Source organism: Pieris brassicae, chromosome 6, assembly GCF_905147105.1.
Source record: "Pieris brassicae chromosome 6, ilPieBrab1.1, whole genome shotgun sequence".
In the NCBI taxonomy this organism is placed as follows: Eukaryota; Metazoa; Arthropoda; class Insecta; order Lepidoptera; family Pieridae; genus Pieris; species Pieris brassicae.
In genome coordinates, this window is record NC_059670.1 from 18,532,478 (window position 1) to 18,781,759 (window position 249,282).

The 249,282-nt window shown below is 33.2% G+C and overlaps 20 protein-coding genes across 40 annotated transcripts; 7 read left to right on the forward strand and 13 right to left on the reverse strand.

Moving 5' to 3' along the window:
- Window positions 1–35,861: 35,861 nt before the first annotated feature.
- Window positions 35,862–45,632, forward strand: LOC123711494. Of its 5 annotated transcripts, none has more exons than XR_006753962.1 (16): window positions 35,862–36,112; window positions 36,224–36,395; window positions 36,932–37,114; window positions 37,323–37,574; window positions 37,965–38,085; window positions 38,442–38,612; window positions 39,028–39,142; window positions 39,435–39,568; window positions 39,840–39,971; window positions 40,237–40,346; window positions 40,543–40,678; window positions 41,100–41,266; window positions 42,932–43,089; window positions 43,442–43,547; window positions 44,533–44,747; window positions 45,470–45,553. XR_006753962.1 is itself a non-coding variant. In XM_045664113.1 (16 exons), the coding sequence occupies exons 1-15, from the start codon at window positions 36,087–36,089 to the stop codon at window positions 44,575–44,577; spliced, it is 2,028 nt and encodes a 675-aa protein (XP_045520069.1). In that variant the 5' UTR covers window positions 35,862–36,086; the 3' UTR covers window positions 44,578–44,580; window positions 45,470–45,557. The 5 variants fall into 5 exon arrangements, 3 of the variants coding, with proteins under 3 accessions (XP_045520069.1, XP_045520067.1, XP_045520068.1); XR_006753963.1 differs by having other exon boundaries at window positions 44,533–44,630; XM_045664113.1 differs by having other exon boundaries at window positions 44,533–44,580; window positions 45,470–45,557.
- A 3,320-nt stretch (window positions 45,633–48,952) lies between these two features.
- Window positions 48,953–61,343, reverse strand: LOC123711493 (exocyst complex component 7). The gene is made up of 17 exons (XM_045664110.1): window positions 61,084–61,343; window positions 60,807–60,972; window positions 60,430–60,557; window positions 59,843–59,917; window positions 59,499–59,616; window positions 58,829–59,040; window positions 58,543–58,607; window positions 58,277–58,377; window positions 57,069–57,245; window positions 55,988–56,169; window positions 54,134–54,272; window positions 53,181–53,276; window positions 52,503–52,609; window positions 51,773–51,879; window positions 51,081–51,174; window positions 49,984–50,178; window positions 48,953–49,124 (listed from the first exon to the last, which is right to left on the reverse strand). The coding sequence occupies exons 1-17, from the start codon at window positions 61,132–61,134 to the stop codon at window positions 49,083–49,085; spliced, it is 2,055 nt and encodes a 684-aa protein (XP_045520066.1). The 5' UTR covers window positions 61,135–61,343; the 3' UTR covers window positions 48,953–49,082.
- Window positions 61,344–62,140: 797 nt separating this feature from the next.
- On the forward strand, window positions 62,141–63,119 carry LOC123711497 (protein transport protein Sec61 subunit gamma). Of its 2 annotated transcripts, none has more exons than XM_045664117.1 (3): window positions 62,141–62,294; window positions 62,375–62,471; window positions 62,769–63,119. In XM_045664117.1, the coding sequence occupies exons 2-3, from the start codon at window positions 62,378–62,380 to the stop codon at window positions 62,879–62,881; spliced, it is 207 nt and encodes a 68-aa protein (XP_045520073.1). In that variant the 5' UTR covers window positions 62,141–62,294; window positions 62,375–62,377; the 3' UTR covers window positions 62,882–63,119. The 2 variants fall into 2 exon arrangements, with proteins under 2 accessions (XP_045520073.1, XP_045520074.1); XM_045664118.1 differs by having other exon boundaries at window positions 62,163–62,294; window positions 62,361–62,471.
- Window positions 63,120–63,386: 267 nt separating this feature from the next.
- On the reverse strand, window positions 63,387–67,452 carry LOC123711496 (glycine N-methyltransferase). Of its 2 annotated transcripts, none has more exons than XM_045664114.1 (6): window positions 67,330–67,452; window positions 66,664–66,891; window positions 65,327–65,454; window positions 64,553–64,812; window positions 63,879–63,994; window positions 63,387–63,690 (listed from the first exon to the last, which is right to left on the reverse strand). In XM_045664114.1, exons 2-6 carry the CDS (start codon window positions 66,870–66,872, stop codon window positions 63,528–63,530), a joined length of 876 nt encoding a protein of 291 aa, XP_045520070.1. In that variant the 5' UTR covers window positions 66,873–66,891; window positions 67,330–67,452; the 3' UTR covers window positions 63,387–63,527. The 2 variants fall into 2 exon arrangements, with proteins under 2 accessions (XP_045520070.1, XP_045520072.1); XM_045664116.1 differs by lacking the exon at window positions 67,330–67,452 and adding an exon at window positions 66,982–67,099.
- A 1,671-nt stretch (window positions 67,453–69,123) lies between these two features.
- LOC123711172 lies at window positions 69,124–79,132 on the reverse strand. Its single transcript, XM_045663618.1, has 15 exons — window positions 79,102–79,132; window positions 78,716–78,811; window positions 78,292–78,386; window positions 77,695–77,761; window positions 77,414–77,580; window positions 77,032–77,138; window positions 76,611–76,745; window positions 76,267–76,370; window positions 75,572–75,690; window positions 73,472–73,631; window positions 72,862–72,916; window positions 72,090–72,475; window positions 71,479–71,525; window positions 70,378–70,508; window positions 69,124–70,025 (listed from the first exon to the last, which is right to left on the reverse strand). Exons 3-15 carry the CDS (start codon window positions 78,310–78,312, stop codon window positions 69,599–69,601), a joined length of 1,926 nt encoding a protein of 641 aa, XP_045519574.1. The 5' UTR covers window positions 78,313–78,386; window positions 78,716–78,811; window positions 79,102–79,132; the 3' UTR covers window positions 69,124–69,598.
- A 1,149-nt stretch (window positions 79,133–80,281) lies between these two features.
- Window positions 80,282–88,948, reverse strand: LOC123711189 (zinc finger matrin-type protein CG9776). Of its 4 annotated transcripts, none has more exons than XM_045663638.1 (14): window positions 88,590–88,948; window positions 88,301–88,475; window positions 87,574–87,767; window positions 87,330–87,460; window positions 86,655–86,786; window positions 86,251–86,351; window positions 85,389–85,507; window positions 84,493–84,790; window positions 84,088–84,202; window positions 82,829–82,924; window positions 82,254–82,492; window positions 82,051–82,181; window positions 81,563–81,765; window positions 80,282–81,287 (listed from the first exon to the last, which is right to left on the reverse strand). In XM_045663638.1, exons 1-14 carry the CDS (start codon window positions 88,845–88,847, stop codon window positions 80,891–80,893), a joined length of 2,589 nt encoding a protein of 862 aa, XP_045519594.1. In that variant the 5' UTR covers window positions 88,848–88,948; the 3' UTR covers window positions 80,282–80,890. The 4 variants fall into 4 exon arrangements, 3 of the variants coding, with proteins under 3 accessions (XP_045519594.1, XP_045519595.1, XP_045519593.1); XM_045663639.1 differs by having other exon boundaries at window positions 82,254–82,474; window positions 86,251–86,354; XM_045663637.1 differs by having other exon boundaries at window positions 86,251–86,354.
- A 1,376-nt stretch (window positions 88,949–90,324) lies between these two features.
- LOC123710813 (neprilysin-4-like) lies at window positions 90,325–128,628 on the forward strand. Of its 2 annotated transcripts, XM_045663042.1 has the most exons (17): window positions 90,325–90,524; window positions 98,939–98,997; window positions 112,263–112,405; window positions 115,960–116,205; window positions 116,402–116,604; window positions 119,077–119,253; window positions 119,907–120,014; window positions 120,562–120,706; window positions 121,436–121,650; window positions 122,376–122,552; window positions 124,256–124,359; window positions 125,249–125,307; window positions 125,374–125,422; window positions 125,739–125,806; window positions 126,469–126,602; window positions 127,778–127,948; window positions 128,199–128,628. In XM_045663042.1, the coding sequence occupies exons 1-17, from the start codon at window positions 90,513–90,515 to the stop codon at window positions 128,373–128,375; spliced, it is 2,247 nt and encodes a 748-aa protein (XP_045518998.1). In that variant the 5' UTR covers window positions 90,325–90,512; the 3' UTR covers window positions 128,376–128,628. The 2 variants fall into 2 exon arrangements, with proteins under 2 accessions (XP_045518998.1, XP_045518999.1); XM_045663043.1 differs by lacking the exons at window positions 90,325–90,524; window positions 98,939–98,997; window positions 112,263–112,405 and adding an exon at window positions 115,132–115,261.
- A 427-nt stretch (window positions 128,629–129,055) lies between these two features.
- LOC123710815 (probable U3 small nucleolar RNA-associated protein 11) lies at window positions 129,056–130,541 on the reverse strand. Its single transcript, XM_045663050.1, has 4 exons — window positions 130,148–130,541; window positions 129,873–129,998; window positions 129,602–129,793; window positions 129,056–129,309 (listed from the first exon to the last, which is right to left on the reverse strand). The coding sequence occupies exons 1-4, from the start codon at window positions 130,376–130,378 to the stop codon at window positions 129,100–129,102; spliced, it is 759 nt and encodes a 252-aa protein (XP_045519006.1). The 5' UTR covers window positions 130,379–130,541; the 3' UTR covers window positions 129,056–129,099.
- Window positions 130,542–131,066: 525 nt separating this feature from the next.
- Window positions 131,067–135,711, reverse strand: LOC123710814 (pickpocket protein 11-like). 4 transcript variants are annotated; one of them, XM_045663046.1, is made up of 9 exons: window positions 135,505–135,711; window positions 134,855–135,047; window positions 134,207–134,476; window positions 134,038–134,131; window positions 133,248–133,415; window positions 132,781–132,910; window positions 132,066–132,171; window positions 131,539–131,645; window positions 131,067–131,353 (listed from the first exon to the last, which is right to left on the reverse strand). In XM_045663046.1, the coding sequence occupies exons 1-9, from the start codon at window positions 135,542–135,544 to the stop codon at window positions 131,226–131,228; spliced, it is 1,236 nt and encodes a 411-aa protein (XP_045519002.1). In that variant the 5' UTR covers window positions 135,545–135,711; the 3' UTR covers window positions 131,067–131,225. The 4 variants fall into 4 exon arrangements, with proteins under 4 accessions (XP_045519002.1, XP_045519000.1, XP_045519005.1 ...); XM_045663044.1 differs by having other exon boundaries at window positions 134,855–135,052; XM_045663049.1 differs by lacking the exon at window positions 131,539–131,645 and having other exon boundaries at window positions 131,269–131,353; window positions 134,855–135,052.
- Window positions 135,712–136,232: 521 nt separating this feature from the next.
- LOC123711234 (E3 ubiquitin-protein ligase TM129) lies at window positions 136,233–140,140 on the reverse strand. Its single transcript, XM_045663723.1, has 5 exons — window positions 139,463–140,140; window positions 139,204–139,333; window positions 138,367–138,621; window positions 137,909–138,024; window positions 136,233–137,474 (listed from the first exon to the last, which is right to left on the reverse strand). Exons 1-5 carry the CDS (start codon window positions 139,876–139,878, stop codon window positions 137,312–137,314), a joined length of 1,080 nt encoding a protein of 359 aa, XP_045519679.1. The 5' UTR covers window positions 139,879–140,140; the 3' UTR covers window positions 136,233–137,311.
- A 107-nt stretch (window positions 140,141–140,247) lies between these two features.
- Window positions 140,248–156,927, forward strand: LOC123711284 (coatomer subunit beta). 2 transcript variants are annotated; one of them, XM_045663789.1, is made up of 20 exons: window positions 140,248–140,379; window positions 140,457–140,551; window positions 140,833–141,062; window positions 141,635–141,804; window positions 142,184–142,391; window positions 142,877–143,014; window positions 143,343–143,541; window positions 144,537–144,682; window positions 145,857–145,997; window positions 146,851–147,006; window positions 147,156–147,241; window positions 147,506–147,690; window positions 148,480–148,655; window positions 149,148–149,280; window positions 149,471–149,617; window positions 151,221–151,382; window positions 152,362–152,507; window positions 153,919–154,008; window positions 154,843–154,995; window positions 156,709–156,927. In XM_045663789.1, exons 2-20 carry the CDS (start codon window positions 140,461–140,463, stop codon window positions 156,796–156,798), a joined length of 2,847 nt encoding a protein of 948 aa, XP_045519745.1. In that variant the 5' UTR covers window positions 140,248–140,379; window positions 140,457–140,460; the 3' UTR covers window positions 156,799–156,927. The 2 variants fall into 2 exon arrangements, with proteins under 2 accessions (XP_045519745.1, XP_045519744.1); XM_045663788.1 differs by having other exon boundaries at window positions 140,256–140,379; window positions 140,460–140,551.
- Window positions 156,928–157,210: 283 nt separating this feature from the next.
- LOC123711285 (troponin T, skeletal muscle) lies at window positions 157,211–163,599 on the reverse strand. 7 transcript variants are annotated; one of them, XM_045663791.1, is made up of 14 exons: window positions 163,464–163,599; window positions 161,904–161,943; window positions 161,674–161,715; window positions 161,192–161,209; window positions 160,956–160,973; window positions 160,356–160,383; window positions 160,155–160,280; window positions 159,868–160,086; window positions 159,412–159,630; window positions 159,160–159,252; window positions 158,999–159,079; window positions 158,656–158,734; window positions 157,463–157,686; window positions 157,211–157,377 (listed from the first exon to the last, which is right to left on the reverse strand). In XM_045663791.1, the coding sequence occupies exons 2-13, from the start codon at window positions 161,924–161,926 to the stop codon at window positions 157,463–157,465; spliced, it is 1,170 nt and encodes a 389-aa protein (XP_045519747.1). In that variant the 5' UTR covers window positions 161,927–161,943; window positions 163,464–163,599; the 3' UTR covers window positions 157,211–157,377. The 7 variants fall into 7 exon arrangements, with proteins under 7 accessions (XP_045519747.1, XP_045519748.1, XP_045519746.1 ...); XM_045663792.1 differs by lacking the exon at window positions 158,656–158,734 and adding an exon at window positions 158,297–158,375 and having other exon boundaries at window positions 160,356–160,380; window positions 163,464–163,598; XM_045663790.1 differs by lacking the exon at window positions 158,656–158,734 and adding an exon at window positions 158,297–158,375 and having other exon boundaries at window positions 163,464–163,598.
- Window positions 163,600–166,439: 2,840 nt separating this feature from the next.
- LOC123711404 (ribosomal RNA-processing protein 8) lies at window positions 166,440–169,168 on the forward strand. Its single transcript, XM_045663979.1, has 5 exons — window positions 166,440–166,722; window positions 166,809–167,487; window positions 167,725–167,899; window positions 168,325–168,561; window positions 168,940–169,168. Exons 1-5 carry the CDS (start codon window positions 166,654–166,656, stop codon window positions 169,148–169,150), a joined length of 1,371 nt encoding a protein of 456 aa, XP_045519935.1. The 5' UTR covers window positions 166,440–166,653; the 3' UTR covers window positions 169,151–169,168.
- A 9,769-nt stretch (window positions 169,169–178,937) lies between these two features.
- LOC123711166 (helicase POLQ-like) lies at window positions 178,938–191,669 on the reverse strand. Its single transcript, XM_045663613.1, has 15 exons — window positions 190,885–191,669; window positions 190,611–190,789; window positions 190,149–190,340; window positions 189,668–189,749; window positions 189,154–189,353; window positions 188,263–188,408; window positions 187,567–187,728; window positions 186,203–186,372; window positions 184,866–185,064; window positions 183,675–183,829; window positions 182,243–182,487; window positions 180,529–180,620; window positions 179,700–179,895; window positions 179,296–179,430; window positions 178,938–179,057 (listed from the first exon to the last, which is right to left on the reverse strand). Exons 1-15 carry the CDS (start codon window positions 191,546–191,548, stop codon window positions 178,986–178,988), a joined length of 2,889 nt encoding a protein of 962 aa, XP_045519569.1. The 5' UTR covers window positions 191,549–191,669; the 3' UTR covers window positions 178,938–178,985.
- Window positions 191,670–191,993: 324 nt separating this feature from the next.
- Window positions 191,994–214,429, forward strand: LOC123711167 (beta-1,4-glucuronyltransferase 1). Its single transcript, XM_045663614.1, has 5 exons — window positions 191,994–192,169; window positions 192,360–192,465; window positions 192,727–193,640; window positions 193,970–194,126; window positions 213,994–214,429. The coding sequence occupies exons 2-5, from the start codon at window positions 192,439–192,441 to the stop codon at window positions 214,213–214,215; spliced, it is 1,320 nt and encodes a 439-aa protein (XP_045519570.1). The 5' UTR covers window positions 191,994–192,169; window positions 192,360–192,438; the 3' UTR covers window positions 214,216–214,429.
- On the forward strand, window positions 206,535–212,807 carry LOC123711229 (trypsin-3-like). The gene is made up of 6 exons (XM_045663717.1): window positions 206,535–206,577; window positions 207,579–207,724; window positions 208,492–208,580; window positions 211,464–211,713; window positions 212,003–212,132; window positions 212,748–212,807. The coding sequence occupies exons 1-6, from the start codon at window positions 206,535–206,537 to the stop codon at window positions 212,750–212,752; spliced, it is 663 nt and encodes a 220-aa protein (XP_045519673.1). The 3' UTR covers window positions 212,753–212,807.
- Window positions 214,430–216,291: 1,862 nt separating the features above from the next.
- On the reverse strand, window positions 216,292–223,916 carry LOC123711168 (trypsin-4-like). The gene is made up of 5 exons (XM_045663615.1): window positions 223,560–223,916; window positions 222,888–223,035; window positions 218,822–219,074; window positions 218,148–218,300; window positions 216,292–217,819 (listed from the first exon to the last, which is right to left on the reverse strand). Exons 1-5 carry the CDS (start codon window positions 223,759–223,761, stop codon window positions 217,643–217,645), a joined length of 933 nt encoding a protein of 310 aa, XP_045519571.1. The 5' UTR covers window positions 223,762–223,916; the 3' UTR covers window positions 216,292–217,642.
- A 1,223-nt stretch (window positions 223,917–225,139) lies between these two features.
- On the reverse strand, window positions 225,140–226,475 carry LOC123710653 (serine protease inhibitor dipetalogastin-like). Its single transcript, XM_045662689.1, has 2 exons — window positions 226,338–226,475; window positions 225,140–226,266 (listed from the first exon to the last, which is right to left on the reverse strand). Exons 1-2 carry the CDS (start codon window positions 226,393–226,395, stop codon window positions 225,140–225,142), a joined length of 1,185 nt encoding a protein of 394 aa, XP_045518645.1. The 5' UTR covers window positions 226,396–226,475.
- Window positions 226,476–229,574: 3,099 nt separating this feature from the next.
- On the reverse strand, window positions 229,575–236,026 carry LOC123711165 (balbiani ring protein 3-like). The gene is made up of 2 exons (XM_045663612.1): window positions 235,936–236,026; window positions 229,575–235,862 (listed from the first exon to the last, which is right to left on the reverse strand). Exons 1-2 carry the CDS (start codon window positions 235,949–235,951, stop codon window positions 229,858–229,860), a joined length of 6,021 nt encoding a protein of 2,006 aa, XP_045519568.1. The 5' UTR covers window positions 235,952–236,026; the 3' UTR covers window positions 229,575–229,857.
- Window positions 236,027–238,375: 2,349 nt separating this feature from the next.
- On the reverse strand, window positions 238,376–240,345 carry LOC123710654 (serine protease inhibitor dipetalogastin-like). Its single transcript, XM_045662690.1, has 4 exons — window positions 240,312–240,345; window positions 239,156–240,070; window positions 238,701–238,762; window positions 238,376–238,483 (listed from the first exon to the last, which is right to left on the reverse strand). The coding sequence occupies exons 1-4, from the start codon at window positions 240,343–240,345 to the stop codon at window positions 238,376–238,378; spliced, it is 1,119 nt and encodes a 372-aa protein (XP_045518646.1).
- Between the last annotated feature and the right edge of the window lie 8,937 nt (window positions 240,346–249,282).

Sequence of the window (249,282 nt, forward strand, 5' to 3'; positions counted from 1 at the left end):
TTATTTCCACTAATGAATTTATAATGAAACTGTAATTTAAGTACAAATGAGGTTGTTGTTTTTCTTTTAAAAGATCAGGTAACAGCTGTGGAAAAATTATAAGAACCAAAGAGGATCAGTATTAACTATACTAATAGTTTAAACAGGAAAGATTCAAATAACATATTACGAGCGTTGTCTTTTATTTTTATGCTATTGTTTTTAGGTAACATAACTAGTTTTAAAAAAAACTACTCCAATCTTTCCTGCAACATCGATTTTGTTCCCTTTGGAGTAGACACTCTTGCCCGTGGGGTCCAAGTGCACAGGCGCTAATTAAAGTTGGCGCCTGGTAAATAGTACCGGTGACTCTAGACCTGGTGCTTTCCTCGCTCAACGAATATGTATCACAGCGAGGAAATGATGCCAGAGATAAAGGTACACCGCCGCGGGATTTTTTTAAATTGTCTTTTTGTTAATTTTTTCTATTACTATGTTAAAATTGTAAATACTGTATATTTGATTGTTATGTTAAGGTTTTAATAAACAATTCTTAAATTGTACGTACTATATAATGTTATTATCTGAGTAAGCTAAATTATTAGAATACTAAATTATTAGTAACATAGTGTTTATTATAAATTAATTTTAAAAAAGTAGGCGTACTATCGTAATAGAAGATTAAGTTATTTATTATTATTTCTATGTAGGTTAAGAAAATTGTAAATAGTGTACATTTGTGTAAAGTATAAACTCATCAAACGTTTATTTATCGAATTAAAATAAAACAAATAAGTGTTCAATTATATGATAATGTTTATAAACAACCCAAGAGGAAACTACGAATAAGTGGCATAATGGATTACATGGATTTTCCATAGAATATCCCACTTAAGGTACAGATTCAGATTTCAGAGAACCGTTATATTTCATCTAAACCTGTATAACAACTAAACGTAGTTACTGGAATTTAATGCAAAGAATCAAATTAGAACACATTTAACCTCAACAGCCATTAAGCAACTTAACCCATGGCCAAGTCTAATCAATAAACGTCAATGACATGTCAATCGACAGAAAAGTTTTTGGTCTTTGATATTCTGTCACATAATTTTTAAGTGTTGAATTCCATCTAAAGAATATACTAAACAATGTCATATGCAATACGTTTTTGACGTTTGGGGTAATATTTAATATTTTTCGTAATCTAACGCTGAGATATTTTAAACTACGTAAAAGTTTTGAATTCATTTGATTCATTTCCAATAATTTTAGTATAATCGGCCCTTTAATTTTTTAGATTATATTTATAATTATTAATTTAACGTATATAATTGTCATATAATAATTAATTCAATTAGCATAATTATTAATTTGTTAACGTTTTTTACAATTTTCATTAAATCATTCAACATTAAATCACGCAAATTGTGTTTTATTATACATGTTATTCAAATATGCTGTATGGCACAAGGCGTATAGTTTAATCTAAGCTTAGGGTAAGATTCAGAAACGAGACTATTATTTATTGGTTAATTTAAAATTGGTAAATATTGCTTCAAAACATAAAAGTAATAAAATACCCCTTGAAAACAAAACAGCTTGCAAGCCTTCTGGCAATGTGAGTATCCATAAGCGGCGGTATCACTATACACCAGGTGATCCTTCTGCCCGTTTGCCCCTTTTACATAAAAAAAACTAAACGGACCTGTCCAATAATACGGTTTTAACATTATATTTAATCTTGATTTTATTTAAACGTAAAACTCGTCGTATAAAGTTGCGATATATTGTAGTCGTTATATGCACAAAATGATTATACAATACATATTAATTAAATGATCACGTTTTAAATATAATTCTGATTAATGATACACTTTAATAGGCTACTTATGTAGCATAATTTATGTTGAGATATTTTAATACAAAAACCAATTCTATTGGTTCAGTGCTATTTGTTGTTTACTTTCATTTGTTTAGAATTCAAGTCAGCTTGTAAGGATTAAGAATTCTTATTCGGATAAATAAATAAAATAGTTGATGATTTTTCTTTATCACCTTCCACCACTCGTGCAGGTATTCAATAAATACATTAAAAACAAATAGAAAAGTTCTAGTCGAGACTCTAACACTGTTCTTATTTAAATATATTTTTTCAATTTCCTTAAATGAACGTTTATTGCACTTGCACATTTTCTTTTGCAGGAAATTATTCCGTCCACATATTATTGGAGGCAAGTTGCGAATAGTTACGAACAGTTTCGAACTGTAGATTGTTTTAGACGTGCGCTCCCCTACCGATAAGTTCCCTAACTGTGTTTATACTTGCCATTGCTTGTCACAATTATATTAGGACTTTTTCTTATCTACCTGACTGTTCAAAGGCTTCTTATTTATTTATTATTACATCATATACAATAAAACAAATACTTAAAGTACATTAATACTACATAGGTAAAATTAATTAATAACGAGGTAAATATGCCATATTCTTTTGAAGATTTAAGAAATTGTAGGTTGCGTGATCATACCCGGAATAGCAATTGTTCCTGGATGAATGAGATTTGTTCGCGAATTAACCTCCGTCAGCAAGTCATAGACAGTGATACTGATCCTGGTGTTTTTGTTTGTAAGGGCGTTTTTGTTTGTAAGTTCGGTATAGTTCTCTCACTCGTCGCGGTGATGTCGCTTTCTTGAGATCGCTCTGTACAAACACTATTGAAATCTAGATCGCTGTTGATGTTCAAAGTTACAGAGTAAGTGGCCAAGACCTTACTGACGGAGGCTAGATCGAGAACAAATTTCAGCTGGCAGTATTCAGAAAGCATATAATCAGACATCATTCAAAGCAAAGCGACGCGTCCACGAAGGGTAAGGTGACATGAACAAGAAACGTTCATCTTAAAAAGTGTCACAAATATTATCAAACTTCTTTAGTGATTTGTTTTATATGTCTAGCTGTATCTAGTAGGTTGTGGCTATGTTTCACAAAAAAAAAACAAAAGAAGAAGAAAGAAGCTTGTTATGGCACTTCCCAAAGAGGTAAATTAAAAATGTAATATTGTAAAGCCGAGTTTTTATGGTTAAACGCGCTAATCTTTCATTGTTCGAATTGAAAACGCAGATATTTTATACACACGGAACTTAACATATAGTATATATCGATTTAAAGCATATCCACGTGGGAATTTTCACATCAATAATTTATAAAAAATCTTAATTTTGAGAGTACAAAGTCGTAAACACTAGGTTTACTACGTTGTTATATAGAAAATTTTAACAGTAGCTTTATCGACCAATAAACAATAACACTTATAAGTAAAAGAAATGAAAAGTTCGTAGGCTAATATAGAAAAAAAAATTTGATTTGATTACTCAATATAATATTTCGTTCGTCAGCGAACCAACAATTATAGCGGTCATACAGTTTTGCAATACTATTTTTATAGTATGTCTTGTCTTAAGCCTGAAATTAGGCCTCAGTTTCGGCGCCAAATTTATGTCCAGCGAGCCTTCTCTTGAGGTTTGAGAACAAGAAGGTTTGAGAAAAGTCGATGGAAGCCAAATCTGGAGAATAATGGTGGATGTGGAAGCAGTTTTCATTGATTGGTAATTCTGCGAATTACGTCAATCGTGAGCCCACTGAATAGAAAAATAAGATATATAGGCCGTGTTACTAGGGATGTTCAATAAAAAGTAATGTAATCGTAATGAGTATGACGCAATTATTTTTTGTTAAATGATATTTTTCGACGTAGCCACCCTTCAAACTAATGCACTTTGTATGTCCTTATTTAAAGCTTAAATTATTATAATAAAATCTTCCTAGTTCTCTTAAAGAATCGATCTTAAACAATTAATGGCCACTTTAACCGCGGAATTAGGTAGAAATAACTAGGACCTGGGATATGGGGATTTTCCAACCATTCAAAGCCAGCTTTTTAAATGGCGGTCATTGCAACTCTGGACTTGTGAGCTATCTCCCCATAGCTATCCCAGAAAAAAATATTTATTATCTTACTGGCGGATGTATTTGGCTTAAATTTCTACGGAATTGTTGGTGACGGTCTCTAGCATGGACTGTTTTTTTGATTCCAGGACCTAATGGTGAAGCCAAGATTCGTCGATTATTATAACAAACCCAAGTGCTTTGTATTTTTAGCACTCACAGCACTGTCACAAATTTTATCCCCAAATAGAATTATAAAAAGGCTGCAACCTTTTTAGGTCTAGGCCTCAGACATCTGTATCTGTTTCATGATTATTTATCAATAGGCAAGTGATCAAGGAGATCAGCCTCCTGTGCCTGACACACGCCGTCGACTTCTTGGGTGTAAACCGATTTCCTCACGATGTTTTCTTTCATCGTTCGAGCGTGTTAAATACGCATATAGACAGAAAGTCCAGTAGTGCATAGCTAGGGATCGAACATATGGGCTCAGTGATGAAAGTCGCTGAAGCCACTAGGCCAATACTGCTCTCTTTCATAACAAAATATTATACACACCTCCTAAAAAAATCTTATTCATACAAGTATTTGAACACTTCATGCATAAACCATTTTAGTGGGTCATACTTATTTGACAATTATGTTACGAAATTATTTAATTCACTCTTTGTGCAGAACCTGAATTAAGTGTCTACTGATAAATTAATAATAATTTAATGAATGCATTGTAGAATTTGTACGACCCATGCGACTGTTGCGACACGAAATTATAATAATGAAACGGAACGTACACGTGACTTTTGTGTGTCACGTGACACGTGTCCATACCTCGATTGTGAATCAATGAATTTTTTCCTTCCTATGTACAATTATCGTATACTTCTTACCTCTTATGGTAAGATTCAGAAACACTTTAAGCCTGACTCCCGTACGACAAAAATGTACTCAACTTTGACTTACGGGAGTAATAGTTTACGCCTAATTTTCAACTCTAAATATTACTCTAAGAACCATGTTGATTGATACAAAAGGCTGATCCCAGACTTGCCGATGAGAAAGTCACGAATCTTCGCCAACGTTACCAATTTCGAGAGGGAGTCGGCAACGTATAATGTACAATACTTGGATGATCCTCGCGATCTTTTCCTTCACAGTATGAGCGAGCGTTAATTGCGCACATCGAAAAAATGGAGGGCTGTTATTAAAATAAAATAAAAAATATGTTTGTAATGTAATATAAGTTACAGGTATCACTTGCTTCACGTCATTAAATTTATATCGGTAGACATCCCTACTAATCGGCAAAGAAGACAGGGGGTGTAGGTCGAGAGAAAAAGCCAGCGTAAAAACTTTCGGTACTCTTTTAAAATATATTCTGCTTAAAAAAAATCTTGGTTGAGGGTCGCGTACTACTGTCAGCTGACCCACTGAGGGATAATACTGATTTAAATTAAAGAACCGGTCAAAAATTGTTTCAAAAATATGTGTTTTATTTACTTAACTTTAAAATAGTTATATTTATTCTATCGTATGTCGTGAGAAAAATAGAGCCTAGTTATCTCGGTCTATTCATAGTCCACAAAAACTGACGTTTTACATCAACAATTGATATGAATAAAACCGAAATTCAATACTTTCAAAATACACGAAAATTGAAGTTTTTCTTGAATAATTCAATAAAATACAATAACAAACCTCGATCACTCACGCTTCACTCAAAACGTTATATCAATACCGAAAACTCGTTATTAAATTACTCGAAAGTATCGGAATATTCTCAAATATTAAGAGAAATATTTTCATCAACTCGAAACGGATATTAAATTCCTGTGATAGGGTTAAAAATTATTATTCAATTATATTACCTCAAAATTTTAATTAAACAAAATTAATCCCTTTGTTAACTTCGAAGAATTCGGACGATTTATCAGAGTTTCGAACTTGTCTTTCAAACTTCCGGTTAGCGTTATTGAGTTATTTGGAACAGAAGAATGACTTTATTCCGGTACCTTTGTGAACACCCAAAATTGAAATAGAATTTTACAAAAGGCTGAATGCAATTTTAACAGATTTAAGAACGATGCATTAATTTACAAACAATCATCAAATATTTAGTTGAATAAATTCAACGTGTTTATTGAACCAATAGTATATTTACATTTTATTATTTTGATGATTGTAGGTTTTAGGTTATCCCATATTATATAGTCGTTTACGCACAATGGACCTATTGAGCGTCTAAGTGCGGAAACAGTCCACACATACATACATTATATAGTCGTTAAAATTTATTTTTTAAGTCGTGTAAATACATTTAATTTTCGTAACTGTTTATACAACAAATATATTTAGATCTCACGTATGGTCACTATTTAATATAAGGTTATATGGCGATGTTAGGATCATGTTGAAAAAAGTTAATGCTTTGTACTTTATTTGAATATAACTGTCCTTAATGGCTCAGAATATTCAGGATTATGCCCAACCCTTCATCCCTCTATCTGCTCCCTTTTCTCGGCAAGCGTGCTGGCGTGCGATAGTTGCGTTTCTCATGTAGCGTGGAGCGTTCGAAAGCTTATTACTAACAACAGAAATTAGGGGTAACATGTCATGAGAACAGGTATGCTATCTTATTAATGTATTAAATACTAAATAGGGCATTATATATTACAACTGACATATTAAAAACTGACATTGTACTATTGAATGGTGTAAGTTGATCGTTGACATTTGATATGAATCGTTATTTATGTAAATTAAAGTACATACATTCTTTGTAAAGCGCTATACGCTTACATTACGTTCCACGCTTGGAACTTGCACGCCTGGCACGCTTTCTTTACACATAGGTAGTTCACCTGCCTAAACAGCCGTAAAAATAATCAAATATACCTCGGTGTGGGGGAAAGAAACTCTTACGAAAATCTGTAAACATAACTTATTACTCGTTCGGGTGTGATACAGAAATGGTTTTCCGCGGAAACTTTGTGTTTTCCACTATATTTATATTTGCTTTGGGAATGCAATAGTTATTTTTTATTAACGGTAGAGTATGTTGTTAAAAGTTTGTGGGATATGAATGTTGTTTTAGACAACGCGTTATAAGGGAAAGTAAGCCCTACTTACCCCTTTAACTGTTACTCGTTTATGTAAGTACAGTTGCAGGTAGGTAACTTTATTCATAGAGAATATATGGTAAGTAAGAAACAAGATTAAGTTTACTTTCAATAATTAAAATTAATAAATCAGTGGCGCTAGTTAGGCTGGGCGTAAGATTTCTGTATCCGTTTCATGATCATTTGTTAATCTAATGGGCAAGTAGATGATCGGCTCACTGAGCCTGACGCACGCAGTAAATTTTTTGGGTCTAAGACAAACCAACACGATGTTTTCCTTTATCGTTCGTGCGAATGTTAAATGCGCACGTGGGAAGAAAGTCCATTGATGCACAGCTGGGGATCGAACCTACGAACTCAGGGCTGAGAGTCGCACGCTGAAGCCACATGGCAAACACTGATATACTTACAATATTTAATAAGCTAAATACTACATTAACATTCAAATGCATGTTTAATGCATGCATATCTCTGTTTAGATTGCTATCAACATAGAAACTCAGTGAAACGTAAAGAATAGTTTCCATTGTGATTGGTCAAAACATTTCTAGTTTAAACACGGTCACGCCACACGATCAATGAAATATTCCCGAAATGCGGGTTCCATCTTTTGTTTAAAAGACACTTGACACTAAACGAGCGATTATGTTTTCGTTAAAACGATAAGAAACTTTTATTGAATATTTGACACAATATTTTTCGCGATCGTAACCTCTAGGGGCAAAGTAGAATAAAAATATTAAAATGTTGCTGGATGAAAAGTTAAGCTATAAAACTCAATAAACAGCTGGCAACAATACATTCACATTAAACATTTTTATTCGCAAGTAAACTTACAGTCTCCAATATTAAAATACGTCAAGTTGTGAGGTAGTTTCTGCTTTTATTTTTTACTAGTTTTGTGATAAATTATTTTAACGGGGATTTAAATAATGTCGGGTTTACCGTTATTACTTTTTTATTAAGGAGGCTATAGATGCTTTACACTACGGTAAATTAAAAACTCCGCTGCACACAGTTAATCTGAAATAAATACCCTACAATATACTATATTCTAGGGTAAATATATATAATAGAAAGAAATACCCTGTAATACGTACTATAAAAGCAGTGTTGGCTCTCGTCTCTGAGATCGTAGGTTATATCCTCGGCTCTGTACCGATGGACTTTCAGTGTACATGCACATCTAACACTGGCTCGGACGGTGAAGAAAAGCTTAGTGAGGAAACCAGATTAATAATAATAATAATCGTTTATTTGCCAAGATTACAGTAGTTAGATCGATCAATTACAAATATCCGCACAATCAACCATATATATATATACCATATAAATAGGCATGCAAATGTCATAAACATTTTTACAATGTCTTAGAACATAAAATAAAGTTAAATTATTTAAAATCAAAATGTCAAATCTATGTGTGTCAAATCTATGGTCTACGCTATAAAGGCAGTTTGCCTTTAAAAATTTAATCAACTTCCCCTTGAAAGAATTACATGGCAGTGCTCTATAACTTGAAGGTGATTAAACAGTTTAATAGCCATAGCGTAACAATTTTTTGTATACATTGTGGTGGAGCATGCAGCCGTGTTGGATCCCTCGGTATATAAAGGCAAGTTTCTTTGAATGTTTAGAACAATTTTGGATGTATTTTACAGTCATAACTACTTCAGGAATATATAGACTTGGTACTATGAATATACCGAGGGGTTCAACGTGCATAATATCCCTATTAAATTTTTTTAGAGTAATGAAAACTTACTTAATCTACCGAAAATCAAAGCCTCAAAGCCAAAAATCAACGACATGTATTAGAAGACTGATCACGTACTTGTGTGTGAAATAAAAATTATGCAAGAAACGGATTTAATTTAATTTATTTAGAAATCGCGTATATGTACCAAAAAATATGAAAGAAATAGACGCAATAATGTACCTACAATAAAAAATAGATAGTAGTTGTAGTTAGTTTCTTTCCTTATACCCATAAGGAAAGATGCTTTATATTTATTTATTTATATAAATAAACTTACAGTACAGAAAACATGAAAAATCGCAAAGGTTTAACCACAGTACAAATTTTAAATACCTTATAAACTGAAGAGATCAAAAAAATACAATTGATACATATTATCGGTTATGACGTAATTATGAAACTTTTATAATGACGTCTTACAATCTGTGCTCCCCAGGAACGACATAAAATAAGTCTGTGCAAATTGCCTATTTATTTAAAAGGCCAGTAAAATTATCACTTAATGCACTCTTGGCCCACTTAAGCGAGGATTTCGTAACATTTCAGAAAAGCTTTTAAGAAAATAGTCTATTACCATAATTACCAGTCGATAAAATAAATATGGATTAAACTGTGGAATGGATGGTCCCATTTCATTCGTTATTCCAATGTGAAACGTTTTTCCAATTTAAACCCGCTAATTATATGCAAGTATGCAACTGTAGATACTGTAACTGTTCATATGTAAATTTAAATTATTAATTTTTTCCAGATTTTTCTATGACAAAAAACCATTGCACAAACACTGGAAATGTATTCCTAGGATAAAAGTGTGGTTTGTCTATAAGTAGACTTAGACTTTAGACAGATTCTGTTGAACAAATATAAAATCATTTTGTGTTTTGTTTTACGTTAACATAAGTTTTTTTATATACAATTTAATAAAATCTAATTTGGCAACGAATCTAGACGACAGACTCATTATTTATATTATTGCATATTATGTTTTAGGATTCTAACAGTGGTTTCAAATCGCTCCAGTTTAGTGTTTTTTCGTAACTCTAGATAGTCCTTTCCGATGAACGTGTTTTGATTACAGGTCACCGATGTCCAGCTGGGTCTGGAAATCTATTGTTGCTGATCTCACACATGATAAAAGATTTTTGTTTAGTTTTTGTAATTTCAATTGTTTTGTTTAGTAATTGTTTTTTTATATATTTGTATTATCTCTTCAAGTATGTCATTGTATATTGTGGTTTCTTTACCAATGTATCAGTGTGCCGAGCGTTGTTAAGCTATTATAAATAAAAAAAGCATACAAAATGCAATCTTGCCTATTTAGTAAAATAAATAAGAATTTATCACACTCACCTGCACAATAAAAATGCTAGACTGATCCTCTCGCCTTTTGACATAAAGGCACGTAACACTCGTAAAATGGCGTCTAATAAATTTATGAATATCTTATTTTAGTGCGTATAGAAGCAATAAAACGCCTTATAACTGTAAATGAAGGCGATAGAAGGGTGAAGTATACAATAAGAATGAAACTCGTGTTACCTTTTATGTGCTAATAAAATTGTTAGTGCATTCGAGGATCAATGGGTTCGAAGTATATTAAAGTTATTTCGTGCGTGTTCTTTAAACTTTTGCCTTTATTAAAAGCTTCTTTCCAATATCTCGTGATAATTATCGATTAATGTGTCACTTTTATTTACTTAAGTATTTTTATAGATGTAGCAATACCCACCCTGACGTGTTTACATGCAGTTTATAGTAATGTCGCAAAGTTGTGTCGCGCGGCACAAAAACTGACTCGAAGGAAATACAATTGATATCGCTCTTGGATATTACGGAGTACAGGACTGTTTAAATTTCATATATCTTAAAATGATGTCCATGTCTCACTATAGGAGATTTTTTGTTTTGTTTTCTAACCAATATTAACATAGCATCTAACCGAATTGTTACTACAACTACATATGGAAATAATCTGAAATAAATAAGTTTTAAGAATCTTCTATATTAATTTAATAGGGGACAGAGAGTAGAGTCATATTGAGACAAATAATTCCCGGATTAGGCTATTAAACCTTATTTATTAATATTATTAAAATTAACTTTTGTTTTTTTGAGTATTTTATTATTTATATCCGTTTAGCTATAACTTCAACCCAAACATAATATCACAGTATTTACCTTCGAATTCCAGGTCCTATGTGTTGTATACTTAAGGTATACAAAACGTAAGGCTGGATACACATTCGCTTGCTCGATTTCTATCACAAGAGCAAGACACACACTGCTCTGATGTGTACCTCGCTCTCAACCGCTGCTGGTAAGCTCGCTCATTACACTAATGCGTGTTGTATACTTACTAAATATAAAAACCTGTTAATTCATAAAAATCAGGAGCATGAGGGATATTTGGGTGATATAAAGTATCCTCAGTTTACGTTGCATTCAATTTTAGTGCCCTGTTAGTTTAGTGTTTTGCCCAGGGGAGGAGCTCTCTAAGCGCAATATATATATCGTGCGTATAAATTATTTTATAACTTCGTCTGTGGACCGTGAATATTTATAGGTGTAAATCACAAAGTAATTTTACAACTTGGGCTAAGGCGTTGTTCAATTGTAAGATATTGTTCTTCATGTTTTTCCCAATTAATAGCCGTAAACGCTTTATGAGGTGTTACGCCATGACCGCTACCACCTCCTTCAAATAAATATAATTGGTAAAATCCAGAGTAAACGGCGTGTCGGTACAAAAATAAAATCATGGCTTCGCAACGTTTGGAAGGATATTGCGACTGTAACTGGCACAGGACAAGATTCGCTTCACGAGACCGATGGCCAACTTCCAGCAATGGAGACGAACCAAAAGTTGAAGCCACTCTGAAAATCTGCTTCATATGTTGTATGTATATAGTAAGATATATTTGCATAAGCTTGCTATATACACGTGGCATCGTATCGTAAACCGTACGCAACAATACATTTTATTCGTGAAATCGTGAAATTTGTAACATCGCCTTTTAAATGACCCTTTCAGGTTTTTCAAAAAAAGTTTTTCCCGTTTCTAGCCGTTATGAAAATACGAAAAACGCAGCGGGTCGATGGTACTTCAATGTCAATTCAACCCCATTGTCGAGAAAGGCCCAGATGACCCTTATTATAATTGCGGGAATATTTCGAGAACAAATAATTAAGTCCTGTAGGAGTTTGGTATATTTTTAGTTTGCTATGTTATGTGCTGTTAGTGTATTCTATAACAATTTAAGAAATAATATAGGTAGAAGCTGTCACATGAAATTGACAGATAACAATATTATAAGTGGGGTTTAATAAAATGTTGCCGTATTAACGTCAACTTCAAAAGTTGGCACTTGTAAATCTTATCTGAGACTTTAATTAATTTACAACTGGATATCAGGACCTAGAAACTTATATAGGGATTACGAAATGCATTAACAACTGGTACACATTGTATGTCACCTAATTTACTGGCCTATAAAAGGAGACAATCGACAAAACTTCACAATCATTACCTTTACTACATTAATTATGTTCTGGAGTTACGATCTCTATATGAAATGAATTGAGTCACTTTAAGATTTTACACTTGTGTTTTATTTGCTTAGATGAGACAACAAATTAAAATATTCTCAAGCTCAACTTAAAGTCGAAATATGTGAAAGATTACTAACTCAAGAGTTTAAAGAAACAACTCATTGGCATTGTTGTTTCTGCCAATACAATACTTGTACCAAACATGGACGTATGATTTAAAAATAAAACAATAATTTCAGACATGATAACGAAGAATCCAGATACCCTGCCATCAAGCAAAAGGACAAAATAAGACATACTGATATCCTAAAAAGAACAAAGATCACTGATGCACTAACTTTCTGCTTTCAAATAAAATGTAAATTGGCTGGAGACGTGGCAAGGTATAACGACGACAGGTGGATACAAAGTTTGATAAACTGGCCTAGACAAAAATCATGCTTATTTTTATTAATTACTGTTAATGTGTTTTTAGGTATATGAGTTTGTATTTTTATGGAATAAATTAAAGCTTTATTATTATCTCAGAAACATCTTTTAAAGTTGAGAACATGCCAAAGAGGAATGAAAAAAGCATGGTAGGTATAACACTGAGACATCGAAAAAGACCAGAAGAGATAACATAAGATCAACAACCAAAGTAGTCAGAGTAGTAAAGAAAATGAGACAATTGAAATGACACTGGACCGGGCACATGACGAGGGATAACAGGTTGAAATGGACTAAAATTATTATAGAATGGCAACCATGAGAATTAAAATGGAAAAGAGGAAGACAGAGCAAGAGATGGGCAGTTGATATAAAGTTAATAGGAGGCACAAGTTACACAACATTAGAAAATAATAGAAGCTGCTGAAAGATCTATCTATCTGTGGACACGCTGATTACCAAAAACGGCTCATACGACGTCTAAGACTAAGTTAGGTTAGTTTAATAATAATAATATTATTATAAACTCATACGAACTTCATTCAAAGCTAAAACGAAATCAAATATTTGATGATAAACGTTACGTCACCATTTCATTACTATATCGAGTACTTAAACAAAATAAAAAACGAAACTGACAAAATCTGTAGTAATTGTAAGAAATATAATTATCAAGATTTCAAAACGATAACCATCTCGCTTAGTTAACGATGAACAAAAAGCGTTTGGCGTTTAATAAAAATGTAATACAATAAGAAATATTTCGCTATGCGAGATTCATTTATCGATCCCACCCCAAGAAGACCACAATTTTCTTTCCTATCATTATAGTCCTTCCAATTTGTTCGAATTCTAGGAATTGTAAGAGGATTCTTTTCGTCATTTTCTTGAAAAATATGTTATAGTTAAGGAGAAAAATCAAAGGGATTAAGTTTGTCCCAGCCAATTTGTGGAGCATCGTGGGACAGTTATATCGATATATCTATTATCTAAGTCTGTGGGCCGAATCCAGCGGTCGCGTATAAAAGTAAACGGTTTTGATCGCCAACGAGAACTTGGATTTAGACTATTTTGGATATGGTGTAAAACATGTAACGTTGAGAAAAACATTTTTTGAACGGATTAAAGCTATGTATTATTATAAAAACTTATAATTATTTACATAATTCTAAATTTTACATTTTTTTTACCGGCGTTTCGCGTGCTTTTCAGTGTGCGTGGTCACGGTGACTGAAGACGAGAGGTGTTAAATGTCAAAAGTATCACAGCTGCAGAGAAAGTTGTTTTATCTGTATTTATTGCCCCGAAGTTGATATCGACTAAAAGATGACGGGTTTTTGCAAAATTTATCCGTTCAAAAAGTGTTTTTCTTAACGTGTAAAAGCTATTTTAACAAAAGACAATACTACATGTAACGTTGTCCCGCTCGTTCGTTGTTAAAGACGAGAATGATAGGGATGAAATTTTCAATCGTTCTTGGGACTTGTTTTAACTTTTATAATTGCAATAGTGATTTTAATAACACATTAGTTCTATCATAGATTTAAAACATAATAATTTAAAATAGGCTAGAATATTAATGGTTTTGTTTAATATTTATTTATATAACAGAAATGGGAACACTGTACTATAAGGCATTATCATTCTCTTAGCAATAATGCATTCGAATTTGGAATTGCAAAAAATTATGGTTAACCATTCTATATTCAAAAATCGACAGTAAAAATATTTATCAATAATATAATATTAGATTAGTTCGATACAAAGAGCACATCCACGAAATATTCGCATGTGCGTACGTGTTTTAAGCCTTCAGAGGCAATCAGGCCGAATGTTTTCTGTGGCCGTATCGTGCCCCAGGCGGATCCTTATTTCCTCCGCACTTACCTACGACAACCTCTACTATGAGTTTTCAATTCAAATTTATTTAGAAAGTTTATTAGATCTGTCTGTATGTTAATTATTAGTACGATACACAAATATATTTAAATTCAAACGTTGCGTGGCTTGATTTGTACTGCTGTAAGTTTGACTGGAATCATGTGTCAAGTGTCAGAAAGGCTCGCATCCTTATATATTATGATTAGCAGTTTTTACATTGATAAGTATTTAGGCACATATTTCGATGCCAATTTGGGTATTATTTGGTTATTGTTTACTTGTGTACTATATACTTAATGAAACCCGTTGCCATCTCTGATATTTCCAAACGGAAACAACTTAGGGGCCTACAAGAGAACCGTACCACTTAAAGGCCGCCAGTGCACTTGCAAGCTACCTGACAAGTGACAATGTGCACTTAATTCAAAGTGACCAGCCTGTTCGTCTACCTCCTCTCTTGAAAAAAACTTGAAGCATACAAAAATAGATGGTATTCATAGTAAGGGAATTTCAAATAGAAACATCTTTGAACCCGCGTCATCCAAGAAATTGTACTGCTTAACCGCGTACCTCATCTTTGGCACTTCAATAAAACCTTCGGTATCGAGTATTCAATCGATGCCTTGATACAAGCGAATTCCTTTATTTTCTTACGAAACGGAATTTGCTATCCGAAATCCAATTTAAAACGTATTAGTATATATAAAGAACTATACGCGCTACCTCATTCTTATATAATTCAAAATTAATTAAATTGTATCTACTCTATAGTTTTAGTATAAAAAACCACGTTTATGTCTGTTATAGAAGTTTTATTTAAATATTTAGTACTCAAATAGCCAAAGACAAGAAAGAAATAATCATTTATTAACACACAATGAACACTTTATCAAAGAAAGGTAAGGCGGTACAGTGCCGTGTTCATTTGGCCTCACTCGGTACGGACACAGCGCTGATTTTCAGTTTATATTACAGTGTAAGATATTTATGTCTCATAAATAACATACAACAACACTAATTACATGTCCAATGGTAAACGCAATAGTATTCAAGCCCTAATCATTGCCTCCTATACAGTAACAGTGAAACATATGCAGGAATCCGACGCCAAAACCCATAGAGGTTTGCACTTCTGAACGTGCAATGGTCAATTTAATCTAGCAGATGTTGTTAATGAGCACAAGTTTGCACGAGACGAACTCCATTAGTGCCATGAAAATTGGCGCCTGACAAATAAAACTAAGCAAAGTCCCCAAGTTAGTTCACAATAGAGCAGGTATTACGAAATTAAGCTTTAATTTAGCCGTCGAGATTATGAGAAAAGTTTCAAGACTCGATTGCACTTCACACCTAAAGCAAACAGACGTCTGTCCGTTCCTTCCGCTTGTAGATGTGGCCATCATACTGTTTATTTCCAGTACAAATTGTTTCATATTAGGTTTCCAGAAACCTTAAACAATATTTAGCTATTTGATATAAGAATTAAAGAACGTAGGTATTAAAGTTGTCAGTCACAATGGAATAAGAATAACGTAGTTTAACGCTCTGAATAAATTATTAAAACCATGAAATAAAATGCAACAAATAGATATATCGAACGAATAAACACTAATGTTATAGTTGGAATTATTATATGAAGCCCTGAAGGTATAATGTATTATGATGGCACTTAAATATCAATATCCGGAAATCTTAAAATGTATGGCTAATAGAATGTAAGTTTATGTGAAATGGAACTCTCAAGTCAAACCGTTAGTTGCTTCGAATACTTGTGTTTGCACGAAGCTCTGAGCTTTAATTGTTTTGTTCCTTAAACATCTATTACTATTTTTATTAAGATATTAAACTTACTGTTTATAAGCAGTAAACAATTGCTTTCATCTGAGCTAAAAGTGTAACTAAATGATGCTCGAGTTTTTGTGTGCGTGAAACGAAAAAGACAAATATTAAATATCACGCTGATATCACTATATGTCACTTAGACGTTTAATTATTTAGAGGATACATTCCAGACAATAATTATAGACTAAGTTACATACAACCTTAAACTTAAAAAATAAAAGCATCTTCCATACATCTCTCAGTCCTCCCAAACCTGTCACAAATATATTCAGTTCTGGTGCTGAACTAGGGAAACGGTTAAGCAGAGAGATCATAAGCGGAATCAGTAAGTGCTGGCGGAGTACAGTTCGTCAGCTCCACTCAGTCAGCAGGGCATACCTCCGGGATCTGAAATGCCTGAAAACTGCACAAGCAATTCCGGCCCATGCAGTCTGCCCCTCAAAATATTAAGACCCAATTGGATTGCAAATTGCTCTCTTCGTAGTTCAATAGATTCATACCCCAACGTGCTTAGCAAAAACGCTGATGGGTACAAGAAGGGGTAGTCATATTTACGCTGGTAAAGTTGCTTTAAGACGTATTTCTCTCAAGAATAATGAAGCTGTCAATTAGCAAGATGAAAAAGATGTCAAAATCTAGTTTTCACTTATAAATTCCAGGATTTCCACAGTTTAAAGCACTAAAATCGTTTAAAAATACAGTAGTGCAACATCCCTTAGTCGTGGTCTAAGATTTTAGTATCTGTTTCTTGATAATTTTTTAAATCGGCGAAGAAGGTTGATAATTCTGTGCCTGACACACGCCGTCGATCGCGCGGTCTAAGGCATGCCAGTTTCCTCGAGATTTCATTTTCGGTACGACGTGAATTGAATGCATGGACACTGCTTTAAATCATAATAATAAATATATATTTAATTGAAAATGTTTGAAGGTCGAATAAAATAAAATAAAAAAGAACTACAATAAATAGCTAGTTCTTAAATAAAAGTAGTATGAGGGTCCCTAATTGGAAGCCTGACAGTAAAAAGGGCATTTCGGCCCTGCAACCCTAATAGCTAGTTAGTATTCTCGTGATTGTAAAGCAAAATCAGACAATGCATATCGTAATATGATAGGAATGCAAAGTTGTACACGATTTTAAAATTTCAATCCTACTCTTAATAAAATTCCTTAAAATTTGATGTTCACACAGAACGGTACACCTCAGCTACAAAATGCCCGATTATTTAATTCGTTTTGGTATTTTTTTTTAATTGAATAAATAGTCAACCACCCGTATAATTCTTATAAGATCTTTAAAATATTAGTATAGAGATATCCTAAGAAAACCTATAAGTTATAATTCAAAATTCACATTAGAATCGCGAGCATCGCGCTGTGCATATGAAATGAAGTGAATATAATCGTTGTAGCAATTAGACGAGCGTGAGCCTTCCAATTAAGGGATCATTAGCCCCCCCTTTCCCTGATATCCCCCGACAACCCCTGGTAACACCCGCGTCGCCAATTCGACAATCGAGATCTGCGGGTATTATCCGTTTTAATTGAATGACGCTCTTTCATTAGCACAGCTGCTATTAAATCTTACAGAATATTTGCATATGATTTTAGGCTTCATAATTTCTTAGGCTTTCGTACAGTAAATCTCAATAGTCATTACAATGATGTAACAAATAATAAACGCAATAATCTGTGGAATTTAATAAGCTCGACCTTGTGTCAATGAATGGAAACACGATACTGACATGTGTCAAGTTAGCTAATTAACCAACTGCTAAATAACTCTTAATAATATTATTTTATGGCGCCATCTGTTTCTAACCTTAGTAAAACACCAGGTTTAGCCAATTAGTAACTTCAAAGTTGTTTTCTATCTTTGGAGTTACGGAATTGGAATAAGGACGCATAAGAAAATAATAAATAAACCCCATTGTTCATAAAAACTAAGCGAGTCTTGCACTTATTGATTCAAGCACTCTTTCGTCTCTTCCTATCAATTTTTTTTACCGCTGGGAGGAAACAATAGGACTGTTTTAGACCAAATTGGGATGATTTATTTATTATTAAAGGAATACATTATAGGCATATTAACATTTTTTATGTCGTAATGTATGAGTTATTATGAAAATTGTATCGAAGAAATGCAAGATTTAAATTTACAACTAAAATACTCAAATCATCATCAGTCATCGCCCCCGACATTTGAAAATTCAATTTACGAACATACTAAATTAATTAAGTTTATTTATACATTGACATCAACAATGCAGTTTTGAAAAATCTCTCTCGTAATAAAATATTCTTGTTTGAAGTCTTTTTACGATTAAATCCACGAACAATTTCAAAGCGAATCGGTTACCTATGATCAAAGATAAATTGATTATATAGGATCAAAGGTTGAATTTTCTTTGCTATCTGAAAATTAATATACACGGAAGTTAATCATAAACATATTTCCTGTAATTCGATATTTTTTTCAATTTGCATACCATTTGTATCAATATTACCATGATGATGTATTGAGATATATTACATATTTGTATTGTTTGAGACCATGTGGTCCTGCGTTTTAATTACGGTGTTGCAGCATATATATATATATATTCTTTTCATTTCTAATAAATTTTTCTCCTACCTATACCTACCTACTTATTTATAGTGGTAGGGCTAAATACAACGAACTTTTAAAAAAACGACGTAACGTAACTGTTAACTTACTTTAAGTTAAAACTTTGAGTATTAGGCGTAATTTGATAGATTGTGTCATTATAAGAAAAATATATGTACATGAATTAACATGTTCCGGTCTTCTCGAAGTCTTACCATTTAATGTTCCTGCCAGATCTCTACGCCCGCACAGAACCTTTGACCTTCCGACTCCCAGAACCAATATTGGGTTCCGCGAGCCTCTTCACAGAATGTGTTCTAGGTTGGATTCTGCCACTAATATCGACCTTTTTTCGCACTCCTCTACTGCCTCATTTAAGAATAAGCTCAAACAACTATTATTGCCCTAGCTTTGTATTTTTCTTCTTTATTATATATACTAGTATGTTGTTGTGTGTTGTCGTCGTCCAGATTTATATATTTTATGTTGTATTGTCTACTTAGCTAACGTTCTGCTGTCATTAGTCCATCGACATGTTACAATTTGAGGGCCAAACTGAACATTTGATAGATGACGGAATTTTATTTATGGGACATGTAGGGGGGGTCACTACCATGTTGGAAAAAGGGGTGAAAACACGTTTTTGGCTATATCTCCTAAACTATCTATCGTATACACACTAGACACACTACACACACACTACACACTTAGACACAATTTAGTATTGTCTTTTGTTAAAATAGCTTTTACACTTTAAGAAAAACAGTTTTAGAACGGATTAAAGCTATGTATTGTTATTAAAAACTTATAATTATTTACCTTATTCTAAATTTTAAATTTTTCCGACGTTTCACGTGCTTTTCAGCGTACGTGGTCACGGTCAAGTTCAAAAAGTGTTTTTCTTAAGATACACATTGTAGCAAATTGCTGTGCCTACAATTATGTCTGTGTGACTTTTTATCATAAATCCAAAATTAAAAAAGTTATAAGTAAAAAGTGAAAAAATTGCCTATTACAAAGAGTTCGGGAGTAATCTATATTTAAATGACAATAAAAAAAACTATTTATATTAGAAATGAAGGTAACGAAATTTAAATCTCATTGTGCAAAATTAATGTATGCAAAGCTGCATGCATATCGTTTCATTTAAATTTAAAATACGTCCCTAATGGAGTTTGCATTAATCGTGGATAAATCAGTTTCGAGGTATCAGAACCAGACTAACCTAATTAACTGGAGATTCGATAACTTGAGATCGATATTCGATTTTTTTGCGACGGAAATTTGGAGGATTATAATTCTCCAAATCTGTATTAGTGTTATAGGACTAAAGAGGTTTTGTTTTGGTAAAAACGCCTCAGAAACAAATGGTTCGAATTAAAATCTATTTGCTTTCGATTTTGCCTTAAGTCGAATTAGTTTAGAAATACATCTATGACCTGTTGGAATATCGCAAATTCTCAGAAAAAAAATATACTGTCTTGTAATCGGACTATCTAACTATTTTAGAGCTAAATAACTGAACCCTAATGACCCAATACTGATTACTAAAGTAGATGGCCTTGATATATAGAAATAAATTAAAGGTATCTTGATTTTGATACTGACTTTTGACTTTGTCTGGTATTACAAAAAACGTAATAAAATATTAATTAGAGTATATTATTGTTGCAGATATTAATACTGATTGTGACTCATGAATTGTAGGCATCAATGTAACTCAAACAATATTTAGATTCAAGAAAATTTTACATACGGATTCTCCTTGTAGTATAATAATATTTCCGTCGCATAGAAACAATATAAAGCAGTGTTGAACTAGTGATTTCAACTTGCGAATCTCATACCTGGGGTGGTTGGTTTGGAATGGGAATGGATGGGATTCCTGTCTATGTGCGCATATAACACACGCTCGTTCGGTGAACGAAAACATAGCGAAAAAACCGGAAACCTTAGACCCACAAAGCCGGGAGTGTGTCAGGCAAAGAGACCTTGCCTGTTAGAAATGATTCTGAAACAGATACAGTAATCTGAAGCCCATACCTGTGAGGTTGTATATGTAGCTTTAGATTTTTGAAGTCGTTTAAATATAGTGCGAATACAAAACTATTCATTATCGCTAGGAAAGAAAAAACACATGAACCCTTAGCGCTAAGTATGACTTCCGTTTATAAAAAAAACGTATTATATTTATAGGTGTATATATTAGGTCGTTACATATAAAATTGGCGTATTTCGTATTGGCCACTTTAATCACGATGTTCTCCTCTTTGGTAAGGAATTAAAAATTCAAATTTGTACAGCTATTTACTCATGTATTTGTGCTTCAATGACCGTCATTCATTTGTTTTTTTCTTCTGTATTTTTCTGTTTGCGTCACTCATTTTACAAAATGGAAAACTTAAAGTATCGCATTATTTACGAGTACGAGTTCCGCCGTGGCACTAGTGCTGCGGAAACGACTCAAAGGGTGAATGATGCGTATGGTGGTCATGTTGCAAAAGAAAACACAGCTCGTTTTTGGTTCCAACGTCTTCGTTCTGGAAATTTCGACCTGCAGAACAAGCCCCGTGGACGGCCTGAGACCCAAGTTGATAATGAAGTATTGAAGGCTAATGTGGAAGCGGATCCATCGCAAACCACGTCCTAGTTAGCTGCAGGCTGCGGTGTTAGTGATAAAACTGTTTAAGGTTACCCACCTTTCAAGCTTTTTAATCTTCCCTCACCAATTGGCTGAAGCAAACCGGCAAACGCTGCGTTACATTACTGAACCGGCACACTAATGAAGGTATTTTAAACCGAATCATTACCTGTGATGAAAAATGGATTATTTACGATAATCGGAAGCGCTCAGCGCAATGGTTGGATCCTGGCCACCCAGCCAAATCCTGCCCCAAGCGAAAATTAACCCCAAAAAAGTTACTTGTAAGCGTTTGGTGGACTAGTGCCGGTATTGTTCATTGCAGTTTTCTCAAATCTGGCCAGACTATTACGGCTGATGTCTATTGTCAGCAATTGCAAACCATGATGGAAAAGCTAGCGGCTAAATAACCTAGGCTGGTCAATAGCTCAACGCCACTGTTACTTCACGACAACGCTAGACCACACACTGCACAACAGACGGCTACCAAATTAGAAGAGCTTCAATTGGAATGTTTAAGACATCCTCCGTACTCTCCGGTAATCTACCGGATTACCTTGCTCCAATAGATTACCATTTTTTTCGAAATTTGGACAACTTCTTGCAATGGAAAAAAATTTACTCTGATGGAGCAGTCCAAATCGCCTTCACAGATTTTATTGATTCCCGTCAGACTGTTTTTTTAGTAAAGGGATCAATGAACCACCTATGAGATGGCAAAAGTGCATAGAAAACAATGGTTCATACTTTGATTAATTAAATATATTATATTTAAAAATATTCGACTTTTTGTTACTCCCATACAAAACGCCAATTTCATATGTAAGGACCTAATATATTATATTATACTAAACTGTTACATACGGAAGTAAGTGTAAGCTAAGACGACTCTGAATCTCTCGCGATGCATGTGTGTAATTTCTCTTTAATAGCTACATTCTTTATTTAATTCAGAAAAATTTAAAAGGAATCTTATTTTAGTTTATGCTTTCCCCAATAAACCAATATCAAATAATTCTGTTTGCTGCGCATTCCATCAATCCACTGCACGTTTTCTAATCCAATAGAAGTGATGCGAAGAATATTTGCGGGCGTCGAAGCAAACTACGCCGCATTCCTGTCACGTTTGATTCCCAAAACTAGAGCAATATTGAATCGGGCCGTCATTGTGACGTACACAGCCGCATTTATTAGCTACCTTGCAACTGATATGAGATTGTAGAAAATATTTTATTCGATAATTTATCGATATTGGAAGCTAATGTTTGGCGAATCCGCTTATCTTCGGAATTACTAATTTAAATTGAAAAATTATGTGCTGTATTATGCAATAATAATCCAGTGGCGCTATAACCATAAAAGAGTCTTGCCTAGGCCTTCTGTATCTAACACGTGTCATCGATTTTTGGGGTTAAAACATCCCGGTGTTCCATAGTAGAAGCAATTTTTACTGCGAAGATAGAAAGACATTTCGATGAGGTGCATAGCTGTGATCAGAACGCACGACTTCAGAGATTAAGATCGCACGCTTCAGCCACACAATATACTCAGTATTGGTTGATATATGTAAATGAATTTTTGTTTGCGAGTAAAAAATGTACCCTTTTTTACTTTTCTCATTAAACAATTTAAATAAATAAAGTTACTGATGTATGGTTTCAGTAAACCCAAGACGAAAAACAATTAAAAGTTTTTGAGGTCAAATTTAACGGTGTTGTAAATAAAAATAAATCGCAAAATATGTTGCTAAGCGCAAAACTCGGAGACGGCTGGACCAATACAAGTATATTTTATTCAATAATACCGAATAAATTTAGTACGTAGGTTATTCTTTAAAAGGGAACAGTTTCTCTAGCATAGCAAAATGTTCCAAATGTTTGTATGTAGCTACTAAAAAAGTAGGCTAAGTAAAAATAACATACTAAGGCGAAACGAAGTTCACTTAGGCGGTTAAATATAAATCATTAGGTTACAATTACGAGTATGTAATTAACCCGGGTACATTTTTAATAAGTATGTACCAATTGGGACACAATGCATAACTCAATTAGAACAGTTTCAAAGGGATGTGTTTTCAATGTGTTTCTAAGTCGGTATTCTAATTCCGGGCTCAGTTTCAATCGGATGGGACGTGGGTACGTGAGTGGAATGTCTTGGCTTATAACGACACAAAATTGACGTACCAAGACACCGGTGTCACACAACTCTTTTACATAATAATTGGTTTTAGCGCCTGCCTAAAAATTTATGCAAAATAGATTTAAGAAAAGTAAGACTAAATAAAAAAACAATTACAAATATTGAACTTGAGTACTTGAAACGATTTGTTAAGTTTTGTTATCATGGTCACTCGTAGTTATGTAATGATTTTCCTTAATCTTATTTACAGATAAGTAACGATAGGTACGTGTTAATATAATATGATTCTTAACAAATTATAACGATTCCTAAAATGTTAATTCAATAAATTATACGCAAAAATGATTTGTGAAGTGATTCGCGAGTCCTGACACACTCCATCCAATAATGAATTTCATAATTATAACGCGTCATTTTCGAGTACAAATTATGATTTTCATTTGTTTTACCCTACTCCTGCATCAGACGCATGACATATTTTCAGCACTTGCATTAATTAATATATACCTACATAAAATTACAATAATACCAGCTAACGGAGTTATGTGAATTTGATTTTTATAGAACAGTAGGCAAACGGGTAGGCACACCTAATGTAAAGTGATACCGCCCATGGGCGGCGGACACTAACTGCCAAAGAGCTCGCGAGTGCATTGTCGGTCTTTTAATTATAAATGGCAATAGAGGCAAAGCTTCTAAAAAGGTTATTATAATATTTAAGAGTAGTAATTTATAGTTTTACTGTAGTGGTTAAACGTATAGAATCACATGTGAGATAGTTCCTTCGAACCCCAGCTATTCACCGATTAATATTTCTTGGGCCGAAATAATTGCTCGTACGGTGAAGGAACATCGCGAAGTAAGCATAAATACAAAGAAAATACGACTTATAACACAAATGTATCACTATTACCGAAGGATGCAGAAGTCAGAGTTGCATTTGATCATTGTGCTTGATCAAACTTGACATTTCTTACTGAGCTTGTTCATATACCAATTACATATTACATTCTGGAGGAATGGTCAGCTAAAGTAGCAATATAGTTTTAATGTAACTGAATTCTGGTTTTAAATGCTTTATAAATACATTTTATTTTTGTTGTATTGTGACATTAATTATGCCTCAGCTTTATTATTTTATTTTATTTTTGCATACGAGAAAAATACAGAAAGCAGCACATAACATTATGGTTCAAGTCTGTAATTATGCCGAGCGTCGATATTTTTTATTTTACAGCGTAATTGGAGGCCCGAGGCTAGGGTTGCTAATTAAACCGACATTTTGTATCAAACACCTGCAGCCCGAGGCAGCAAGGCTGCGGATTGTACGCCTAATGCGCGCCCCTTATGTATTGTATAGTAAATACGCTTGTATATTTTACGTATTTTAGAATTGTTTGAAGTAGCATAAACCCCAGATAAGGCCCTTGGAAGAGGAATTTCTGTGAAATTGTAAAAGCAATTATCGATTTTAAGTGCCCTCCTGAAACACGTGTATAAGTACGAAGAGCAAAATCAAGTACCAATCAAAGACTGTAGAAAGAGAAAGCTAATAACTTACTCGTCATGAAAATAATAATGGTCAACTAGACGCCTGCAAGCTATTACCAAAACGCCACTAGATATTTATTTCTTCTTTTGAATCTATTTAGATGATATCTTTTTTATTATTTACGGCATTTACTAACGAAATGTACATTAAACAATATACATACGTAGTATCTCTTTCATTTAGGACAGGAGGTAGTTTAAAAAATAAATTCTAATTATGAATCTTCTTTATTATATCTAAGAGGGTTGCGTATTCAGATCACTGCTGAATTTTCAGTGTATTTTCGTTATCGAGCGTGTGATTGTAACGGACACTCGATGGTTTGGTTCATTGGCTACTTTTCAATAGAGATCACTATCTGGCCTTTTGCCCAATTAGAAATCCCTAATTAGATGTAATCGCCGCTTGTCAGGTCGTTAATTTCTATCACGAAAGATTTTAAAATTATCGAGATATCTATTGTTTTAAAATGTAGCGTATAAAATGTTATTTATGTCGCTACGCGTATTTTCACTCATTTTGTTCCTGTTAAATATATTAAATAATTGCAAAGCCATAATTCCTTTGTAAAGCACAATAAAGAGTAATATTTTAGACATCCAAAGTCAAACAAACACCGGAATAAACACGCCAATAAGAGGCTATGAGTCAAAGCGAACTCTTTGTGAAGCAGGGATGAACCCGGACATCCCTTTGATCAACTGCCAAGCCGATATCAGTCCCAATTGAACGGAATTTTAATTTAAAGAATCGTTACATTGCCTTAATTAATACTCAAGAGAATCGCCGTTCCTAATTGATTTTATCAAGTCCTTGCAATTCCGTAGCAGCGTAGTAAGAAATGCATACTTGAATCAATATTAATTTTCAATGTTCATCATATGTTAAGTTAAGATTCATTTGTTTAAAAAAATACAGTGTCTTTGCAACATTTTGTTAATAAAGTCCTTCCTGTGTATTTGTGCTTATCCAATCCAATATGTGCCAAAATGGGTCTTGGCCGCATTGCATCCACTTCCTTGAACATTTATATTTTTATAGATAAGCAAATTATCAGCTATCTTTGTCTTATATTTCGTAGATTTTAAGCCTGCCGTCACCGTAGGTTGAATTGCTCAAATAAAAACGAAAAAAGAAACAAAAAGGTGCGTAGCCGGAATTTGTGCTTATAGTATATTCAAAATAGTATAACACTTTTGATGCTGTAATGAATTGAAAGCCAGAACTACTTTCCTATATATTAGGTCCTTACATATGAAATTGGCGTATTTCGTACTGGCCACTTTAATCACGATGTTCTCCTCTTTGGTAAGGAATTCCAAATTCAAATTTATACAGCTATTTACTCATGTATTTGTGCTTCGATGACCGTCATTCACTTGTTCTTTCTGTTTGCATCACTCATTTTACAGAAAGTATCGCATTATTTACGAGTACGAGTTCCGCCGTGGCACTAGTGCTGCGGAAACGATTCGAAGGGTGAATGATGTGTATGGCGGTCATGTTGTAAAAGAAACCACAGTTCGTTTTTGGTTCCAACGTTTTCGTTCTGGAAATTTCGCCCTGCAGAACATGCCCCGTGGACGGCCTGAGACCCAAGTTGATAATGAAGTATTGAAGGCTATTGTGGAAGCGCAAACCACGTCCGAGTTAGCTGCAGGCTGCGGTGTTAGTGATAAAACTGTTTTAATTCACTTGAAGCAAATTGAGAAGATTACAAAGCTTGAAAGGTACCTCACGAATTGACTGAAGCAAACTGGCAAACGCGCGTCGACTGCTGCGTTACATTACTGAACCGGCACACTAATGAAGGTATTTTAAACCGAATCATTACCTGTGATGAAAAATGGATTCTTTACGATAATCGGAAATGCTCAGCGCAATGGTTGGATTCTGGCCAGCCAGCCAAATCCCGCCCCAAGTGAAAATTAACCCCAAAAAAGTTACTTGTAAGCGTTTGGTGGACCAGTGCCGGTATTGTTCATTGCAGTTTTCTTAAATCTGGCCAGACTATTACGGCTGATGTCTATTATCAGCAATTGCAAACCATGATGGAAAAGCTAGCGGCTAAACAACCTAGGCTGGTCAATCGCTCCACGCCACTGCTACTTCACGACAACGCTAGACCACACACTGCACAACAGACGGCTACCAAATTAGAAGAGCTTCAATTGGAATGTCTAAGACATGGAGGGAGACAGGGAGTACGGAGGCTCCCTGGACCTTGCTCCAACAGATTACCATTTTTTTCGAAATTTGGACAACTTCTTGCAAGGGAAAAAAAATAACTCTGATGGGGCCGTCCAAATCGCCTTTACAGATTTTATTGATTCCCGTCCGACTGGTTTTTTAGTAAAGGGATCAATGAACTACCTATGAGATGGCAAAAGTGCATAGAAAACAATAGTTCATACTTTGATTAATTAAATATATTATATTTAAAAATATTCGACTTTTTGTTCCTCCCATACAAAACGCCAATTTCATATGTTAGGACCTAATATTATACTTTACTATTCCACACAAATTCGTATTTAAAACTATTCAGATGAAGCAAATGACCAAAATGTTGAAAACTTATTTTGGCGAGTAGGTACGCTTGAATACACCGATCTTAATAAAACAGAAACAAACCAAAAAGAATTGAATATACGTGGAAAATAAAATATTGCTACCGAATCGAATACCCAGGGAATTGTTATTGAGATATCTTTGAGTATAATCGAATTTTCGGCGAAAACTTTAGGGACGCGTGAAGCCAAAAATATGTAAATACGGGTTCTACAACATGGCAATCTTCACGCCGCAAATCAAAGGTCAATCGTACGTTGTAATCTCAAATTGAAGTGACAGACAGTACGGAGTGCCGCATTTGGGGTCAAAAAGGTATTTTATTTAACTATGTGTGTAAAAGTTTTCTTTGTCTGTTTTTTTCCGAGGTTTCGAATATGCCAGAAGACATGGTAATACTATTAATTAAACGAAGAAGAATATTATTTATTAGGATTTATTAACTCACACATAGAATCTAACTTTTTGTTTGCAACGAAATGATTGGCCATTTTAGCTGGCCAAATCATGATATGAAAGGAAGGGAAAGAAGGAAAAGATGGCGTGGAAAAGGTGGACAGAAAATATAGAGAGAAGCGAATGGTGAAAGAAAGCCATGGATAAAGATATTTGGAAAATGCTGTAGGAGGCCAATGCACGTGAAGGAGGTCGAGTAACAACAAAAAATGTACCTAAATGTATATTCAACATATGTAAATATTAGTAATAAACGGCCTTTATTATTATTATGCCATAATATGGTCCGGCCAGATACACGATTATTGATGTAATGCAACATGTTTAATCTTATGTAAAAGTTACGTGAAACAAAAATGACTACCGTTTACTGTAATATGATATTCTACCCAGTAAAACAAATATCCACGCATACAACAGCCTAACATAAAAAACAATCATATCTCGAGTATAGTACGGTAGTAAAATTATATGAAAAAAGGCTTTATTTTAAACAAAATATTTCACAAAAGTTAGCCGTGCTTATCTCCATGCCGCGCTGTCAAGCGGTAGCGTCGATAATTCAGCTATGTTTATCGGCCTAGTTTTTGGCATCGAATACTTTGACATTCGTACTAAAATGTGTAAAATGAAACGGGATTTCAAACGATTTATAGTAATACCCACGGATAAGAACAATGTTATTTATTCAAATAGGATTCTTTCAAACCTGAGGTTCTGAGTTCGCCAGATATGCACATTTCTGGCTGTGCCCCTATATATTGACAATAAAAGCACGATATGTATTGTACTAAGAAAAGGTCGTCGTCTGATCGTTTCCTTGTTCAATGAAATGGGCACTGAAATATCTCAGACTCATGTCCCATTGGGAGTTCCTTGAGTGTTTGACAGGTCACACTTTTACAAAGACAAATAATTTTTATTTTTATTTATTGAATCTAAAAAGGTTTACAATTGATATAAATAAAATTATTTACACATTACATACACTAATTATAAAAATAATAATACAATATTTTGCGTAAAGTTTACTTTAAATTGAGAAGCAACCGTGGTCACCTTGAAAAATTGGCCATAAACACAATCGCTGGAGTTATTAGGGTCACCGTCGGCAATTGAACGAAATCTTTTTGTTTCACCTAACATTCTCTAGAAAATTAATGCAGTCTATCGGCAAAAAGACCACGTAATCAGTCGGGCCGGGCAGATAAAGGATGTTTTTACCACTATTTATAGGACTAGGCCCAATTCATTAATAGTGTTCGAGAGTGCTCTATTTTTTCACACCTCCCTTTCGATCTTATTTACGATGCCTGTGGGTGAAATTCTATTTACTGTTATTGAGACATAGAGCAGATATTTTAGCTTGAATAAAATAGATAAAAGTTTTATTTACATTCAGTTTTTTTTTTGTACTTCTGTATTTTTAACAGATATAATTTCTAAAATAATTGGTTTCATTAAACAGTTTGTTTATATTGTAGGCTGACTAGCAACAAATTTAAATCTTTGTAAGAACTATGTAATTTGATACATGTTTTTCTTTACTCACAGTGGTTGCCTGAAAGAGATCGCTCGAAAGCGATAAGGCCGTTGCCCTCCTTTTCATTTAATTATGTTAAGTTTTTATATTGTAATGTAACGAAGTGTTAATAAATAAATAAATACTAGTATGATTTAAACTTGAGGGTTAGACAGATATAGGGTGAGACTTTGATAAGCGATCATGTATAATCGCTCCCAACTACTTTTTGTCCTTAAGAGAATGCTCGCTAAACAGAAATTTTGCGTTGATGAAGAGGTAATCGGCGAAACTAAAGCCTATTTTGAGACGAAAAAACAAATCGTATATATGATAAATGTGTTATCGAAAAATTGCATGACAATCGTTTTATCGTTCTCGTATTGAAGAAACAACCCAAATTCTATCAAAAAATAGATTTGTTATATGTTTATTATGGAATCACTTAGCTCAGCACATAGGGTTATGCGTATGAACCCAACTGTTATGATTCAACATGAATCTTTGATATTTCATTTCATAGGAGGTCAACATAATGTTTATTTTACTCTACGATGGTTATCAAAGGCTCATCATTTATTAAAATAATGTTAGCGGTTACGGCATCGACGTAATGCGGAACAAGACCCACCTCGGCCCACTAAAAATGAATTTTGCATACAATTCTCGCGTTTTCCGGGAATTTCCTTATACCCGGAACAATATTGGAACGTAATCTATTTCGTAAAATTGTAGATTTTTTGCACAGAAAGTTGGAGTGAGTAATTCGTTTAGGGCAGCTGTACGCGAAACTAAATTTGTTGTAATTGATATTTGATTTTTGTAAAATTTAAAGAACTTTTTAACTGAATACTTTGTATAGTGGTAAATATTGAAGGAATATATAAATCTCTGAGTTTGTCTACGTTTAAATGTCTCGCGGCGTCGTACGAGTTAAAGATAAGACCCACACCTGCCGCTTGTGTTGGGTTTGACAGCTTTTTTATTGGATTTCGACTTTCCTATTCAATAAGTTTGGGTACCACTTACAAAGATAACTGTACCGTGAAATGCTTTACGGTTAGTCAATTACAAATAGGTGCACACACTCTTATATTCATAAAATCTAAATCAGTGTTATTACATTATTTGTTCGTCCTCATTATTATAGTATGTTTACGATGTGATGAAACAGCTTAGTATCACTACATATTCTTGTCATATACAACTTTTTGTAACCCCAATGGCCTTATTATAAAATTTTCTATTAACGATTTACCTTTTGTAACCATAATTTCCATTTTTTTACACAAAAACACGATATCTTAAGGATTACAAAGTTAAACATACTTCCGTAGATTCTACGCCGTAGCTCAGGAGCTACGAATGAAAGCGTACACTCCTCTAAATTTGCAGAGGCATTTTCGATGACAATCACAAAGGAGTCTGGAAGTCCATTGTCCTGCTGTCTGGTCACGACATATCCTCACTCTTCATAATTAATTAAACGCTTTGATGCGACAATTTTAATCGTGACATTATGGATTTATTTAAATAAACCAATCCTTGATCTGAAAGTTTAAAGTAACATACTGTACGTAGTCTAGCCATAAATACTGAAACAAAGTAAAAAAAAATTCAATCGCAAATAACATTTATTACTTTTACAGTGTATTAGAGTAATGATTACATTCATGTAAAACAATTTAAAATATAAAAGCTTATTCGAAGTGGTCTCCATTGGCTGTAACACAGTCCTTTAAACGTTGAGGCCAAATATCAATAGAAGCACGCACACTTTCCATGGGAAAATTCCTCACTTCCAATCGTACGGATTGTGTGTGATAGGGACTCCAAATCATTATAAATCATAATAACTTTTATATCAAACTCATTCTGGCGCCAAAATGAGGATAATATAAAAATGACATTCTAAATTCAAATGTAATATTTTGGTAATTTTCAATTATAACAGTATTTATGGCCAGACTAAGTAAATACTCACAAACAATTAAAGAGTAACTCAGTATAAAATCGTTACTGAGCAATTTTTAAGCCGTTGGAGTTCGTATAAATTTCAAGTAGATTTCCAATAATAATGAAATATTGCATTCGTATCCAATTTTGAGCAGCGGACATCTCAATTATGATAACACATTTCTTGCAAAATAGTATCGTATGATTAATTTGAATCAACCTCAATACTACACTACAGTTATATTAAATTGAGATTTTTTTCTGCAACCAAAGCTCCCTTTGAGCGAGAATTCGAAAGGAATGTACGGGCAACATGCAATGTATCGCAGGAGATTCTTAATTGTAAATAGGGAGATAGCAATTTGATTTCGATTGGTCGGAACGCGGCGCAATTGACGCGTTGCGAAAAAGAAGTACGCTATAATAGCGCTTCGTTTTCCGGACACCTCGACGTATCCCTGATTGGGTTCTGTGTTACAAAGAGATGCAGCGTGAATTGCAATTCTGTTCCATTTAATGTCGATATTAAACAGTTGGTTCGGTTCTCGCAGATGCGTTTGATGTAGAATACGTGTTTTAAGTTTATTCTAGGTAATAATGTATATTGGTATAGTCTGTAATAACACGGTATAGGTATTTCAATTCATGATTTTTAATATTTAATTCCTCTATTATATGACAGCTGTCACTTTGACAAGATACTTGACATTGATCAAGATCTGTGTTTCAATCCTTATGCATTCTATCTAGATAATATTATAGTAGATTTATAGATATCAGTCTAGGCAACCAATAAGTAATTGGACTCGGGACAGATCGCTATTTTGTCTTACAACGTGAAATTGCTCCCATAACTATTATCTCCCAAGAAAACAATATATATATATATATAAATATAAATCGATAACGTCCAAAATATCAAAGACTATAAAGTATATTTTTATGGAGTCCAATTTAACAAATACTTAATATTATTTTTATGTCAAATAACGCTAATATTGGCCATATATAAATACGTTTCCTACCGTCACGTGACATATATGAAATCATTTTTGATTATATAACCTTTAAGACCAAATAAAACATTTTGTACAATTCTATGTTTTAAGTCTTAACTGTTGTACTTGGTTTATGGTATTTTTTACAATATAATCTAATATTACCACTAATCAGCTTGTCTTTCGACAAAGGCGTCCTCCGAATGTCGCGTTGTCCTTCGCTATTCTGTACCATTCTACCCCTTCTTATGTCGTCCTGCCAACGACTCACATGCCTTCCATTGCGTTTTTTTACATCTCTAGGTTATCTTATCTGTCCATCATTCCTTTTATTTGCTTTCCATATCCCACCAAATGCCATTTCAGTTCTATATATGCTGTTTTTGCATCTTTAAATTGAGTTTTACTTTTTACCGGACTGAAACTTCTTTTTTCCCACCTACAATGCTTGCTAATTATTTTGGCATACATTTTTTTTGTAAGGTTTCGGTTAAGCCCATGTTTTGCAGAATGAGTTGTAAACCTTTTTTTTTTGAGTTCCATTAGCTAGTGTTCTTATTTCATTAACTCAACCCCCTCCCCCACCGTCCCCACTAAGACCTTTTTCATAAATTAGAAGAAATTCTTCAATCAATCTCTTTTTGCATCGGTATTTCAAGTCAATTTATAACCTTATTCAATAGTATTATAAAATACATTGAACATTTAAGAATCAGTAAGAGTTCTACTTTGATACTCTCGACAAAATTTAAAGTTGCATGTAAAAGAGCACTATGCTACTTTAGTGCAGAGATTAACTTCTTTGACGCTAAACATAAACGAGTTAAAGTAACAATTTCCGTCCCTATCCTCCTTGATTGTTTCTTGGTATTTTTAACTCAGCCTTATTTTTTATATAAAAATAAAACGTGGCATAAAAAGGGGCAAACGGGCAGGAGGCTCATTAGCTGTTAAGTGATACCGCTGCCCATAGACACTCACATTTTAAGGCACGCCGCTTTTCTTGGTATGTTTGCATCCACTGTAGGGCGAGTGTTAATATTCATAAAATAATGTTCAGTGATGCATAGCTGTAAGCTGAAGGCACGACCTCTGGGGTGGGTCTCTCACAATTTTCAATGATTGTTGAGATTTGAAATATTAATTATTACGGTAAATAAAGTTAGGTATATGTAGGTAGCCAGACCATCCCTGAGCTCGTAGGTTCTAACCCCGACTATGCTCCAATGGACTGTCGGTCTATGTTTCCATTTAACACTTATTTGTTTATTCACACTTCGTTACCTTATACAAAAACTGACATATAAAAAAGCAGGTGAAACATACGTGAAAAAAAAACATCGTGAGGAAACCGATATGCTTTAGATCGAAATAGTCGGTGGCGTGTATGAGGATCAGAAGCTCATCCTATTTGCCTATTAGTAAAACACATGTTCACGAAACATATACGGAAATCGAAGGTCAGATATTACATAGCAACAGATATTAAATTTCCAAAACATTAATTGTAGAACCGATCACAAAAATAAACTGGTTAGGATCAGTAATGTAGGCTTTAGCAAAATTACATCTTTCTTTGATGTTTCATATAGTTCAGAATTAATAGCCCACAGCTATTTTACAAAAGCCATTTACGTTGTAATCATCTGAATGGTTTTATATCAAAAGCATAGTCAAAATTGTTTGTTTTTGCTACTCAGACGTGGGCACGGATACCTAATGTCACCAAAAAGCTGAGCATTTGGCTCGGCGCCTGCTCCCGATGTTACTGAATTAGCCAAATTCGTTAATGGCATCTGATTTATGCTCTCTGGCTTATGCTCTTATTACTTTGAATCTTATTCCTTGTATAATTTAGCTGTAAACGAATAATACGCAAAGGGAATGTAGCGTATATTAGGTTATTTACCTTTGACGCAATTATTCAGAACATTAAGAAATAGGCGAAAAATTACTGAAATAATATGATTATTACATAATTGGAAAAGTTATTAATATTTTTTAATAATATTACTGTACTTACTTAAGCTACAATAAAGACCTCGACGATACATAAATATTTATTTTATGTTACGTACATTTTAAATATTAGTCTCCGCTATAATAATTTATGTTAGTTCAAAATCTTAAAAATTAGATTAGAGTAAATTATTGTTGATACGTTTGTGGCGATTTCGTTTTCTGCCTTTTTGTAGCAATAAGTATGCGACGGGTTTTAACGGTGATGGGCTATATGACGAGATTTTGAAAATCATATCAGATTCATTAGTAACTATGTAACCTATACAAATAGTATATATATATTCTCTTTAAAATTTTAATCAATCAAACATACTTTTAAAATCCCGCCAAAACGTTTCTCTACGAAAAATGACGTCATATATCTTATTTTAGCATCAGGTCTACAATCTACGGCTGGAATAATTACAATTAATTCGAAGTTTACAGTTAACTCGAGAGCAGGACACCACCCTTCACCCTACTTCTGAATACCTGGACGTACAACTTCATCCGTTCTTCCTTCAGCATCAATCACTAGTCACAGCCAGCCAGTCTTACTGTCCGCTACTATTATGTAACGATAATAGGCTCTTGCTAGAGTATTCCGGCCTCGTTAGTGGTTAGACAGCTCGAGGATCCCCGCTTTAGGTCGAAGGAAGAACCTTCCTTCCTTGACAATATTATTCAAGTTGCTTCGACGTATTATTCTTTAATTTATTAATATTCAAGTTTTAATCTAATTTACGTTATAGGAACATAATTTTAAATAAAGAGTTCAGCAGTTTAAGGTCAGATTTAGAGTTGTTTAACTGTATCTTTGTATCCTCTCACATAGATTTTATTAATAAGCTGTTAACTACTGTCACTGTTATTTGTCAGCTATCTTGATTCTTGACAGAATACAATTATTTAATAACAAGTATTCTGTATTGTGTTTAGAATTTGGATTTGGTTTTTCTATCTTCAATTTAGTGGTTCCACTTAGTACTTTCAGTACTTATGAGTTGAAAAGTAATCTAAATATATATTTCTTACAACAAGAATAACCGTAATTGATTTTAGTGTCTGGAGCCTGTATGCGAGGTTAATTCATGAAAACAACTACTGAAATGCACTTTTCATAGCACATGTTATCATCATGGAACAAATATTGCAATTCGATTGGTTTGTAGTTAAAATCCCGTATCTAATCAGTATGCTTAAATGGAAAATGAACAATGGTCAACATAACCTTAAGTACACAAACCCCCATGTTTAAATCATACATTGTTGTAGGACAAATTTTCAGCCGGAGACAGATAAATATTTCCTAACTTCTGAGGCCTTGGAAAATAGTGTTACGGAGAAAATTCTTCAAAATAACTTTCACGATCCCTTAATATCCAGCAGTGAGGATGAGGAGCAAGAAGTTATTAACTGGGATGAAATCTTCAGTAAAAAGAAATATGTAATTATTTTATACTATTTAACTACAGTCAAAATCTGTTATATCGATATAAAAACCAATAGTTGTTATTAAGAACTTAATACAATAGAATTCAGCCAGGACCTTTTATTTTGGTCAATATAACTGTTATATTGTTCTTAACGATGTTGTTGTAAACGGTTTTGACTGTAGTTCCTTATTTACTTTTTTAAATTATGAACTACAATTAATATGAATAATATAACTTGTATGGTTTGTCATCAATGAACTCAAAACTAAAACACTACTTTACTTTTTTTAATACTTTTACAGAGAAAAGATGACTTTCTATTTGTTTTCATTTTCGAATTTGTTATATAGTCAAGCTTTCAAAACAATAAATAGATGCTCATGCTTATAATATATATAGAATAGTAACCTAACTTGTGTAAGTGATTCAAAGAATTGCCTCGAAGTATTGATAAATTTAGATGTCTTTTTATCTAATCTCAATTAAACTTAATTATCAAATAAATTTGTTATGTTAGTTGTGCATAAAATTATATTTCTGCTTACAGAATGAAAGGAACAACCATATTTTTGTGCCAGGTTTTAGAGGATGTCCAAAATATCCAAAACTGTCGAGTCTCAAGCCCAATCAACAAACACAACTTCTCAAAGTTATTTGTGCAAACCATTCACATGTTCTTCCACAGAAAACTTTCCCGAGACCTACTAAGATAGATTTTAGACTATTTGAGGTTGGTACTTGTTTAATGTTGTTGCTTCTAATATATTTTTAAATCAATAATTACTTTATTTAAATAAGGTTATGTTTTATTTTAAAAACTCCATTATTATGATGTTATATTAGGCAAATAAGGCATTAAGTTAAGAATAATGTTAGGTAAATGTTAATTTGGAGTTGAGTAAAAAATTTATATTTAAGAAATTGTGATATTTTTACAGGAATTAAAACCACTCTATGAACAAGAACAGAAAGAATTTATAGCCTGGGCTAAAAACCTATGGATCACAGAACATTGTGTTAGGGCATTACGACCCAAGCCACCAGTAGAGTTAGTCTATGAAGCATATTTTAAATTAAATGCTAGTGAACTTCAATGTTATCCAAAATTGTATACCCTAGCAGCTCAAATACCACTTGAGGGCAAAAATGAAAACTACAATGAAATGGTTTTTTGTGAAGATTTAATTGATGTAAGTATTTCAAGAGTAAGTTGCAAGGCAATCGTATCACACTGTTTATATCATAACAGAAGGCTGTAATTAAAATAAACAAAATTTTAAAGTTGGTCTTAATTTTGTTAATATTTTATAGGAATAAATAATGGCTATAGGTTTAGTAAAAAATGGATTTAGATGAATTAAGAAATATATAAACATACCTATCGTATGTATGGATTGTACACTATAAATATATGAATTGATTATCTGAGTTTCTAATTTGATATATTTAGCCTAATTTTTGGGTTTATACCTTGGTGTTAAATACAGAGGAAGATCACCTGTAGCAAGAGTTCATTAAGTAGTAAGAAATTAGACACGAGATAATTGTTGCCCAGTTACTAAAAAGATATATATTTTTAGGTTAATAACTTAGATATGCCAGAAATTCAATATGAAGCAATTGAGGAAAAAATTTTAATTGTAAAAAATTGTTCCGTGCCTGAGCCTTGTAATAAACATCCTTGTAGATTTATTCTACCAAGTAAGTTAATTCTCTAATTGATATAATTTCTTGAAATTATTATCTATATTTTATATATGTTAAATAAAATGTTAAACAATAGTACTTTGATAATAGTATTAAGTAGCTAATAAAATTGGAAGTTAGATATTAACATTGAAAAAAAAATAACTTAAAAAAATAATACTGTTGGCCAAAACCTTTGCATGACAGACTATTATGACTTTATGGACAGATGGCATCAATTACTTGAAAAAAAATAACTTTAAAAGTAGCCGATTTTTTATTCTATGCCTCTATGCTGATTAGTTGGAACAAATAGTTTATATATTTTATTTATAGAAATATGATGAATAAAGTGAAAAATATAATTTCAGCTGAAAAGTTAGTATCAATTCTACCAAAAACAGAGATAGAGAGGGAGTTAGCTCAATACGCTTTGGAGCAAGGTGCACAGTACATTGCCAGTGAGAGTGCGCTTAAATGTCTACTTACAATTGATCAACCTTGGCATATAACTGTTTGCGTCAGTGAAGCCATAGACTCAAGTAAGTTAAAGGACATTGCGTTCTTTTTTCAAATGCAATGTGCCTGAATTTTGACTTATCTGTGTCGAAAATAAAAATTTACTATCTCATATGTGCGGTGGGTTTTGGCGCCATGCCGTGTGTCTTTTTTTACTGAATTTTCTAAGACTGAACTATTTCGTCTTATAAATGTCTCATGTCATATCACCTCGAATATTTTAAAGGAAAGGTGTTTGAAACAATTGCATAACGTTTTTATAGATGGTCATATGATTTCTCGTATAAACGAGAAATCCAGGTAAAATGTTACCTAACAATTTGAACTTTAATTAATTTAGGAAACAAAAACGTGAAAGGAGATGGTTTTCGTTATCTCTTATGTCAAAATAATTGTTGTGTGTAAAATTTTACAGAAATCGTAATGTGATAATTTTAGATGGCGAGCGATCAAATGTAGTTGTGTTAGGTAACGAGTTCTCTATCAAAAAAGAGTCAGTGCTTCAACGGACATACAAAGCTTTTCACCATCTACTTGAAGATGCACTTGTGCCGTAAGTATAGGTTACTTATTATACTGTTCCAAATTCAAAAATGTGTCACAGTTCAAAAATCGAATGGATTCGAATTAAATTAACAAGCGCAGACTATATAAATCATTTCATAAAATCACGTTTATATCTGTAATACAAATTATTTATCGTCAAAGCCAATTTTATTTTAAACTTGGTAAGGAGCCGACAAGAACCTTATTACATTAATTTTATTAAGCCCGACAATTTTAATAAATGGTCCGTTTTTTTTTCTGAAACACTTGTCAAATTAAATTTTCTACTATTTTCCCAGTTTATCAGAAAGATCCAGGTTAATAAGCCAGCAAGCATCGTCAGAGGAGGAGTCGTTAATCTTTAGTAGTATGGATGTTCAGGAAGGCTTGGAGCCATCCAGTGACGATGAGGACAACTTATGCATCGACACTGGTATGATTTATTTTCTTGTAGAGTGCTTAGGCAGAAAGTTAAAAAGTTTGATTATGAGTAATAAACTTAAGTTAATTGAATACTTTGTTGTTTTACACTGCAAAAACTTAGTCAACGAAAATAACTTCAGTAGTTCATTATAGAGGGCGCACCAAGCAGAGACGAAGGTAATAGTATTTTATCTGTAGTATAGGTATGGTCTAATGTTTACATTATTTGAGGATTTGAGTGTGATTTTTTAAAAAGAAAATAATAAATAAAAATATTACAGGTGACGATTTACAAGAGGGCGAGCCACAGACTGAGGAGCTTAAAGACAATAATGAGAAGGAAAGTAACGCTAACAATAACGAGAATTCTACAAATAAAAAAAATATAGGACCGTATGTTTGTACTTGTAAAGGTAAATACTGTAAATCTGAATTTCTTAATAATTAAAGAGTTATTTCAACAGCGGCGAGAGTTTTTCTAATATTAGAATGACTTTAATTGAAAATTACTGGCCATTAATTGCTTTATACATTCAAAATTCAAATAATTCCATTTTTAAATTTTAGTTTTATTTTCTTTTCTTTTTTTGCAACATACCAGTTACTATAAAATAAGTTTCACAAGCCAGTGAAGTTCTGTAGGTGCAGAAATTATATTTTTTATTTGAATGATTTCAGACACAATATTCGAAGTCCCGCCTCCGCGCTCGTACAAGAAATGGCGGGTACGCAACAAAGTCACGGGTGAACGACATGATATTATCGTACACTGCGAACATCGCGTTAGAGTAAGTTTGCATTAAAAACTGTTGGCTGAATTGGTGGTTAGGAATAAAAAATCATTATAAAAATATAAAGCCTGATAAATCAGATAATTTTGTTCTTAACAATTATAACATGTATACAATTTCATACGAAGTCACAACAATGTCAAGTTTTAATGTCCAGAAAATATCTCTATGAAATTTTGGTAAATTATTGCAGCACGGCACAGGAGAAATAGTATTGGAGCCGATTCCCGAGTATCAACTTGAGTGTGGTGCTGTCTCGCTCTCGCGCCATAAGGTCGCCGCTATTGCACTCTCGCTTTACTTAAGACGGAAGGCAAGTCTTCTTAAAGGTGAGTCGAGAGGCTCTATACGTGGTCATGATGTCTCTAGAGACAACTTTTTATGTCACAAATCGACTGAAAAGAAGGGAAAATTATTATTAAGAGATTTTAAAATATTTTATGAATGTATATTATACATGTACCATATTTTTATAATTGGCTTTATTGTTTTATTTATAATAGTTTATTTATTTAATCAAACAATCTTAAATTCATATCTTGTGTTAGTGTTTACTGGCTTTGCATGCCGGTTTTAGTCTTCGTAATAAAATTAATGTTTTATAATATACTTCTATACATTTTTGATCACGCGGTATATTTGTCAAAAACTAGGAGTCTTCTTCAAACTTTTAATAGGGAAAACTGTTTATTAGACGAACAGATTTTGTGTTTGTTTAAAACAAATCTGAATTAATTAAACAAATTTCAGTTCGAATAGACGGTTCGTCAGGTGAAATAGTGACAATGGAGAAATTGAGTTCCACAGAGTGGAGCGAGAAACATGGCGAAATGTTGCCACATATAGCTGACGTTTTACACACCACATTGAACCAACTTCAGGGTCTATTACCTGGCAATTACATACTTCAACATGATGTAAGTAAATCAGATGTTAAAACGCGATTCACAAATAAGAAAGTAATTTATTTATTTCTATCATTTTTTTTAAATGGAATGCAAGGACTACTACTTTAACGAATACGAATATCAAACCTAGTTTTCTTTGAATCAGATTTTAAAAAAAGCATTGTTAAAAACGTCAATTTAGTACCTAATCTGCATAATTAAGAAAAAAATTCCCTGTAAAAACTAAAATTGGAGTGTACAATTTTTATTGTATTGACGACTCGCGTTGGCCTAAACAATATCACACTACGACCAAGACGCGTACTCGCAACGCACACATAGATGCACGCGGCTTCTACTAGGTCCTTACACATGAAATTGGCGTATTTCGTACTGGCCACTTTAATCACCTGAATCTCCTCTTTGGTAAGGAATTCCAAATTCAAATTTGTACAGCTATTTACTCATGTATTTGTGCTTCGATGACCGTCATTCATTTGTTTTTTTCTTGTGTTTTTTCTGTTTGCGTCACTCATTTTACAAAATGGAAAACTTAAAGTATCGCATTATTTACGAGTACGAGTTCCGCCGTGGCACTAGTGCTGCGGAAATGACTCAAAGGGTGAATGATGTGTATGGCGGTCATGTTGCAAAAGAAAACACAGTTCGTTTTTGGTTCCAACGTTTTCGTTCTGGAATCGATACGGTACGATAATCGGAAGCGGTCAACGCAATGGTTGGATCCTGGCCAGCCAGCCAAATCCTGCCCCAAGCGAAAACCTCCGTACTCCCCAGACCTTACTCCAACAGATTACCATTTTTTTTTTCGAAATTTGGACAACTTCTTGCAAGGGAAAAAATTTAACTCTAATGGGGCAGTCCAAATCGCCTTCATAGATGTTATTGATTCCCAACCGACTGGTTTTTTTAGTAAAGGGATCAATGAACTACCTATGAGATCAAAGTGAGGTAAAAGTGCATAGAAAACAATGGTTCATACTTTGATTAATTAAATATTATATTTAAAAATATTCGACTTTTTGTTCCTCCCATACAAAACGCCAATTTCATATGTAAGGATCTAATAGATAATAGGAAGTCAGAACAAGTTCGTGGCACATAATCAGATTAGAGTAAAAAACCGCCTTCACCGGGGAAGGACCTTTACTACGTCCTTTGTTTACTCGAGTGAGCTTCCGTCCTGTCCTTCAAGCGATTGACCACCCCGCGATACCACGAGCCGAGGTCTCACAGGAGACGCCCTTGCGCTAGCCGTGGGATTAACGCCAAAACAGCCCGAGCTGAGCTGTAAAATGCCTTAAGGCCAACAGCGAGATTCCTTACAAAAAAATAATAATTTCGTGGCATTCGCTAGCTAGACTGATCTGTGATAGCCCTCCAAGTTATCTGCTCGTGGATCTTCAGTAGCTTATCTTCACCGCGTCGTTCAAATTATGCCTTAGCGATTCTTTTAGGTTCCTCATATTGTATTTACCTACTGTAATGTAATCAATATTGTATCGAGAAGAACAATACAATTACTTTCTTTAGGACCATTGAGTTTAACTCGCCCTTACAATTTTTAATTTTCGTAAACAGTATGTTCTCCGCTGATCAACACTGCTCACCTGTATATAAATCTGATACATAACTAAGTTTGTTGCATTATTATGTCTGATCCTTTTTCATTTTTAGCCAAGCCACGGAACGAACGCAATGCTATACCGACCCGGCAAGTCGAATGCGGATTCGCTGGTACTAAACATAGATGTTGATGCGCCTGCGCCGGCCGATCAGTCCGCGGACGTCAAAGTACCACCGACGCTATGCGACGACCTGTTGCCTATACATAAGTATGTATTATTTCTTTACTAAGATTATCAAAATATGTTCAAAAATTTGTATTAATTTAATGGGTTTTGAATAAATGGTAATAAACATCTCCCTAAAGGATGAACAAATAAAGAGAACTAAAATGGCTTCACGTGACAATGTCATAACAAAACATTGATGAAATGATTGCATAGTTTTATAATTAAAATTGAATAATTTTTAACGAAATATCACTATTTTGTATGGATTCAAAGAGAGAGTTAGATGCGGCGCAAGCGTACAATGAGCGTAACGGGACACAAAGTCATGCGTTTTCGGGCGTACAGCCGGCGTCAATCGATTTAATACGTCACGTCAAAAATACGTTTTCAGACATCGAAGAATTCTGCCTTGTGCGTTTACACCGTATGAAGACCAGCTTCCAAAGCAGCCGCGCAAGGCACCAGCTAAGAACAAAACCCCACCTCGGGCTATCAAGGTAAACCAAAATTTTCAGGAACATTTATAAAATTTAATACCAAAAAATTTGTTTGACAGATCTAAGATTTTATACTAGATTTAAATTATACCATTGTTTATAATATGTAAAGAATTGTGTTTAATAGGTTTAAATTTATGAAATTTTTGACAAACAATTTCTGATGGAACTGCAATGTTTATGGATAGTATTTCGTATCAACAATGTTAAACGCCTACTTTAATTATAATTTTGATATATCTTCAACCTAGATTGGAGTTTGATGTCATAAAATCAAATTATAATTAGAAAATTAAGTCATCGCGTTATTCAATCTTTATTAGTAAAAAAAATTTAAGCTTTGCAAAGGTAAAATGACAACTCAAACCCTAATTTAGATCGCTCGATATGTTTGCTGTTTGCGAATATTTCAAGATTATGCAATTTTTTCCCAAATCCTACCTTTTTTAGCTTCCATTTCTATATTTATAGAAACAAAACTCCAAACAAATCTTCCTTAATTCAAAGCCTCCTTAACCATAAGTTGTAGACCACGTGCTTGTCACATGACTATTTCCATACAATATCTGGCATATGGAAAGTTGCGTTTGTTAAAATGTCATTGTCTAAGGTGTATATTCTGAGTCGCAACTTAGCGCTAACTATGACTCCCTCGTGTTAAGATCCAATATATTTTTGACACACGGGAGCCCCACTTAGCATTCAATCTTGTCTCTGAATTTGAGGGCAAAAAGTTTTATGCCGCAAATAAAATCGCTAGTATTTTAAAAGTTTAGTTATTCTTGAGTTCGTCAAATCATAATTTACACGTTAATTTGTTCCCAGGGCATTGTGCTTACGATATTATGTGATACGGTATCATTATAAATAATTTAGAAATATATATTTTGCTACCTTAGAAAATTTATTTAACCTTCAAAAAATATAATATCGTAAGCCAGTAATAATTTAGCTATAATGACGATGAAACAAATCTGTTCGTTAGAGTTCAGCAGAACGAGGCCGCAAACGCAGGAGAGGGCGCCACTAATCGGTAGGAGGTATATCGAGTCAACTTAGTGATGTCCCAGTTTGTCGATAAGGGTATTGGTAAAGTTTCGACATTAATAACATCGATAAAGCTGACGTTGACGTAAGACTATTGAACGTGATTTTGCTTGGAAACTATCGAACCAACCAGCTAAAGAGGATTTGCATTCTGTAAGTAATACATTTTTCATTTTAAAAAAATTGTGCAAATCTTCTTTTGGTTATTACAGATAATAAAAGTTAATTACAAATTTGTTCTCAACATTTTGAGATAAATTCAATCAATTGTGCAATGAGCAAATTAAGTCGCGTGCTAATACGTGCAAATGAAGTCGCAGGCAATGGGGGCAAATAAAATTGTCAGTATCATTCAATATTCAATTAATTCTTGATGTTTAAATTTGTATGTGACAAAAGTTTGGTAAAAGAATTCCCTTTTTATGTTGCAAGTTACTTTCAAGTCAATATATATTTTCCATAATTTATCTACGTCTCTATAGAGCCAAAAAATATACAATTCACGTAGTACAATTGTAAAGCGAAATCTTTTTAAACACTGCTAATTTTCGATTTACAAACGATTCCTAAAACAAGCAGCTAAAAGGCGAGGTAAGCTCACCCAAGGCCATTGATCATTATGATCCTGATACTACGTTTATTAGTGAATTATAAATGACAGGTTTAATTTGTTGTGTTGAATTAAAAAGGTGCTATTTTTTTATTTCTTCACTAAGTTAAGGGGAGTTAGAATGCATTTTTGAAAAATCCAATATTGTGCTTAAATCTAGAGTTTGGTTTAGACGCTGTTGAATTACAATATTTTTTCGAAAGTGTTTTCTTTCGTCCGGATTTTTTTGGATTTACGTTCGTTGTCAATTAAAACCTTGTTGCAGTGGCCAGCGCGTTTGAGGGCAAGAAACAAGAAAATCCAAGACTGACATTATTTAGTATTTTTGTGTATAGTAAATATAAATTAGCCCCCTTATTCATAGAAAGTAAATCACTTTTATTTACAATACAGCGTAAACATTATTAGAAAGATAAGTTATAATTGTTAGTCTAGATCTGGTTAGTCTATAATTGTATTATTTGTAAAAAGTGAAAAAATAAATTCTCAACAATATTTTGTGCTTTCATTACACCATACCTCATCCGTATCTAGCATCTGACAGCTGCAAGTGGCTGTTATTAACAAATATATTGTATGGTTACAATACGGGAAAATAATGCTATGAATAAACAGCTGCCAACTGTATTTCCGAACCAATTCGACTTAGGGTCCTTCAAGAATGGAGCGTACCAATCCTTAAAAGGCCGGCAACGCACTCGCCTTCAAACATTAAGTGTCCATGGGCGACGGTATCATTAACATCAGATAAACCTCCTGCCCGTTTGACCCTGTTCTATAAAAAAAAAGTAAGCTCACAATGTAGCGATTTATAGAATTAGGCTGACAAAATTAAACGAAGTAGCTCTTAAATATCATTAAGGGTTGTATATAGCCATACCTTTGTGTTTATATACCATTAATATTCATATGAATAGAATAACGCTGAACGTCAAGACGTTAAATATTCTAAGTCTACACATCTTCGACCACATTGCACTGCAAACGGCAAACTATTTTCTGGATCGAAATAGGAACTTACCGATGGAAGGTAATATTTTAAACACATTAGTTGCTCGTTACAATCCATACCTTTTTGACATCATTAGTAGCGTTAACAATTATAATATCCTTATCTTCGCTGATGATTATAATTTAAATTAAATTATCGCTGTCACAAAATTCAAACTGTCTGAACAACCTTTGTCGGGGCAAACGGACGAATTTACCGAAGGCAACCCCTTACACGCTGTCAGTGAACGTTACCAATGTTAGGGGGCTCAATTCTAATCTCAACGCGGTTCACTTTCACCTAGAAACTACGAAGCCGGCCTTATTCTTCCTTACTGAGACTCAGGCTGACACTTCCTACCTCTCCTGCCCGGAGTACAAATTGGAACATTCATTTGTGCCGCCGGCGGGAGCTTGCGTGTACGTCAGAGAGGATATCTTTTCTTGTCGCCTCGGGACGCTTGAAGGGAGGGACCTATTTAACCTCCCTGACTGCCTGACTCTACCGAGGTGGTTGAGGGAAAATTATTGTATCAAATAGCAAAATTACCCCACCCATGTCCAATTCAAATATATGTAACATATTCAATAAATAAAACGTGTACTGAATAAATTATTTAGCTTAGCTTCCTCGGCCCCGTGGCGTACGTCGCCGGGGAGGTAGGCCCACTATCAATTTTAAAAAAAGAACCAGTGAACATACAGAAGCATATAATTCAGGTTCTTGGTCCTTCAAACGAGAAATCGCTAAGGCAAAGTCAGAGCACATTGCCGGATTTGGCGAGAGATTGGCCCAACTCCCTTCGGGGACTCGAACCTTCTAGTCTCTTGCCAAAGCTGTACAAGGGTCTCAGTAATTAAATGTACGAGTATGATACTTTTTCCCTGTTGCGCAACAGGCATTAAGATATTAATTGCGACAATTTGTGTGCGATTTTTAATGTAACTAGTAACCCATCTCAAACTTCCATGTATACCACAATCTGAAAGCTTCCGAATAAGGATCTGATGGTTGACTTTGTCAAACGCCTTTTGAAAGTCAGTATAGATGACATCAACTTGCATTCTATGATTCATTGCCTCATAAAGATAATTAGTATATTCAGAAAGGTTAGTGATTGTAGACTTATGTGACACAAACCCAGGCTGGAACCAACCCTGAAACAAGTAAGGATTTAATAAAACTATACATTTTATTGTATATGACGAGTTCAAATACTTTAGCAAGTGTTTACAATACAAATTGGCCTATAGTTGCATACGTTAGATTTGTCTCCGGATTTATATACTTTCAAAATAATAGCATCTCTTTTATGCTGATGATCTGAAACTCTACAAAACAATTGGTGACCTAAATGATTGTATTGGTCACCAGAACGATCTGCCTGCACTAGACACATGATGTCTTAATAATTTGATGAAATTAAATGTCAATACATGTCATACAGTCTCATATACAAAAAAGACCATTATAATGGAATTTTCTTATCACATACAAAACTTAACATTAGTTCGTAAATATTCTTCTAGAGATCACGGGGTAATTTTAGATCAAAAACTGAATTTCAGTGAGCACACGTAAACAATTGCCAACAAGGCTAATAAAATGCTAGGTTTGGATTAAGGTCCGCTTCATCCTTTACTGACGTTCAAAGTACAGTTACTCTTTACAAATCACTTGTTCGTAGTATTTTAGAGTATGGACTGTAATCTGGTCACCACAATGCACGTAAATACTATTGAAACCGTTCAGAAACGTTTCCTTGGAAAGCTTTGCAATCGTCTACACTTGCGTGGTGTATTGCAATCGTACGAGGCTCGTTTGGACTATTTCAAGGACTCTAAAACTCCGACGATTGACGACTTCATTGATTTAGTTTATTTATATTTGGAGTTATTATCATTGACAAGTTTTATCTAACTTTTTGTTGCATCTCAATTTTTTTATTAGATAAAATAACATATTGTTACGAAGACGTTATTAGAGAGCTTTTCAGCAGGCTGAAAAGTGATTTCTGACCGTTTCAAGAGAGGGAGGGAAGAGAGGGAGGGTTTCATAATAGAAAATTTTAATTTCCATGTTACCCTAGTTTTCAGGAAGCTATAACATTTTTTCTGGCAGTTTCTGACCATGAGTGACTACACCACTCGACTGAGTGGCCTAGTTATACCTCTTTGATGAAAGAATATTCTAGACCGAATTTTCTAGGTTGACGGAATGATACGCGATAGAGATCATTCCGATCGGAAGATCGGAACCTTCTCGAAGCTAGACTGAGCACTGTAAAATGCCGTTACGACAAGGACATACGGCAATGTGCGACAAAACGTACGGACGTTCTAGAATTGTGCAATCATTACTCAGTAGCAATCCCGCCTAGAGTTCTCGAACATTGTTAAAAAAAATTCCCAGGGATATATAAGCGAGCCGAAACGCGACCGTTTTAGTTTCGAATGCGATATCAAGAGATAAACACCGAAACGATAAAGTGAAGACAAGTGTTAAAGTACTCTGTGCATAATTAAGTAATTAGCGACTGTTTTTGTGTGTAATAGGTGCATTTCTTCGAATAATCTGTGCTCATAAATTCCTCATTGATTTATCAAGAAAAAAGCCCTTGAAATAAATCTACGGCATTTTCTATCCGATCCCCTAGATCGTAACAATATGATCTAAATTCCTATGAAACCCACACTCGTACTAACATACACTTTTCATAACTTAACAGCATTTTATTTAATAAATAAAAAGCACATGATAAGGCCACTATATATTCATAAATAATAAATATGCTTAAACATAACAATGTAGCACGATTTCGATTAAACAATAGTATACAGAGTTTTTAACGGTTCGTTTCTTAAACGAATCTCCAACGTGGATGGAGCTAAGCGGCCTCATCGAAATAGCCATCTAGTTGCGTCGAAATCTGTAAAATTAAACATTTTTTTTATAAAATAGTTGACTTTATACAAGTCCCAGTGTTTTGCCTTAAAAAATTATTAGTAATGGAAATTTGAGGATCGAGCAGTGTTAGCCTAGTGACTTCAACGTGTGACGCTTATCCCTGAGGTCGTAGGTTCAATCCCCGGCTGTGCACCAATGGATTTTCTTTCTATGTGCGCATTTAACATTAGCTCGAACGGTGAAGGAAAACATCGTGAGGAAACCGACTTGCCTTAGACCCAAAAAGTCGACGGCGTGCGTCAGGCACAGAAGGCTGATCACCTACTTGCCTATTCAATTTACAAAAAGGTTGTAGCGACATTGATTTTTTTTTTAATGGAAATTTTTAACTGCAATATAGAGTTATGTAAGCCGTTCTCTCAAGTATGATAAGTTAATTCGTATTTATACACGTTATTGTTAACCCGCTTAAAACAAAGACTATTTAATAGCCTTTCCAGAAGTTACAGATCACTGCCGTGTAATTGTTTAAAGGGGAAGGTTTATTAGATTAGATTAATGGCAAGGTGCCTTTATAGTGAGAGAGAGTTTTTAAATCATATGTTTTGATAACAATTGTAAATAACTGTTAATGCATTATGCTTATTAATAGGGCTGATTTTGCGGTTTTTTAATTTATTTAACATTTTATTCATAATACGCGCCAAAACGAATTCACCTTATATATGTAGAAGATTATGTACACACAAGGACAATTTACTAATAATTTATTGGTTTCGATGTGTGTGTAGGTGTGTTTTATACATTATAATTAATCAATCTGAATGTACCATTAAATTATATATAGGACCGGATATAAAGATTGATTAAAAAAAACTTACCTGCATTGGTGTGTACTTCACGTACTTGTCGGGGTTCTTAGAGAAAGGCAGATGCGCGTGCGCCTGATGGAAGGCAGTGTAGGGCGGTAATAACGCCGCCTTGTTATCCCTTTTCAACGATTCGCGTAACTCTACATCCGGGACGCTGTAGCCCCGCTGCGCACGCGTTGTTTCATCCCATTCGCGGTTAAACGACTAATAAAAATTTACTTATAAATTAGTTATACATATATCTATATACATATATTAGTTAAATTGTAAACTAATTCCCGGACATTCCTGTTAAGTGAAACATTTGCAGGAAAAAATGAAATATTAATTAGTTAAAATAAAAAAAATGTGTGCATGTACTAGTGTACACACGTAAGAAGTGAAACTTCTTTATGACCATATTTTTCGAAAAATGATCTACTATATGCAACTTTACAGAAATTAGTTAAATAATTAGATAAAGTTTAACAAAAGGCTTTTTCTATCATAGACATGAATACAAATAATACAATTATTTCATTTTACCTTATTACCACTAAGATTATTACAGAATTTAATTAATTGTAATAGAATTATTAATATCATTGTTATCGTTATTATATATATTTGTTATTAATGGCTTTGAATATTTTCAAACCAACCGTGGTAGGGACAAGAAAAAGATGGCGCGTAACCGAAAAATGTGACGGTAATTTTTTACCAACGCCGATAAGGAACACTTAAATAAAAAACTAAAGCAAAAACGTATGTTTAAGTAAATACAAGTAAAATAACAATTAAGTAATTAAATATATTAATTAAAATCTGTAAATATTTAAAATATGTTTACATGCATTTTTGACACAGAAAACACTCAAAATACATACAAACGAGTAACATTAACTTCTACCATTGTTTACTATAATTACTTAAAATGAAATTCCTTAAACGAAGGAACAGTTTTAAATAAACTTGCTTTATCAACCTACATATCATACAGAAAATAATATTATAAAAACCTCGTATCGTGTTTGTGTTCGAACTCCTCTCAAACGGCTTAACCGATTTTTACAATTCTTTATGAGAATAGGCCGTTTCATAGCTGAAATTTACCTTAAAGGACTTACCGAAAACTTATCTTTCAACAGCTGTCTATCTTTGTCCCGTAATTTAGCTGGCAATGGCTCATCCAGAGTTATGTGCGACAATAGCTTGTTCCAGCTAAAATATAAAAGTTAGAATATATACCAAAGCGGTTTTAGTTAAAAATCTATGGTATCCTGTCATGTTTAATCCCTCAAAAATAATATTTAATGAAAAAAATGAACCAGACATCTAATAATATATTAGTTTAATTTAAATTTTTATGAATGTTTTTGTTTTTTGGTAATGCAAAAAGGGAAACGACGTTCATCAGAACTAATATAATTCTTGCAATTAAATTCATTATTTACAAAAATTGTCTTTTTATAAATGTCAAGATAATTAGTCAAACTACAGTGACGTGTTGCCATAACAAAAAAGCTTCATCACTGCAGCGACACCAATGCCCACGACGCGACGCGACGGTTCGTATACACAGACAATATAACTCTTTGATAATAGATTAAAATGTCAAACTGATATTTTTTTGTTTCAAATAGTATAAATTAGTTTTATTATTTACTTGTTGTAGTAATTTCTCAAATACATATGTGGATAAATGTTTTCCAAGGCTTTATTTGCACATTGGATCAACTCGCATAAAGGGTCTGTACGTTTTACTTTATTCCACAGATAAGACATATACAATAAATTCTATAGATAATAAAAAATATACCTTTGCAGATAAGTATTCTTATAATCGTTGATCATACGTCGGTATCCGGCTTCACAGTCCGGTTCAGATAATGCCAACATGTCCAAAAGACCGCTCCGTTGGAGACCCTATATGCAACACGTGGTTGGTTTAAACTTAATATTATACAGAGATTTAGATCTATTTGTATATGTTTTTATGTATACATTATGTAACGGGCAGGAAGCTCACCTGATATTAAGTAACTGTATAACAACAGGTTGGATACACACTTTGCAAGAAGGCTAGCAATTTCCTTCTTCAATCTTATCACTTTTTTCCAATTATTTCTTTATATTATCAATATAAAAGAGTACTTTAGTTAAAAGGTCTTCTTTTTTAAATATTGGCAAGATACGATGCTTGTAAACACGTAAACAATTAGCGATTTGTGTTCAATTACACAAATACACATCATTCGTTTAAAAACCGTCTCCGAGCTTTACAAGCTTGCTACGTTATCGTTGATTCGACTAATACGTACGTTGGTATACGTACTGACGTACAAAAATCGTAATATTTATAAATAATGGATTTCTTTCAATGTTAAGCTCTCAATAATATCCTAGATTATACTGATTATATTTATGAATATACACACTACTATATTCAACATATCGTGTTCGGTTCGTGAAATATATAATTTAAAGAAATTATCTTATTTTAATTTGAGACAAACTAAATGTAAATATCTTTGATAATAATGAAATACCTGCAACAGATACAAAGTGTTGTTCAAAAGAAATATAGCTTTCAATGCGTCCGGATACTGCTCGCCTTTGTTGCGCAGGGACAAGTTCAACTGCGCTAGCACCTTACCTGTGTACATTAATTTCATTTGACATTTAATTTCGATGTCAAAGAAAAACATCTTTATTTACTTATAATTGTTGGATATAAACATTTTTTTTAAATTATTCACATTAAATGATTGGAGTTGTCTTTCAGTAATCGAGGTCAGAAACTAAATATAAGTCTCGTCTAGTTTCGCTTGAGACTTTGTTGTATAAACAAATACAATTTCCTTATAAGGAATGAATTATCTTCTGGAATATGTTTCTAGTATCACACTGGTGAAAGTAACCATTTTTAAAATCGCTTATATGTTTATGTACATACCACAAGGCTTCAAGAATATATAGAGAAGATAGTGTCATAATATTTAATTACACGGAATTTCAGTATAAACGTAGCACATACCCAGTACACTTAAGCAGGTTGTTCAAAGGAAACCTCTTTGGTACACCTTCATTTTCTCAGTGACGTAATAGTAAACCGTGATGTTTCGATAGATTAAGGGCGTGATTATTTTGTTATATGTAAGTGTCTAATAAAATATTCTCGCATTTAATACAAAATCTATATAAATGAAATATGAACGTATACTTACGGAAGTATATAGACAACATAAGTGCGTTTCTATCCTGTACGCCGGTGATTTGTGACGCAGCGCGCGCGTACGCCGGTTCTGCATTTAGCGCTGGGCCTAAACATATAAGTTAAAATCATAGTATTGTAAAATAGTGCGTGGTCACGGTGACTGAAGACGAGAGGTGTTAAATGTATCGACTAAAAGATTTTTCTTTTAGTCGATACCAACTTCCGGGCAATAAATACAGATAAAACAACTTTCTCTGCAGCTGTGATACTTTTGACATTTAACACCTTTCGTCTTCAGTTACCGTGACCACGCACACTGAAAAGTACGCGAAACGTCGGAAAAAAATTAAAATTTAGAATTATGTAAATAACTATAAGTTTTAAAAATAATACATAGCTTTAATCCGTTCAAAAAGTGTTTTTCTTAAGTTCTTCCTAGTACGAGTACCGGCAACTTCACACTTTTAATGGCAGACCAATATAAGCTTAACGCTAAAGATTTACAATCTTCCGTCTGTCGTGCTTTATAATTCCTGCCGTAGACATTTTTAATTATATGTCGGTAATTATGAATTAATAAATCACTGAACGGTAGATGAAATTAAAGCCAGATATATCGGTATCTTAGATTAAAATCGTCATGTGTCAGAGATAGAGATGGAAAGAGATTTCAGCTTGTATACAACAACGCAAATCATGCTCTATACGGGACATACAGAAGCGGTGTTTTAATATACTATAAAATTATTTATTCATTTAGATTTTATTATTAAGATTTAATTTGACAGGAATAAGTCAATTCAAACTAAAATCAACTAGAAAACTCATTAAGAAAAGCACTTTTTGAACGGATTGAAGCTATGTATTATTATTAAAAAGTTTCGCGTGCTTTTCATCCGTTCATAAAGAGTTTTTCTTAATGTGTAAAAGCTAGGTCAACAAAGGACAATAGAAAACTCATACCAATGACTTGTAGATGAGCAGCAAGGGCCTGGCAATAGGCAAGGGCTGCAACGGGCAGCTGATGCACTGTCCCATCCACTGCTCCAGACGCACCATCATTGCGAACACCCTCTACCCACTCTTCCAAGGAACGGATACACTGAATACCATACATAAGAAATTAATAAAAACTACGTATAAATAAAAGGAGAAAGACTCTTTAATTAGTACAGCCAAGAAGAATTACTAGTTGAAGTTGTATTCCGTCCATTTCATCTAATACAGGTTTTGACAGGTCAGACACACACACACCGATAACGATGGGTAGTGCTATGATCCCTGTCATCCTTATTGTAATCAGACATATGTATGTATAATTTTTAATTTTCTTCAGATTAATATCCTGGAAGCCTGGAATTATCCTATTCCTAAAAATGTTAATCCTCCTATTTTCCGATATACAGTTCATTTCGAATTTGCCTGTTTAATCCAAGATAATTGAACGCCTTATATATACGAGACACGTGAGTAACGTAATTCTCATTCGTTCTCAATCTCCTAAGACACCTCACCTCACGAACGATTTTAAATTCTTGGGAGCCCAATCTATTGCTTACGTTCTGCCGATAACTAAATCTTTGAAATCACACCTTCCTTTTAGGGTCTCCGCAGTGAGGCTATGGAATTTACGGTATAATCATATCTTTATATATATCGCAGTAAAGTAGTTAAATCAGAGAGTAAATTGAACCTTTAGACAGTTAATTAAAAATCGATATTCAATCGAGTCGCTAAAGTTCCGTCAGACAAGTGAGTGAACGAGTTTCCTAAGCGTTCCTAGGCAACAAGACTAACCTAACTTAACCAATTGTTTTTTAATGTATTTCCAAGCTCTCAGTTCTTCACGATCACACCGAAATAACAGTAAAAAATGAAATAATCGTGGCGGGGTCATTGTTTTACATTATTAATCAACACGCTGGCATTCGGTCAGACAGATAGTTAAACGCTCAACTTCTTCAACGCTGCTTTATTTAAATCAAAATGCTAGCGACTTGATTGAATATCCAAATTTAATTAACTCTCTGATTTAACTACTTTACTGCGACACATATATAATTCTACTGGACGTTTGTATGTCACTGAACTCCTCTCAAACGGCTGGACCGATTTGAATTAATGTTATGTATGCATTTGGGTGGCACCCTGGATGGTTTGGAGTCACAAATCAGCCCGGCAGATGGCGCTGCAGTCGATACTTTTATACTTTGTTTGATATGTTAGTCGTTTGAAACACCATGAAGGACAAAGTCTGGCGGGTGCGCTAGTATGTTATATAATTGCATAGTTTTGCTCCTTATTTATGTCTAATTGTTAAACTGATGTAGTTTTGCACTTCTTGCAAATTTTTTCCTTACAGTGGTCGGAAGAGGTAGATCGAAAGCGATGAGACCGCCTTTTGCGCTCGTTATTATTTAATTAGTTTAATTGTAAGAGTCTGTCTGTAATGTATGGATAATGTACCAAATAGCTATACAACACATAAATTGGATTTAAGTTCCGAATAAGAAACTTTGCGCTTTGCATGGGACTCATAACTTATGATGGATGTGACGAATAGCGCTATTTGACAGTCGTGAAACGTAACAATAGTGTTTATCCTACCCATAAGTAATAAATAGCTTATTTAGAACTTATGTAGAGCTTATCCGTACATTGTGAAACAGACCCTTAAGAGTGTAAATAGATATATAACAAAAATATAACGTAACCTTAGATCATAGTTATATACATTTCTCAATACTGCTTTTGTTTCGACGGAGACAAGACATGTCAAAAAAGTATTTCTCTATTGATATAATTGGAATTTCTTACATGGTGCTGACAATTCTGCAATAAGGCTGTATAGGGTGCTGGTGGGGCGGGATGCAGGGCTCGTTGCAGGTCTGGCTGCAACTTTTGCAACCGAGCCAATAAGGCCCAGCAGGCAGCAGCACTGCTGGAACATCTGGACGCTGCTTTACGGCTGCGGGAACACGCGCGTTCCACCTCAGTTGCTATACCGAAGTATTATTTTATTTAGAAATACATGATACCTGATTTTGAATATTTTTCACTAGACAAAAACGGCCCATACCACAAAACCTGCTTAACCGATTTTATTGAAATTAGAAGTAATCTAATATCCCTAAGGACTCCATTACTTTGCCGAGAAATTTGTTGACAAACATACGAAATTTTGCACACATGTTTTGACGCCTAAGTAGACTATCACACTCAAACATTATCCAACTCCAATTATATGTAACTCCTATTTTAATGTCAGCTAAAAAAATATAAATTGATATACGAAAAGAAATATAATATGTACAGTATTCTAATGTTGCCGGGTCAAAAAAAAACTCTTACGTTATCTATACATAATTAGAAACCTTATTTATAAGCGTACTATAGCTTCAAATAACCAATGTTTTGTCAAAACATTATATAACTAATTAATCTCTATATATGTTGCAAAATTGGTGTTACTACCGTCGTCCGACATTATAACTTAATATTTAAACACAGTCAGTGCGCACGTCCAGCGCAGGCGCCGATCAGAGAGCTACTACCGTTTAAACTCAACGATCGATTCTACGCACTACTGACAATTGACTTTAACGCATTGACAACTTACAACCTTAAGATTGCGTGGTGTTGCCATTCTAAAAAACGAATAGCATTGCTTGAAGTTGCCATTCTAATAAAACGAATGGCATCGTGTTCGTTTATTACGTAATTTCTGACCTATATATAAAACTGTACTAAAAAAAATGTTTCCTGGAAATAACATATATGGCAAAACGACGTTTGCCGGGTCAGCTAGTAATTTTTAAAAATACTTTTCATCGCGTCTATATCAGATAACTTTGCGTGAAGATTTTTTAATTATTCTAAAGAGAAAAATAGTCCTCACCCAATATTCCCAAACAGTCCTTGAGCAGCGCAGCGAGCAGCGCGGACAATCTGGGCAAAGGCACCAGCCCCAACGCGTGTCGTTGCTCGCGACGTGCAATACGGCACACGGCCGCTGCCAACGTCCCCGCCGCCTCCACTTCGCGCTCGTCCAAGGTCTCGCTACATTCTTCCATATCTACCACAAATTTATTTTAAAAAATCTATTTCTATGTATGAACTTAATCCATGGGAAAATTAATTTGTAATAAGATCCTATTCAAAATTAATGAATTGATAAAAACTAAATCAGTATTTTGTCCCTTTCTCTCAAATGGTGTTTACACTGTGATGAAAAGGGACAGAATGCGGATACGAACCCCTTGATACTCAATACACTCAATACAAGTAATCGTTACGATAAGAATTTTCTTTAAAGAATATCGCGCCTAAAAGAGTTTCTAAAAAAACTAATACATTTATCTTCTTAGATCGTTCTACAGTGAATTAGTACGAACGAATTATTATGAACTTATTTGAATTACATTGGTACCTTGAAAAGAGAGAGATAGAGATACCTCTTCCTTTCTTTTCCAGTTTTCTTCTTTTAAGAGATTAACGGATGCTAGCGTTCAAACGTTAGCGACTTCGCGCGACTGGTTAAATATATTTAAGAGTTAGACATATATGGGATTTGTACATCACTGCTATATTTTCAATAGTATGCAGCATACAATATAGGGACTTTTATTGGTATTTTCACACCGAAGTTTTCATATGTATGCCTTTTAAACTCTTTTAAATTATTCTATAGCCTATGAGTATGTTCTTCAGGGATCATATAGGATTTCAATGGGGTTTTCCTGTCCACATAGTATACCTAAATTTCTTACTAACCACTACCCGACGTGAGACTGATGTTAAATTATCGGGATTCATGTGCATTTTTTACTTTGAATATTTCATGTATCATTTTTTTAGCATAGTTTGTTTTTTTTGTTCCTGTTTAGGTTTGTGTTAATAACTGTATGTAATATGTATTTTTGCACTTCTTGCCTACATTAACTAATTTAAAACATTTTTTTCCCTTCTCACAGTGGTTGCCTGAAGAGTTCGCTGGAAAGCGATAAGGCCGCCAGTTGCCCACTTTTTCATTTAATTATGTTCACTTTTTATATTATGTGCAACGAAGTGTTGATAAATAAATATTAATGTAGATTAATATCTCACAAGCATCATTGATTGATCTCCGAGGGCCAATGGCCAATCCCGTGGACTGCTCCAGTGTCTGTGAGGCTTTCATCATTATGTTGATTGCACGCTTTTCTAAACTGAAAAATTAAACCGATAAATAATACAACTATAAAGTATTTATACTTCAAAAATAAATCAGTTTCAATAATTAAAATCGTAATTGAGAGCGCTTATAGAGATTAGTTTTTACGTATAATATAAACAAAATACCAAAATTAACTATTAATTAATAAGAAACTTACACTTTCTGTATTTTACTGGTCCTTCTAGATGTACTGTCAGCACGATTTAACAAATTTTTGCTTCTCTGTAAAAAAAATATGGTACTTCATCAATTTGTGGCTATACTTAATATTTAATTAGTAACTTATCATTCTCATAATTCAGTTATGCACGATAATGGTTAATTCATTAATAAGTGAATATTCAAACAAACTGCAAAGAGTTGACTTTCTGCGTCTCACTTCTCTTATTTCCTGTCAGACCCCAGTATATATTAACAAACAAATATTTTAAAATCAAACTTACCATTAATGGAGAAGCAGCCATAGATCTAGATCTCAAATAGTCTTTGAAAGCCACAAGTGAGTTCTTAGCAGCCGGCGCCCTGATAGCGAGCAAGGGCCCGGATGGAGGCCGACCAGCTGCACTGAGCCATGCAGCAGCCGCCCGCATAGTTTCAACGCTTGTCACAGTTGTTGAGTTACTGCCACTCACTGATATACTGTCTACACTTGAATCTGAAATATTATCAACATTAAAAAAAATAAACAACAGAACATGTGCCTTAGTTGTGATTGTTATGGACCAATCACAAACCCATACCTATTATTCAATGAATGATTTAAGATACAATTCTAAATTTTGTATGATAAAGAATTAAGAAATCAGTATAACATATAAACAGAATTTTAAAAAATACTTTATGCTAACAAAACTAGTGCCAATTCATATATAAACTTATATGACACTCCATACACAAGGCATGAAATCTAATCTTGTTTTTTTTTTGCATAGATTCTCCATCTGATATTTTAATAAGGTCACGGAGATGATACACAAAAAAGCAAACCAAAGAGCATTACCACAAATGTGTAAGCTCATACTAGCATAAGCAATGGTTTTAAATACTAGTTATATATAACATATGTCTAACAACAAGATATTATTTTCATATATAATTAGATATTTAAACAACCTTCCTCAAGAGCTATCATATCCATGAGTGTTGTTGGAGATAGGGGTCTTGTGTTGCGACTGAGAAGCTCTTCAAATGACGCCTCCAATTTTAGCACCCCAGTATTATATAGTTGGTTCTAAAATCATCAAAAGTCAAGATTACCTTATTATATTGTAGGACTTTTGTTCATATTAAATAGCTATTTTTGTTTATTCTCATACATATTCTCTCTCAGCTCAAGAAAAAAATACAATGAGAATCACCATAAACTCCATTTGACCCATGCAAGAGACCTATATCAAAGTTATGTTAATTTATGAATAATATACTTATAAAAAAATATTAAAACCTTGTATGCTTACAATATTTTCAAGTTCAACACTTTGTGGATTGTTTTTATTGAAATAGTTTTGAGCCTCTGCTAGTTTATCCAGTGCCTAAAACAGTCAAAATAAACTTTTTTAATGTCTATTATGTTTTATGATAAAGTGTATAACATTTATCTAGTGGTTATGCAAGACATTCATTATCTGTTCATAAATTATTAGAAAGTTAATGCTTTATATGCTAAGAAATTAAACTGACAGTAAACACCTTAAAATAAAAATATCAGCAGTTGCCTAGCACTGATAACATTCATGCCTATAAAAAGAAATATTCAAAGAAACCGATGATAGAAATCTTATGATTTTAATGACACTAGAAAAATATAACCAGTGCCTTTGCATTAGTAATACAAATTATTTATGTATTTAATGTCAGATAAGCAATAAATTGCCTTAGGCAGGAAGACACTGAAAGGTGTGCTCTTAGCCAATGACAAAAAGAAATTGAGTGTAAAAAATATAAAAGGTAATTTGCTCTCTTTCCCTGTTGACTGTTACACAAATTTGTAAATATACAATTATGAAATATTGCTATGGACTAATTTTAATAATGTAAATATCACCTCTAAGTAAATATTAAGAGCTTCTGTGGTAGAAGTATGTGGCCCATTCTGGATAAGATCAGCTAATTCTCTAGACACCATGTAATAGTTTATTACATGTTCCAAAGATTTGACTGTGCGGTCCATATCTAGAATTCAATATGAATATTAAACCTAAACAAATATACCATATTATATTCTAGCAGATGGAATACAATAATTTCTAAACTGAATAATATCTCTCTTCTTTCTTTGATTTCTTACACAAAGACATCCTTAATTTCTTCACCTGGTGATATATTTATTATTTAAGCATGCTTAAATTTTACATTCCAAAACATTTCTGAAATTTTAAGTACCAAAACATTTTTCTGACATTTAACAGCCAATCAACTCACTTTGATGTATATGCTGAAGTCTTGCCGTATCTCCATACAGTGGTAAAACTGCTTTTTCAAGCTGTTGAAGTCTTTGTTCACAAGCACCTAGTACATTACAGACATCATTTGCAATCGACATACTGCGATTAGCAGCAGCCTTAAGCTCTTGCATGTTCATCATCTCCTGTTAAACAAGGACACGCCTCCTTTTACTACTTATAGTATAAGATCTTCTGTACCCAGAGTTATCACAATTACTATTAAAAAATGTTATTTTGGTGTCACTCAAACTCACCTTCTTCAATTTCATTTCTATTTCATACTTTTTCTCTACGGCATACATCATGAAAAAAATTATATACGTCTACGGTTAGCACTTTGTAATTACGAAAGTAATAATCTAAAACAGCATGCTACAAAACATTCCGACGCTTTCCTGGGAAGTTAAAACCACATTAATTTAAATATAATCTCAGCATTGTTTTTTATTAATTTTATAAATAAAATGTAATAAACAAATAAAATAAAATTAGTTTTGCTTATCAGTCTTCACAAATTGACACTTGACAGTGGCAGTCTACAAAATTTTGACAATCATTGTGAATTGGCCCCTAATCGCTAATCGCCCCAGACGGGGCCGTGTTATAAACTTATTTCTAAGTATAAACGCGTTGTTTCCATGACTATGATGGAAATATGATGGATGCATCATAATGTTAGTTATTTATACAAATAATTTATACAAATCCAATTTTAGAGAGAGAATGAGATGGAATCATTCTTTTACACGTTCAATCCTACAGTATATATGTTTGTCTCTTTCTATACAAATTTATTTCTATAAAATTTCCGTACTGGGCCTTATAACTCAAATCGTTTCTTAAGGTGTAAACTCCAATAAACTCCAAAAAATTCTTAGTGTATGCTAAACAACAGTTCACGCAGATTCTTACGTTTATAGTAGTTTTGTGGGAGTAATACCGACTTATCCTTTTACTTATTCGTTTCTGGGGTAAACATTTAAGAATGGATACCTACTTTGTCTTACTGTTCATAACATAGGTAAATTAATACTTGTTGCGGCTCGACAAACACCGTAATTTTCATACATTGAAATTTAATTATTCAAGACAACAGACAATATATTAAAAAAAAAACACTTTTAAACAATACATTTACTTAACTATTATTACAATTATAGTAAAAAAAAGTATTTTATGATTTAATTTAATATTAAGATAAACTAGATAGAGCTGTATAAATTTATAGCAAATTACCAAATTACCACATTAAAATTTGCATGTTATATTTAGAAAAAGTATCCGATCGCAGTTCGATGACGTGCCGTACTTGTTCGAAACGTGGCTGACGTTTTGAAAGCTGTCTTGTTTTGTCTTTTACATTTCACGTACGTTCACCAGAGAAACATTACGAATTTGAGATTTTTTAAGAAAATTCATATATTTGTGGCTATTCCACTGTTGAGTGTACATATCTTTTTAATTTGTAAGTATATAAAAATACTTTTTTAGTGCTAACATGTTTACTTCCTATTTTAATATTACTTATTAGAAAATTTATTTCAGAAAATGGACCAAATCGTAAAGTTCGTAGAGCCTGGCAGACAGTTCGCTAAGGATTCTATCAGATTAGTGAGAAGATGCACTAAGCCAGACAGAAAAGGTCAGTGAATATTTATTTAAAATTATAACAGTGTTCCAGAAATATTTTAACTAACCATTTGTATGTTTCACAGTTGTTGCGCTGGCATGTCGCCACTTTATTGTAACGCGAAATTTAAAGTAGCTATAGTCTAGTACATTATAAGTCATTACAATAACCACCTATATAGAGGGTTGACTATAAACTTAAAATATGTACTTGTATCTATTAGTCTTAACAGTGATTCTCTAACTTAATCTTTGTTACTTTAAAACTGCTGAATAGCACTTTAACTTGAAAGGACACAAATTGTTTCAGAGTTCCAGAAGATAGCAATTGCTACAGCTATTGGTTTCTGCATCATGGGATTCATTGGTTTCTTTGTTAAGTTGATACATATTCCAATCAACAACATTATTGTAGGCTCATAGATGGTACTTTTAGCTCTAGTTTTAACTTATCTTTAAGTCCTCTGGTTTCTTTAGTTTATTCTCGCTTCTACTTTCATGTTTTTATTGCAATAAATTATTTCATTTTTTACAAAAAATATTTCTATTTAATGTTATATTGTCAGTTAACATGTTTCACTATTGCAATTGAGGTTTATGTTGGGAGCTTTAAACATTTACTCACAGTGAATAGATCAATAATAAAAAATATTTATAACTATTTTGTTTATTAATTCACTCCTGGAACTTACATACATTACATCATATGTTGGGCTACATGCCAGTATATTTTAGCATTGTAGTTAATGTTTTTATAAATCGCCCAAATTCTGATAGAGAATTCATACAAACAGTAGGTAATAAGATAATCGAAATATTGCATTATACATACGTAATATATCCTAATCTTTCTCCTTTCTTTTCATCCACATATATGGAGAAAGAGCAAGCTGTATAAATCTATGTGAGCACAGAGTAAATAAATAAGTTTCATTTCTTAGCAATTTAATTACTGGAATTTTAGTTAACAACAACAAGAAAGATTCAATAAAAAAGAGTCCAGATAATTGGACTTAAATAAACTTTTTTAAATATAAAAATATAACATCTTCAAATCAATATCTTCAAATCATTCCTTTTGCATGACATGGATGTAGTAAGCTGGCTCCGGTACTTGATTAAGTGGTTTAAAGTCAGCATATATACTGTGTTGAGCTTTATTTGAGAAAGCATCATCTAACATTTCTGTGAATTTATCTAGTTTGTGAGGGTAGTAGCAGAGGCGGAATTCACTGAAATAAAAAGATATATTAACTCCTGGATGTTGTGACTCCTTGTAAATAAAAAAGGTGATATCTATAAAAAACAAAAAGTATTGCACAAATATTCAACCATGACCAACGGCTCTGAATATAATTATTATTACTGAGAAGTAGCGTGTCCATTATTTCTAGAATTGCAAAACAATGGTTACAATTACCTCTTTTCAGCAATATCCCCATCCTCTGTAGGGCAAATGCAATAATCTAACGCAACTAGTTCCGGTTTTCCGCGAACGACTAGCACTGATGTCTTGATATCTACTGGGTAGGAACTCTGAAAAGGAAGACAGGAGAATATTATTTTGATTGGATTAGAGATTGCTCTATAAGACATGGGGCAAATGTACTTATAATTTTGAAACTTCCTTACTTTAAACTAAAAGTATCCCTACTATCCTGCTCGTTTATCTCTGGTATTAAAACAAACATATTGATTGCTTTTTACATTTTATTTTACTGAGTTGTTGTATGTTTTGGTTCCTGGGGATAAAACTACGCGAACAAGCAAATGTGCATTTGAATATTGGTAGGCGCAGAGTTTTAATAATGGTGAAAGTATATTTTCAACCTATTACATTCTGACTCCCGTTCGTTTAATATAAATTGAATTTTTACTAGCGCAATGTATTTTTGTCTCAGGCGCTTGGTCTATAGAGGCAATGACAGAACTTATTACACATAATTCGTATAATATACATATACTAGTATGTATTACGTACGATAGGGGCGCGGACACCTCGAAGCGTTGCACCCATGTATTAAATCTTTCTTTACCTTAACTCTATTGTAAAGACATTTAATGTATATACAAGATCAATCTAAATTTACTTACATTATAATAAATTGAATGTCCAGGCGTAGAGCCCTTATCGATCATCGCATCGTAATTTCGATGGTCTATTATCAACAATCCTCCAGGCTTTAGGACTTTTGCGAAATTTTCTAAACACATCTTTTGTGTTCTTTGATCATCGTATTCATCTAAGAGATGGGCAAATGAGTTTCCAAGACAAATAAGAGCATCAAACTTGGCGCCAGGCAGAAATGATTCGATGTCTTGTGGAAGACTTTCCCAACTGGCCTCTTCAATTACTGAAATATGTATATAGGTATTCTTAAACATTTAAACGACCGTTTGGTTTTTTATACAAAAAATAACATATGGAATAAATTCCAGGATTTTATTAAGATGATTAATTTAACTCGTTTTATGTCACATGGTAGGGCTATAATTGATAGAACATGACTTCTATGTCGTGTTTGTTGGGGTTAGATATCAGTCATAAATAAAATGCTGGTACTTAATAAAATTGTACTAAGCAATATGAACAATAATTAACGAATTCTAATTCTTGCCAGCCTCAAAAGGGTTTTAATAAAAATAGGTTAGCGATCAAAAAGTGACAGAGATATGCTTGCCAGTTCTTCTCTTCCGTTCTACCCCCATGTTTGGAGGGCTTTTAGTTAATTTTAAATAAAAACAATTTTATGTATTGCCTTTCGTAAATTACCTATATGAATAAATGTTACAGCGTCACTGATAAACCGTGGATGGTTTCTAATTACATATGACTTCGGTATGAAAAAAAAATGTATTATTACTTACTCCACTCATCATATTTCCGATCACGCCGTTTCTCCCATCGAGCCTTGAGAGCGTGTTTTAACATTTTGTCGGACGCGTCCACTGACACCACTTCAAAGCCTTCGTCGACGAGCATCATAGAGTCTATACTAAAAGTAAATATACAATAAAATCAATTTTTAATTTAAAAATATGTAAATTAATTAAAAGTTTATAATAATACAAATAGCTTTAATCCGGTTAAAAATTCTCTTTTCTAATTTAAAAAATTCTAAAAGAAGTTTTCTTTCAATGTGTAAAAGCTATGTTAACCATAGACAATACTAAATTTACAATATTTTATATGGTAGTCATATTCATGCCTTAATAAGGACTCCAATTGTGCACAATTATCCCGAGAATAATTAGTAAGTAAAGTAGTAAAAACATATAAATAAAATAATAAATCAATGGCGCTACAACCTTTTTAGGTCTGGGCCTCAGATTTATGTATTTGTTTCATGATCATTTGTTAATCTAATAGGCAAGTAGCCTAATAACACGCCTTCGACTTTTTGTGTCTAAGGCAAGCCGGTTTCGTCACAATGTTTTCCCTTACCGTTTGAGCGAATATTAAATGCGCACATATAAAGAAAGGCCATTGGTGCAGAGCCGGGGATCGAACCTACGACCTCAGGGATGAGAGTCGCACTGAAACCACTAGGCCGACATAGCTCAAAATTTATTACGTGTTTTAAAATCATCGATCATTCAAACTGTTAATAACGAGATAATTGTTTTATAAGAACATTTTAAAATTGTCATATAATCGTCAACCTATTTAATCAATAAGTAGTATTTTTACTGTTTTTGTAATCTTTTTTAACGTGTTGTCTGTTATCTTAAACTATCTGTGACCCACGGTCACCGCGCTTATTCTGTCGTAACTTGATGTAAAAACTTTATAAATGGACAAGACAAAAAGTTTTCAAGCAACGAAACTATTTTATGTAGGTGACCACCCGCGCTAAAGAGGCAGTATAAATTTACACTTATAAGATAACATAATATGATAACAAGTAAACTAAACAAATAATATTTTGTTACATAAAAACAAGAATTATCAAATCAAAATAATGAGAGCGCATTTATAAACAAAACAATATCCTATTCATGTGTAAGATTTTTATCATAACTGATTTAACTAGACTGGCTAACAAAAACAAATAAATAATACATATTTGACTTCGTTTAACATATTTCTTTGTCAGTTTAAATGAAGAATGTCGCTGCTGAAAATATTTATAAAAATTGCTTTACTATTTTTTTTAAACTAAATCTAGGTTCTACAATTCGTGCGTAATAAAATATACACTTACCCTGTACCACATGCTACGTCGAGAACCTTAACACAACCATGTTTTCTGAGAATTCCACTCAAAAAGGTCCTATAATTCTGTGTTCGTTTGTTGCTATCACCAATGTACTTCTTCCATATCCTCGCAGCCTTACCATCAGCATACTGGTCTTTAACTCCCTCAGAGGGAATACCTTGAGAGCGGGAATGAAAGACTTTATCCGACGCCATTTTTCACGAGAAACGATGTCTGGAAATGAGATTCGCAGCTGTGAATATGAATACGGAAAAGACTACGAGCCTTTGATGACACCAAATAATATTTAAATATATTATTTACATTTGATTAAATTTTGAGAACGCTCTCACTTAAAATCACTGAGAGGACAAACACAGATAACTCTTTACTATATTATGAGTAAAGTTTATAAAATCTAGCCGGTATGAATCGCTACGTTTAGATTATTATGAAAATAATGCTTAGTCATCATCAGTAGATAAAATATATAGCTCACAGTGACGTTAATTTATTTACAATTAATGCGATAACAAAGATAGTATGTATATAGAAAGTAATTAATAGATACATGTACCGTATATAAACTATTAAATATTGAACGAATAGCATTATCTATTTCCTTTTTGTTAACTGATCGTTTTTTTTATGAAATAAAAACGTGGTACTTACATAATTTATAACCGTAAATATTATTCGTCAATCAATGACGACGAACCGAGTCGAGTTTAAGATGGCATCTGTTAACATGCTGTTAGGTACGCGGCATTTAATACACGTAATGTATGATGTAACATTTTTCGTATTTTGCGTTGGCTTTCCTGTTATTTATAAGTTCAGTTATATATTAAGATCATATAGAGATATCGATATAACGATAAAGAAATTTCAGCAATTGAACTAGGATTTTTAAAGTCTAGTTTATTAAATTCTCTTAATACATTGTTTACTTATGCGTTCAAAATAAATTTAAAAGATATGTATATTAAATGACATTTGAACATAGTCAGAATTAAATAGTAATTAAGGAAATTTTCCTAGTTTTTGTATGTCTGTCTGTATACATATCGCTTATATTCAATACGGGTTTGACACTCAAATTATCCTCACGACACCGCGCCGTGTTCTCAAAGTCAATTTAACTAAACGACAGTTCTAGATGTAGACATCTTCGGGTATACAACTATATATTTTTATATAAAGTAGTTTATATTATTGTATTATCTTTTTTAATATTTAGAATGTTTACATCTGGAAGAAACTGATTTTATCATTAAGACAACCGTTTTTCTTTCTCTCTCCTGTTTGCTAATACTGTGAATATGATGTAAATAAAGTGTTATTATTACTTCCTGTTTATTGATAAGTACTGAATTTATTTCCTAATAAATGCATTCATTTGATACAGCCCTCCATAGGCCTCAGATATTTGCGTATTTTCTATTGATCAATGGTTATTGTTTGGTTTATCTTTATAATCGAGTATATATTTAACTTGTCAATGCTGTACATTTATTCCGTATCAATTTCCACGCGATAATTTTCTTTAGAACATAAATGTATGTCATGTAATTTACGCATATAGAAAGGAAAATACACTACGTGTAGCGAAAATTTAATCATACTAAAAAGTTATTAAACAAGAAGTTGTTTCATAATTATTATGCAGAAATGTTTTCCGATAAAGAGATTTAGTAGAACAAAATGTTCTGGCAATAATTTGTTCAACTCCGTATGACAAGTCTTATTATTAAAGTCCCTACGTATTAACGTTTCTACTTAGATTAACATGAACTCTACCTGCCACAATAAAATTTATATGATTTAAGTGTAAAACAGCGTTTTCGATAAGCTGCCATTTTTATAAAAATAATCTATAATCAGTTCTGTAGTTTATTCATTACAAACAAACAAATCTTTATATCATATTGGTGCAGATATAAATGTTATCAAAAGAAAAAACTAAGTTCTTTTTGATAAGTTCCATAACCAGATGTTTGCTTGACCCACAGTCCATAGATAGCTTTTATCGACACGTTAGTGTTTTAATCGGACAATTTTAATATCTTCTGTTGAGTAATGATAAATAATTTAGTTGAAAATCTGTATGCAAATACTAATAAAACTATATATTAAACATGAGTCTTTATCAAACTTATTGAAACTGTCAAACTTACAAAAAAACATTGTCTCAAAATATATGTTGATCATGCATAGTTGTAAATAATAAAAATTAATAGCAAAACATGTTCCGAAGCTCGAAGACGGCTGGACGAATTCTAGGTTTTTATTTATTTCTTGAATTTTGAGTAAGAAGGAAAAAGAAAAAACAGTTTCTCAAACGTAGGCTAAGTAAAATATCATAAAAAAAATTATTTAAACAAAAACATCATGTTATGGCGAAACGAAGTTCGCGGGAGCAGCTGGTATGAAATAAAAATCGATGTTACCTATACTTTATTTACATTTGTTTCTGTTACAAAAATATTCAATATAAAAACTATATTGTATGCATATAGGACATGATATTTAAGGCACAACTCCAACATTATTTAAAATGCGAAAAATACCTGAAACTTATTGTACTAAATATTTCCTCCAAATACTTACAGAGGTAACTTATTTAAAAGGGGCTATTAAGTGAAGGTGTCAACATTACCATGGGGTTATTTGAACGTTTGAAATCGGTTGAATTATTCCGTTGTCTCCGTGATCATTTCTAATAGGTGATCAACCTTCTACCTGACACACCCTAGACTTTTTGGTTCTAAGGCATGCTGGTTTCACATAGACGAAAGGTCCATTGGAACCCGGGGATCAAACTTACGACCTCATGGAAGAAAGTCGCTCATTTGCCCACTAGGCCAACACAACTCCGGGTATGTGCTACTATCTTTGCTTAGCATTAGGTTTTAATAAATGCGTTTTGATTGTCAGATGTTTAAACATCAATGTTTTTCTCATCATTAGGAGGTTGCTCTTTGTAATCCGTAACAGTTTGAGATTCATCTTTAATACTCTGTAGGTTTAGTTGTACTATTGAATTTTCTTCTATTCCATTATTCTCATCTTCATTTCCATCTTGTTTACACGATTCATTTTCTTCTGTACTATTATTTTCTTTATCCATTGGCTCTTTTGAATTCTGCGATACATTATTTCTCATTGATTGCTGATTCATGTGATTATACAAAAGTGAGAATGTTTTATTAAACCCGTAATATAGAGGTGGTTCGCCCAATAAACTCGTTCCGGAGTTACTGGTACAAGGAGCTATCATTCCGGGATTCATAATAGACTCTAATCCATAACCAGGTCCCATATAATAAGGATACCCATAAGGATAATACTGATTTATGTCGACGTCACTGAAATATAAAAAAGGTTTAAATAAAAATAGGTTTACCAAAGCAATTCTTTTTGAACAAAAGAAGCTTATCATGGAACTGCAAGCACTACAGCAGTAACTCTACTATTATTTTAAGGAAACAATTGTGTTAAATAAATGGTCATTCTAGTCTAGATTTCTAAGATGTGGTTTTGTATGTTTGTTTGTGCTTGCGGATGCGACTCTCTATAATGAATTATCTTCATGCGCAAGCGCATTTAACACTCGCATGTACGGTGAAGGAAATCTTAGATCCAAAGAGTTGTTTTTTTTAGAGTTTTAAATTACTAAGGCTGTATTTCCGATATTTATAGTAATATAAATTAACTTACGGCACAGCTATTGATGGATAAATAGGCAAAGGATTGTTGTTTAGCCAAGAGGCAGCGAGTTGATAAAGGCTTTCGTTCCCTTTGCGTTCCTTGTTATATAATTCCGCCGCAGTCTTTTTTAGTTCTTGCATCTGTAAAATAATTGGGAAAACATTATTATTATTTTTTATCATATATTATTTTGAAAATTATAAAAATATCTTAAACACTACAAAGCCCACTAAGGGGGTACAAATTCCTTACACACTAAAGTAACTATTAACTAGCTGTGGCTTGTCACCTCGCCGAGCAAATTCATTTAACAATTAACAAAATTGTATATACATTGATTTTATTTTGCGCGGGATTTTACATATTTTTTAAAGTTTTGTATTGTATTTTACGGTATGGTTGTCATTTTTACGGCAACCCAGAGCCTGGAAGAAATTGCTTTTAACAGTAAGACAGTTAGTTTTTATCATGTTTTGTGTTATTGTGATGTTAATACACTGTTATTATTGTCCCATCATTCGCCAATATATTCAAGGTATCTCAGTCTGATACACAGGTTTAAAAACAAAAATCTGTTTTTCTTTATATTTTCTATCAAACACAAGGCTTGTACCTGTAATATGTTAAACTGATAATAACGAATATAAATGAAGCAAAAATATACAATTGTGTGTAGTCGTTCGGAAGTTAGCGCTTACAAACATTTCGTGATTCATTTTAATTTGCATAGATAGACATGGTCTAAATGCGATAAATCATATAATTTCTCATAGAAATTTTTGGATTTATAGGTCCCAGTACAAGCTGAAAAAGTTAGTGACTTATAAAGAAAAACAAAAGAACTTTATCACACAAAAGGATGTATCATGAAAAAATTACACAGAATAATAAACATGGAGCCACACACAATAGTTCTGTAAGTCGTGGGCAGTTTGTCTGTTCCATTTCAAATATCAATTTAGATTTTAGGTATCAAGTACCTAATAAACTCTAAGAAAACAAAGTTTTACAAACTAAAACATTTGTTTCTCAGACCATGGAAGCTCGGGGTCGATTCGATAAGCACATTCCATCATAAAAGTTAATTTAAGTTAAATAGAAAAAACTTACACTACATTTTGGTTTCCCGTCTTTTTCAGGTACCGGCAACATTTTTGCTATAAAAAGAGAAGATGCTAAAAAATGGAGTATTTTTCATGCGATAATATGCGGCCTTAAGTTCTAATGGAGCATTCAAGTATTACGTCACGCAATTTTTGGAGATTCTTTACCCCCCACATGAAACGCTCCGTAACGTTTCTGTACCAATCCCAGTGACTCTTTATACCTAAAACTTACCATTATGTAGTGTAAAGAACTGGAAAGTGGAAAATAAAATTAACAATAACGCGTAATTCAATCCCCGCCCCGCATCGTAGCGTTTTTCTAGAGGAACCCCCCCCCCCCCCGTTTGTTACGTAATACTTGAACGCTCTAAGCAAAAAAACAAACAAATGCCCGCAAGTTATTTCAAAATATACATATATTTTTATATTTGGCCCACAGGTTTAATTACAAAATAAATATGGTCATTTTTGATTTTATTGCAGTCCACTAAAAATATCACTGGTCCTCTATACAAGGCCAAGCTACGCGTACGCCTATCGTTCCAGCTATAATTACATTCCGTGTTTTTTGAGAAAATAAGTGTTTTGAGAGGAGAAAAAAGAACTTTTTTTTACCATAACCTTCCCTGTATTTTGTTTTAGTTTGTGGTGTCTCTCGTAATCGAGCAAGGTCCCTCGAATCGCGTTTGTATTGCTGCATATATCTTGAATCCCGTCGATGTCTTCTTTCTCTTTCTTCTTCATCTCTCCGTCGCTCCCTCTCGTTATAACACAGTTTCGATCTCTCCTGGTATCTCTCTCTATCGTCAGAATTCTTCTCTCTTTCGTTCATCCGTCTCTCTCCTTCTCTATCTTTATCTTTCCAACGTGCTTCTAAACGTCTTCTTTCATTATCATCTACCTCACGAGAGACAGAACGGTCATAAACAAGATCGCTTGGAGTCAATGTATCTTGTCGGGATCGCGTTGAATCTAAATCGGCAATTTTTTCTGAGTTTGCCCTACAAAATTTAAAATGATGTTTCAACTGGATTTTTTGTTTTGTTTTTCGTTGGTTTTTTTTTATAATTAACAATAGTACATACAAGTACAATAGTTTTTGACAGCTGCAAATTGGTAGACAGTTGACCAACTTAGTTAGTTTTGCAAATTACTTATGATTTTATCGATTTAATAAAGTCAGTTTTTTCTTAATGTAACAGAAGGCAAACGGGCAGGAGGCTCACTTGCAAGAAATACGCAAATGCGTTGCTGGCCTTTTCTCTTCAGCGGACATCTGGTTCCATATAGTGGTGATGCGCGGCAAAAACTGCTTTAAAAAAACTTATTTACCTTATTAAAGAGTATTTTACAAATATAAATCATCGAACTATTTATTGTGACTTACTTAAAAATATTCTCTTTCCTAGACTTATTGTGATGCTTCTCTTTCATCCGTTTTTCTGAAACACATAATATTTGTAGCTTTATAAATCACTTTCATTAAAAAAAATGGTATAAAATTATCTATATTATATTTTAAAATGTATTTTTTCTCTAAGACGGCAATTATTTTTGAATTTCGAAGAACTATTAAGTATAGTAACACGTCTAATAAGCAAGACCGTTCGCATTTTTAGATATTAGCAATACCACAACCTAACAACCTATATAAGGGGAAACAGATTGCATCCGCTTCTATGGTAATTTTAATTTCATAGACAAGTAAAGATTAGTCTTCTGTCTGACATTTGTCATCGACTTTTGAGTTTAAGGCATGCCAGTTTCCTGACGATGTTTGGTTTCACCGAAGGACCAAATGCTATTTGCGGACATAAAACATTTCTTTCAGCACGGAAGTCTAATAAGTATACGTTAAAAAAGTCATTTTTATTATTTTTAAAAGGACGAATACGCTAGTATAATAAATATATTAATGTACGATAAACAATATGCATTTCAAGATTGCCTCTTAACGGGATATTATTTCTCTATAAGTCTTGAATACCTGAACTTACCCCTCTTATGAGTAGGTTCACCGTCTGAGTCACTACTGACACAAATGCTAACCATCTTCTCATTTCCGATCAGCCTCTTCAATCTTCGAACTTTTTCGAACGCTTTCTGGCGATCGGAAATCCAATCAGTCTCAAAATGTGGGTTATGCCCAATAAATTCCTGAAATAAAAAATACTCTTAAAACTGTTTGGCCAATTCTTATTCAATTAACGACATTTAAACAAATAAAGCTAATTACTTTAAAAATCAAACTATTTTGTCACATGGGGGTAATGTACACTTCGTCTGTAAGAAAATAATGCTTCTAAAACTGCCAGTCCTCAAATGAAGGACGTAGAACGGACGAAAAGAAATAATGAACTCTCGGGAACTCTTTTAAATAGCACTTTTTTACAAAATGTTTGTAAGCAACCATTAAATGATATGACGAACGATAATAAAAAATAAGTAAGAAAACCAAACTTTTCACACACACACACGTTTGCACGGTGAAATAGGAACAAGTACTGTTACTGTGGGAACACGAAAACCCGTATCGAAGTAAATTAAGTCAAAAAAATAGCAGTATATACCCAGATCCAAGTCTGACCAGCTAAAGATTTGTTTTTGTCGTGTTTTCTTACTACTTAGGTAACACTGAACACGGCTTAATGTACAAAATCTTTAGTTCTTGGGTATAAATGAAAGTCGCAGCCAGATCAAGACTGTATGTCGGATGACTCATTATCACCTGCCATAATCAAATATTCACCAGTCCATGCTAATGTGTTTCTGATCGTCGGTTAAAGTACGGGGAATCCATCTGGTACAAAGCTTCTTGACGCCTATATGTTCGTGTATTATTTTTTGAACTTGACTCATACCAATGCCTAGGCTTGCCCGTATCTGCAGATAGGTCACTCTCTCATCTTCAGTAATCGGTCAAAGGACGTCCTTCACGTGGATCATCATTAAGATTGCTACGTCCACGCTTAAACTCGTTAAACCAATTGTAAATAGTGGCTTTATATCGCAGTCTATTATAGCTTTGTTGTTGAGGAAGCCTACAACGAAAGTCATAATAAATCATTGACCGAAAATTTTCTCGCGTTAGGTTCATTTTCACGTGTACCAAGAGTTTAAGATTTGCCGCCAATTTACAAAAACAAATGAATGCAATATTCTACATTAGCTTACCAAATAGTTCTAAAATTTCAAAAAAATGAAATTCAAAAAAAGTTTTCATTGGAAATGTTTCTAACCGGCCAATTCTAAACATTTTCAGTGTTACCCACGTATTATTTACTTACATCGTTTCGTTTATATCCATATAATGTTTTATTCCATCTTATATTTTAGTCTTAAGGTCTGAATAGTGGTACGTGAACAAAATATAAGATATAAAAATATACAAGAAGAGTGTCTTCTATTTATTAGAGCCTGTAAATAGTGTTACAATTATAAGTAATATAGACTTAAATAACTTATTAGTCTAAGTTAGGCTAGATGGTATTTTTCCATGATGTCTTAGTAGACATATGAATTTAAAAAAATATCTATCTTACGTGGATCAAGATGCAATTAAATAAAAGTGAAATCTTTTGAAGGCCTGGGCCTCAGAAAGTATCTGTTACGTGATCATATTTTTTCTAATAGCCAAGTGAGTGATCAGCGTAGAAGTCTCTTAGTGGTGAAGATTGTAAAAAAATATAGAATTTTTATAGATTTTATACATTCTTGTATTGTTAATTAGTGTTAGTAAGAAATAGATCTCAAAATGTTTACAAGATTTATTATGGTACGTTAAAGTAACGTAATTTGTATAATCATCAAAAACTTGTGGCTGCTTATTGCTTAACTTATTGGAAAACCTGCTTATTGTCGCTTTCGCTGTAGCTATTGTTTTACTGGACTCGAGTGCATAACCCATATTCTGCACGTATAGAACCATTTTAGTTCATTGGTTACAGCTGTAACTTGAACAAAAACCTTGGCGATTACAAAGACTGGCGGAGTTTATTGCCAGTTTTTCTCGTCCGATCTACGCCCTTAGACACATCTGATTGTTTTTAATTTATTATCAGTTATCAGTATTTTTTATTTTGATTATTGACACTTACATTATACTTGTTAGCGTGTATGATTGACTTCAGATGATTCGTAGCAGAGTGCGCGTCGCCCATAAAGTGCTTGCACAGCTTACAGTACCACGCTGTTGTTGGCACATAGAACTGAAGACCTAAATATCTCTGTTAATACAATCTGTCTATCTTCCTTGAAACGTGATATAGAATACGGACTTATATAACAGGTTCAGACATAAGTTCTGTTACAAATGAAAATGCATTTCTTTGTAATGAAGTAATGTTATTAAAATGTATACCCACATATTATTAAAGTCTCAGCAATAAATATAAAAAAATCTATTCGAAAAGGCAACCTGGCAATGAGTATATAAAACTAAAAAGATAATATTATACTATGGCTACATATTTCAAGCTAGGATTTAAGATGTTAGGCCTACTGAGTATGCAAACATTTTGTAGTGAGTATAAAACATATCTTATTTGCTAAAATTTACAAGTTTATATAGAATTTTGTAATCTTACAATTCACTGGCTTAGGGTTATTTCATACTAACGCAGGGTCGAGTCACATCGAAGCGTAAATCGAAAAAAATATATATCTTTATTATATTACAATGGCTGCGTAAATTCTCCCGTGTGTAAATTGAGACCATAGAGTGCTTTTACAATTCTTTAACAGCTTTCTATAAACGTTATTTTTTACAAACTAACCTTCCCTAACAACTAACCTCTAATAGGAGTTCGTTTTGATGGAGCAGAAGGCACATGAGGGAAACCTTCGTCGAAATCCGTCTGTTCACTCCACGGCTTTTCAATGTGGTCTCCAGTTTTTCTATTACATAATTAAAGACATATTAGAAAAACAAATAAGAAATATTTGTTTAACAGTTTCCTATTTATATTTACAATTTCAAAAGAAATCACCATTAAAGCATTAAGTTCGTAAAAAGAAGTATAGGTAACGGTTATTGTCAAAAGAAAACAAACATCTATAAGATAGTAATAGGTGATTCAAAATATTAAGCTAAGTATTTTAAGGTATAGAACTAATATATAAGGAAAAATATCTTACTCCTGATGAAGACTGCTATGCAAATGTTTTAGAAAATCTTTCGCGGTCTGCGGGAACACGTTACAAATATGACACCAGTGTAGTTCCGGGTCATAATATTCGTAATTGTACATATATTGTTTCTGTGCTTGGTTTCTACAAAAATAATAGACAAATAGTACTAGTCCTGTAAGATAAAATAATACTTTAACAATAAATAATTGCTGCAGTTAACAAGTATTTAACTGAATCTATTTGGTTAAGCATTAAACATTTAAAAAAATTTCATGAAAAACACATTTCATAGAGTGAGTGATCACATCTGCTGAATATTCTTTTGGCTAACTTAAAAGGCCATTTGTTAACATGCCCTTATCTTACCTTCAATATTAATTGTAATTAAAATTAAAATAAAAACAGTAATAAAATGATGAAATTAAACCTGTCTGTTACTTCTGTACTGTAAACTTCAGAACATTCTGCTTCTATGATTTCATCCAACATCTTTACAACATTGCCGGTAGCCTTCAACTTATTATGGAGTTTCAACTATTGACATGCATATAATGACAATAAAAAACACAGAAAAAAACAAAAAAGCAACATGATGCATGATTCAATACATAAATACTTTACTACTTATACAGTATAACTTATAAACAATGTTTCACTTCTGCCACAAATTTAGAAATAAAGCATGAAATTATAAATTTCCTTTGGGTTTCTTGATGTTGGTTATAAAAAAAGAATGCACTCCTGGTACAAAGTCTCACAAAAAATTGAAAAGCTTGAAGCAATTAGAGCTCCGTTAATACTAAACATACCTGCAGTTTATTATTCTTTTTGTCAAAATTATCAGTACTTGAAGATTTGCTGCTTTTACTATGAAGCTTTAAGGCTTTCAATTTATTTTTAAACACTATTGCACTTTTTTTACAATTTTCTCTTTGTCTTATTAACATGGTTATATGCCGTGAATTATCCAATTGCGCTTTGAAAAAATTAACAAACACTGGTTATGACATTTGGATAGTGTAAAATGGAATCTAGATTAGCTGAGGCACACATTATTTTTAAATATGTTTAGGAAAATTATCATACTTACTTGAAGTGGTTGTTAAAGTTTTGTATTTCAACAGATGTGATATATCATATTTATTGTGTGAAGGCTCCTGGATAGAAGAAAAAAAATAATTATGTACTTGAACTATTAATTTATTATTTATAAAAAATAAAAAAATATGACTCTTTGGTCTAAGGCCCTAATACCCTCACAATCTTTTTCTTCGCTAGACTAGCAAGTGTGCACAGACAGAGTGTGTGTGTATGTTTTAGCCAACACTGCTCTTCTCATTCATAAACACCTTAATAATATTTTATTACATTTACTTATTGGCTGTATGACACAAGTGATTAAATAACTATTAGAGGCTTCCTGTATCCATGTTAAATATGAGTTTAAGAATAATCCAAAAGAGATAACGCTGTATGGGTATTGGTCTGTTTTCAGCATTTTTTTTAATTATAGGCCAGCCTTGATCAATCTTCTATGCCTATTACAGATTGTAGATATTTGGGTATAAGTATTTTTTGCACAATCTTTATTTTCATCAGAGAAGCAAGTTCTTATTGTAAATAAAAGTCAGGAACCAAAAATCAGAAATCTTTTATATTATCTATACAAAATATTTTAAAAGGTAACCTGAATAATAGTAGCTTGCATATCTGTAAAAAGTTTGAAACCATCTTGTCTGTTCCTTTTTAAATTTCTGTGATAGACGTCAGATTTGGACGTCTCTGAAAATCAAAATATAAATAAAAATGCAAATACCAATAATATTTAACTATGGTTTTAATAACATACATTAACACTAAACTATAAGTAGTAATAATTTTTTTTATGACTAAAATTGATAGATTTTGAAACAATAATTTACATATCATAAACAACATTAAAGTAATGCATTAATAATTTTACAACTGAAACAATAAAGTAACTTAATTTGATCATGAGAGCAGTTTGAACTATCAGGAAAAATACATGGGGAGAAAAGTTACTGATATTAAATAACCAAACTGATATAATAATAATACCAAAAACATAAACTACTAGAAATTTAACTCACCGTCATTTTTTTCTGTATAGTCATACGTGCTTATAGAAGTATCTTGTTCATCTTCACAATATAGTTCACTAAGGTCGGGCAATTTAGCTATTTCGTCTAAAATGTAACTATCATCATTACCAGCTTCTGAGATAATAGGGCTTTGGCTACGGTCTCTTGCGTTCTTAGACTTAGGATTTTCATATGGTTGCATTAAGACATCAACAACTTTACGGCTTACTGTCTTAATATTTTCGGACATGGTGTTTTATTTCTTATTTACTTACTTTTTAAGGTGTATATGTTATATTTTAGAAAATATATATAAGTAAACAATAAACACAAAACAACTTTATTGACTGTACTTCAATCCTACTATCTATATTTTACTAAACAAGAATACTAACCAATCAAGTCAAGGCTCACGATGTTTAAGCTTTAAAATCTATCTCATATTATTTAATGGTTTGATATATGACAATTGACAACTATAAAAAGAAGCGCTGGCGCATCTAACATATTTACGAAAATTGCAATAATACAGAAGATTTCGGGACAAATGATAGACTCGAAAACCTGTTTGTCACACGCATTGAAATAAAAATGTCTGAAAAAATTATAGACGTCGAACGTTGTGTTGCAACACGCTTTAGGGCTGTGCCATTTCAAATAACTTAAAAATGTATTATAGATATACCGGCAAACATTTTGTACATTACAAGAGGCAGTGAGGTAAGTTTGCGCATTGTACACAACGCGGGACACAAACGTCAACTGATACTGATTTACCAATCACGCGATTATTTCCTCGCTTTTGTCCATTAAAATTCCTTTTCCTACTTCAATCTATATCCTTCTATCTAATTTAAATATTGATGTATATAGAATTTTAGCCAGTTTCATTATTCATAACAATATAAAATTATAATCATTGATGTACTTCTTATGTACCTAATTCAAATCCAATTTCCAAACCAATAAAATAAATCTAATAACACACTTCCTAACTTTTATAGTTAAGAAAGGGGGGAAAAAAATCACGCGATCGACACGCGATCCCGCCGCCGCCGCCCCCTCCCAGTAATACCTAAAAATCGCCACTGCGCAGGCAAGGACATTTGTTTAAGATGTTTGCCGGTATCTATTCGTGTAAACATAAATTCTCATTTTTAAAATGAATGTATTTGCATACTCCGGAAATTATGACTTTAATTAACACTGAAAGAAAACAATTTTTTAACCGGATTAAAGCCATTTGTATTATTATAAACTTATAATTATTTACATCATTTAATTTTTTTCCAAAACGATTCCGATTGTTTTGTTTCAATGTGTAAAAGCTATGTTAACCAAAGACAATACTTTAATTAACACTGTTTGGAATTTAGCTAATGAATTATGGAATCTTTTTAATTTGGTTTTAAAGTAGTTTTTCGGGTATTAATTATAAAAAATAATTTTAAAATCTTAAAAATTCTATTCCCTCTAAGAACGTTCGCTATGGATTTCACGTAAACATGATTTGAAGCAATACTGCGAATAAATAAAACAATTTCATAAGAACTACATATAATTAACTGTCTTGTAATAAAAAAATACAACATTGACATTTTACGTAATCTTAATTCATAACTGTTATTAGTTTATCCAACAATTAATGTTAGCTTTCCATTCTTTTAATCTTATTACACATTTCATAAGTTTTGGTCTATCAATTAGATTTATATAATATTTTAAGCCATATGCAAGTTTTAATTTACAATTTTGTATACTAAGCAGTGCAATTCGAATATTGAGTTAACAATTGTATTAACTTAAATATAATATTTAGCATTGTTTATGTTAGTGACAATTACATTCAATTAAACAGTTTATGACAAATCCAATATTTAAATTAAGTTATGGCAAATGTAAAATTTATTTAGAAGTATTTGTGTAATAATGAGAATACTTTTTGAACTGAAGATATAATATTATCTTATATATATATAAGATTTAATAGACGTCAATTTAACTTAATCTAATTTGCAAACAAGAGGAATCTACTGATACCAAATGGAAAAGTCACTGACATCCTTATTGAAAAGTAGTTGAGATATTTCAACGAAATATGTTATTGGTAACATACATACAAAAATAAAGAAGATTTCACACTTTAAATTGTGTTACAAGTTTATAGATGTAATACACACAAAATCACATGCCAGCCCCCACATCAGAAGCATCAATACCCAGCATGGCCAATTCATCCAACTCTTCTTTATTCCTCTCTATCTTCTTCTCACTCTCCTCTTGATTCTTCTGTCTTTTGTCATTTATTTGATTTTTCGGCAATATTGGGACATGGGTGTCATACAACTGTTGTCGAGGGTACATAGATGCATTCATTTCGAATGGTACCATCATTGGTGTCTGTCCCAAAAGGCTGATCTGCTGAAATTGAGGAACCATTCCCATCCCACCGAAGCCTGGAATTTGCTGGTTCATACCTTGGAATAACTCCTGTTGTTTCATGTCTGGTTTCACATCGGATGGGAAAATTATGTCTAAAGCGTCTTGAAAGTCTTTGGGAAGGTTTGGAGGTTGGGCTCCCCTGCAAATATTTTTTAATGAAATTATTTATTCCATACACTTTCGATTTCGGTAGATGAAAATTTTGCTTAGTTGGTATCAAATATTCTGTTATATTCTGATATTCATATCATATTCATGATATTCTGTTTCATGTTGAAAAATTAAATGAAATTATTATAGACAATATTTATGCAAAATAGGTCAAAGCTTCACCCAATTAAGGATACCCCAGATAAAGAACATTTAATCCCCGGCACTTGTTTTGTTTTTGATAATATTTTAGATCTTACTTACTGGTGGTTACTTGGCATAATCTGTGGTGTTGGAGTGGGCATTGTTATTACGGGGGCAGGGGGACAGGGGGGAGCCACGGGGGCCGCTGAAATAGGGGCTCCTACTAAGTACGGGTTCAGGAGCCCTGACATCAACTGTTGCTGAGCCTCTGCTTGGGACCTTTCCAGCTGAGACTTTGCAATTTTCTCTTTAAACTCTGCTACCTGGAAACGACCATTTATGATGATAACTATTTATTTATATAACTAAAAATATTTTTGGAATATAGCTATTATAAATTCCAAAAAAGAAATTTTTACCTTAAGTTTTTAAGATTAAAATTTTTTCATTCAGTTCCTCACATTTTATTATGATTGTTGACAAATGAAACTAATATGTATTTCCATATAAAAAGTTTTCAAAAACTTTGGACTGCTGAAAAGCAAATGTCGAATTTTGTAAAAAAGACAATATATTTATTTAAAAGTAATGTGATAACATAAACTCACTTTCTTCTGAATCTCCATATCCATCTCCTGTTGTTTCTTGCGGATAGCTTCATCATCTATCTTCTTTTCATCTTCCTTTTTTATCTCCTCTGTTTTTGGCTTTCCGAGATGTTTGTAAACGGGCATTTTTCCTTAAAAGATCAAAGGTTTAGTCAAAAAAGAATAAATGTGGGTATTTAAAATATTTTTAAAAGAGCACACACCAATAAAGGGCATTTTCCTAATCTCAGGTTTCTTAACTTCTCGTGGCGGTGAGTTTCTTCTGTCATCTCTCCTATCACGTTTTTCTTCTCTTCTTTCCTCACGTTTGATTTCCCTTCTGTCATCGTGTCTCTCATCTCTTCTATCCTCGTGTCGATCATCACGACGATGAGACTCGATTAAACGACGTTCCTCTCGCGAGTCAGATCGACGCATGTCACGGCTAGAATCATATTTGAATCTATGGACATTATTAAATTTGACATGTAAGCTATTTAAGTAAAATATATTATATATTTTTATTTAGTCAATATTGTTATGATTTTAATTATAAACTCACTACATATTTTTTAAAACTGCAACATATCTTATTATTATATGACAATGCACTTTTCAAAAATATAAAATGTTTAAAAAAGCCGTAGTTTAAAAGGAACATTTTCTATAATTGTCGAAAAAAGTGACTTGTATGTCAATTATAATACATTTAGAAAAAATCTTGTCTAAAGGAAATTCTTCAAAATCGTAACATATCTATGGTACTGTCATTTGTCTATTAAATTGTGTAAATACATACCGATCTCTGTCTCCTTCCCTTGGCGGAGATCTGTCTCTTTCCCTTGCATTGCGGTCCCCGCGACGGCTTAGCCCTTCCATATGATCCATCTTAATTCTATAATTATAAATAACTTAATTATATTCCTATTATTTAAAATCTTTTAAATAATAACGAAATACGTATACTATTTCAATGCGTGTCTCAATATATCAATCTCGCGTTTCTATTTAAATACAAATACTAAAATACTTTCTTATTAGTGTTGATAATAATAAACAGCTAAGAAAAAAATATATAAAAAGTTTACATACAAATATCCCTCTGCTACCTTTAATATACGAGGGTAACACTGAAAATGTTTAGAGCTGGCCAGTAAGAAACATTGTTAATGAAAACTTTTTTGAATTTAAATTTTAGAACTGTTTGGTAACCTAATGTAGAATATTGCATTCATATGTCATTTGTTTTTTGTTAATTGGCGGCCGATCTAAAACTCTTGTTACACGTGAAACTGAACTCAACGCCACACAATTTTCGGTCAATGACTTATTATGACTTTCGTTATGGGTATACTCAACAACAACAACAACATGATAAGCTGCGATCAGCACTTCTTAATGAAGCTCCATCTCGTGCCACTATTTACAATTGGCTTAACGAGTTAAAGCGTGGACGTAGCAATCTGAATGATGATCCTCGTGAGGGACGTCACCAGTGATGTGCGACGCATTATAGAGGAAAATAAAAGAATGATCACCTATCAGCAGATACGGGTAGGCCTAGGCCCTGGTATGACTCAAGTTCAAAAAATATTACACGAACATTTAGGCGTCGGGAGCTCTGTACCAGATTGATTCCCCATACTTTAAACCAACGACCAGAAACACCTTCCCATCGACTGATTAATATTTGACTATGGCACGTGTCGAAATAATGAGCCATTCGCCATACAGCCCTGAAAAACTAATGATAAAATTCGAGGTATGCGCTTTACGAGCCCTGAAGATGCGGTGAAAGCGTACGAAAATGCCATAAAAGAGACCCCTAAGGAAGAATGGGCCTACTGCTTTTCTCAGTGGTTCCATCGAATGCGACGAAGTATAGAGAGGAACTTTCACCTATTGGCAACTTTCTACATTAAGCCGTTTTTCATTTTCTAAACATTTTCAGTGTTACCTAGGTCATCCAAGGTATAATATTATCAGTGAAATTTTCTTTACGATAGCACTAATCGGTTCTTCGCATAGTTTTTAGCTTCTTTGTAAATAAGACAATACCTTTTAATGTTTTCTATGATCTTCCTGTCGGAATCGTGATGACGTTCTTCATTGTGTGACCAGCCCTTTGCGCGGGGTTCGCGGCTGTCTTTCATTTTTTCTTTTTCTTTCCTGCCTGAAAGAAAATAGATCTTTTAGAGGTAAAAAGAGTGGAATCAACAATGTTCATGCATTAATTATTATTAACGTTTATGTATTTTTTTTTAAATCAGTAATTAGTATATCACATAATCACTTAAAAATATTATTTCACGGTGAATCTGACTCATGAATTATAGGCAAATATTTGTTATATTTTGCAACCACAGACAAAAACACTGTGCATTGTTCCCGGCCTTTCTATCAGCTTCATACACATTATGCAATAAAACATATAAGTTAAATTATATAGAATCCATAACATACTACTTTTCTTCTTCTTAACAGGCTCACTGTCAGAATCGCTAGAGGTTGTCTGCGAGCTGCTGCTGCTACTACTTCTCTTCCTATTCTTTTTCTTCCTCTTGTCTTTTCTCTTTTTGTCGAGCTCCCTTTCAGGAGTCTTGTTTTTGGTATGAAAGCCATCTTTACTGAAGGTGATTGTATGTGCTGTATATTGGCCCTTATCCTCTTTACTCTTCTTGGTATCACGAGATTTCTCAAACGCCTTCTGACGATCAGACATCCAGTCTGTCTCCCAGTGAGGGTTCTGTTCTACAAAGTTCTGAAAACATATTCTTAGTGTTGTTTATAGTCTAGTTTTAAGAGCTTAAACAATATTCGGGATTTTTAATTATCAGAACTTTAGTTGTCAGTTTAATTAAAGCTATTTCACAGCTATTTCACTCTCGTACGGTATAGAAAAACATCGTGTGTACACAAGGCTGATCATCTACTCGCCTATTAGAAAAAACAAATGATGGCGAAACAGACACAAAAACGGAGAAACCAGACCTGAAAGCTGTAGCGTCATTGTTTTTTGTAACGTTGACTAAGACTTGACTTCTTAGTTTTAAAAAAATCAGTTTCTATTCGCATTGATCTCTCTATCGTGAAACAGAGCGGTTTCGTTAAAAAAAAAGTAATGCCTAGTAAAAATCCCTCTTACTAATATTGAAACAGTAAAATTTTAAAATCAAATCATTTTATATTATACAATTTGTGAAGTTTACGGGACAAAGTTTATATTAGAATCAGTAGTTACGCAATATTTTTGACAATTCCACAATGTGTGCTTCCGCTTATTACCCAGAATTGCATTTAAGCAAAACATTTACCAATAAGTTGGTTATTCATATCAAGCATTCAATAAAATTACTTACTGTATAATTCTTCGCATGTACTACAGATTTAAGATGAGCAGAAGCACAGTGGAGATCACCAATGAACTGGTCACATAATTTGCAGTACCAAGCCGTAGATGGTACAAAGAATTGTAATCCTAGAAATGTTGAATTAAAACATTAAAACAATTAATTGTACTAGCATGGTTTTGGAAAATTGGAAAGTTAAGCTCTTTCATATATTGCGTTAAGCCAACAATTTAGAGTTAATGCATAAAACAAACACTTGGTTTAGGCCTCATATGGATAAAAAATGTGTTTTTCTCCTACTCTCTACGGAATCAATACAATTGAATACTGTTGTTGATAAATAAATATGTTCGTTCAGAAGAGAATATAAACATGAAATTAGGATTATAATTATTTATAGTATACTTGTAAACCTAAGATACATAGTTTCTCTTTAATTACTGAGCATAACAAAATAATTTAAAAACAGGCAAAAATGCAATTATAATATAATTGAATTCAAATCGCACCACACATTATAAAGTTATATGATGGTTGAAAACAGTAACTGAATCAACTTGCCCAAAAAGACAGTGAAACAAGGGCAGACCAAGAGTATTGGGCTTCTGGCTAAATAAAAAAATACGAGGGTAAAAGTTGAAGGTGGTCTTTTACTGGAACGGCGGCCGCATCTTCAGAGTAATAACATATATATATTTTTGTATGTGTGAAAATTAGATGTTGATAAGAAAAGGCTCAATGTTATTATTACAGTAGACACACTGCGCCCTGAATATTTATTTAGTAACAATTACTGATAAGGTATATTATCATCACATTGTCATAACACACCACTATAAAAACACACTCAAAAAACAGGACAAAAAGTTACCTTTAATAGGAGTCCTTTTTGTTGGAGCAGAAGAATAGTTAGGAAAACCTTCATGCATTCCAGTCAATGAATGCCACGGAGCCTCCATATGGGCTGCTGCACTTCTGTCAAAAATACTTACTAGAACTGTTTGCATTGATTTGCATATAAATTTTTGACGAAAATGAACAAAGTAAAAAAAAGTTGGGTATAAGAGATGACGGTTTCCTTGACCGTACAAGTGTTGCACCTACACAGAAAAATCTATTGGTCTACACCCAGTGTTTGATAGGAAGCTCAGGAATGAGAGTCGCCTCTAGGTCAACACTGTTCTTGTTGAACCAAAAACTTAGTTTAAATTATCAAAGATTCTGCTGGAAAATTTATCTTTTTATACTAATAAGCAAAATATGCTTTAAACTCACTTGTGATGTGCAACTGAATGCAAATGATTTAAGTAATCTTTAGCAGTTGGAGGGAACTCATTGCAAACCCGACACCAGTGCATTTCAGGGTCATAGTACACATAGTTGCATTTGTTGCCCACTGAAGGCGACCTAAAAAAAATGGAAGTTAAAAAAAACATTCTCAAAAAATCAATAACAAAGAATTTTCATATTTTGTCATTAAATACTTAATCCATAAATATAAAAAAGGTAAAATAAAACACAAGATCTGTTTTTTTCTTTAATTGGAATATTTATAACAAACAGTTTAACATTTATAAATCAATACTATTTATGTTATATACGCAACACATTTCTTAAATAAACTTATTATATAATATTTTTACATGCACATCACATAATCAAATTTTTTCTTCTTAAAAAATAATTGTAGTTAGCCATTAACAAACAAAAGCCAAATTAAACAGGGAATTAATGAAATTCAGATTGATTTTTAATCTATTTCATGAATATTCTCCTTCTTTCTTATCCTCCCTATGGTAATTCTGCATTAAAGCAAAAGCTATTAAAAAGAAATAAGCTTATTATTAAAACAAGTTAAACAACTGTAACTTAACTTACCTTTTAAACAAATCAAATTTTTTAACATTCAATGTAATAATTTCAATATATAAGTTTTAAATTAAAACAAACCTGGATTTACGTTTTGAGCTGCGATCGGGAGAGCCGTCTGAATCATTTATATTTGCTGCTTCTTCTCCAATGATCCCATTAAGCATGTCAACCACATTATTGATGGTTTTTAGTTTATTCTGAATTTCCGACTATAAAAACATACAAAAAGCAAACTTGTGTCTATAATAGTACATAAAAGAAAAGATTTTATCAAGCAAAACTACAAATTTAATTTAATACACAAAATAAAAGTAAACCGAACCTGTAACTTTGTATTTTCCTTTAAAAACCTTTTAGTATCTGGGCTTGGTGATCGTTTGGAGTCACCGCGAAGTTCACTGCGTTGATCTTTCAATGTATCTAACTCTTTCTTAAGTATGCTAGCTTTTTTAATGTAGTCCTCCCTTTGCTTTGACAGAGCTGCTTTTTGATGACGCATTTCAGATTCAATTGCAGCTGTAAAAATATTTTCAGTAAATAGCTATAAATATTATGTAACTTAACTCTTTAATTTCAAACTTATCCGTAAGAAGATAGGAGCAGAGAGAGCTTCTTATTAAATAACACAGCCATTTTATAGGTTATCATTGATATGAAACTTTATTACACTGGGTTGTTGAAACCTGAAAAATGTATGCCTGAAAAGATAAATGTAAAATCTACATTACCATATAAATAAATTCTCTCATCACTTTTGTTATCAAAATCAATCATTTTATTAAATAATTGATAATTTTTCAGCAGCATTCTCTGTTTATTAACTTATTTTAATGGTAGTTTATTTTATTATACTACTAAACTTTAACTTCACAAACTTTGCTTTTGATAAACACACAGTACATACACAGAAGATCTTATAAATTATTCGATATAGCATCACATATATAATACTTATAAATAAAATATAACTTACTTTGATATAGCTATTCTTTTCTCACTACAAGTAAACACAAAATTATTGAACACTTAACATAAGGTATGAATTGTACCTTCTTTTTTTATTTGATCTTCAACATTGTAAACCTGTGGAGCAGGTGGAGGAGGATGGAGAGACATCTGATTCCAAGAAGACATTTCATTGTTGGAAGGTGGTGGCGGCCCAGATGAGAACTCATCATAAATACCGGAGTAAGATGGTTGATAGCTTTGGTTGTATGCAGGACCCTGAAATTTAACAGTTTTTTTATCCTATGATTGGATATACTGCTTTTAATGATAATAAACTTCATGGTTCAGTATGAGGTAAAGTTTGTAATAAATTTTAAATAAGCTTCCTACATCTTGAGTTGAAAAACTAGGTGGAGGAGGAGGAATGGAAAAATCCTGTCGATGGTTATCCCAAACTTCATGCGACTTTGGTTTATCATTCATAAGATTATCGTCGATATCCTTCTTCGTTCTATGTGGGGAACTACTTCTTTTGTCCCGAAGAGGACTGTGGCTACGCTTCATCGGCCGAGGCTTTTCATAACGCCGGTAGGATTCCCAGTTACGATCACGAGTATAAAAATCTTTTCGCCCCATATCACGGGACATTCTAGTTTCATATAACACTTTTTTTAGGTTTAATTGTTTACTTAAACTTCACAAAAACTTTTATAAACTACTAAATATTAGAGCGATGCTAATAACAACGCGTTATTGAGAATATAGAAATTTAATTTTGACATTTGTATTTTGTTTGACTTTGACAATTAACATGTATAACTTTTTTTCGCCCAAATAGGAGACTAAAAGTATAATTTCGGCATAAAGTTAAAACTATTGCCATAATATTTAAAAAAAAAGTATTTCGGGCAAACCACCAAATATTTTAGGTTTTTATTTCATGATCAATCCCAAAAATTCTGATTGAAATTGTTTAAATTATCTGTCTATCTAAATATAATCTGTCAAGATTGAATAGGGTAAAAAGTTATGCAATTTTTTTTCATAGTAGGAAATTCTGATAAAAAAGCAAACCCGTTTTTTATGAACTCCATACCTCCTAATAAAATGTTATTTAATCTTAACGATTCTTTAAAACATTTATTTCATTGAACATTTAATTCTCCGAAATAATAGCGATAAAATGCAAAATGAATGTTAAGGTTCGGGGCTTCTAATTTATAGTTTTTGTCTTGGGCAATGAATGAATTTTTTCAACATTCATAATTATTTTTTTAGTGTTCAGTTTACTAAATTAATATCTAATTCGTTTAAGTATGTAAAAAAAAAAATATATACTACAAAGTTTAAGATGAATTGTTATTTAAATTCGACTTTACAAATCGAAAAATACACATATCGTGCCTCGTGTAAGTCAAAATTTCAACATTTAAATCGAATGTATCTAGAAGTTCTTGTTAAGTCTAAAACTCGTTTAGTCGATTTTTTTGCATTTCCCTTGAGACTTGAGTTATCGAGATTCCACTATATATATAAATATAATTTGTTTACATTATAATAATAAAATGTTTTCGACGAATAATTTCGACTTTACTATACAATTATTTGTACCTTTTTTGAGACCTCAAAACTACTCAATACTCGATGAGTATTACGAAAATTATTAGTAAAACGAAATTATTATTACCTATTAAAAAAGTGTTAAGCTTTAAATGTTTATTAGCTGTGTCTGACTAAAAAATATGTTTTAAAATTTAGTTTCATATACACAAATGCCTAAACCAAAGATGTCAGAAAGTTTTTTGGGGCATTTTATGATCCAATAAAGATCCAAAATTTATCCTTTTGCAGGTGTAAATTACGGTTATAAAATTAAAATCAGTCATATTTGAAAGTTGCATGAACTTACGAGCAATTCGCAGTCAACAATATTATTTAGTACCTACTTAATAATAAATCAATAATATTATGTAACCCAGAAAATATATGTTGAAAAGTTTTAAGGTCTTAGATGTAAGGAAAAAAACCTTAAAATTGTCTTTATTTTCCGGCTGAAGGAAGTCAGGGTGTTGATCACGGGTCGTTGCACTTCATGGCGGGGAAGCAAAACCACCGCGACCGCTGAAACGCAGCCATTGTCGCTTCGCTACAGAGTACGCATGCGCGGCTGTTGACGTTGCCGCCAAAACTCCGGAGTTACGATAAAAGAGTTTATGAAAAAAATTAAAACTAAATTCCGTGAATTCACGTTGACAAAAACACGTTTTGATTTCATTGGTATACTTGCTTAAGTGTGATTTTTTATTGTGGAAGATGAAATATAAGGTAAGAAATTAATATTACCGTTTTTAAGTTTTTTTTTTTAAATTCGTTATTATTAATGAATAACGCGACTTGTGCGTTTTAATGTTATTTATATAAAATATATGTATACGTTATACGGCATATTATTATAAAATACGCTTTTATTGTTTCAATTTCCCCGTTCTCTTAGGTATATTTTTGAGTACCTTCATCTTTTAAATGTAGTAAGTTTATATCTATAGAGCATTTAATTTGTTTTGCATACTTTGTTAAAACTTTATTTGTAAGACGTATAATACATAAAGTCACTAAGTAAAAAAATAAGAAAAACCCGCAAATCACTTTGTTGTCTTTTTTATTGAATACATAGCGAGGCGGATTCCCGCTTACTAAATTATATAGTTAATTACTACTGAACTTTTTGTTGAGTTTGTTATAACTATACGTAAGCAGAAAATTTTCCCAGCATTTCGTTCCTAAAATCTGTGCTTAAAGGGTTAGTTTTTTAGATTTTTTTAATTCGATGTAAATTGTTAAATAAATATTAGTAATTGACCGATGATAAACCTCAAAAGCATGAGGATATTTTAACGGTTTTTTAAGAACTATCTGCAACGTATCTTGCGTATTGGGTTAAAAGTTCATATTTATAAAGCATCGATCATATAAAACCTAATTCAGTCCTTGATGTATAAAGCGGTAACAAAGATTCATACGAGATTCATTGTTATAGAAGTAAACCTTTTCGTTATTTATATTTGCAATAAACTTCCGGCAAATATTTGTTTTATAAAGAATCGTAAGTAGTAAATATAATCACAATTATCTTGGAAACGTAAGTTGGTATAATATTTATTAGGTATTTTCTTTATAAACCTTTTTTTAATGCCAAATTGCTACTAATAAAAAAAACTACTACTACTATTAATAAAATGTAGGTCACATTTCTTCGAATCGTAATTAATGCACGAAGTTTAATTCTAATTGGACATGACAAATACTACTGCAAATCATTTTCTCTTTTAAATCCTTACAAGTATAAGGTAAATTTATTTACCAAAACTATTCTATACATGGATTGATAAGTGTGATTCCTATCGTAGATACTAATTGCTTCAAGTTTTATTTAAAATTATACAATTTTAACTTTAACTTTATATTTTATTATAATTTATGAATTTTGTTTGCTTTTTAAACTGAACTCAACAAGCACCAATACCGAATGAATACAATTCTATATGTATAGTTAACTAATAATAATAATCAATGGCACTACAACCTTTTTAGGTATGGGCCTCAGATTATGTATCTGTTTCATGATCGTTAACTAATAGTTATATAAATATAATGAAAAATAAAACCCCAAAATGAAAACAATAAAAAAATACATGATATCTAAGTAAATCGCGAATCTAAACAGCTTTCCGTGCCTGATATGCGCTGTCGATTTGTTCTTTCCTCGAGATGTTTTCCTTCACCATACGAGCGAGTGTTAAAATAGCACATAAAGTTGGTACACAGCCGGGGATTAAACCTACGATCTCAGGGATGAGAGTCACACGCTGAATCCAGTAGGAATTTTTAACTGGGAACTTATAATACCCGAACTTAAAATAGAACCCCTTATTATATCATATTGTCAAATACATAAAAGTATGACTCGTTTATAATGATACCAACACATTCGTAATTAATATAACAGATTGTATGTATTAATCTGGTAATTAAAATAAAGATTCATAACCAACGTCACGGTTTAGTGGTTAACACAAGGTTCAATTCATGACAAAACAAATATTGTAGGTTGTTGTTTATAACCTCATGCACGAATAGTTAAAATGTAAAAAAAAAACTAAAAAATCTTCAATTACATTACATTCGTAACAGTTTTTTATTTTTATTAATGTTACCATAAACTCCAAATTTAATAACAAAAACAGAGTGATTGTCAGTTAAATAAATAAAATAAGGAACACGAAGACATAACAATAGTTCAAAAATCACATTTACGAACAATACGAATTTACGCTTTGGCTTTCATAAACATTTACGAATATTTTAATACCACCATTGTTAAATTTAATATCAAAACAATTGAAAGACCATTACTAAATGAAAATAAACACGTGTTAACCTAACAAGATACTTATTGCCTTTGATAAGTAGGTAAGTTTGGTCTCTTGATTACAATTGCTGAACAGCACTCAAAACGTCGGGAATTTATTACATATATAAATAATGTAATAAATTCCGGATTATATTCTTTATATATATGATTCTATATATTCTCTAATATACTAAAGCAGTTTTGTTTGTGTAAGTTTTCGGTCCGGTGTCAAAGGCAGACAAAAGGCTCACCTATAAAGTAATATAGGTGAGCTATGAAAGACATATATTCAAAGCCAAGCATTATAGCGGCTAAGTTTTTGACCATAAATACATCATACACCACCTTTTATTCTCATTGTTACTAAAATATAAATTTATGAACTATATATTTTCTATACCTTGATTATTTCTACCTATATGTTATGATGTATATAAACGAATTATAGGATTGAAAATAAAAAATATTTTCTCTTAAACTTTATTAGTCCTGTAAAAACAACATTAATAGCATTTTAACAATATATTTACATTTATTTATCTCAACCGCCAATTGTTCAGTAATAATAGTCAAGTATAATTCCTATAAAATATTGTCTCAACCAGTCATATTTTCTGCGTCTGAACGATTAGTTGTGGCAAGGAGCAATTTTGTTGATTATTGTTGTTTCGCGAATCAAATTTACACGCGGACCATTGAGTTCTAGACCTCACAACCCATAGGGGTCATAGTAAAAATATTTTTATCTGGAATGTCTCGCTTTTATTTATCTTGTGAATCAGTTACGATACATAAACATATTAACAGAATGATAGATTGACCCGTTGAAAGTGTGTCGTTCTGAAACCTACACAATAACTGTTATTCAATATTTGGTCCCGTTACAGTAGCCCAGAGGCGGTCCGTTAAAATCCTCACAATATCCTTTCGGGGCTGGACATTGACCTTGCAACAATGATCAAAAATTTAGGTTACCATAACGTTATTATTAAGGCTTTAGTGAGTCAAAAGCTTACTATCATATTTTAATACACGTACAAAATTCTGTGAGTCTACGTTCAGGTATATCTTTTGAATTCATTTGCTTCTAATGCGGTTATTAATAGATTAATTCTATAAAAGAAAGCTTCCTACGGACCGTCGCTTAGATTTCATAAGCTCCACTTTCATTTTTATTATTGCATATATATATATTAAATATACATTACTTTGCCTACATATTACAGACTTCGTAACAATCCCATGACATGGTAAACACTTGCAACTTAGCGTACATAAACAGATATAAAGTAAGTAATGTTATTTAATAAAGCTTAGTAATATAGACATAGATAATTGACCTTAAAACCCCAAAAACCAAACCAAACATATGTGATTAATAGCAACTTTAATTAATATTAAAAAATGCAACTTTATTTCAACCGGTGACTGTTCAGTATCGACTGTTTCAGGCTGAGTATCATATATTCGTACTGACGTTATTATAAGTCAAGGCGGTTCAAGGTAGACATATTTATGTATCTGTTTTGTGAAACTTTTTGTTGTGGCAAAGCATTTTTTTTACAATTGTTATTCCGCGCGTCAAACTGAGGGTTACAGGAGGTTATAGTTACCTATATGTTGAATGATTTTGTTTTGACGCCCAAGACACTGCTTAAACTCGAACCTAGTTATTTCACAACTTCGTTAAGTATCGTAAATTAATAATGCGTCTACAAATAAATGTTTTTCTAGTCGTTAATTTGTTTGTGTAATGGTCGCAGAATGAAGATGTTCTATGCATAATTTATGACACGGCGCCATAACCATTTATCCGCATTCTAGTTTAATGATCTATTACAATCGGACGTCTTTGAGAACATAAAATTATTTGCATTACAAATATAATCTATGCAATTAAAAATATCTATATGAAATTAAAAACACTATGAAAGGATTGCTGGGATAATTGCTTTTGAAACGTTCTACGTACGTACGTTTATTTGAAGAACATTGTCGTATTTTTAAATTTTCCATATTAGGTTAGTCGACAATTTAATCAAAGTAAAACTTTTTTATTCAAATAGTACTGCTTTAAACAAAGGAAAAGTAACTATTAACATTTTACCCACGAAGTACGTACCACAAGAATTTATGTACATAGATTTCCAGGCATTTTTTTAGTATTACACGCCTTGTAATAAAGCTGACTGTTACAGCAATAAAATTGTGTACCTACAGTCGTAACACTTAATTTTATAGAATTTATTAGCCATTTTCATTCAAATTACCATCAGATAAACTATTCTGATGGTGATGTAGGGAGCTTTCGTAAACTTATGCATCTTTAGTGCTTTGTCGCAACTTAATTTATTACTAATTAACTAAATATGAATATAACATTACATTATTTATATAGCATTCATAATTAAAATATTTATATATTCAATTATATATTATATATGTGTGTATTTTTCAAGAAAATACAAATCAAGTTGTTGATTTTAGTTAAAAGTCAAATAATTTAACAGTTAGCAAAGAAATACTAAAATAAAATTCTTAATTGTAAATAAATGTTTTAAAGGCAAAAGCCTTTATAATTTGGAAGAGTGTTAGACTATGTGCTTTGACAAAATTATAGACAATTTGACTGTTATTATTTATGGCATAATGAATGTGACATTCGCATACTTTTTTATATGGCTTACAGTGTGGTTTTTCATAATTCATTGATTTGTTTTTACTACTTTCTTCCGAAATAAACGATGTATTATTCATTTATTTTCTAATTCTAATTTGTGACAATATATTGCTTAAGCTAAAGATTTAAATAGATTTGCCTAATCACGAAACATATAGTATTCTAATTCTACGCAAAATCACCAACATTAACGTGAGTTTAATTTGATTGAATTACAAACCTTTTAGTTGTTTTAGAAATGTACGTAAAAAAACGATGGTTGCGTAAGCCCTTGATTATATCAAATAATTGGAAGTCAATCGCCTAGATCATGAACTTGCTTGAAGAAATTTTCAATTCCACCATAATTGCGGTTTTCACTGTCTATTGGCCTTAGAGATTGTAACATCGATGAGAAATCCATGGAAATCAGACGTCAGTTGTTGCAACTTTGCAAACCAGTTGCAGTACAAAATTGCAAATTCAGGGGTCACGGAACACTGTCACATCTATTTCGGGTCAATCAACTGTGAGTCAGCCTGATCTTTGTGTACCACTGGTCCCACTATCTAATCTTCAACACAACGTCTGAGTGTTGTTACAGATATTCATTCAATTCGCTATTCGGAATGATTGTTATTCCTGTATGTAAATTATCACAAGCTAAGCGATAAGCAATACGGTATGTTTTTAGTAAATGTATGAAGTCAATATTTAGTGGAAAATTATTCCTGAATGAGAAGCTGATTTATCTTGAATATTTTCTGATTGGAACTGATATCTACTAGCAAATATCATAAATTAAAAAAAAAACACATAAAAGTAATAAATTTAATGACATAGGTACACCAATGTGTTAGCCTCGTTCCTTATTAGGTACTGTAGAGATTTGCACAGAATAAGCAACAAATATATAATCTTCTTGCCTACCTTATGTAATTTAATACATTTTTTTACTCACAGGGGTTGCCTGTAAGAGATCGCTCAAAAGCGATAAGGCCGCCAGTTGCCCTCCTTTTCATTTAATTATGTTCAATTTTTATATTGTAATGTAACGAAGTGTTAATAAATAAATAAATAATGACCGTCAAAGTAGCTTACAGATTACACCGATTTCAATTTACAGTCGTATTTACATAGTGAACACTTAATGGACAACCGTAATGTAGACACGGTAGGAAGATTACAAGTGCGGTATCATATAGTAATTTACCTTTGAATGAGGAACAATTTATATGTAGACAATGCAGAACAATGAAAGGGAAAGCAAAAAGAACGACAAGCCAATTCTCTCACGGACGGAGAAAACGGTCCGTGCTATACGCTCGCACATTTATTTACTAATCCTATGTATTTTGTGACTTAGTGTGTACTTGTGACTGTATTTGAACATTCTCTAGCTAAAGAAACGGTTTTCTTAATTCAACTTATAAGATTTATAGGAACGTTTTGTTGGAATTAAGTTTTAATGACCTTTATAAGGAGTCAGCGCTGCAGTATTTTCATTTAACTAGTAAATAATGATTAAAAATTAAATAATGGTTTAAAAAATTCAGGTGACTAATTGTGTACTTGTGACTGTATTTGAACATTCTCTAGCTAAAGAAATGGTTTTCTTAATTCAACTTATAAGATTTATAGGAACGTTTTGTTGGAATTAAGTTTTAATGACCTTTATAAGGAGCTAAGAGCTTCAGTATTTTCATTTAACTAGTAAATAATGATTAAAAATTAAATAATGGTTTAAAAAATTCAGGTGACTAAATGTGTACTTGTGACTGTATTTGAACATTCTCTAGCTAAAGAAATGGTTTTCTTAATTCAACTTATAATTTATAGGAACATTTTATTGAATTGTTTCAATTATGTTTTAATTACATACATAAGGAGCCACGCGCTTCAGTATTTTCATTTAACTATTAAATAATATACAATTGCTACTTCAATTAGAATTGAAATCTATAAACATAGTCTATATTTTGGTGATTAATAAAATGTCTACGTCTGTTTTAAAATTCATTAAACCTTTTGAAGCATATGAGTAATAAATTCTGACATATGAACCAAACATACACTTTTACAAATCTCGCTTCCATTGTCACAGATTACGGACATGGGTGACGAATATATTATATTAGCATATTTTTACAAGCATAACAATGGTGTCAGTAAACCGACACAGTGCGATATGACATAACTATAAAAAGCGTAACAATTCAATATACTGCATTGTGAGCTGAACCGTTTGATCTAGATTTCATACCACTCAAAACAGTTTCATAGATTTTTATCCTTGGAATTATCTAGTGAAGGCTTTATAATAATTTCGGTCGCATCATACTTTGACACGAGCCACTTTAGTGAAAACGCGTTCGTACAGCTACTTACAATACGTACAAAGTTATTATGAAAGAAAAATAAATATAGTTTGACTATTTTTGTTAAACTATAATTGACCAACAAAATACTAACTTTTTATAGATGTAATTGTTTGGCAGTTTTATTTATAAAACAGGCGAGTGTGTATTGGTATAAGTTTACAAAAGAGCTTTATACTTTCAAAACTTCGAGAAAGGATATGTTTATATATTAGGATACTGTGAATAATGTCAAACTTGCTTGTTGTAGTTCCTGTCTATTCGCGTTCTGTTGTACTTTTGCAGCAATAAACGCTTTCACTCTCTTTCAAAACCGAACTACTAAGCATTTGCTAATAGCTTGCTATTGAGTATCGCAATAAGGAACACGAATATTTAACAAAATGTCGATTTTCGTCTTTAAATTAAAACTTATATCAAATAACTAAAGATGCCTCCTCCCTTCGGAATAGACCATCAAACACTGACCTGAGCATCTTCTGCGATTACCTTGAAGAGTGTTCAGAGGAGTTATTCGAATACGTCCAGCTGAGATTCATCACCGAACGTCGTGGTATATGATATAAATCCGTCATTTCACGACTGACCGTTTTTTAATGCATTTTTTGCCGCGTACCACCGCTATGAGGTACCGATTCAATACGATTCCGATTCGAAGCCGGGCAACGCACAGTCGAGTCCTCTGGCATTGAGAGTGTCCATGGGCGGCAGTCTCAATTAACATTAGATGAGTCACAGGCCCGTTAGCCCTCTGTTTTATACATAAACTAAGAGAATTTCCACTGGATATGCTTCAATGTTCCTGAGATTATCCAACAAATTTTCAGCTTTTCATGTTAAAAAGTATAATTTTTAATTAGAAAGATACTATCAAGTTGATTGGATTCTTAAATTTTAAATGAAAACATCGAAAAGAGAGTTTAATATTTGCTTCATAAACGATTACGTTTTCGGTTTAATAAGTTTAAAGTATAAGGGTCTAAAACAGTCCCTCGAGACAATTGCAAAGCTAATGTGATACTATCTCTATTAACAAGTTATTGTCTAAGCACAATGGACTGATCTCATTTATACTTTTTGTTAACGTCAGTACTAGATTTTTAATGAAGCCTAATTTGAGCAATAATGACTGTGAAAATTATCGACATGTTCAGTAATTAATTGCTATGAATTTAATAGTCGTTATATATATATATGTTATTATAAAAAATGATAGAGAAAAGAGATTAAGATAAAAATAAATTTATTATGCAATAAATGTTTATTTAATCGTAAAATTGTTTTATTACAGGTGAAGGACGCTGACAGTGCGAGTCATCGCCGGTCAGACTCCGGCCTTGAAGAGAAACTGTAAGTAAAACTACTGTTATGGAACATTACTAACTCATTGGAATAAAACTTTAATGGATATAAACGTAATTAAAAGTACTCTTTAAGAAAACTTAAACATTTTTTACTTTTAACTTGATCACCTAAAAGAAATACATATCATATTCCTTTCCTCCTAGATTGACCTAGCGAGTTCTAGAATCTCGGTTGATTAGTATTTCAAATTAAGTTTTATGTACAAAATAACTACGAGTCCATACGGTTAAATTGTATGCAGAATGTTTATTGTCTAATTTGAACTAAAAACCTTGAGTTTTTTCTGTTAAATGAGTACATCATAGTTTTTACGGCGTTTGCTAAACTATAGGCATTTTTTTATATTTTTGGTAGCATATACATACGGTATATTATTTATAATCTAAAGTTAATCACTAAGATGCAAAGTGCATTCATTGTTTCATAGTTATAGTAAAAAAATAAACCATTTATAACCACGGCAAACAATAATTCGTACAAGATTGACAGTATCTATGAACAAAATACCGTTACTATATAAACATTATATAAAACATTCAACATAATGTCGCTTGACTGTCATTGGTTGACGTAGACCAATCACAATGATGCGATGCTTTCAATAGTACATTTTAACCACTCACTCTTGCTATATCTATAATATTTATTACTTATGATACAAGGAGATTTGAACAAAACGTGGTTAGAAACATAGGAAGTGTATAACCAGCTAACCACATCGTATTCCGCACATCGTGTTGTGCAATGTTTCGTATTCATACTCGTTTACATTATCTTAGATATCTCCTCCTTCGAACCTCATTTATTTTAATGTTAAGTGTCGTCTATCTTATAGCGTGATAGTAATCTCTATGCCGTCTTGTAAATACTTATATACCTTAAATGATTCCTTATAAACTAAAGGATTTTTCAATACTTACTTGATCAGCATCGCTTTAGGTATAGTACAATGGGGTAGCTACATATCCTTTTCTATGTAAAAAACTTGTGTACTTTTGTTAATTTAATTTATTAGACGTGTTCTGCATTCGTAATTGGTAATTTTTATAATGAACCGTTTACACAAAATCCTGTAGATTTCATAGGGAATTCAGCCTAAAAATTCTATTCATATAGAAACGGAGAACACGTATACTTTTTATAATTTCAAACATTTATACACAATTTGACTTTACAGCTTCATTAAAATTTTCGTCTTAACGTCATTCGATTTGTAAACTACTAAAATATCCCAATTCCTTATCTACATTTGAGAAATATTTCATTCATTCAAAGTTCATTGATAATATATGCTCTGATAGAAACGAGATTTACTTCACTAATACGGGCGTACCCTTTGACAAAGGTTTGTCACATTCTACGTAAAACATCAATAAAACATTAATTCTAGTATCGTAATCGTAATGCGTAAGTTATATGTTATCTTACACAATGATACATAATCCATGCGTGTGTTCAGGAAATTATTTTCATGTAAATACAATACGTGAACGGAATACTTAATTTATGTCTGATCACCCTGACCTTCAGGATGCGTTTTCTTGGATTATGAAAGCCAATTTTAATTACATGGAGAATACAAGGATTTTCTATATATTCTCTATTGTGTATAAACCAAAAATTGGTCGTTTTTAAATAGAGATTTATATATTAAGTAAGCTCGAGTTCGCAAATCAATAAAGGGTCATACATAGCTGTATCATTAGTTTCTTTATAGGAAAGTGGATAATAACCACTGTGAAATAATTAATAATTTTAATTTTTTAATAATTTTGCTGGGAAACAAACGTTCTAAACGACTGACGTTGTGCGAGCACTCAGGATTAACAATTGAAGTTTTTTTATGTAATTGCCATTGCCAGAAGGCTCAGAAGTGCGTTAAGAGGACTGTAATACATCGTCAAGCGATTACGATTTTAGTTAATTTAATTTAAACAAAAATTGAATAATGAACAAAATGCCATTACACAGCCATGATCTAGTTACATAGTAAAACATATTATCTATGCTAGAACAGGTGACATAGGAAACAAACCATTACGTTTTTATCAGGCCATTGTCTTCGTTCGCTAATCGCTGTCAATTGGCACGTTTTGCATCGAGTCGTTGAGCTAACAAGTATATAATTAGTTAATTTTAATCTTAATATTTTTTATTAATTTAGTTGTACATATTGTAGTTGAGATTAATTTAATATTTTCAAAACAAAACTATGACGTATACGAATGATTTCGTCTATTTTATTTGAAATCATTAAAATTAATTTGAATATATTCTTATATACTAAAGGAGAAATATTTTACGGTAGTCAAAAGTGTCAACTGTTCGCTGATCACTGAGGTAATCAGACTTCTAAGCCTGACACACGCCAATGACTTTTTTTGGGTCTGAGCCCTAAGGCACGTAGTTTCTTACCTATGTTATCGTTCACCGTAATAGCGGAAAGACAGATAGTCTATTAGTAGCCGGAGATCGAACCTAAGACTTTGGGGATAAGAGTCACATGATGAAGGCATTAGGCCAATGTTGTTTGACTACACCAATGTTATAAACAGGAAAATGTTGTATTTATACATTTAAAACTTCTGAAAGTCCAGCTACATTATCAACAAGATATGAAGTCTCACTTTAAGATTGTAAACCACTTATCGTTTCTTTTTCGAATTTTTAGTAATTAATTCAAATTGTAAATTTCATAATTAATATACTAAAGCTTATAGATCTTAGAATATAATATATTGAATGTAACATATTTACAATATTCTTAATCTAGTAATAAAAATTATAATAGAAAATTAAATCAAACTTCAAAAATGATAATTTTATTTGTTATTTTTGTTTTTAAATACAATTATATTATTTTAATGAGTCTCGACGCTTCGGTGGATGATAGCGTCACATACATTTCTTATTTAAAAAAAATCAAATGACATGTAACATTACGATTAATAGGTGTGAAGTGACAAAAAAACTCTCGTAAAATGAGTAAAATTACTGCTGGGCATAGCTAGCTGTAAAATAAATATATTTTTATGTTTATATGTGACGCATACTATGCAAGAGGGAAGCGCGGATATCTTGATCGTTCAATTTGCATACATCTTTGCCATTATTATTTATTGCTGTACCAAAAGTACTTCAACGTACTTCAATAATTTATAATTGAAGAGAAAAGATTAAAAATTTCGTTATTTGGACAGTGTTTTAAGCAGATCCAAAAATAAATATAAATTTTTATATGTCAAGTCTACATAGCGATAGAGCAATTTTATTAATGGACCGTGGAAATTGGTAAAACGAAAGTTTTAAGTTTAGTGATTTTGAAAATTCGGTATTAAGTCATCAAAGTAATTTAGACCATTTTATCTCGAACCTACATATCACGAATCGCGTGCGTGCATTTTCCGTTACGCTTTTAAATTGTGCAATTAGTCACTGTATCGTTTTTATAGAAATTACGTAACTATGCAATCAATGGGTTTGATGGCGTATTAACGCATCCTTTTAACTTATAATATACTCAGCAAACAATACAAAACTATGAAAGTCATCATAATATTTGACTTAAAACGTATAAATACTTTATTCCGTGGCGCTACAATTAGATACAATACAGAACTTTTTGGCCACAGAATGCATCCGTTTCGTCGATCGCTTTTTATTTCATAGATAAGTAGATCCCATGTCGTAGTTTTGGAATTTGAGGCAAGTTTTATTTTCCCCTTACGAGCGAGTGCTATATAGACATAAAGACTATTGGTGTAAAGATCGAATCTACAACCTCATATTAAGAGTCGCACACTGAACCGCTAGGCCAACACTGCTCATAAACAAAGAGTTTATATATAGGATAGTAAATATTTTCAGTCTTCCTACCCTTATTTAACTATAATTCCTATACCTTCTCATTACAGTGTAAAAATTGAGGAATGACTATAGTTAAAATAATGAAATAAGACTAACATATATTAAATAAAAAAAACAATGAAAAAAAAAACGTAAACCAATATAAACAAATTTAGGCCATATTTTCCATTAAAAAATAATTAGAATGAGGCTTGGAATTTATCATAATTATCAGAACTAGGAAAATACTGAATACGGATCTAAGTAAATAAATAAATGATAAAAGTTAATGTTGTATAAAGTTGGTAATGACCAGTTTATTTTTACTATTAAGATTGCGGATTCAACAAAAGGGCGTTTTTGAATAATTTTACGATTATATAGATTGCGGATACAAGTCTCTTATAACCTCAGTTTAATGATAATAATAATAATTATATACATTTAAGAAAATGTTATTTTGAATGAATTGTAAAGAGTACATCGTGACTGCGATGAGTTCGTGACATCAGAGACCATACCGTCATGATATTGATTAAAATTGTGGTTAATTCATATTAATGTGGATATATATTTAATGTCAACATCTAGTTAATAGTTAAACATTATTTTTTAAATCAGTAGTTAAAGTGCAACTAAGATTTTAGTCACTAAATATTCAAGGAGGAAACTCGAAATACTTTACATGAATCCCGTTTAAACCGTTATGCTTTTTAACTGATGATAAAAAGCACAACACGATGACAGTGTCAAAAGCTTGATAAGAAAACTGGAAAAAGTTCTTTAACCTTATTATTTCTCCTTTGTCTTCGTTAAACTATTTTTGCATATTTGCTATCTGATAATTAAATAATAATAATGTTTATATTTACTAATTATGTACGTTACTCAATACCTGACAATATATTTAAACAATCTAGATTCTAGAATAAGCTTGGTACACATTATATTTAGTGACGATTAAGCTTTAATCAAACCACGGCATTTATAAAACGTAGCTGATTTTGCGACTGGAAAGTTAGGATATTGCACAAAATCATTTTATGGATGTTCGTTGAAGTCTTTTCTATGGCCGAAGCGGTCGTATATTTTATTTGCGTAATCAAAAAATTATCATAAATAAATAGTAATAGATTTCTCTCAAAATTCTTTAGTAGATACACTTTCATATTTTGTATCGCAGTAAGTGAGTGTAAACAAATACAATTACTAGAATATTTTATTAAAGATCAAATTTATTTACGTTTTGACAACTTAGTTCGATCGAACTTCGTTCCACGACCGAGAGTTATTTCCACCACCGCTATGTGGAACCAGCTGCCCACTGAAGTATTTCCAAACCAATTCGACTTAGGGTCCTACAAGAAAAGAGCGTACAAATACTTGAATGGCCGGCAACGCACTCGCGAGCCCTCTGGCATTGAAAGTGTCCTTGACCGGCGGTATCATTTAACATCTGGTGAGCCTCCTGCCCGTTTTCCCCCTATTCTATATAAAAAAACTTAAGATCATTGAATTACAAAAGCATTGCAAGATTAGGTCGATTTCAAATTTAATGTTTTTTCTAAGATGATGTAATGACCAACAGCAAGTAATCAAACCATGATAGATTTTAATTAAACGCAAACTAAAAATTAGTCCTAGTCGCACGTACCTTAATCAGATTCAGGGTGTTCTATAGAAGAGACGGGTCAAAAGTATCTATAACCGATGAGCATTCATGATCAATATCATGAAAGTCGATGAAGCGAGTGTCAGTTAGGGCCGTAGCATGTAAAAACCCGTAGTCAGCCTTTCCCTTTAAGAAAAAGGCATGAGTGTATATAGATATAGTAGTGCTGTTTAGCATGTATTGTTTGAAATTGCCAAATTAATATTGTACTTAAACGTAATTTAAAAATAATTAGCAATGTGTCTAGGAAATAAATATACTAAAAAGGTTTTTGTCCATATAGTACAGGCACTAAAAAAGATAATTTAGCATTTAATATTTACATCCGGAAGTGGCAGGAAACGACAAAGACGAGGTCATACGAGGACAATACGATAAATAATGGATGCGTAAAAGATGCTGTTTATAAATTCATTGTGAATAATTTGCGGCTTTCTTTATACAAAAGTCTTTGTTTGCCTCTGTAGATATAAATTTACAATCAATTAGTGATCAAAGGCTATTACTATTTTTCAAAATAATACAGAAACTTATTCTTAAGGAATTGCTTTTTATTTCGTATTTACATAATCTATTTTTTTTATATAGAGAAGCAAATGGGCAGAAGGTTTACCTGATGTTAAGTGGCTGAATACTGCCTATCGACTGTCACACTGCCCGAAGGCTTTCAAGTGACAATTGAGAATTGGTACGCTTTTATTTTAAGGACTAAGTCGTATTGGTTCGTAAACGCTTTAAGTGGTAGCAGGTTCCACATTGTGGTGGTGTACGGTAATAAGTACCATAAAAGGAACGACGGATGTTGATGTGGCACGGGTAGAATGTCGTATTCTGCCTGGACATCCAATTATGAATCTCAGTTGCAGGAATTAATTGAGCGCCTGTAGTTAGATCAGAAATATTTGAGTATAAGGTAATTACTTACTTGAAGCAAATTCTTAGTGCCACGCATTAAAAACACATTGCCCGATATTTTATCATAGAGAACGAATTCGACGTCTTTAAAAATCAATATATAACCCGATAAGTAGGTGACCTACGCTGTCCATATAAATTCAGCAAGTGCTTTTGTTTTTGAATAATTTTTCGCGAAACTTTCACCGTTGTTTTTTTGGTTCCATGTACTTCATATATACGATGCTACACATGTACGTTACCTTATTAGTAAAATCCTGCCAAATTGACTTCTTGATCTAACTTCTGATCAAATTTCTTAAAAACATGAATTTAGAAAATTTTATGTTGTACACATAAAATTTTACTGTATATATAATTAGCATTTATAAATTATAATAGCATCTGATTTAAGAAAGTATAGCATAGTATAACACATCTTTTTCGTTAGGTTTATGGCGTATTTATTGAAATCCTTAAGTAAAATCACCACGACGTCCGTCGTTCCACAACTGAGCGGTTCATAAGGAGGTTTTTGCCCCGCACCACCACTATGTGGAACCAGCTGCCCATTGAAGTATTTCGACTTTGGGTCCTTCAAGAGAACAGCGTACCAATTCTTGAAAGGCTGGATTTGCACTTGAGGGCCTTCTGTCAATTAGAGTGTTCATGGGCGGCGGAGAGCCTCCTGTCCGTTTGCTTCCTATTACATAAAAAAAGTTAATTATTCTCACGCCAAATTGTCTATTACAGCGTTAATCACTAATTTTGTACTATTGAATTCATAATACAATCAATATTGACTTTATTGAGTCACTCCGAGATACATTGCAACAAGAACCAAACTTTTTAAAATTCATTTTGGCTTTCTATTTGTCAATTTTTATTTATCACTAGCGTATAATAAATATTATACAGCATAGTAATAGTCTTAACTATGTATATTAATTTCAAATTGGTATAATTAACTAAAACTGCTTTATGATATGCAACATTTTTTATTTGTTTTTCTGGCGCGTATATAAATAGTTTTGTTGGTATTCGGACATATAACTGGTCATGTCAAAAATCAGTTATTATTTTATCTTATATTATACTCTTTAAAAGTTTCATTTGAAAAGCGCTATGGACTATTTGCTATCGCAACAAAAGTTATGATTACTTAATATGTTGGTTAAGTATTCTTAAATTTTCTAATTTTCCGCGCAATTTTCTTCGCGAACCGTCTCCTGACAAAAACAAACACAACAAAAAAAGAATTAGCAAAATCAGTCCAACCGTTCACGCGTGATGCCGTGACCAAGGGAAATAGGGATTAATTTTTATATAATATATAGATTACTATGAAGGTTAAGAATATTGTTAATACGCAAAATTTGTGTATTACTATATACAAATAATACATAATAAAGTCAAATCATCCATTAAGGATAGGTAAATAATACACTATGAATTAATGATATATTGAATAGACTACTTATAATTTTAATATATAACACTGTATGCTATGATAGCAGATTCAGTTTAAAGAGAAAGTGAGATCCTTATTGGGGGGTGTTGGCAGTAATGATTACTGTTATATCATCCCATAAAGTTTATAGCTAAAACTAATGATATAATTAAGCTTTAAGGGTAAAGCGGATGTATATTTAGTTTTATAAAATCAATTCATCTTATGAAATAAGGTTTGTATCCAACGCTTATAATATAAAGATTAAGACACGGAAAGACTAGCTTTAAAATGAGTATAATTGTATTTATAAACCTCAAGATGTTATATGTGTCTATTTGCATGTTAAACGAATGTATATTATATTAGTCTCTAATAGTGAATTTTTAAGACTTTCAAAAAATTAAGTGACCATAGAGATGAGAGTATTCATTAGATTAGTTACATTCAATATAATAGTAATATATTAGGCAAAGATCGATATTTATTTATTTTATTACACTTTTTGCATACAATTCAGTAATAATATTAACAAAAAACTTTAAAAACATGGCGCATGGGATCTCTTCCATGCGACCTTTATGAAAATTGGCACGGTTTGCTAAACAAAAATATATTAACAGCTAAATATCACGCTACCGCTTGTGACTCAAACCGCACTCAAAGGCTAGAAAGTAGCGAACGTGCACGGATTTAATTAAATACAACCGCTGACCGACCGATTTCCGCCGTGGCAATGAACCTGACGCTGAATCACTTGAACGATGATCCTTCATCATAATATCGTGTGGGTGGAATTGGATACATATCGTTGTCATATGCAATTGAATAAAGCGATTTAAAATTTTGCAAACGAGAAGGATATTTTATAGCATGACGCCGCAACGCGATGACAGTAACGTGAAACAATAATTGTTTTTTCAGGTATTACAGTCAGGAGTCGCTTGATGTGCTTTGTTTGTTCTTCCACCTATAATTTTGCTCTAGAGTGAGAGAAGTAGATTGCTTGCTTCACACTAATACTTAATAGAAGCAGTTTTGTTAATTTACTCTAAAAACCGAGGACTGTAAACAAACATTTATTACGGCAAGCCATCTAGGGCATCGGTCATATGAGTATACATACTTGTAAGTATGTACGTATATATTAATACAGGAAAATTTCAATAAAAGGGCAATACACTTTAAACTCCTTTGCAATATTTATATTACCACAAAACAACTTGTCATACAGTCCTTTACAGTGTTCTTCATAGAACTAGTTTTGCAATATCATTGTTATTAGAAGAAGCCTTTGATGTCATACTAGATGTCACCCTCGCTTCTGAGTAGACCTTCCTCATTCATTGTGAACAAATGTAGTGTTGTATTTATTCAACCACGGTCCCTAATAATAATATTTATTTAGCGCTCGATTTCCATGGTCAACTTAATAGATAAAACCGTTAAATTGAAACTACCTACATTTTTATCTTTTAAGTAGTACCCTCATTAAGTTGAATGTTTCGTTTGTAAATAAATGTATGTAGAAAAAAATATTGCCATCTTAAAATGTTTTGCTGTATGGTCTGAACAAAGAATTTTAAATTGAAATTAACTTTGTTCTTTGGAGGAAGACCGTAGGAGTTCGATGCGTTGAGTAATCTGGTCTTCGTACGGTAATAAAGTTTTTTAAACCAGCATGGAGGGTGGGCTGTCACTGATAATTAAGTTATAGTATTGTATTGTACCGTATTGTATTATCATAACAACAAATATATTATCTGTTAATGAAAAGTAATAATATCTCAATCTCAATAGTTGTTGTTCACCTGATATTTAACTAGTAACAGTACTTTGACATCAAAACTTAAATGAGTGTTTAACTACATATATTATCTTGATCTCAATAGAAGGTGTAAGAATACAGTACTTACGCCTACATGGGGTACAGTTACGTGATCGGATATGTTATAATAGTAATCAATACGCCTGTCTGAATACAATTCATTCAATACAGTATCATAAACTGTTATGAGAGTTCGGAAATACTCCTATAATAATATTTTAGAAGTATTTATATTATGAACGTTTCATTGGAATGTGAGCGTCATATCACTCATGAAACATGAATATAGAACATATATATATATATAACAAACAATTGGACAAAAACCCAGCCTCATATATTTTTATGTGTTTTATGTTTTTTCTAATAAGTGTTTGATCTGCCTTCTGTGTCTGATACACATTGTGAACTGTTTGGTTGTCATCATTCATTCACGGGATTTTTCTTCTCAGTACGAGAGACCTCAGGGATGAAAGTCGCACAATCAAACAACTAGGCCATACTATAATTAGACAATATTTCAGTCGAGTTTTTAATTGTTTTTGTTAGTTACTAACGGAATGGTTATTGCTAAATGAAAAGGCGTTTATATTATGTTCACTGTACAAAAATAAAATATAGCTGGAACGTGCTAAGAGTCTCGATTACTGAAGTGCTCAGATGCATACAAATATTTACTATAGCTTGCAAATGATAGTGTAGGTCAATGAAATTTGAAGCGAAGTACGAAGTACTTATGACTGTAAGTACTTTACTTTCATTGTTACTTTATACTTTCCTTTATATATGCAATAATTACTTACTATGTGCTTCTAATGCAAACAATTTATATAATTTTAATAATTAAATAATAATACTCATAATGATTAAATATTATGTCTTAAAGCTCTACAAAATTGTTTAAAAATAATCTAATAAATTTAAAAAGCTTGGTCCATAAAGCATTTTATCTTTAATGCTGGCATCATTTTCTCGTTGTATTGCGATACTACCTTTAGCAAGGAAAGCACCGGGATGGTCTGGGATTACACCGTTCTATTCTAATAAAGAATATAAAATGTTTAAATATTTTCACCTTCACGTGAAAAAATATTTTATCTCAATAAATCAAGCTGGCACATGTGCAAGGAAGGCGCGCGTTGAATACTAAACACAGAACAGTCACCGTTAGAACAAAGTGATTATTATCATTAACAAGAAATGCGTAATTTTCCTTAAAAACACATTTTTACTTTGAAAACCAAACACACAATTTTTTGCAAATGTTAGCTTCCAAGAACGTATTTTATTACTTGATTTTAGTTACTCATTAGTATTGAACCCCAAACCTACGATTTTATGAGTGTCATCGCGTTAAATGACTAAGTTAATATATTATATTTATATTTTGGCGTATCTCTGTTAATCTTTCACTTTACTTTCACCTAAGATAATTCACAATTATTACAAGCATAAGTTTACAAACGGATCTCGATTTCCCGACTTCCTTCTTAAATTATACTGTCATGCAATTTATATAACACATCGAGATAATATATAACATTACGAGGTAAAAAGCGTCTTTATTCCTCTTTTATTTTTTCAAATTTTCACGCTTTGGTTGGATGTGAAAATAAAACACGCAAAATATCGGGACAGCTTTATAATTTAAAACAATGTAATACTACCAATTAATAAGCAATACCAATTAAAATATTTCATTGCCTGTAAATTATTAACGCGCGATTAAAAAATTCTCGTCGAGCATCATTTATACAAGACAAGACAATTTGTACCACGACTTCCGGTTTATTCAGGAGGCTTAAATCTTAGCCATTTTATCTGGTTATAAAATGTAATTGAAGACTTCCCCAATATGTCCTTACATTTTTAGCGCGTTATTTTTAACTTTAAATAAATGCCTAAGATATATATACTAAAATTCAAAATAATTAATTTAGCACAACGTTACACTTATGAACATCAATAAAGACATACATATTATGCTAACTGCATCTAAATTAACATTAACTGCCAGTTCTTAAATCAAGGACGTAAAATAATTAAACTATATAACAGTGTGTCTTATTAAACACAATTTTACTTATACAAGTTTTTAATATTAAGAGTCATCACTGAAAACTTCTAAAGTACATTATAAATATGTAAATACATTTTACATATAAATAAAGGTGGCTGTTTATCTATGCAACTATTAACCCTAGTTTAAAGTTGTAAATTTTACGTACATATTTTTTAAAATTATATATATAATAAGCATTATCAAATGTAACATCTTTTAATAATTCCGAGAAACGCTGATCTAACAAAATTCATTCACATTTCATGGCTTAATTTAAAGTAGTTATTTTTATTGTTATTATTTTTTATATTATAATCCAAATATAAATAGATGTCGTATTTAAATCTCATGACATCCCAACAGCTAAAACAGTCAGGTCATAATCGTACGTAAAGTAAAGAATTGAATATCATAAATTAATAAGCAATTTGCAAGAGCTCTTCCGTACAACCGTCACATTGTCGACTGACACAAATATTGTAATTGGTTATTACTAAAACGGCGCTTCATGAAATTAAATTGAAAATTTTCATCGAGAAACTCAAATTAAATCAGTATATAATAATGCGTATTAAAAGGTACCTTTTAAGCCAACCTGGGATTTTATTTCTTGGCTCTATAAATGTAAAATATATGGAATAGTATAGAATAAAAAATAGTTTCTGTTTGTTGTAATGTTTTGTATATTAATTTTTTTTTTCAATAAACTTTGTACTGTGGTGAAACCCTTTAGGCAGCGAGGTATATTTTTTTTATATGTGAATAATATATTAAACAATAATAAATAAAAAATATAAAACAAAGTCGGTTTGATCAAAAAATTAAGACTCAAGAACGGCTGGACCGATTTTCATGGTTTTTGATTCGTTGTATTTATCTTTGATCCGAATATCTTTAAAATAGTCAAATTCGATACAACATTTTCATGGATTTTGTAACTGTCAAATATTTAATGTTCATCCAGACGATACGGTAAACTTTCCCCTCAAATTAAATTAGTATTTACGTACATAAATAAAGGTTTTCGAGACGACAAGATATAGGTATATGACCTACAGTATTGAAATATTTTAGATTTAAAAAATGAAGATCAATGCCAGTAATGAAAAAAGGATTAACATTCATATTGGTTGTCAAATATTTATGCGTACATTCAGTAATTTATTTCGTGTAAACTAAGGAAAATATCAATCAACTTCTTAGTAAACAACAATTGTACATTGTAGTGTAGGAAAGGAACTGTAGAACCGAGGATTTAGAAAGAAAATAAAAAGAAAAGTATAAAGCCTTATTATTTCAGTATAAGATACTAAAAATATTTGTGTCTCACTAGTCGAACGCGCTGAGAACAAAATAATTATTCAATCTTTATTTTAATTTTTATTGAAAAATGATAACATATATCCCGAAATAAACATATGTCTTCACCTAAAAGCTTATTATTCGAAAATATAGAATCATTAATATATTACTAGCTAATATATTCCTTTATTTTCAGAGAAAGAACAGTTCGCTGCTCATCGGTGTTGATCATAGCTTTAGGGCTATGCCTTATCGCATTAGGAGTGTATACTACAGTGTTGGTTATCACCGAGTACACAAGCCCGAAACCCTGTCTTAGCGAAGTCTGTGTTGGTACTGGTAAGTACTTGAGCTACAAAATATCGATCACGAACTAACTTATAGCTCAGAAGATGGTACACAAAAGACATAACGCAATAGGAAAATATACTCCAATACCGTTGCCAAAAGATGGCCTTGCACCGTTGCAATGCCTAATGGAGCATGGCGCAACGTTTTTATTGCTAATGATATTTTTATGACGATACGGCCTCAGCGTGCGACTCTCATCCCTGAGGTCGTAGGTTCGATCCCCGGCTGCACCAGTGGACTGTCTTTCTATGTGCCCATTTAACATTTGCTCGAACGGTGAAGGAAAATCGTCGTAAGGAAACCGGCTTGCCTTAGATCCAAACAGGCGTCAAGCACAGAACGCTGATCACCTACTTGCACTTGCCTATTAGATTAAGAAAAGATCATGAAACAGATACAGAAATCTGAGGCCCAGACCTAAAAAGGTTGTAGCACCATTGATTTATTTTTATTCTTACTTTGGTTTTGGGTAATCGCATTAGGTTATATGAATTAACTGCATAAATCAGAGCGCTCTCTACGGGGAATGCAGAAAATAACTGTCTTAACAATCATTGCTTACATTCTACTACAGTAACTGTACTGTAATTTAATAAAAGTACTAGTACTTAATAGTATTTTTATTATATTTTTTCAGCAAAAAATCGATACATAGAATTATAAAGAGTAGTTACGTTTATAAGAAAAAACTCTACGATAAACTAATTCATACGCGTAATATGATAATTGGTTAATAAGTATTTCATTATAACAATGTACCGTCGTCACATCTTTGGCTATGACCCCAAGCAAAAAAAAGTGTAGATTTCTCATTAACACTGGTAGATTTACTTCACGGAATCCTTATGTATAGGAAAATTCACTCTTATGAGTTGTCCACACAGTCGTATTCATCTCACTTCATCTGCAGTTCGTTATTATGAAATTGGTTTCGTTAAAATGCGCTTCATGACTAAGAATTTACTTGTAGGGCTAACATATTGTTTTACCCACTTACCCATATATATTTTTACAAAAATATTTCATAGTTCAGCGGCTCAGGCGTAAACGTGTAACAATCCCTGAATGTTCCCTCACAAGTACTATACACATTGCAATAACATAATAATTAAGTAAATACATTTCCATATTATGTATAAGCGAGAAGATATGTGGCATTTGCTTTGAATACCGAAAGAATGCATTGAAGAAGTTCCACCCTATTTGCATACGCATCTGCATTCATCACAATCGCTGTATTTATGCTGTAATTATGTAAATAGCTCACGAATTCCTTAGCCATATGAGTACAGAGCTTTTAGCATAATACACGCTAATTAAAATCGTCATAAAACTCAATAAAAATCAAATATTACGCCCGAGTTCCAAATTCAAACAATTACAATTAATAAAGTCTCTAAATTATGTCGGATATACAAGGTACAATTGGTAGTTTTAAATTATATCATATACAAAGCACTGTTGCATTGTATTAGGTTTGCAGTTATCATAATTAGTCTTAAAATATATTTTTAAATAAAATTTTAGTCAATTGCTCTAAGTGTTACCGAATAATAATAATAATTTATTGCAAAAAATATAGTATAAAAATGTGTAAGGTGGTACAATAGTAAGTTCGCATATTCTGCCACACACAATGGCGCACAAATTAGCCTTTAAGGAGTTTAACATTTGACATTATTCGTCATATGAATTGGTCAATTCTTCATTTTATTTGTATCGTACTTACCATATCAAACGTTATAATATATATCAACTACAGTGTCTCACGCTAATAATCATTTCATTCTTCAAAAGTAATACAAGGCAAGATATCTTGGGATATCCAAGAAGTCGGGTTTGAAATTCAGGCTGGTCACCTTAATAAATGCACACGTTCCGTTTGAAAACTAACTTGATACACTAAAATTTGCTTTATGTTCGCAAAATCTTGATCCGCATTTAACACAAAGCCTATTTAATATAAAATATAATTAACCAGGCGAGCAATAGTAATGGAAAACATTATTATTAATAATTACGAATGCTAATTATATTGTTTACTCGAGTTGTTAGTGACCTATAATTTAGTACACAAATTAATTATTCATAACATAGATGGCACGTGTGAACCAATTAATTTTTAACTGCGCCATTTTCATCAATACTCTACTGTTATTGCATCAACCATGAGAAAATGCGCATTGATATGAACTATCTTCGTATACGGTTTTGCGCTTAGGTTTTACCCCTACAAGGATTATGATATATGATGTTTTTTTTATTATTGTTATTTTATGTGTTTCTGTGTGTTTTGTTAGTAATAAATGTAATGTCTATGTCTAATTAGTAAATATTATATCATAATTTTGGTCTAAGCCTTATACGTTTAAATTTATAATTTAAATTACTTTCTTCATTGCACGTCAAGGACAGAATAGCCAAATTTGATATGAATTGCAGTTTGGAAAATGGATAAGATTTAAAAAAAAATGTTATTGTCACTCTCAGTATTTGTCAGGTTTTGGGTACTATATCGTAAATTAATATCGATAAAGAAACCTATTACGTTGTATGGCCACTGATTTTAATGATAGTGACTAACAATTAGTGGTTCAACACGTGGCTTTGTTATGTTAGGGACAATATATATTATAAACAAGTTCTAATGCGCTTAAATTCTTTGGAACACCATAAATATAAAAACAATATGAAAATAGATCATATTATTTTCTATAGTGGTCCTTTTCACACTTATAAAATACGGGTTCTTTGTTCAAAAATATAATTTTATATATTATAATTAACCGCTGTGATAAAAAGGCTTCTAGATGGCCGCAAATTTGTGGTTATTAATTGAAGTGGGTATGTATCTGTTACTTAATTTATCATTTAAAATCTACGTGATTTACTAAATACGTATAATATTAACGTTTATAGTAATAGTAACATGAATGTGAATTAATATTGTTTGTATATTTATTAATATAAAATGATTAATAAAAATCTGCACAGCGTATAACGGGTGTATTATGAGTGCATGTTTTGAGACTTTGAAGAAAATAAGGCATCTAAATCTCCATATTTTAATTAATTTCTTGCAATCTATGTAGAAATAATGTATCTGCAAGCAATTTATTGGTTATGGTTGAGGTGTGAATTGGAAAATGGTGATGCCAAATGATATATTAATACATGGAAATTTTTATTTATTTCTTAAATTTTGTTATATTTTTAAGTATAAAGGAAATTTGATAAAGTTGGGAAAACTGACACCGAAATAGAGGAAACAAATTAAGGTTACGAGCTCAAAATTTAAAGAGAACTTAAAGCATTCTGTGCGATTCTGGTTATCCATATCACAGGGTCTTACCTAGTTTGGAAACCAGTCTCCCAATACCTTCTCAACTGTAATCTTATTTATTGTTGTAAATGTTATATGGGAGAAAATAAATTATCCCCTCTCAAGGGGCACACTAACTAAAAGCTTTTGATATGTTAATAAAAGATATGTGCAATATCTGCATTGTGTTGTATAACTTACAGTAATTATTATTTTTCAGCATCAAGAGTTTTATCAGCACTGAACAGAGATGTGGAACCATGCACAGATTTCTACGAATTCGCATGTGGGGGTTGGATTAAGAAGAATCCAGTCCCAGAATGGGCGACTTCCTGGGACCAACTGGCGAAGCTTCGGGAGCAGCTAACTTCGGACCTGAGAGAAGTGCTGGAGGCTGGTGATGGAGAGGATCTACCCAAGAGTGTTCTTAAAGCAAAGGCATTGTACAGGACTTGTATTGATACTGGTATGTGCTATTCTTTGTTATTTTGTATCATTATTGTAGTTTTTCGCATTTTTTAGTCAGTTAATAGGACCGAGGAATAACCTTATAGATAAACGTACAATAAACATCAATTAGTTAAAGAATGTACAATAGTAATCTCTGAATTACATATATTGACCACTAATTATTTATAATCTTATTTTCATTATATTTGCAGACAAAATGGAAGTAGAAGGCCTCAAACCTATACAAGCACTGTTAACTAGTCTTAGTCTACCACCGCGGCCTCCCAGCACCCTCAGCGCCAACTTCACCTGGGAAGACGTGTCAGCTAAAGTGAGACGACGACTGGGACTTAACGTGCTGATCAGCGTACAGGTGGCAGAAGATGTGAGGAACACTAGCAGGAACCGCGTTGTGGTAAGTTTTTGAAGTATTTAACTCCCCAGTGGATTTTTTTTAGTTTTTCGTGAATTTATAGGTGAGCCTTTTTAAAGCGAAATAGTAATTAGTTTTCTGAAAATTGAACCCAGGACCGATGAGATATACGTCTTATATTTTGTCTAATAAGCTACGGGTAACTTATATAGTTGTATATATGTGCATTATTTATAGATATGTTATTTTCCCTTACATTTTACTCAGGGTAATTCTTTTATTAGTGCTAAAACAACATGTATGCTTACAAGTAAAAAAAATATTATGATGTTACGACTTTTATACAATCAATATATATCAATACTAATATTATAAATTGCAAAAAAAAAATGTGTTTTTGTATGTATGTTTGTAATGTTTTCACACAAACAATACTGGTCCAATTACAAACATTATTTCACCATTATTAAGCTGCATCTTCACTGACTGACGTTGGCTATATTATATATTTTATGTTTCTTTATTTATTATAACTTCGTTGCATTACAATATACAAATTGAACATAAGTAAATGAAAGTAGGGCAACTGGCGGCCTTATCGCTTTCAAGCGATCTCATCCAGGCAACCACTGTGAGAAAAAAAAATACTAAATTAGATAAGGTAGGAAAGATACATTTTCAAAAAAAAGGCTGATAAAAATGCAATAATGTAACAAAAGGTGTGAAAACAGTATCCATTAAAAATCTGTCATCGCGTGCGCTGTGGAAACTATTGATGATGGAACAAAATAAATGTTGTACAGTATATATACATACGTAGTAATATCTACACAAAGAATTTTATACCCATGGGCAATTGTATGTTGGCCTATCCAGAGTCGGAACTCCAGAAGATCAAATGTACACAACATAGTCAAGTTCTAAGACACTGAAGTATAGAAGAAACTTTTGCATTTTGTATTTATTTTCAACAATTTATCATAATCGAGCTAAAAAAAAAAATTTCATTACCTAATTGAAATCAAGAATGTACGAATACCTAAAGAATATTTTTAAATAATTTACTATATTTTGTTACGAATTTAAAAATGTATTGAATATATATTCGTTGTAAAGTAAAATCTGTATATTGATTAGATTATGAATGTAAGTGTGTATCTAATAATCTGAAGGAAGTAATTAAAATTATTATTAAAGAAATGTGATGAAAACACATACAAGCAATAAATAAAGGCAAAACAGCAAAAACTCAGTATTAGGACTAATCCTAATACGTTCGTGACTATATAAATGCAGAATTGAATGGAATCACGTTCTATCACGCCCTCAAGCCTTCAACTTTCAGAGATATTCTAGTGATAAAGCTATAATTTTTCAGCAATTAACTTTTGGTCGTAGGTTTATTATACAACGCTTATTAAAATTACCCTTTCGAGCGCAAAGTTCCAAAAACTTTCACTTCAACTGTATTACGTAAGCGTGAACTTACTACTTTCATACTTATGATTCTTGACATTGGTCTTGTCTTTTAAAATTAGACTGCAAAACAATACTCTACAATCTATATCAAACTTACTCTATATTAGTTTGATTTTTTTTCTTAGCCGAATAAAGTAGATACTTTAAAAGCCTGAAAAATATCTATTTTTGTTTTATCTATGGGGATTCATATGTCTATACCAACAACGAATTTAGTTCAGTGGTAAAAAACAGGAAAGTAAAAATATAAATAACATAGCCTGGCATTTGATAGTTAATATTTTAAAGTCTAAATAAATTTTTCAACATGGGGATGCAAAGATTCAGATAATTGAAGAATCTTTACATTAATCATTATTAGAAGGTGTGATATTAATACTGAACAAAAACGAAGGCATTCCAATCATTATTTGTTATATGTGTTATGTCATTTAAATGCTACTTAAAACATAATTCATTGTTAAGCCTGTAGTTAATGTAATCAAATATTTCGTCCCGAATGTTGTCTCAGCTGCATCTAATATACAATACAATGGAGGAGATTAAAATTCCAACCGTTATCGGCTGGATCAGCACAGTTTCGTGACGAGTTGCGTCCTTGTGGATCATCCTGAAACATCCGTGTTCATTGTTACTGAGATTACGTGCACCTTGCAATAATTCATTACAATATGTAAATCCTTCATTTTATTATTTGCAAAAAAGGTTTAAGAAACTCTGGTTATATTTATTTGTGTTATTCCAATCGCGAGACATATCTTAGTGATGAAAATCAGCTATAAAGTCAGTTTCACATTGAAAATTTATTTTATAAGACGGAATACATTTATGAATTTTCTTCTTAATAATTTAACAACATATCCGGGCCGTCTAGAAAAAACTTCTCTTAGCAATAAGAATTACCTTACCTGTTTTGTTTTAGATGTTTATGATTTTATTTAATATCTGCATTAACCTAGTTGCCGAGTATAAAAACTTATACTTTTCTGTTCACCAAAAACAATTTGTGTCATTGCTAATATGACATAATTCCAGATTGAGCAAGTAACCCCTGGCTTCAGCGAACGCTACCTCCTTCAGCCTGAGCAATTCGGGCAAGAGCTGGAACAATACCGCAAGTACATCAAAGAGATGATCACCATCGTAGATCCTGATACTGATGCTGAGAAGTTCGCAAATGAAATCATTCAGACTAGCCAGAGTCTAGCAAAGGTTACTTTATTTTAAACCTAATTTTTGTTATAAAAAGTTTACTCATGAAAGAGATTTTACAAAAGTCCCATTTTAGCGATTTACTTTCAATTACGTTTTAAAAGTATCTTTATATTTATAACGCGGTAATCAACAATAACAATATAATGGCCACTAAACGAATATAAAACTAACATAACAAGGCGGAAAATAATAAAGAGCTGGGTGTATTTGGTACTCCTAAGTCTTAGGCCGTGCAGTTGAACTGCACAGTCGATAATTAAAGATTTAAGTTAGCGCCTGGTATATTGCTAGTGCTTTCCACGCTCATCGAAAAAGTCTCGCACAAGACAACAACAATTTTTTTTTTAAATTTTCTATGTATTTCTTTTGTAACTATGTAGGTTAGTAGCGTAAATATTTGTGTGTTTGGAACTGAAAGATAATTTACTTAACAAGCGATTTCTTAGACTTGATAATCTTCGGCAATCTATGAATGATAATTTTGACATTATAGGGATCGCTCAAATGTTACTTATAATAAGCTTGTACTATAGTAAAATGGTAGATATTTGTGGCAAAAATGGGGGAAAAAATAACATAATGTTTTTTCTTGTTTATTTCCTTACAAATTTAGTAGCCCTTTGAATTTAAATCTTAAATATGATTTAAAGATAATGACCCCAATGGAAGTCCGCCGTAGTGGTACACACCTGTTTCACGATGTAAGCGTGTCTCAGTTCGTGCAGGGAACTGGAGCTGGTCCCGCACAGTGGAGTGAGGTATGTCACATTACACTTAAAACAACCGAAGCTTCATTAGAATTATTCAGGACATAAAATAGTTACTCTAAATTTATACTTACTGCCAGTTCTCAAAATCAAAGGCGTAAAAATATAATTCTCCTGTTGTTTGAATCTCCAATTATTCGAAGATTTTTTTTTAATCAAAAACTGTTTTCAAAATAACACGACATTGTCATGGGTCTCTATTTTGCAGAATTTTAGATAAAGACTTACTATCTATCATTTAACCATTTCTGGATCTGTTTTGTGATCATTGTTTTTTCATTTGATATGCAAGTAGGGGATCAGGTTTTGAGCCTGCCATTAATAGGTCAAAGGCATGGCAATGTTTTTCTTCACTGTACAAGCAAGTGTTAATTGCCCACATAGAAAGTCCCTTGATTTACAGCCGGGGTTCGAACTTGCGAGGGTCCAACTCAGCTCTTAATTTTTTTAAATATTAATCAAATGCATTTACAACATTTATTTTTTTCACTAATATGTAGAACCTTTACTCCTTTTTTGATAATTACAATGTGTTCAGCACGACTGGGACAAGTACCTGAAGCTGGTTTTCAGCAACACATCAGTGGAACTTCATCCTCACGAGGACCGCCTTATCGTCATGGACCTGCCCTATCTCCAGAAACTAGCGACTTTGCTCTCAACCACTGAACCCCTGCTTATTGGTGAGATATACTTTTTATGTAGATATTTAAGCCAAGGATTCAGATTTGATACTGAGTAGGACTGAACAATTTATTTTGGATCAAACATAAGTAACGACTTTTTATCCCAAGAGAAGATCAGACAATTTTATTTAAACTTACTGTGTCAGCAAAACTATTGGAACTTTCTTAAAATGACGGCAATCTTTAAGATGTCATTGTTAATTGTCATTATCATCAACTGTCAAAGTGTGGATTGGTGTCAATTCGATAGAGCGCGGTCTAATCCTCGGTTATTCAGAGGGCTTCAAATGCTCAAAACTATTTAAGGCGAGTTAAGAAAAGTTATTTCTAATATTTTCCGAAAAGAAAGTCTGAAGAAATGTACTCTAACAGACTAAATAACAGGAGCTTTAGACAAAATCACTTTTCGACAGGCGTGATCAACTAACGCTAAACAAATTTGTATGGGAATGACACGCTCACGCTTTGCCACTTGATCATTTTAATACAAATGTGTCAAGTGAGTGAGTCACGCCAGTCGAAAAGTGATTTTGTCTCAATCCCAGGTTTGACTATAGTTATAATATATATAGTTTTAGTGTTATAATCATAGTTAAATTAGCGTCCCCAGAGCAGGTTGTTTATTTTAATGCTCCAGTTTACAAGATCCGTTGCTTTAGTGATTCATTGTTTGTGTGTGTTCCTTTAGTTAATTTATAATGAATAAATGAAAATAAAACTCTTCAGAGCGTTTCATCTGGTGGAGCGTATTCTCGACTGTATCGCCAATGACACTGACCTCGTTCCGTGAGCTTGGTTTCGAGTTCAGTCGTGCAGTATACGGGCTTCGAGCGCGTGCTCCGAGATGGAAGACATGTACCGCCAACGTTAACGCCAACTTTGGTCTTGCGCTGTCTTATCTCTACGTCAATCAGCATTTTGATAATGCCTCACGGATCAAGGTAGAATTTTTATACATGTTTCTACAGTTATGTTACAATTTATAAAAATATCATCCATAAATCACTATTGCTCTAATAACATATTATGAGTAGCTATATATATATCAATTTAAGGCTTTAAGTCACTAAATATGTAATTTGGTAAAGCTACCACCATGTTTAGACCATTTGGTTTTATTTGTGTCTGTAAGGTAAAGTGACTTTTGTAATACGTGAAAATGTGGGTAGTTACATTATTTTATTATTGTCGGTAAAATCTGATAGACCCTTCTAAAGCGTCCTTTTGCCCTGAATACGTCCTTGGCAGAGATTTAAAGTGTTAGTTATTTGATCCCTACTTTATCTGTAAGAAAATTTTCAATTAAGTTTAAACAATTTTTGAGGTTAAGTGGTTCAGATAAGACGTAATTAGATAAATAATGCCTATCGGGGTTTAAGTTTAATATACAAATTTATAGTTTTTTATTATTATTTGTCGTAGTAGTGAAAAGTCCATAATAATTGTTATTTGTTTGATTAGATGTTCCACGGAATAATTGTTAGCTAGTTACCCAGTAGACTCTCTAGTGTGGTTATGTCATTAATATAACTAGACATTATAACACTCGTGTAATTGAGTATACTAAGCATTAAGCAACAATTAAAGTTAACATTTTTTAACCGCTTATAAAAACCAGAAGAAAAGATTATCAATTCATCGTGTAATTTTCTTATATATCCTGTAGGCGATAGAAATGGTAGAAGACGTACGAGAGGCGTTCGGGCAAACGGTTCGCCATCTTGAATGGATGGACGGTAGTACGCGTGATCGTACGTTGCGCAAATTACGTGCAATAAGGAACTTTGTGGGATTCCCCGCTTGGCTATTGGAAAAAGCTAAGCTGGACCGGCATTATGAGAAGGTATGTATGTAGTTTGCCATCTCGTGAAATGTGAATTTTAATTTATTTTTGATAGGTGTCAGGACTATTCGTCAATGTATTGTATGCATTAACTAGATAATTATATAAATATTCTTACCATCCGTATCACCTCGACGTCCGTCGTTCCATAACTGAGCGTTTTCTAAGGAAGTTTTTCCCACACACCACCACTATGTGGAACCAGCTGCCCACTGAAGTATTTCCGAAACAATTCGACTTAAGGTCCTTCAAGAAAAGAGCCGAGAGCAATTCTTGAAAAGCCGGCAACGCACTTGCGAGCCTTCTGGCAATGTGAGTGTCTATGCGGCGGACTAAAAAACACTATATGAGAGGTTGAGAAGTAAAAACCTAGCAACCCTACGGCATCCCTATGCCCTACAGTACTCTAACACATAAGTAGTAAATAGATATAAATAAGTACGGGATGTCTGTTTCAACTAGACATAAATATATAAATAAGTACGAGATGTCTGTTTCAACTAGACATAAATATATAAATAAGTACGGGATGTCTGTTTCAACTAGACATAAATGTATAAATAAGTACGGGATCTCTGTTTCAACTAGACATAAATATATAAATAAGTACGGGATGTCTGTTTCAACTAGACATAAATGTATAAATAAGTACGAGATGTCTGTTTCAACTAGACATAAATGTATAAATAAGTACGGGATGTCTGTTTCAACTAGACATAAATGTATAAATAAGTACGGGATGTCTGTTTCAACTAGACATAAATGTATAAATAAGTACGGGATGTCTGTTTCAACTAGACATAAATGTATAAATAAGTACGGGATGTCTGTTTCAACTAGACATAAATGTATAAATAAGTACGAGATGTCTGTTTCAACTAGATATAAATGTATAAATAAGTACGGGATGTCTGTTTCAACTAGACATAAATATATAAATAAGTACGGGATGTCTGTTTCAACTAGACATAAATGTATAAATAAGTACGAGATGTCTGTTTCAACTAGACATAAATGTATAAATAAGTACGAGATGTCTGTTTCAACTAGACATAAATGTATAAATAAGTACGAGATGTCTGTTTCAACTAGACATAAATATATAAATAAGTACGGGATGTCTGTTTGAACTAGACATAAATATATAAATAAGTACGGGATGTCTGTTTCAACTAGACATAAATATATAAATAAGTACGGGATATCTGTTTCAACTAGACATAAATATATAAATAATTACGGGATGTCTGTTTCTACTAGACATAAATATATAAATAAGTACGGGATGTTTCAACAGACCTATGGTAACCAGAAGCAGGATCAAAGATTTTCAGAAATTTTGTCCACGCGTCCTGTGTCAAAATAACCCATTAGAAAATTTAATTGTCTAACGTAGTCTGTATACTAATAATCGTGTAATTGAATTCGCATGAAGTGAGTTCTAGCATTTTTTAAATAATGTTTGAAGAATTATTTGTACACGGCGATAAGAAATGGTCGATAATAAAGACATTTCTTTTTAATTTTAAGTTAAAAACCTAAAAAGACAAACGTTATCATAGTTCAACCAACCTTGAAACCTCAAAATGTATAACTTTTGTGAGTATGAGTATGATATATGTGTTAGCATAACCGCCACATATTTTTTTTCAATACACTCATTATCAATAAAATGATATATGTGTAAATAATACTGTTTTTAGGCAGAAGTAATCGAAGGTAACCTTTTCGAAACATTCTTGAAGCTTACCAACGCGGCCGTCGAAAAGTCCTTCAAATCACTTAGGGAGAAACCGGATCGAAACAGGTAAAATTGAAAAATGGCAATTAGTAAATTTAACCTTTTGTTTTATAAGTAAAACTAACTTAGTATATATCAATTTCCAATCTTATAACTAACAAATACTTTTGTCTCTTTAAATACTAAAATAATTGTGGTAAAAAAAACAAACCAGTTGCTCAACAACCTTTTTAGGACTGTTTATTCAGGTACCAACACTTCATGCCTACGTTGCAAAAAAACCTTTAAAAAAACAAAAGGGTCATGCTACACGCGAACTAAAAATGCTCTTTTTGTACTATACTTTTTTGGCGCGTTAGGGAAAAATTTGCGAGTATTTTTTTACGATTCGCGGGCCACACTATCACAAGAAATCGACACTCTGATGTTAGCTATAGTCAATATTTTATATTTAAATAGATAACTTTCAATGTATTAAATACCTTTTTTCTATTGTTAGGGTAGTTTTTTCTACAAACGTAGAATAAGGCGAAAGATATTTTTTTAAAGATCTTGTTACGCCTAAGAACGCATTCAAACGCGTGTACATAAGAACACACACATGTTTTTTTAAAGTTATACTTCTTTTGGCGCGTTAGGGAACAATTATATTTTTTTACCATGCGCGCGCACAGCGTCACAAGAAACCGACACGATATAGTCCATTTCAAATATATTTTTGTGATATTTATTTTTTACACACTTTTTTTATATATTTGTACTTAGAAATTAAGAAAATGTGTATTTTTGTTAAGGACCGAGAATCGACTATTTCTGATCCCGCTTGGTGCTCATGAGCCTTCCCTTTAATAACCTATTATATGCCGTATTAGATAGGCAAAGGTTAGCTATATAGCTGTCATACCAAGCTATGTATGGTGTTGTGAGCTGACTTCTAACAACTTAAACGTTTCAGATGGGTAGCAACAGCTACTACGGTAAACGCGTTTTATTCAGCAACTCTCAACTCAGTCAGTGAGTATATTTTTATATATTTTCTTTTGTATTTTGAATTGTTTGATAAATAACATAAAATTGCAGCATTCCCAGCTGGTATCCTGCAACCGCCATTTTATGGAAATGGAATTGAGTAAGCATATTTCATTATTAAACTTTAAAGCCTGACATTTTGGGCTCCTTATAAAAAGAAAAAAATTAAACTATAGGCAAAATAATATGACTTTAAACAGTTTTTTTATATTGTCATAAAAAAGGAATTCTAATTTATACAGTCTCAATTTGTTCTGTGGTCTAGAGAAAGATATTTTTTCACATTAATATCTTATGAAGTGTCACGTCACGTGACATGTCACGCTGTGTTAAAAAGGGTTTCCAAGTATCGTAAGTTATTCTACTTTGAAGAAAATATATTTTTTATTTGGTAAACATTATTTATTATATTTTAGAGCAATAAATTACGGCTCAATCGGCGCAATAATGGGACATGAAGTTACGCACGGATTTGACGACCAAGGTAAGAATTAAACTATAATTTTAAAACACTTGCGGCGCTATAACTTTTTAGGTCTGGGCCTCAGATTTCCGTGTCTGTTCCATGCTTTTTCTCTGTGTTTGAATATAACTCAAACATAAAGTATTTAATGTTAGACCAACAAATTATTAGTATTGAAATTTTGCCTTTGAAATATCATATTAAAACTAAATAAGATATAAGTAATGCATAAATTGCTTTTTTTCGGTTGTGAAAAGAAAATAAGAAAGTTTTCTTTGCGCTTCATAAAAGAATTGGCAAGAAAATATTGTGATGCGATCCTTAGATACAACAATTTACGTGTCCGGCACAAGAAGGTAATATAATCTGTGTAATGCGGAAAGAGAACTGAGACTTGAGGCGAACTCACTTTGCCACAGTCCTGACCTACTAACGGCAAACGAATTTGTATGGAAATGATCTAAGCTTAATGTCATTGTCATATAAAATCATGTAGCGTAAAGGGTTTTTGTCTCAAGCGGTCTTGGTATTGGTAACACTGTTACATCATCATATTTCGACTAATATTAAATAGTTTACTAATATTACCTAATTGAAAAGAAATGTATAAATTTTGTGCATTACACTGGTTCGCTTTCCGCACAGACTATAAATAAAATAGTTTTTTTTTTTATATTTATTAGGTCGTCGTTATGATGAAGAAGGAAATCTGCGTCAATGGTGGTCCGCAGCAACTCTGGAACATTACCACGGGAAAGTACAGTGTATTATTGAGCAATACTCGAAATACCATATGCAGCAGTTGCCGAACTATACCGTAAGACTTTTACTAACCGACTTCAAAAAATTTAAAAATTTTCCAGTTTGTATGAGATATTGTTGATCTAATTGGGCTTCAAATACTATATTTCCATTTCCAATACTTCACGACTGAATACTGTAAGTGTATGGATATTTTTCCACAAATTTCTCTAAAACTAGAAGAACTTATCGAGATATTTCTTTCTCTCTACTCTTAAGAAAAGTAATAAATTATAATAATTCTAATTAAAGCTAATTTATTTTACAATGAATATTTATTTAAGTAAAACAATAAAAACAAAACATTGATTTCCAATTTATCTTAAGTACAAAAGGTAACCATTTCTTTTTGAATCAAAAAATTTATTGTTCATTATATCGCTTTATGATTTTCTACCACAGGTGTTATTATTACGGCCAATACTTTATCCACATCTTTTTTATGAAATATGAACACCCCTTTTTACTTGCGATTAGAGAAGCTTTAAAACGCGTATTTATTCCGAATATTGCGACCTTCCGACCGTGCATGATATACGCTAGCGTAGTTGCGCATTGTGCCCCCTTCTATATTCACCGGCTACAGGTGCTTCAGTTGCGATTCAAGAGAATCGGGACCGGTGCGCCCTTTTACGTGAAAAACGTCGATCTCCACCACGATCTGGAGCTCCCTACCATAGCCCAATGGATGAAGTTGGCGTCCACACGCCACTTTGACAAGGCCAATCCCATCATCCCAATCCGCTGGTGTAAAAGCATCAACTATTACCCCTTTCCGACAAAAAAGGCTCGTAGGAGGCATCGACACACACTAACGGATCCGGGCGATACAATTACCGTAGCTAAGAATAAATTAAAAGCCGCCCGCGCGGCCAATAATTATAAAAATAGCCAAACACAGATTAGAGTAAAAAACCGCCTTCACCGGGGAAAGCGAGGACCTTTACTTGCTCACTCCAGTGAGCTTCCGTCCTGCCCTTCAGGCGAATGACCCCGCGACTGCCCAAGCCGAGGCTCGAGTCTCACAGGAGACGCCCTTGCGCTAGCCGCGGGATAAAACGCCATTCTGGCCGAGCTACGCTTGCCAAAACAGCCCGAGCTGAGCTGTAAAGGCCAACAGCGAGATTCCATTAAAAATAAAAGAATATTGCGAAGCTCTACAACTGTTTTTAATATTTTTTTCATTCATAGGTCCATGGTTTCAACACACAAGGTGAGAACATAGCAGATAACGGCGGGATACGCGCAGCGTTAGACGCTTACTCACTGTACGCAAAACGACACCCAGCCGCAGATCGTATGAGACTACCCGCATTACCACAGTATACGCCGCGACAACTGTTCTTTTTAGGCTTTGCTCAGGTAAGATTAACCCAATGGGGAAAACATTTTTACCATTCTTTATCTATGTATGTAACAGTAATTATAATATTTTATAATTTGTCTATCAGTTATTATATAAAATATTTTTTCTTATTTATTTTGTAAATAAATATCTCTTTTTTTTTTGTAAAGTAACTATATCAAGTTAACTATAGTACATTACAATAATAAAGGTTCTTTGAAGCAAAAACATGACAGCATTACTTTACTTAAATAAAATATCTTCTAGGTTTGGTGCGGCAACTCAACAGTGGGTGCTTTAAAATCCAAAATAGTGGAAGGTGTGCATAGTCCCAATAAAATTCGGGTTATAGGAACTCTCAGTAACTCCAAAGAATTTGCAGAAGCCTGGCAATGCCCATCAGGATCACCTATGAACCCACAACACAAGTGTGTTCTGTGGTAGTGAGTACTTAAATTAGTGATGGTATTTACCAAGTTACAAGGACATATTACTGTTACCGGTTGTGTGTATTAATTAAAGTTACCAATATGGTTTTAACTGTAAATTCAACTCATAACTTGTGAATTTAATGTGTATCCATAGATTTGACATGTTTTTAATTGTGTAGGGAATTTGCTTATTATAAAAAATAGTTTTCATGACTGCAAATATACTCTACTTGGACTAAAGCATGATCGTTGCTGTGCAATGATAACAGCTTTTAAGTTTTTAGACACTAAGTAATATGACAAAGTTACCGTATTTGTGAATTAGAGGACTGTTAGATTTAAGTATATTGATGAAAAGCTGTGAAATTTCACCCATGAAATTTTTTTTTGTGTTGAGTACCCTTATCACAAAATGTTTGGAGGTAATATTTAAAAAAAAATATTGTGTGTAGTTGATATGTAGTAACAAATTTCATACATTTTCATGTCTATTGTTGTTTATTTTTCTATTTTAAAAATTCATGTCCACTTACAGAATTGCATTAACAACTTAATTGCATGTGTTGTGCTAAGGGTGGTAAGTCTTCAATTAGAATAAGAATTAGACAATTATTTTGTAAATAATGTCAGTGAGAATTTAGGATATAATTAAGATATTAATTACTCTTGAGATTATTGTAATAAGAGAATAAACAAATTTAAATATTTATTACTACAGATTTTAAATAAAGTGTGTTTTATTTCTTTCTGTTGTATTGAAATTTATAAACTGGTGCTGATACAGCTGTACCTCTTTGAACTTTCTTAGGTTTCATGTATTTAGCATCATGGAGGTGGCGTTTAAGTTCCATTTTCTGTTGAGTCACTGTTAAATGCTTTTCTCTGTCTATTCTTTTTGACAATTCCTTGTAGGTTTCTTCCTTAGCCTTCTTGGCCGATTTAAGTGTCTAAATAAAAAAATGAAATGCTAACTAGAGTTTCATAGTTAGAAAATAGTAATTAGTATGCTTTTAAAATATTAGCAACTTTAACTTTATATTGTGATGAAACTGCTACTTTTCTTGAGTTATTACCTAACTTGCAACTGTATTGTTAGGAGACTAACAAAAAATGCACCTTCATCTTTACTCTTGCTCTTAAATATTTATTGAAGGATTTATTTTTAAATATTTATTAAGTGATATAAGGTTTTTAAATTACTATATAAATAACATTCATTTTTTGTATAGAAAATGTTACCTTTTCATCAATTTCTGGCAGGCTTAACTTATTTAAATCTGAAAGGCGGGGTCTATTTGATTTCCTGTTGATAAGGGCAGGATGTGTGTCCAGTCTTTTGGCTATATCAAAGTCTTTCTCTTCTCCTTCATCAACAAAGAACATGTGTGTATTAGATGTTGAATCTGCTATCTCACTCATATGCAGCTGAGACTAATAAAAAAATAATGTATGTATTAAGAGAAATCACATAGAAAAATACAATTTAAATTTACAAAGATATACTACAAACCTGCAACCTCTGGATCCTGCGGCTTTCCATAGTGCGTTTCATATTGATATATTTTATATCTTGAGTTTGCATCAATTTGATTTGTTCTACTGAGTGCTCATCATCTTTTTCTAACTCATGATGTACCTAAAACCATATTTAATTATATACGCATACAAATTCGTCCACCAAAATATTATACCAAATTAGTCTTTAATCAATAGTAAATATATATACGGTACTTAGTAAGTAAAACTTTGTAATATTTTCAAGTAAGTAAAACATTGTAGACTTACTCCCTCCTTCACCCTTGAATTGATCATATGAAAGTAAAACTCATCTGGATTCTTATCGAGCGCCCGTTTACGTATAAGCTTAAGCGTTTCGCCCTTTTCATGATAATCATCTGCTCTTTTCTTATAGTCTTTCTTCTTTTCTAGTAATCCCAAATGTTTACGTGACTCTGGTTGATGCCGCTCTCGGTGTGTTTTTTGGTTAGCCTTTGCGGCTTTTTTCCACGACGACATATTTTAATATTGATTTATAATTAATATTATTAATAGATAAAACACTTCTGCTTTGGAAATAATAATGTAAATAAACAGTAAATCACATAAAAATATAAGAACAGCAATCACACACACGTGTAGTTTTGTTTTGACGCAGTCTTGACTCTTGACTACAGAATACAGATACTTTTTTTTTTTTTTCCTTTCTTGGCCTGCACGGTTTGTGCGTCAGCCATGCAAAAAAGTTAGGAAGTGTGTTATTAGATTTATTTTATTGGTTTGGAAATTGGATCGGAATTTTGAAAAGGATCAGATAAATTAGGTATATAATAAGTACATAAATGATTATAATTTTATATTGTTATGAAAAATGAAACTGGCTAAAATTCTATATACATCAATATTTATATTAGATAGAAGGATAGAGATTGAAGTAGGAAAAGGAATTTTAATGGACAAAAGCGAGGAAATAAAAGCGGAACGGTCATGTTGAGGACAGGCAAATAATATATGATTAAAATCCCCAACGTCATTGCCACAGTGACATATATCGTTAGGTAAAAGTTTAAGCCTTGCCAAATGCAAGGGAATGCATGCATGGCCAAGCCTCATACGAATAAGGGTCGAAGTGATAGCTTTACCAAGCGTCAGAGTTGAAAACCACGGTTTAGGAGGTATATCGACCTGAATACAGATACTTACAAAACTACAAGTTTTGACTTTAACAAGTTATGATATGACAATTAACAATAATTGAAAAGTAAGCATCTTAAAATGTCAGATAGTATACTTGCAACAACCAGTGGAAAAGCTAAAACATTTAATAGTACAAATGAGACTACAACACCAACATTGCATATATAAATTAATACTGATTAATTTCTGTTGACCTTTGAAAAGCAATAGGTAATCTTATTAAAACAAAAAATAAAAGCTCTAATAAGCTAAAGAATCCAACACCAAGAAACATATTAAATACTCCTCCTAAAGAAGCTGAAAAAAAAATGGATTAATTTTTAATCACTCTAATAATTAATTAAATTAACACAATTTAATTTCTATTATATGTATCAGACCAACGTATTTTATATTTTGTTCTTCTATATTTTAATAAATAGAACAAGCAGTAGCAGTACTTAAATAAATAATTATCCTATTTCTAAACACTTAATACATACAGAGCAAAGTAATCCACGTTTCTGTAGGGGAGACCATGGAAACGACTGTGCCAGTTATACCAAGGCTAAAAGTTATAACACTTCCCTTTGACACGTTCAATCCAGAACTTGAAAAGAGAATTCTTTGAGAGTTCTAATTTTACGACCACAAAAGCTTAATTTAAAGCTTAAAATTTTTAAGTTAAGGAAGCATGGCCGTGTCACCCAATAAATATATATGGTATAGTGGCTGAATACCATGACCGTAATTGTAATTAAACACTTGCTCATTCAGCGAAAGTAAACATCGCGTCATTTCCATATCATCTATATGCACGCGAGTTATGTGTGTAAGAACTACCTACTATCCATGCGAAATTCACATTTAGATAAAGATAATGCACGTAGAATTTTGAATTTAGTTTTAAATTGGTTAAAATGGACGACATTCGCCTTTATCTTTTTCCACACTGGTACCGCTGCTAGTAAGTTGTACCAATCAGTACCTCCTTTTTATATATTATGAACTTTACAAATGATGAACTTACTATATGTTGTCTATAGCATCGTCAATAGCATTCATAGGACTGGATTCAACTATCATTCGTGTTGACACCTTCTTGCAAGTTGGCAAGCAATTACACGTTGTTCTCTCTGCAAATAGAGCTGCATTTAGATCTGGATATATTAATTAAACACATCTTTTTTCATTAGAATGAGTATTTTCGTTATCATCATGTGTATCTCTTAATGTAAATATTATATGACGTTGCATGCGTACAAAAATGATCCACTTATTTGAAAATAAGATATAAGATTCGTAAGAAAATATGGTGCCGCCTAACAAGATGGTGGCTAAATAATAAAGGTCGCTACTGTCGCGAGAATTTTGATCCCGGCAAAATATTTTTATTTATTATTTATTTATCAACACTTCGTTACGTCAATATAAAAAAATAACATAATTAAATCAAAAGGAGGGCAACTGTCGGCCTTATCGGTTTCGAGCGATCTCTTTCGGGCAACCACTGTGAGTAAAGAAAAAAAATGTATTAAATTACATAAGATAGGCAAGTAGTGCAAAATATATTGATACATTAAAATTAGAAAGTAAAAATAATAATTGTTTTGGGTTATTATACACTGATGATTGATCATCTTTTAATCTTTAATACAAAATATGAATGAAACAGGCGCAGAATTATGTTTACACCACACGGGCCATTGACCATTGTCCAATGAGTATAGGATATATGTACTTACCTCGTTTGTCGGTTCTCAAACAGTTTAGTTTTTGAAGCGGGCAAGTTTGAAGCCTTTTTGTTGGTTCATCGGGATCGTCGCTCAGTCTTATAACATCCAAACACCCGCAGCGATTTTCCATACACTTCAACTAAGTATATTACGCAAATTTGGGACATAAAAGAGAATATAGATTTTTACAAATACAGGATTTTGGACTTTTAGTATATCACGTTCGGTTAGCCTAAAAGCTTATCAGTTATCAGCTCTATACTATGTTATCTGCACATTGCACAAGCATAAAATAAGGATCTCTATTATGTGGAATATAACGGTACTGTAAATATTTGTTTAATTTTTTTAAAGTATTTAGAACGACAAACCGTTTATACTGAACAAAATCAGAGGTCCCTTCGATGTCGTTATAACAGATTTTGACTGTATTTTTTGTAGTTGGTATATTTTTTTACTAAAATGAACATAATTACCAAACAACGACTTCGCGAATAAAATTGTTGGGCTGCACAGGTGCCATCCAGTAATTTATGAGGATCATTGTCCACTACGGATGCGAAGGCCAGTTGAGCTCGATACAAATGTCCAGAGTATAGCAACGCCGGCTCGAACCATTCCTCCACGTCATATTTAGTAAAAAACTAAATAGAATTTTTGATATAATTAAAATAGTTAAATTCTTTTACCTTCCCCAATAAATTACTGGAATAATAAACATTATGCCATGAAAAACATAACACGTAAAAAAACAAGTCTCACAACACAGTTCTTCCATAAAAGTGAGTCATGTTCATTCAAGTCGGTTAATTTATTCAGTCGGTACATGGTACGTTGCACGGACCTTTTGTCTTAAGTTATTACGTAATTACCCAACAACATCTTATAGTAACCATATGACAAATCTTTTTAATGTTTCCTTGATTTATTTCACTAATTATTGTTTAAACTTGAAGCTTCTATGTGTGCTAGAAGTGCCTTAAATTTGACTAGTTATAATTTATAAACTACTGGTTAGAATTCAATGAAATGTTAAATAAACTGTGTCTAGTCCCTGCTTGGTCCTTCTAATTTTTTGAGAACGAAGTTATAGGGGGTTGAAATTGGTCTTAACTGAAAAGGATGGTATGCCCGTGCCGCTTTTTTGTTCTTCGAAGGCTCGACAATTTTGTGTGGAATTATTTATTAGCGCTAGAATCCTATCTTGAATTATTTGTGTTGTTATTTTCTGCTGGCAAACCCGTGGTGGACTGTGGTAATACATACATGGCAGTTTATAAGCATCGGTTTATTGTAGCACTGAACAGCGAGGGTCAATCTTCGTGTAATATCTAACTCTGAAGTTGGAGTTGATTTAATTCTGAAAATAAATGACGGTATAATATTCAGACAACCTTATATTCGGCGAAATTTTTCAGTAAACGTTTCAGTATACCTTGCACGCGATGCGACACAACAGACTCCCCACTGAGTGAGATCCTTCTGAAATAGACGATTGCAAGGTATTGATCTGCTCTGCCACTGACATGTAGTGACGATATCTTTACACGGTGGCATTATTTCAAAAAGTGCTTCCGTGAAAGTCAGCTCACGAGGCTCTAAAACTTCGTCGACAAGAAGTAGCTGGTTTTCTGGCACATATTTTCGTCGAAGGATCTTTTCAAATATGTAAGGAAAGCTTTCAGCTGTGGTCTCGTTCACTTTACTGCAATATTTGTAGAAAATGTATACTTGACATAGCAAGATTATTAATCGTACAAATACAATAATTCTATCTTTTAACAAAAAAATCAAGAGCAATTTCATTCGCTATCGTTACATCATTGATATAAGTTGTTTTCCCGTAGTCTGTAGACAATATTACGATTTATTAAGTTATAAACATAGCTACGAGCGAAGCTCATACACGCCTACTAACCGGCTCCCCTCATTAAGAAGATTCCCGAAAATGTGATAAGAAGCACGATAATGCATCTTGTTACAAACATGTTGTAAAAAGAAATTGGCGGTTTAAACGTGCTGGAAAGTTTATTGCCTTGATTTGAACAAGTTAAAATATGATTTTTGTCAGTGGTACACTTACAAGTGGTTAGTAAACATTGCTGCAACTGTGATCGGCGGTGGACAGACAGCAACCATAGGCATTTCGAGTTCATCAAGGTCTGAAGCGACCTCCTTAAGTGTGAGCAAAGCGGGAACTTGCAGGAACCGCGCCCATACCACAGTACATAGTACCGCGGCACAACCGGCGCTTGCGCAACAACATATCAGCCATCCTATTCTGATACCATAAGTTTATACTTACATTATAATAATAATTAGTTAGTTAATTAGTTTAAATTAATTAGTTTAAAGTAATTTTAATACTTTCTTTATCTTTCTAATATCTTTTTTTTCTTTATTATAAAAAATCATATAATATAATCAGAATATGTTTAGATGTACATTAAAAAAACCGCTATGGTGGATCTATATTAGCTGAAGAGTTTGTTTGTATTGTTAAACCCAAGGTTGCAAGATCAGTGCTATGGACACTCGAACAATATCGACATTCTTCTATACACAAAAGCGCCGGGAATTAAATCGCTATTAAAAATTACAATTCACAGAATCAGACGAAGCAAGCTATTTCATAGGCACAGAACGCTCCTTAAAATACAACGAAAAGCATCACATTTTACAAGGGGAGACTCAAGAATTATTCGTCAGTATAAATTATAGGTGCCTTCTTACCTATCGCAATAGTATTTTGCAAATAAATATTTGAATCCATGAAGAGTGGTTGACTCCAAAAATCGTCTCACAGCTCGAGTGTATCGTACACTCATTATTAAAACCACATGAATAAAAATCAAATGTGGTTCGAATAGGTAAATGACTGGTTGCATTCAATATTCTTTATTTAAATTGCTAGGTTAATCGACGATGACTATCAACAAATTACACGTTTTAAAATCGATTGAAAGCAATTTGTTGATACCATCTCGTATTCTCAGTCCTTGATATAGTCTATATTCTAGTTAATTTACTTTTCCTTTAAAACAGACATATGCAATTTGCGGAATATTAACTACTACTATGTTTCGAGCTTTTTACTGGTTAATAAAACACATAATACCCATATAATGTATTTATTAAAGAATTAAGATACAATTTGTAGACAAAAAGTATAAAAATTGATATATATACGTAGATGTAATTTGTATGAAAAAACAAAAAAAAACTTTCAAACTAAATACCAATTATTTAAAAACGCTTAAAAGCATCAAACTAAATATAATTAATCTTTTTATTAAAATTAAAAAATACAACTACATAACTTAAAAACAGGATGTGGCGACAAATCATTTGGATTTAATTAAAATGGTACATTATTTATAAAATTAATACAATGACTGTCTTTGGCAAAACTGAGATTGTTTATTACAATTAAATAATTGATGATATAATGGTTTTGGCAAGAATGAAACTTATCTGATAATAAAACATTGAATTGTCTAACACCAATACTACTTCTAAGACATTTAATATTTCTTAAAACTTGAAAGAACGCATTCAGCTGGGAGTAGCAAAGTAATTGTTTAATATCAGCTTACTTATGCATTATACGATACCTTAGCTAAACATGCTTTGAAATATATATGACTCTTTTTAAGTATATAATGAGAATGGCCATAGTGAAGATGATTTGGTCACGTAACCAATTCTTGAAACCCTAGCGTAAAGTAGTCTTGACTAAGATACCAGCAGTCTTTTATTTTTATACAAATAAAAAATATCAACTAATGTATAGGAAAATATAAATTTGAACACCTTATTTAATTAGGAAATATCTTGTAAATAATAAACTCGATTGTTAAAATCTGCACTTAGCATGGCTTCGTTAAACCGAATAGTTGATGTAATAAAATAGTATCAAGACGTAACATCGTAACACGTAATTATAGTAGAATAAAACCCTATAAAAGTATGCTGCACATCTAATGGCTTTTGTTTAATATAAAAATACATGTAGATATACACTCTATTAAATCAAAATTCTTGACCATGAGATAGTCCTTAAATATTAATTGAGTAATTGAATCGTCTTAAAAGCTTATTTATAGCATTATTAATGTCCATAGACATTATAGAATACTTGTATAGATACTAAATGTACTTCAGCTTTGTATACTGTCACTTCTATTACATTTTTACGTGACATTGAAAGCTAAACAGGTTTATTAGGCACTCCGCAAAAATTGAAATAACAGTGCTCTCATCTATGCATGTTGCGATAACTCAATATTAAACAGAACACACAATAATAAAGTAAATTCAAAACACTTCTTTATATATTCTCTATTTAACTAGGACATGCCATCCGCTAAGCCCATGTTATAGGAATCTCAAGAGAATCTTCAGAAGTGTGGCAGAGAAGCATTCAGACTTCAAACTTGATTCAAATTAGCTTTTTACGTGTATTGCTGTATTGACTTGCTGTTTGACGGTGGTGGACGCATAGTAGTAAGTTAGCTCAATTTCGCCGCACCGTAGTTTTTTACTGGGAGACACGTCTTTTTTCAGCTGGGCTTACGTCGACCATACAAAAAACAGCGCGGCAAACCGGACACGAGCCACGTGCTGCCAGCCAGGCATTGGGCGATAAGCTGCCTGCTCGAGCTGCCCACCAACGAGCCATGCATGGCGCGCACCAAAGGACTCTAAAGCAATCAATAATGTTTCATTATAACTCATCACCACCTTGGTGTGGAAAATACAAACAAATAAAAAAGTTAAATAATTAGTTTCTCTCAGTTAAATGGGTAATATATATATAGTATAGTTTTAAGAGTGGGTGGGTCATTATTTAAGATAAATGTTTTTTTTTAGTTTCACAAACATTGTGCAACTAAATTGAATTCAAAATTGTCAATGTTAAGTACAATAAAAATTTGAAAGTATTGACAAGTAAAAATGGCAAAATACACTTAAAACATTGCAACCATTTTAATAGATCTATATTTTTTATAAATAATAACTATGTTCATTACATGAAATTTATTAACCAACTCAGTCTGACTTGGACACATCAAACAGACAAAGCAATTTAAAAAAAAGTAATAATTAGAAGATAAATATTTTGCTTATAACTCACCTACAATTACACTGTTGGCAAGGTGCTCTGGTCCCATTCAAAGAATCAGAAACACATCTTTTATTGATCTTAATATCAGCCTGATTGTGCATACATCCTATACACTGCTCTAACTCCTGTTGGTAATAAATATGTATTATACAATAAATCACTATGCTTATTGTGTATTTAGAAGTAGACATATTTATGTTATGTGATTCACAGATGTCATTTGAGTGCTTTATTACCTACCAACATAAGCATAGAAACATTGTAATATAAGGCTTTAATCAAGTCTTGTGTTGTGAGTTGAATGAATTACACTGTGGATAAAAATATATATGGAATTTAGTTAGTTTTTACAATAGAACTGATTATGATGAAACTTATTAATAAATAATTATTTTCATCCGGGCACAACTGTCAATATATAGAGTATATTTTCAAATGTATAATATTAATTATTTGTAGTTTATTACCTGATCTACATAATACACAGGGTTCTGTCTAACATGATCCTTGAATACACTAATAAATCTTTCAATCAAAGGAGGAATCAATGAAATGTGTTCTGGTACCCTAACTGGCCGCTCCAGTCTTGGCTGTAATTCCCGCAAAGTTATTGATGAGATACGAAATGAAAAAGGTTTGACATTTTCCCTTTCTGGGATAGCTTCAATGTTCAGATATTGCATTTCACCTTCACCTGTTGGGGCTAAGTCATGAGTGTCAGTCTAAAAAAGAAATTATAAATCCTTGTTCAACACACAAAATAAGTAATAGCTTACTTAAACTTAAAATAACTTTATTTATATAGGTTAGCAAGTATATGTATTAACATGAACAGAAATGATGTTAAATTGATGGTAAGTTTACATTTACTACATGTTCGTGTTTAAGTCAAGTGTGTAGAGAGGGCAAGAAACTTTCTGCCACACTTTTTAATTGCTAAGTTATACAAATTGTTTAAACTGAAGCAAATAAATCCCAAGGATTAGGATCATTCAAGTATTAGTCAAATTTAGAAGTTCAACAATTGTTTATTCAGTGATAATTCTCTAATTTAGCTTGGGAGTTTGTTGTAAAAAGAATACAATTTTGATATAAGGATTGGTTATCTGGAGCCTGGTTGGTTGTATGTTAAAATTAGTTTTATTTTGAGTATCATACTGGTAAGTCACCATTTTTTTTTTAAATTATTTTTATTCTTTTTGTACATACAATAAAGACTTCAAGAAAATATTGAATATAGTAACATAATATTTAATTCCTTAAACTTATTCCAAAAAAAGGAATAATTATAGAACACTACTTACAGCTGTAGCAACTAAAGTGCAGTCCCCTTGTTGTACTAGGTTAATACTGTATTGAGATACTTTAATGATCCAGCGTGCTGTTATTTTCACTGTGCTTACATTATTCAAAGGTATAAACACATTGTTAGAGCTACAAATGAAATTATTTGAATGTTTAATAGAATTTATTAAAATCAAACAACTAAATAAAATACTGGAATGAAATTGAAAATAAGTACTTAAAGTTTTAAGATATTGAGGCACTCAAATAATAACATACCCTCTAAATTCTATGTTAAAGCTTGAAGCAAATGTTCTCCAATCTCCTTCAACATCTGCATAGGGTAGAAGAGCTTTCACCACAGGATGATTTATTTGATTATGTTCCCACCAACAAGTAATTTTATAGAGGGCAATGAGAGGAATTGTACAAGATGCAATAAATAGGCAAGGCATCCATTCTCCCTTTTCACCACAACACCATAATGTGACAACATAGCCCAAGGGCAAAAAGGAGTGTATTAAAAGTGTTATTGATATTCTCCTCATATGATATTTAATAAAGTTATTATCTTCTGAACCAAGATAGCTTCCAAACAACTGCGGTATTGTGAAGCCAGCGGATACGAACTCCGTGGGAGGGAAAACTATGCATAAAGCAAACAGTACGTAAAATAGAGATATTAAAACATCCATTTCTGAAAGCCGATTGCTGAGTTTAGTTTTTAGAGTATAAAATTACACACACAGACCTTTATATGCACGATAAAGATCACTGCTGTAACTTGTAAATAAATTGAGGTAAAAAAAATTTGAAAATAAGTTATAGTAAATATGAATCCTATAAGGATTAATATTTTATGGAAATAATATTTTTTCAGCTGTTCAATGGACAATGACTGTAATGTGAAAACAAGTAACAAAAACAAGGCGCTCGGAGCGGCATAGATCTTTAAGCCTAATCCACAGACGAGAATTGAAGTACCTACAAACTAGATAAACCAACATCACTGTCACGTGTGGGTTGTGAGACATAAGTTATGACATGTGTCAAACTTTATTGTGATTTGTAATTTCGTGACACGTATTTCATACAACTTTACCGATGAATATAAAAAAAAATCACTTAAAGCAGACTTTAGTAAATAAAAATTTCTCATAAATAATTTGTTTTAGAAGAAAAAAACTTTCACACAGGTTGGGATTAATAGTATGTAAAAAAAATAGTTATTGTTTATTACTATAAACATTTTATCTTGTATTTTTCGTTTCAGCAGAATGGCAGGCGTAGAACAGCCTTGTTATACTTTAATTAATTTCCCAACAGACACTGAGCCATACAATGAGATGCAACTTAAAATTGATCTAGGTATGTGTAATGCACATGTAAATATTTAGTAATTGTCATTTACAAAAAAAATCTTATCTGATTTCTAATATCTATTGGTCAATACTTGGGTATATTTCCTGTAACACTAATCAATTTAGATTTTAAAATTATAGTCAACCTGTGCTTATGTAGCACAGCAAGTAGCAATTTGGATTTGATGTATAGTTTTTAAATTTAACTTAAATTATAGTAGTCTTCTGTAAAATTTTATGTACAGTGTACAAGTTATATTAATACTGATAAATTAAATTTCTATCTAGAAAAAGGTGATATCAAAAAGAAAATTGAAGCTTTAAAGAAGACAATTGGTATAATTTTATCTGGTGAAAAAATACCAGGTCTTTTGATGATTATCATTCGATTTGTATTGCCACTGCAAGACCATACAATAAAAAAGTTGTTATTGATCTTTTGGGAGATTGTCCCAAAAACCACACCAGATGGCAAACTCTTACAAGAAATGATTCTTGTATGTGATGCATATAGAAAGGTAATAGTCCTATAATTAATATTAATAGTTGTAATTGCACCAAGTTATAAGTCAATATCATTAGTACTAGTCTAAACCAAATTTTGCTTAAATATATATTTTTTTATATAATAGGGGGCAAATGGGCAGGAGTGTCACCTGATGTTAAGTGATACCGTCGCCCATGAACACTCTTAATGCCAGAGGGCTCGTGAGTGTGTTGCCGGCCTTTTAAAAATTTGTATGTTCTTTTCTTGAAGGACCCTAAGTTAAATTGGTTCAGAAGTACTTTTAGTGGGCAGCTGGTTCCATAAGTTCCATGGTTTTACTAAATTTACCTTTTTTAATAAGTATTACTTTTGTGGCTGTAATTTTGCCATACTGATAGGGCCTATAAATTCTTCAATAGTCATGGGAGCAAATTTCTATTTGCAACACTATTTGACTAAATCTGGAAGCTTTTAAGTAAAAAAATGAGATACTCTAAGATGTCATTACAAAAAGAAACAAATTTATGTCCTGAGAACCAATAAGCATAATTGAAGTGATAAGATGGCATTTTGTATAAACAGTTAAACATTATATTTTTTTAGGATCTTCAACATCCAAATGAGTTTCTTCGTGGTTCAACACTACGCTTCTTGTGTAAGTTGAAAGAACCAGAATTGCTGGAGCCTTTGATGCCTGCAATCAGAGCTTGCCTGGAACATAGACATTCATATGTGAGGAGAAATGCTGTCCTTGCTATATTTACAATTTTCAGGTACAATTTATTTTCTTATATTATTATGAACAAAGTTAGAGTTATAAAAAAATCTATATTCCTTTTTATTTATGAGTTATGATCACTAATAATATTTTATTGTAGTATATAAAGTTTAAATATCATAAATATTGGAAAAATTGTGTTTTTTCTAACACTTTTAGTAAACTTTCGGTACTGTTTTCCCAGTATGCAAAATGAGATGTTTCCATATTAGGGTTGCCTGGAAGAAATTGCTTGTTAGCGATAGGGCCGCCTTTTGCCTAATAACTTATGTAATCTACTTACTATTTGTTTTTTTATTTGTATAATTATGTTTATTATGGTAACAAAGTATAAAAAAAAATTGATATAATATATTGTGCTTTTTAATTTGTAGGAACTTTGAGTTTCTCATTCCTGATGCCCCAGAACTTGTGGCTAACTTCCTGGAAGGTGAACAGGACATGTCTTGCAAGCGTAATGCGTTCCTTATGCTGTTACATGCTGACCAAGAGAGGGCACTGTCCTATCTCTCCTCAAGACTGGACAGTGTTCACGGCTTTGGTGATATCCTGCAATTAGTCATTGTGGAATTAATCTATAAGGTAAAACATAATGTCTAATGTTGTATACTTTTAAATTTTGACTTAATTTTTAATTTTACTAATTTAGCTTTATACATTTTTTTTGTATTTGGAAGACAAACATTTATACACAAATTAACACAATAACATAGAAAGCTAAAACTAAATATAACAAAAAGATACTAGTACTGTACATAACAGTGTTAAATTGACCTTACTCAGTATGTTTTCTGTGGACACTCGGACAAGTCTTGTGAGCTCAGCTGTGACTTTCAGTGAGACCATTGAGTGTTTTAAGACACAAAGGGACAGCAAAATAAAGTCATTTGATTTTTAATTTGTTCCCTCTTTTCTGTTACGCCATTATAGTTTGACAGTAATCATCTTGATACTTTTTATGTATAAATTCATGAGAAATATGAATCATACTAGTTTTGACATAAATCTCTCGCGGTTCGCACAGAGTACAAATTTTTAATTTTGATAAGAATTGAAAAACTTTCCAGGTATGCCATGTGAACCCAAGCGAGCGTTCCCGTTTTATTCGTACAGTGTACGGTCTTCTGAATGCACCAAGTGCCGCTGTGCGTTATGAAGCTGCTGGTACACTCATCACCTTATCCAATGCGCCTGCTGCACTTAAGGTAATTAAAAAAAGTTACTTTTAGAAATGAAAAAAAAAAGTTTAAAAAAGACGAAAAATAAATCTTAATAGAGACTACCTGTTTCGTCAACTGCCCTGACTACAATTACCGGTGAAACAATAATTGTTTCGAGTTGATAGACGCTGAAGCGTGATCACTGTCATGTCATCTAATTAAATAACGTTTTTACGTTATCAACCAATGACAAATGTTTTACACGAAACTTTTGTAAATAGTACATATTTACATTACCATAAGAAATTTAACAAAAGGCTCACATAACAGATGATATCAATTACATTTGACATATGACATTTACATTTCGCAGGCAGCGGCAGCTTGCTACATTGAGCTCATAGTAAAGGAAAGTGACAATAACGTGAAGCTAATAGTGGTGGGGAAGTTGAGTGCGCTTCGGGCTGTTGGAGGCGCGGCTGCAGCCAGGGCTTTGCCTGATCTAGCAATGGATGTCCTGAGAGTATTAGCAGCTTGTGATCTTGACGTTAGACGACACACCTTGCACCTCGGTGAGACTTCTAATCTTTATATAATCTATTCCGAACCTGTCAATAACTTATGTTTAATCACAATAAAATCATATTAATCTATGGTTTGATTAACCATTTAATCTGAGCGGAGAGAAAACCACAGTCTTAGTAATTCTTTGGTACATGTCATTTCATTTATTCACAATTTTTTTTATATCAAGTGTCAAGTCGAACTAAAGTTAACACGTAATAGTGTTGTCAATAAAACAAAAAAGTAAATTTGTCATGTCAAATACCACGACAGTTCTCTTTCATATAAACTCTAAATGGTTATTCAAACCATAGATAAATAATATAATTTGTGTTGTGTGTTTAAACATAGGTAGTTATTGACTTTGGTTTTCGCGAGTACTACAAAAATAAATTACAGTTTTTTTGATATGAGTCTAGTATTGATCTTCTGCTGTTTTGCGAGTTTTTAATCTTCTTAATAAATTCTATATTGCAAAGAGGAAATAATTGTATGCATATAACTACTGTTCCAATTTAAAAAATAACTAGAAAAAAATCGTTCTTTGTCCTAAAGTAAGATTTTCAGCTTAATTATGCGCGAAAACTAAAAGAAAAATACCTCTTTATGGTTAGGTTAGTGTGTGTTATTGTGATAGTTAAAGTAATAAGTCTTTAATACATTTAAATTAACGCGCGATCATACTATGGTTTTTACGTTCACCTAGTGCTGCTAGATGGCACTCATTTGATACACAACGATCCGGTGTAAATATATACATTTTTAATGTAAATGCACATAGAAAATTTATCTTAATTTAAAAACTAAAACCACAACTTTTGAAATTTTCTGTCATCTAAATAGAAAAGCCAACTTTTTACTAGTTAGGTTTTAAAATTAATTAAAAAAGAAAGTATATTGATAACATTTGTTTCAGTTTATGTAGAAGTCGCTTTTCTACTAATATTCATAAGCGATGTACAAATATTTGATGTAATGTTTATTTTTATTATTTTTTATCTAGCTTTGGAATTGGCGACGCCTCGTCACGCGGAAGAGCTGGTGAGCGTTTTGCGCAAGGAATGTGCGCGCGCGCACAGTGCAGAGCACGAGGATGCTACTAAGTACCGACAACTGTTGGTTCGCGCTATGCATCGCGCTGCTATCAAGGTATGTAAACTGTCACTACAGAAGATTTATTGTATTTATTTACGGATAAGATTTTTTTAAATTTCATATTAATTATGAGGTACTAATGATCCTGAAAACTATTGGACTAGTTTTTTTAAAAATTGCAGCAATCTGTAAAGTGTCATTGTTAATTGTCATTAACGTCAACTGTTAAAGTGTGATGTGGTTTCGATTCGATTGAGAGTGGTCTAATTCTAATGGTGTTATGCCAAACACGATTTAAGAAAAGTTATTTACAATATAACGAATTATTTGTAGGAAATACATTCTAAAGTAATTAATTCTATCTTTCAAAATAATAAATAGGTGTATTAAAGTAATTAAGGTTGCTATAGTCATAGTTAAACTAGTGCTCTCATAGCAGTTTTTATTTTATTTTATTGGTCGGGCTTCATAAACAGTGATCATTGTAATCTGTTATCATCAAATGCGGCTGAAATATTGCTGCGTTTTTATTTTTTTCTATAAATATAAATTTGTTGTACTTCAAAACAGTTACATATTGGGGACTCATGGAATTTGAGTTAATTAAGCACGATCTATGTATGTCAAAATCCAATACGTTTTGGCATACTTAGCTCGAAGTTTCGACTTTTTCGAGTTTTTCCCTATAACACAAATAATTTCCTAAATTTATTTCAAAGGAATTACAGTCGACTCTCGATTATTTGAAACTCAAAGGATCAAAAATAAATTATAAGTTACCAAGAGTTCAAGCATTAAAAAACCACGAGGGGGAGGAGGGACTCCAGTTTGATCGAAATTCGTGAAAATATATCTATATTATTATATTAACAATTAAATACATATTTTTTATTTTGAAAAGGAGTCTGTAACCTTTTTTGAGTGACTTCGGTCTATAATTTTTCAACGAATTAAAAAGAAATAATTGACGGGTCTACACATGATAAACACAAATTATAGATAGTAGCGAAGTCAGGGTTTCAAATTATCGCATGTTGGCGAGCAAGATACTATTTCTTCAACTTCAAATTACTGAGGGGACCAATTTATCAAGTACTTTTGCCAGGGACCGGAAAAATTTAAATTATGAAAAGATTCATATGATCGAAAGTCGACTCTACAACCATTAAAACATGCATAATGCTTAGTTATAATTTTAAGTTTTTACATTTATGTATAAATATAATAGTTCCCGGAAGTAGCTGGTAGCGTGGCACCAGCGATGATGGAACAGCTGGGTGAAGGTGGAGAAACTGCAGCTCAAGATGTGATGCTGTTCCTAAGGCATGCACTTCACTCCTTCCCTGATCTGCGGTCTACTATATATGAGGTATCGGCTTCTTACACATAGATAACAATTTACATTTGTTATGTGGTCGTAATCACTATATAATTTATATTAGTTGACTATACACAGACGCATGGACTTTTTTATTATTATTTTAAAGCGACGAGAATTAAGTTCATTCTGTTTGAAGCTGGATAACAACTGACTTTAATGGTTTAAAATATGAGCTTAGGGGTAAAGGGGTTGCTAACAAATATAAACTTGGCTTTTAGGCTTCTAGGCTTGGCACAGATCTAAGGGTTCATAAATCTGTATGAAACTTATATTATTGGACATTATCGGAAACGAGAATGTTAAAATACAATCTATGAGTGTCGTAAAACATAAGGGCTGAATATTGTCTTCAAGTGTACGATTGTTTACGCATTTAATTATTAACTAAAATATTTATATGTAACTTAACTAAAGTTAGGTATAACTTGATTTTTGAATATTTTTCTTGAAGAGTTCTTATATTCTCCTATAATTTGTGTATAGAATATTTTTTATTCAAACATTATTAATCCAGTGGCGCTACTTTTTATGGGATTTGTTCTCAGATTGTGTTTGTTTGTTTGGTCAGTTTTATTTTAAAGAAAACACCTATTTGATCAGCCTTCTTCTGTTTGATATATTGTTTTTTTGGGTTTGATACATTCCAGTTTCCATACTAAGTTGACCTTCACTGTAGAAACAAGTACTAATTTGGCACATATCTATGGTACTTCGATTATGCTTATGTATTATAATTGGCACGCTCGATCTCCTGGATGAGGATCTCACGGTTAAGGCACTAGGTCAACACTGCTTGGTTAAAATTTTACAATAAGATCTTAGATGTACAAATTATTATCAGAAACTTCTGGAATCCGTGAAAAATATCCGGGTGGGAAAGATCGCTCGATCAGCTCTTTGGCTGGTAGCGGAGTTCGCGGACACACCGGAGCGAGCAGCTGCTGCTTTAGACGTACTTGCTGAGTTACTGCCATCTGACGACGGAGAAGCTCAATCGGTACGTAAAATAGGCAGTTTTTTTTTAAGTTGATGGTATCATGTAAGAAGTATCAATTAAGATAAGCCGCTATGGCCGTGTCGGGGAAGATTAATATGTTCGACCATATTTTAAAAAAAATAAGTGTTCTATTACCGTGTTTAATGCAGGAGGAGGCCAGCAAGCCAGAGGCACCACGTCAACTGGTGACCAGTGATGGGGCTTATGTCACTCAATCCGCCTTCAGTGTACAGCAGTAAGTTATTTAAAAATCCAACTTAGCTATTGATCGTTTGCGTTTTTAGTTATTTTCCTTTTCTAATAAATAAATTAAAATTTAAAATTTTAATGTTTAATTTTTTACTTATAATTAAAAAAAAATTAAATACCCTGGCTTTGTACGCACTTTGCGTTCATCTGTGATGACCGTGGTCATCGGTAAACAATAGCATAGCCTACAAGCCATTAGAGGAACAGGTGCAAAAAAATTTGTTGGCAGTTGCAACGTATCGTGTTTCAGGCCGTCCACCACAACATCCACCAAAAACGGTCTCTCAGAAGCAGTGAGATCCGGTGAGAGTTTTACTGCGGCGTGCGCCTGTTCTGCGCTGTGCAAGCTCGCTCTGCGCCTGGAGGAGCCCCAGCAGAGGCTTCGTGCTCTGCTCTTGGCTGCACAGCTGGTAGCTTACCATAAGCTTGATGCAAGTCAGTAATTATATAGAAAAATTATATAGTAGAAATCTCTTAAGGACGTGTCTTATCGCCATTGGTAATTACCAATACTGGTTCATTCCAGTATTGCTTTTCAGAGTTTCCTAGCGCATACAAATTTTAATAATCAAAATATTGTATTATATTGTTCTTATCACGAGTTTAGTCATCGGGTATATATTTATTTTATTAACACTTAATAGTTTTAATTAAATATACGAAATGCAAGCTATACTGTACGAAGTTTTTTGGAGGATTCCCTTTTAGCTGCCTATAAAATTCCGTTACAATTCGACTCGTGTTTTAGATTTTTTTTAAATAGATTTCGATTATAGAATCTTACATAGCTTAAAATTAAGCTTGGTGCACTATTTATTCTATTTATTCTGTACTGCAAATGATGTTAATGTGATGTGAATGTTATTTTTAGTATAGTGGACTCGTTAATTATAATAATAATATAATATATATAAGGGAGCGTTCAAGTATTACGTCACGCAATTTTTGGAGATTCTTGACCCCATGAAACGCGCCGTAATTTTTCTGTATCCAGTAGTAAAACGTTTCGTGACCAACCCCGTGACTCGTGACTTTTTATACCTAAAACTTACCATTATGTGGTGTAAAGTACTGGAATGTGTTAATACTTGTTAATACATATGAAATTTGTCTCTGGTCAGTTGACTTTCAAATTATCGAGAGTCGATTGTACTTTTGTACACTAAAATTATTAGCGAAACTAAAATTTATTTCCTATTAATGATTGCTTCTTTAAAATTTTAGATGAAACCGGTGGTCTAACTACGGACGATATTGAGCACGCGGCGTTGTGCGCACGCGCAGGTCTGGAGCAGTCGGGGGTAGTGCGAAGTGCTCTATTGCAGGGATCTCGTCGGGCTCTCGCTGCCCTGCTTGCACTGCCTGATCGCGCATTGCCGGATCTCATGCCCGATGTTGAGGTATAATAACTATATCTACCGTTGTTTAACTGTAAAATACAGTTAATTTTGCCAAAGATTCAGAGGAATTCTAAGCTAACATCATGAAGTAACTTTTTAAAATAATACGTTTTACTTTCCTTTTTTAATTACTTATTCCATATTCTATATGTGAAGATTTTTAATTCGCCCACATTGTTATATGTATATAAATCTATTTCTGTATTGTACTGTTAATCTTCTTAATAAATAAATAAATATTATCTCCGAACGCGTATTTTCGAAGGAGATAAGTAAATCGAATGGGTTTACACATACGTATGTTGTTCGTATATATGGTGTAATCCGTTTTGGCTTTATTGTTTATTTAGAATTGTTATTATTACTTTAAAAACAACTGGATGTGAATATACTGTATAAACAAATAACATCTTTCTGTTTGAATTTTTTTGGTCTGTAAATTTGTATGAAGAGAAATATTTTTTTAAATTCAGTGATGTTTGTACATTTTAGCAAGAGCAGACAGAAAAGAAGGCTGAGCGTAAAGTGGAGATTGAACAAGGCATCTCCTTCGGGATGTTGGCTGGTGCCACTGCACCTCAACAACACGATATGTTTGAGCTGTCTCTTAACAAGGCTGTGCAAGGTCGGTAGAGATAGAGAGTGGGGAATTGTTTATATAGCATTGAACTGAATTATTTCACTGATATAAGCTTATAGGTCATGGTAAACTAATGCAAAAATCGCTACATATTAGAATTATTTTCAGACTTGGCCTCGCTGACCAACAATATTTTTTTTGGACGGCAATAATTTATAGGAAAAATTAATTTTAGGTCGCACAGCCCCAAGCAGCGCAAGCGCAGGTTCGCTTTCCCGCGTTCGTCAGTTGACTGGTTTGTCGGATCCGGTGTACGCGGAAGCCATCGTATCTGTCAACCAATACGATATCGTATTGGACGTGCTCGTGGTCAATCAAACAGGTATGTTTAAAATTTAGTATTATGTAAATAATTATAAGTTTTTAATAATAATCCGTTCAAAAAGTGTTTTTCTTAAGGTATGTTTAGATTTAGAATGTATTAATTGTAATTGTGTTTTGACATTGACACACTTGACTTAAAGTCCATAGTAATGGTGCAGAGGGCAGACAGCGTAGAAAACCAGCTTGATCCCGGGCAACTCTTTTAATCCACTCCACGTTATTCCAACCTCCCCTCGTCTCCGTTATGATGCTTTGTTGCCAGGTCTGGTTTTGGCGGCCGTGTTTCCTTTCACCTTGAGGATTCCAGTCGAGGGGTTGTTTGACAATGTGACTTGGCTCATATCCACTTTCGGCATTTTAAAGACCTGTCATTTGTCATTGAAAGCTCCCATAACGGATGATTATAGATTCTCTCGGGCCAGAATATTACTAGGATTTTAAGGCAGGGGTACACGAAGATCCGGACGAAATTTTGACATTACTCTCCCCCCATTACAAGGATTTTAAGGCAAGGGTACACGAAGATCCGGACGAAATTTTGACATTACTCTCCCCCCATTACAAGGATTTTAAGGCAAGGGTACACGAAGATCCGGACGAAATTTTGACATTACTCTCCCCCCATTAGAAGGATTTTAAGGCAAGGGTACACGAAGATCCGGACGAAATTTTGACATTACTCTCCCCCCATTACAAGGATTTTAAGGCAAGGGTACACGAAGATCCGGACGAAATTGTGACATTACTCTCCCCCCATTACAAGGATTTTAAGGCAAGGGTACACGAAGATCCGGACGAAATTTTGACATTACTCTCCCCCCATTACAAGGATTTTAAGGCAAGGGTACACGAAGATCCGGACGAAATTTTGACATTACTCTCCCCCCATTACAAGAATTTTAAGGCAAGGGTACACGAAGATCCGGACTAAGTTTTGACATTACTCTCCCCCCATTACAAGGATTTTAAGGCAAGGGTACACGAAGATCCGGACGAAATTTTGACATTACTCTCCCCCCATTACAAGGATTTTAAGGCAAGGGTACACGAAGATCCGGACTAAGTTTTGACATTACTCTCCCCCCATTACAAGAATTTTAAGGCAAGGGTACACGAAGATCCGGACGAAATTTTGACATTACTCCCCCCCCCAAAATAAATAATTATTTTATAGGTGATTTATGCGAGTGCTTTATGTTTAAATAACATTTCCACGGGAATTTATTACTTAATTTTGGTACTAGTCTGCTACGTCATTTTTTTTAAATTTATCTCCTTTACTCTTGTAGGCCGGGATATTATTCACATAATTTGGATACATATGTAGTTTTGCCTTGTTACGAATATCGAGGACTGGTTATATAACCTTATAAATTACTTTGCATTACGTAAAGTATTGTCAAGTCAACGTTTCAGAAATTCGTATTATTTTGACACTTACCCGTAATGTCAATTGACACGTTGACACTTCTAGAAGCTGGGAGTAGATCTTATATTTTCGTGTATCGATCTGTCCTAAATAATTTACGTCATCTTCATTAGTAAGTACGAACTTTATTGTAATGGTATAACATCACCATAAATACATTATTTTCTTTCAGACGATACGCTTCAAAACTGTACCGTGGAGTTGGCAACACTGGGAGAGTTAAGACTAGTGGAGCGCCCGTCACCTCTCGTATTGGCCCCTCGGGACTTTGCCACTATCCGCGCACACGTCAAGGTGGCCTCTACTGAGAATGGAATTATTTTCGGCAATATCGGTATGTAAGAGCAGTGTTGGCCTAGTGACTTCAGCGTGCGACTCTCATCCCTGAGGTCGTAGGTTCGATCCTCGGCTGAGCACAAAGGGATTTTCTTTCTATATGCTCATTTAACATTCGCTCGAACGGTGAAGGAAAACATCGTGAGGAAACCGGCTTGAGAACCAAAGAGTCGACGGTGTCTGTCAGGCATAGAAGGCTGATCGCCTACTTGCCCATTCAATTCACAAACGATCATGAAACAGATACAGAAATCTGAGCTCCAGACCTAAAAGCTTGTAGCGCCATTGATTTATTTTTAATATCAGTATGTAAACCCTCTAAGTAATGTTTTTACATTATATTAACGGTATATAATTAATTTTTGACATATAAAATCATTTGTATCATCGTATTGGACACGTTTTACTTTTGGGTACAGAAACATTAAGGGCGCGTTACACGGGGGCGTCATGAATCTCCAAAGATTGCGTGACGTAATACTTGAACGCTCCCTTAGCGGAAGATTTTTTTTTCCATTTAAGTTTTATATGACTATTTGAATAGTTTTTTTGACAACCCCAACATGTAGTACTATATGTGGGGTGTCTCTGCATCTTCTACTGTATTTACGATAGAGTGTTCAGAGGAAGTTGTTCGGTTTTATACCTGCAAATATGCGCGGCGGTAGCACTTAACATCAGGTGAGCCTGCTCGTTTGCCCCCCGTTGTATGAAAAAAAAACTAGCAAGAATAATTTCTAAAATCCATTGATATTTGTATAGAAAACATAGCCAAAGGTTGGCTTAGCTCAGCTAAATAGGAAGAACTATACTTATAAAAATACATTATCAATACGAGAAACTACCGTTCAGTTCGTGTCAGAGCCTTTGTGTGTGCATAATTTTAAATATTAAATAAATATAATATTGATCAGGTGTTGTCAGTATATGTGTACAGTATATACGTACTTCTAATGAATAAACACATTTTTTTTAAGTGTATGAAGTGAGTGGCGCATCGTTAGACCGCGGTGTGGTTGTCCTGAACGACATACACATAGACATAGTGGACTACATTCATCCAGCTGGCTGTTCTGATGCTGACTTCAGACGCATGTGGGCCGAGTTTGAGTGGGAGAACAAGGTATATACCAATAGTTTCTAGAGCTAATAAAAAAATATTTATATCCCCCCCCCCATATACCCCCTTATTGTGGAGCTAACAGAGACACTAAAGCAGGGCGTATAATGGTTTATAATTTAAAAAAATATATTTTGATTGGCACTATAATGGTAAATCTAAATCTAGGCTACTTAATAAGTAGAATCATCTCTATAAATATCTATCTTCCCTCATTAAATCAACATGATTGGTAAGAGACTTTGGCATTGAAAAAATATGGGGGCGTTGTCCTCACTTAGATTTTCTTAGTATAAGCGTGCACTCGCATATCATTTCAATTAACACAGTATTGATAAGCTTTTAAAGCATTTTATCACTTAAAAGCACAAATTTCGATATTTGAGGTCCTAATTTGTTGAAAAAAAATTATACGAAATTGTTTGTTTTTGTATTTTGGAGACCGATTGAACGATATCTTTTAAAGTATGCGATTTTAAGTTTTGATAGAAGATGAAACCTTTTAACTTTTTTTTAAAGTTCATTTCTCTCAACAAACCAAAATATAGTCAAAAGTTTATTGAGTATATAACTTTAACAAAAGTATTTTATACTAGAAATGGTATGGTTTTTTAGTTTTTGTGCATAATTAACAGAAACGTCACAAAATATACTTTCGTTTGAACCACATATTTTGATGTGAAACATCTATAGCCGCACGTAAAACCAATTACTGGCGTGGGGACGCATGCCGTGGCGTACACACTACTGCATATAGACTGTATATATATACCAACGTATATATTGTTACAATAATAATTATTATTGTAACAATTAACAAACAAATTTATTGTGAAACATTCATTATTGATACTTATAATTTACGATTTTAGTAATATATTGAAATAACTAGCTAAGATTCTTGAGTTTACTAATATATTGAAGCTAATTAAAATTTACTAATGTTATGTCCAATACTTTTGTAACATCGACCAATTGTCACAGTAATACCGTCCTCAGGGGCAACATCGAATATAACTATTACCGAAGTCACTGATTAAACGAATTAAGTAGTCACGATTTGAAATAAATTCGTAAATTTTTGTATTTAATGAAAATAAATGTTTATTCAATAAATAGTCATCGATATCTGGAAAAAAATCGTAATATTTTATTTTATCATTATGACATATTTAGTTCATATCACAATATGTTCTTTTCTGCATATTACTTTTACAAAATAATGTCGATGTTTCACATCTGCCAGGCGTCCCGTGACGGCTCACATTTTTTTTTATTGGAATCATGTTAACTGTTTAATTACGTATATACCTATTCTCTATGTAAAAAAATACACAGGAACCGTAACACAAGTACCTAAACACCGTGATTTAATAATACCTTTTATAAATTAATTTATTATTTTGTATTACAGGTATCAGTGAACACAACTATTACTGATCTTCGGGTGTACTTGGATCATTTGTTAGCCTCCACCAACATGAAGTGTCTCACACCGGATAAGGTATTATTGATTTATCATAAATTATTTTTTGAAGTTATACTATTGGCGCGTTAGGGAAAAATGATGAGAGTTATGTTTTTACGATGCGCGCGTACACCGGCACAAAAAACCGAAAAAAGTTTAAATTATTTTTGTGTGATATTTAAATAAACTTTCAATGTATTAAATACCTATTGTAAGTATCGTTTTTACAAACGTAGAATAAGGTGAACGATTTTTCTTTTAAGAAGAGTTTATCTTGTTACCCCATAGAAGTATAACTTCTAACGCGTGTACGTATACGTACGCATATATATACACATGTTTTTTTTAATGTATAAAAAATAAATCAATGGCGTTACAACCTTTTTAGATCTGGGCCTCAGATTCTGTATCTGTTTCATGATCATTTATCATTAAAATCTAATATGCAAGTAGGTGATCAGCCTCCTGTGCCTGACACACGCAGTTGGTTCTAAGGCAAGCCGGTTTCCTCACGATGTTTTCCTTCACCGTTCGAGCCACCTTCACTTATTGTTAAATGCGCACATAGAAAGAAAATCGATTGGTTCACAGCCGGGGATCGAACCTACGACCTCCGGGATGAGAGTCGCATGCTGAAGCCACTAGGCCAACACTGCTCCTTTTTTAATGTATAGTAAAAATTAAATTCGAAAAAAAAAATCGATTCGATGAAAGTTAGTTAATGAAAGTTTAAATTTCGTATGAAAATTTCTTTACTTCGACCACCATACAAGTTACATGTTTAAGTCCTTATTAGATAGTTTAATAGACGTCTAGTAAACGCCTTCCCCCAGGACTTTGTTGAAAGGTATATTATGAATTATTTTGCAGGCTCTGTCCGGTCAATGTGGATTTATGGCGGCCAATTTGTACGCGCGTTCGATATTCGGAGAAGACGCGCTCGCAAACCTTTCTATTGAGAGTCCCCTTCATCGGACGAACGGGCCCGTTGTTGGACACGTACGGATACGAGCTAAGAGCCAGGTGAGTTTTATCTAAATATATATGCATATCTAATGAATTGTTCGTTTGTCTCGCTAAAACTCGAGAATGGCTGGACCGATTTGGCTAATTATGATATTGAAATATTTGAGGAAAACACTTATTATAAACTTATTTATATAATTTTAAATTTAAATTTTTCCGACGTTTCGCATGCTTTGTCACGGTGACTGAAGACAAAAGGTGTTGAATGTCAAAAGTATCACAGCTAATATCAGCAGTAGAGATTGATGTTATCTGTATATATTTTAAATATTTAAATTGAAAATTGTGTAAATAATTATAAGTTTATAATAATAATACATAGCTTCAATCAGTTTTAAAAAGTGTTTTTTTAATGTGTAAAAGTTAACAAAAGACAATATTATATTTGAGGCGTTTCAGGGAATGTTTAAACCGTGTTAAAGATAAATAACAATTAAATATACAGTCAAAATCTGTTACATCGATGGGACTACTCACATTTGGCCGTAAAAACCGATAGTCGTAACAGCCGATGACGTTGTTATTAAGTACCTAATACAATAGAATTCAGCCATCAATTTTTGTTCAATATAAACGGTATGTTGTTCTAAACGATGTCGTCGTATACGGGTTTGACTGTATATATGAAAGAGGTACGAATTAATTTTCCAATAAAAACTGTTCCCAGCTTATTTGACGTCTTTGGTATATTCCGGTGCAGCTTTTAAAAAATATTTTTGATCTTAAACAAATATATGTAGGTGATACGAAATTCACCGGGTCATCTAGTTACTTTAAATTAATGAATCCTCACAACTAAAGTAATCTTTCCTCTCATTCTTTCGAGTTGTGTTTACGCTGTGATGTAGAGTGATAGATGAATCTATACAAAAACTGATAATGGGTGTAGATAATATTAAAAAAATACACAGACTTTAAAGATACCTGTCGACATTATTTACCGAGGTGTTCAAAATTACTGAACCAATTTTTATGAAACTTTAAGTTGAATTATTATTAAATTAAAAAAATATCATCTGAATACAGTACAGAAATATGTCTGTCTAAGATTGTTCCCGTTGTGGTGTTGACATATTTTAAAATTATTTTTTCATCGAACAATGTTCAGACAAATATTCACAAACTAAATAGTTTTTGGAAAACTATATATGTATGGGAACCACGCAAGATTTCATAAACACACACACTCATATTGTAAAAGAAAAACTATCCAAGAATAATCCAAGCAAATATATTAGAAATGCGTCTCTATTGATAACTTAAACCTATTTAAAGTAATTTTTATTCTTACTTTACCTCTTATCCTTTCGATTCTACGAAAGCCTTACGGTAAGGTTCTGGGGTTACAAAAACTAAACCTTCTCATATATTGACGATTACGATTTTTTTGTTTTATTATTTAGATTTAAGATTAAGACTACATTTTATTAAATGTTTTATATTCTTCTTTTTTAAACATGCACCATGTAAAAGCCATTACCAAGGAAGGCCTGTAATCTTATTGCCCTCCAAGCTAGCGTCATATCAATTTTGTCACAACCATATTTTGTTAGAAATAATTACTATTGATAAAGAGTAAATCGATACATTTGCACTTCTTTAACTGTAGTATTCGTTCTCTTTCTGTCAAATTGTGTTTACGCTGAGATTGAAAGAGACAGACAGAACTTTCTAAGAATAAGGTTATAAGTATTTGTATTCGTGTTACAGGGTATGGCTCTCAGTCTCGGTGATAAAATCAACTTAATGCAAAAGTCACCTCAGCAGAAGCTGACGGAAAACGCCATTCCCGCTGCATAATCCTTCGTAAGCTAATTTAGTTATGATTAAAATATATTCTAATTTACAATATAATATTCAAAATTGTTTTTTTTTTGCATTTATCATGAAACATTGTCAATGAGTATTATAAGTGAATTTGTATGTTATTGATAAATATTATTGTAGTAAATATATTTTTATTTTAACCTTTTAAAACTGATTATTTTAAATTGATTTAAAATACTTTTGTGATATCGTTGAAGCTTATTGGCTACTTTATGATTGAGAAAGTCAATGAAGGAGACGCAAAGCTTTGTCTCGTTATTTTCAAAAGCAAGATATTTATGTTTTGTATTCACACCTAATAATATACTTTTGATACTTCTAATGTTAAATGTAGATTTATAGGTGGGGGTGAAATTCTATAATTAATTAAAATAAAACCATAGAATCTTATAATAAATTAGTTTAATGCTGCCACAGGTGTTGGTGGCGAGTTGCCGTGTTGTTACAAGTGAACATTATATAAATAATAAAAATAATTTATAATAAGTTAATGGTTATGCAACAGTACAGTCCGCTTCAATCCGGCTCGAGGGTGGCTCCTTAACTTAACGCCTGGAAAACAATTGCCATTAAATCCACTTAATATAAATTTTCGTGAAAAAATTAATTTCATATTTTTAAAAGTCGGTTATATTACCTATTCCTCTTCCTCCTCCTCCTCTTCTTCCTCTTCTTCTTCCTCCTCCTCCTCTTCCTCCTCTACCTCTTCCTCTTCCACGACTTCTTCCTCCTCAGGTTCAGGTTCGAATTGGGGTTCCTCATCTTCGTCGGGCTCGGCCTTAACGTCTTCCTCGCCTTCGGGGGATTCGAGTTCGCCCTTCTTCTTGCCGGGCCGCTCACCGAACCATTTCGGCAGTCTCGCTAATGTTATAAATTTATTGAACTCTTAGTATTAAATATTGTATAAAAATAAATAAATGCTGAGCAAGCGACACTTTGAAATGCCCAACGCCCAACTAATTTATAATTTGGTTCTAAAAAACTTTAAACACAAGAGGTTTGAATATAAAAAATACATGGAACATTTAAGAGAAATCTATCTTAGCGTAAGCTATCTAATCTTGTCGGAAGAGCTGACTATGATATATGACAGCACAATCATATTAAGTTAACTCTAACGGCACAATGATTGTTAGTACATTCACCGAATTTCTAAAATGTAACAATGTGGTAATCACATATGGGATTGTGTAGTGTAATATTGACGTCTGATGTCACATATTTTTTGTTGGCTGGTCTACGTTAGTTTTATTTCTCTAATTCGTAAAATTAATTTATTCTCTTTCTGTCAAATTGTGTTTATGCCGTGATGGAAAAAGACAGACGAGTACTTTAGTACACGGTGCAATTCGATAGTTTTTATGAATAAGGATAAGTCTTTATAGCAGTTAGCTTTTTACTAAAAATTTGGAAAATAACTTTAGTTTTTATTTTCTCCATATTAAGCCCTTTTTAAGCCAGACGCACTCACCCTTTTGCCTGCCACCGAACTGGTCGGCTCTCTCCTGCCACACCTTCTCGATGAAGTCCTTGTTGAGTTTTTCAAGGTCCTGTATCGGGGTACATGTTATCACAATGGGAAACATAGAGTTAATAGATGTGATACTCGAATTATTCAATTGATCAGTCAAAATATTGAAAGTGTATGAAAACGTAGCTCAATTGGTCGATAAACGTTCCTATTTGAAACATATCGTTCAGTGATCTAATGACATCTATATTCTGATCAAGTGGATAATATGAACAGTGGTTAAATGCATGCCTCATGACAATGGGCCATGCCGGGCGTGTGGGGACACAATTGTATCTTAAAACACCACATCGCCTTACTTTTATTTCGGTTAGTGAACTCCTCAAGTTTCTCCTTCCATAACTTATCCATATACTCCGATAATTGAGTATCGTAACCCTGTATAATATTAGCAACATTTATTTTTACTCTCAGTTTTCTTCCCATTACTGAATTAGTCAATTAAGTACCAGAGCTTCATCGAACTTGGACATCGTATCAGAATTAGATTTATCATACTCGAAGAAGAAGTTTACATTACGTAACGTTTATAAGTTAAATCTTAGAAACAGTTTTCCTTTCATTTAATATAACAGATATTAATGTCATTAAGACACATTTCAAAATATAGTCAGTTGGTTTATCAGTAAATTTCATACTTACACCCTCGAACAGTTTCTTCTTGTCGTCATACGAGCGTGTGTCAACACGCCTTTCATATTTCGACGCGACTTGGATTTTAGGCTAAAAGAAAAAAAAAATGCTCAATTATTCTTGGCTAGACTGAGTAGTGACAGTGACATTTGACTCTTAAAAATACTTACGGGGTGCTTGCCTGTGAGTGCCTCGGGGTCGAGTCCCTTCTTGAGAGCCTTGTGCCTTAACTGTTGCTTTTGTCTTTCTTTGAGCTCTTTTAACTGTAGGTAGATGATTTATTGTCTTATTATTAAGCCAATTAATTTGTTTAACACTCTTTCATTCTCGTAAAGTTTATACTGATTAAAAAAAACATCAAATCTTAAGAACCACATTTACCGCAACAGATTTCGGTCGAAACTAAGCATCGGTTAACTTACGTCGTAGTCCTGCCTCTTTTGTCTCTCCTCAAGATCGTACTTTTCGGTCTCGAGCTTGATGATGCATTCCCAGAGTTCGGTGGCCTTTTGGCGAAGCTTGTCTACGGACAGACCTTCGATGGTCAGGGGCTTGATGCGGATGGACAGGGAGATTTTCTTTTCCTCTTCTAGTTGTTCCTTGGTCTTGTTGCGCTCCAGCTGGGCGTTGCTAAGGCCGAACTGTAAACGTACATTTTGTTGGAGTACGATGTTAGGCAGCAATACGTAGCCATTTTTAGGTGCATTATTAAACAAACATAATGTATAATAATATAATATAAGTAAAATTGTATCTTGTCTGAATAAAGGCTTATATTATTATTATATTAAACAAATTGTACTATTTGTGAATTAAGGCTATCAACTGTGTATGTTGAACCTTTGTTCTAGACTAAATTTTATGTAATGTGCACTAACGTTGTCATTCTTCTTCTGGATGGTGAAGTTAGGTCCAGTTTTGTTAGAGGCATCCTTCATGGCCTGAAGCATAGCCTGCCTCTTCTTTTCGGCCTCTTCGAGCCTCTGTCTCTTCTCTTCGATGTCACGCTGTTTCTTCTCCTCTAGCTCGCGGACTCGCCTCTCTTCCTCTTCCTTCTTCTTCTGGGCGAGGCGTTTCTCTTCTTCCGCGCGGGAGACCTTTAAAAACAACATTTTATTTCTGCTCACTCAGTTTAAAATACAATAATTTATCTCGTAAGAGTTACCTTGCGCTTGGCCTGCTTCTCCTTGAGACGTTTGAGCTCATCTTCTTCCTTGGACCTCTGTTTACGCCATTCGTTAATGTATTCCTTCAGCTGCTCATCTAGATCAGACCGCTTTTGGTCTTGACGCTGTAAAACATTTCTAATTAGTATATGGACATGTATTTTTAAAAATATAAAAAAATCGATTTAAAGCGAAAATACCTTAATGAATTCTGGATCTCCCTCACTGCTGAAAACAAAATATTAATTAATATCACTTCAAGGGAATGAGCCAAATTATTGACTCCGACTAACATTTATCTTCAGTTAATTGTGTTTAGTTGTAGTCGTACAGTTTATTGACTTATGTAACACATAAAGTGGCATTGCTTATGTGTGAACATGAATATTTAAGACATTATATAAATACACATTGTATTAAAACACTTAATCAGAATTATTGTGTATGTGTACCATCGTGTTGTTACGCAATGGTTATGAATATTTAAATTGAAATGTGGTTTTAAAGACACGAACGTTTAATGAAATCACAAAATTAGGACGTTTACGGTTTCCATGCGAATGTTTAAATCAGAATTTTAGGTATTCGACACAGAGATTCGAAACGGCGCGGGCGCATCGCGAACTTCAGAAATAGAACGCGTAGATCGTTTAAAAATAGCCGTCGCGGCTTGCTCAACATTTAATGTTCGTTCGGAAAAATTCTGGCAAAAATACACGTTTCGTTCGTCCGCGCCGTTCTAGTTATTTATTATAGGATTACATTTACAGTTAGTGACACCAGAGAGCGGTGTGACTTACGCGATCGACGGTCTACTCCTAGAAACAGAAAATAACAATGAGCATCAACCACATCGCCGCCGTATTCGTATATAATACAGAATATAAGCGTAGGATTACATAGCACAATCAAAGATTCCGAAACAAAATATATTAGAGATATATTAAACGGCAAATTATAATTTCTTAGTGCGTTGATTATTGCCACACATGGCTAAGCGAAGCGCTGAAAGTTTGAAGTACTGAAATCTACTTACTCTTGTTTGGGAGCGGGCCTATTGAGCGGTTGCAGGAGCGGGAAGGAAAATAATCAATAATTAATATCGTATTCTAAATATAATAACTAAAGCTAAACACATATAAGCGAAGACAGACAGCACGACAGACTTGTTAATAAAAAAAAACTGTCGAAAGCGATGGCAACTAGCGTCCGAGTGAGTTCATAGCTAATAAAGCATCGACCGAGCACTAAAAGCAACATTGTCTTAGCCTATCGAGCCAAGCGTGCGAATGCCGCCGCGAAAGGGCGCTCACTTACTTCCTGCAACAAAGATATAGGATACGGTGAGACGTGCATCAAACCTGACACGACAGAGAACTGAAACTAACTGAATTTACAGTGGTGACACTAAGTGATAGATCTCATCTAGATAAGGCTTTAGAAGAAAGGCAGAGAACCCTCAAGCTTAAGTCTCAAATCAGAGCTAACTCGAAGGACGCGTTCTGCGGCACTACTTACGTCTCTACGACTTCTTCTTCGACTTCCTCCTCTTCGGAGCCACTGTTGAGAAAAGACACCGTTTATATTTTTACATGTTAGCACATTAGAGGTTCATTCTGATGTGGATCAGTACAAAATTGGAGCAAAAACGTAGGGACAATCAATGCAAGAATTATGAACGTGATAGTGTATTGATTTTAACTGTACCTTGTAATATTTTATTTGTTTTAAAATAATGTATCACTTACGAATATTCCTCTTCGTCGGACATTTTGGTAATGTGTTAGTCTGAAAAAAAATTGGTCTGTAAATAAATAGGTTCTTATTAATAAGTGTCCATCGTGGTAGGGTTACCAAGATTGAACTGAGACCCAATATATATTTTTGACGTATTCAGACTTAGCGCAGTCTCGTTTCTGAATAACCCTAAAGATTCTAGACTTAGCTGTAAGACTCCCGTATATCAATACATACGATTGATAAGACTCCTAACCTTAGTTTTTTTTTGTAATATTGATTGTACGCGTTGGATATCTTTCGTCTTAAACGTGAAATATTTGGCTACAGCCACCAGTGACGTAAATCCGTAACTAACCGAAATGTGTAGGTAATCCTTACAATGTAGACTTTACATTACAAATTGGCTATGAATCAAAATATTGTACTGTCGATATAATAAACATTGTGTTAACCTTCGCGTCATGATAGAATTATTTGTTTTTTATATATTAATTGAAGAATGTGTAGATCTACATTTTTTAAATATGTTGATTATCTGTGGTTATCTATTAAAGCAGTCGACATGTGCGGCTTGATTTTTGCGGATACCTTACGAATTAAGTTTCAAGGTCAAATTTAAAAACGTACGATTGTGCGGTATTATTTTGATCACCTTTGAACACTTGTTGTTTTTCGCCCCTACCCATCCCTACATGGGTATGGTACCATTTAAATTCATCAAAACGGTCGATCATAATTATTTAACTTAAACCTCGAACTTAAAATCCTCTATAGTCTATGTTAAGAGAGAAGTTATTTAAAAAAATATATTTAATATTTTATTTGTAAAGTATGTAATGAAATATGAGCGTATTGTTTACAGTAGGTTATTTTTGGCGGTTTTATCTTCTAACCAACGGGAACACCTACGGACGGGGCTGGCACGCGTTCAACAAGTTTATATTTGGCAGTATCGGATTGTGCTTCGAGATATCGTCTTGCGGATTTAAATTTTTTTATAAGGCAACATTGTAGTCCTAAATTAGTTATAGTTACTAGTTGAAGGGGCGCTAGAGGAGTTAAAAATTACGATATCCAAAAATTCATTTAAAGATCGGTTAAGTAAAAATTATACTTAGATAGTAACTATGATGGACTGGTATTTGAATTACGTTATGGCTCTCTGTTTTAAGATAATATATAAAATATATAACAGTTAATATATATCATAAAGTTTGGATTAAATTATAACATATACAATTTATATTCGAAAAAAATCTAAAATATTTACACTGCACTTAAATTTTGTTATATTAATAAAAAGATATTTTACTCAACTAAGTTTGTAACTTACACGCTTAAATACTATACTCAAACCTCAACCTTAGCCTAATTTATAATGTATTATATTCACAATTCATCAAGTGTACAGTGTGTAGTGTATGTGTATATACTTATTATCCAAAATGACATCCGCGTAACAAAACTCCGCGCTAAATGCGTTGATGCAAAACCAGATTTGGCAATCGCGTTTAAAAGTCCACCTGCACGTAAACTACACACTGTACACTGCACTTCACTGCACTTACGTCGCACGGGTAGAAAGCGGTCACTCAGTCTTACACTGGTGCAGACTGGCAGCAAGACGTTGGAATGTGGAGTCCGCGGCGACCGGGGCGGCTCTGAACGCTACGCCGTTTGTTAGCGCTCGGCCCGCGCTTGATATTTTTAGCCGCGGTCAATTTTGAGCTGATTTCGGCCAGCTCCGGTTTCTGTAGTACACGTTGGTAGTCTTGCACCGGACGTGAAGGGCGTGGCTATTAGGTTTTATTCAATCACATTTTAGGCTGTTCGTTTGAATCTCAGACGATTCGGTAATCGGATTGTGAAGTTGTTTACGAAACGAATTACATACAATTACATGCGTTGGAGGCGGTGACTTCGGACAGATATCTAGTATCTTTTACTTTTAACTTCAACTGATTTATGAACACATACTGATCAATTACAGAGTGTCAAGTACAGTTTACTGTATGAAGCGGATATTTAATGATGATAAAATATATACATTTGTAGGGTCTAAAAATGTGACGAAACGACCTTCTTAGGTCTGGGCCCTAGATTTCTGTATCATGATAATGTTATTAAAATCTAATATGCATGTAAGTTATCAGCCTCCTGTGCCTGACACACGCAGTTGGTTCTAAGGAAAGCCGATTTCCACGATGTTTTCCTTCACCATTAGAGGGAATGTTAAACGCGCACAAAGAAAATCTATTGTTGCACAGCCGGGGATTGAACCTACGACCTCACGTTAAAGCCACTAGGCAAAACACAGCCTTTGTAGTTGATAAATTTATCGATCAAATAGAATCTTGTTATACGAGAGTCATGGTTGGCGCTATGACTCTATTTTTACATATCTAAAAAACTTAGAGATAACGCTCGTTTTTGAATCCTAACAAACGCTACGGATTCGATGTACTTAACGCATATATAGTGTATAGCAGGGGCTTAGTCAAGATGCCTTAATGTATGTAGAAAGTCTAAACTTAATTTGTATGAGAATAACAGTTCGCGTCGACAGATTTTCATTCACTACATACACTAATACTGGGTTCAATTCCCAGCGAAATAAAAGCCGATCACCTCCTTGGTTTAAAATAATATTAGTGAAGCTGACACAGGAATATTTCTAGCCGATGGCAGAATCACTTCAAACAATAATTGTTTATTTTGGAATTCAAAATATTTTAATTTCTAAGAGTGGGGGCAAGATAAAAAACAAATCGTCTATAACACCAATTTTAACGTATTTTTTTCTGCGCTGGTATTTTTGTTAAGACCGCCAGTTTCTAACGTTCCAAAGCACAGTCAAAGTTAACCGCCCAGAGTGCGTGGAGTGCGTGAATTTGGATAACTTCTGTGTCGTGATTCTTTCGTAAAATCTTCAACTGATTTCATTTTACCCCATGTACTTGAATTACTAGGTAGATGCGACTGTTTCATAGGAATATTTAGTCACAGTTGTTCATTCTTAGTTACGAAATTACATTAAAATACGGCTACTTTTAGTCATTTAGGAATCATCTCAACATTCCGTCTTTATTTTTTAAATTTCTAAATTATTTACGGGGTAAGATAAATTACAAGTTTCGGTTTTACTCCGTTCTGTCTCAAACATTCAGTTTTCATCTTTACCCTGTATTCTAGTCACTTCTTTATTTTTTTATGTTATTGATTTTATATAAAAATATAGCTTTTGTACTTTCCTAATCAAAGTACAGGTTAATATTTATTGTTCTACCAGAGGTTTAAACACAACTCTACTCATCTCATTAAGAAAACAGCTTCCATACAGACACAGCTTCAATCCGTTTACAAAGTGTTTTCTTAATGTGTAAAAGCTGTGTTAACAAAAGACAATATCTACTCATGTCATCAAAAAAGAAAACGTTCAATCTTCCCCCCACTCACCCTAAAATATTTTGAGAAAACATGAGACGGGAAAGTAGATGGAGATATCATTATCACGGAGATTATTTTTTCAGTACTTTGCTTGCCAGCTATTGCCATTCCTTTTTAGTGGCAATAGTGTATATACTATTTTATTTAAAGGAATGAAGGAATACTTCTATTTAACTACTCATTTCTACGCTACACCACACTAGCTGCAACCTCGGTTTTGATGATATATCGATTGACCAACAGGTCACACATTCAATCTAGTGAAAAGAATAGTTTTTTAGTTCCCTTTTAGAAAATTTTTAGGTTCACGTTTCAGCGTTCTATTCATCTAAAAGTTTAAGCTGCTTCACCTATAAGCTGCCGATTAGATTATGCTATACTAATCTGCCACTTCTATGACATAGTCAGCCTCTTTCACAACATAATCTACCGGTATTATACCATAATCTGCCTCTTTTATAGCATATTCTACGGGTTTTATAGTATAACCTGCCTCTTTGGAATACTAGTTAGGTAGGACTAAAGGGACCTATGAACGGAATATAAATGTTATCCGTTAAGTGTTTTCACGACAAAATCAGGGTTCACTTCCACGTAATCCCTTGCCACGAATATTGGCAAAAAGTGTCGTATAACACTTACTCCACGTACATAATTATTTTATGATGTACGAGTTCTTATTAAATAAAAGCCAACTCATCTTTAAAGTAAAGCGTGGTCTTCAGAAAAAAAAACGTCAGCATACATTATATTTTTACTACATGCAAGCTGTTGTGTGTAATAAAAATAATTGTGACCAAACATGCTTATCATTTAATTAAAATTTTGAAAATTGTTCAAGATCGTTGAACTCGTAATAATTTATCGAGGATACAGCATAACCTAGGGCTCAGATTGTATAGAGCTAATGTAGCTTTATCTACCTGCAAGCCAATTTTTTTATGATACATTTGTCTGTCGAAAATTTACTGATAAAACTCAGATAAAAACTGACTTTTCAGCTTTATTGTCAACTGCCAATACATTTCATAAATTCCAAGTGTCAGTTGCCAATTCTGATTTCACAGTCACACATGTTTTTCATGTGTTTACGTTCACTAGACGTTAATACTTATTCTGTAAATTTTTGAGTTATTAACTCAAAAATTAATAAATTAAAATTACCAAAATATTTATTCAGTTATAAAATATTAGTATTAGAAACTGTTCCGTATAATATTCCAGAAAAACAAACATTTTTTGTGATGTTTAGTGTATAGTGTTTACGCAGTTTAGGTTAGGAACTTAACTGCAAACTTTTAATTATATAAAATGTTTCAAATACCCGATTGGGAAGACAGTGTACCATCTTCAGATATCAAGTTCGACGTAACAACTTCGGTGAGTAATCATTATAGAGTCAGAGATTTAAATTGACGAAATTTTATTGAGTTTTTGTCTATTTAACAACTTATATTTATTTTCAGAAATATAAAAGCAAAAATGGTAGTACAAATATTGATCATGCAAAAAATGTTGATACTAAAAACAATACCATAATCCAACAAAATGGACTTCCAAAATCAAATAAAAAGAAAAATGGTAATGAAATCTTTTCAAATGGAAAAACATTGAATCATAAACGCCCATTGTCGTCAAACAAACAAATGGAAAAGAATGAGAGTCCTCATAAAAGTGATACCCATACCAATATAATGGGAAGATTTGTACGACTAAAACCACCAAATGACTTGGTAGAGCAGATGGTAGGTAGCAAAAATCCTAAATCTAATAATATAAAACAAAAAAACAAACATAATACTATGGACAATAAAAGAAAATCTGATAAATTGAAAACCATGCAAACAAGTCCCAAGCAACCTTTGACCAAAATTAAGCAGAAAGATGTTGATTTAAATGAAAGTTTTGATCAAAGTTTAGATACAGATCAATTAGATGAGGTCATTATTAATGCCAAGAAAAGAAAACTGAATTCATTTAATAATAAAGAAGAAAAAGATGTAGTAGAGATGTTTACACAAAGCAGCAAACCCCTTTCAAAGAAAAAAGAAGCTATAAAGAATATGTTACATAAAGTTGGCCAAAGAAATACTATTCATGTAAATGGAAACAGTTTAAGAGAAAGAATGCTCCAGCGGCTGAAAGGTATTTATTCTAATGTTCAGACTAAATACTTTTTATTCTATCCTCTTATGTTATGACTTAATGTTGTGCTTTATCCTTAAGTCAGCAAGTCACTTTAAACTTGCTTTTTAGGGTTATATTTGTGTCTTATTATTGATTCAACAGTTAAGATTTAAGCGATAAGTAGTGTCAGTTCTCTATTTAAATATACATATAAGTAATATAAATAGAATTATAAATCAAAAATATTTCTTTCAGCTGCTCAGTTTAGGTATATCAATGAGAAGTTATATACATCATCAGGATCTGATGCTGTAAGGTTATTCAAAGAGGATCCTGATGCTTTCAAAACATACCACCAAGGATACCAACAACAGGTTAAAAAGTGGCCTGTTAATCCAATAGATCTTATTGTTCAAAGGATTTCAAAGATGTAAGTAATTTACTAATTGGGTATTATCTGTACATTTGAATGTTTGCTAAAGTTTTGTTTCATCAAATTGTATGGTGTTAAATATTTTTAAACCTTGTATTTTGAGTTGTCAATGTCAATCACCAGTTCTTTATTCAAGTTTCACACATTTATAAATAATTTTAAGATTGTAAACAATGTTTTTATGGTAAATAGATTATAGAAGCAATATAAAACTATCAGTGTCTCTCCAGTTTTAATGTTATGTAAAATACTTTATAAGTACTTATATTTTTATATATCTAACCTTTGGTTCATATTACAAAATTAACATTTATTGCTAGTTCTTAAATCAATGGCATATCTGGACCATATCCACATGATATGGAATGAAGCGTTAAAATTATATAACGCTTTATAATTTTATATAGAATTAAATATTTCAGGCCGAAAACCCATTTCATAGCTGATATGGGTTGTGGAGAAGCAGTACTATCTAAACGAGTACCTCAGAAAGTCCGTTCTTTTGACTTGGTGTCATTTAACTCGAATGTGGAAGTTTGTGACATTGCTCATACACCATTATTGGCCAGCTCAATGGATGTTGCGGTGTACTGTTTAGCTTTAATGGGCACAGATCTCACACAGTACTTGGTTGAAGCTAACAGAGTACTGAAGACTGGGTCAGTATTTTCATAACATACAACAATAATTTCTGTAGTCATACACTTTGTTAGCATTTAATAATAATTTGTTTAATATGCTTTACTGTATGCATGGTTGACTATTTATATATTACAACAAAGTAAAGTTAAGTATAATAATAGATCAAAAGAAAATATTAAAACTGAGAAAGATTGTACAGATTTTTGAAACCAAAATAATCTCAGCCAAGCCGTTAAAACAAAACCATAACTGGTTGAACTAATAATTAAATGTAATATTTAAATATCAAAGAGTTTTTTAATAATCATACCACATACTGCAATGACATATGCATTAACATCAATATAAGATTGCCATTATTCAATTGTATTTTTTATTATTTATACTCATTACAGTGGTTACCTACTTATAGCTGAAGTAGAGAGTCGATTCGATAATGTGGACACATTTATAGCAGAAGTGCAGAAAATTGGTTTCTCTCTGAAAACGGTGGATAAGAATAACCAAGTATTCTACTTCATGGAGTTCACCAAGATTCGGGAGGCTCCCAAGAAGTCGAAGCTACCTCATTTGACCTTAAAACCATGTTTATATAAGAAACGATAAATGCCGTTTGACATAGTGTTTTGGCTTATTATTTTAAAATATGAACCCTAACAACAGTGGTGTTAAAAATTCACAGAGAATATTTTAATTTTACACAACAATCAATGGAAGTTTTTTATTTATTTCCACATCATTATTCTATCTTAACAGTTACAATAAATTAGATACAACGTCAAAATAATCGATTATATTTATATGCCTAAATCTTATAACTAACAATATAGTAAGCAACTCTTGTGAATTCAGCCAGTGTACAAACAAATAGGTCTACCTCAGTAGAAATTTTCTCTCGTGAGTGGCGCTTTGCTAACCAAGTTGAAATGTGCGCGCGGTACATCCAAAAGTTTTGCCAGAAGCCTCAGGTTTCTACTTGGTACCCGTAGACCCAGTCTCTCCATAATATCCAGATTCTGAACCCGACCCGTAATAATCCTAAATAAATACACTGACACAACTAGCTCTCTTTTGAGGCGTAGCTGGTCGTAACCCACCATACCCAGAACAAACAGGGTGGGGACATATATCACATAAGTGGATACAATGGATACACTCCATTCAGTCTCTTGTAGAGGCTGCGAGTGAATATATTTTGTACTCATTCTAACATGAGACTGTATTTAGCCTCATATGGGGCCCACACCATTGCGTTGTACTCCAAGTTTCTTCTCACTAGGGCATTGTATAAAATTTTAATTGCACTGATATTCGTAAACCACAAGCTATTCGTAATATGAACCCCAAATTTCTGTAAGCCTTTTTGCATATCTTATATACATATATATCTGGGAGTATATTTTAATATTAGATAGAGGAGTAGATCTTTGACCTCTGAGACTAGCCAACGTTAGCCCACTGACAACAACAGCAACAGCTGCGCTAACGTCAAGCTTTGGCTTTTGTGTAACATAAACAGAGCTAAAATACTCGGCAAATGCTCTAACACAGGGGATAAAACTTCTCCGTTCTCAATAACACCCAATGGTTCTCTGTTGACTCTGTTACACCTATTAATAAACCTCCAGCATGACTTGGGATCTTCAATCACATTTGATTCAATAGCCTTAGTATAATTTTCAAGAGCCAATGCAATTAATTACTTACCTTCAGCTCTGCAACGGCTAAACTATTCGTAATATTTTAGGGATTTAGTGACCTTGAATCTCTTATGTAGCGTGGCTATTTGTTTAATTTTTTTAATGACCTCCCTTGTGTACCATTTAGGATATAAATATCTTGAGTATTCTAAGCTCCTGGTATTTTTTTAAGGCTTTTCTTAAGCACAGAGTTTAACGTATAATAGAAGCAATTGAGACTCTGATTTAAATCAGACGAGTATACATCAGACCAATCCACTTCTCTAATCTTTGATTTCAATGCACTTAAAATTCCATTGAAACAAGCGCTCATGGGTTTTTGCCGGGACATCCTTTGAAGGAACTGCTGCAACGTGCGGAAGCACACACACAAGAAGCGGTGGATGCTGAACGTCTATAGGTACCAAAGGTTCATCCGCCTCACTCACCCCTAAACTTTGCATTCCCCTACCTTTGCTCAATACCAAGTCTAATAAACGGCCGTTAATATTCCCTATATTGTTACACTGACTGAATTCACAATAATTACTAAAGTAATTCCAAAAATAAGCATTTACATTGTTTGAACAAGAATATAAATTAAAGTCACCGATTACTAATACATACTTTGAACAAAATTCTTCAATTGTTTTGAGCAATAAAAAGTATTGAACATCATTCGTATTTGGAGGGGTATAAACAAAACATAACAGAAACATAAATCCATTTTTTAAATAGACAGTTGCACAAACTATTTCAAACGGGCGAGATTCAATGTGCAAATCAGAGGGCAAAATTACGCGGCGCAGTTCCAGGCACGAGGAAGCCACAAGACATACGCCACCATGCTTGCGCCCATCCACGCGGTCACATCGTAATACCGTATATCTGGGAGGGACTAGCTCAGCGTCAGCTATAGATTCGTTACAACCCGTTTCCGTAACTGCAAACAAATCTACAGGGATTGATGAGACACTCATATAAAATTCCTTATACTTGGTCAGAAGACCCCTCACATTTTGGTAACATATCTTAATATGTCTACTTCCATCCTTTTGGTTTGTTTGATGATCTCCGAAACCACACCCAATCACAATATTCAACATTTATCGGCCAATTATCCGGTTTACATAATAACTCATATTCACATTCTGGTACCCCTATAATGAACGATGCGTCCTTTTCTCTTTTATGATTATTTTTTTCGACTCTTATAGGCACATCCTTGCTATATATTACATTCTTAATTTAATTCTCCAGACATTGGTAACTTGTATCTTTGTTTAGCCGCCACACATGCAGAAACTTATTCCGCTCCGATCCTTGAATCTCCACTACATCGCTTCTACCTACGTTTTTAACTTCACAGCTGGGATATTTTCCACCTTGATATTTCCCAACTCTTTCGACACAGTTTTCCTTTTCAACATTGGTTTCCATTTCTTGTTCTTTATTTATATGTGCTATATCTTCAGTTTCCCTATTGGTTTTCACCGTGAAAGCACTCTGCTTCAACTTATTGTTTTTTATTCGGCTCGGGTTCCGTTTTGTAGCGTTCGCAAACGACACCGGTGAGGTACCTATCTCACATTGTGTTCCGGCTATCGGGCACTCGTCCAAAGAACAGTTGTTAAGGGAATTTACATTTCGTTTCAACTCATGGCCCTTTAGTGTTAAACAGGTATGCACTTCAAAGGTATATACACCACAATAACCAAAAAAATACTTTTTCGCAATTCTTTTAATTCTGTTTCCGACTTGTTAAATCTTCCCTAAAGTTCCTTATATTGCTTTCCTTGCTCTTCAAAACGATTATTCATTTCCTGACGAAATTCCTGCATCTCTTTCAGCAAAATACTATGGTACTTTTGGATCAAAGCTTCATTCATTCGTGGACTTGCCTTTTCTGGTAACATAGGATCCTGAATCGCCTCACTTATATACCGATCCCCTTTTATGACCTTGAACGAACAGTCTGACATTTTCAAACACCTTTCTCTTGATTCATTAAAACAATTTTTTCTTAGCTAACTTTGATGCATTCAATATGAAAGCTTTTATGACATTACACTCTGCAACACTTTAAATATTAAGTTATTAGGTGTTATTACTGTAATACATTAGTTTAAGCTTATAAGAAAAATAAAAATATAACTTTGAAAGGCTAATTATTAATTTATTCAAAATTATCTTATATAATACAAGTCATACTAGATCTGTCTTCTGGACAATTTTATTTACGAAATCGAATACACTCTCTAACTCGTTCAACGTCAATTGTTTCATAAGTCTGGAAATCAAATTCTTATTTGTTTATCTTTTAAATATTAGGTCTGTAGGTGATTAGTACGTGTCGTCATGAAACAATAATTTGTTCTGAAAAGAACAGTTAATTGCGTTACCGTTAGGACAACTTTTTGCCGCGCCTCGATTTTATTGTCTACGCACCCTTCGCATCTTGGTACCACATGTTACCACTAGTGGCCAGGTAGGATAATTTTTGTATATAAAGCTACAGTTTTTAAAAATTAAACACATTCCACATTCCATCTTCACCTCTTCTCAACGAATTATTAGGAAGTTTTATTGTAACCAAACTAAACCAAACAACCTAAAGTAAAAACTCCCTAAAGTGGTGACCCCGAGAAGAACACCAAGAAAATTGAAGATGACGAACACAGAAAATTCCGGTGCAGAGCGTCAAGTTTCATCACAACCGTCGAGCCAAGAAGTCTCCGGTATCTCACTGTCACTCCGTGTGCCACCTCCAGAACAACAACCAACCATCGACACCCTCATCGGTGAAATAAGAACGTTATTTTTGGAAGTCGCTGAGCTACGAGCACAACCTCGCGACAACTACCGCAACAGTCGTTCTCGCCACCATTCACATTCACAATCACGCTCGCGGAACACATCAACAAATCGCAACGAAAACCGACGAGAGTCACAGATGGAAGATCGAAGCCGGAAAAAATCTCCAATGTCGTACTGCTATTACCATCATCGCTACGGTATGGACGCGAAGAAATGCACACCACCATGCAGTTTCAAGCCCATAAATCAGTCGGAAAACTAAAAGTAACGCTGGCCGCGGCGGGAACCGGCGTTACCGAATCATCACACCGCCTTTTCGTTACCGACAGAGTAACGAAACTTACCTTTTTGGTCGACACAGGAGCCAATATCTCCGTGCTACCAAAGACAAAAGGCTCACGCGAAAAACCACTGCCGTTTCAACTCTACGCCGCCAACAACACGGTCATTCCAACATACGGAGAGAAGTCACTCCAACTTGATCTTAACCTCCGAAGACCATACACATGGAAATTCGTCGTAGCAGATGTGTCTAAGGCAATCCTGGGAGCAGATTTCTTGCAGCACCACCACCTCATTGTCGATGTAAAAAACCGAAGATTGATCGACGGGAAAACAAAGCTGGTAACAAACGCTCAACTCAGTACTGCAGACATACCTACAGTTCGTAGTATTGACATAGAGCAAAATTACCACAGCATACTAGCAGATTTCCCAGGCACAACCAGAATCACTTCAATGAAGCTTAGTCCCAAACATTCCGTTGAACACTTCATTGAAACAAATGGACCGCCCCTTCACTGCAAGCCACGCCCCATTGCACCGCATCGTTACGAAATGGTCAGGAAAGAATTCCAAAACATGATCGATCAAGGGTTATGCAGACCAAGCAAAAGCCCTTGGGCATCACCTCTTCACGTCGTGCCAAAGAAGAATGGAGACCTACGCGTGTGTGGCGATTACCGAAGACTCAACGCCATAACCAAGCCCGATCGGTATCCCATACCACGCATACGTGACTTCACATACCAACTCGCAGGGAAGAAAATTTTCTCCACACTCGACCTCAATCGCGCGTACCAACAACTGCCAGTCAGCGAGCAAGATGTGGAGAAAACCGCCATCATCACACCTTTTGGTCTTTTCGAGTTTCCGCGCATGTGTCCTGGTCTAAAGAACGCCGGACAGACTTTCCAACGCTTTATTCACGAAGTACTGCGCGAACTCGACTTCGTATTTCCTTTCGTTGATGATCTACTCATAGCATCAATCGACGAGGAAGAGCACCGAAAACATCTACGCATCGTATTACAGCGACTAGAAGAATACGGCATCACCATCAACCCATCAAAATGTGTTTTCGGCCAGCCAACTGTGAAATTCCTCAGTCACCAAGTCACAGCGGAAGGAATACAGCCACCCCAAGAGAAGGTACAAGCTATTACAGACTTTCCAAAACCACAAACCGTAGAAGAACTACGACGTTTTCTCGGTATGATAAACTTTTACCGTGAAAATATCAAAGATGCCGCCACCATACAAGCGCCGTTAAATACCTACCTGCACAACGTCAAAAAGCGTGACAAAACTAAGATCGACTGGACCACTGAATCAACGCAAGCTTATGAAGCATGTAAAGAGAGCATAAAAAACGCCGCTTTACTTGCTCATCCGTCTCACCAGGCGACACTTGCTATATTCAGCGACGCTAGCGACAAAACAGCTGGTGCCTCACTCAACCAATTTATCAACAACTCATGGCAACCACTCGGCTATTTCTCGAAGAAATTCACCGACGCACAGACTCGCTACAGTACCTACGATCGAGAGCTACTCGCTATCTACATGGCTGTTAAACATTTCCGCAAAATGTTCGAGGGACGAGAAATAATAATATTCACCGACCACAAGCCGCTAACTTTCGCTTACACAAAAACAAATACAAACAGCGAATCACCGAGACGCACCCGACAGCTACTTTATATCAGCGAATTTACCACTGATATACGACACGTTAGTGGATCTCAAAATGCAGCCGCAGATGCATTATCACGTGTCGAAGCAATCACCTGTCCATCGCCGATCGACTACAATCTACTTGCTGAAGCTCAAGAACGCGATAGCGATACCATTAAAGCACTCAGTCTACAGAGCAACTTATGTTTCAAGAAAGTCAACCTGCCCGTCTCAAATATCAAATTACACTGCGAAACTTCAACCTCACAGTTACGTCCGTACCTACCAGAAGAATACCGACGTACCGCATTCAACGCAGTACATAACGTTAGCCACCCTGGAATCAAGACTACGAGAAAATTAATTACGCAACGTTACTTTTGGCCCTCAATGAACGCAGACGTCGGCAAGTGGGCAAAAGTATGCCTACAGTGTCAGCGCGCCAAAATACAACGCCACACATCAAGTCAATTATCAATTTTTTCACCAACCGAACGATTCGAACACGTTCACATTGATATCGTTGGTCCGCTACCTACCGCGGCCAGCGGTCATCGATACCTCGTGACAATGATCGACAGAGCAACAAGATGGCCCGAAGCATACCCATTATGCGAAATATCAGCTGAAGACGTCGCCAAAGCGGTATACGAAGGTTGGATTTCCCGTTTCGGTTGTCCTGTAACAATAACAACGGACCAAGGACGCCAATTTGAAAGCAGAGTATTTGCATCTCTTTCTCGCTTACTAGGAATCGAAAAAACGCGTACAACTTCATACCACGCACAGTGTAACGGTATCATCGAACGATGGCACCGTGTCCTTAAAGCCGCATTAAAGGCAAGACTACAGACCGCAAGAAGCTGGATCAACGAGCTACCAACCGTCCTACTCGGATTACGCGCCGCTATGCGAAGTGACACCGGCGTAAGCGCCGCCCAACTTACCTACGGATGCAACATACGCTTACCCGGTGATTTGTTATCAACGACCTGCAATGACGTCATCTTGGACTCTGGCTACATTGATCAGCTGCGCGACGCAATACGTAACTTGCAACCAATGCCGAGTCAACCACACAGCAACACAAAACCCATATTCGTTCACCGCGACCTGCAATCATGTGAATACGTATTTGTACGCATAGACGCCGTAAAGAAGCCATTACAAGCACCTTACGACGGACCATATCGCGTGCTGAAACGAGACAGCAAGATATTCACGCTGCAGTTACCTAACCGTGAAATGAATATCTCTATCGACAGACTCAAACCTGCCTACACTATCACCGAGCAAGATGTGCCTACTGATACAACAACGAGTACCTGCAACAAGCAAAACACATCAAGTGCGAGCGAACTACATGAACCATCAAATAGCCTGAAACATCAAAATGACAACACCCTGAAACATCAAGATGACAACAACCTCAAACAACAAGACACTGGGAACACCTCAATACCTACAAGAACAACTCGCCGAGGCCGCGTTATACGCCTGCCGGTACGCTTCGCTAGAGGGGGAATCCTGTAGGTGATTAGTACGTGTCGTCATGAAACAATAATTTGTTCTGAAAAGAACAGTTAATTGCGTTACCGTTAGGACAACTTTTTGCCGCGCCTCGATTTTATTGTCTACGCACCCTTCGCATCTTGGTACCACATGTTACCACTAGTGGCCAGGTAGGATAATTTTTGTATATAAAGCTACAGTTTTTAAAAATTAAACACATTCCACATTCCATCTTCACCTCTTCTCAACGAATTATTAGGAAGTTTTATTTTAACCAAATAAGGACCAATCAACATAAACCAAAACTACCCTAAAGGTCCTTACATATGAAATTGGCGTTTTGTATGGGAGGAACAAAAAGTCGAATATTTTCAAATATAATATATATAATTAATCAAAGTATGCACCATTGTTTTCTCATAGGTAGTTCATTGATCCCTTAGTAAAAAAAACAGTCGGACGGGAATCAATAAAATCTGTGGAGGCGATTTGGACTGCCCCATCAGAGTTAATTTTATTCCCTTACAAGAAGCTCTCCAAATTTCGAAAAAAATTGTAATCTGTTGGAGTAAGGTCCGGGGAGTACGGAGGATGTCTTAGACATTCCAATTGAAGCTCTTCTAATTTGGTAGCCGTCTGTTGTGCAGTGTGTGGTCTAGCGTTGTCGTGAAGTAGTAGTGGCGTGGAGCGATTGACCAGTCTAGGTTGTTTAGCTGCTAGCTTTTCCATCATGGTTTTAAATTGCTGGCAATAGACATCAGCCGTAATAGTCTGGCCAGATTTGAGAAAACTGCAATGAACAATACCGGCACTAGTCTACCAAACGCTTAGAAGTAACTGTTTTGGGGTTAATTTTCGCTTGGGGCAGGATTTGGCTGGCTGGCCAGGATCCAACCATTGCGCTGAGCGCTTCCGATTATCGTAAATAATCCATTTTTCATCACAGGTAATGATTCGGTTTAAAATACCTTCATTATTGTGCCGGTTCAGTAATGTAACGCAGCAGTCGACGCGCGTTTGCCGGTTTGCTTCAGTCAATTCGTGAGGTACCCACCTTTCAAGCTTTTTAATCTTCCCAATTTGCTTCAAGTGAATTAAAACAGTTTTATCACTAACACCGCAGCCTGCAGCTAACTCGGACGTGGTTTGCTTTTCCGCTTCCACATTAGCCTTCAATACTTCATTATCAACTTGGGTCTCAGGCCGTCTACGGGGCTTGTTCTGCAGGTCGAAATTTCCAGAACGAAAACGTTGGAACCAAAAACGAACTGTGTTTTCTTTTGCAACATGACCGCCATACACATCATTCACCCTTCGAGTCGTTTCCGCAGCACCAGTGCCACGGCGGAACTCGTACTCGTAAATAATGCGATACTTTAAGTTTTCCATTTTGTAAAATGAGTGACGCAAACAGAAAAAAACAGAAGAAAAAACAAATGAATGACGGTCATCGAAGCACAAATACATGAGTACAAATTTGAATTTGAAATTCCTAACCTAAGAGGAGGTATTTGAGGTCAAAGTGGCCAGTACGACGAAACGCCAATTTCATGTGTAAGGACCTAATATATGGTCTTTGTGTCTATGAGATTATTTTGTATCGAAATCTGGAATTGTTCTGTCTAACTCAATGTGGTTGCCTACAATCAGAATTATTTCCAACAGTTTCGAGATCATAGCGCGAACTTTACGACAGTGTCAAGTATTCATATGCGATATTTTTAATTTTTGCTAACCGAATTGTTTAGGTGTATCCTATTTGAACAATGCATACATCCGTTTAGTTCCAAATACGCCCACGGGAAGCTTAATTTTCCCTACAAATATGGGTTTAGTTCGGTGGAATGTTCAATTTAGGAGGGTTGCATTTACAAAAAACTAACTTGACTTATTTAAGGGTTTCTCAAATCTTAGTGACACTTACGTACATATAAAGATTAAAAATGTAGTCGATCTAATGGACATTATCGGAAACGAGAAAACGGAAACTAAAGGGCTCATTTTAGCTTTAAATGTGCGATATAAAAATGTATGACTTAACTAATGTTAGGTTACATAACAATAGTGGTTGCCTGGAAGAGATCGCTCGAAAACGATAAGGCCGCCAGTCCTTTCGATTTAATTATGTTCAATTTTTCTTTTTTTATATTGTAATGTAATGGAAGTGTTAATAAATAAATAAATAACTTGTGTAACGTTAATATTTTGATATTATTTTACGTACTATTCGTGCTAAGCCATCTGAAACAAAATTCAAACGAACACATACTTTTAATTTTGGCTCTGCTCTTAACGGTACACTTAAAAATCTTATAGGTATGCTTTATCAGGATGGATATTTTGTGTTCCCGACAATCGTAAATCTTTGGTTCATAATTTATAATTGTCTCGTAGTTTGTGAAAATATATTATATAAATAAAACGAAAAATTAATCATTGTAACTCATTTTTATTATAGATTGCACATTTAAACAAATTCACATCTTTAACTCATCCATTACTTCTTCTGCATCTGCTCTTAGGTTCTCCACTTTTTCTATTAACATCATCTGTAACAAAAATTTTATTGTAACAAGTGCTCAATCTTACCCCAGTTATAACAGAGGTATGTGTCTGGCATTTTATCTGCAAGTGCATATGTTTATAAATTTCTCGGGAATTAAAAGCCACATATTTACAAAATTAGCATACGCCCTTGGCATCTTAATCTCTTATATTATTAAATTCTAACACCATACATACAGGTCTGACTAAAAACTTTAGGTTTTGAAGTAGTTTATACATTACCCTTGCAGCGCTGATGAGATGCTGTGCTGCACTCAGCGAGAGATGTTGTACAGCCGAAGATAAACTTTCCTCTGACGCACGCGCAACTTCTTCGACGCGACGAAAACCCGCGCGGTATAATTGCATCGCACGAGCCTGTATCAAGTAATTGACAAACTAAGAACATTACAGAAACAAAAATAATTTTAAAAAGTTATGCTTAAGATGTAAGTCAAATTGTGATTCTGATTTTTTTTAAACCTGCGTTGTATAGTGAAGGTGAACTCAAAAATTCACGACACAGATAGTTGCTGACTCTGATATTGAACACATTATTATAATATTGACACAAGATAAATAACTAAAAATATATATATTGGTCCTTCAAGCCGGAAACGCCGCGAAAAGTTTTGCGTAAAAATTACCTTCCTAACGGCTGGCAGCTCCATCAATTGTTCCAGCTCCGGCATACTACAGGTGCGCAGTCGCACAGCAAGATCGTGGAACAGGGCTTTATAGGGCCACAGAGGCGACAACTCGCCGCAAAGACGTTCCGCACTACTTGCGAATGCGCAAGCCGATGTGAGTGCAGCTTGTACTAGCCCACGGGATACCCCATATCTAACACATTTAAAATGAAAAATGTATTATAATTATAAACTAAATTAAAAGTCTTGTGATAAGGATATCATCATAGATTCAAACTAGTAAGTAAATGTTAATTTTTTCTTTGAACAATTTTTTACATACGACGGGTCCAAATTTGGAAAAAACGTATAAAAGTCATTTCTAGGTGTTATTTTATATTAAAAATAATATTTTATTAGTGTGTCAGAACTGTGGACTATAGTCCCCACACTAGGGAGCCGTGTGTTGTGGGTAACTAAATTAGAGTTAATCCGTGGTACATAGTGCATGTTTCAAATATTTTTTAAAGAAAAGTAGTCTATGTGTTACTTCTAAATGTATGACTATGTGAATGTGTGTGTATGTGTGAGTATAATACACTTTGTATTTGAGAGTTGTTATAGGCGAGTGCTGTTCTGTGTTAGTTTTCGGACACTCAGGGCCATGTCAAAATATGTAGTAAGGCCTCTGTAGAATCGAGATACAATTCTAACTAGCGGGAAACACAGTCCTTCGTTTTGGCGTCAGGAATACAAAACGTTCTTAGATGTCTACGGCTTGATTATTTCATATGATCAGTCTTTTAAGTTTTCTACTTTAAAAGAAAATTTTAAATACAGTACTGACTTGTCGGCTACGTCCGCGACTGGAGTAAGTCTCCAAAGGTCCCGAAGCATCAGAGCTATATAGAAACGGTGTAGGACCCTCTCCGGAATATTCTGAAATATCATTTAAAGTAATTTATTTCGTTACATTTCGTTGCAGCCATACATAAATACAATACAATTAAATAAAAAGAAGGCAATCTGACGGCCGTATAGCTTTTAAGCAAACTTCTAGTTAGAAAAAAAATTAAATTAGACATACAATTACATAGGCAAATATGGAACAAAACAAAGTATTTAAAACATATGTGAGGTGAAAAGTTTTCAGTTATATCAGTACAGTAGACATTTTAAAGAAGATAGAGAAGGAGCTAAGCATATAGGAACGGTAAGTGAACTCCAATTAAGCCATCTAAACTGTGATATATAGATAAATATATAAATATGTCAATAATGTCAAAAAAACGGTTTTATATAGAACCATTTATTTTATATGAGATGAAACGGTTTGGTCAGCTGAGACCCTCTGAATTTGATGGGACAACATTAAATTAAGACATATTTTTCCAAGAAAGTAGTAAAGAAAAGTTAGAAAGAAAAATTCAGTTTAATCAATTATAAAATAACATGTGTGTAACTCACTCGTGGTTGAAGTGAAAACTTAAAAGTTTTGGTTTTTTAGATAAACAGACGAATGTAATAGTATTGTCTTTTGTTAACATAGATTTTACACATTGAACGAAAACACTTTTTAACCGGATTGAAGCTATGTATAAACTTATTATTAGTTTACATAATTTTAAATTTAATTTTTTCCGACGTTTCGCGTGCTTTACAGCGAGCGTTTAGACGAATGTCATTTAAAATTTTAGGTTAAATACCAATTATAAGTTTGATAAATACTACAATAATAAAAAAAGTTTTTATAATTATGTAAATGAGATGTTTTTCAATCTAAATGTAGTATGAGACTTTTCTTTTAATTATTATTTTATTTCAATTTTAATCTGTAAGTTTAATAAAAAATACAATAGTTAAAGTTCGAAAATCGATGAAACGAACAAGCGACGGTAAAAAGAGACAAACTTTATATAGATTTAGAGAGATATGAAGCATTATACAGTGTGACTTTCAAATAACAAGATACTAAAGAAATTTTCACTTCAAAAACCACACTTACAGCCACACAAAATAGGTGTGCCAATGTCACATTACCATAATGTTATAATAATTGTTGTCAAAACCTTTAAAAGGATTGATATTTCGTATGTTTTTTATACTTCCATTACAATATTCGTAATTCTAAAAGCGTTTTGCATGTTTTACATTGTTAGATTAACGGATTTTTTGTGGTATTTTTTCGGAATATAAACAATATAGTTTTGTAGTTTTATGCAATGGGGTATGGGGCAGATATTTCTGCATCTTCTTCATTAATATATTTTAAACTTTATCCTATTTGCCTACCAATTTGAGACATTTTTTTTCATTTTAAGTACAATTGCGTTACAATGTGTAAGATTTGGGAACCCTTTTAAGTAAAAAATACCTGTGTCAAGGTTTCTAGCTCTATAACAAACTTAATTATACATTCCTTAAAATATTTAATTAATATATAATTTAGTTACATTCTTATTTAATTTTTTAAATTGATTTTTAACTGTTATCAACGCGCTTGAGTGCATAAGTTCAGTTGTACATTTTCTAAGGAAATTATTAAATAATAAAAATCTCACCGTTATAGGTTTTCCTGTTATCATGCGAACGGCATATCGTTCGGTTATACCCAAAACCCTTGCAGTTTGCGATGCTTCTTCATCAAAAGCACAATACAGCGAGTAGTAGTGGCGGTAGTCTGGCCGCACTACTGTATCACCGGTCACTAGGTAGAGTAGATGGAGGCTACCAAGTAGTACTAGGCTTTGAGATGCCTGATGTATATCTTCGAGTAACTGCCGAGCTATTTCCAGTTCTAGACAACCTGAAAATAAACAACTTATTTTTTTTCTTATCAGCCCAACAACTACTTGAAAATAATTTTCATAAAAGTATTTTTTTATTTAAATACGGATTGGATTTTTTTTCGACTACCAATTGTCAAATGCTCAATCAATCATCGATCTGGCTTTGAAAAAGAACTGCTTTCATAACAGATTAAAAGAATTGTACCTAATACGATAGCTATGAAACAGACATATTTCTGAACGAGCCCAAAAGTATTTGACAACCTAGTTACAATTTTATTTTCTAAATAAAAACAAGATACTAAATGTTTTGAAGCCAGAATTGAATTGCTTTGGAAAATTAAAGTATTTATATGTTAATAGCCACATAATTAGCCAAATCGGTCCAGCCATTTTCAAGTTTCGAGACAAACGAATAGCAATTAATTTATATAGACAATAACTCGCCTTGTGGTACACTTTTTTAAGATTCAACAATTTACAGGTGTCCCTTAAATTAAAGTCAATCGTATGACAAGTAATACGGCAGGTAGTTTCTAATCCCAGAAAATAAGTTTTTATAAAAAAAAAATTATCAATTTACATTTTAGTATTGTCTTTTGTTAAAATAGCTCTTACACATTAAGAAAAACATTTTAGAACGGATTAAAGCTATGTATTATTTTTAAAACTTATAGTTATTTACATAATTCTAAATTTTAAATTTTTTCCGACGTGTCGACTAAAAGATGACGTCATCTTTCGTCATACCAACTTCCGGGCAATAAATACAGATAATACAACTTTCTCTGCAGCTGTGATACTTTTGACATTTAACACCTTTCGTCTTCAGTCACCGTGACCACGCACGCTGAAAAGTATGCGAAACGTCGGAAAAAAATTAAAATTTAGAATTATGTAAATAACTATAAGTTTTAAAAATAATACATAGCTTTAATCAGTTCAAAAAGTGTTTTTCTTAATTTACATTTTTATAAAAATTGTGGCAAAAACAGACGTTTTTACTAATTTCCTGCGGTTGCTCACCAAACCCCTGCCTTATGACCCAGTGCCACCACAGCTTGACGTTGATCTATGAGACACCTTCTATAGTCTTAACCATATGAAAGAACGTCAAAGTTAATTTCCATAGATAAAACACATGTCAACTATTTTAATATATATGTTTATATATATATATATATAAAGAAAATGAAAAACTCACTTTTTATAGCCGCTTGTCCAAGTTTACTAACAATTAGTTTCAAGTCGTCATTAATCATATCTGTCATTTGTCCTGTTTTACCGCCAAATTCCAAAGCGCCACTCTTTAATAACGCTATTAGATTTTCTTCGCACAGTTCCTCTATATTGAGGCTTCTGTGAATTTTATTTACGGTAAAAAACTGTGTTAACTGACAGTATGTTAAAAAAATGTTATTTAGAATAAAAATTTACAAATATATTTTTCTTATTTAAAAAGAAAAATCATTTAAATTAAAATTGATTTAAATAAACAGACTATCACTACCCTTAACTGACCGTATGTTAAAATATTTAGAATAAAACTATGATATACTGTTTATTAAAACCAATTTTTTTTATTATTAATTTAAAAATAAAAATTGGTTTAAATAAACAGTTTTTTCAGATTAGTTATCTACATACATGTAAAAATAAAAGTATTAATATTATTCGTTTAGGTTCTTGCAGGGTAGCCAGGCTGTTTAACGTTTAACTTATATAAGGCCACCTAAGAAGAAAGCAATAAAAAACGTTACACAAACTAGTATATGATAAATTTACATAAGTGAAAAATGACAAAAGAACAGTACACTGTGTATGTTGACGATGTTCATGTAAAAATGGTTACCATGGTAACACATCTTTTAGAAAACGACACTTCTTAGCAGATTACATGTTTTAACCATTTTTATTATTAAATAATGATATTATTATTATTGGAAAGGAGCATGCTAAACATTAAAAAGGTAGACAAGATCAGACACATGAAAATAAGACCAGAGACCAAAGCAATTGATGCTTTAAGCCACGCCAAAAAACTGAAGTGGAAGTGGGTGGGTCAAGTATTACGCCTAACAGGTGGACAAAAGTAGTAACTACATGGAGAGGCCCACTAGTCAAACAGTACAGAGGCAGACTTTACGCTCGATGGGATGATGACATCAAAAAAATCTCGGGTCCTGAATGGATGCAAATAGCACGAGATAGAGAAAGATGGCAAGCCCTGGAGGAGGCCTTTACCGGAGAGGGTTCCTGATACATACTGACTGTTACAAATATTTACTAACATATAGGATAACCAGATATTAGTGGATCGGGAAATAATTTAAGGCTTAAAATAAACAAATAATGTTATTATTTTTAAAGGGGTTCATAAGAAAAAACAACTCACAGCTCAGTTTTAGCCAATAAAGTACATCCCAGAAACTCTTTCAACCCTCTCACATCGTTAGCCAGGTTTAACGCAATCGCACTGATAAGAAGGCTTGCGACAATTGGCCTCAATTGACTGGTTACGGGAGGAAGACCGCTAGATAATACATTTTTTAACTGCGGCCATTCCCGAGCCCCGCATATTACTATACTTTCACCTGTAAAAAAAAATGGCGCTACAACCTTTTTAGGTCTGGGCCTCAGATCTCTGTATCTGTTTCATGATCATTTGTTAATCGAATAGGCAAGTAGGTGATCAGCCTTCTGTGCCTGACACGCCGTTGACTTTTTGGGTCTAAGGCAAGCAGGTTTCCTCACGATGTTTTCCTTCACCGTTCTAGCGAGTGTTAAATGAGCACATGGAAAGAAAATCCATTGGTGCACAGCCGGGGATCGAACTTACGACCTCAGGGATGAGATCATGCACTTTCACATGTAAGGTTTTAGAAAATTCATAATACGGTTTTTTGTGACTTAAGTATGGGAATGAGAATTATTTTTTATACATAGCATGCATTTAGAACAATTACTGTTTTGGAACCGTATTACTATAAATAGTTTTGATACTTTGACAGAAGAAATTTCATTACAGTATATACAAATAAAATCCGCAATTTCATTATATATATATATATATATATATATATATATATATCGTGATTTACTTTTTACTTTCTATTTTTAATGTAACATCTTTTTAATTTAGTTTTTTTTTGTTCCTATTTAGTTTTGTCTTAATAACTGAGTATAACATGTATTTTTGCACTACTTGCCTAGCTTATGTAATTTAATACATTTTTATTTATTTTTTTCTTTACTCACAGTGGTTGCCTGGAAGAGATCGCTCAAAAGATATAAGGCCGCCAGTTGCCCTCCTTTTCATTTAATTATGTTGAGTTTTTTTTTATATTGTAGTGTAACGAAGTGTTAATAAATAAATAAATTTAATAAATAAACAAGATATTTTGATATTTAGTTTTAATATTTATTTTCTTTTTTTCTGTATTACATTATGAAGGAAAGTTATAATACGGTTTTCTGTTACCTTAAAATAGTCTAGAAAACAGCAAAACTTTGACTGGTACAAAGAACAGTGTTAGCCTAATACCTTAACCTTGAGGTCGAACCCCGGTTGTACAGCTATACTTCCTATATGCGCAAACACTCGCTCGTACGATAATAACATCAAAAAATGCCTAAAACACAGAAGGCCTAATTGTCTTTTACAAAAAATAAAACATGAAACAAAAGGTAGTAAAAAAAAATCAGTGCATTTCCAACACTGTATCTTCTTACCAGCATCACAAACGCCGGCTCTGCCAGCGCGACCAACCATTTGTCGATAGGACGACAGGGAGATGAATTCTCGGCCTACAAGAGGCGCTCGTAGTATGACACGTCGGGCGGGAAGGTTCACGCCCGCCGCCAACGTAGACGTACAACATAGAACTGAGATAACACCTGATCTGAAAAAATAATTTCCTTCGATAATGCAAAGGGGTTATAAACTTAACTTTTAACTTGAATTTATTTGACGACAAATACTGAATAGTATACAAAAAGATTGGATACAATTATTTATTTACGTCTTCGCGCCTTTCTCCAAAAGCGGTAGGCAAAGACTACGGATGGCCACTTGCTACGGTCCCAACATGGTGGTCTAATCTCATGACATTTACCATAATGTAAAATGTTATGGGTACTTTTGTCCTATCCCTAGTACTGCCACTGGCACAGCCGTACATATGTGAACTAATTCCTGGTCCAGATCCAATCTACGACAAAGCCTACCCAACTCGACTTCCATGTACGGCTTGTAAATGCTACTTGTAAGCCGCTTCTTATTTATTCGTTCTACATGACCAAACCCCCTAAACAGTCCTTTTCATATCCTTGTTCTACGACCTCTTTTAACTCTGACTGCCCATGCCTTTCTATTACTAATTCCATCATACATACACACATACTTCTTATCGCTATTATTTATTTTTTCAGCTACCTAAAATTCACTTCTAATAATGTAGAAATAAGGACAAACACATACACATAAAGGAATGCAACGCTCCATTTACTCTATTTCCAGCATTAAACGTATACCAGCAGTATACGTCGTCAAACTTGCCAACTTTTTTAAATAAATAATAAGAAAAGTACGTTATTAATTAAATAATATTGACTTATTTATTTGCTCATCAGTATACATTTTCTCACTAAACAATATCCAAACACATAAGCCACACAAAAGCCAAAAACGGAATACACATTGACACTTAAACATAAAGCACAGTTAACAATTATTACCTATATAGGTAGGCTTGTTGTGTTTTGTCACGGTGTTTTAAAAAAAAACCAAAACTACTAATTACACTCTCTCAACGTTTCGAGCATTTTAAACCTAAATTAAACTTTGAAAAATTCAGATTTTCTTTCGTAAACAAGTTATTATTTGAATAGCATTAAATTCTTCAATGTCATCAATTTTTGGTTTGATATTATGCAAGTTTTACAGATTTATTTTAGGCAAGTACATGATCAGCCATCTACCTATATGTACCTGATCAATGTCCATTTTTTTAAAGAACATACGCTACAATATTATATACAAGATAATATCTTTTTAAACGTCAGTTTACTATATATATATAAACAAAATGACAAACCGAAAAGCCTGTTCCAGTAGACACCGTTCGTCAGAGGCTAGGCCTGCGTGATGATACGCGACACCTGCGCGTACGCAACGAACCAAGTCCGCGCTCGCTCCTTCCGTACGTAACGCGCTTTGGAGCGCTATACGATCTTGTACACGGTGGGACAACATATCACTGTAAAATAATAATAAAGAGGCGATAAGTCACACCAAACCCTTCACTGGGAGAGGCCAAATATATGTAATCGTTAAGGTGAGTGAGGTAAGGTTAAGAAATGAATTCGACATTTAATAGAAAACTGAGGTATGTTTGCAACCCACTCTTTTATAAGCAATAGTAAATAATATTTCTTGATGAGACTTTGTTAGTGATACCGGAGTAATATAAAGTATTAAAGTTAGTTATTTTATTTACGCTTGTGTAGTGTATATAAAAATCTGTGGCGTTTTAAGTCTGGACCTCAGATTTCTGTATCGGTTTCATGATCATTTGAAAATCAGCAAGGCGGTTTCCTTGTGATGTTTTTTTCATCGTTTGAGCAAATTTTAAATGCCAATTAGAATGTCTATGGGTATTCAACCGGGGATCAAACCTAATACCTCAGAGATGAGAGTCGCACGCTAAAGCTACTAACGCAAACACTGCTCCTGCTGTGGAGTGAATAAGTACGTGTATTTGTGTCTGTGTAGTTTAATGGTTAAATATTACCTGCGCTGCATATTACAGAGTAATGTTGCGACACTTTGGCAGTTCCTTTTGGTAGGGCAGAACACCAGACAACTGTCTTGCGGAACAACTTCACTCACTAATCCTCCCACCAAGTCCGGATCCATTCTGTACCCAGCTTCTGTGTACTGGAAACATTATGGAATAGTTTTTACATATTTGTTTAAAAGATTGATATACATCTTCGTTCTGCGGTCCGTCCGGATGGACTATCTAACACAAAAATTATTTCTAATGTCGAACCCTTCAGCTAAACTAAGAATAATTATCTAAAAGTTTTTTTTAAATATATTAGTAACGTTTTTTTGATACGTCATTCCTATTGATTGTAGCGTAGATAATTAAGGTTTTTTTTCGGTAAAATAATTAAAATCCGTTCGATTAATATAGGTAAAATATAAGTAAAAATGACGTATATTATACAAGGATAAGATGTCTGGTATTATGCACATAAAATAAATCTTAAATCAAATTAAATCTGGCCCTACAATCCTCGGCTTGGTCTTAGACGCTTTGTCTGTTAATTAATAAATATTTTAATAGCCAATGCGTTCAGTCTGTGCCTGACAAAGGCGTACACGGGGATGATAAAAACAAAAGTAAATAATTGTACGCCTCGTCGCTCCTGATTGGTCATCGGCATATCATGGCGTTGACACATAACATGATGCTTCCAATTAATATAAGTTAAACGCAACCTTTCCGTTAACGTTAATTTCCAAGATTTTTTTGCGAACATACAACATGCGAAGTTTAATATAATACAAGTTCGAAAGCTTTCTTTAATTATACGCATAAAACGTTTTTGCTAATTGTTTTTTTTAATCCAGAGATAAATTGATTAGTTATATATAGTGAACTAAATGATCTTACATCAAAAGCTAATTTCCGATCTGGTACCAACTCCATATCTCCTGAACTCCAAACGATCTTGTGCAACATATCACCAAGCTTCACATACTCCGTCAGTTCTACGGGACGGAATTGTCTTTGAAAGATATGTGCTTGGAGGAAGCCAGCTAAGTCTGGGAGATTGCCTATTGTAGCACTCATGCCAACTATCTGTATGCCTTCTGAAAATAGGCGGAATTTATAAGCCAATTAGATTGTGTATTGACCTAAAATGTAAATGAGATGGAAAACTTGAACTATTATATAAAGACAAGGGTGTCTATGCAGCAACTCATTGTTTAAGATGTAACGTTTTGACGTACGCAATTTAAATATAAAAGTATGATAACGAAACCAACATGTTATCAAGTGACGTACTAACGAGCATGGTCACAAAGACGTCGGCTAGAGGAACAGGTATGCCGGCTAAAGGAACAGGTATGTAGGTTAGAAGAACAGATTCTCATGTAATAAATTTAACTGTTTGAATACTTACTTTTAGCAAATATCACAGTTGAAAGCAGAGTTTCCAGAGTACCTCCTCTTCCTGGTTCCCCAATTAAATGCAATTCATCTACCTAAAAAACGTACTAGCTTTTTCTATTTCTATTCATTGCTTAATTATTAAGTAATTAAATAAATATATAAACAATAAGGCAGTTATGTATGTATGTATATGTCATATATGTGTATAAACACAACACAATAAAATGATAGCCTACTTTCCCATATGAGATAAAAAATTGTGTGTCAGTTCGATTGTGAGATATACAATTTAATCACCTCAAAAGTTTTTATTTATTTATTTATACTTAGTTACCTCATACAAAAACATACATATAATAAAGCAGGTTTCATATGTTATTAGGCAACTGGAGGCCTTATCACTAACAAGCGATTTCTTCCAAGCAACCAGGGAAAAAGTTATAAATTACATAAAAAAGTCTTTATAGATTTTAGTAATAGTGCATACTCACAACAATCAAACCAATTTCATCTAATCTATTTAATTCTATAAGATTCCTTATCAAGGCCAGCCCTTTTTCTATTGTTGCTACATATATACTATTTTTTCTTCTTCTTTTCTTAGGAGGTAAGTGGCCCTTACCACCTGCATATTCTTCTACTAAGAAATCTAATTGTATTGCAAATGGAGATAGTGCCCATATCTGAAAGAAGCTCATGGTAGCTCAAGAGGGACTCAGTATTGTAAGGATTTAATTAATTGTGAAATTAGATGTTGTGATACATTCACAATACAATAAGTCCCAACAACGCTTGAGTAAACCCCTAATTTAAGTGTTGGTGTACTAAGACATTTTATTTATATTAAGTTACAAGTGCTATTTTACTCTCAATATACTAAAAGTAGAAACTACAATTAGAATATAGTTTTAAAACAGAAAGTCTATACTAATTATGTATGTGAGCCCACATACCTTTTCCTGCACAATTGCTACAAAAGGCAGAATAAATAAGGAATTCCTTTTACGAACTAACACCTCTCGTAGCATTAGCACCTCAGCCACTAATGTCTTGCCTCCACTTGTTGGAAGGGCATATATTAAATTTTGCCTCTCTTTGATTGCATTTAAATTTAAACATTCTTCCTGCCAATCTAAATATGAAAGATCTTTAGAATAAGGAATTCTTTTTCTGACTATATTCAATTTTTTTTGTTATTAATAAAAAAGTGTTATTATAACTACCTACCATAAAACTTTTCTATATTTCTATAAGATTTAAATAGCCCTTTTGTTAATAGAGGTAAACCATAAAAGTTATTAAATTGATTATTCTTTGGTTCTGATTCAATAGTAGGATAGTTATTGTCAATAATTCCACTCTCCCTTATATCTAATAAAAAAGAATCTTTTGTTTCGAAATGAGCATTATCATTATTACATATAGATTGATTAATAATATTAAAGCTGTTTTCTACATCTTCTTTATATTGATCAGTTTTTTGTTTATCATCAATGTAATGATTATTTGAGTCTATATTTGAATGAAAACTTTCTTTAAATACATCCTTGGCTATACTAATTGATAGACTATCTTCTGTAGAAGGTTTAGAATCTACAAAACTCTTCCAGTTGTCTATATTATCAAGTATATTGCAAGTTTCTAAAACACCTGGAGAACATGGAATATCGCTACAAACGGAACTGTTACTATCTGAATCGCACAGGTACTCTACTTGATTGCATGGTAATGGCGGTGAATCACAGTTTTCTGTAATTTGTATATGTTTTGAAGTATTTACATTATGTTTAACACTCCCGCGAGTCTGAGTTAAGCTTGCAATTTTACTATTTCCAAGTCTCCGTCGTTTTGGTGTAGAAGGCGTACAATACAATTTTCGGTTATTATTCATTCTAATATGATATATTTTATAAATCCATTGAAATTTTCTCAGTATTTAGACATATAAATTTTAAAAAGAAACGCAATGATATAAGACATTGTTTTCTTTAATATAACAATTTGAGATTACGGACTAGTAAATATTTATCAGTGTGACAATTCGGTAAGGCAAAACTTAAAGAGGCTTAGGAAAAATGTTAGTTTGACAGTACAATTTCACTTCGCTGTCATCCATCAAGTAACAAGACACAGATAAATTATTTTATTTATTTTTAACATTAAGAGTATCTGTGGCTTCATTCGTTTAATATACATTAAAACACTATAAAGTTTTTTGTGGCTTGGCGCCATTAGCTTTTATAAACATATCCAATCTTTATTTGTATAAATCGACAAAAGCATGACCTGACTTACTGCGCATGTATACTTGAGGCACATGCGCTTTAGAACCGTAACAAGTCAGCACAGCTGCATTTGTTATGTGCACCATAAATATGTATACCTAACAAATGTATAAACAATTATGTACTAATAATTAAATTATTACTTATCGCATACATAAAGTAGTGGTGCGCAATTGATGATGGAAATTAATTATTGAGTATTTGTGTTTAATGGGATAGTAAAACAGGTATGTGCTTTTAATAAATATAATTTATTCTAAAATTAAAATAAACTGTACTTTGTAAATGCTAATAACATTTGAGAATATTCCTGTATTACATTTAAATAAAGTAATATATTTTCCTTTAATAATGCGAATCATACGTCGCAGTGTTTACTTAAGACCCAACCTAATATTATGTATTCGATTATTTCAGTATACAGCCATAGGTCATTCATCTCAAATTATTTTTAATCTCTACATATACACATATATACTTTCGAGGCAGATGGACGATGGCGAAATTGAGAAGAGATTCGATTGTAAGTACTGCATTAAGTACTTACTGCTGTAAGATTGTATATGAGGTGATATAATTTATTTTACCAAATAATATTACTACCAATACTTTTATATTACCGAACTAATAATAGACTAAAATTCATATAGGCGATTCCATATCAAATAATTCAGAGTTCAAGTACTTACGAGCTATGATCATATAGATATCCAAGCATTATATTTACACACATTAACGCGTACTATTTAAATTACTTTTACTTTATAAGCAATGTTATTTTCAGTGGCGTTGGCGAATACAGTGGAGTTTAGTATCACTAGCAGCCCTGGCGCTAATTGTTTATAACGCAGTAGCAAATCTGTGGCTCCTTCGCCCAACGTGCTCTGTGCCAAGCACACCCCAACCTGCAGTGTTAGAAGGCACATGTGAGCCATGCCTCGATACCGCTCCTAACACGATAGTTGATGATGATCCTATTTCCAAAATAGATTTGAACCTGGGAAGATGGGACGGCTCCCGAACATTCAAGCTATTTGACTATGTGGCTGTTGGTGATTTGTACGTTGATGTATCGGCGAATCGACAGGTCTGCCTCGCAACTCAGTGCTCTATTGAAAGACTTCACGAGTTGCTGCAAATTGCAGGGCATTGGTCAGGTCCGATTTCGGTGGCAGTGTTTGTGGCCGGGGATGAATTGAGACTTCTTCGAGCGTTTGCGATGTGGCTGTTACGTTGTCAGCCAGAGCTGTACTCGCGAATAGTCATACACCTCGCTATGCCCATCGTTAGACCTGGGATTCAAGGGAATCTACCTGTATGGGCGAGGAACTGCAATGCGGAACCTTTGCCAATTGGGGAGAGACGAGCTGACACAGTTGCTTGGAGGGCTAGAAATCCATATCCTCAGAACCACCTTCGGAATTTGGCGAGAAAGAACTGTCACACGCCATACACCTTTCTCGTTGATATAGACATAGTACCATCGAAAGGAATGGCTGAGGAACTTGATAGGTTCTTAACGAAAGCACCAAAGTGTCAATTGTGCGCGTATGTAGTTCCAACATATGAGCTTGACAAGCGAGTGGCAATATTCCCGCCGAACAAGAAGGAACTGCTGAGGCTATCGAGAAGTAAATTAGCAATACCGTTCCATAGAAAAGTATTTATTTATAATCAGTACGCATCGAATTTTACCAAGTAAGTAATATTGAACATGCTAAAAATATCTTGACTTTGATTCCATATAAATATACATTATTATGCGATATCTTAAGACTAGTAGTTTAGTAACATATGGAAATCATATTTAGCGCTAAGTTTATTATCTACTTACTACTTATAATTGTCTACTTTAAATATAACTCCTGATGACGACCTGCCTGACAAAATTAATCCCCTTAAAAAAAATTATGGCTAGGTTTGGTCAAGCCAGTCGCAGTGTCTTTGTCTCAAGCACCTGGTCACTTACACAGACAACAATTAGGTTACCACGCCATCTATCGAATAATGCTTAAACCATATTGTAGATGGGAGGCAAGTGGCGGCAACGAAAGCCTTGAAACTCATATCAGCCACAATGTAACTAACTTCGAGTTGCTGTACGAACCTTTCTACGTGGCTTCAGACACCGTACCGTCTCATGATGAGAGATTTTTAGGCTATGGATTTACGAGGAATACACAGGTAAGATGACAAAGTTAATTGTGTATGTAACCCCGAATGTCTTAGAAAAATAACTTATAATTAAAAAAACTTAATGTGGGTACCTAATAAATAATAATAATAGCGGGTACTTCCTTCTAAAAGTATAACCGACGAGCATGCATGGTGAATGTTAAGAAAGTGGATAAAGCGACATGTCGGGACCGTAGCAAGAAGTCCGTGGTCCCTGCCTACCCCTTTGGGAAACATAGGGAAATAAAATTTAGGTGTATATAAATAAAAATAATACCTTCCTAATGGGTTCATACAACATACTGACTCTGACGACTATGAATCATGATGCTGTGATGTTCCATTTCTTTGTTCCAAATAATCCTCACATATTGTAAGTATGAACGCGAAAATATTTTTTTTTCTGGTTTCACCAATAGATAGTAAGATTCCTGAGGAAGAATTTTAAAAGATTTATGTCTTTAAATTATTCATTAATTTCTTGGAAAATATGTTGTTAAAATACACGAAAACTACGAGAGCGACGGTGCTGACGGACCTTTTCTACTAAGATCTACAGATCAACGTCCTGCTCCAACAAGCACGCGTAGGAGAAAAGAAATTCCCTTAAGAGCCTTGCGTTAGTACATTATTATAAGGAAACAGGTGAAATCTATATATGTAGACATGAGCAGATCTAAGTTGATCATAATAGACGCGAAAAATACAGACTGAAAAGAAGCGACGGGGAATTCCCCTTTCTGTTTGATAGACGCGCTTTGCACATGTGTTGATTGATCTCAGGTATTCCAACATTATGATTGGATTTTTAAAAATTTCCGATATTTTTTTATTTTCATATAGAACTGGGGTCTCTTTGTATCCACGGCGATAAGTAAGTAGATTCGTCCCTGTATGTTGGTATTAATTACTGCATTGAAGAATGCTCGTAAAGCATTATAATTGCCTATTTATTTACTTTAGAGGATTGGTTTGATTACATGAAGGACCTTGAATTTTTTTTAACTATAGGAATAATTAAAAATAAATCTGTATACGCAAATAGCTATCTTTACATTCAGAAGATGTTAATCTATATTATATGCCGCACTATATATAAACTGTTATGTAATTAATGTATTTAGGAATGTACTAAGCCTAGACTTGCCTTGTCTTTGGTTTGACGGATAGTTTGGAGTACAGAGTAGTTACTTTTGGAGGTAATGGAATAAAAGTAAGTAATTTTTATCAAATAAAATGCATACTTCCAATAATTTGTGTGTGACATAATAACGAATTTTCGCGACGCCAAACTAACGCGCAAAAAAAAAATATATAAATTAAAAGTCAAAGTAAAAAATCATTTATTCATATAGGTAAGAATAATATAAAGAATAAATAGTAAGAATACGATAAATATACATTAAATGCTGCTAACATTTACTGCCAGTTCTCAAATCAAAAGCGTAGAACGGAAGAGAGCAACTGGGAATAAAATCCCCGCCACTCTTTTTAATCCAGCCAGCCATCAGCCACCTCGCCATATTTTAGGGAGAGAGATTTTAGATACTCAATCTCTCCGTTGAGTATAATAACTTTGATGGGTGGAAATCTTCCACGGTCCGCGGTCTTTAGACATTTTCTTTTGCGAACTAGTGAAGTGTGGAATCGATTGCTGGTGGGTTCTTCCACGGGAGAAACGATGTCCATTAAAGAGAGCATACTCCTCCCTCAAATGCCGGCACTACACCAACTAAAATGGGTGTCCATTTGCTGCGATGACTGCCTTTTATGGGTGTCTCGTAACAGGCAAGCAAGCAAGCAAAGCAAGCCTATAAAAAAATGAAACCCAAGAAGTACATAATGTTATCAAATTAAATGCATTGTGCAAATCATTACCAATATTGCAGGATTATAAAGTAAAACCTACATTTAAAAAACTCGCTTGAAGGAACGTAGGCGAAAATATATATTTTTTCACCCGGTGAAAATTGTGGGAATTTTTGGCTGAAATAATAGCAAAGCGCTTTTCGCAAATAAATCTATGGCCGAGGAATGAGGGAACAGCAATAATTTGATATCTATCGGGATTGAGGAATGTGCAGAAATCAGAGGCAGAATGCAAGTGCTTGTATCAGTTTCTAGTCGATGTAGCGAGTAGTGGTGGAACAATGAAATGGCCCGGGACGTTTTGGCGGCCGGCCAACGCTAACTAACCGTGCTCAGGGCTGGCACAAAGACAAAACAATAACAAAACCAAAAATATACTACGTATTACTACGTCAGTATTTTAACGACTTAGCAATATCAGAAATATTTAGTTTATAGGTGAAATTTCTTATTACTGTAACCGTTTAAACAGGCTTGCACACTGTACTCAAGCCAAGCCGAGTCTCACATACTAGGGATATTATGGGGTTATAAATAAAATTGGGGTCGGAAATATCCGGGTGTCAACAAGAGGGATAACCCTCTCGTTAATTATAATTCTTACACAAAACAATTCTAAAGTACTAAACTAAACTTCAGTAGATGAAGAATTCATATGCGTTTTTTCCATTGAGCATTTTTAGTCAAATTGATGATCAACCTTCTGTGCGGGGGGCAGAAGGAATCCACAAGTGACAAGACTGGTTTGATTTTGCTTTGTCTGGGCTAAAATGTTTTCTACTCTTTGTCATTTAGCCATTTAGCAATGCTAATGTTTAAAATATTCAACAGCCCTACCGTGTCCTAATTCTGTTTCACAAGCGCGGTTATTTAGATTAAATGTATTAATGTTTGATTAACTGGAAAAATACACGTTTACGACACAATAATAATGACTCTATAGAAGTTAGGCAATGGTGATATTTATATAAACTGTATTATTTGTAGGGACTACAAAACATTAATAGGTTGGGGAAAAAGTCTTTTCGCATTATAGTATGTATGAACTTGTAATAAAATCTCTTTAGCTATACTATTTGTATCTGGCTGGATTAAAAGTTTAAATTTTAAAGAAGATAATTCCAAATTCAAATTAGGAAAATATGTGATATTTCTTTATTTTTCGTCATATCAAGATTAGTGAATCTAATGAAGAAATTCGATACATTTTAAAATTTTACTACAAAAAAGGTAAAAAATGCAATGCAATGGTCAAAGCCAGTCAGGCGTCAGACTGTGGCGAACCCGGGTTAACTCGCAACAAGGTGATGCTGTGTGTGTGGTGGGATTGGAAGGGCATTATTCATTATGAGCTGTTACCACCAGGCAGGACCATCGATTCTGAACTCTACTGCGAAGAACTGATGAGATTAAAGCAAGAAGTTGAGAAAGCGGCCAGAAACAAGGGGTGTGGTTTTTCATCATGATAGTGCTAGACCTCACACATCTTTAGCCACTCAACAAAAGTTAAGAGAGCTTGGCTGGGAGGTGTTAATGCATCCGCCGTATAGTCCTAACTTTGCACCTTCAGATTTCCACCTGTTTCGGTCTCTTTAGAATTCTTTAGGTAGTGTCAGGTTAACATCGCGACAGGACTGCGAAAACCAATTGTCGCGGTATTTTGCTCAGAAGCCCCAAAATTTCTATAGCAATGGGTTCATATCCCTATCTACAAGATGGCAAAAAGTTATCGAGCAATATGGCATCTACATACTTTAGTTAATTATAAATAAACTATATTAAAAAATGTTGTGAATTTTCTTAAAAAATGCGAAGAAACTTTTTTCCCAGCTATTACAAGATTTCCATTGAATTTACAATAGACAAATGTTTTGAGTAGTCTTCTTTTATCTTGCAGTATTATGGTTATAGACTCTTTATTTTGGTTACATCTTGAAATGTTTCTTACACAACAATATATATATATATATATATATATATATATATAGATACCTCCTTAATATTTTTCCTCTTGATATTCTAGTAGAGAATTAAAATATGTAGCATATTTGACTGTCAAAATAAATTCCTTTCCGAAAAAAGGTTTTTAAAAAGATGATTATAATGATAATAATATGTAGATAATTATAATATATTCCGTAAAGTTATGCATAAGTGTAAGGTGTATCCTGTAGTCGTATACCATGTCTTATGAACGTATCAAGCACGGAAACAAATACTATCCACTGGAACATTTCACTAGTTAATTAACGTATTGTGCTAACGGTTAGTAACCGTATTATCCGCGTGTTGGCACTATAAAATAGTTGTATTAATATATATTTGCTGATATTAATGTCCTATTTATATTCTTCCGTAAGATGTCAATTTAAAGAAATCTGATGGTTATAGTAGTCTCGTATGACTTCGACGTCCGTCGTCTAACACCACCACCACTCACTGAAGTATTAAGTACAACCAATTCGACTTAGGGTGCTTCAAGAAAAAAGCATACCAGTTCTTTGGGTGAGTCTCCTGCCCGTTTTCTTCTATAAAAAAGTATGGCAATTGTTCATTATATTATCTTTAATAATATATATTGTTAATTAAAAGGTTTTGTATGAGAAGCATCATATGTAATAACATCGTACTCTCAAAATCGCGATATAGTAACTTATTAACAGCTTTATCACGATTTCATTACTATCTGTATGTAACGTGAAAATTTACAGCCCGCTAGAGTAACAAAAAAGAGATTGGGATCGTATCATCGCAATAAATTTGCCGCTTTTTGTCCAGCCTGGGCCAGTAATTGGTCACTCCGAAATTTATAGATGGCGCCAGTGCGTTATTGAATCCAATTAATGAGATTCTGAATAAATCGGACCTAAGTAGGGATTACTCGAAGGAAATTGTACAAATCTGTATGTCGTAATGAGGTTTGCTAATTGGTTTTTTAATGATAAAGGAATTTATTTCAGCATTGGCTTGTACTGAAATAATTTTGCTGAAAGAATGTTTCTCGCGTTTAGGTTCCAAATAGAGAAGTACCAACCACGTGACTACCAACCCTGAGGTCGTACATGAGAATCACGGCTATGCAATCGAATTTTCTTTTATATAATGTTAATTACATTTGCTTTTACGCTGAAACAAAACATTGTGTGGAAACCGTAATATCTTAGTCTCAAAAATCGAGGCTGATCACCTGATTGTCTATAAAAATTATAAAAGAAACGAATGTAAATAGATTAGGTGAACATGAGGTCTTCGCCTCATCTCACTTCTCCTCATTACCGAGTGCAACAAAGAGTGATCTATTGACTATAAAAAAAACAATAATTAATCTCGTGCAAGGAAAGGCCTCCTAATAAGTTTTTTGAATAATCGTGGCATATTAGTTATAATATTACTGAAGTATTTCCGAACCAATTCGACTTAGGGTCCTTCAAGAAAAGAGCGTACCAATTCTTGAAAGGCCCGCAACGCACTTGCGAGCCTTCGGGTAATGTGTGTGTCCAAGAGCGGCGGTATCACTTAACGTCAGGTGAGCCTTCCCGTTTGCCTCCTATTACCTATTAAAAATCATATTAGGTACAAAATTATATAGAATTATCAGTAGGTACCTTGCGGTTTTAGGCACGTTAATTTGATCATGACGCTTGTATCGATTCATTGACAAAACAATTTTTAACACACAAAAGCTTTAAATTTAAGATTCTAGTAGATATGTATTACGCGTGTCTAAATAAAAGTGAATCGCAAAATATGTTGCTATTAATAAGAAAACTCGAAGAGAGCTGAACCACTTAGAGTACATTTTTTATTTATTCTTTGAACTCCGAAGAAGATTTTTATTGGAAAAATATAATTTCTATGATGTAGAATATCAAACTATTCCATATGTTGGTATGTATATGTATTGATATATATAATATAAGGCGGAACGAAGTTCGCGGGGGCAGCTTGTAGGCATATTATTACCAAATTGTTTCATGGTTGTTACTAATCGAAGTTGACGTATGACAGTATTGGCATCACTTCAAATCTCCAAATGCCAAAGCAATGACCGATCTAACACAATAATTGCTGTAATGATAGTAAATTGTTGTGACATAATAAACATATACATGTGTCTTCTTGTCGCTGTGGAGATGAGCCAAACTGTACCATTTGGCACAAATCTATCGCTGGAGTGTACCAGCTACACAGTATGGAATATTTTTTCATACGAAATCGCCTCCGTGGCTTAGTTGGCACAATGCACACAGCCTCGCAACTTCGTAAAACCAATACCGATTGGCTTAATTATTTAATTTATTCAGTCAGTTGCAGCTGATTGGGCTGTTTTATCCAGAGGGCGTAAAACGCTTCGTATTCAATAATGGTTAGTTATGCCAACATTCAGAAAAATACCCTTAACGTATATTAATGGCGAATTTGCTGATCACAAAGAAGACGCATATTCTAATTAGCAATCAAAATACTCATCATGTGTTATTTTTGTTATAAATATTAAATAAAAAAGAAAAATCAATGGCGCTACACCCTTTTTAGGTCTGGGACTCAGATTTCTGTATGTGTTTCATGATCGTTTCGATCTTCTGTGCCTGACACACGCCGTCAACTTTTTGGGTCTAAGACTAGCCGGTTTTCTCACGATGTTTTCCTTAACCGTTCAAGCTAATGTTAAATGTGCACATAGAAAGATAATCCATTGGTCCATCCACACAGCCGGAGATAGAACCTACGATCTCAGGGAGGAGTGTCGCACGCTGAAGCCAACACTACTCTTAAATATTATATCACGTTATAAAATATTGTCAGCACTGAAAATAGACATATCCAAGAAACATTTAATAGCATCAGAACACATAATTATTTTTAAAATTAATTAATGCCATATAAGTTTAGTGTAAATTTATTTTACATGTTAAAAAGCGACATTTTTTAAATTAATTTTATTAACCTGGTATTCCAGGAAGCGTCCGTCTGGTTGTAGAGATAAAAGTGAATGTGTGCTCGTTGCGACAAAAATAGATGGTCGCTGAATATTTCTGTACTGAAACTTGATACGTAGCCATCGGAATGCCATGAAACGTATAATGGTACGCAAAAGAACTTTCATTAGATAGCAGGAATCAAAGGTTTTTTTTATAGAACAGGGGCCAAACGGGCAGGACGTTCACCTGATATTAAGTGATACCGCTGCCTATGGACACTCAATGCCAGAGGGCTCGCGAGTGCGTTGCCGGCCTTTTAAGAATTGGTACGCTCTTCTTGAAGGACCCTAAGTCGAATTGGTTCGGAAATACTTCAGTGGGCAGCTGGTTCCACATAACGGTGGTGCGCGGCAAAAAATTGCCTTTGCGCTCAGTCGTGGAAAGGCAGACGTTTGCTGCTTATCATTTGGACATCTAATTTATCTTTATTGGAATCAGAATTTGAAATAGAAAATGAGTTCTAATTGTCTTTATTGATATAAAATGTATTAATCAAGAATAATTGTACAAAACTTGGCGAGTAAGACTGGTGGGGAGTTTTTTGCCAGTTCTTCTAGCTTTAAGCCGTTGAACTGGTAGTAAATTTAAATGTTAATCTTTTTAAATATTGATTGATGATGATGATTGATTTTGAGCTTATTTAAAAGCGACTTATTTTGTTTTAGTTGAAGGATTGTTTTTTCTTGCTTGCATTCGCGTAATGTTGTTTTTGTATTAGAACCTGATCTATAATGTCAATGTATTACGCACATATACCTTTTCGGTCTGAGAGTGCTTAAATCTATTTTATTAAATTTAAATTGTCGTAATCAATGCAATTTCAATTTCATAGTGAACGAGGCTTTTATTTTAAACATTGAAGATAAGTTTTTGACGAGCCATACTACTACCCACCTTATTCTAAAAATGATTGCCTATACTATTTTAGTATTATTTTCACCCTGGGTTCTATTTTCAAAATACCAATAATAATTGTTTAATATGAAAAATATTTTTCCTAAAGACAATTAAATTTAGAAATCGAAACCATTCAAACTCTAATAATTAAATTATTTTACCTACAAAAGGCTTAAAGTTAATTTAAATTATAATTGCAATACAGTAATATTATTGGAATAAAACTGATCAATTTCCCTTCAACTGTGAACTAAATCTCTGCTCAATAACTGAAATTGAAAAAGTGCAAGTCAAGAGTGACAGCGTTTTTGATAAATCTTTAAATAGATTTGCAAGAAAAGAAATGTAGAAATACACCTCAAAATACCACTTAGGTAGTAGATTTGTTTAAAATTTCATTGGAGAAAATACTGTCTTTAAGTGCTTTTAAATTTGATTTAATTAAGAAAAATATTTTTTTTTGCCCTATAAATGAGCAGTACTCGTAAGTCAAAGATAATATATAAGTCTACTACCGTACCGCTACCGTACAATTCTCAACCTAATCTAGGTGACTTCAGATTCGGGTGACAGATTATGGCTGGCTTCAATGGAGACTGCCATCTCAGCAGCCTGTATAAAACAAGGTTGTTGATGCAATATTCTGTCATATTATGTCACGTATTTTTTTAAAGAGTAAGAGTATAAATATTGACTAGTCAAATTTACAAATGTACTATTAGACTAACAGAGCAATTGCTTTTAAAGAGTCCCACTGATTATGTCAGCAAAGTTTTCGACGAGTTTTGTAAATAACGTAATAAATAGCTGTCATATAAGTTAATGAATTTTTATGTAAAAGCCATATCACGAAACCATAGATAAATATTTATGTTGAAAGCTATTAATAATAATAAAAGCCTCTTGTTTCAGATACTTAACATTTATATTTCTATCGTTTGTAAGCTATTATAGCGTTAATGTACTTGAAGTGGGACATTTTTACTTTTTACTATAGTAAAAAATGTGTAAAAATAAAAGCAATAAATAAATAATTTATAACAACGCAAACGATATTTCGTACAAGAGATTTCGCAAGAAGTATCTAAAAGTAAATAGCAACTTTTTTAAGACAGTTTTTAATGCACTCCACCACTATATGGAACCAGTTGTACCACTAAAGTATTTCCGAAAAGAGCGCACCAATTCATAAAAGGCCGATAACGCTCTCGCGAGCCCATTGAGAGTGTCCATAGACATATCACTTAATGTCAGATGAGCCTGCCCGGTTGCCCCTTGTTCTATAAAAAACCGTTACTAAGGTCATATATACAAAAGAGGTTATAACGTATTTTTACTTGTATGTCGCTACTTTCTTTTAACTTAGTCGTCCAACGGGCCAGTGGCAATGCGCGGGTGAAGGTCGATGAATCATCACCATCAATAATCGATATCGAGCAATCAATTTTCGGCAATTTTAATATCGACACCTGCTCGAATCGGGGAGCGATTATTGCACTTTTTCAGTTGAAATTTCCATTCCAAACTAGATTTTTCATCTTTCCATACTTTCCATCACAATAGGTTCGATGGATATTCCATTTTTAAAATGGATATTCCAAGATTCGGATTAAACTGAAATATGATATTTTAAGCTGTTTATGCGATACAGTTGTTTTTGGTTATTATGATAGGAATAATTGGGATGACATGGGAATGTATGGGTTCTTATAATTATTATTTTGGTAAATGACATGATGATTAAAAAGTCTATATTTATTAAATATTTGCAGAAGTAGCCCCTGACATGTTTGGTAATTATTACATAATAATTGCAATTCGGTTGACGCTATTATTATATAGAGGAAAGATCTCATTGTTTGTTTGCATTGACTTAAAAGTTACAGGACTTATTGACTTTTTTTCTTTTATAGAATCCTGATGAAACTTTGATAGTTCTAGTGAAAAAATACCTACATCACGTACGCTACTAAAACTATAGACAATAGCGCAGTGATGTACTACACTTTTATAAAAGTCACAAAAGTCCGCTATACCATATGTTTACCCATAAAAACTGTAGAATATACTACGACCAAAGTGATGCGGGTGGAAACGCAGAGCACAGCTAGTGATATATACGTTTCCCGTTTCCACAAGAACAGTCATGTGAAATGAACCTTGAATAAAAATCAAAAGAATCTTCTTCAGTAATTCTTATAAGACCAAAGACTTTCAGGGTCTTGTTAAAATAATTGCAAAGAAAACATAATTTTGCGAGCCCTAAGGCTGTACAGACTCCCTTAGACAGTAAATCTCCGCCAAGTTTTATAAACTTGATATAATATTCGGTTATTTTGTTATGAACCAAGATATTTCTAAAGTGAAGATAATGGAGTGGTTTAAATAAATATCGTGATAATAGCTAGTGCGTGTATCTTGTACCAATAATGTTTAAGATTATCTGGAAAGCCGTTTCAAGCATTTTGGGGTGAGATTCAGAAACGAGACTAATGGTAAACGAATGCTGCGCGCCTTTTAATGATGTGATAAATCTGTAAATTTTCTTATCTACAATCGTGGTTTTACGTAATATATGTATTTGGAGTTTGAAACTTTACATAGGTCCCACCGACAGTACGCACGTATGACTAGAACTTAGCGATTAAAAAAGAGTGGCGGAAAGTTTCTTGCCAGTTCTTCTTGCCCGCTCTACGCCATTGACTTGTAAATGTAAATTTACAATTAATTTGACTTCTTTTCTGACGTTCATAAGTGTATTTGTTTACTTATATGAATAAAGTTATTTTGAGTTTTAGTTTGAACTAACTGACGCACTCTCCAATAAAATACATTAGATTTACTATCAAATTCATATAATACATTGTCAAGTCGATTAGTAAAACTTAAAACTGTACTCTACAGGAGTATATTCATAAGGATACCAATTTATGTAATTTATATACCTAATCTGAGATTAGATGTGGTATACTGACTGATCAGTAAACAGTTCTATTTATAATGGTCATGTGAAATATGACGACATGCTTTTGTTATTCCGGTACGCGCTTTAATTAGTTTTCAAGCGCTTTGGAACTGACGAAATTGTTGGGCACAAAAGTTTGTCGTTAAGTCCTTATTAATTCGTTATCCTACAGCTAACATATATTATATATATATATAAAAGAATTTTATGAAAGATAAGAAAATATTATATATATATATAATATCTTATATAATTTAATACATTTTTGTTTTTCACAGTGATTGCCTGCTATAAGGCCGCCAGTTGCCCTCCTTTTCATTTAATTATGTTCAATTCCTATATTGACACGCAACGAAGTCGTAATACATAATAAAAAGACTTATCTTAAATTATCGTGATTTATGTGTCTTTTTACTTTCTATCTTTAATATTTTATTCCTGTTTAGTTTTAATAACTGTGTATTACGTGTATTTTTGCACTTGCCTATCTTATTTAATACATTTCTTTTTCTTTACTCACAGTGGTTGCCTGGAAGAGATCGCTCGTAAGCGATAAGGCCGCCAGTTGCCTACCTTTTGATTTAATTATGTTAATTTTTATTTTTATTTTGTAGTGTAACGAAGTGTAAATAAATAAAAAAATAAAAAAAAAACTTACGAAAGGATAAAATATTAAATACATTTAACTAAGTAATACCTACTTTAGCTGTGGTGTGTGATGCTGTGAAATTGAGGGCATGTACGTACTCAACATACACACCGTATGTTGGGTATGCTCATGTTGCAGGTAATATTTAACGCTATGAATATTTTTCATTCTCCTTTTACGCATATTCCGCGATAGCAAAACATATGGCCTTAATATGTTATGTTGTATGTCCAGGCTGCGCGATGCAAAACTGAGTTTTTTGCATAGTTTGTGTTAATGTGAGGAACGTGAAACGATTACGCAGAGAAAGCACGGTTACTATTAATCAGACATTTAATAATCAAACAAAAATACAAAATATGTATTTTTTTTCGCTTTCAGTCTGAAATCTGAACTTATGTAAGACGACTGTTGAAATGTGTCAGTGTTTATAATCCTACATTTGGTTTACATTGTTTGTTGTTGTTAAGGGTTTCCTAAGAAAACTGTCTTGGCACTTCCGATAATACAGGCAAAGGCCTTTCGCCGCAGGAGTCTGCCGGGAGCGTCGTCTCTTAAGCTTCCTTTCAAAAGTTTTAGTATAAACTACCGATTTGTTTGTATGAAGCATTATGTGACGAGTATATAATAATAATTTGAACAGTTTTGGCCAAGTGGCTTTGTTTGAACATCGCCTGTGCATCAATGGACTTTCTGCCTATTTATTAAACTTGCTCGTTCGGTGAAGACATCGTGAATAAATTTAAACCCAAAGAGTCAATGGCGCATAATGCGTAACTACTTGCCTATTTCAAAAACAATTGATCACAATACAGACACAGAGATCAAATTATAACAACATGTTTGAATACAAGGTACTAGACGAGACGATTTATTTTTAATTACCGATTATTGGCAGTTGAACTTATGAAAGTTATGCTGACTAAGAACGTCATTGAACTGAAAATTGATAAGAAAAAGGTCGTGACCATGGTAACTATTGCGAATTCTGCAAGGTTTCGCGATTGACAGTGTTCACTAGTTCATTGTGCCTCTACACAGATAGGTTTATGATCATGAAGATCCTAATACCGATTTTGTGTTTCATATCAGCTGTGGGTAAGTACAAATTTTCATTATTTCACAGAAAATTAAAATTAAAGATTACGCTCAGGAGATATGTTATTTTTCTTGAACTTAATATGTATTAAATATTTTTCACTTCAATTAATATTTAAAAAATCATTTTCATATGAAATTTAACCTCAAATATTTTAAGTTACGTATTTGGTGAATTTTTTTATTAGCCATTGTTATTCAGTTAATTATATTTGATTGATGATAAAAGATTTGTTGTTTTTTTATAATTATTTTACAAAGAATTTCCAATTGGGAACTCCTGTATCTAAATTAAATAAACGACCCCTTATGGTTTAGTAACTGAAGCACCTGGCATACAACTGGAGGTCTTGAGTTTGGTTTACAATAAACCAATTCTTATTTCGGATTTGTAGTATCATACATAAATAAATAAACAAAATAAAATATGTGTTTATTCATTTTAAGTACAATTACATTACAATATGTAAGATTTAGTAACCCTTTTAAGTTAAAAATTCCTGTGTCAGGGTTTCCAGCTCTTTCATAACAAACTTAATTATACATTCCTTAAAATATATAATTTAGTTACTTACTTACTTACATCTTTTATTAATTTTTTTTGTCATTACTTTTGTGAATAAGTGAGTGTGTGAGTGCAAGCTTTAATAAATTTTATTAATAAATTCTTAAAAAATCTAATCTACCTTCTAATACTTTCAGTTGTTTATCAACAGAAATCAGAATTAGGATTGTTTTTCTAAATGTCATGAAACACATGTGTAGGTAATGTCACAAGTTATACCTAATATTTAAACAATATACTACATATAGACAATCTACATGTACTAAAATTTCTGCTATCAATTTTTTTAATCAGCCCAACGACAATAATTAACCCCAGTTTGGGCGTATTTGTATACAATGATCATATATATTTAACGTTTTAATTTATAAATTAGGTGTAGAAAAATTATGTAAAATGTTTAGTTCCAAAGATTTTTTGTGAGTGAAATTTTTAGATCTACAAGATGCGCCAGACGGAGAGTGCTGTGGGGAGCAAGAGGTGGATGTATCTCAACATCTAGAGCTGGAAGCAGTTTGCCCAGAACTTAGTGGGCAGATTATTGGAGGACGGTCCAGCTCTATAGTTAGACATCCTTATCAGGTACGTAAATTTGGAAATTTCTAACTTTCAAGTAACAAGAATTGTCGGTAACATTTTGAGAGGCTTCCAGAGAATACACAAAAAATAACTCAATTATAAATAATTAACAGTATATTATAGAAGTTATTTTTTTAGTTTTCAGAAAAATATGTAAAATAAATAATAATTTATATTTTCTTTTAAAATTTGATAAGGTTATTTTACTATCCTACATGCTGTCTTTTTTATTACGACAAAATAAAACAGCAACGAAACAACCTTTTAGGTCTTTCAGTTTTCAAGACGAATCTAAAAATATATGAATCTTGAAGATTAGTCACTATTTTACTGAAATATGAGCAATTATATCAATTACTCAAAAACTAGCCAATGGATTTTTATAAAATATATACCACTAGATAGAGGGAAATCAAGAAGCAAGGATAAATGGCAAATCTAAAAATATATGAATCTTGTCAGTCAAATATTGACCATATTTATGAGCATTTATATTTATGTAGGTAGCAAGTTTTGGCAAGTTGGTGAATAGCTTTATGTGCCTGACACACGCCGTCGCCTTTTTGGGTCTAAGGCAAGTCGGTTTCCTCGTTGTATTTTTCTTCCTTGCTGCCGGAGTTCAAACCTACGACCGAAAATTGTTGTTTAAAAATTGTAGCAATGCATAGGTAGACTGACCAAAGAATTACATCATATCTTAATCGAAAATTGTCTCGTGCAATAAACTGGTAAGCACAATAAGATTTTCGACTGATTTAATATTTCCACAGGTGTCAATGATACTGAATGGAAATTCTTTCTGCGGTGGCTTTATCATTAGCCCGAATTACGTGTTAACCGCGGCCCACTGCGTTCAGAAGTAAGTCAATTGTAATTTATAAAACATGTACATTTGTAACTCAAAGTGAACTCTATCTAGTTAATAAATTATGTATAGATAGTATACTCGTATTTGTGTCCTCAATAAATGGCTCGCCCGTCTTTTATAATAGTTTTTCTATTATATAGGGAACAATATTCGCACAATCAGCAATGCCGATTTAGCCACGAGATAATATAAAACACAAGTGTATGCTAAATTAATATATTTATAATTGACTTATATAGTAATTAGTATTCCTTCTCCGATGGAACGAAGTGTTATGACAGTATGTAGAATGAGAAGTTTACGTTTCTGTTAAAACAACTTATTGATATACATTTAATTGTTATGACATATATTATCTATTGACATCGTGGATGTAGATAATAATGATATAATAAGCCTTTATTCATCAACATATTATTGACATAAAAAATAAATCAGTGGCGCTATAACCTTTTTAGGTCTCGGCCTCAGCTTTCTGTATCTGTTTCATGATCATTTTTTAATCGAATAGGCAAGCAAATTAGCCTTCTATGCCTGACAAACGCCGTCGACTTTTTGGGTTTCCTCACGGTTTTCTATCACCGTTAGAATCGGGGATCGAACCTACGACGTTACGGATGAGAGTCGCACGCTAAAGCCACAAGGCCAACACTGCTCCATATTATTGACATACATTTTGTAAAAATATAATTTTAGTACTCTAAGATGCGGCCCCTGTCCGTAAAAGAGCCTCCTCCAACTTGTCACCATCTTTTTATTTGCCATCGTCATCAAATTATTTCTAGCTACCCTTTCGATCCCGTTGGCCTATAGCTCTATTGGTCTACCTTTCCATCTGTTATCTGTATGACAGCGTGCCCTGCCGCCTGCCTCATATGGGGATGTAGATAAATAATGTAAAACGTATTTTGTTCTAGATTCAATCATTTTATTACCAATCCATATTAAGCAAATATTCATAATCTATCCAGAATATTTGCGCGTTATACTTGCTGCTCGCTTGTTGGGTTTTTTTATACCAATTTTTTTTTCGACCGTTTTTTCGGTGCTGGGATCTTATATGCTATAATGCATTTTTCTTTACTGGAAACCCTTTCAATTTTCATTTATATTTACGTTCACAAGTGAAACATACATTTTGATTTTATATGAATTTTATAATTTTGAAATTCGTAACCTCATATACGATCTGAAAACTTCATAAAACAGTGCTTTGTAAGCTTTAGAAAAAATGATGACGTGCATAATAGCACTCGTCTGTAGGAGTAATGATATTATTCCCGCGTTTATGAGTGTTGGCAAGAAAATCTCTACTAACGTAATAGTTAACGAATCAGTTATTTTAAGTATTTTAATGGGTTTTTAATGTGTTCATGCGGAATTTGTTAAACTTATATTCATTACAAACTTCTTATCTATATGTTATACTGTAGTTTGCAATTAATGGAATTGTTACTGAGTCCATAAAATAGCATATGTTAATAGTTTTAATTAATATAAATTAACAAAACTCTCGTTTATAATAAGAATAATGGCGAGAAAAATAAAATAAATTACAAAATAATTGAATACATAATCGTACACCACAGCTAGCTTTAATTTGAACGAAGTTAATTCAATTTCTTCTTAAACCTACAATTTCTTCCATTAAATAATTAATCGTCTTAAGATATCTATTTAATTAAATTACATTTTTATTACGATAAAATTAGTGTTTGAAAAATAGAGCATTAAAAATATATTTATAAGAAGTTGCCAACGCCTTTGACACATTAACCTACATCGGGGACAAAAAGCGTACAACTAAAAAACGAGTTAGCGGCTTTCGTTATTTTTTTCATAAAACTCGCACTTTATGAGAGTGCCCGGCGTAAAAGCATTTTCTAGGAAGTAACAGCAATTCTTTAATGCATTTAATATGCAAAGAAAAATAGTTTATATAGTTGAGTCACACTACATGACTGAACAATACGGAGGACTTCTAACTTTAATAGCTCGCAAAGGTTTTATATTGTTACGGCTTTCCGGCCTCTTAGAGCAAATATCCTATCTTAAAAAATTTATTATATATTTATTTCGTTAATATATAATATAATTATTTATAATAACCAACCAACACCCTCAAAGGCCGGCAACGCACCTACTAAAAATGGGTGTCTATGGGCTGCGATGACTACCCTTTTTGGGCGTTCCGCAGGCTCGTTTGCCCCCCTATAATATAAAAAAAAACATAATTAACAATTAAACTAAAGATAAAGTGAAACATGGTATAGATAATATTTACAAAAAGGTTCAAACATTTACGAAAGGAAAAATTCAATACACATTATTCAATACATTTAATAAGTAATACGTAATTCGGCTGTGTTGTCTGATCATGTATGTGAGGAAATGTACATGAGGGTATGTGTGTGGGGTGTGCTCATGATGCAGGTGACTTAGCGCTATGGCTATTCTTCATACTCCTTTCAATCTTTATACGCGATAGTTTAAAGACGTCGAGGCTTATATATTGGTCGTTATATATGTTTGATTATTTTAATGATTATATTAAATGTAATGTTTTTTTGTTATTCCAAATTAAGTCTTTCTCTCTCTCCGTTTTAACTTAAATAAATTAATCTTGAATGTAACTAAAATTGACGGCATTTTATTTGTATTGTGTTTATTATCAAGTATACTTCAGTCGCACATGTATAAATCGAAAAAATAAATAATCATTAACTAAACAGCGGAAGTATGATACAAAGAAATTCCAACACAATACGAGTATGAGTATGCAAGTGCCACCTTAGCCCATATTAGTTAATTTATATCTAATAATAGCTAATAAAATATTATTTCTAAAAGTTCTATGAAACCTATACTTTTTAGCGTATTACCGTCTGCCATCCGTCTACGAGTTGGCAGTACAAGACGTGACTCAGGCGGTAGAATTGTCCCCGTGGCCAATGTTACAGTCCATCCTCAATACGGGACGCCACAATTTGACCACGATATAGCTGCGTTACAACTGGCCCGGCCATTGACGTTCAGTAATGCCGTCCAGGCTATACGGCTCCCTCAACCGAGACAGGCAGTACCCCTGGTTAGGCTGACTGTCACTGGATGGGGATTGACTGCTGTTAGTATATTAATGATACGGAAAACTTTTTGTTTGCTGCTGAACATAGTAAATTTACATGGTATATGTTTGGTAATCTTTGAACATTTCAAATCTTTTTAAGTAGTTATTAGCTGAAAATTTTGACTCATTACGAACTAGGAATGAGGTAGTCATTTTTCTTGAAACTATGTATATAAAATACTTATCTTCAATATTTTTTTCCTATGGTAGTACTTTTAATTTTGACTATCATGGCATGATTTAATTGACAGTTATAATAGGAAGATAAGAAATAATAATATTTTAGCCTCGTGGACGGCGCATCCCGCGTATAATGATGGAAGCGAATGTACCAGTTGTACCACACTGGCTTTGCCGGTTATCGTATGGTGATGCACTCACTAACAACATGTTTTGCGGAGGACATTTCCTCATAGGTGGGGTCTCATCGTGTCAGGTATATCTTAGATCCTTATTTATTTAATCGTTACATTAAAAAAAATACATAAATTCGATAGATCTCTTCCAGACAACCTTAGTAAGGAAAAAAAAAAAAAAAAAAAAATACTAAAGGCAAGAAGTGTATAATCTTTTTGATACCATTTTTTAAGTGACAAAAGTTGTTACGAAAATTCTTTTAATTAAATTATGGAATTTTTCACCAGCTTTCAGTAGTGTTAGACAATGTTAGCCGAGATTTTGTTTTAATGTATCAATGACTTATTAATAGTATGTTTTTAGTTTCAAGAGACATTTAGATTTAAACAACACCCGCCACCGATTAAGAACATTTGCTTTACTTTTTAGTAGAATCAAAGCTATTAATTAATATTGGTACTTCCCAGTTGATTACTATTATGCAGAGAAATGAAAAGATTTTATTTGATTTTATGTGATTTAATAACGTTGAACACAATTTCATATCCTTTGAGTACAATTTTCAATACATTACTAAGGGTTCATTCCCCAGATAGTGTCTTATCACAATTATAATGTCGTAATTTTTTAATGCTCTTGTAATAAGTTTTACTATTTTAATGTCTACATTTTAGGGTGACTCAGGTGGTCCTGCAGTATTCAGAGGAATTGCGTTTGGCGTAGTATCATTTGCAAGAGGATGTGCTCTTCCTCTATCACCGACTGTCTTCACCAACATTGCTTCTTTAAGAGATTGGGTCACACAAAACACAGGAGTTTAGGGATATATTTTGAAAATTGTTTTTTTGTTATTTTGTTTTAATACATGTTCTACCATATTTGTGTTTAATGTATTCTTCGATGATATTAGAGATACGGAAAAGCATTTAAATAAAACTTATTTCGTATAAATGAGAATTTATTAAAAAAATTATATCACAACATTTCATTAGCGTGTGGTTGTGGTATTGTGGTTAGCGGGTTTGCTCTAGACTTGGTATAAATGTGTAGTTCTCACGTAAAGCAAAAAATATAGTAAACCTATTTCATTTTATTTACGCCTCATACAGATTAAATTAATGTAATTCCACTGTATTAAATAAAGCACTAAAACACGGATCTCCGTTAATATAATTAGTAGAAAAAAAATGTAAAGTTAAGAAAGTATTTAATAGGTAATCTTTTAATTTTTCTAACAAAAGTAATAATTGGTATAATCAAGATGTTTGCGCCACGAACAATCAGAAAATGAGAAAAAAACGGAAATAATAAAAGAAGAAACAAAAAATATGTTTACCAAAAAAACAGTGGGCGGAAAGAGATTAGCGTAATTTTCCGCCCGCCCTCAGGGAATGTTAAACTGCCAACAAGATGTCTATGATATAAATAGAAAATGTTTGCGCCCGTCACACCGACGGCTTATGTTTGAATTTCTATTTTTAAATACATTTTAATGAATTTTATGGAGTTTTATTTTTATTTTCCAATGACATTTCACCACAGCGTTAAAACAGTGACATCGACGCATAAGTATTTTGATTAAAACCTTTATAAAAACTTTTGTCAGGATTGTTTAGATTTAGAAATGTTGCTTTAAGTACATTCGTAATTTCCAAAATTTATTATATATATGGTGTTGATAAAATGTTTTAAACATAGTTTATAAATCTTTGAATCATTAATTTCTCTAAATCTCACCAAAATTGTTTCTTGTACATTGATTATATCATTATTAATATTAATTTTAATGGAACTGCTTATCAATAAGGCATATAAAGAAAACACTAATAAAATCAAATTATCTATCAATAAATGAAAGAATTTATTATGATTTTAATAAATATTAATTATTGTTATAATTAATTGAAATTATTCTTCCAGGTATACGAAATGTTCCTCATCGGATACCAATTCAAAGTTTTATCTCCGATTTTTACAATACACTGGGGCCTCCAAATGCGACGAAACCGCCCCCTATGGCGTGAAAAACAAAACGAGAAAAACAGAAAACACTTCGAGTCCTTCAAAAGGGAACTATTCGCTAGATATAGGAAGGATCCACTACATTTATTGAGGAAAAGTGTGCAAGCGAAAAAGACATAGGCCTCGCAAGGCCGCGCGTGTGCTGCCGGCCTTATTTGGACTATTTCAGTGCTGACAAAACTTATATGACCAGAGACTAGTGAATTTTGTGACGTGAAATATCTAGAGACGTAAACAAGGATTTAGAATAGGTATAATAATTGTTTGTTGTATGCAGTTTGTGTATATTTTCAGATGGGCTAGGCTAAACATAAAAACGTAGGCAAATTGGTTTGAATAGGAAAATATTTAGAATTTAGTTACCGTTAAAAACTTTATCATTGCATTATTTACATACAACATTATTTCCATCATTTAAATTACATACTTAACAATTTTTATTAAGTAAATTATATACAGCAACAGTGTTATGTATTTTGAATTATATGAAATTAATGTTTATAGGGGTAAATTGTTCATTTCTATTAGTTATATAAGATTTTAAAAACACGTTAAGATCATCAGTTGTAATTTTCTGAGAGAGCCTAAATCGTTGAAATATCGTTACTGTATTGTTGTATTCTAGATACGTGTTAAGTGTAGGTATTAAATGTAAACATAGAGCTTATAAGTGTAACTTTGTAAATTAATAAAAAGAGACTCGGCCACGATTCCTCCAAAAATTGCAAATGGGTCTTTATGTGAGTCTTTATCATACTTTTTTTTTATGTAATAGCAGGCAAACGGGCAAGAGGCTCACCTGATGTGAAGCGATACCGCCGCCCATGGACACTCACATTGCCAGAAGGCTCGCAAGTGCGTTGCCGGCCTTTCAAGAATTGGTACGCTCTTTTCTTGAAGGACCCTAAGTCGAATTGGTTCGGAAATACTTCAGTGGGCAGCTGGTTCCACATAGTGGTGGTGCGCGGCAAAAACTGCCTTAGAAAACGCTCAGTTGTGGAACGACGGACGTCGAGTTGATACGGATGTAATTTTGTATTTTGCCTTGACGTCCGATAATGAAACTCAGCTGCGGGTATTAGACCGAACAACTCTTCTGAACACTCCCCTTGGCACATACTGCGGTAGGTTATCTTCGGACACGTCCAACAACACGTGTGTGTTCTTTAGTCTCGTTATTTAACACTTAAGGTCAATATGTCTCCTCGGAGTCTCGTGCCTTCTACCACAGTTCACCAGAAGTGGCAAATGAGCGGGATCTCTGCGTGCTATATGTCCCGAAATGCGCAGTGTCACTAGTAGTTAAAAACTATTATTAGCCGCTATCGAAATAGCCAATTTTTTTTCGTGATTGTGAAACTTTGTGATGAGCAGCCGAATATGTTAACTAGATCAATGATGCAGTTGAATAAGTATATCGCAATATTAGAAGAATTTGTCGTAATATATAAAAATCGATACATTAGGAACCCAAAACTCTATTCTATTTATGTGAAAGCCCAATATCGTGTTCAATTTTTTTTATTCCTATTTTATAACTATTTAATTAAATAGGTTCTTATGTTTTTGAAGTTGTTTTAAACGTATTACCTAGAATCTTGACTGCCTTAGTCATAAATATTCATAAATTTAAGAATTTAGCATTATAATTTTGTTGCAACAAACGTTAAACTAATCTTAACATACAGAGTAAACTATTACCAACAACGATTGGACAGCGCTTTCTGGCCTTATAGAGTTTTCGTTATATTAAAACGTTATGTATGGTAATATTAATTCATTCATTCTACATCGTCTCTTTTACATAAATATGAACCTACAATCACTGTGTACGTGATACGCTCAAACGCGCTAACAAAGTTATCCCGGCCACAAAGCATGTATGTACCTATACAACTTCTCGATTTTAGCTACTCGGGCCTTCGTCAGCCAGTGGTGAGACTGGTTGAGGATCCTTTCGCTAAACTGGAGAGCTCACCTTCCTCTACATCCTATTTTTATTAGAGCGTAAACAGTTTGACAGTACTTCAGTTAGGTTCAGACAATTTTTATGAATAGTGGAATAAAAAATATATATTGTTTGTCTCTCTCATTATTTACTTGTAGATATATAATGACGGAACTACTAGGCATTTAAATTAAGTTTTTAAAAGGTGCTATAATTATGTTTTAATTTGCCAAAATAAATGTTGTTAATTTCGGTCTGTAGTTATATATTCTAGAAGGGTTATGTTATTGATTACAGTTGAATTGTTTACACTACTTTTTATTCTATGTTTATGTGGTTGTTAATATTCGCACAATATTATTTAACTGTATGTTGTAACGCACCTATAAATAAATGAATGATGACTTATGATTTTTATTAAAACCTCCTTTTACATTAACCTTATTCGTAGACGTTTTAAGAGGTCACAAATTTGTATACTACATTACTACTAATTTGAAATAAATATTGATTTCATTAAACTACAAATTCAGGGCTACTCTGAAAAGCCGATATTAATCATCATCAATGACGAAAATGGCCAGAATTCTTTCAACAACGCGAAGTTGAAATCGCGAATAGATAACTCGATATTGGAATCACGTTCAACGACGGAATTGCTAAAGTTATGTGGTAATCCTGCTAAGCTATAACTACTTTTACTGAGCTGTTAGCTCTTTAAATCTGTAATGTAGGAAATCAATAAATATTTGTTTACAAACATGACACGTGAACATAAATTAACCGGGAAATAATTATATTAACCTATTTACAAACAGAGAAATTATACAATATAAATAGAGGATAAAATTATACACTTTTATCCCTTCCAATTGCGTTCATCGTAATTTTATAATTTTGATTACGTTTAGTGAGTATACTCACTTAGTAAGCGTAGGTTTGTATGGTAATTTTAATTAAATTAAAAATATACAGAAATGATATAAAAAAGTCTAGTTTTTAATAGACTTGCTTCAACTATAACACCGACTTTCTTACTGCATTAATTTTATCAACATTGACGCGTAAATAAGTACGTTACATATGTAACGTATTATAATATATATATATTTCGTTGCAAAAATCAGTAAAAATTATAACAATTAAATATTAAACTGTCACCTTAAGTCATTAAATTAAAAAAAAGACTTGGACGAAGGTGTAGTAAGTCCAAAGTTCAGGAAGACCTGGAATTGTTGTGAGGTGAGCAACCGATGCCTTTGCCAAATCCTTGGAATATTCTGTTCCAATAGTATCTCTATTCATCAGGAATGAGGTGCCAATTGACAGGTATATATAACACCGAAAGTGAAAATGGGTGGGCCATACGCTCCGGAGGAATCCAAGTCACATTGCCAAAGAAGGTCTCGACTGGATTCCTCAAGTCAAAAGTAAACGTGGCCGACCAAAATAGACCTAGCAACGAAGCATCATTGCAGAGGCGAAAGAAGCCGCAATGACGTGGAGTGAAATTAAGAGAATTGCCCAGGACCGATCAAGCTGGTTTTATATGCTGGCGGCCCTCTGTCCCACTTGGAGGACATACAGCTTTAAGTCAAGTCATTCAATACTAACATTAGAGTCAGATTTAGTTATATGGCCATTGATCCAGTCCCAAATGACAGGATCAGACAGCCTCGTATAAACCCCAGGGAAGTTACCCCGTGCGCATCCAATCCCCCACGACACTGCTCCGATGAGCAACCCTTCAGATACTATGGGTCCACCGCTGTCACCCTGAAAGAAAGAAAAAAAGAAAAGTGTGTATGTGGGAGTATGCACGTGTGCATACTTATGTCTATGCACACTCTTTTTGTCTAGGCATTTTTTTTTGCATCTTACAAGAAGAGTCTGGTAATATGAATCGATTTGAATCTTCAATTAAGTTATTACCAAACCTACTAAAAGCTATAAAAGTACGCCTTCTCAGATGCAATGCTCTTCCTAATGGTTTATAACCTCAGTTGCCGGGTATATTCCGCTAATCGAAACAGTTCTTCGGCAGTTGTGATGCCGGTCGAAAAGTAAATAGTTATGAGTAATTTATGAGATATCTAAATCGTACCTTGCATGCATCGGATGACGATTGTGTAAAAGAGCCAGCGCAGAACATGCTCGGTGTGTGAATTCGGTGGTTTATTTCTGACTGGCGGCACAGCTTCATGACTATTGTTCTGATGCTAGCTGATTGCAAGAATTGTGCACTCTGTCCACCTTCCTGAAATGTAATTTAGTTCTGATTTAATTAATTCCAAACATAGTCTAAGTATTTTATATAAATATGTTTTCCTATTACACAAAGCGACTAAACTTAAACAACACTATGAATTTATGGACCCTAAATAGAATCCTAGTATGATAACTTTTGAAGAAAACACAACATCAAACACAAAAAACTCAATTTTGTATTGTGCTGCCCGGACATACAACGGCTAATATTTAAGCCTTGACTTGTTTAATCTATCGTAGATTAAGCTTAAAAGGAGTATTAAGAATATCCATAGCGCTACCTCATCATGAGCATCCCCCACACGCACACCCTCACGTAAATAACCTCACATACATTCACACGTTAGCACAACACAACCGAATTACTAAATACATTAAATACTTTTTAATGAATTTTTCTTTTTGTGTTTGAACCTTTTTGTAAATAAGAATTTATCTTAGGCTATATCTTTAGTATAATTGTTTTTTTATTATATATAATTTTAGTTACCTATAGAATAAAATATTTACTCTCATATTGCCCCATCCAGAGACGATTGCCATTTCGTTAGCTGGAAGTTTACTGTCCCTCGCAGCCAGTAGAATAGGCAGGACTCTCGACGAAAATCGGAGAGTTGTGTACAGTTTTACTAGCCCAGCATCGTTGATTATGGTTTTGGAGTCGTAATGAGGATGCATGTAGGATTCCTTAACATCATACATTTCACCCCCGTGTGTTCTCCACGAAGATCCCAGTCGTACTGAGAGGTCTTTGGCATTATTCCTTTAATGAATTATGTCAACAGAAAAGAATCGATTAGAAGTACAAAAAACTCAATAGCTATCGCTTCATACGCCAGAATAAGTTCTTGTGTGTCGTTATAGGCAGAGAATAAACTTCTTAAGTCACTTATTTACCTCACATTACATAAGCATTTCTACGCCCGAGTCCGCCCGACCTTATCAACCCACAGTATTATTGTTTGGCTAACAATGAAAACCAGAACCTCAAAAAACTTAGAAGCACGACGTCGAGAGAATATATGCTTGGCATTAAGAAGACAAGGAAACATAATTTATTTTCTCTCAAATATAACAAAATCCATCACAACAGTGACCCAATGAAGTTTCATCTGTTTAAAATCTAATTAATTGGAAATAAACGTAATCGCTGCGAGTCAAGGTCATGTTTTTTATTTCCATAATTTGCGAAATGTGATTTGTCTTGAAGTTTATTTATTTCTACCGTCAAGGTGAAAATAATAATTAAATTCTGATTGCTAAACGTGTATCAATGTTTCGAAAAGAAATCATAGTCTCCGGTAATTTCTTTACTCAATAAGGATAGGAACTGGCACATAGTTCGTGAACACTTAAATACAATTTCTTTATAAGTGATACAAATATTATATACATAATCTTACGTCGTTTACAACCGTGTAGTCAGCAAATGTCTCGGTTATTTGCGTTTGCTTGTTATTTAAATGTTTAGTATACGCGTAAACCAAAGAGAACATAAACGTTTTATGAGACAATTAAGTTATTGATCAGTCTAACAGCCGCATTTGTCGTTCAAGTAACCTAACCTAATACGAAATTCAATCAGTTTACCAAAGATGTAAAAAAGATATTTAACCAGTTTTATTTATAACCAGTAGCGCTACCACCTTTTAGTTCTAGGTTACATATTTTTCAGAAAGTCTGTTGCACAGCCTGAGATCGAACCTACGACATCAAGTTGAGAGTCGCCCGCCGAACCTAGCCTAGAACCTAACATTACACGATTTATAAAAATCAAGAATTTTATTATGTACTAAATAGCGCAATTGTTTGATATAGCGATACTCTATGGGATGCCATGTTAAGTTAAGGACGAACACGCTTGTTTATAAGCTGAATTCAATGGACCCAAATGAAATTGAAATAAAAACTCTATCAATTTGAAGGGCGGCGAAGTGAGGGGTCTATGTCAGTAATACGGGAAATATTTCCTATCGGGGTTCTAGCTACAATACGGCTGTGTCGTTTTCAAAGTATTTGACTATAAATTTCTGGGACGCCGTCGTAAAGAGCCGCCTACGTTCAATAGAAATATATACATCTTGTTTTGTTTAGGCAGCGATATTCAAAATTTTACTGTTTGTTATCGTTTAAAAGAGAAAATATTACAAAATTAGTTTCTACTAATTTCATATGCCTATAATAAATAGATCATTATGGTTCTCTTTTAATTTATAAGTTTTTTTAAGGCTTTGAACTGTGATCTACATGTATAATTCCTTAATAATTCAATTGGTATGACAGGTGGAACTTTAGTAAAGACAAATTTTGTTTTACATTTAATTTTCTAATTACAAAATTTCTAAGGGACTCGAAACTCCATGATATGAGTTAAGCATTTAGCATGCTGGTAGTAATAATGATACTAACTTAGAACTTATGTGTACAATATATTAGTAAGTTAACATTTAGTTTACAGTTAGGGAAACACTGTAACGGTGACTGTTCTGCATCGGAAAAAATACAATCGGCCGAAAGGATAAATTGAAATCGTGGAAGCAATTCTCGGTACGCGACCTAAAAGCGGACTTTTAGTTTACTAGTCTTATAGCAAATTTTGTCGCTTCCCACTATTTGTCTTGATGTTTTCAGTAAACTGTAGAAATTCTTGTATTTATTCTATCGTAACGTTATCTTAGCATTTTTCTACATTTAAAAATAACTCGTTGAAAAAAAAATTGGCTATTACTACCAAAAAATATCTATCTAAATCAGTAGCTTCTGAAATTACTAAAAAGAAAAAGAGAGGACACCTTCCTAAACCTGGAAATATTGAAAAATTGTAGCTAAGATGAGAGAAAAATGGTTGAATTTGGAAGAGGCCTTCGCTCCGTCAAAGGTAGTGTACTAATATTAAATATGATAACAAACTTAATGTATTTCTTATATTAAGATATATATACCCGTAGTAGTCGAATATTTTTATTATTTTATTAAGGTTACCGAGTAACAACAAACAATCAAAAACAATTTCTTCCAATAATGCAAAGGGGGCATAAAAAAGCATCATCACAACAGGCTCAGATATAATCCTGCTGCATTGGCTTCGAGGAATCATTACAATTGTTAGCAAATCAATGGATTATCGATAGAGGTCGATCCAGCTAGGATGCATTTACGTACTTTTGACGTACAAATTTTGGATTTGTGTTGACATTAATTTTATTTTATAATATACTGTTTTGCTTAACACACATTTTAAGAAATAACTTTCATATAGGTTGCAGTTTTCTATAAGTGCAAGTTAGTCGAAAGACATGCGTTCAATCGCAGCTAACTAACGCCGATTGAGAAATAATATTATGGTAAGAAGAGGTCCTTAGATAACCGGTAGCCGTAGGTTGCTATTAGCAACTTAATGCAATTTCCAATAAAACACATTTTAAGGCACTTTCGCCACAATGTGAAACCATCATAGCTGAACCAATGTTTTAAGAGTTCTTCTCCTTAAAAGACAGGCCGCGAGTTTCTTAGTATTCTGATGGTTTGCGGTTTGTTTCCAGTTCTATCATTAAACATAAAAACAGCAACGTATATTTAAAAATAAAACTTTAGTAAAAAATCCATTTAAACAAAAAACTAGAAAGAAACTTCAGTAATAATTCATATTATTATTCGCGATACGTTGAATATTTTTTCAGCGTAAAACCACAAAATAAATTCACGAATTCATAGGAGACCATAACCGTTACACCCAATATGTGAAAAGCGAAACAAGTTGCAAAATACAGAGAACAACTTGTTTTATTTTCGCGAGTTTACTACAGGGATTCCTCGCTCTGTAAACTGACAAATACTTTATTCCTTTATGCGGAGATATAGGCGATATTCTTGACATCCCACGGGAGATCGTCGAACTACCTTATTGTAAGAAAATCCCTCTAAAAGGTTCAACGCAATATGCTTATTTTAATAGAGCATCTTTTGGGATGAATCTCGTTATATGGTTTCCTTTGTTTACGATTAATAATATTAAAATTTCCATTTCTGAGTTAAAAGCTAGCTAAAAAGGATTATTGTAAATAAATAAATCCTTTATTTCATTATAATTGCCATATTATGATGGATAAATCGAAAAAGCCGCACAAAAATCACACGCAAATATCTAATTATATTTAATTTTTGTTATTTATTAAGTCATATTCTTCAAAACTTATAATCTAAGACGATCACATTATAGGAACACTGTGCCTTCAAAAATGTAATCATAAGTTAAGATATATGAAATTTGTGATTTCCCTGTTAACTAAAATGGCCGATTCAAATGAATATAAAATTTTATTAGAATCAGTCAAAAGTCGGATTACTTAAAATAGTTTAGGTTTCTTAATGCGTATTTTATATATATTCAATTATCTAGAATTTTACATATAAGATTTGTGTTAATTGTTATTTAATATTGATTATAATAGCAATCAAAAATATATCAATATATTTTGCACAGATTACAGCAAATGTTATAAAACGCTCTCTTGATTTACTGCTGCGTAAAACATATCTACCAATATGTCTAGTATGTTCTGCTTTTCGTGTTTACCTTGTCAAGCAATGTGCAGCTGTGAGTATCCAAATATCGGTAAGGACCGAACCTCCACATAGAAATTGAGTTTTTTGCCGTATAGAAGTCTGCCACGGCACTGCTGTGATTGACGTGTTCCGTCCCGACACAATACGCCGGGTGGAGCCTGAAAGTGCCGTCGGTAATCTATGTTAGGTAAAAAAAACTATTTCAAATTTACTTACACCCTCTCATAGAATATTTTCAATCTCTGATTTTTATAATAATACTAGACGTTTTGCCATGCAGTACTAATATCGGTAAGAAAGAAAATTAAGGATTATATGTATTTTTAATTTCGAATCATTGGAGAAAGTAGTGTTGGTCTTTATCACTTAGAGGTATAAAAATATTACCAAACGGACGACACATATACACAAAATGTCATAAAAATCAGGCAAGCCGCTTCGAAGGAGTTGTAGCAGTGCGACATGAATTTCACATAAACATAAACATATTTATTAATACATAATATTCTTTAACTCATTCAAATATAATTAATCATTACAACCAGTTAACTAATGACTTTAATAAATTAAGCCAAGAACTAAATTAATTCTAAATATGTACACGTTTGCCAAAACTTTGAAAAAATCAACTGTCATATAATTTACTGTTTTGTTTGTAACATAAATAATGTAAAGAACTTACCTGTTATTTTATCTAATAACATATTATATTTTGTTCTATACTGCTCTCGTATTTGAGTCTGATTTAAAAACTCTAAGATATGTTTTTTATTATTTTCTGCCTCGGTCGCAAGTTCGGAATAGTCGACATCCACTGTTTGGGGCGACATAGCTTCCGTAGACGCTATTACAAATATAACTATGGACAATACAGTTTTATTCATTGTTCCAATAGCCCCATATTATACAGCGTACAAATAATTTGATGTCTTGCCCTATAAAAACTCAATAATAATGAAATTGTCGTAAGATTTCATTGTCCTTTGTAAACGTGATTCGCAGCACGTGTTTTGCACATTTACGTCCGTTCCGAACATAAAATGAAATAGCCGTGAAATTGTATTTCTTTAATATCAATTTGTGTTTTATAGAATACTTACAAATATCCAATCACAAACGCCTACAAAGAGTTAATAGCAATACAGGATTTAACTATATTTTTAACGGGGTGTTTTAAATATTACAAAATGTATATTTTTTAAATTTACTACTTTGGTTCTAATTCTAATTCGTGGGAATGGAAAGGGTGCGAAGTTTTTCATCGCCTCCGGAGTTGTTTTGGACATTTTTAAACTTAGGAAATCCGCTTTTAAATCTAATTAAGAAGTTTTCAGGTACTAGAGAATTCACGCGCCAATCTGTAATTAAATTTGTTTCATTCGAGTAAGTTGCGAAACCAAGCTCGGTTTGAAAATGGCCAAGGCGAGTTTGTCTATAACTTTTGTTGAAATTTATGTTATTCACTTTAAGATTTTATTGTGTTACAGTTATTGAAAGCGCCTTTGTTTGTCTGTCAAATACCTCTGTGACTTGTAATTACTTTTCAAAAGATCTGTAATTTTTATATCTATAACACTTTGTTAGTAAAAATCTCAATATAGCGCGTAACTGGTAATGGCTCTGAAAGATTTTTCATACAAACATTATATGCAGAAGTTAGCGTTTAATCTATTGTTAAATTAGAAAACTTTCAGAACTCAAGACGGTAAAAATTTAGCAGAAAAAATATTTTTTTTTCAACATGACCAATATAATGACGTAAAGTAAACAAAAAACCCAACCTTCCACAACTGTTATACCTAAAAAATTTAGTTTGCTTTATTAATTGACTATTGACTAATAGAAATTTTAAAAGTCTTTACAAATTAACTATTGTATAAACCAGGGTATTTCAAACGATATTACATTTTACATACTTTTAAATTAAGGATGCCTTCAAAATAGCAGCTCATTTTACCTTGAGTCGCTCTTTGCCCGGCCTCGTCACAAAGGCGCTAACTAGGAACGCAAGTGCCTGCTAAGCTTTGCCCGCTTTGTAACGCTTCCTGGAAGCTCGGGTTAACCTCCTATTTTAAACTTTGCTTGTATTTTATATTCATATCGTGTTACTGTTAGAAACTTATCAAGTGTTAACTCGCGTACGCGTTAAGCGTTAATTAACTATGAAGGTTTAGAAAATAATAGTTATTTTGCAGTTGTACTCTATATTGTATAATACAAGCTTAATTTCCTATTAAACGTATTTTTATACAATATAAATTTTTATATCACGCAAGATCCAGGTTTTTGGACAAACAGTGTGTGTCGTGTATTTTCATTTCTCTCCTTGCAATCGGCGTTGCAGTTCAACCAGCATAAGTTCCAGTACGACTTTCCGTCTGTACCGCAAACTGGTTCATATTCGGGCGGGCAGGTTATGTTACAAGTGCATCCGGCCGGTTGGCACTCGCCTGAATGCCAGACACTTATCCGATAGCCATCCACCCTCTTGCTATTGCTACATTTTAACTGACACTCATTCGTGTAGGTTTTTTGGTCTGTACCGCAGACGGGAATATAGCTATCAGAACAACCACAGCCCGAACATGTTCCATACTTCGTGATGGTTAAATGAGTGTTTCCTCGTCGCTTTGATTCACAGTTGAATTCGCAAGGATTCTTGTAATTTATACCATCGCTTCCACATACAGGGTTATTGATGTCGTTACAATAGCATGCCTCGCAAACGCTTTTCGGGGCTGGCGAAATTGCTGGGTGCTTGGAGCAGTAATTTAGTTTATTTTGACAGGTTAGGTAACAGATATTCTCGTAGTAATATCCGTTGCTTCCGCATACCGGTTGATGTTCAAGCGGGCATGAACAGCTTTCCAGACAGGGCCCGTTGTTTTTTATTTGGATTGAAGGTCCTTTTCGTTTTAAGCTTATTGAGTTAGCAGTTTCAAGAACACATTTGTTTCTGTAAATGATGTTATCTGTACCGCAGACTGGAGCTGCGACATCCGTACATCCCGTTGACGGGCCAATGCAGCCAGCTCTGTAGGCTAGATTATAGTATGACTGACCTGCATCAATACGTTTATAATTTTCACAAGCTAGTTCACATTCATTCGGAAAGGTGAGCCCTTCCATGGTGCAGACGGGAAGGTTGAAATTTTGACAGATGCAGGTTTTACATTCCCCGTTATTTGCTTTATATATGAGCCCTTGTCCATCCTGATTACTACGATTGCTGGTGCAATTAAACACACATTCGTTTATGTAGGTGATGCCATCAGATCCACAGACGGGGTTATAGTTGTATTCACAGGGACACACCAGCAAAGGTTGAGTTACCTTCTGTGTATTTGCCAGGGTAGATACACTATGCATGAATACCAATAAAACAATACCTGGAACAATTAACATAGAAACAGTTCTAGAAAGTATAGCTCAATCCCCCATATAATATTTTTATACTTACAGTTGTGTTTGGACATGATTCTTGCTATTCCAATATCATTAAACTGTCGTAAATTCATTTTATATACGAAACAAATGATCTAATTATTTAAATGTCGCTAATTAATGCTGACAATAAAAGTGATTGCGATGTATTTCCACTTTATACGGATAGCTTCGATTGATGCATTAACGTTGCGATGGCATACATTGCTCATGTAACATATATATATATATCAATATTGTTTTTTTTGCTAAATTTTAAATGTCCTATACATTACTATGTGGTGATCTTTAATGTTATACAATAATTGTATAGGGGCGGAAGTAACAAATTCTTGTTAATTTTAGTACAGTGCATAGACAGTCAAACAAAACATACGCAATTATCTATTAACGTACTTATCTCTTTTAATTTACAATATATTTAACTGTGTCATGTGAAACTGGTTGTGGAGGTAATTTGTAGATTAATTGCAGCTACAAGCGAGTTAAGGGGCTCAGTACTGAACATTATAATATTCTACTTCAACTTATAATTATCGATTGTTCAGTTAATTGGGTTTAGTTTATAACTAATTCTATCTAGTTTGATTGCAATCAAGTTGGATTGATGAAGAAATTTAAAAAGTCATATTGAAGACTTTCTATATAAAGGGTAACCAATCGTTAAAAATCTCTGTTTAAGCCTTTATTGTATTTTTAAATATATTTTTTTTATTATTATATATTTATATTATGGAAATTTTAAATATTATAAATTATTTCCAACCACACATAGTATTTACAATATGCTTAACCTACGTAGTAATAATAATAATAAAACTTGTTAAATAGAAAATTAAATAGTGTGTGTGAGCGTTCAGACTGGGAGCATTCCCTCACAGTATTGCGAGACTTATTAAAGCCAGCTCTGGGCTCAGCGGTACATACCATGTATATTTATTATGTAAATGTATATTTACGCGACCATAATATACTTTGCATTGCTTTTCTGAAATTGAATGCACACTCGGAGATTTTTGTATATTTTATGAATATTTTTTTAGAATTATTGATGAGTTGTTGATAAGAGTAATTTTTTTGCTGCCTGTCAATTGTTTATTATAGAAATTACTTATTAATTTATATATACATTCACTGCATGTACTCCTCTTTGCCTTCTAGGTCAAATAATTATTTACCGAGAATCAAAGCTACAACCTCAAAGTTCTCACTAACCGTAGATTAGTCAATGTCAGCCACGATGTCTAATCTCTTATCGCCAATCGCAAGTGGCATATTAACTTGACATGTATATCAACCCTCTATACCTTGAAACCTAAATGATTTTCGCCAGGAGTTAAACACCGGACCTCCAATGTGTACCAGTATTCCTACAGTCTATTTTAGTACCCGACTAAATGTGATTATAAATTTTAATTAAAGTACTCTGTCAAAAGAGTTTTTTAGATAAATATTGCCCTTTTTCTATTTCTGTTTCTATACTAATTTAGTTTTTACATGTAAGAGGGTAGATTCTACGTAAAGCGAGCGATCTATTCTAGAAACTTTTTAAGGTAGGTAATGAATTCTCTAAATTAATTATTATATCGCGCGGAACCCGCACACTTGTGTGTTCCTGAATCAGGGGAATCCTTTAATTTTCGAAAATTTATTTTTACTATTCTATTGTTAACGAAAATTAACTACTAATAAATTGTTAATTGCTAACATGCTATTAAAATTCCTAAAATTCTTGCAAAGGCGCTCGAGAGAAAGCCAGCCTTACTAGCTGTATTCGTAACTAAATAAAGAGTTTTGGTATTAATTATTTTCTCAGATAAATTCTTTAGTTACATGTTGACTAAAGGCCTTTAAAATGTTTATATTCTGGTTCTATTTATTTTATTAAAATTGTGACATACTAGTGAAAATTACAGTTACAATAAGAACAAAAATCAGTGCGCTGGAATAAGTTTTTAGATAGTCGCAATAGGCTGCTATATACCCGCTCACCGACCACAATCTAAACGGTTAAAGGTCTGGATTATGAACACACTTTACGCAGAGTTGGAGCTTCTCCTGAGACCTAACATGTAGTTACAAATGCTCCCGCACTTATACTCACATGTCTTAAAAATCTCTTCTTCAAGCTTTAAACAGTTTTTTTATTATTTTTACTTCTCTACTCCCCTGCCATTGTGTCCAGAGACTTTTTCTATCTCAATTTTTTTTACTCTCTCTAAATTTTACTTTTAGAAGATACAATATATTATTACAATAAAGTAGTTCCCGAATGGTGTTACGCGTCAGGCGAAACTACATCTAATACATGGGTAATTTTTTTTAAATTAAATATATAAAGGCGGCAAACGAAACCGAAACAGCGGGTCTTAAACAGTTAAAAAAATAATAAAGTTGTTATGGAATTTACTATTAAGTATGTTATGGAGAGACAGATACCCTGGCACAGGTATGTTTTTACTTAGAATGGTTACCAAATGTTACACATTATAATGACGAGGGCATAATTAATAAACTAATTTTATTATTTATTTATTTATGAATCCTTAAAAAATAGAGCCATCTCCGAAATGCACTATTTAAAGATTAAATAAAAAAAATATTATTTCTATTGCTTGGTCTTGTAGAATGAATTAAATGCCTATTTATTTACGCAATTTGATGATAAAATTAGGATATTTTTTTGATAGTTGTAGTATAGTTGAGTATACCTGCTATATTTTTATGGTTAAAATTGACACATTTCGTTTTATCAAATCTCATTTCGTAACATATTAATAACGAAGAAAGAAAAAAAATAAAATCAAAACAGAATTATAAATAAATACTATTATTGCTCAATATCCACGTCAAATGCCTACTTGGTGTAATAACCTGTTCACCACTATTATTTTATATTTCTTTTTTTTTACAATACATACTTATTGATGGCCGGGCACAACTAACGAGTTTGCCGCTGTTATTATGCTTTATTAACCTTTTTTGCGTTACGTTCAGTCTAATTGAAGACAACGAGGGATTAACTTACGGTGTTTTAATAGAATTATAAAAGTTACCGTATGCATAAGTATAATCAAACGTCTTTAGGCATTATAAAGTTTACTGCTGAATTTAGTTTTATAAAAAAGTAATATAATATAGGGTTTTTTCAACACTCCACTACATAGCTTTCATAAATCTTATTTCACAAATTGTATTCGTAGTTGAAGACTTATATAATAGAGAAGTAACTAGACTTAAATTAGAAAAATACTCCATTGTAATAATCGCTTTATTTATACATACAAATAGGAAAAAGGTAGGACGTAGCTATCGCTTCGGTATCATAATAGAGACAGTAAAGGTAGAAAATAAATAAACAAATGCTTTTATTGATCTGTAACAACAATTCTAGGTAACATTAAGTATTGTTTATTGGCCTAAGTGCGCATTTCATTTGAAGCTCAATACAACATTATTATACTAGAATAAAAAAAAGCAATTATGTAGTTAATCAATTATTAATTGTAAATAATTGCGTGATTGAATAGAAGCAGTTAACAAGGGCCAATATCACATAGCTTAACAGGTCTTAGTTTATTTTTTAAATTATTAACGGCATCGCAATACAAGAAACAAATGTTCCAATAGGAGTTACCATTGTCGCCGCACACGGGGCGATACAGATGGGGACAGGCATCGCAATTGAAATAGTTGTACGCTCGACATTGTCCTTGATACGATATAGTTAGAGGCTTTTCGTTATGACGACAACGTATTTTGTTTTCGCATTCAAGGGCGCAGTTGTTACCATATGTGTTTCCGTCACTTGCACAAACGGGATCGTCGATTTCAGGACAAAAGCATTCACATTCGCCTCTATAAACGATATTTAAGTGTTGATCCAATTTTTGAACTCTCTTGCTTTCACAGTTTAGTTTGCATTCGTTGTCATATGTGTTTCCGTCACTTCCGCAAACGGGATTATAGTCAGCAGTGCATGTACATATATCAGAGCATTCTCCTTTATAAGCAGCTGTTATATTTTGATTTCCGTTTTTATTTTTACAATCAAGATCACATTGATTAGAATAAGTTTTACCGTCGGTTCCACAAACGGGATTATAGTCAGCAGTGCATGCACATATATCAGAGCATTCTCCTTCATAAGCGACTGTGATATTTTGATTTCCGTTTTTATTTTTACAATCAAGATCACATTGATTAGAATAAGTTTTACCGTCGGTTCCACAAACGGGATTATAGTCAGCAGTGCATGTACATATATCAGAGCATTCTCCTTCATAAGCGACTGTGATATTTTGATTTCCGTTTTTATTTTTACAATCAAGATCACATTGATTAGAATAAGTTTTACCGTCGGTTCCACAAACGGGATTATAGTCAGCAGTGCATGCACATATATCAGAGCATTTTCCTTTATAAGCAGCTGTTATATTTTGATTTCCGTTTTTATTTTTACAATAAAGATCACATTGATTAGAATAAGTTTTACCGTCGGTTCCACAAACGGGATTATAGTCAGCAGTGCATGTACATATATCAGAGCATTCTCCTTCATAAGCGACTGTGATATTTTGATTTCCGTTTTTATTTTTACAATAAAGATCACATTGATTAGAATAAGTTTTACCGTCGGTTCCACAAACGGGATTATAGTCAGCAGTGCATGCACATATATCAGAGCATTCTCCTTCATAAGCGACTGTTACATTTTGATTTCCGTTTTTATTTTTACAATCAAGATCACATTGATTAGAATAAGTTTTACCGTCGGTTCCACAAACGGGATTATAGTCAGCAGTGCATGCACATATATCAGAGCATTTTCCTTTATAAGCAGCTGTTATATTTTGATTTCCGTTTTTATTTTTACAATCAAGATCACATTGATTAGAATAAGTTTTACCGTCGGTTCCACAAACGGGATTATAGTCAGCAGTGCATGCACATATATCAGAGCATTTTCCTTTATAAGCAGCTGTTATATTTTGATTTCCGTTTTTATTTTTACAATCAAGATCACATTGATTAGAATAAGTTTTACCGTCGGTTCCACAAACGGGATTATAGTCAGCAGTGCATGCACATATATCAGAGCATTCTCCTTCATAAGCGACTGTTACATTTTGATTTCCGTTTTTATTTTTACAATCAAGATCACATTGATTAGAATAAGTTTTACCGTCGGTTCCACAAACGGGATTATAGTCAGTAGTGCATGCACATATATCAGAGCATTTTCCTTTATAAGCAGCTGTTATATTTTGATTTCCGTTTTTATTTTTACAATCAAGATCACATTGATTAGAATAAGTTTTACCGTCGCTTCCGCAAACGGGATTAAAGTCAGCAGTGCATGTACATATATCAGAGCATTTTCCTTCATAAGCGACTGTGATATTTTGATTTCCGTTTTTATTTTTACAATCAAGATCACATTGATTAGAATAAGTTTTACCGTCGCTTCCGCAAACGGGATTATAGTCAGCAGTGCATGCACATATATCAGAGCATTCTCCTTCATAAGCGACTGTGATATTTTGATTTCCGTTTTTATTTTTACAATCAAGATCACATTGATTAGAATAAGTTTTACCGTCGGTTCCACAAACGGGATTATAGTCAGCAGTGCATGCACATATATCAGAGCATTTTCCTTTATAAGCAGCTGTTATATTTTGATTTCCGTTTTTATTTTTACAATCAAGATCACATTGATTAGAATAAGTTTTACCGTCGCTTCCGCAAACGGGATTATAGTCAGCAGTGCATGTACATATATCAGAGCATTCTCCTTCATAAGCGACTGTGATATTTTGATTTCCGTTTTTATTTTTACAATAAAGATCACATTGATTAGAATAAGTTTTACCGTCGGTTCCACAAACGGGATTATAGTCAGCAGTGCATGTACATATATCAGAGCATTCTCCTTCATAAGCGACTGTGATATTTTGATTTCCGTTTTTATTTTTACAATCAAGATCACATTGATTAGAATAAGTTTTACCGTCGGTTCCACAAACGGGATTATAGTCAGCAGTGCATGCACATATATCAGAGCATTTTCCTTTATAAGCAGCTGTTATATTTTGATTTCCGTTTTTATTTTTACAATCAAGATCACATTGATTAGAATAAGTTTTACCATCACTTCCACATATGGGGTCATAGTTAAATGGGCATGCACATATGTCAGAGCATTCTCCTTTATATACCACAGTTATATGCTTTCTTCCTTTTCTTTGTTGTTCTTTATCTTTACACCCCAAGACACATTCATTACTATATGTGTTTCCGTCGCTTCCGCAAACGGGATTATAGTCAGCAGTGCATGTACATATATCAGAGCATTCTCCTTCATAAGCGACTGTGATATTTTGATTTCCGTTTTTATTTTTACAATAAAGATCACATTGATTAGAATAAGTTTTACCGTCGGTTCCACAAACGGGATTATAGTCAGCAGTGCATGCACATATATCAGAGCATTTTCCTTTATAAGCAGCTGTTATATTTTGATTTCCGTTTTTATTTTTACAATCAAGATCACATTGATTAGAATAAGTTTTACCGTCGGTTCCACATACGGGGTCATAGTTAAATGGGCATGCATATATGTCAGAGCATTCTCCTTTATATACCACAGTTATATGCTTTCCTCCTTTTTTTTGTTGTTCTTTATCTTTACACTCCAAGACACATTCATTACTATATGTGTTTCCGTCGCTTCCGCAAACGGGATTATAGTCAGCAGTGCATGTACATATATCAGAGCATTCTCCTTCATAAGCGACTGTGATATTTTGATTTCCGTTTTTATTTTTACAATAAAGATCACATTGATTAGAATAAGTTTTACCGTCGGTTCCACAAACGGGATTATAGTCAGCAGTGCATGCACATATATCAGAGCATTCTCCTTCATAAGCGACTGTTACATTTTGATTTCCGTTTTTATTTTTACAATAAAGATCACATTGATTAGAATAAGTTTTACCGTCGGTTCCACAAACGGGATTATAGTCAGCAGTGCATGCACATATATCAGAGCATTTTCCTTTATAAGCAGCTGTTATATTTTGATTTCCGTTTTTATTTTTACAATCAAGATCACATTGATTAGAATAAGTTTTACCGTCGGTTCCACAAACGGGATTATAGTCAGCAGTGCATGCACATATATCAGAGCATTTTCCTTTATAAGCAGCTGTTATATTTTGATTTCCGTTTTTATTTTTACAATCAAGATCACATTGATTAGAATAAGTTTTACCATCGCTTCCGCAAACGGGATTATAGTCAGCAGTGCATGTACATATATCAGAGCATTCTCCTTCATAAGCGACTGTGATATTTTGATTTCCGTTTTTATTTTTACAATAAAGATCACATTGATTAGAATAAGTTTTACCGTCGGTTCCACAAACGGGATTATAGTCAGCAGTGCATGCACATATATCAGAGCATTCTCCTTTATAAGCAGCTGTTATATTTTGATTTCCGTTTTTATTTTTACAATCAAGATCACATTGATTAGAATAAGTTTTACCATCACTTCCGCATATGGGGTCATGGTTAAATGGGCATGCACATATGTCAGAGCATTCTCCTTTATATACCACAGTTATATGCTTTCTTCCTTTTCTTTGTTGTTCTTTATCTTTACACCCCAAGACACATTCATTACTATATGTGTTTCCGTCGCTTCCGCAAACGGGATTATAGTCAGCAGTGCATGCACATATATCAGAGCATTCTCCTTCATAAGCGACAGTTATATTTTGGTTTCCGTTTTTATTTTTACAATCAAGATCACATTGATTAGAATAAGTTTTACCGTCGGTTCCACAAACGGGATTATAGTCAGCAGTGCATGCACATATATCAGAGCATTTTCCTTTATAAGCAGCTGTTATATTTTGATTTCCGTTTTTATTTTTACAATCAAGATCACATTGATTAGAATAAGTTTTACCATCACTTCCACATATGGGGTCATAGTTAAATGGGCATGCACATATGTCAGAGCATTCTCCTTTATATACCACAGTTATATGCTTTCTTCCTTTTCTTTGTTGTTCTTTATCTTTACACCCCAAGACACATTCATTACTATATGTGTTTCCGTCGCTTCCGCAAACGGGATTATAGTCAGCAGTGCATGCACATATATCAGAGCATTCTCCTTCATAAGCGACAGTTATATTTTGGTTTCCGTTTTTATTTTTACAATCAAGATCACATTGATTAGAATAAGTTTTACCGTCGGTTCCACATACGGGGTCATAGTTAAATGGGCATGCACATATGTCAGAGCATTCTCCTTTATATACCACAGTTATATGCTTTCCTCCTTTTTTTTGTTGTTCTTTATCTTTACACTCCAAGACACATTCATTACTATATGTGTTTCCGTCGCTTCCGCAAACGGGATTATAGTCAGCAGTGCATGCACATATATCAGAGCATTCTCCTTCATAAGCGACTGTTATATTTCGGTTTCCGTTTTTATTTTTACAATCAAGATCACATTGATTAGAATAAGTTTTACCGTCGGTTCCACATATGGGGTCATAGTAAAATGGGCATGCACATATGTCAGAGCATTCTCCTTTATAAGCAGCTGTTGTATTTTGATTTCCATTTTTATTTTTACAATCAAGATCACATTGATTAGAATAAGTTTTACCATCACTTCCACATATGGGGTCATAGTTAAATGGGCATGCACATACATCAGAACATTCTCCTTTATATGCCACTGTTATATGCTTTCTTCCTTTTCTTTGTTGTTCTTTATCTTTACACCCCAAGACACATTCATTACTATATGTGTTTCCGTCGCTTCCGCAAACGGGATTATAGTCAGCAGTGCATATACAAATATCTGGGCATTCTCCTCTGCTAACAATAACTACTGGTTTTTTACCTTCTCGTTTTAACTTGTTATTTTGACATTCAAGTAAACATTCGTTGCTGTAAGTTTGTCTATCATCACCACATACTGGATCTAAATTTGCGGGACATGGACACAGGTCAGAACATTCTCCTTTATAAGCAACTTTTATGTTAGATTTTTCTTCTTTATTTTTACAATCTAGTACACATTTATTGCTGTACGTGTTCCCATCATCTCCACATACAGGTGCCAAATTTAATGGACATATACAAGGTGATTTACACTTACCCTTGCTGACCTCTTCTACACAAGGTTGTCTTTTTCTTTTCATTTCGTCGTTTATACATTTCAGTTCGCAATCATTCCCATATGTTTTTCCATCGCTACCACAAATAGGTTGATAGAGATTGGGACAAATGCATGGATGCAATGGTTCTTTACACTCACCATCATATAATTTTTTAATATGGTGTGATCTATTCAGTTCTGAATTTTTACAGGAGAGTACGCAATCGCTGCCGTATGTCTTGCCGTCACTGCCACAGACTGGGTTATAAATTCTAGTACAGACGCATGGATCACGAAGTGGGATCGTACTCCATGCTGGATGAGACATAAAAAGTAAGGCGGAAATATCTGTAAAAAAACGATTTATTTTAAAGGAAACATTCTAAAAAAAATTATCATAAAATTGATTAACCACACTCACAAAGTATCGACTTCATGTTGTCAAGCAACAATTCGCCATCAAGCTGATTATGCACTATCAAATTAAATACTCCAAATTTAATTTATACCATCTGTTGTTTGTTAAACTGGTAACTGATACGTGAAACACAATACATTTTCACATACCATGAGTAACGATGAATTTATGGTATTTAATTTAAGTCAACAATATAGGTTATTCTGGCTTTACTTGTTTATAATATCATTTAATAAATCTTATACTAGATGTCATGAAAATAATCTTTATATAAAACCTATCAAAATGAAGTTCACTAAATATCTAATTATCATATTACTTCATTAAAAAAAACAAAGCTGTCTTATCGAGAACTAGAATAGTTAAGATTGTAAAAATAAATTTTCCATAGTCTCCTATGATAACGCCTGCGATTTACCTGCGTATATTTAATTAAGATATACAATATACGAGTAGTATGGTCAAACCCATAATTTATAGCACTCACAGAGCATGGTAGAGCTACATTATGTCTTAAGTTTTAACTGCGCTCTTACTCTGTAACTTCCTATAGCGATCCCGATCCCAGTACTGAGTTTCTATTCGCGATTCCAAGGTTGCGGGCTGCGGCATAAGCGTTGCGGATATTACAGATGTGCATCGAAATTGCATACAAAAGCGTCGAGATTGGTATCGCTTTCGCTATTGTAAGTTACAGAGTAAGGGTGCTGAACCAAACTTATATAAATGAAGGATTTCTTGATGGTTATGATTGGTAGGCAGCCTCATTTTCAATCAAACAGCTGTTTTGTGACAAACTATACGTACGAAACCTTTTTAACTGAGATTAAAAACATCCGCCCGTTTTAATGTTCTAGATACAAAATCTTTATATTATTTCAGTGAACATATTTGAAAAACAATGGCTTTTTATATTTATAATAAGACAAATTAAGTTACTTTTAGTCAACATATTTTTTTCAATATATTTTACACCTCTTTATAAACATACCGAATAATAAGTGCAGCTGTTTAAATGTCATTTATATTTTTTATTGTTTGATACAAATAAAAATTATTGGAGACAAGTGAGGGGTGAACTGTACAAAAAAATTTCAATGTCTGTTGTTATCGAAAACATTTTTTAAGTTTAATTCGACTTAATTTCACACATTTTTTGTTATTGCAACATATCCTTTTTAAATAAAATATAACTGTATGTTGAATTCACTTTAATTTCGTCATAGTTTTTACCGAAATATGTATTATATGAGAAAAATGTGTTATTTAACACAAATCTCCAAATAATAACACGTGCGATGACTAGAGAGCCGTTTTGGCGAGTTCCTAATATGCAGAATATTCATTCTGATTGAATTTTTAAAGTCGCTGAAGCTGATTAACATAACTCATAAAAATAACATTTTTTATAGATTCTTTATAATTATACTTATAAATACTTTTTAATCTCGTCATTTACTTGACACTTCAATTATTCGAATCGGACAGGAGCTATGCTTAAAAACGCAAACTTTAACATAAACGTTGTACATTTGTACAACGAAACATTTTTTGTAATAAAGTGAATTACGGTTTTAAACCAAATTGGATTCTTCTAAAATTTTAATATTAAATGTCCCATCGATTTGTCGTGATCAGTGTTGGCCACTAGGGCTTCAGCGTGCGACACTCATACCTGAGGTCGTAGGTTCGATCCCCGGCTGTGCACCAATGGATTTGCTTACAATGTGCGCATTTAACATTAGCTCGAACGGTGAAATCGGCTTGCCTTAGACCCAAAAAGTCGACGGCTTGCGTCAGGCACAGAAGGCCGATCACTTACTTGCCTATTCTATTTACATATGATCATGAAACATATACAGAAATCTGAGGCCCAGACCTGAAAGGGTTGTAGCGCCATTGATTAATTAATAGGTTTGTAGTGAAGAAAATAATAATTCGGTATATAAGACTTTATTAAAATAGTATTTAGCTTCTTATGAATGTCTTCACGTTTTGTGTCATAAGAGCGTAAGAGTTTAATATTTTGAATATGTGTGACATTCGCCAAAGTATTTAACGAATATGTTCTTTTCTTTTTCCTTTACGTCTTTACTTCGTTGACAGTAAAATTCGCATATATTTGGATAAGTATATCCATCGCTACCACACACAGGTGCAAATATTTCAGGGCAGAGACATTGCCCACAACGACCCTTTGCTTTAATAGATATTAATGCTTTATCTTTTAATTTCTTGTTTTTACAGTTAAGCTGACATTCATTTTCATATGTCTCATCATCACTTCCACAGACTGGATCGTAAATATTGTAGCAATAACATTCTTTGCAAAGTCCTATATTTTTAATAGTGACAGGGAATTGTATTACTTTGTCTTTTTTTCCTGAAGTTTTATCTTGAACAACAATATCTGTTGTTTGTTTATCTTCGCTTTTAGTAATTTCTATTCCTTCATATTCATCGCGTTTATATCTGGGGTGTGAATAATCATCGTATCCATTTTCCCCGTAAGAGAATCGATACGAATTATAATAATTTGGTAGGAGTCCATCTGTGTATCCAAAAGTATTGTATTTATAATAATTGTTGTAGTTATTACCGTACCGATTAATATATTTAGTGTTTTCATATTCATGTGGGAATAACTTGTAAGGTGGTCTTAAATTTTTGTTAACACAGTCTAGTATACAATAGTTTTTATAAGACTTTTGATCACTGCCACATACAGGTTGAACTATATCTAAACACTTGCAAGGGTACGTACATGCCCCTTTCTTAACAATTTCAATTGGTGTTAGGCCAGATTCTTCAATCTGTTTATTTTCACACTCTAACATGCATGGACTTTTATAAGTTTGGCCGTCACTTCCACACACGTTTTCTTCCCGAGATTTACAATCACAATTTACTTTACATAAACCTGTATAAGCTATATTAACATATTTATCTGGATCTATCAATTCCTTGTTTTTGCACATAAGTTCACATTCATTTGTATATGTTTTTCCATCTGTTCCACAAACTGGTTCGTAAATATCCGAGCAGATGCAATCATCAGAACATTTTCCGTAACTTACAACTATTAAAGGTTTTTCACCTTTTTTTTGTAGTTCTCGGTTTTTGCAGTTTAAAAGGCATTCATTCCCAAACGTTATACCACCAATACAGCAAATAGGTTGATAAGTTTTGGGACAAAAACAATTGATATCATCTTTACACTCACCTTCATAAGATATATATACTTTAATATCTTTTTTATTTTCAGTATTGTAACATTTTACTTCACATTCATTAGCATATGTTTTTCCATCCGACCCACAGACTGGTGAATAGATTTTAGAACACAGACAGCCGTCTTCTTTTTTACATTCTGCTGGGTAGGCAATAGTAACTGGATTTTTAGTATTTTCGATACTGTAACATTTTAGTTCGCATTCATTAGCATATGTTTTTCCATCCGACCCACAGACTGGTGAATAGATTTTGGAACACAGACAGCCTTCTTCCTTTTTACATTCTCCTGGGTTTGCAATAGTAACTAGATCTTTATTATTTTCGATATTGTAACATTTAAGTTCGCATTCATTAGCATATGTTTTTCCATCCGATCCACAGACTGGTGCATAGATTTTAGAACACCGACAATCTACTTCCTTTTTACATTCTCCTGAGTATGCAATAATTACTTGATCTTTTTTATTTTTGATATTATAACATGCTAGTTCACACTTGTTATTGTAAGTATTCCCATCTGATCCACAAACAGGGTCCACATAAAGCGGGCAGAAGCATTCTTCTTCTTTACACTCTCCTTCATATACTCTAGTAACAGTAGGATCTTTGTTATTTTCTTCATTATAACATTTAAGCAAACACTCATTATTATACGTTTTTCCATCGGATCCACAAATCGGTAAGTAAATTTTAGTACAAACACAAGCCTTTTCCTTTTTACATTCTCCGTCATATGATATTTTTATTGAGGTATCGTTTTTATTTTCATTGTTCTTACATTTCAAAAGACACTCGTTGTTGTAGGTTTCTCCGTCTGAACCACAAACAGGTTGGTATATTTTCGTACAAACACAGCTCTCTTCTTTTTTACATTCTCCGTCATATTTTGTGGTTACTAGAGGCCCTTTTGCAATGCCACTATTAAAACATTTTAGTTCGCAGTCGTTGTCGTAAGTTTTTCCGTCCGACCCGCATATTGGTTTATAGATTTTCGTGCATACACAAGACTGACGCGAGAATCGAGTAGCTTCAGTTGTATACGCTTGAATGAACAGGACTGCATACAACCCTGAAAAATTACAGTATATTAAATTAAGAGACATATTTGCCTATATTTTTGTAAAATTTTAATACTTTATACTCACCAAGCGCGATATCAATAAGTTTTTTACGCGCCATCGTGTATAGTTCTATAACTAAAATGCACAAATAATAACAATGTAGATTAATGTTAGCACAAATTGTAAACGGAAATATAACAATTAATATTGTACATGATTGTAGGATTTGTTTTATAATTGTATTTATATTTGAATATGCTATGCATTAATTATTGAAGTTTTTAGTGTCTATATGTATATTAGAATAGTAAATAAGAACTATGCAAATCAAGGAATAAAAAGAAGATTATTTATTTTATTCATTTATACACCCGAAATACATACCTTAATTAGTACTAAACAAATACGATACGACTATATCGTAAAATAAATGAAATATTATAAAATATGAAATACATATGATAATTGTGTAACGCTCCTTTGAACCGACTCTGCGAACATATAAATATAGCGTGATAGTGACGGTATAATCTTTATTACAAATTAAATATATTTTTATACATCACGGTATTAAACACAAGCTTTGCATCAGACAATTTTCCATTAGCATCACTACAATGGTCTTTAATATAAAACTTAAAACGTTTTCTAAATATCGAACCCAGGACTTTACGCGTAAACTGTATATAATACGAGTAAAGCAGTGATTAAAGCTATACAATAGAAACTTAGGATCTATAAATCTCACAAAAATTACTATTTCCTTGCTGCATGTATTGGAATTGAAGCAATACGAATTCATTTACACAAACAAACCTCATTACTTAAGACAAAAGTATTATAATCTATTTTAAATAAGTTTCAATTGTTTTAACGAGACTAATGGAGTAAAATAACAATATCGCACGATTAATTGCCAGTAAGCTATGCGTTGCTGGCTTTTAAAGACAACTTTGTCGTGCTTCCGTTAAAATTGTAAATGAAATTAATGAAGAATATGAAATAATATTTTTTTATGTATACAAGGCCACTGATGTTATGTGATACCGCCCATGAACGCTCACATTGCCAGAAGGCACGAAATTGCGTTTTAAGAATTGGTACGCTCTTTTCTTGAAGGACCCTAAGCAGAACTGGTTCGGAAATACTTCAGTTACCTTTGTTAAGTACATAATAAAATTTTAATATTCTATTGCTTTATTATGAATTAACGATTAGTCAAGTAGGTACATATTTGTATATAAATACGGTGAGATTATGATACTTATTTCTTTTTCTAACAAATTAAACAATGACAATATTCTTAAACTACATAGTAGTAATAATTAAAAATGTATAAATAGAAAATTCAAAGCAATTTAAAGGTTGGTCCCTGTGGCAGTACTAATCCTGGCAGCATTTCATTACTGTATTGCGCTACTTAAGGTAGGTTAAGTATATTGAAATCACCGTATAGTGTAATAATATCTATAGAAAAAAACAGTGACTATTCAAGTGACAATTTTAGCTACAGAGTTCAAGACCGACGTAATTAAAATTCCATATCGTTATTAACTTTGTTACGGATAATACAAATCGTGCGTACGCGCACAGGAATCTGTTGCGTGATACATGCAATTGTATAATTTGAGAAGCAAAATATTATATCATTATTGCCGAAAACATATTTTCATACATAATGTATCCTGAATTCTAATTGCTTATAATGACCAATTATCTCGTATTCAGATGTATAGGATTTCGTATATTTAGTATTTTCAAAGACCTCGAAACACGAATACAAATATTTCAAATAAGTGTATACATATCATGCTATCAAAATATTATATATTCATGTAAGTACGATGTATGTATACGAAAACAGTATATGAATGCTTCTAATTACAGCCAGGTCTCAAAAGAGCCTAGAACTAACAAAAAATTGGCGATAAACTTTATTTTATACAAAATGTTTGCTATGTTATATTGTTACATGAAATATGTAAACACTATTTCTCGAAATTAATGATTATTAATGAAAATAATGATATTAATTAATTAATTAATGAGAGTTTATTATTATTAGTTGGAGACGGAGATCGGTACAGCTATTTCCGGTTACGCTGATGTGTTATCCGACCAAATAGAAGAAGCCTTGCAAAATGTCAGGTATGACGGTACCGCTGTTGGACATCCACGGCTATTTTGTTTTCTAGTTTTTTTGGACTTGGACTTCAACCAAATTTTCCGTGAGTTCTTGACCAAATGCCGCAAATCCGATCCTCCTAGGGGTCTCCCTTTAAGTGGGACGTTCTATACGAAACTGTAAAAGTTATCCTCCTAACTCCTCGAAATAAAAAGCGAAGAATGCATGAAACATGGGAATTAAGCTTATATAGAACTATATATGTATGTAAAAATTATACGGTAGGTTATACTGAACATAGCAATACTACAAAGACAAGAAGGACCTAGAATCTTCTAATCTTGTTTGAATGTTCGAGGATAGCGTAGTCTGTCTTTCGGGAATTTTGTTAACGTTTTTGACATTCATGCGCTAAGACGCATCTTAACTGAATTAGCGTAATATGATTTGTTTTTAATCGCAAGCTGTAGTGGATAGAATTTTTCATAAAAGCTAATAATTTGAAAACATTAACAACTTATTATTATGTAGAAATAACATCATTTAAAACGTACATTATACATATATGTATAAACAAATTAACTAGTTGCTATTGTGAGCTTAATTGTATAAATTACTAAATACAAATTTAAAAGGTAATTTATATTAAATTAGTATACATATATGAGATCACAATCTTTTCGTTGGTATTAAGGAGAAAAATTCCATCAAATTATATCGGTACCATTTTCAATATATCCTACTTTTATTTATACTTTTCTTAAACTACACAAAAATTTCACAATGCATTTAAATTTTTCAATAACATTATCTATATGTAATTGTGTGTAAAAATTATAAACAAACTAAATTACTTGAATATAGAACGATCTAGCCTCTGTGGTGGCTTTTAATCATAACTTACTTTTATACGTATTCAGATATTATGTACCCCAGCTAAATTGTTCAACGTTGCTCGTGTTTTTCCTTATTGAAATAAAATATTTGCGAGTTCCGCTCAGTTTGATCCTGTAGCTGAACCTCTGTTATTGTTTTGCGCTGACCGAGTTTTGTCATACAATTTTATTAGGAGGGTAATAAAAATATAGCCCGGTTTGTTTTAGGAATTTTTTCCTACATGAGAGTAGCTTTTTATATGAACTTTACTGAGAAATACGAAATATTCTTACAGTATTATAAAAGTAGCTTTACGTAGTGATATATGTAGGTATTAAGAAATACATTGTCTCGTTTTTTTTGTTTCCATATCATATAATCTCGACTATTTCTGACATTATCTGCGCGTAAATCAAATATTGCGACGAGGTATTTTTTCACCATTTTAAACTATATAAATAAATTATTCAATATTTATAACACTGCGAACAAAGGACAGTGTTTTATGGCGCCAAAACTAATGACGTTACCGCGCATGCGCTGAAGCTGACGGGTGCTGCCACAGAGAAGTTATAATATGCTATACACTACGCATTCGAGTAGCGTCCGGTTAACCAAGTGACAAAAATACCAGTAATAATTTATACCAACGATTTTTGGCTTTGAACTGTTATCTTGAAATCTGTTCTTAGTTTAAAATTGAGTTTTGTTTAGTTTTGAATCAGAATTAATGATATGAACGTAGAAAAGTATTTACAAACTACATTATAAGCATATTCCACAGTTTTATTGTGTAATTATTGGAATTTTCCTATTATACAGAAATATGATAGATTCGGGAATAACGAGTGGCGATGTGGAATCAATCTTCGGCAAATGTGATTACACTCACGTACAAAACGAATTACGTTTTTGCTAAATCACGCGTTGCCAAAACGCGCTATCAAATCAATGGATACTATATCTCTAGGCTGAAATTTTTAGTACGATATAAATCATTTATACAATAATGTAGACTTGATGGATTTTATTGATCTTTTGATGTTTCTTTACTTTTGATTGATTTATCAAGTATTTGGTTTGGAGTACTACAAATTGTAATATTACTTGACGTGATCACTGCTATTTAGTCGACGATCATTTGATTTTTAGTAGTGAGTCGGTCGTTTCCTCTAAACAAATTATAATATTTATTATATTAAATACGAATTTAATGTTATGTACTTATTATATCCTTATTGTGCCATCTCCTTACGAAGGTTGGCGATCATCATGACTAGTTTAATTTTGGATGCCGCGCTAGTGCTTTGACCAAACCATTGTCTTCGTCAGGTTTTTCAGGCAGGTCTCCTTCTACCTAGCACTTGTATGATTAGTTCGGACACGTTTTAAGTGTCCAAGAAACTTAAGTTTCCTTTTCTTAACCGTCATAAGCAATTCTTGGTTCTTCTGTATTCTATCCAGCACGATTGTATTTCGTATGGGGTCCGTCCAATATATTTTAAGCATACGTAGATAAACCCAGATCTCAAACGCTTTCAGTTTTTTGGACATATTCCCCGTCAGTATCTAAGATAGGCGCATAAATCTTAACCGCTCGAATCCACTTTATAAGTGGATATAAGAAAGGAAGTAGTCAAAGAAAAAAGATGATTGCCTCATTCTTTGGTTGGAAAGGTCATTTCACGATAGTTGTGCTAGAAGATGGAAGGACCGTTACTGCAGACTAGTACGTCAATCGTTGTGTGCCTGTTGTCTTGGAAAAAAAATCGATAGCAGCGGCCTCAAAGCAGGATCCTCCTTCACGGCGACAATGCTTCAGCGCACTCCGCAAAACGGATGGTTGAATGTTTGACTATGGCAGGTGTCGAGATAATGAGTCCTCCGCCATACAGTCCTGACCTGGCGCCCTACAACTTTCATTTATTCCCAAGTACTAAAGATAAAATTCGAGGTATTCGAGACCATTCAAGATGCGGCAAAAGCGGACGAAATTGCCTAAGAAAGAATGGGCCCACTCCTCTTCTCAGTGGTTCCATCGAATGCGACGTTGTGTATAGAGCAACTGAGATTACTTCAAAAAATAATAAAAGTATTGGCAACTTTCTACATTAAGCCGTTTTACTTTTTCTTAACATTGACAGTGTTCTAAACAGTGTTACCTAGGTATGTCAGTCAGAGACCAAATGTGATTTAATAGACTTACTTTAATTCTACTAACGAGTGAATGGCCAAGAATTACGTGGTTGATGTGTATCCAGGCTCCGCTCGCGAATATATCTCATTAACAGAAACAGTAGTTCTAATACAGTCAGAATACTGCAACCGAAGAATATGTTAAATACTCCGCCTAGTTGTCCTGAAAAAAGGTAGAGACTATACCATATCTGTGTAATATAAAAAGTTAGTTATCTGTGTATTTCAACGTGAATAATGCGTCAAACCTCTAGGCATATAGGCAATAGAAGTAAGTGATACCTACCGCCTACCGGTGTAATTTGAAAATCAAAAAGTGGTATATACAATAAATAATTGAAACGTTAGAAGAACCCGAAAATAATGCTCAAAGGTTACCAGGCCATTAATTTAAAAAAAATAACTTGTAAAGAACTTAACTTACCAAACAAATTATACCTCGAAAAATATGACCGCCGAGAGTAAACTGTCTTTGTATAGCCATGTACATACAGCCTTATTATGGTCACTTTGCTTAGATCCAGATTATCACTGCGAATGTTACTTAAATAAAGAATCTAAGCCATCATTAAGTGAAACTTATTTCATATTTAATATAATAGAATGTTTATTGGAGAATTTAATTACTTTATTCTAATCACTAAGTTTAATTTTAAAACTACACTTATATGTTTTAGATTAAGAGAAATATAGCTGTATTTAGCTTCCAATACAATTTTGTAATATATGTTTTTATTTAATATAGGAAACATGCCAGACTCATTACAAATCCATCGATTGCGCTACATATAAGAAAATAATGTTTAAGAGTGAAAACAATAATATAATAAAGGCAGACTGAAAGATCGTTTGAAGGCAATAAAGCCTGTTTTCAAGCAAACTTCTACTGATTTTTGCAAACTACGTTAAATAAATAAATGTATGAAGTTTAAGTGAGCAGTGTTGGCCTTCAGCGTTCAACTCTCAACCCTAAGATCATAGGTCCGATCACAAGCTGTGCACCAATGGAATTTCTTTATATATATTCATTTATTATCCACTCTCTCTGTGTCTGATCATTTAATCGCCAATTAGATTGACAAATAATCATAAAATAGATAAAGAAATCTGAGGCCTGCTCTGAAAAGGTTGTAACGCCATTGCTTTAATTGTTTTTTTATAAAGTATAAGCCAAAGATAAAGATAAAAATAAGTAATTAAGATAAGAATTATTAATTCTTTGTTAGTTATTTGTAGGATGAAAACGGACAGTGTTAAGCTAGATGATTCAGCGTGAGATTCTCATTCCTGAGGTCGTAGGTGCAAACAGACTGTGTAACTATATGCACATCTACTCACTACTCGCTCGCATTACTACAATGACGGACTTCAGCGTGAGGAAACCGGCATACCCAAAAAGCCAACGGCGTTTGCCGAAAACATACATACTTAAAATTTGAGTGTTTTAATATAAAAACAATAAAACAAAAACTAATAATTTAGTAAAAAACTGTATCGTGATAGATACAGCTCCCATAGAAGATACAACTCTAGGTAAATGGCAAAAAAGGCATTTGCAAAATAATCAGGTGTAATTTTGTTTCCAAGTGTGATCAAATTTCGTCGTTCGGCACTTGATAGATACAGTGCATACTCTATATAACGTCCCTCTATTTAACGATGAACTCCCTAAAGTGTCGAAATAAATTGACTTTGGTTGGTTTAGCTTGTCTTCCATACAATGATACACTGCATAGCAATACACTCAATAACGACAACAACTGTATTAAAGTACTTTTTAAGTTGCTAAAATTAGTCAAAAACTGCGCAGCTGTGTAAGTTCTTTTGACGCTTTACTATCCTAGCCCGCAATAAACTCGACTGTCGGCATAATGCATACGAAATTTCTAAGAAATTAATTATTTTGTTTACAAATTTTCATTGATTGCTTGTGTATACTGTGGTTGACCATGTCTAATAAGTAGGAGTTATGGATTATCCATACGTTTTTCTTCTCTCAATTTAACGATACTCTATAACGACATAAACTGCACAGTTCCATCAGAGTCATTATATAGGGTTTTCACTGTACATAGAGTAGCTACAGACCGGCTGACTAACACATACAAATGTTTAGAGTATATATTTTTTATAACTTACTAGAATGCATCATATGTAGGCGTGTCTGGAGTTAAAGGGAACGAAAAATGCCTCATGATTAGCTTCTCGTTATCGCAAGATAATGGACAATAGCAAACTTTAAATCGAACTGAAATACATTTCAGACTTATAATTCATTACTAGCATCAGGCCTTTTAGACAAAGGAAACTATTGAAGATGAAATAATGTTAACGGATGGCCCTTAATTCAAATTAAGAACTTAAATAAAAATAAATAAATACCTTACACCCTACGGCAACATTACCTAGGTACCTATGATATACGCCAAGAGAATTGCTTGGAGAAATATTGTTACAATTACTGAACCAATTTGAAGAAATTTGGAAATACCTGATATGTTCTTAACTTTGTGGACGAATACATATTCCTGAAAATAGATCATACACACTACATACTGATAACTTTATTTTCTTAAGTCGTTTAGTAGTATACCTGCAGCTGTTCTGGCGCATGCTAACTCTCTTGGACCACACATGGGCAATCCAAGTACGGGAGGATAATTCAAAAGAGCGCACTTACACTGCAATGCCACTTGCTCCATTTCACACTCTAACTTGCAGTAGCGTCTGAAAAAGATAAGAGACGGGAGACGGAAGCTCAAACTAGTGCTAGCCTAGGAATTTGGTTCTTTATTCACTTTCGAGTCCGCTTCGAAACTCTGTAACCCCTAGTAGATTTAAATATTAATGTATTTGTACATTACCATGGTGTTAGCAGTGGTATGGATATTGAGAGCATCATAATTGCATACAAACACGTCACGATACGGCTATGGGAAGTTACTGAGAGCGCATGAATTTTCATATGAACAAGCAAAAAGCTTGGCTATGCATCTTACGATTGACATTTGAAAATAATCAAGTAATATTAATTACTATTTATTTCCAAAAAGAATAAAATTGTATGCATTGAATAATGTGAGATTCCCAAGTCCTTTTAAGTGAATAATCCAGCTGTATGAAAAGTCAGAATGAATATTTGTGTAATACTAGATCTTTCATAAGAAAGTTACTAAAAAAATAGTGTAATTACATTTCTAATTTCAGTTTTTTCTCCCAATGGTTTTCAAAAAATACGCAATGCGTAACACTCGTGAGCGCATGGGTCAACGAGTTAGTGTAATGTGTATTAGTATATAACTACATGTCAGGTCTCAATAGCATCTCCAAATACGTAAGGTGTGTTCAGAAAGCAGTCCTTTAATCGCTTTTTTAAATAACATACAAAAAATTGTTTTGATTATGACATTAATTGTGAATTAGTCTCCTAGTTTTATTTTTAATATATAATGTCAAAGTTATGTTAATACACAATATACCTGTGATATACGGGAAAGTATTTAAGTGGTTCATCAGTTAAGTAGCAACGGCGAAGATTTGGACTGAGGTTTCGCGCTTCCCCAGTTAGCTGAATGGACGACGTTGTAAAGCCTGCCCAAACCTCTATACCAGGAGGTACAGGTGTACCGTTGGATAAGACATCAACATACATATTTCCGGGGTTTTTCGTGCTTATCTGTACCAAAGAATTTTTAAAGAAACGATAATGGTTATACTTAAATCAAGTGTCGTTGTTTCTCAATTAAAGTGTAAATAAATAATGAAAAATACTTTCAAAAGACTCTATACTTTCATTATTAAATATATCATCATCAAATTTGTTTTACCTAATCTAAGTATTATCCCTAATTATATATA

What these genes read in the sequence shown, in the direction of transcription:
- LOC123711404 (XM_045663979.1), top strand. Translation starts at nt 166,654, where the DNA reads ATGTTTCAAATACCCGATTGGGAAGACAGTGTACCATCTTCAGATATC. An exon ending in AGTTCGACGTAACAACTTCG is followed by an intron (nt 166,723 to 166,808) that starts GTGAGTAATCAT and finishes ATTTATTTTCAG; the next exon opens with AAATATAAAAGCAAAAATGG. An exon ending in GTTCAAAGGATTTCAAAGAT is followed by an intron (nt 167,900 to 168,324) that starts GTAAGTAATTTA and finishes TAAATATTTCAG; the next exon opens with GCCGAAAACCCATTTCATAG.
- LOC123711229 (XM_045663717.1), top strand. Translation starts at nt 206,535, where the DNA reads ATGAAGATCCTAATACCGATTTTGTGTTTCATATCAGCTGTGG. An exon ending in GCGGCCCACTGCGTTCAGAA is followed by an intron (nt 208,581 to 211,463) that starts GTAAGTCAATTG and finishes TATACTTTTTAG; the next exon opens with CGTATTACCGTCTGCCATCC. An exon ending in CTGGATGGGGATTGACTGCT is followed by an intron (nt 211,714 to 212,002) that starts GTTAGTATATTA and finishes ATAATATTTTAG; the next exon opens with CCTCGTGGACGGCGCATCCC.
- LOC123711234 (XM_045663723.1), bottom strand. Translation starts at nt 139,878, where the DNA reads ATGGATGTTTTAATATCTCTATTTTACGTACTGTTTGCTTTATGCATA. An exon ending in GCACTTTAGTTGCTACAGCT is followed by an intron (nt 138,622 to 139,203) that starts GTAAGTAGTGTT and finishes TTTCTTTTTTAG; the next exon opens with ACTGACACTCATGACTTAGC. An exon ending in CTGTGTATTATGTAGATCAG is followed by an intron (nt 138,025 to 138,366) that starts GTAATAAACTAC and finishes TATTACCAACAG; the next exon opens with GAGTTAGAGCAGTGTATAGG.
- LOC123711172 (XM_045663618.1), bottom strand. Translation starts at nt 78,312, where the DNA reads ATGCAAGCTACTATTATTCAG. An exon ending in AGGAAAGAGAATATTTTTAA is followed by an intron (nt 72,476 to 72,861) that starts GTAAGTCACAAT and finishes TAAATTTTGTAG; the next exon opens with GGCAAACTCAGAAAAAATTG. An exon ending in TATCCATCAATAGCTGTGCC is followed by an intron (nt 70,026 to 70,377) that starts GTAAGTTAATTT and finishes TTTATATTTCAG; the next exon opens with TGACGTCGACATAAATCAGT.
- LOC123711496 (XM_045664114.1), bottom strand. Translation starts at nt 66,872, where the DNA reads ATGGCGTCGGATAAAGTCTTTCATTCCCGCTCTCAAGGTATTCCCTCT. An exon ending in GACGTAGCATGTGGTACAGG is followed by an intron (nt 65,455 to 66,663) that starts GTAAGTGTATAT and finishes ATTTACTTTTAG; the next exon opens with TATAGACTCTATGATGCTCG. An exon ending in TCGGAAATATGATGAGTGGA is followed by an intron (nt 64,813 to 65,326) that starts GTAAGTAATAAT and finishes TACATATTTCAG; the next exon opens with TAATTGAAGAGGCCAGTTGG.
- LOC123711497 (XM_045664117.1), top strand. Translation starts at nt 62,378, where the DNA reads ATGGACCAAATCGTAAAGTTCGTAGAGCCTGGCAGACAGTTCGCTAAG. An exon ending in CACTAAGCCAGACAGAAAAG is followed by an intron (nt 62,472 to 62,768) that starts GTCAGTGAATAT and finishes AAATTGTTTCAG; the next exon opens with AGTTCCAGAAGATAGCAATT.
- LOC123710815 (XM_045663050.1), bottom strand. Translation starts at nt 130,378, where the DNA reads ATGTCGTCGTGGAAAAAAGCCGCAAAGGCTAACCAAAAAACACACCGA. An exon ending in GCAGGATCCAGAGGTTGCAG is followed by an intron (nt 129,794 to 129,872) that starts GTTTGTAGTATA and finishes TTTTTTTATTAG; the next exon opens with TCTCAGCTGCATATGAGTGA. An exon ending in TGCCAGAAATTGATGAAAAG is followed by an intron (nt 129,310 to 129,601) that starts GTAACATTTTCT and finishes TTTTTTATTTAG; the next exon opens with ACACTTAAATCGGCCAAGAA.
- LOC123711167 (XM_045663614.1), top strand. Translation starts at nt 192,439, where the DNA reads ATGGCGAAATTGAGAAGAGATTCGATT. An exon ending in AATTGAGAAGAGATTCGATT is followed by an intron (nt 192,466 to 192,726) that starts GTAAGTACTGCA and finishes TGTTATTTTCAG; the next exon opens with TGGCGTTGGCGAATACAGTG. An exon ending in GATTTACGAGGAATACACAG is followed by an intron (nt 194,127 to 213,993) that starts GTAAGATGACAA and finishes TTATTCTTCCAG; the next exon opens with GTATACGAAATGTTCCTCAT.
- LOC123710653 (XM_045662689.1), bottom strand. Translation starts at nt 226,395, where the DNA reads ATGAATTTACGACAGTTTAATGATATTGGAATAGCAAGAATCATGTCC. An exon ending in AATCATGTCCAAACACAACT is followed by an intron (nt 226,267 to 226,337) that starts GTAAGTATAAAA and finishes TAATTGTTCCAG; the next exon opens with GTATTGTTTTATTGGTATTC.
- LOC123711493 (XM_045664110.1), bottom strand. Translation starts at nt 61,134, where the DNA reads ATGATGTATGCCGTAGAGAAAAAGTATGAAATAGAAATGAAATTGAAG. An exon ending in GGACTGTTTGGGAATATTGG is followed by an intron (nt 56,170 to 57,068) that starts GTGAGGACTATT and finishes ACTTCGGTATAG; the next exon opens with CAACTGAGGTGGAACGCGCG. An exon ending in AAGAATACTTATCTGCAAAG is followed by an intron (nt 51,175 to 51,772) that starts GTATATTTTTTA and finishes TTTATATTTTAG; the next exon opens with CTGGAACAAGCTATTGTCGC.
- LOC123710654 (XM_045662690.1), bottom strand. Translation starts at nt 240,345, where the DNA reads ATGGCGCGTAAAAAACTTATTGATATCGCGCTTG. An exon ending in ACTTATTGATATCGCGCTTG is followed by an intron (nt 240,071 to 240,311) that starts GTGAGTATAAAG and finishes GCATTGCAAAAG; the next exon opens with GGCCTCTAGTAACCACAAAA. An exon ending in AGTATATATATCTTATGAAG is followed by an intron (nt 238,763 to 239,155) that starts GTGAGTGTAAAG and finishes CATGCATGTTAG; the next exon opens with AGTGTGAAAATAAACAGATT.
- LOC123710813 (XM_045663042.1), top strand. An exon ending in TCCGGCCTTGAAGAGAAACT is followed by an intron (nt 98,998 to 112,262) that starts GTAAGTAAAACT and finishes CTTTATTTTCAG; the next exon opens with AGAAAGAACAGTTCGCTGCT. An exon ending in TGGACCGGCATTATGAGAAG is followed by an intron (nt 122,553 to 124,255) that starts GTATGTATGTAG and finishes TACTGTTTTTAG; the next exon opens with GCAGAAGTAATCGAAGGTAA.
- LOC123711494 (XM_045664112.1), top strand. Translation starts at nt 36,087, where the DNA reads ATGGAACAAATATTGCAATTCGATTG. An exon ending in TCTTCAGTAAAAAGAAATAT is followed by an intron (nt 36,396 to 36,931) that starts GTAATTATTTTA and finishes TTCTGCTTACAG; the next exon opens with AATGAAAGGAACAACCATAT. An exon ending in TTTGTGAAGATTTAATTGAT is followed by an intron (nt 37,575 to 37,964) that starts GTAAGTATTTCA and finishes ATATATTTTTAG; the next exon opens with GTTAATAACTTAGATATGCC.
- LOC123710814 (XM_045663044.1), bottom strand. Translation starts at nt 135,659, where the DNA reads ATGCAACCAGTCATTTACCTATTCGAACCACATTTGATTTTTATTCAT. An exon ending in TGTGTCGCATCGCGTGCAAG is followed by an intron (nt 134,132 to 134,206) that starts GTATACTGAAAC and finishes ATTTATTTTCAG; the next exon opens with AATTAAATCAACTCCAACTT. An exon ending in TTTGAGAACCGACAAACGAG is followed by an intron (nt 132,172 to 132,780) that starts GTAAGTACATAT and finishes CTCTATTTGCAG; the next exon opens with AGAGAACAACGTGTAATTGC.
- LOC123711189 (XM_045663637.1), bottom strand. Translation starts at nt 88,847, where the DNA reads ATGTCCCGTGATATGGGGCGAAAAGATTTTTATACTCGTGATCGTAAC. An exon ending in AGGAAAATACAAAGTTACAG is followed by an intron (nt 87,461 to 87,573) that starts GTTCGGTTTACT and finishes ATGTTTTTATAG; the next exon opens with TCGGAAATTCAGAATAAACT. An exon ending in AGGGAAGGAGACAGAGATCG is followed by an intron (nt 82,493 to 82,828) that starts GTATGTATTTAC and finishes TAATGTCCATAG; the next exon opens with ATTCAAATATGATTCTAGCC.
- LOC123711166 (XM_045663613.1), bottom strand. Translation starts at nt 191,548, where the DNA reads ATGAATAATAACCGAAAATTGTATTGTACGCCTTCTACACCAAAACGA. An exon ending in TAGCAATTGTGCAGGAAAAG is followed by an intron (nt 190,341 to 190,610) that starts GTATGTGGGCTC and finishes AGCTTCTTTCAG; the next exon opens with ATATGGGCACTATCTCCATT. An exon ending in AACTGTGATATTTGCTAAAA is followed by an intron (nt 189,354 to 189,667) that starts GTAAGTATTCAA and finishes GCCTATTTTCAG; the next exon opens with AAGGCATACAGATAGTTGGC.
- LOC123711168 (XM_045663615.1), bottom strand. Translation starts at nt 223,761, where the DNA reads ATGAATAAAACTGTATTGTCCATAGTTATATTTGTAATAGCGTCTACG. An exon ending in CTGGATGGGGCAATATGAGA is followed by an intron (nt 218,301 to 218,821) that starts GTAAATATTTTA and finishes ATTACATTTCAG; the next exon opens with GAAGGTGGACAGAGTGCACA. An exon ending in CGTCATCCGATGCATGCAAG is followed by an intron (nt 217,820 to 218,147) that starts GTACGATTTAGA and finishes TCTTTCTTTCAG; the next exon opens with GGTGACAGCGGTGGACCCAT.
- LOC123711284 (XM_045663789.1), top strand. Translation starts at nt 140,461, where the DNA reads ATGGCAGGCGTAGAACAGCCTTGTTATACTTTAATTAATTTCCCAACA. An exon ending in GCTATATTTACAATTTTCAG is followed by an intron (nt 141,805 to 142,183) that starts GTACAATTTATT and finishes TTTAATTTGTAG; the next exon opens with GAACTTTGAGTTTCTCATTC. An exon ending in TTGTGGAATTAATCTATAAG is followed by an intron (nt 142,392 to 142,876) that starts GTAAAACATAAT and finishes AAAACTTTCCAG; the next exon opens with GTATGCCATGTGAACCCAAG.
- LOC123711285 (XM_045663791.1), bottom strand. Translation starts at nt 161,926, where the DNA reads ATGTCCGACGAAGAGGAATATTC. An exon ending in TCCGACGAAGAGGAATATTC is followed by an intron (nt 161,716 to 161,903) that starts GTAAGTGATACA and finishes TTTTCTCAACAG; the next exon opens with TGGCTCCGAAGAGGAGGAAG. An exon ending in AGAAGCAGGCCAAGCGCAAG is followed by an intron (nt 160,087 to 160,154) that starts GTAACTCTTACG and finishes TTGTTTTTAAAG; the next exon opens with GTCTCCCGCGCGGAAGAAGA.